This window comes from Rhamphochromis sp. 'chilingali' (genome assembly GCF_963969265.1).
Source record: "Rhamphochromis sp. 'chilingali' genome assembly, chromosome: 8".
NCBI lineage: Eukaryota > Metazoa > Chordata > Actinopteri > Cichliformes > Cichlidae > Rhamphochromis > Rhamphochromis sp. 'chilingali'.
Window position 1 is genome coordinate 35,140,581 of NC_137935.1, and position 252,320 is coordinate 35,392,900.

General features: G+C 41.2%; 9 protein-coding genes across 14 annotated transcripts in view; 1 reads left to right on the plus strand and 8 right to left on the minus strand.

The window, feature by feature from the left end:
- LOC308401641 (large neutral amino acids transporter small subunit 4-like) overlaps nucleotides 1-11,838 on the minus strand; it is a 28,220-nt gene extending 16,382 nt beyond the window's left edge. For 2 of the 3 annotated variants that reach the window (XM_080889954.1, XM_080889952.1), the window contains exons 1-5: nucleotides 11,644-11,838; nucleotides 9,401-9,623; nucleotides 5,086-5,305; nucleotides 4,940-4,995; nucleotides 4,706-4,782 (exon numbers count right to left, since the gene is read on the minus strand). In XM_080889954.1, the coding sequence (XP_080746080.1) occupies nucleotides 4,706-4,782; nucleotides 4,940-4,995; nucleotides 5,086-5,305; nucleotides 9,401-9,560 (513 nt within the window). In that variant the 5' untranslated portion in view covers nucleotides 9,561-9,623; nucleotides 11,644-11,838. Of the gene's footprint in view, nucleotides 1-4,705; nucleotides 4,783-4,939; nucleotides 4,996-5,085; nucleotides 5,306-9,400; nucleotides 9,624-9,773; nucleotides 9,878-11,643 lie in introns of those variants that run through there. The other variant, XM_080889953.1, reaches the window with a different exon arrangement.
- Nucleotides 11,839-14,803: 2,965 nt separating this feature from the next.
- LOC308401702 (unconventional myosin-Ic-like) lies at nucleotides 14,804-73,727 on the minus strand. 3 transcript variants are annotated; one of them, XM_080890044.1, is made up of 33 exons: nucleotides 73,594-73,727; nucleotides 73,258-73,430; nucleotides 35,312-35,467; nucleotides 35,002-35,117; nucleotides 33,250-33,448; nucleotides 32,747-32,827; nucleotides 32,296-32,475; nucleotides 31,192-31,290; nucleotides 30,541-30,651; nucleotides 29,355-29,426; nucleotides 29,041-29,160; nucleotides 27,846-27,919; nucleotides 27,553-27,658; nucleotides 26,378-26,458; nucleotides 25,568-25,659; nucleotides 25,329-25,423; nucleotides 23,796-23,842; nucleotides 23,633-23,713; nucleotides 23,015-23,120; nucleotides 21,510-21,627; nucleotides 20,545-20,658; nucleotides 20,324-20,400; nucleotides 20,156-20,224; nucleotides 19,970-20,054; nucleotides 19,244-19,403; nucleotides 19,033-19,116; nucleotides 18,853-18,946; nucleotides 18,722-18,777; nucleotides 18,509-18,644; nucleotides 18,307-18,377; nucleotides 18,108-18,205; nucleotides 17,864-17,963; nucleotides 14,804-17,176 (listed from the first exon to the last, which is right to left on the minus strand). In XM_080890044.1, exons 2-33 carry the CDS (start codon nucleotides 73,345-73,347, stop codon nucleotides 17,150-17,152), a joined length of 3,195 nt encoding a protein of 1,064 aa, XP_080746170.1. In that variant the 5' UTR covers nucleotides 73,348-73,430; nucleotides 73,594-73,727; the 3' UTR covers nucleotides 14,804-17,149. The 3 variants fall into 3 exon arrangements, with proteins under 3 accessions (XP_080746170.1, XP_080746172.1, XP_080746171.1); XM_080890046.1 differs by lacking the exons at nucleotides 73,258-73,430; nucleotides 73,594-73,727 and adding an exon at nucleotides 67,087-67,303; XM_080890045.1 differs by lacking the exons at nucleotides 73,258-73,430; nucleotides 73,594-73,727 and adding an exon at nucleotides 45,171-45,398.
- A 9,944-nt stretch (nucleotides 73,728-83,671) lies between these two features.
- ywhae1 (tyrosine 3-monooxygenase/tryptophan 5-monooxygenase activation protein, epsilon polypeptide 1) lies at nucleotides 83,672-93,758 on the minus strand. The gene is made up of 6 exons (XM_080888236.1): nucleotides 93,530-93,758; nucleotides 91,945-92,144; nucleotides 90,597-90,703; nucleotides 90,220-90,426; nucleotides 89,681-89,817; nucleotides 83,672-84,865 (listed from the first exon to the last, which is right to left on the minus strand). Exons 1-6 carry the CDS (start codon nucleotides 93,591-93,593, stop codon nucleotides 84,813-84,815), a joined length of 768 nt encoding a protein of 255 aa, XP_080744362.1. The 5' UTR covers nucleotides 93,594-93,758; the 3' UTR covers nucleotides 83,672-84,812.
- A 927-nt stretch (nucleotides 93,759-94,685) lies between these two features.
- crk (v-crk avian sarcoma virus CT10 oncogene homolog) lies at nucleotides 94,686-106,498 on the minus strand. Its single transcript, XM_080888245.1, has 3 exons — nucleotides 105,954-106,498; nucleotides 104,669-105,258; nucleotides 94,686-97,615 (listed from the first exon to the last, which is right to left on the minus strand). Exons 1-3 carry the CDS (start codon nucleotides 106,171-106,173, stop codon nucleotides 97,478-97,480), a joined length of 948 nt encoding a protein of 315 aa, XP_080744371.1. The 5' UTR covers nucleotides 106,174-106,498; the 3' UTR covers nucleotides 94,686-97,477.
- A 6,572-nt stretch (nucleotides 106,499-113,070) lies between these two features.
- Nucleotides 113,071-187,180, minus strand: lrrc75a (leucine rich repeat containing 75A). Its single transcript, XM_080889628.1, has 5 exons — nucleotides 186,192-187,180; nucleotides 175,201-175,329; nucleotides 142,569-142,681; nucleotides 117,001-117,274; nucleotides 113,071-116,435 (listed from the first exon to the last, which is right to left on the minus strand). Exons 1-5 carry the CDS (start codon nucleotides 186,441-186,443, stop codon nucleotides 115,830-115,832), a joined length of 1,374 nt encoding a protein of 457 aa, XP_080745754.1. The 5' UTR covers nucleotides 186,444-187,180; the 3' UTR covers nucleotides 113,071-115,829.
- A 1,792-nt stretch (nucleotides 187,181-188,972) lies between these two features.
- Nucleotides 188,973-203,522, minus strand: poldip2 (polymerase (DNA-directed), delta interacting protein 2). 2 transcript variants are annotated; one of them, XM_080889579.1, is made up of 11 exons: nucleotides 203,315-203,522; nucleotides 196,495-196,570; nucleotides 195,555-195,652; nucleotides 195,359-195,458; nucleotides 195,063-195,138; nucleotides 192,664-192,771; nucleotides 192,142-192,278; nucleotides 191,903-191,929; nucleotides 191,688-191,813; nucleotides 189,974-190,053; nucleotides 188,973-189,881 (listed from the first exon to the last, which is right to left on the minus strand). In XM_080889579.1, exons 1-11 carry the CDS (start codon nucleotides 203,497-203,499, stop codon nucleotides 189,767-189,769), a joined length of 1,128 nt encoding a protein of 375 aa, XP_080745705.1. In that variant the 5' UTR covers nucleotides 203,500-203,522; the 3' UTR covers nucleotides 188,973-189,766. The 2 variants fall into 2 exon arrangements, with proteins under 2 accessions (XP_080745705.1, XP_080745706.1); XM_080889580.1 differs by having other exon boundaries at nucleotides 196,495-196,576; nucleotides 203,315-203,521.
- An 894-nt stretch (nucleotides 203,523-204,416) lies between these two features.
- vma12 (vacuolar ATPase assembly factor VMA12) lies at nucleotides 204,417-207,538 on the plus strand. The gene is made up of 6 exons (XM_080889581.1): nucleotides 204,417-204,810; nucleotides 204,943-205,016; nucleotides 205,238-205,327; nucleotides 206,689-206,731; nucleotides 206,808-206,920; nucleotides 207,028-207,538. The coding sequence occupies exons 1-6, from the start codon at nucleotides 204,627-204,629 to the stop codon at nucleotides 207,121-207,123; spliced, it is 600 nt and encodes a 199-aa protein (XP_080745707.1). The 5' UTR covers nucleotides 204,417-204,626; the 3' UTR covers nucleotides 207,124-207,538.
- Nucleotides 207,539-210,427: 2,889 nt separating this feature from the next.
- Nucleotides 210,428-213,447, minus strand: sebox (SEBOX homeobox). The gene is made up of 3 exons (XM_080890128.1): nucleotides 213,140-213,447; nucleotides 212,396-212,601; nucleotides 210,428-211,313 (listed from the first exon to the last, which is right to left on the minus strand). Exons 1-3 carry the CDS (start codon nucleotides 213,240-213,242, stop codon nucleotides 210,615-210,617), a joined length of 1,008 nt encoding a protein of 335 aa, XP_080746254.1. The 5' UTR covers nucleotides 213,243-213,447; the 3' UTR covers nucleotides 210,428-210,614.
- A 2,322-nt stretch (nucleotides 213,448-215,769) lies between these two features.
- Nucleotides 215,770-243,237, minus strand: smtnl (smoothelin, like). The gene is made up of 10 exons (XM_080888317.1): nucleotides 243,080-243,237; nucleotides 241,840-242,783; nucleotides 223,191-223,272; nucleotides 222,382-222,642; nucleotides 222,234-222,296; nucleotides 222,093-222,153; nucleotides 221,885-222,007; nucleotides 221,676-221,799; nucleotides 218,961-219,112; nucleotides 215,770-217,029 (listed from the first exon to the last, which is right to left on the minus strand). Exons 2-10 carry the CDS (start codon nucleotides 242,515-242,517, stop codon nucleotides 216,903-216,905), a joined length of 1,671 nt encoding a protein of 556 aa, XP_080744443.1. The 5' UTR covers nucleotides 242,518-242,783; nucleotides 243,080-243,237; the 3' UTR covers nucleotides 215,770-216,902.
- Between the last annotated feature and the right edge of the window lie 9,083 nt (nucleotides 243,238-252,320).

The following is a 252,320-nucleotide window of genomic DNA, read 5'->3' on the forward strand; positions in this document are numbered from 1 at the left end:
TTCAGCAAGCTGTCAATATCATCAGTGTGATTTATGTGAGTGAAAAGAAATGGTTCTTTGACAAATGCTCCTTTTTGGCTAGCCTCAAGGACTACAGAGGTTGTTTGTTTTTTTTGCATCAGAACAACCCTTTTATCACTGAGGCTTGATACAAACAGGTGGATTATTTAAAGGCACGCTAACAGCTTAGCATCACTGTTAAGCCACGCACAACTTCAACAACACAGGCTAGCACTGATGAAAGAAATTGCATGGGCTAGAAGCATAGGGTTTAAATCAGTTGGATAACTGGAATTGGTTCTTGATTCTTGTGTTTTTTTAGTATAGTAGTTACCTTTGGCAAGTGTTCTTGTCTATCCTTACATCCTGAAGTATAGCAAAAACTACACATGGAAGTTGGGGACCTATGCAGCGGCCACGTTAGCATTGCATTATTTTGTTGATAAGGCAGGCGGAATGGGCTAAGAAGTGTTTTATGACCAGGGGGGCATCCTGATTTGATTTGCAAAAGCCAATGTGCAAACAATGTTACTGAGCTTTCCAATTTAGTACAGCACTTAAAAGACCAGCAAACAGATCTGAGCAAAGTTGAAGGAGTTTGCAATGGATAATGTAAGCAAAGGTAATGAAACAGAGTCAAGTTAGATGGATACATTTCAGTCTGTGTCCTGTAGAAAAATATAACGTTTAACATTTTAAATAAACAATCTGCCATCATCAGTGATTTAAAACCATTTTTTTTATTAACACACCCAAATGGAAAAGGTTTAAATAGAAAAAACAGTATTCCCAAAATAACTTTATGTTAGGCATGTAACATCATAAATCTTTAGAAAAATTGCCCGAAAAAACCCCCGACCATAATACTCGATGTGCTTCAGCTGTTAAATTTTAAACACACTTTAACTCTACTTGTTTATTAGCAAATATTAACATTAGCATTTAGCTCTACCTTATGACAACAGTACAGATTTGCTAGCATACCTGTGTGAGTCAATACTGTAAAACTTTTTTTTTAATAATGTTTGCTTCAAACAAACGCACAGGCGCGCTGTAACCTGGACAGCGCTCACTCATTGTTATTTGGTGACAGTGCTGAATGTAGTGAGTGCAAACAGAGGAGCTGTGACCCACTTATACATAATAAGTAGACTCTACGTGTTTGTTGATTATATATCAGAGGGGCTTCGGGCAAGACTGACTCAGGCAACTGAGTAAGACTACAGTCTGCATCTACTGTCTTATCACTGGACCGTGCAAACATTCTGTCATTGCAATTTTTTGGCCACGGCACACTTTTGCGCATAGTTTGTACGCCACCAGGAGTGTGTGTCTGTTTGCGCTGAGTGTTTAAAACTGAAATGAAAAAGGCAGTGTGACGTGACAAAGACGTCTGGGTGAGGAGTGGGAAAATATGCTGAGTCTTTCGTGCAGAAAAAAAAGAAGAGAAAATTCGATTCAGCCCTCTGAGAGGAAAGAACAGAGAAATGAAAGGAGGAAGAGGGTTTTGCTGCAGCAAGTGGAAACTTCAGCACCCTGATGCTGCTTGACCATTGAGAACCAGCTCTGACTGGTCCTGTCCTGAAACACAGGATAGTCATAAAGAGCAGCCAAGTGGACCATAAGAACAGCAAACACCAGATGACAAACACCAAAAGGCATACTTCATTCAACCTGACGTCATCTCGCTCTCTCGCTTATTAGAAGTCAATTTCTTTTTCTAAACATATTTAGGGGTGAAACCAGCAAACAACAAAGCCAGCAATGTTTCCACCAGAAATATGACTTTGGAAGGGTGGGGATGTCTCTGAGCTAACATTAAGATCCAACATTGCAGTCATTCCAGCCCCTCAGCCACCCCGATCAGACCATTCATGTCGCTACGTAACACTCGATATTAGCGATAGCTGCTCTGTCTGGCCAGCTTCCATCTCACATTACTGAATAACTCCTGACCTTTTTCACTCCAACATTGTTCCCCTACGTTTTGTGCTGTAAACAATTTATATAGTATACTGTGCTTCCTCCATCTCACTCCAGCCTGATCTTACTGCTTTTTGTTACAACTCCCATCACTTCAGCGGGTGGAATGAAGTGCTGTGTGCGCACTTTACACATTGTCCAACTGAGAAGAAATCACTCCCCGTTTCTCCTTTAGCCACATCTCAAAGTTGGAAAGTGACTCAGTGAAGAGAACATTTACATTTCGCAGCTATGACCACAAGTCAGAGAGCTTGCTGGTAAATAAATGTGTTTTCAGATAGAGAAACAGTCTGTGCATTCAAGACATTGGACAAAAAGCTGATTTTTGAGCAGAGCTTCAGATTGAAACTTAGCAAACAGGGTGGGATACGAAATGTCCCACCAGCCAGACAAAAACAAGAGGCGGAGCTTGGCGTGTGCCTGTGGGTGTGGTTTTACAGTATGTATATGTATATGTATGTAGAGGGGTTTGTAACATGAAACTGCTTACAAGTCAAGACTGTAAGCAGAGAGAAAGTCATTATTAACCTCAGCTCCCTTCCTCTCTATTGTCTCCTGTGCTCATCCTTCACTGCCTGTTTTCATCGACAGCTTGGGACAAAGAGTTTGGGTAGAATGTAGAATTGAGGCAAAGACAAAGAGTAAGAAGGGGAGAAGCCAAATGAACAGAGACTAAAAAGAAACGTAAAACAGTAGAGGAAGGGGATGATTTTGGGAACATGCACAGACACACAGTGGGAAAATGGCACAGGTCACGGTGACCTGAGGAGTTTCGGTGACCTATGATAGTCCAAATGCAGCTTGAGAGCTTTCCACGCCCTGAAAAATAAGGTTATAGTTTTCCTCTCACAACCCTTCACACAGACCTTCAGGAAAAAGAGAATGGAAACAGATAAGCATTCACACAGCAGCACTTTTTATTTGCCTCTTTCTCAGTTTCCCCAGCATTTGACCAAGTTAAATTACAGGGGCTCCACTTTTTTATGATTAGGTTTTATTTTTCAATACTTCTTAGCAACATGGACCAATAAAAATTTTAAAAAGGTTAAATTTAGAAGTTTTAAAAATCTTATACGACCTTCTGAATCTATCGATTATGTGCTTTTTAAGCTCTGCAAACACCCTGACACAGACACACTCACACACACAGAAGTGGCAGTATAACTGAAATGTTTGTCTGGACCTGCAGGGAGCGGTAACTCAGCTAAAATAACACACACACACACACACACACACACACACACACAGAGTTTCGACGGTCGTGTGAGAGCAGCTAAAACTGAAACAGGAGAAGACGAAAACAGCCAGGCTCAGACTAGTGTGTGTGTGGGGGGTGTGGAGGGAGGAGTGCAGCAAGATAAAACCAGCTGAACAGCTAGTGCATGTATCTGTCAGGGTCCTAATACACAGCCTGGAAAGGAAATGGAAAAGCATGGGTGGAGAAGGCAGACACACATACACACACTACCCTCCTGTTGCTACTTCCTGTTTGAGCCCTTTCTGAGAGAGTCCACCTCGGCTGTTCAGGCAGGAAGAGAAATACTGTAGCTACCATGAAGCAACAAAGTGATACACGTGCGTGCACACATACACACACACATACGTCCTCGTGTGGATGAAATAATAATGAGGAGAGGTCTTTATTTGGCTCGTAGCCAGAGCAGGAGTGAATAATAGATCACTGCTCTCTGCCTTGTAACAACTCTCTTGCTCACGTGTCCTCTCCTGTGATGCAGCACTTTCTCTGATGAGGTCATCCTGACCACTGGCTATCCTCAGTCACTGCATCCCTCACCACCCTTCTCCTATCTGCACACTACCTCTTATCCCTCTCCTCCAAGCAGTCTGTTGTCAGCCGTCTCTCTCCAGCTCTTCCTCCAGCCATCTTTTTTAAATGTTTCCTCTGTCGAATGCATCCATCTTTCTGCCCCTCACTTCTTTGTATGCACGTCTGAAGCCATCACTTCACTCTCTTCCTCCATCTCCCCTTTTAATACCTTTTCATTTCTCCAGATATCACAATGTTGTGGCTCACTGATATTTAGTACAGGCTGTCATTCAGAGAGGAAACAAACTACATGTAATTGCCAACGAAGTGGAGATTTTAGTGTCGGATTGCGGAGAAGCTGGCAGCACTACCTTTCCTTGAAAAATGAGGTTGTTGTCCTAATAAATGAAAAGCACTGAGGTATTCCACGACACTTTATTTGTAGAGCTATGAGACATTTTGCAGGGTGAAGGGATTCTTCAGCGTGCCTCGATGAGTTATGAAGGATATCCTGATAACGTGACCGAAGGTTTCATGTTTAAAACTCTATGCACTGTTCAAGTCATAACATTTCATTCACAGAATATATTATAACCACACAGTGGCCTGCAGAGATTACAGCCTCAGCAGGCAACTACCAAGTCAAATAAGAGAGAGACTCAACAGTGAACAAATGCTGAAACCATACCAAGGAAGAATTCCCCAGCAATGAAGTGAAAGCTAAAGGTCCAGTGGAAAAAGGGTTCTCAAAAGCTTATTTTGGGGCAAATGTAGTTATTTTTTGTTGTTGTTGTTGTTGTTTGATTGCTGATTATATACATGCAGTTTTCTGTCCCATTCATGACAGTCACCGCCCAGTAAAAAACAAGACTTGTGGAGAAGTAGGAATGAAGCAGCGCTTCAGACCAAAGCTAAGTATGTCCCAATATGTGAGCTTCATAAAGTATCTCTTACCGTCAGTGAAGTGAAGGTCATGCACATGCCTCCAAACCCATTCAATGCCAATGCGAAGAAGATCAGGATGGACAGATCTACCGGAGAAAGCAACACACGCAGATGTTACTAGACCGACTTACTAGGCCAACACATGACGAATCTCACATACTGTATCTGATTAATTAGCATTAATACATCATATGAGCCGTGATAATGTAATGAGATGTATGTGACACAGGTAGAGGTACGTACTGTTGGGGTCTCTGGCACCATAGGCGATGAGAAGACAGGAGAAGGCAAAGCAGGCACTGGAAAGACAAAGCAGTTGGCTATGAAAAATAGGTTGGACAAGAAAAGAACCATCACTATCCAACAGACAGCAGGATTCACGGGCTCACCTCCCCAACAGTCGCAGCTTCCGCGGCCCGTATTTGTCCATGATAATACCCAGGGGCAGAGTTATGGCTGACAGCAAGAAGGAACCCACAGTAAAGGCCAGGTTCAGCATCTCATCCTGGTCTTTGCAGATGGGCCAGCTGTTCATTTCCAAGTACTCTTCGTCTGCACCTTTGGCTGCAGGGGTGGATGTGTTGGAGAAGTTGAAGCTGGAGCTGTTTTCTGGTTGGAAATAAGAGCAGACAGAATTTTATGTACTTTTTTTCCCAGTATTTCCATTTTGCAACATAATGACACAGTTTTCTAGACATTTCTAGAGGTGAGATCTGAAATGAACACTTGCTTGCTTTTTCAGAGCTTATTTCTGATATTGTTCTTGGAATACTGAGCTTTTACAGCCACCCCTCCCCTCTCAGAGCTGAGCTTCTGATCAAAAAAGCCAGGAAACTCTTTCAAAGGTCAAGTAAACAACCCAATACAGGGTAAACAAGTACCAGAAATAGACCCAAACTGAACCCCCTGCATGGTGCAGGGCAACTCTGTAACAGTTTTAATCAGTCTGCCTCCTCTGGTGAATTACTGGTAAACACAGTCCACTGAGTTCATGTGGAGTCTATTTTTGTCCTTGTGCTCGATAAGACCGCTGCTGTTGGGTAAACTCTGCTGTTGTCAGACAGATAGACAGAGGACACAGAGGAGCACTGATTGAGGAAAGCAACTCGTCTTTGATTAGGCAAGGAAAACAATACAAGTCAAATCAGCATTTACCACATACTTCATATGTGGAGGAGGGAGCTTTAAAGAAAGTCATCTGAGTGTTTTCTTTATTTGAGTCCTGCGGGCAAGTTTGCAACAGCAGCTGAAGCCTCTGCACACTCAGTGTAAACAGAACTGGAAATCTGTTTCCCGTTACAAGAGTGTGTCACTGAGCTCTACTCAAGGGAAAAGTGAGGATGGGAGGACGGATGTGTTGTTGTTGTTGTTGGTCTCAAACCCCTTAGGCATTGGTTCGAGACCAACAGAAAGCTGTTATTTCATATTTAAGGCAGAGTGGTGCAGAAAAAACTGGCATGCACCCTGTGATGAGAGGAGGTGAAAGGTAACGTGGCTTAGTGAATATCTGATGACTGCAGGGTCATTCTAATGCTGGTGCATTCATTCACTGAGGAACACAAGGACACTTGAGCTCCAGAGGCTGCTTTTAGCTAAACACATGCAGAAGAGCTCGATTATGCACGAGGGCACAAACATGGAATGATCTGTGGGATGTTACTAAATGTCTTCCACCTCTATTGTGATATATTTTATTCAAACGCATCCTCAATATAGATTGAATTAATGAAACACACAGTAGGATCTTCCCACAAGGTAGGGTGCATCATCATCATACTGATTTAGAGTAAATGGATAAACTCAACAGTGCATTTCCTTGGTTGCTGTTTCTACAGTTTGGGATTAAGCTTCCAATCTCAAAATCTTAAAATTTTTCTTTAAAAAAAAGAGCCAGTACACATATGTGAAATTAAAAGCCACACTGATTCATCCACTGGGAACCACGAATAACTCCAAGATATTACATTGAATACATTTTAAATGGCACCTATAGTGTTAATAACAGTGGTGGTTCTTAAATTTGTTGAGACCCTGGGCAAAGATTCACAAGAGGCACCCCCCGAAGTAATCTTCTTGATGTTTGCTGTATATTTGCTGCTGTGACAACTCAATTTCCCTCTGGGATTAATAAAGTTTACCTGATTCTGATTATGTTATAACCAACAACAACAGTCCTATAAAATGAAAGAGATCATTTTTATTTTGATAACAATGCACAAGATCCAGTTGTCTATGAACGTTCAGCCTGCTAGCTATGCTAACAACCCGACAGGGTGAAGTCAGGTGGGGAAGTCAGATGACTTTGCACATTGCCACTGCTGCAGTTTAACGTTTGTTGCTGGCCTTGCCTGGTAGCAAGAAACACATCTGGTTAGTAAAGTAAGGTGATCACAACAGTCAATAGTCTTTCATATGGGCACCACATCCGAAAATTATTTTTTTTCATCTAATATTATTGTCAATTATAGATTATGTGCTCTGCCTCCCAGGCAGGTATTTCACATCAACTAGACAAGAGCATTAAGTGCTGACTGTGAAGGAAGATAGCAGCATCTGTCCTCCAGTAGCCCCAACTACTGCTGACTAATCAAATGGCCACAGCAAACATGAGTCAATAATGGAAGAAACATGTCCACGCAAACACACTGAGGCATAAAGCTCCAACTCCCCTTCTCTGAAAACGTCTTTCTGATAAGTCACATACGTCCACCGCTCTTCAGTGTTATTTTCAACACCACAGGAACCTTCTAAGATTCTCAACATGGCCTTTTGTTTGATAAACTCCTCCTGTGGATACAAAGGATGTCAAATAGTCTAATCTACAACAAAGTGATTTGGTTTCATCATTGTTGCAATGTGCTAAGAGCACCGTTCTTTTGGCTTGACTGTTTACCAAGAAACGTAGCTTATCACTAAAAGAGCCAACTGACAGGAGAGCATGAAGAGAAACATCGCTCTAGAGCCCACAAACCACAACCATGCTACAGCAGCTGTATTAACACAAAAACAGAGAAGTGACCTCTTAGGAAGGCTGTGCTTCTTGTGATCAGTGGCTCGTGTAAGGATGTGGTTATTATGCAAAGGTCAAGTGATTGTTACAAGTCTGTACACCTACCCATGTAGCCTCAACAGGTAAAATACAAACAGAGCAGCAGCACTCTACTTCAAGTACTGAAATCATGATTTCCTTTGGAGTAAAACAATAAAACTATAAAAAAGCTGTTTTGATCACTTCACACCATAGAAACACCAAAGGTTAGGAACACAAACTGTCTATTTTTATGATTTGATGTGAGATATATGCGCAAACTGAACAAACAGCTCATTCAAATAGAATATCAGTCACACAAAGAATGATATATTCACACTGTGCCTTCATATTTAAGTCTCTAAAGCACCCCTTTCCTCCCTCATCAGGGCGTCTGTTTGCAGAAAAATGCCTTTTCCTCCTAATTTCACTGACAGACTTCTCACAATTGAAGTGAAATGTAAAAAAACAAAAACAAAATGCAGATTTAACACAATAATGGGTGGTTTTTAAAAGTGTGGGGCTACACTGATGTGCCAGAGGTCAGGTCACTGTGGAAGGAGCTGAGTCAACAGTAAGAGATACCTAAAGCTTAATCAGAGCAAACAGATAAGGAAATGACCTGAGCAAAACAGTCAGAGAAAGAGAATTATCAGAGCTAAATTGATTTAAAAAAGGCTTTATATGCACAAATTAACCCTGCAAGGCTTTCGCAGCTGCTGCTTTGTAGGATACAAAGAGAGAAATACACAGAGGAAGATACAATCAGAGGATCAAAGAGACAAAGACAGAGAGCAGCCTGTCTGATGATCACTGTGGAGAATGAAGGGATGAATGGTCTCCTTCACAGGCGGGCTGCAATGGATAAAAACTCAATCCCTGATGATGAAGATGAAGCAGCCAGTTCTCTTCAGCATGCTGTTACATTTCACCTCCTCTACACTGTTTCTGTGGACAGCACTGATTACCGAATGCTAGGATGGAGGAACCACTGTCCTCATCTGGTTGGGTTTTTTTGCTTTTTAAACAGGGCAATCTTTCATAACCAAATTATAACCCTCTGAGTACAGCAGCTCACTGCATCATCTTTGATCACAGAGTAGGAGACAGAATCAAATAACAACAAAATGACCATCTCTGATGCATCTGTGGCATTGTTGTGCTGGAGCACTTTATGGATGCTTTCGAGGGTTTTTCAGACCTAGGCTGCTGTCGCCATAATGACCCATTTTCCACAAGGAGAAGCCAACTGTTGGATCAATGAGAAACTCTTGTTTGCCAATATGCAGGCAGGCACTTTTCTCAAAGGTCCTGCTCCTGCTGAGAGAAGTAACACACTGCACTGAGGATGAGGTGCCAAAGTAAGATAAAACATGGGTACTTTCTACAAAAAGGTTTGCACACTTGCTTATGTGTTCTGCATAATTCCACAGCAGCGGAACAGCAAGTACACCTGAGTGTTCAGATCAATGTCCTGAGGCTTTCAGTTTTTTACCAGCTCAGGGGATTGTCATGCAGAAAGGCAGAAAGGATGGAAAATGAATGAATTTGATGTGTTTTTGTTAAAACAGGTCAAAAGGGCCCTCAGCAGATACTCATTTGCTCAAGGACTCCAAGTAAACAACCCCCTCACCAAAACCACACATGATAACCCAATTACAGTAAAGTAGACTCACCTCGTCCTTTGCACAGGTAAGAGTAGAAGCCCTCCGACTTGAGCATGATGAGCAGGGACGACCAGCCAAGAAGCACAGCAGAGAAAAGCAGGTTCTCAATGACTGCTGTAACCGCCATCCACCAGCGGCGGGAGAAGGCCGTGGCCAGAGTAGGAGCCATTTTGGATGGATCAGAGGTAGCAATGTGCTAGACCTGACCGAATATGAGGAGGGCTGCTTAAGCCTGGAAGATAAGATAGAGACAGCAGAGACAAGATGACAACCAGAAATTATACCCATGGTGAGGTACTTCTTACAGGTTTATTTATAATTATTTTCGTTAAGTCTAGTTCATGTAGTTCTTTAACATTATGAAATATTTGAACAATATGACCTCTTGCAAGTGTTTTAGATGATTCTTGGATCCATATTCAGTACAGGTCTTCTTTTTTTTTCTAACCTACTGAGGACGGTTGTGATCGAGAAGACAGTCACAAACTGAAAACAGCTGAGACATTTGAGAAGCAAACCCCTCCTATAAATATTAAACTGTCTCCCCCTGACATATCTGATTGGCTCCAGGCTACAACAGGTCTCCTCTTATTGGTTGTTTGTACAGCAGCTACACGTGAGGTTGCTGTTGTATTCCACCCGAATAGGACATAGCAGAGGGTGTTTACATTTTTGAAAATGTTGTTTGTATAAGTTTTGACGTGGAAACTGTAAGATTTAAATTTTATTTTAGTTTTAAAATAAAAAATGCCTTTACAGGACACGACTTCTCCTCTGCTTTTGCTGAAACGTGAGGCGTTTTATTTGGGGTTGTGTGGCAACCCTTTGTCACAAACGTCGTCCGAAAATCCCACTTCAATTGAATGCAGCGCAAGCTCAGCCGGTTCGAACCAGCGCGGCGCGAGACTCAGCTGCTGCTGGTTGGTGTTCAGCGCGAGCGCTTCTCAACAGGAGCTGTTAGTGCAGTGTGCACCGTTATAGAGGCGAACGTCATAACGCAAAAAATACTCACTGGAAATGTATTCAAACATACAGAAATGCATTTATTACGAACACCCAGCCAACATTTATCTGATAATACTGAGCGACATTATGTGTAATTGTACTTGTTTTAATAACCAGATAAAAACTCCACCTGGCTGGAACACATAACCTATCTGTTGCCTTCACTTTGTTCATCTTAGACAGTCATCTTTTGAAAGAAGACCGTTTTAAACCTACTGTCCGCATTTTTGTGTGAATATGAACTTGAGATAGCCTAACTCGACGACCCCAACACTAACGACCGTGAAAATACGCTAATATAGCTTGAACACACACAGACCAGAGTTCATTAGAAGTTTGTGCATTTCTCAGCAACAGCTTTGTCGTACTGAACAATGACACAAAGAACACTGCGATGAACAAGCAGAAGCCTTAGAACTGGTCTGAACTGGACTAAAAGCATCCGCACAAAACACCCCCTCCACCTTCCTCGATCCACATCTCTAGCCCCCTGCACGCGACACAGAACATTATATTCCTATTCCGGTTTTGAATTTCAATATAAAACGCGTTCGCGTTCAGCCGCGCGCTCTCAGCGCTCGACGCATTCTTGCTGCTTTTATTTTTGAAAACCACTTCGTCTGATTTTCCGGGTCTGCACACTTTAGGCTTCAGCACTTTGACGCCGATCTCAGCCAGAAGCTCTCAGCTGTTCAGTATCAACAACAGCTCAGGGGGAACCGCCGTAATCATGCCCAAACAAAGACAGTTAACTAGACACAAACAGCCTCCAAAACAAAGCATCCCCGCTATCACTTTGCTTCTTGACAGCAGCTTCCGTCACATTACTTTTACCATAAATCGAACCAGTACTTTAAAGGCACCTTCAGTTTGGTTAATAACAGTTTGGTTATTAATGATTAATAAAGAGAGGAAAATTAAGTATGTTCGTGTGTGTGAGTGCCTGTGTAAATATGGACTGTGTTATCATATCAGTTGTAAGTTTGCTGTAAAAAAAAGCGCTGAAAAGACAAAGCGCGGATGGAAAATGACTGACACACAGTGAGAGGCTGGATGAAGTTGATGAGAGAGTCACGGCTGTTGCAGCTCGAGCTTCCTCTCAGCAGCCTTTAAGCAAAGCGGAGACACTGTGAGTGAAGAAGGACACTGCAACACGCCGCCTGTCACAGATCATGTCCTCTCAGAGTATGTGCAGCCTCTTCCCCGGGGAGCAGTGTCTGCAGAGCATCCTCTGGTGCGAACCTCACCTGAAGCGCGCGCGTCTATGGGTCTTGGAGGTGGCGTGGGTGTGGGGGGGTTCAGCTGAGCGGCTCGGTCCTCGCAGTCAGATCCGCCTCTGCGGGTGAGAGCGTCGGTCGGTGGAAGAGACGCGGGGCAGCAGTGACAGCTCACAGCCAGGTGCCCCCTGGCTTTCTTCAGTTCTCAGTTTTCCTTCTCGGGGGTCGTCGCCTCCTCTTTTATATGAGCGCAGCAGCGGTACACAAACAACAGAGCCTCTCCATTGGCTACTGGCTGAGCTAGAGACCAGCCGTGGCCAATCAGAGCGCTCCAATGTTATACATGTGCACTGTTTCACAATATATTAAGAAATATACTGTGGGGGCTTGTTTGGACAAGGACTGAACAGCTGGTCATTATGTAGCTCTCACTGTGAAACAAAAACAGTGTCATAAAGAGGACAGCACAACCCAGACTGTCCAGCTGTGATCTGTGGAGGAAAAAATGTTCTGCATCTGCATTAAAGGTGTCAGTGGGCTACGGTAAACTAGGAAACTTCTGAAAAGCCTCGTGAGGTGTGTGTGCTTATGTAAGCCACAAATTGCCCATAAATCCACCAGAATATGAGGTGACACCCTGTTTACTTTCAGCTTCGTGCCAAATGCAGGATTCCTTGAACTACAGGAGAGGAGGGTTTACATGGTCCAGAGGAAAAAGCTCCTCTGAGGAGGGCAAATAACACCAGGGGAGTATTCTCAGTGGGCGACACCTGCTGGCTGCCTCAAACCATGACAGCGCAGTGCAGAGATTATACAGACAGTTAAACCACTGAAAACGTGCTTCTGAAAGGTTCAGCGGGAAACCTAGTGTTTACTATAGCACAGACCTCTAAACTGTTTGACAGCAGAATCACATAATCAGCACTCACGTGATCAGTGGAGCCATTTAAAGGAGTCTGTTGAATCAGATTCAAACAAATTACCATGAGATAACGGTCTTGATGCACGTTCAATTCCAAAAAGTTGATTGTGTTAATCTGGACATAGCATTTTCAGTGGGACTCAGATAGCTCCATTCCTATTTCATCCTCCCCACAACAACAGACACTTTGGAGATGGAGATCACTGCTTTTGTGACATGTTAGGTATTTTGTAGCACAGACACAACCATTCCTGCTCTTTTGAGGAGGTAATTTGGATCAGATTGGACTCCTGCATGTGGTTCTATCCCCCACATGGTTTAAATGAAGAATATGATATGAGCCGTTGTGGTTCTGACGTCTCACTGCCTGCAGTGCAGTTTGTGCATGAAAACAGTTTTCTGATGCTATCAGTTTGATCTGTATTTTATAAAACATCCAACTTGGATTTTTTTTAAATTAGTTAATGATTGATACAACAGGGTGAACTTGAGCAGCTGCACAGCATATACACTTACACCATGAAGTATAGGGAGGTGTTTGACAGTTTTTATAAGCTTTGTTGTTTCCTGTCAATATAACAATACAACTTGTTACTGTTCCATCATTTTGATGTTTAATTTGATTTCTTATTTTTAACAGATTTTTAAAAAATTTAAATAGGCCTGTAATGACAGTTTTTACCTCTATACTACTTTTGTTGGACTCTAATGGAGTAGTTTTCCATGTTTCAACATTGAAAACGATCCTTATTAATCATATACCGAGGCCTGGTGCGGTTCCTCGGTTCATCCACTGAACACTGAAAGTAGTAATTTCGGTTCATGTTACTTTAAGCTAACTTTCTCCTGATTGGCTGTCCCTCGCAAAGAGAAAGTTTGATTGGCAGGTGGGTGGAGCATTTGCCTCACATGGGTCATTTGTGCACATAATGACCTGTTTATCTGAAACACGCTGTATAACACTCACCAATCAGTTTGCTTATCAGCTAAACCTTTTACACTCACTGATCACTGTATCGACCGCTCTTTAACATAAATATCTAATCAGCCAATCACATGGCAACAACTCAATGTATTTGGTCGTGGACACATCTGTCAAACCAACCTGCTGATGCTCAAACTAGTCATCAGAAAGAGGAGAGGATGTGATTTAAGTGACTTGATTTTTGATTGTTGGTGCCAGTGAGGCTGGTTTGAGTATTTAAAAAATGGATCTACTGAGATATCCCCACACAACCATCTCTACTGTTTACAGAGAGAATATCCAGCATTGATGCCAAAGGTCAGAGTAGACTAGTATCTGCTCAAAGCAGTGTGACCAAAGGAAATAACCACTCATTTAAATCAACATATGCAGAAGAGCATCTGTGAATGTACAACATGTCTAAACTTGAAGCAGATGGGCTACAGCAGCAGAAGAACACACTGGGTACCACTCCTTCCAGCTAGAATAGGAAACAAACTACAACTCACCAAATCACACAGCAAAAGACTGGAAAAACATGGATGTGGTCTGATGAGTCTCGATTTCTGCTGCCACATTTGGGTGGTAGGGTCATAATTTAGTGTAGGCAACATGAAACCATGGATCCATCCTGCCTTGTATCAATGGTTCAGGCTGCAGGTGGCGGCCTGATGGTGTGGGGGCTATTTTCTTGGCACACTTTAGGCCCTTAGTACATCCTGAACACTGCTTAAATGTCACAGCCTACCTGAGTGTTCTTGCGGAGCATGTCCATCCCTTCATGATCAGTGTAGCATTTTCTGATGGCTGCTTCCAGCAGGATAACACATGCCACAAAGCCATCTGTGAGGAAAGTTTCCAGCACCTTGCTGAATCGAAGCCACGAAGAATTAAAAAGAGCTTTGAAAACAAAAGGGGTCCAACTCCAGTCTATCACCTAATAAAGTGGCAGATGAGGGTTTATTATATGGATTAGCATAACCGGTTCACTTTAAGCGTTTCGTGTTTAGTTTCAGTTGCTAATCATTTATAAATATGAATGTTTTCAGGTATCTTAAAAAAAAATAAATTACAATCTTGGTTACACACCCTAACTCTGAGATTTGCATTTGGTCTTGTTCACATTGTAAACCAACCTGGAAAATATTAGAAAAAAAACCCCAGAACACATCAGCAGGCATTTCTGGACCCTGCAGGGTTGCATGTTGTTGCCATTTTATTAACTCTGGGCTACTTAACAACCCCTTTGGAAAAAAGGATAGGTCACACACACATAAAAAGCAACATCCAGCAGACACAGCCAGTTTGTTTTTAATTTTCAAATTTATTCATTCTTCAAATTCTATGTCATGGTTTAGTGTGTTGGCAGAATTCTACATTGGTTTGGTGGATACAGTAACTCAGGAGTGATAACAAGAGTGTATCTGTGAATCAACAGACAGACTTGGTTTGAATAAAGCTTATACACAGAGAGGAAACATCTCCAGGCAGGCTAACAGAGGTCTTCCTCTTCCCAGACACGTCTTATATTGCTATACTAACAAAGGCACATGGACAAGTTTGAGTTAACAAACACCAAAAAGCTTCTTCTCCCCAAAACGTTTCACATCATCAAACCTCGTTTGGCTTGAGTCGCTCATTTAAAACACAACAAAAATGGACATTTACATCTCCAACAACATTTAGTACGACACCATAACGTCATATTAATCATACAACACATAATCACTAGAAATCAACAGGGCCTTTGGCTAATGCACACAGCAGCAGCAGCACTCAGAGACAAAGTTCTGACATCAAGTGGAAACATTTTGGAGCTGCTCTCATAAGTTTTCCAGAGCAAAACCTTTCCCCCATCTTTGGTCTCAGCTGCAGGCTTCAGGGAGAATCAGAGGTAAGACAGGGCTAAACAGAAATGTCTGAACTGGACTACAGGATGTGTTACACCTGAACAACTTCTGCTGTGACAGTTGGCGTCAGATGGCATTTTCTTGGCCTTTCAGATGGTGTCCTGCTCTGAGAAGTCTACTTTTGTTGTCACATATGAGTGAATGAACATCATGAGGCTACAGCGAGGAAACTGTTAGCTTGATTATAATTGCAAAGAAAAGAGTTAGCCTTCCAATAGGCTATATTGGAGATATAAAGCTCAGAGTTACATTCTGTCTTCATTAACGATTACAAAACCAAATGTGTAGGAGGGTTTTTAACAAACAAGATTTCCTGGAAATTTCCCATAAATCAAACCAAAGTCTTTCCCACAAACCGTGCCATTATTCTCTCCTAAATCAAGCTGGATGTAGCTACATATTTACAATTAAGACATGAGACTCTTGTCAATTCAATCTTCTCATCAATTAATAGCATCTTTTGGCGTTTTAACATAGCCCAATATAGTACAATCATTGCTGAACCAAATACAGCTTTAAAATTTAGTCTCACAGGGCTAAAGTTATTATTATTATTTTTAAAAGCCAAAATGCTGTTAGCTGTCAGACTGGTGAAAGCCTATTTAGGTGTAGCAACACCTGGTTAGTTGAGTGTAACAGGCAGTGTGGAGGGTGGAGCGGAGGGCAGACATAGTGATGGAGGGACTCTGTGGTGGTGAACAATTGATGTGTGCTGTACATGCTGCTGCTGCTGGTGTTAATCCAACGTTCACTGAGAGGATGGCAGGTTCCCATCTGCACTTAACTCGACTCATTGGAGCGTCATGGTTCTCACACGGCGGTGAAGAGCTGCAAAACTGTTGTAAATAAAGTCAGAGAGAAAGGCACAAGCACCTAGCATCAAGGCAAACCACTGCTGCACCCTCACTTCTCTCTCCCAGTCTTTCTCTTGCCTTTTCCACAAACCCGTCTCACTTACTTTGTTCTTTTCTTGCAGCATTTAAGGAACATGCTGCTGCGATTCTCTCACAATTACCTCTCTTCTTACTCAAACACTGTACAAATAAAATTCTGAAGAGTATTCAGTAGTAAATTGAACTCTTTAAGGTATTTTCAGCCACATCTGACACTAAAAAGTTTTTTTGGCCTCAAATCTTTACTGAATGTTCGAAAAGTTCCTGTTCCTCCTCGTCAAACCTCCCAGCATCTGTCCTACATGCTGTCAAACCTTGTTCTTAACACTCCGCAACAAGATACAGCTTTAATAACTCGCCCAGTTAACGAAGCAGTGTCAGGCAGACAAAGGAGCAAAATAAAAATAAAAAAGTAAACAGGGAAAAAAAAGAGGCAACAGCTGACCCTGACTTTGATCCACAACAGCCCCCTTCATCTCACTGTCTTCTATTCTAACACTTTCCTTATTGTTTTCTTGGTCATGTTCCCATATAAAGCACAATAAACAGCTGGTGCAAGAAAATTGCACCAAATATATTTGTTATCCCTTGGCCTCATATATAAAATCAGAATATTTAAACAGCATTAAACAGTATTAATCCCAAAAATATTATCTATAAACATAAATATATCAATTAGTTTAGCTGGATTTTTATTGTTTTTTGTTTAAATCGGAAACACATGCCACCCATCTAGTGACAGTTTGCATCTGATTGGCTTAAGCAGAGTGGAGTCTGCAGTCATGTGATTGGTGGATGGCAGAGGTCAGGAGGACATGGGTCCTGGTGTGTGTGGTCAGAGTGGCCATCATCTGGAGTTCAGCCTGGGAGCCGTCTGAAAGGGAGCCGGAGGAGAAACGTTTCACCTTAACTCAGAAACTACTGTGTACTGCTTTACACCAAAATCTTTATTCACAGCAGTTGAATAGCATACAACAACAGTCAGGATCAGTAAATCGATTCAAATCAGTCAGCAAAGCTTGCATCTATATGACATCACTGAGAGCGGGGCATGGTCTGTGGTGCCACTGCAGGGGAGGTGGACACACCTGAGCAGCAGCTGCAATCACGCCTCTCTGGCTTTAAAGTCTGCACTGGCTCCTGTCAGTGTTATTGTTGGTATGTTGAGCTGTAGCTGTGGTTTGTACAGCAACCGTGTGTGTGATAGTAATAAAGAATGCTGAAAAGCATTAAGATGTGGACCAGTCTGCCGTGTATTTACTACAACCTAATATGGTCATCTCACGCACACTGCTCTGGCTTTGAACGCAGATGCTCCACCCACCCACTGTTGGACAGGTGGTCGGGCTACCAATTAAAAGAAAGCTGGTTTAAATGTTTTTTTTTAGAACTGTGAATGATGTGTAGATACACCCTTTGAAGCTGCACCAGCACTCATTAATGCAGACTGAAAAACGAGTATACAACAAAGTGACAAACCCCCCCCCCAAACATCTGTAAACACTTTGCTGACAAAGACATAGAACTGATAATGATGCAGAAGATGATGAAGCACACTCACCACAGACAAGTGTCCATTCTTAGCTTTGGCCACCAGCAGTTCTGATCCAGGTGTGAAATCTATTATCCCCTCCTTTCCCTGACCCATTGTAAACTTTATACTGGGGAAGCAACAGAGGGGCAGTGAGAATCATGAAGGAACTCATAAAGTACTCCAGAATGATTAACATGAAAGGAGCCTGAGATTACCAGTGCAGACCGTGCACAGCTTTGTGGGGAACAGTGTGTGTGTTTCTGCCTCTCACCTGCCCTGGTTGATGTTGATGGTGTTGATTTTGTCAGCGCAGATGGCGATCTTTGTCAGGGTCTCGATCACATGGTCGCTCTGCAGAACCACATCTCCCTGCGAGGAAACACAGGCAGACGCAAATTAGTTTTTTCTGTGGGACTTTTTTTTTCCTTCTTCAAAACAGCAGCAAAGCAGTTAGGTGTCCTCATCTTCACCTTTTGCTTGTTGTCCTCACTGGGCACGTGCAGAACAAACACGCCATCGCTAAGAGAGCTGACGGAGATGCCTGCAAACACAGCACAACAATTAGTGGCTATTTTCTTTTCAAAATGTCAATCACTATTCCAAATCATGTGACAAACACCCGCTAAAAGACAAGAAGACACGAGAAGCGTCTGTCTGTTTTTGACCTCTGACCTTTCAGAGCGCCGTAGTCAATGCGCTGCTTGAGCTTGCCCTCCTCTGCAATAACGGCACTGTTGGCAGTGAGCAGCAGCTGCCGGGGGCGGGGCTTGTAGCCCCTCCTGTCGTACTTGGTGACCGGCACTGCATACTGGGGACAAAAGCGCAGGAAGATCAGTACATGCTGATGCTGAGCTTGTAGTTAAAACTGTCTAAAGCTTCACTAACCTTCATCTTCTCACTGCCCAGAGCCTGCACAACTTTGGGGTTAATGTTCTCGCCATCTGAATAAGAGCAGACACATTCACTGATCTGAAAGCATTTGTAGCCCGTTGGCTGCAGAGTGAGCAATGGCTTACCGAGTCTGGTGCTGACAAACAGCTTGGGCACGCTCTGTGGGTAGTTGTCCTTCTTGTCTTTGAAGATCTCGCTGGCAATCATCTTCTGCTCCATCTATTCAAAGGCGAGAGTGATGTGAATGAAGCAAGCAGCAAACCAGAAAACTTACAGTGTGATAGAGAGCGCGGGGCAGTCATCACCTGATGTTTCCACTCAGGACTGATCTTCTTGCAGTAACTCCACACCATGTTCTGCATGCACATCTTACGCAAATGCTCAGACGCCTACAGACACACAGAGGTTTCACATTACTTGACTACTGGCTTCAATTTTCACTCATTTTCTATATGAGAAGGTCTTACCAGACAGAACATTTACATGAACATTTTTCAGTCAAATCTGAATTCTGACCTCAGTGAGAGCAGCTGGAGGAGTGGGCCAGCTCTTGTCCAGGACATTTTTGGGCAGGTTCTTGCAGAGGTTCATGAGGAAAGAGTAGCGCACATAATCCAGGAAATACTCGTTCTCTGGACAGCGCTCCTTGTGACGGTAGATGAAGCCTTTGATGAACCTGATGGAGAGACAAGAAAGGAGCTGGAATCATCAAAAACCAGCAACATAAAGTTTCTTCACAGTAATCCTAAGAGAAACATTAGAATGAAACAGCACCCTTATATTTTTTTTTAAAAGAACTCATTGGAACTTTCATAGCTTTCAGAATGTAATGATTTGTTTTTTCCAATTCATTTACTTCATTGTCTCCCTGACAATTATTCTGAATTTTGTTTCACTTTACTTAAATGATTATTATTAGGACTGATCCTCAAAGCAAGTCTGTTGAGTAAAACACGAAATCTGACTGTTAGTAATTAAGGCAAATGAGGTAAGGTAATAAGGTTGTAATTAAATATGTTTAAATGAAACCAAACAGAGCTTCCCATACTTTACATTTCACAGTCACGCGTAAGCACAATCCTTTGGCAATACTAAAGTGCCAAAAAGCTGCAGTTCCTCTAATCTCCACTTGAGGCTGCTCCAATGGTCCACAGCCTCTGACACAAAAACTTGGTCTCTATGGATAAACGTTTTCATTAAAGTATGGCACCATCTACTGATTGGATCCGGTATAATCTGTACCTGCGGATTGTATTTGCTGCCTGTCGTCTGCGCTGGGCCCTTCTTCTGGCCAGGATCCCCCTCCACCATGCCTGGACTGCAATAGCTGCCAGATACAGCAAATTCACATAAATAAATGGTTCAGATTTACTGTAAATATGAGATACACATGTATCTCGTGTATAAACTTTATATAAACCTCCCTACCTGAGTTTCTGAGCTTCTGGTATTTGCACTTCTGGCTGTAGCCTTTCCACCCCGCCTGCAGCTTGGTGGCTGTGTGGGGACAGAGGCAACAAGCTCAAACCTGCAGCACATTGTCTGTCAGCAATATAACGGCATTGATGCGTCAGATCGAGACTTGCCAACTCTTACCGAGACTGTGTTTCCTGGTCTCCAGTGCATCCTCTGTGGCAAACAAGGTCTTTGGGAAGCGAATGAAGATTTTGGATCTAAGTGGTTATGAAAGACATGGAATTACAGACACAATAAAGAAAGTCAAAATATGGGACAGTGCTTCTTATTCTACAGGATCTGTGACAGCTGCCAGATATGACAGATTAGTTTTGACATCTTCATCAGACAGTGCAGCTGACCTGCCCATTTTGTACTCCTCAGGCTTGTATCCCAAGTGTTTGACCAATGTGGAAACTCCATCTGACAGCTTCCCGTCCCAGTTAGGCCACGTGCCTGGACACAGGGACTTGTATCTAAACATAAAAAGAAAAAAAACAAAGTAATCATTTGAATTAAATCAAAAACTAAAAGGGTCTGGCTGTTTATAAGACAGCAGGTTAGCCAGCTATTTCTATAGTTTCTATTTGGAGGCCAGCCTTTATTTGTTTGTCTCACCTCTGCCTGATCATTATCAGAGACCCGCTTTTTAACAGATAAAGACATACAGGTAAATAAATGCCTCAGGCAAGCACAAACCAGTCAGAGAAATAATGTGCAATATGTAAGCTTTGTTTGATTTATCTGTAGTAAGACTGCCAAATGATCCCTTTTTCCAGCCTCTGACCTGTGAGGATTTAGTGCTTTTGCCTAACGTCACAGGAAGTAACAAGGAATTTTCTGTTTCCCCTTTTTTGCTTCAGGAAACTTCTTTTTTTCAACCTCTATTCCAAATTAAGTTAGCAATGATAGCAGAAGGTGATTTAAGACACTTTGGCTTAAAAGGCCTCTCACCTGAGAGAAGAATAATAGCTCTACACCAGCATGGGTTTACTGTCATTCAAATCGAGTTTAAATACTGGGAATAGTCACTTTTGAGCAGCTTTGAACTTTTTTCTTGTTTTGCTGCCAATGACTTGGGGTATGAGGAGGAGGTATTGAGACTTTTGGTAGGTGTTAAAAGCTACTATAGTGTACTGAGGTATCCAATGGAATGCAAAGCTCAATACTACGTTGTTCCATAGTTATGAACGAATCTAAATAGTTTTACTTAATAATGTTCAATGAATTACTAAAACTAATGTGTTTCTATGTGAGAATCTTTGTGACCGATAGCTGCGATTACACCAGCAGATGTTGTGGAGACATGTTAGCGGTGGCAGATCACCTCTGCAGGAACACCTCGTAGCGGCGTCTGTAGGCAAAGCCTGCCCTCCTCACCCGCAGATTCTCCATCAGTCCCAGATACTTGACCTGGTGACGGATCAATACTTCATCAAATCGACCTGTGACGGAGAGCAGAGGGAGAGCAGGCTCAGTGAGAAAAATGTGAAAGGCAGCAGAGCAAAATGAACCAGAGAAAACCAGTAAATGCTAAGCAGCAGGAGTGGGAGTGACACAGGACAAAGAAAGAGTGTGAAACCAACAAAAGGCCAACTGTGGAGAGAAACAAAGGGCTGGTCCGATATACTGACGACCACACGGAGAGGTCCACTGCAGCTACTGATGGAGCAGAAAAAAACAAAACAAACAAACAAACAAACAAAAAAACAACAACAACCCCAAATCCAACCTGCTTAGGTCAGAATTTTTGAAATATCAGAATGAATGTGAGGTTTGTGGGGAAATTATTATCTTGTTGAAGCTCCTTTTACTAAAAGTATTGCATAAAGCTGACATTGACCCTCTGAAAAATACTAACACTCATAGCAATCTGAATCGAGCTGACAACAAAAAACAACTTTATTACAGGAGTATTTTATTTTGAAAATCTGAATTTATATAGTGTGAAACATTAACAGATACAAATAAAGCAGAATTAAAACTTACTACATGCACTTGAAACATTTTCATGCTGTTGAAATCTAAATTTATGAAGTACACCTAAATGTAAGCTTTGCAATTGGAAAACAATATTAGCACAGGTCTCCACCAAAACAACAGGCTTCTTTGTAAATGTCCAGTAAAGTCACTGGTTTTGTTTGAACAGATTAAAGAGTAGAAAGCTCACATCTGTCAACTGTTTTTATTATCATCACTTAGAGTGGTGATGGCAGCTGGTAGTAATAACAGCAAAAATACCATCATTTTGTTGTAGGGGGGCAATAATATGTGAGAGAGGGTCGGGCGTATGCAGGTACACACAAACAGACATAAATGCTCCCAATTTACTCAACATCTGACACCTATGTGTCACCTCACTGTCTTCCTCGCTTTCCTGGCCTCACACTTATACTCTTTGTTGTGCCCTGGATTTATTATTTATGCTGTGTTTGTGGGGAAAGTATTGTTCCGTAGTTAGATTTTGCATTGAAAAAAAGCAAAGACTAGAAGGAAAAACTGATGATGGATATGTCTGTGAAGGTTCATCGTAGTCTAAGGAGCTTGGAAAGAAAAGCGTCTGGACTTCTCATCCAAGAAGCTTCTTCAGTTCAGAACTGAACTGAACAGATGAGAGGTGAAACGTCTTCAAGCAACTTAAAGAAGTCCAGACGCTTTTCTTTCCAAGCTCTTTAGACTGATGATGGATATGAGATCATTATGAAATCGTGATCCATTAGCTGTCACCGAATGAGGCGAACAATCGATTCAAACATTTAACAACAACATTTGAAAGAATGCGTTCTATCGTGTTCTGCACTACATTAACAGAAAAAGGACTTGAAATCATACCTGACTGCTTGGAGTCATTGGGCTTGATACAGCGCACGTACGACGGCTCCTTGGACATCAGGATCTCCATGAGTTTCGCCAGACTGGCTTTGAACTGGGTGGCTGCCTGGAGGGGCAGACACAGAAATATGATGAATGAGAGGTGGTTAGCAGGGGATAGAGAGATGAAGGCAAGAGGACGCTGGGTGGCAAATGGAGCAAAGACTTAAAAAGATAAAAAGTGACGAGGAGAAGAGCAAACTGAAGCCTGGTGACAGAGAGGATGAGCTAAGAAGAGCAACGTCAGCAGGGGGCGGCGATGTGACGGCAAGCCCAGCTGACACTGAACACTGGGCCCAGTGTGGAGTACTGGGACTCTTAACCCGCCAGCCTGTGACAGGTCCTGTGTGAGTGAGCGTGCATGGAGGACATACAAGTGTCAGGGAATTCCTCAGTGAGTGGGTAGCCACAGAGAATCCCCATCAGACCGCCCACTCAGCACTGGAGAGGGAAAACACACCACTGTTTGTTTTGCTGTGGGAAAGTATGCTGGGACGCAAACAAGGAAAAACACGGCAGACCTCAGGAAACCTCAGAAATTGAAGCAGGGAGGCACAGATGGACACTGAGGTATCTCACCGTATCAGGACGCTTCTTGTCACTCAGCTCTTCCCTGTTAAAGCACTGCGTCAGGATCTTGTTCTCTGACATACACATGACCTGCAGACACACACACGCAGGGTACGTTTAGCCTGAACGTCAACTCTGGGAAAGAAAATGGTTCGCTTAAACTCTGTCTCACCTCTTTTAGGTTCCTGAAGAGCAGGTCGTTGTTCTTGTCCAAAAATCCTGAAAGGAGAAAGAGTCAGATGTGAAAATGCAATACCTCACATTAACACTCATCACTGGCCCACTGCTCTGACTTTCTCTTCTTCAAATGTGTGAGAGAAAAAAAATCCAGATTCTCCGATTATTTCTTGGTCTTCCTTCAAAGGGAAAAACTCCCAATGCAGCAAGCGAGCTAAAACAATAATAATACTAATAAAAAAAAAAATCAAACAAACAGTGGTACATTTTCAATTTAGACAGACTGAAGAGTTTTCTAATACTGAATTTGATTTTATACCACAGTAAATAAAAATTTTATTTTCTGATTTTCCAGCTGTAACAAGTTCAATTGAGGATCTTTCAAAGTGGTCTTAAAGCGGATCTATGTGACTTTTCCTCATTTCCTTTCATATATGACCCTGTTACAATGTAATGTAATGTAAATGCTCATTTTAACCACGGCAAACAGCTCAAGATCAGTGTAGGTACAAGTAGTCACTGAAACTTAGGGTTCGGGCTGATGCTTCTTTCTACTCTTGGCTCAGCGTTACATTATTCAAAGTGGATACCTCTAATATGGTCAGGCCCCAGCCAACTGCTATTCAAATACTTTGTTAGTGAGGGGCATCCAGTCACAAGAACGTTGTCTTGTTTCAGTCAGACGTTAAACTAAAAGGCTGCATGAAGTCCTGGGATAAGCAAATACGTAAGGATAATTTTGGACTGTGAATTATGCAAAGTTACTGAATTAAAGTTTAAAAATGTGAACAGAATAGGTTACCTTTAACAGCTTGCTTAATAGCAAATAAAGCCGATATATTTAGAGTTGTATCTAAATGTACTTACTACTACTACAGGTTAATTTGACGGATAACGTAACTACTAACTGTATGCTTTCTCTGTTAAGGTGAGCCTTCCAAATTGGTGAATTAACCTTTTTCAAGCAAGGTTCATAAGAAGTAAGCAGGATTTTCATAAGAAGTACTTTCACACAGTGCATTTGTGGCTAACTAGCTTGTTGCTTCTGAAATGTTGACCCAGGGCAACATTAAGAATAAGGGTTCAAAATTGCTACTTGTTACGTTTGAATGTCAAGAAGATGGTCAGAAACTGGATTATTTATATAACTTTATAAAAAAAATCCGTCACATCACTGCTACAAACAAACTGTGCAAGAACAGGCCTGATGTATGTGATTTTGTTATGTGAAGTATTAGAGCTTCTGTAAGTCTGCTCAGAGCTTTTACCATTTACTGGGAGTATTATCAAACAGTACTGGTATTTAGTACTGGAAAGGAGTCTGACATGCCTGACTGCTTTGCCAAATTCACCACAATAACAAACAAGCAACGGCACGAGGTCATGCTGTCCTTGGCTGTTTTTTTCCCACTTAGAAAAAAGAAGCACTACTTTGATGTTGACACTGTTCACAGCAGTACACTCTCACATCAACACAACCACACACATATACATATATATATATAAATACACACACACACACACACACCGTTGACATTGTAGTTAACCTCCCCAGCGTAATGCAGCAGTCTGAATTCATCACGGCCCATTACCTTCCGGGTCTTTGCATCTGCCAGTTTGTGACTGCAGGGAAGAACACAAACAAACAACGTGGATTTACCAGGAAATAAACTGGATACATTTAATAGTTCAAAGTCTGACAAGCTGAACTTTATGTGAGATCACACTGTATAAGCTGTGGATGAGAAGAGAGAATATCAAACTAACGTGACAAAGTGTGCGTGTCCGCCCACGGTGTCCTCCAGCTTCTCTAGGAAGGTCAAGTCACTGGCATCTCCGGGCCTCAGACACTCCTCATCCTGTGACACATGAACAGAGAGGTCAAATATTGTGACTACAAACTCTCAGAGTTTGGCTGTCACACTTGCCTGTTGTGTCCTGTGTATTAAAGGTCAGGTACAAAAGGTCTTGTTCACTTGTCTAACAAAAGGTGTAATTTTCACTGAGGTAAGCAGGAACATCTCCCTTTCACATTTTAAAATCATAACTTTCCTCTTAATCTTTGGGTATATGTTTGATTTTCTCCCTAAAATGTCTCTAAACACAAAAAATAAGTTTGATTCATTCATATAGTAACATATCTAAATATAGATGATACATGGTGAGCTTCTTTATAGCAGTCACTGAACAGCCAACACTGGACCCACAGTGCGCAGTGGTTAGCAGCGCTCGCCTTGCAGGAAGAGGTTTGTGGTTTGAATCTGCTGTTGTCTGAGGAGCTTGCAGACTGAAGTGTTCTGTCACTTTTCAACCAAATTCACCACATCTTTGTTTGTTTTTTTTCCCCCGATTTTACATTTTTAGTTTTTGCTTCGACTGTCACTCTCAGGCCTACGCACTAAATAAGAAGCTGGAGACAAAAGTCTATGTGCTTGTCTATGCATGGATTATTCCTGTTTGTCTGATATGTTCCACTAAAGACTATTCTTTTTAATATGCTCACCCATAGATTCTTTAAATATTTCTGCTTCTAGACCACATAAGCAATAAGTGAGAGGGACTAGCATATCTCCTCACCAGAATGGAGATGATGCCTTTAAACTTCTCCTCCACCAGGTCACAGATTATCTTGTTGTTGAAGTACTGCACTGGCTCCCACTGGAAATGCACAAAAGTTATGGTTAGAGATCATTAAGAGAAAAAAAATGACTGATTGCTGAGCAGCTCAACGATCTGCTGCACAGATAGGAAAAAGAAATCATTAATAGATTTTTTTCTCATTAAAATCTGAGCTGCCACCAGAAATTGATAAGACCAAGACACAAAACAACTTGAAAGCACAAGAATCAAAATCACAGTGCACCCCAGGCTGAGTGTGGTGGTTGCAGGTCCTGTTACCTGTTAGCACAGTCAAACTATTTCCACTGAGACGGCAGAGAGAGAGGGGGAGAGCGAGAGATATCAGATAAGAATGGACTCTTTGAGAAGAGAATCCAAGCTTCTCCCACAACTTGTTTGCTCTCTGACCACACAGACATTTACATTAGAATGAAAACAAGATGCTCTTGTTCTGAAGGGCCAAACAAAATCAAAATTCAATGAATATAAATGAGGAGAATAAGAGTAAGTGAGGAGAACAGTCAGCATCTTGAAACATCTTTCAGTGCAGACCTGTTTTGACATGTAATCTTCTTAAGAGGTTGAAATTTTTAATCTGTAAATAAAAGGCCCCCACCTCCCTCACCTCAACCAATAAGAGGGCTTCATTTCTAATGGGTCTGCATCTTCTAAAAATATGTGAACTTTCTCTAAATTACTTTGAGTTTAGACTCTGAGGGGGAAAAAAGCAGAACAGTGAATTCAATTATCGGCTTTACTTTGGAAAACTGCAGACACAATTGCATTAGGAGCTCTTTGCAGAGCCTGAACTCTCACTGACCCACTGATGAAAACAAACTGTGGAAAAAGTAAATAAGAAATCTTTAAAGCATGAGCAGAGCGGTGCACAGAGTAGGGAAACCCCTGCACAAAATTTAAAAAAAAAAAAGAAAAAAATTCTACATGTACATTTGCTGCAGCTGAACAAGCAAACAGCAGGTTTTTTACATATGGAAAAGGTCCACGGCCATCACTGTCTAAGCTTTCTGAAACCAGACCTGAGGAACACATGGTACTTTTAATGGGAAACTACATATGACAACAGGTCGATCACAGCAGGTGTATGAGCACTGAGACAGAGAGCAGTGTCTGACCGTGATGCCTTCGGCCTCGTACTCGTCCTGCTCCGACTTCAGGGTGAGCTCGATGAAGAGCTGCTGCAGCTTCTCGTTACAATAGTTGATGCAGAACTGCTCAAAGCTGACACATGCAACAAACGAGACAGATAAGACAAAGCAAGGAGACATGTTGATTCTAGTTTATTATGTCACACTGTTCACAGAGTAGACGACAATGGAAGTGGAACACATCCAAATGAGTTCATCTAAGTTTTTTAGCACACAAAAAGGGGAAAAGGATTCATTGGCTAATTTGGGGGTAGTTGTACCTGTTGTGCTGGAAGACCTCAAAGCCATAGATATCCAGCAGACCAATGACACTGTAATTCTTGGAAGAGTCGCTCTGTTAGAAAAAACAAACAAAAAACGCATTTGTAATATACAGGAAAAGGAAAGTCCCAGCATACAATAAACACCATTTCATCATCTAAAGAAACTGCTGTTATGCTGCTCAGAACAATACTACCAATGAGGTTGAGCAATACAGTAAATCAGACCAGTGCTAGCATTTATATAATAACTGGATTGAATAATATTCTGCAGAAATAAAACATTAAGATAGATAACTGCTATGGCATTAATGTACTGAGAGGTTGGAAAAGAATTTGTAAAGTAATGAATTTAGAGGAAGACTCTAAACTTAATTTAAAACCAAGTATGTTAGCTACTCTCTTTCACTGGCTAAAAAAAATAAAAAAAACAGACGTCTACCTCTTGTTTTCTGCACTATAATAAGTTTGTTTTTAAGCCTCGAGATTTAAAGGTAATGGTTCATATTAGATGGATTAATTCTTGAGGATAAAAGAATTAAAGAAAACATAAAAGTTACATTTATGGGAATAGAAAACAAGCTAAAACTGGTAGAGTTTCTTTTCTTTCTTTCTTTTTTGAAAATGGGATTATTTCACGTAACAGGTGTGATAATATAAAAAAAAAAAAAGTGTATATTCATGACAAATGTGAAACTATAGAAATAAGAAATGCACTCAATGTATATGAACATGTGCAGCGTCCAGCATGTATGATGGCCGTTATTAGTGCGCTTTTTGATATGGCTTGAAACTTTGTCTATACATTTTTAATTTTTGGTGCAGTTAAACTAAGGGTAGCTTTATAAATTTATCAATAAACACATTTTATTAAGGAAAATCACAGGTTAAGATTTAAACTTTAAAGCTTCATGGTCTTCGTTGAAACATTTTGGGCAAAAAACAGGAACAAAAACAGATTTTATAAATTCTTTTAATTTGAATCTATTTGTGTTCAAGTTGTTACCAGTAAGGTACTACAGGACATGATACAAGACTGTGCCCACAAGGTGGAGCTGTGCCGTAACAATACAGGGACACTGATGTGCTCTGTGCTACAGTAATCAGTGTGGCAGATGTAGTAACTGACTCCAGGTTAAACAGAAAAGTACGGTGAACTGAAAACATTATCAACTGTATGTATGAGTGTGTATACCGTGTATGTCAGCGACGCGTTGATCTTGTTAACTAGCCAGGTGAAGGTGCGTCCATACACGGCTTTGGCTAAAGCGTCCCGGGCTGACGATGCCTGCTCGAGGTTCAGCGGGCTCATCAGCTGATGATGAAACACACAGAGAGACAGGAAGGTGAGAGACAAGTGCAGACAAGCAAAGACTGACAAAACCAGAGTTACACGGGGCTCAGCAGGGACAGTTAGACAAATCACTGTATTAGAGCAGACATTACACACACAGGAAGGCTTTGTAAACAAATGCTTATCGCACAATGAGAGTGTGTATCCAAACCCACCTCCTCTCCCTTTGCAATGATCTTCTTGTGTGTGAGCGCCTCCGTCAGCACCGACACATTCACTCCTAACAACTGGAAAAAAAGCACGGCAGCGTTAGGAAGCTACACGGTGACACACACAGACATCATGCTGGTCGGCAGTGACGCACTGCTCTGGTATCTGCACATTAGGTCTGACTCCTGGTCTAACTGGAAGACTAAAGGCATGAATGAGAGCCTTCTCTGTGGAAAGTAATGATAGGATCATATCGCATGCTTGACAAATTAAAGAGCGGGGCCCATATTTCCACAAAGTCAGCTCTAACCTGCCAGAAGAAGTGAGGGCAGTTTCTTTTTTTTGGGCAATACCCGATTAGAAAACATTTAGTAAGCAGCAGAAATATAGTTGTGAGAAACACTGAATTCAGACACTTAGACAATAATACTGAATTCAACTCTACATGTTAGGAACATGTAGAGTCCGAAAAAGTCACTTGGATGGGTGACGAAACGTTTCTCGCACTGAAAACGCTACGTCCAGATGAACAGAATCAGCCTTTTGGGGCAAAAGGTGAACTTTGACCTTTTATAACCAAAATCTCGCCTTGTGTGAAAATGTTCCCTCATATGCACGTGAACGTTATATGGCACAAAATGTTTTGACAGATCGCCGTTACCAAACCAGCTCATCTCAGTCCAAATCAACCTTTTTCACAGAATGTTTTCAAACCCCCAAAAGGCAGCACTAACAAAGTGAGACGGACGTGTTACAGGGACTTTTAACCTTTGATCCCATAACACAAAACAAAACAACGTTGAATCTAAGTTAAGGTTTATGTTAAATTTAAACATAAGAAGAAGGGACAGATGAATGGTCTGGAAGCAGACTGCATTCAGCCTTGACTGCTGCCTGTGTGGAGGCACAAGCAGTTATCAAGTGAATAGGACAGTTTGAATAGCTATTAACGTTCTCGGCAGACTGCTGAAAATTATTACCTAAAGCAGCTCAATAGATGTTTGTCAAAGCTTGCTTGAAGTGAAAAGAAATGTGCAATTTGTCTGCCTCATACAGGATACCTTATATGTGACATTCAATCCTTCTGTTTTCACTTTTGTTCTGCTTTCCATGAGGGACTTGTCTGAAAACTAAAAGCCCTGTTGCTTTTATGTGGCACTGAGCGTGTTCGTGATCCTAACATTGTCTTACCCTGGCCAGGTACTTTATCTGTATGTCAGAGGTGATGCAGGCATTGCTGTCTTCTCCGCCGTACTGCACATTGCCGAGATGGAGAACGCTGGCGATTATGTTCAGCAGCTCCTACGCAGAGACGGAGGGAACAGGAGTGAGAAAAAAGGAGAAGAACAAAGGGTTGTGGCGTGATAAGATTAACCTGAAGTTACTACCGAGGCTATCTTTATGAGACTGATACGAGCTGCTTTGATTAAAGTTAAGATCCGGAGAGAACAGGAATCCAAGTATCAAACCGGAGCTGCACACACACACTCTCACACCTGTTCTTCACTTTATGAGCAGTGTGGGATCTCAAAGAGCTTTGGAGGCGAGCCCAGGCTCATGAACATGTAGGAAGACTCCCACGCTGAGCTCAAGAAACATCTCACTTTAGAATAACAGCCACACACACACACACACACACACACACAAATCACACAAACACTCTCAGCAACAAACGCCCACAGAGTAGCAGAAACAACCCCCTCAGGCACACACAGTTCAGTGTTTGCAGCACAGCCTGTAGTAAAAACTGTTCCATGGGCATTAATGCACACTGGATTATCCATGCTAAACTTATATGTTCCTACAAAACTAAATACGTGCCAGCGTGGCCTTCGTCCTCACCTCCACCTCGTTCTCACTGAAGCCAATCACAGTCAAGGCTTTCCTCACTACCTTCCAGTCACTGCGATCGTTGATGGAGCTCACTTTGGGACAGTTTCCCTGTGGAAAGAAGAAAAACATGTGAACGACCTAAAGCACTTTAAACATGCTGCTTATTTACAGTCAGTTTTAGCTTTTCATCCCCTTTATTAAATATGTCCAGCAAACCCTACAAAGCAGCTAATGTGCAAATTGCTGTTTACAGGTAAAGTAAAGACCTACTTATATGTGAGCTAAACACCTATTTAGACAAACACAAATGTGAGGTGCTCTGCTCGGTAGCTGCTGGGAGGGGGAGAGTTCAGCTAGTGCCTTAAAGGCAGACCGCTCCCCTGAGGACCCCTCCGCACCTTGTACCGTGAGGCTATTAGCCAAGCTCCCATTAGGACAAGCACACAGTGCAGGCCAGTGGTTTCTGGCAGGTCGCAGAGAGAGAGAGTGAATCTTTACAAACCAGTTATTCATCAGCAATGTTTCTCTTCCCATCCAATTGTGAGAAAGCAGTTCCTCCTGAGCAGGTAGCATGCAGTCTTATTAGCCAAACCAAACACTTCTATTTTATGATTAATAGCAACCTTTCTTTTTTAACATGTTGATTACTATCCTAGACACCCCTCAAAAAAACCCCAACCCACAGTTTAGGAACTGTACTTGTCATTCCTCTGCTGTCCTCACTGCTTTAAAGCAGCCAAGCTATGTTGAAGCTAGTGCTGTTTGGTCATGAGATAATCCAAGGAGGACCTTAGGTTACCTCATGATCTCTGTAATAGCAACACACACACACACACACACACACACACACACACACACACACACACACACACACACACACACACACACACGCAGCTGCTTTTAAGCATTTTCACATAGGAGGAGCTGCATAGCAATTTTTCTGATGGACTCTTTTTGACTGTAGTTTCCAAAAAGACCAAGTTAGAATACATGAATGGACAGCACTAACACTGCTAACACTAAGGATTATGATCACATCCATGATGATAAGATGCTCAATAAAAACTCAGATGAGCTGCACCACAAACACGAGTTCAGGTACTACGTTCTTACTTTGATCAGGTACTGGTACTGCTGCGGGTTCCTCTCCAGGCCCAGGTGTCTGAGAAGGTCTTCCTCTCCCCCTTCGATCAACTGGTAGAAAATGTGGAAGTTTCTCTCCCCGTGGTTCTGGTGGACCACACGCGACTTCTCCAGCAGATAGTTGATGATGTGACCTCCCACTGGGGCTCCCTGCCGACGGAACAAAGGCCAGAGAGGGAGGGGGGACGAAGGGGAGGAGGCGGAGAGGGTGAGGCTGGGGTACTGAGGTGTGATTTGGGGTTGATATTAACATGCAGGTTCCATGGGGATTTTCATATTTTTCATATTTTATGTTTCTTTTAAAAATAATGCATTAATCGATTCTCATGCTCGAGTGTCGAAATACAGCAGCTACATTTGAGATTCTACTTGCTGCACTGCTTAAAGTAGCTGTCAGTATAAATCACCGTGATGTGCTCACCTTGAAGTCAAACTGAATGTCCATGTACTTGCCAAAGCGGCTCGAGTTGTCATTACGCAACGTCTTGGCATTGCCGAAAGCCTGGAAGGAGGACAGAGTGGAGTGGGATAAGGAGCAGAGCGATGATTGATAGATTAAAGAGGTAGAGATAACAGAAAAATGGAGAGAACAAGTGTGATAAGGACGGGTTGACAGACGAGGAAAAAGCAGGAAAGGAAGGAGAAAGCCGCAGCCATTAGACTCCCTGCGGTGTCTGTCTAGGACAGTAGCACAGATTACAGGGTACAGGGCATGCACACACACTTAAAGACATCTGGAACACATCTGGCTGAGACATAGAGACACCTAAACAAGCGCTCATGAAAGCTCCGGTGCTTGTGGACTGCCTTCATCCTCCAAAATAAAGGTTTTTATCTAAACACACCATCATTAATTAAGTTATTCAAAATTAAGAAAAAATATTTTTGGCCATTATTTTTAGCCAAAATGGCACAATGTCTCACCTCGAGCACAGGATTGGACTGCAGCAGGCGGTCCTTCACCGTCTGCACCTGCTCGCTGGCTGGACAGGTGACAGCATAGTACTGCAGGATCTTCTTGGACGCCTCAGTCTTCCCGGCACCGCTCTCCCCTGAGATCAGAATGCACTGGTCCTTCCCCTCCGTCCTCATGGAGCGGTATGAGTTGTCTGCCACTGCATAGCTGGAGGAGTGGAGCAGAAATAAATTCATCATGACTGTAAATTACAGTTTCAATAGTTATGATTACCAATGATAAATATTTTTAAAGACGATTTTACTCTTTAAAAAAAAAGAAAAAAAAAAGAGGGCAGATCAAGAGGTGAAATGCAAATAAAATTAAACACATGATTACTGTTCAGTCATGATGATGAAAAAAAAATGCTGTGCTGGGATAACTTGGAAAACTTGCGTTAGGAATGTGACATATGACAGCGCCTCATGGCATGTGAGCATGGAAAGATAGAAGACTACCCGTGTGAAGCAGAAAGGCCAGAGTGGAAAACAGCCTGTTTCACTTACAGTATAGCCTGTCAGCCCTGTGCTGCTATCACCACTGCCATGTTGTTTCAGCTTATTTGGAAATATTAAGAAAACAGCCCCGTGACACTAGCTACATCATTTTGTATGCATACGTTGAGTTATACTGTAGAGGTCAGCTTCAGGTCAGAGGAATTCCCTCTCTCTGGTACCATCATTTGCTTACTTTTCTTTCCACAACTCTTTGCCAAAGCACATCTTTCTTTCCACTCAGGGGCCGAGAAAACATTTACCCACATGCTCGAGTGTTTAAGGTGAGAGAGTTGGGAGAAAAAAGAAAAAACTAGCAGTGGTTACAGCAGAGAGAGAAAGCTCGCCAAATGTTTCGATGATGCCACTGGGAGCCTTTATAATGCTCGGCATTGTTTCTCTGACCATTTCTGTGGCAACCTTTCAAACAAACTTTAACTCATACAAGGACAGACAGGCTTTCATAGCATTATAAGCTAGTTGACTCTGCAAGATTGGCACTTAGAGAAAATATTCCCACATGCTCTGCGGCAATATTTGGAACGCCGTTATGTCATCGACAGGAAAAAACCTCACGAAGCTTCAACAAATTCCCTCTTTTAGGCTGTAGGAGCAAAAACATGACCACAGTAAACATACTGTCCACCATGAATGGTGCAGTCAGTGTTTCAGAAATGTGATTCACCTAACAGCACGGAATCCTCCCCCCAAGCTTTCACTCAAAGATATTATTTATATAATCCAGGATTTACAGACAGGCACACAAACATAGGCCTTTCACATCACAGGAGCAAAGATGAGCAAAACACTATTTGTTATGATGGTAGGCCGTGGGCTACTTAAGAGTCAGTCATAAAGTTAACACCTCATTCCGACAGCACCGTCCATGTCATAATAGTTGAAACAACAAAGCCAACAACAAACCATGGTACAGTCACTATCAACAAAACTGCAGTCAAAGAACAAGGGTGCTACTTCTGGAAGCTTTCTGATTTCAGTCTGTAGCCCTCCAACAGTGTGACTACCATTGAAGACTGAATACTATGGTCCTGAGGTTTCAAAATGAGGAGGTCGTAAGCTAACATCACGTTTCTCCCCGACTGCCTAAAATGCACCCATGAAAGTTTGGATGCAACATTGCACCTCAAATGCAGTCTTCAGACCCAGCCCATGCTGAATCAGTCTGAGCTGTGCACTGTCAGATCGACCGACGCTGACATTACTTACATGTGTGGTGAGACCTCGTAGAAGTTGACCCCACGGTATCGCTCCATGTGGTTCTTGGTATAGATCTCCAGGTCTTTGTAGGGGTTAACCGACACCAGCACTGAACCAATGTATGTCTAAGGAAAAGGAAACGTGAGGTCACATTACATGAAAATGATGGACTTTTACTACTACCACTTTGTTAGTAGGATCCTGAGTGTGTATTGTGTGATGAGAATCACACCATAGCTTTATCAGGGACACATGGACATCTTAACTGCATGTCTTACCCTGGGCAAGCATGCCCAGGGTAAGACATATGCCCACTCACATAGATAAGGTTCTCTTTGAAGCGTTTGCGTAGGTTCTCTATGAAGGCTGCCTCACTGGTGTAGTTCTCCAGCAGGACAAAGTCCTGCACGCCCACCCGGTCTCTGGCTGTCAGGGCCGACTCCATCATAGCCCGCACCCCGTCACTAGCCACCACCTACAGGAGCAGAGAAAAAGGGAGGAGGTGTGGTTAGTGAATGAACATACCGAAACAGAGTAACACTTTATAAACCACAATCTGCCAGTCCCACGCAAGGAGAAACAGAAACTCTACAGCACGCAAGCATGATCCATCTTCATTAGGGGAGGACTGAGGGGACTGAAGGGAAGCAGCAACCAAAAACACGAGGTAGAGCAGCACCAAGACACAATGACATTCCTCCTGAAACTCAAACGTGTTGCATCCAAAAGATTGTGTTTGTTTTATGGAAGTGCCGAATACTGCAGCATGCTGATTGGCCTTGAAGCCACTCATTGTGGCTCCATTTACTGAAGCAAATAAAACTCTTCATTCAGTAGTCTTTGATGTTTTCCTTGTACAACGGGGCTTGGCCTTCTGTGGTGTGCTGGCTAATCTTACTCACATTCAACAGATATTTATAGCTCACTGCTTATTATTAGAGATCCACTAACAATTTGTCATATTTCTAAAAGGTCTGATTTGCTGGTATGAATTTTGTTCAAATTCAGTTTTATGACACATTTTAAATAGTTATTAACTTCCACATTTTCTCTATATTGACAGCAGATTACAAGTCCTGCTAACACTCCCACTTGAATCTCAAAATGAGATGTTCCAGGTTACTGTGCAGATCTAAAAAAATAAAACAAAACAAGAAGCACTGGGAGAGCGCACACCTTCACCGAGCCAGCTCACTCTCTGGGCAACGATTTACTTTGAAGCGGAGAGTATCGCATTTTCTATATATTGACTTTTGTACTTTTTAAAAGGTACTTTAAGAAATCTGCAGTGCAGTAAAAACAAGTGTGGGCTTTCATTATTTGCCCATTTTAATATACCCGACATCATTCTGAGTATGGCTATACCACATGTGTAACAATCAGGTCAGCGTTTATCACATTAGTTTCAATGTTTAGTAATGAATATCAAGTAAGATGTTTTTAAACACAAGTTAATCCTGTTATCCAAATAATAAGTATCTCTATATAGCATTACTGTCACGTAGACCTTAATCTATTGGTCTTGCAGGAGAATATAACAAGACATTTTAAATCTTTATACAGTACCTTCTATACCTTACACAGCACAGTTGTAAGAATCAGTTTCTAAGTTATAAGGCCTTTTGTTATTAGGTTGACCTAGTGGATGCAAGTTGGTGGATGCAAGCTAAATTTTAATGGATTGTTAACACGACCCAACTCTCCACCCATAAAAAGTTTTATTCACAACTTTTCAAGCTATGGTGTTTACAGACAAAATGACACTCAAGCAAACACAAACAAAAAAAGGACCTCCATGGCAGAGGTAATAAAAAAAAAAAAAAGATTGCAGTACTGCAGTCTCTGACATTTCTGGTCTCTGATTAGCTCTCCAAAACAAACGAAGGAGTTATTATGTCAATTAATCCTTAATCTAACAGCTATTTTATGATTGATTTATTGTTTATTCCACAAAAAGTAAAATCAAAATCAAGTGAATCAGTTTTTAAGTGTGACGTCTAAATATACAGGTTTTTTTTTTGTGAAACAGTCAAAAATTATGTTTAAAAACATAATAATAATAATAATAATACAACATAAAGAGCAGCAAACATGTGGAAACAGGTGCAGAATTCTAACCATTACAACCTCTAGGAGAAAATCCCAAGCCCCCCTCACAGCTTGAAGCCTACAGCAGAAAACATTCAGGCCGATGCTGAGAAACACTGTTTGAAGTTTACAAGCCACTCACAGACCTCCAATTTATTCCAACACATGCTGCAAAACACAACCAAGTGTCTGCTTGTACATCATCCAGAACTTCCTGTAGAAAAGCTTCAAAGAGCTTCAACTACCCCTAAAGAATTAGAGAGAACGCCAGGAGCAGGGCTGTACAAAGTTATCACTCTAACCAAAGTGGGCAAAGTCACACCCAGGTTTCACATATTCAAAAACACGGAGGCTAACTTAAGAGTCAGACCTGAATTTAAATTGAACACTTACATGTTTAAGTTCATCAACGCCTTTGACCAGGAAGCCATTTTCTAAAATAGATGTTTGAGTTTTGCGCATAAGATTGCGAAAGTTACTGAGATCCATGTTTACGGAGTCGGACTGAAGCAAACTCTGAATAACTTCTTTCTTAGGGCAGAGGCAAAGGTGGCCAGTGCAAACGCAATGAGAGAACACACACACACACACACACACACACACACACACACACACACAGTACAGCAGGTGTTGTTGTTGTGTTATGTAGCACAGCAGTCTTCAGCCCCCAGGAGATCACAAAGAAGAACTGGAGACAGATAGGGAAGCTGAGGGTGGAGGGAGGAGAGGATATATTAATTAGTGCTAGGTGAGACCAGAGGGAAAAACACAGAGGAGAGAAACAAAACGAGGAGAGAGGAGATGAGAAATGCGAGGTTATGACTCCAGTCCTTCTCCATCACTCCATTTAAACTGTGAGGGAAAGTTAGCAATCCTCCCTGAAATTCCACACATTTCAACAACCCATTAAATCACTGCAGCACACACGCACACAGAGTTTGAATTTCACACAAGTATGCATTAATATGTTTGATCCCTGCTTTCAAAGCAGAGTGGTAATGTCCCAGGAGCTTCAGTCATGGGATGCTGGTGTGGACCTTGTTCCAAGTCTGTAAACACAAAAGTAGCACCACGCAGGTTTCTATAAATTAATAACATTAGCGAGCATTGCCCGTTATGTGTATGCTCTTTAACTTGAAACCTGTTGGTTGGGGTGGGATTTGACTCTGCCCCTTAAGTTGAGAATAAACTTAGGACTGGTTGGTCTTGATTTGGGATTTTAATGTTTGTTATGATCTAAGATGTCTTGCTGTTAGACTAACTGGTCTTCATTTTGAAGTCTAATTTTGAGTCAAAACTTGAGAGGTGAAACTTGACGCTTATGGAAAAGCAATGTAGTACACGTAATCTAATCATGTTATACATGGCAGTTAACAAATATCTCTAAATTGGATATGTATCTCTTTTCCTTCCCTTCCTACATGCTTAAACACATCCATTTTCATTTGAATATTTCCCTCACTGTTGTTGTTCTGTCGGCATCTTTTCTCCACTCTTGAGGTTTGATTTGCCTTAAAGCTGCATTTACTATAGTGAGACACAAAGACACAAACGCTAAAGTGAACGTGATGCTTTTATTAATTTGATAGTGGGAGTTACTTGCCCTAAAATGTCCACGGGGATTTAACAAAATAGTTTTTCTTAATAATTATTAAACTAAAGGAGACGGGCAAGCTTCTATCAACTTTGAAAGAAAAGAAACACAAAAAAGGTGATCATCAAACAAAAGTGAAAGTTAAAGGCCAAATCGCCAAAAATATCCTCGTCTCCACAAAGCAGGAGTGTACACACTCCGGCCTAATTGTTGAGTAGAAACATCTGTACAGAAGAGCAGGACCTTAGATATTAGGACACACCCATACAGGCAAACATCAGAGCAGGTCTGGCTATATTATCCAATAGTAATGGTACACTCAGGATTTGTGGAAGTGAATCGGCTATAACGGCCTGCCTCGTAGACTTTGTGAAAGGCTGTGAGGATAAAGTGCAGTGGTGCTTCACTTAATTAAGGATATTAAAAAGGAACAAGTTAAATATAGTGGATCGTATAAACTGAGCAAAGTTAAACCTTACGCACTTTTCTCATGTCTGAATGTGATGGTGTCCTGCGACTTTACTTGTGCTTGCCAATATGACAAAGTGCATCCATTTGATCTGATTTACACAACACTTTAATTTTCTTTGCAGAAGGTAAAGTCCATTAATGGATCAAGAATTCATGATTCCAGGACAGGTCATGTGACTCCGGCCTACACCTCTGGGTATCATTGTGATTTATTGACACAACCATGTGTACATATGTGACCTTGTGAGTGTGGTAACTGGAACCTATACATCCCTGAGCTCTGGTGACCTATTGTTTGACACATGTGTTCAAAAAACAAAGAAACTGCAGCTGGGAGTGTGTGAGTGTGCATATATACTGTGGCATTCTCTGTTGTCAGTCATTGCTGAGTTGTTTTATGCTGCACTTCCCACCTGTAACGTCAAATAAGCGTGGTACTTTGAGTTCTCAGTTTGGGTTTTCTGGTAAAAAATAAAACTGTCTGATTGCTGTTATGATGAACAATTAACTTCTTAGTTTTCTTCATCCAAACACACTGCTGTTACTACAGCTGGAGACAAACTTCCTGCTTGGAGGATTTTTCCTGGGAAAGACTCAGCAGGCAGCGGGTGTTCAGACCAAACACAGGGGAATATTCCATGTGGGAATGGCTTAAATCACTGTTAAGAGCAGCAGTACTGACATTCATTTACATTAAAGGAGCCATGTTTCATTACAACAGCGTCCAATAATTGTGATGCCTGGGACAGAAACCAGAGCCTTATTTCCTCACCTCTCCCCTCCTCTTCCTCCTCTATACATCGTCACCTCTCATTCACTTTCTGTCCTTGTTTTGGTCTCCCGTCCTCTCTCTCCATTACTTCATTGTTTCGCAACGCTTCATTCACTGTTTGGCTTTCCTGCTGCCGGGTAATGCTCCACACCGGACCTCCACCCGGTCTCAGGAATACACCAACTACGTGCCAACCCAGTTCCTACATGTCGTCATGTTTTCCAGAGCCTTTGCTGCAAAACAAGGTAGCCTGGAGCCAGGTTAGCAGGAGGGAACCTGGAGAGGTGCACCACTCTGCCAAGATGGTGCACCTCTGGTTGTTTGGCACTGCTGGTTGGCTGGTCCACTGCTTCGGTGCAGACTTCATTATCTGAATATCTATTGGACGTTTGGTATAGACACTTAATACTTTCTGAGGATACATTTTCCTTTTGTGATCCTGTTACTCTTACTCCAGCACCACCCCACAATGACACTGACATTTCAAGTATTCACCTGTTAGTGAGTTTCCATAAACAGACTGACATTAATGCTATCTATTAATATATTTCTTGAACTATTAAACTTTTGCTATTATTACTACACATAGCATGTGCACCACTTACTTGATTTAAGGTAATCTACCTACAAGTATATTTTTAAAGCCATCCATATTGATACAGGTACAGTTTAATGTTCCGGGCCATAGCTGCTTGGACCTCTTAATTTGAATCCCAGTTCACCTACCAGTTTATGCTCTACTTTTCTAGTTTCTAGGTCACTTGGCACAAATTGGTATATCTGAGGGTTGTGGCAGGAAAGTCATCTGTTGTAAAAACAATCTGTGCCAAACTCAATATGCAGGTATATCCACAGTGGCAACACCTTCCAAATAAGCGAGTGGTGTAAAGACGTGTTTGTGTCTTTGCATTGAATGGATGCACCTTTCTAACCAAGCTTGCTGGTATTATCTGACAGGACAAAGCTCCACCCTGTTGTCCCAATATGGTCACTTCAGGCTTAAATACAAACCAATAAGCTAATGTAGCTGCAAAAGGCATGATAAGGAAACAAATGGGTAAAACCATATTGGCTACACCCATCTTTTATATACAGTCTATGATGTGTGTGGACTGTCATAAACAAAACAAACAAAAAAAATTCTGGATGACTCAATTAAAAGGAACCTTCCACTGTTTGAGTAACGCAGGTGTCGAACAGAATGGCCAAATCCAAGCAGCAGAGGCCCAGATCCACACTTCTTTGGTAACAATTCAGGGTCAAATTCATAAGCCTACATTCCCATAATGCACTCAAATGGCCTCTTTCATTCAAAATTAATACTTTAATACATTTGGAAACAGTGTTTTGTCAAGCTGAGATGAGTAAACTGGACTACTTGAGTAGGTTTCAGTGGAGCAACCCCTTAAAGATTTGAATTAAGACAAAATGTAAAGTTTTCATTTTGCAAGAACATGCCTTATTTCTTATATTAGATGACATCACTTACATGCAAAAATAGCTTTTACATGTAAAACAGAATAACTACACCATTCCTCACCGACACGTGTTAAAGGTATGCGTGTGATGTCTTTCTAATGTTTTTCATTCACAGAGCTACTAAACAAATCAGGATCAAAACACTTAAGCCAAATGGAGTCGAATATTTTCACATGCAAAAGATTCAGGTTAAATATGCAAAAAGAAGAAAGGGATAATAGAGGAGTGTAGCCGTCACTTCTGTTAGAGTAAAAAAACATCCGACTTGTGTTTTACATGATTTGTCGAAAGTTCTACAATGACAACCAAATGAGTGAGGCTCGGTGTGGTTCTGATGGAGTTTGCTACACACAGTTTATTTTGCCCTTTCCTACATTTTTACAGTATGAATCAGCTTTCTGGCACACATAGCCCATCTGTCCTTATCTGCTCTGCACTTGCTGCTGGAAACACGAGGGGCATGAAGTGAAGAAGTACTCATTCACCTTTGTGTCAAAGGTGGTCGTGGATGTTGCTCTTGTTAAATCCTAGCAAGCCGTAATGATGCCATATACAACATCAGTGGCCAGGCAAGTTTTTTGGGATAACTGGCAGAGTACCGTCACAGTATCAACCAGACCAATGAGCCAGCTTGTAGGTAAAATAAGAGACGGAAAGGGATGGGACTAACTGAACTTTCAAAATAAGAGCGAGAGGACTTTCCACTGCACTAGCCAACAGATCGTAAGAATGAAATTAAAACACAGGTACATTTTTCAGGCTTATTCTTTCACTGTAATTTGAAGATGTGGATATAAACCAAGGGGAGGTGAGGTAGACCCTGTGTCAACACAAGCCTGTGCAGGTAAAACTCAAAACAACATTTCCCCACTGCTCACCTGTAAAGGCTCCAAGCTTATTAAAGTTTTGATTGCTATCACCATGGTGACGCCTGCAGGCTTGTCAGGGCTCTTTTTTAAATTTCCATTTAAGAGACAGTGAGTGAGATCAGAGAGCAGTCAGACAGGTGTAGCAGGCTAGTGACAGTCTACTGCAGGTTGCTAAAATGAAGCTGCCCACCTGATGATATGTGGGCCAAAGCACAAGTCCAGAGCATTTTTTTCTTTGCTACTCTGCATAACACTTTCTGTCATACTCATGTCACATCTTCCAAACCCATTACTATTAGCTCCAGTTATGGCTTTCCACAGCTCTCCATGACCTTTGATCTTTCCGGAGCAGGCAGAGACCCAGTGTAAGGACAACATTTTCCACTTAATTCTCTATTTTCTACCATTTTGTGACCAAGTTACAAACTTATTCCTGTGTAGGCTGCAGTACTGCTGTGCAGCACTGCTAAAAAATTAAAGTTGAAGTTTGTGTTTCATGTAGAGTTAAAGAAAGCATATGTTCTCATGTCATATCCAAAGAAGAAACTCAAATACCCAAAACTAATTACACAAGACCTCTCACATTAATTCATTTGGGTTCCTGATTCTTCCTCTGTAAATTAAACTAGGCACATACGGTCCTCTCCTGCTTGGAGGTTAACCCTGAAACTCTGCATATCAACTTTAACCTCCTAAGACCCGAACTCTTCCATGGCATGCATTTTTAATTTATCTTTGATATTTGGGCTGATTGGGACCTAATGAATGTAAAAATAAAGAATTACCAGATTTTTTTTTTTTTACCTAATTTTTGTTTCTAAGAAAAATGAGAGCCACATATGAGCATATTTGTTTAAAATTTCGATAGAACAATAGCAGTATAATGTCCTCGTAAGTGGATATCAGGCCCTTGTAGAGCAAAATTGAGTATTTTGGTCTAAATAACCCAAAATGTCCACATATGTGGACGCCAGGTCCTAGGAGGTTAAAGTTCCTTTTGTCATGATTTACAACCCATCGGTCAGTCAGTGTATGACAATGAGGTAATTCTAACTTACTATATTACAGCGATCCTCCATTGAGAAACAGCTCAGGTTTTAAGCCATTAGATTTGCAATTCAGAATCTTTCTGAAGCAAGTGAGACCAGTCCTACATAAACCATTTCTTGAACTAAGATCAGATGCACTGCAGGCAACAATGATTGTGTCAGGAATCTCTGAGTGCATTGCACTATCCTGACATCTAATTGTACACACGGTGCTATAACAGAGAAGGCTGGAGAAATGCACAAATCTTTATAGAGGTATATGCCTAAATACAGCAGTTCCCTTAAAAACTTAGTGTCAGCTCATTCTATAACTCAGAGAAGATCCACCACATTGTACAGACAAGGTACTTCAGCGTCATTCATTAACATGTTACCTCATAGTTTCAATGAAGCAAAAGAATGCCACCCGGCCACACAACACCACCATGCGAGAGCCTCGCCCTGGGGCAGTGCAAACACACAAACAATGCTAAGGACACACCTTTACCGATATCAAATAGACCTGACGTGGATATGACAAATACAGAGTTGAGATGTGAGAGGATGCAGATCAACGAGGAGAAACAGAGAGAGCATGAAGTCTGCAAAAGAACTGTCCTACCTCATTGCTGAGGGATTTCGCTCTCACCTGTGTCCTTCAAGTTCACACTAGGGCTGCCACGATTTGTCGACTAGTCACGATTACGTCGATTATCAAAATCGTCGACGACTGATTTAATAGTCGACGCGTCGTTTGAAGCTTTGTAAGATCACAAAAGACGCAGGAATAAGTGGCAGGATTTAAGAGTGTAATAACGGACTGAAACAGAAGATGGCAGCATTGCATGTACAAGGATGTCAGCTACAGTTAAACCCCGAAGAAGAAGAAGAAGAAGAAGCAGCTGTGTCCCAGAATTCATAGCGCGGCCCAGCGCAGTTTCCAACAATGGCGGCAGCTAGTTAGTTTTAATGTTACTCTTATTATTCTTTCTGGGTCACAAAATAAACGTTTAACATATTTTCAGGCGAGAATGTAGCTGTGTAAACCTCAAATATCTGCTCAGTTTATCAGGACACCACATATTTTCAAAAGCGCTCCGACGTTTTCGGAGACATCTGTTACCCACTAGCTCGTTAGCGAGCCGGGGGCTAGGCTCACTAGCGCCGTGAGAACACCGGACTCCCCGCAAATCGTTTTCAAACCCACCACCGTCTTTCGCTACTCAGGTTAAATATATATGAGTCACTTAGATAACTTAAAATGTTATTGTTTGGCTTTTTTTTTAGTATTTTATTTGTTCCTGAGTAAATCAGTTTGTCTGAGATTAAAATTATAGTTTTTACACAGCTGAATAAACGTCAAGCAGACAACTGATTATCAGAAGTGTAAGATGCTCCAGAATATACTCCAGTGTCCTGTTATATTTTAGATAGCAAGGAGTTTATTAAACTTCACCGAAACAATCTGCAAATTTCATTAAAATTTAATAAACTATCATCTTGTCTTTATTTTTAGTTAGCACAGACCTTAAACACTTAAAGCTGTAAGCTAATGATAGTTATATAAGAGCAGATGCTGCTGGTGCAATAAGCTGTAGTTTTACGTCCAATGGATGATGATCTGATTAGTCGACTAATCGCAAAAATAATCGGTGACTAGTCGACTATCAAAATAATCGTTTGTGGCAGCCCTAGTTCACACTATTACCCAAGCCAAAGCTAGTCCCCAAAAACTTCCACACTAACTTCATCTGACCACAATGAAATCTAACAGCCTTTAATGCAGATCTACATGTCAAAACATCGCCACTTCTCAGGCAAGAAAAAACAAAACATTTTCAGAGAACTTTTTTCAGGATGAAGGATGTGTCCCTTACCAGAGGTCTGTACTTCATTGCTCCTGCACTGCTCTCGACTGGTTGTGGACAGGGTGTCCCCCCCCCTCCGCAATCCTTTTTCTCACCACTCCAATACGAATGTGGGCTCCAGCGCCGCGTCACAACCACTATTTAGCTGAGAGTTTGTTTTTAGAAGCTCTCCCCTCCATTCTGAGAGCCAGCTGCCATAGCTTCTCCTCTTACTGCTGCTCGCACACGCTTGACGCACACCTCATTCTGTCCTCTCTCACTCGCCACTCATTTGTACACTTTTCTTCTCCCCCCTCCCCTTCAGAAGAAACAGTCTCTGTGCTGGGTGACACACAACACCCCACATTTGCTCCCTCTCTATGTACTTTTTTGTCCCGGTCACTTTCTCTGTAATCCACTACATACTATTACTTGTTTGGTCTTTCTCCATTAAAAACAAGAGAGCCCACACACACACACACACACACACACACACACACACACACACACACACACACACACACACACCTGGCCCGAACCACCCCTGGAGAGAAAAAAGGATCCGAAAGGAAAAATGTGTCCTGCTGCCAAATGGGTAAGAAGTGTTTGTGTGCATCAGAGCAAAATACTGTAAACTCTTTAGTAGTAACTGCCCATAAATAATTATCTAGTTGAGCTTCCTATTCCTTCCCCCTCCTCCCGTCTTTTCTCATCCTTCACTTCCTGCTGTCCTCCACTCTCAGATTTACAGGCCGGAATGGAAACCAGACAGACTGCCAGAAATATGGCTCCTGACCCCCACTGCATCAAGCTGACACACACACACACACACACACACACACACACACACACACACACACACACACACACACACACACACACACACACACACACACACACCATCATTAGCCCAATGTCATTATAGGCTGGGTGATTACTTCAGACCAGAGCTGTGCGTTTGTGTAGGTGTGTGTAGGTGTGTGTGTGTATACACACATACACACACCTACAGATCAAAGGCCTCAGCAGTTTAATGCATCTGCTTGTTAACACTAACAACAACTGACACGTTACAAGCAGCAGGCGTGTGTTGCTGAGAACAAGTTTCCACTGCACTCACTGGACTCGGAAACGAATACTGGACAGTTTGAAGGTCAAAAAAGATGTGAGTTTTCAATTACAGCCTAACAGATACAGAATTTTTGAGGCCGATACTGATTTTCCCAAAGTAAAAAAATCCCTGTTTGTATATACATTTATGTCCCCACAGTATGTTAGAGTTATAACGTAAAGAAAAAAAATGATGGCGGTCCTAATGACTCTCCAACACAGTCGGCTCAGCTGTATGCTCCTCTGCTGCACACAGTGCTGAAGAACCGAGGTCTGCAATCTGTTATTTAAAAAAAAACAATTACATGTTTGCAGAACAAATCCCTTGACACATTATATTTTATATATATATATATATATATATATTAGGGGTGCAACGATATTCGTATCGATATTGAACCGTTCGATACAGTGCTTTCGGTTCAGTACGCATATGTATCGAACAATACAACATTTGTAATTTATTTTATCAACTTTCCTTCTGACGATGCTGTCTGTGTGGAGCGCTCAGTGAATCTGCGTTCGACTACTCCGCCTAGGCTGCACTGTCGAGCGCAGATCCACTGAGCGCTCCACACAGACAACATAGTCAGAAGGAAGAGCGCAGGGCAAGCTAGCAAGACAGAAGTTAAGCTCTCCTTGCAACATGGCAAATTGAACCTCCCCCACCCTCATTCAGATCTGGCGTTTGGAATTATTTTGGTTTTCATGTGACGTATGACCCTGAAGGTAAGCGCGTCATGGACTAAAGTAAAACAGTATGTTGGATGTGCCACGCAATGCTCAATTACATGGGTGGGAGCTAGTGTGTTAGCGCAGTTAGCTCGTTAACGTGTTGGCCGTCCAGCCCCATGCACGGGGCTATCAGGGCTAGCTCGTTAACGGAGATTTGCCGTAGGGCTGCTCGATTATGGCAAAAATGATAATCATGATTATTTTCACTGAAATTGAGATCTCGATTATTTGACAATATTTATTTAACCCTTTAAGACCTACTATAGAACCAAGTCCGCCAGAGCTTTTTTTTTTTTTTTTACATGTTGTAGTGCCATTTATGGGAGCATTTCAAGTTGCTATACAACTGTTATAGCCCATATTTTAATAATATGTATGCATTAAGTCCATAGTAACTACATTAATTGCAAAAAAGTGCAATAAACTACAAAAAAATTTTTAAAATCGTTTTTGTTTGTTTTTTTACATATATTACTTGGAGAAATTTAAGAGGTTTATCCCTCAAAACTTTAAATACAAAAAAGTTGCAAAAAATAGTTTACAACAACAGGAAATTTATTTTGAGTGTGTTCATAGTTTTATTTTGGAGATACACCAATTTTTATATATTGCAGGAAAAACGAAAAAAACAATCCTATGATGCAAAAACAGCAGGTGCATCAAAATAAACTATTTCCAGCAGTGCAATTCGAGTTCCAAGCATCCCAGAAACTATTCAGAAAAGTCAAACATGACCAGTATAGGCTTTTAAGGCATCGAATTTCCCAGAGGAACCCACCCGAGGGATTAATAAAGTTCTATCTTATCTTATCTTATCTTACAAGTAAAAAACTACATTTCCGCGAAAATGACGTCACTTCCGGTTTCGGACAGGAAATGGCGGACATGTGATAGTTCGCGCTGACGTCTGTTTCACTGTGGGAAGTGTTACGAACAGCTGATCGGATCAGCGAAGCGTGTTTCTGGAATATTATGTTTTTGTTCCTGCAAGCGCTTTTTATGCAATTTTTGCAAAGCTTTATGTGGAAGGAAACCGTGACCGAGGACAAGCTGATGGCATCAGATGTAAGTACAACTCCTCCGGTTTATTGCGCTAGCTTACACAGTCCAGGTTCTACAGGGATTTAAAAATAGTTACACAAAACGGAGCGTGCTGCTCTGACCGGCTTTAAAGGGTTAACAATGACTTTAAAAAATAATATAAAATAGTGTGCAACACCACTGAAGTTTTTTTTTTTTTTACCTCTCTTTTCAACCAACAGCAGTCACTCTCCTCTCCAAATAACTTCTGCTTAGCTTTCCGAGCTTCCCTCGGGTCCTCTTAATCAGCGGTCTCCAACCTCTTTTGCGCCACGGACGGTTTATGCCCGACAATATTTTTACGGACCGGCCTTTAAGGTGTCGCGGATAAACGAGGGAGGGGCTAATAATCGGCTCACTCATTTTTAATGATCGTTGAAAGCCCAGATCGTAATCGTGATTAAAATTCGATTAATTGAGCAGCCCTAATTTGCCGTGTTGTGACGTTAAGGTCATTTTAACGAGGTTAACCTGAAAGCACTAGTGGGAACACAACGAATATGACTGCACATTTACGCCGACATGATTCTCCTTTTGGGGACCTGATATGTTTAATATGCTGCTGAGAATATAGCCCAGAAGAAGCGGATAGTATAGCTTTTATTTTGGAAAGAGCCATTTCTCTGTAATAAACTCTCTTTTCCAAAGATGAGTGATTCCTCAATCAGATACAGGGCTCGCAATATCGCTAGCTCGACGTCCTGGGGCTAGCGATTTTTTCAGTCGGGCTACCAAAATCTATCTCTGCCCTGCCCGTCGGCCTATCGTAGGAAGGAAAAATATACGTCAATGCTTTTGCATTCTTTCGGAAATGTAGCTGGGTAATTATGTCATTGGCATCGGTGAGCCACTGTCAATATGTGACATATTGCTATCGCGTTTGAATTTGCGCTTGTTTTTTTGCTTTCACTTTGCAATCGCGCGAACTGTGTATAGAGAGCGACAGTACTGATTGGTGAGTGATGATAATTTGCGCACCAATTCCTCTGACATCGTCTTATTAATTGTTAGCTTACTATGCAAACATGACAAGTGAAATCTCCCGCAGCTTAAACATGTGAGATGTTTAAGACATGTTGATCGCGCAGAGAATCGCTGAGCTTATGTGAGTGCGTGTGTAAAAGCAGCAGGATTTATATTTGACTACGATGACCTGGATGACTGAGAACCTTCACAGACAGATATATATTTTAGTTCTGCTGAGCCAAATAAGACAGGTCAGGGTGAAGAAGTGACAGCCAAAGAAAAGCTTACCACAAAACGGAGAAGTTATGACAAATCAGACTATAAGGCAAAAAGAAAGTGCAGCTTTATGGTTTCATGGACAAAAGAATTTCTGTGGCTGCAATATGACGAGCTAAATAACCAGGGCTGCACATAAGTGGTCCGCAGGTGCGCATTCGCTGTCAAAATAAAAAACACGCACAAGGGTTAGGGTTAAATTTAAAAACTGTACTTTTGAGTTAAAATATATATTTATAATTTTAATAAATGACAAATTAAAAAGGCATGAACATTTTTTTTGTATCGAAAAAATATTGAACCGTGACACCAAAGTATCGAACCGAACCGTGAATTTTGTGTATCGTTGCACCCCTAATATATATATATATATATATAAAAAGAAATAAAAAACTGTTAAGTGATTGGTAGCGTGAGGGGTCTAACCAGCACGTCTTATTAAAGAGTACTCCAGTGATAAAAGTAGAAAAAACAGAATACTTCTTGCATATACTTGCTGTCTTTCAGACCGCCCTCTACTGGTCACCTCCATTTAATTTACATTCAACTAGTAGGTTCTCTGCAAATGCAGGCTTTAAACAAATGCTTAGGTAGTAGTGTCTGTGTCAGAAATTACACAATGCACACTTCATCTGATGCCTCTCTCACTCTCCCCCTCCCTCTTGCTTCATTGCCAGTATAATCAAAGCCTGTACTGCAGGAATCTGAGTAATGTTTTCCAGACGTGGTCCTTCGCTCTGTTACTAGTGTAAGAACACAGCAGACAGTCGGCAGGACACAGGCACCGATGTGACAGAAGATGCCAAATATCTGGATGGATTTACTCATCTTACTCCTAAGCTCTAATGTTTGTGGTTCACATTTTCTTTTGGCAAGTGCTGGGAGAGTAGAGGTGTGCGCCTCTGCTTGTGTGTGTGTGCTTCTGCAGGCTCATGCTGAGGCAGCATATTTAGAAGGAGCTGGAAGGAGGAGGGGCTGTATCTCACCACCAGTGTCTTGCTCAGCTGTCACACATTTAACTCTTCGCCATCCAAACCATTTTCCCCACTTCACTTGAAGTTCTAGTTAAGTGGACCCTGCATGGCCCGGCGGAGGATTCGTAAACACCAAAAGCCGGGGACAAAAATATGCACTTCACAGAATGTTATCAGTGCAGCAGATGGGACGTACTGCCTGACAATAGCATCCTGCTCTCACTACATCACCACCATATCCAGGCTGTCCTTTATGGCTCTGGAGCTATAAATGATGTGGTATAAAAGCACTATGAAGAACATAAAGCCATGGAGACAATACAAACAGTGTGTTATACCTGCTATTGGGCTACTCAGTTACAGCCTCTGTGCCCATCACAACTGTAATTGCCACCAGCATATAGCATAAGGCCATCATTTGATATTTTTTTACTTTACAGCACTGTAGTCATACCGTCCAGCTCTCATGTCACCGGTTACAGTTAATCATTACAGGGTTATTCAATAAAAGCATGTATTTATCTGTGGGGATTTTCTTTCTTATTGCTAGGGGAATATTGCACATGGTGTTGTTTAGACTGAAAGAGTTTAAAAACAACTGAAATCCCACCGACTGCTTTCAGGGAAATGCGTGTGAGCTCGACTCCGTGGGAAACCAGAAATGGGAACTTGACTTTCCCCTCAATTACCCTCTCCCTCTCACCCACCCCCCAATCAAATTCTTTTCCCTCTCTCACTTCCTCTTCAAAGTTTCAGGATTATGTGGGGCATACAAACACACACTAATATTAATATATATATATATATATATATATATATATATATATGCCAAATATGCACACTGTGTTCAGCCAATCATAAGCCTAATCATGTTTTGATGCTAGATAATATAAAAGGAGAAATATGGTGAAGAGAAAGTGATAATTAAACCAAGATAACTTCTACAGTTTTTAATCTGATTATGGCTCTTATTCCACGTCAGTGCAGTGTGAAAGCCTCTGCAGCATTTTGCAGGAAGTTATGGTCACACTAGTTTCTGTCCCCTCCTGCCTCAGTCTGTTGTTGCCACTGTGTATGTGTGTGAAAAGGAGAGGTATGGAGCTGATGACAGCTGGCCAAGTTCCAATACAAGGTTTCCAAAAAAAAGTATTAATATCTCTTTAACAAAAAAAAAAAAAAAAAAAAAGACATTGCAGATGGACAAAGTTGTCATTTCTGTCTGGAAACCTCAAGTTCAAAATTTGGGGCATCTTGTTCATTTGAAGGCAGATTGCATGAATCGGAAATGGACTTCACCGAGCTGAGGACACTGCACACATAAAGTAGTGCCCTGGTAATCATAAGATAGCCGTGGCCCACGCCTGGCTATCTGGCTTTATCATCCATTTGTCTTGTATTGTCACCATAATTAAGTCAGCAATATACTGTATTAAAAAGAATTGAAGATAGTGTTTAGTGGGGTTATAAATGATAAGTATAAACTGACTTCATTACAGTTTGTCTTCATTTTACAATCAGAGCTTCCCCCGTCTTGGAGATTAGAAAGAATGCAGGTTTAAGGCTCTTCCAGAGGCTGTGTCCATCTTTTAATATACAGTCAATGGCTATAGCAGACCAACATTATTTTTTTAGTACAAATGTAACACTTGCTCTCATGTAATTTTACATAAAGACAACTTCATTGAACTCCACAGAGTAAAGCTGTGGACTGGAAGCAACGTGACATCCAGAGACCATAGAAAATGAATGACACTCCACAGATTCAAGCATCTATCACACACAATCACACTTCATTTGTTTATTTAAAGCTTGCCTGTGGAGTTTTGGCCAGTGTTTCTTGCGTTTTACGTTGTTTGCATAGTGCACATAAAGGATGCAGATGGTGTGCAAGCAAGCACGCATCCTGCTGTCTAAGAATCTAAAGTCGTTGTGAATAACAAACCAAGAAGTGTTTTGACATACAGTAAATATAACTGAGCACTTCAAATCTGTAGTATCAGCTTCGGTGAGATCATAATGATTGTCACAGTTTTAAGATTCCTCCCAAGCTTTCAGGATCATTTCTTTATCAGCGCCCCACCGTTGCATCATGATGAGCACACCCTTGATGAAAGGGTTGCATAGTTCAATTTCAGCCTGTGCTCTAAAAGTTTCATCATAATGACACATCTCAGGCATTGAACATGTTGATATATATTACGTGACTAGATCAGCAAAACAGCTTGGGATTGGCCCTTGCTGTTAAATAGCACCATAAACCAAAACCAGCTTTAGTGCCAGAAAGATTAGACTGGGCCTGAACGATAAGGGTTACGAAACAGACCATTAAAGCTTGAACTGAGACAAGATAAAGAAATAAAACAAATGGATGCGACTGAAACACGCACTCTACATTAATGTTCTTTTATATGTACAATCCGTATGCCCTTATAAATTCCCCACTCATGTCCATTATAATTACCTCCAGATTTAAATTACATGTAAGGAAGCGCTGTCAGTGTAAGTACTGATGAAAAAGCAGGGAAGAGAATTATCATTACTAAAGCCAAGTGTAAAGACGTGTTATTTCAGTGCATCCTCGGCGTTAAAAATCACCGCGCACACAGAGCAAGTCCATTCACTGGCTCCTTCTGTGGACTGTAGCTTTCAGTCGGGCCTGGTTTTCCTCCACAAGTTCTTCCAACATAACAAAGCTGTTCGTGTAATCAGTGCTAATACAAGTCATCACAATAGTTTGAACAATAAATATTGCATGAACTCTTGGACTTCCTTTGCTGTGGAGTGAATAGGAGTGTGAGTCAAAAGCCAGAGGAGGATCAGACCCTGGTTTACTGGCTACAAATCATAAAGAAAATCTAAAGCTGCTCCCTGTGCTCCATTGGACCATTAAATTCCTGCTTCAAGTCTCTGTAAATCTGTGTGTTGCTGCCCAACCAAGACATCAATACTAACAAGATCCTAACATTAGACAGTCATTCCACTACCCTCTCATGCTCTCAACATTTCACTTTCTCTCTTTCACTCTCTCTCCTTCATACTTCCTCCCACTTCTCATAAACCTTCTTCATACGTCATACTCTATTTACACTTTCTATTCTGAATAATGATGTAAAATCATCAGCCTTTGAGGCAATTTTAACACCAACATTTATTATTCTTCCCATTTCTCATATAATATAAATAGCAGGTCAACAGCACAAACAGCCTGTATGTCCCTTTAGATACTCAGTTAAGAAATATATGCTGTGGATGGATTTCCTCACTTTCTCTCATACAGTAAGAACGATGGATGGATTATATTAAACACGGAAAAAGTTTCAAATATTAACTTCAAGTGATCACAGAGCAAAACTTCAACCTGCACTAAACCCTCTCTTTCAGACTTTTTTTTCAGTTCTATTTCAGTTCTATGATGCCACAGAGGAAATTTCTCTAATAAGGTCATCTCAGACCTTATCTCGAGAAATACAACTATAATTCTTTATTCCAGCTCCATAAGATGGAGGGATGGTAGTGAGGGACCCAGGGCTAGTAAAGGAGACAAGAGAACAAGCAGAGTAAGACACACAAAATAAAGAAAAAAAAGGAGAGAAAAAATAAATGGCAGTGCTGGGCGGCCCTGATGTCAGAGTGAAAGAATGCAGGCCAAGTGGGCGGCAAACAAGAGTCGGGAAACGGAGAGGAGAGGGCATATATGAGAGAGAGAGAGAGAGAGAGAGAGAGAGAGAGCGAGAGAGCGAGCGAGCGAGAGAGACAGGAAGTTGGTGACAGATGGTGAAAGTGTTGTACTAAAGAGGAATTAAGACATTAAACTACTGTGTGTGTGTGTGTGTGTGTGTGTGTGTGTGTGTGTGTGTGTGTGTGTGTGTGTTTTCTGACATAACCGGTGGTCTGTCAGTTTATGGTGGCCTAACACGATATTAACACAAGGGGGAATCCCAGGATTCAGATACACTCAGACACTTCCTGTTTCTCTCTCTCTGCCACCTACTTAATGTGACTCTCTCACTGGCCTGACTCCTCCGGGTTAAGTGAATCACCACAGTGGGTGTGTTGGTGTGTGTGTGTGTCCATGTGCACTAGACCATAGCACAGCATAAGTGTGATGTTGCCAGTAAGATCAGGTGTGAAACCACGTGACAAAAGATGAGCCGCATGCTTCAAATTAGGTTTATAAAAACTGCAGGCCAGTTTGCACCCACCAAATATCGGGACACTCCCTGCCCTTCACACACATACACACCCAACACTTCCACTGTAGCAGCACTTTGGTCATGCTGGCATTTCCTAGATTGTCTAGCATCCTCCACAAAGCCATAATCCTAGACTGAGCTAAGCTGGCAGCCAAGTTTTGCAGAGATGGTTTCTGTGTGAATGGAGGGAGGCAGTTTGTTCATCTAAGCCACTACTACCTAAGGTTCCAGCTCTTCAACTACATTTTCAGACTGAAGAGAACTTCTGGGAGGCGGCTCTCTAACCGTAAAACACTACCCTAAATTAACACCCTATTTTAAACTGTTTTTACAGCTGGTGATGTTGATGTGATACAGGCCCAGCAGGGGTCAATGGGTGTGACACTTCACAACAAGTCTGCCAGCATGCACTGAAATGCAGAAGGGCTTCCATGTAGCCATATATGCTTCTGTGCTTTCATAAAGACTCCCCAAAAAAATCTATTCTGGAAAAAATTGGAAAAAAAAAATCAATTAACGCAGTGTGGCTTTCCATTCAATAACACCTAGTGTTGTGCATAAGAGAAGAGGTCAAGCTGACTGGCATCTCATTAACACAGGTCATATAGTAGATTCTTAGCTTTAGCATTACAGATCAATAGTTATGAAGTATGCAATGTCTTCAAAATTTCTTTGCTTTGACAAACTTAACAGAAACTTGATTTCAATATCTTACTCGATCCTTGATATTGTACACTATGTATACCACTGTATACCCATGCAGCCAACATATGGTGATTACATAATAATAATAATAACAATAATAATAACAATAATAATGAGAAAGATGGTGAGAAATGGTATAGCCAACTCCTAATGACACAGAGGGAACTATTGTTAACACCTAGTCAACTCTAAACCCAAAGGAATGCCCAAAGTATGTATGACTGTCATATGCAGGTACAGAGGTTAAAAAACACAGACAAATAATTCAGCAAACCATTTCAACATCAGGCAGGTGTTGACTTGCCGAAGTGCAACTCAAAACGTAGTACACATTCTGCCTGTCCTACCCCCATTCCCGCCCCTTTTTCTGTGTTGTGCAAATCTGTCCCAATACTCCTTAAGTCTTTCCTTCAGTCTCTTTTGTGTCCCTCTCATATCTCCTACATTTTTTCACTCCCTCTCCCACCCCTCTTCACCTTTTCTAGTCTTTCTCCTCCACATTTTTCCTGCTCTTCTATTGATAGAGCCTTTCAGTCCTTTTATACCCAGCAGGCCTTATATGGAGAGGAGCTTCTGAGAAACCACTACAGACTCATACCAATTCCACTGACTAGCCAGATGTTTTAACTGCTCACATTTAGTTTTGACTACTCCTATAGACAAATCTTTTCTGAATACTCAACACACACACACAGTAACCTTAACCATCAAAAATGAATGCCTAACCAAATGGGCATTTTGTCCCTATAAGCGGCTGTTGGTCCCCACAAGTATAGTAGCATTCAAATTTTTGGTCCTCACACACACACACACACACACACGTTTTCCTTGTTGTGTCTATTTGCATGTCCTGGACGCTGCTATTGCTATGAGCTACAGAGGTCACGAATACAGGATAAACAATGCACACAATACTGTTTAGACTGCACTAAATAAATAAGGAAGTATTTCATCAGATTTGACTAACAACACAAAAATTGGGCAAATCGGCATGCATCCAGTCCAGTAGCATTTAAATGGACTAAGTTGCTATGTTCCCAAACAGCAAATTTCCTGTTTACTCTGAGCACTTCCCCTTTGCTGATTAGATGTTAATAACAGTTCAGCTGAGAGGCAAAACAAAACCAGATTACAGCCAAAAGAGTGTCAAATTTTTTTCTGCATGGTATAGCTCTGTCCTTCCATGCACATATGTGAGTAAAGCACCTCCCCTCCCTTCCACATGCATTCCCCAGGCCAGTATAAATGACAACAGATGAAGACAGTCACAGCATGATAGGTGGAGTTTGGTTGCAAAGAAGCTTGCACATGTGCAGTTACTGAGAATGTTAAAGCAGTGTAAATAGTACCAACTACTAAAGCCTCTTTCCTCTCGTTATTTCATTTCAGAGCCGTTTTTCTGACTTCTATCTCTGCCTGTGTTATTTTTCTCCCTCCTATTATCTACTTTCTATTTTTTCAGGTTATAAAATTTTAAATTATAAAGGATCAATTAAGAGCAATCAAAATTAGCTGGTGTTTGCCTGCATCCACATACAGGAATACAATAAAGTCATTAGTGTTCAGTTAAATTTACACGTGAGTGGTACAGGAGGCAAGGATATGGAGAAAAGGGGAGTTGACAAAGTGAAAGTTTGAATAGAAGGCCATCCAGTTTGTCATTACAGTGTTTTTGACATGTCAGCACAAACCTACATTAAACTTGACAAATTACTGCGAAGGCTTGTTTGAACAGCTTAAATGATGAGAGCAATCTCCTGAGACAGTAACTTAACACAGACCCTCTCCCAATGCAAGGGAGCTGCTCTGCAGTTTGGTCACACAAAGTTTAACTGCAACATCTTCTGAACGCTCTCCTCTCTGACTGGGGTAGGGCTGCTGAGGCAGAACATACATATGCAACTGCTTCTGAGAAATGCACATCTGTCATACTATACTAAAAGAATCTACACTAAACAAACTTTAGCTAGACATCACGGTTCACTTCATTTCCCACTTTCATCTAAATATTCATATCCACCTACAACCACAACGTGGGCTTCTAGTGAAAAACATATCACATATCATATGGTTTTAGCCAGCAAGTAGTGACTAGACAGCTACATATGGGTCATCCTCAGTGATGAAATGCACTGCCAGATGCGACTGGCATCCTGAGACTGAAATAAACAGAGACAGAAGCATTTTCTGAATGAGGGTGGAGATGGGGATGAGTGGTAATATGTGGGAGACAGAAGGGCAGAATATGTGTGGAAGCCACCAAATGTAAAAATAAATAAATAAATAGATAAACAAATAAACAATGCGCAAGATGGAACTCTTTAACCCGCAACATCAACATAAACATATATATGGACAAACGTATTGTACAAGCTTATAGAGGCTCCCAGTGATGTTTCTCAGCTTAACATTTCCGGCATCTATACTGATGTTAAAATGATAAACACAAAATCTTTGCTGCCGATTGTTAAAACTAATATAAGGCTGTGAATGCAAAGTCAAAAAGTGGTGACTGAGTGGACAGAACTAGTATAAAACTGTAGAATCCCCATTTTAGATTTAGTCAGTGTGATTAAATATCTTTTTAAGAATGTGTTCAATCAACTGCCACACCCATAATAATTCAATACCGCTGGGGAACCTACAAGAGCCAAGTTGTTCCAAGTCTCACTTTAGTACTGCAGAGAGTTCACACAAACACGCACGCAGACACACATGTAACAACGTCTTAACCAATTGTCATAGTCAGACTGGGCAGGGCTGTAGATATTTTGATAATAAAGTTGCTAATTTCTGTTTGTAAAGCAGGAATGTGGCTCAGGGTAACTGTGATGATTTGGCAAATATGCTGTACATAAATCAGGAGTAGGAAATCCTGGTTGTCTGGGGCTTAAGGCGCTGCTGATGTTGTAATTTTGCTTTTTGTTCTTTTAAACTTCAACAAGATCTTTTTGGGCCTGAAGGGAAAACTGAAAGTCATTCCAGAGCAAATCTGTCATCTGACAGTGTCTCTCATACACACTGTAGTTTGGCAGGGTGCCCTGTTGTGTTAACATATAATCTTGTATGTTTGGTGGCACTTTTTGATCAGAATTGCATCATCAATTCAATTCAATCCCCTAAGTCTAGCACCGTGGACCTTCCCATCTTCCAGCTGTGCGCAGATGGACAGATTCCAGCATCATATTGCAATATTATACCTTCCACTATAAAACCTGTATCCACAGTATACCGAATGCATGCCAATATGCATGCCAATATGCATTTTTATGTCATAAAAACTTTCATTTGACCTATACTGGGTCTCTGCTCTTGCATTATAATGCTGCAGCCAGCACGTTGTTGACACCAATGAAGTAGTCTATCAGTAACAGCCCCCCATTGAAAGGAAGGCTGAAGAAAAAAGCTTCATTTAATTTTCATTATTAAAGGCTGCTGCCTGCAAGCTGCAATCATCAATAAAACATTCACTACTTTCTTTCTACATCATCAGAAATACCATTATTGCAAACTTCTTTGAAATACTGTGATATAATTTTGAGGATTTAATCGCCCACCCTTCCAATTCCTTCCTTTCTGGATTGCAGCTGGTGACTGAAAGCTCTTACAGTGTTGTAGCACAGTGCTTTAGTATAAAGTATGACATAAACCCCTTACCATGTGAAACACAGGAGGATTAAACACATTTACACATTAACCCTACACGACCAACAGGTCTGTCAATGAATCGTCTAAATTCAAGACAGCCCATATTAGAATGGACTGAATCTGTGCCTGGGAAAAACAATCAAATATTTTTAGGCTTTAGCAGTACCAACACTCCCACACTGTTAGGGTTTTACAGACTGACTGAAGAATTAATGAACAGTAACCTAACCCAACTACACCAGAACCTGGTGTCCTTTGGCCACTAATGTGCATTACATGGTTGTATGAGGACACTGTACATATGTAAGACATCAGGGGGGGGAAAAAAAAAATTGTCAAAAAAGCCTAGTTCATGCCAGCCATTCTAATCTCATCCATCAGCTGTTGTTTGCATTCCTCCAGACTCCATAGGTTGCTTTATTTTCGTCTTTGCTTCCGCTGCTATCTGCCTTTTCCTTCATGCCACATTGAGTTTTCCACAGAAAGAATAGGGTTCTTATTTGTGCACTTATAATTCACGCAGTCAACCTCCTCCTTCCCCAACACTTCTTTCATAACTTTTCTTCCCTTTAATTTAATTTCTCTCTTTTCAGATTAAGACAACCCCTGCCTATATTAGTACTGACATTATCAAAGCTCCATGGAAAGACTTGGTTAAAGGTTAACAAGCAGGTGGAGAGAGAGAAGCCTTCAAAGACTTACCCAAGGACAGCCTATTATCACCACACTCCAGGCAAATGAAAACAAACACACACTTTCTTTCCTGTAAGTTGGGCTGCCTATTCAGAGTCCTGCAACACTTATTTGAAACTAGTTTTTCATGAAAGCCACTATATAAATTATTGTGTTGCTAGTACAACAGATATGAGAGCATACTAAAACAATCACTGAATTTTATAGTGAATGTGGTTTATTGGTGAACTTTGATACCAGAACTTTGAGAACTGACTAATGATAAGCTATCTAGGTAGTCAAGGGAGACTTGGATAGGCTCTTATTATACATGCTCTCCAGTTAACCTGCTTTCACACATGAACTGTGGGCAGTGTTGGGAGAATCAGGGCAGACAGTTGCTCTCTTTCAACAGCTCAACAAGGGGGAATCTCTGGCATCAGAGGTATTCTAACTACTTGGACTACCCTGTTTGGTTTAGGCGAGGGTAGCGCATTCAATGACACACACCCACTCTTTGAATTTACTAAACAATTACCCGCACTATTCTCACATTACACAGTTGAACAATATTATATACTAGGCTCAACTCTTCCTATCTTAAGTTTACTCACTAGCTGGTTCACTGGCCAGGCTGATGTTGTGGTGATCACTGATCTGCTGCTTTCCCAGCAAGGACCTTGCCTCACGGTCAGACATACTCCAACTCCCCCATCTCCGACTGCTATTGGTGGCAAGAGTCCTTCTCTAAAAAACTGAGCTGGAAGTCAACTCCAACCAAAAGGTGGAGCAAGTGGAGATCTGGTTCATGGGGCTGTAGAGCAGAGCAAGAACTACCATTACCAGATACTGTACGATGACGGCGTACAGAAACTAATAAAGGCTGGAGCCAAGCAAAAAAAAACCAGAGTGATCTCAGGTAATACTGATACTGATACATGTAGCTGTCCTTTTTGGTTCTTACACTTGATATGAGTTCATTCTGTCACAAAACCATAAAAAACAAAGAAATAAAATCTGTCAATTAACAGTTTGAGACAGATATAAGATATGGACCCAGGGAGAAGAATCTTAGCAAGTATGCATTTTGCGATGAGGTTTAAATTTCGGGGTTATGTCCAATACCGCTTAGGCACAAGTGTACTTAATAAGGCAGCTTACTAAACCAAAGGGCAGCAACTGTGTTGGGAAGGAATTTCATCAAGTTCTTTTTTCTCAGACTTTTTCTTTTCCATCTGCTTTCCAGTTTCACATGACACAAACATGCCTCACTCTCAAATTTCAGTGTGAACACATCTGACTTGAATGAGTCACGCAGTGAGCTAAGAATAGTAAACCTGAATCTTATCATAGTTAAGAGGGGTGCTGAGTAGGGAGGGGCTACAATGAGGAATTTATTTGAAGAATAAAATTTGAGCCTGTCTGAATTCTGCACAGGTGGGAAAAGCTTTAAATTTTTCTGATATTTGCTCCCATGCCCATCAGCATACACAATCACTGACACGCAATATGAACGCTTTTTCAACAAACACCGAGATTTGCCTTTGGTGTTATGTCACAGCAAACACAGAGCAGGTAGGTGTGCCTTTATAATGACAGATGATATTGAACATTACATAACCAGGAGAGGAGTGGACATAATCACATGCAAGTTCCCAGCAGGATCCAGAGAGCTTTGGTTGCCTGTTGTTAGAGTAAGGAGGACAGATCACACACACATGCACGCACCTGACTAAAAAGGTAAATGTACAGGTGTTCTAGGCCTATTTTGGGATGGTTTACACAGTTTGACTTGCCCAGTGTAAGGACAAGGAGAGTGTTCTTGTTCCTCAGACCACCTACCTACTGCTTATGTGGGCGGCAGAGCCAGAGTACAATTCAAATAAATATCTATTATTGTACGTTTATAACTGTTGTGTTTAACCTGGAGGTAAGCGTTTGAGCCAAATCCAGTAGGGTTTAAAGTCCAAGAAAAATGATCCAAAATGTTACAACAGAACTACACAGCAGAAGATCCTCCAAACACCCACAGAGCTCCTCTCCTTCTGGCCTGCCAGTACACATTGAACAAGTGCAAGAGCAGAGGAAATCGGATTACCTTTTTAGCTTGTATCATCGGGTTAATCTGAGTAAAGGTGTGCAGGTGAGGCTGTTTACAACAGAACAGAATTAGGAAGCAACTTAGTCAGCACTGTGTAACTAAACATGAATGAGCAGTTCTTTACTTAGTCGAATTCAACCTGTCAGATGTGACTGAGGGCTGTTAGCAGGCATCAGTCTGTTTCTTTTTGCTGTTTCATCACATCAAATACACTTGAACTGTGACAAATAAATAAATAAAACTCAAGCATTCAACTTTCAGTCTTTTAAGGACTTCCCATCTCCTACAGTCACACCGCATGTACAAAAATGGCAGTGAAGCTGGTGTGGATTTTGACTCATGTCCAGGGTGGTTTCCAGTCACACACCAGTCAAGGCTGTAATACTGAGGAGAAGCAGGATGCAGTCACTCATAGCATTTTTTCCCAACAGGGCAGGGCTCGCTGTACCACTCGTCAAGCTTTGGGATGTGGGAAAGAATTACATGGAAATGCTAAAGCAGCTGCCCACAGCTAAAACTAACCAGGCGCACATACTGTACTCACATACCCTACGAGACTGCGAGTCATCATCATACAGGTAACACACTCTGACTCACTGTCAGAGACAAGCTCTCATTACTTCCATTCAGCTAGAGGGTTCCAGCACCCTAACACTAACAAACACCATCAAACTGTAAAGTGGTGCAGCAACAATAAAGAGAGCAGTGTCGCTCACTATTTGAGATTCATTCTGATTAACCCTAACTATAGTGACTGACTGGTGTTACACTGAAATGGCACTGATGTTTACCCCACTACTGAGTCTAAGCACTGAATTACTGCAGTCTTACCTGTCTATTTGACATCTTTTCATCGAGATCATTCTGTGACAAAGGTAAATGACATTAACTGTGATTCTGTGCTTTCACTGATACAGGATGTTTAGTGGAGAACTTTTGTGTGTGCAGACATCCAGTTTTTCAGCCAATTTTCTTTTGAACAAACATTACAACTTCTTTTTTGTCCATTTTAACAGCAAGTGGCATTTACTGTGGCTCAAGAGTTGGCAGTTTGTCTTGAAATCGGAAGGTTGCCCGTTCGAGCCCTGGCTTGGACAGTCTCAGTCCTTGTGTCCTTGACACTTCACCTGTTGCCTACTGGTGGTGGTCAGAGGGCCCGGTGGTGCCAGTGTCCGGCAGCCTCGCCTCTGTCAGTGCGCCCCAGGGCGGCTGTGGCTACAATGTAGCTTGCCATCACCAGTGTGTGAATGTGTGTGTGAATGGGTGGATGACTGAATGTGTAAAGTGCTTTGGGGTCCTTAGGGACTAGTAAAGCGCTATACAAATACAGGCCATTTGCCATTTGACCATATAAGGATACCTGTTCTCATCACACAGAGCCAAGAGTAGAAAGAAATCTGTCCGAGTTCATGCTTTGGGCCCGCAGGTAATGCTTGTGCACATGCAGACCTCATTGTTTGAAATGCTGTTTGTGTTTAACAAGAGCATTTAGTACTTTTATAGTACCCATGCCAGGAATAGCATCACAGGCCAACTTTAACGTCACAGGGACTTTAAGGTCTTAACCTGTAAATGACATGAAAAACCTGAGCTGTTCTAACATGCAAATGTCAGTGTTCATGAAAATTGTACTTGCAATGCTTTTGATGCTTACAATAACATCGGCTTCCAAGTTTATTAAAAAAAAAACAGGAACAACTGGGGAAAAATTTTCAAATGACTTTGATCTACACTTTCTTTTGGTCCTTCAACTTTAACTGAATTCCTTTGAATACTTTCTTTAATCCAGTGCTTCAACTACACAAAGTTTCTGCATTAACAAAAAATAAATCTATCAATCAGTCACTTCAGCTTTTACAGCAATTCTGTTATTTCAAATCTGAACCTTTAAGAAACAAGCACACAGTCATTGCTAGTTGTTCACAGATTGCTTATCCAGAAATCAGTCGTGGTGAGATGAGAAACAAAAAAGTTTATTCTGCATGTAGAAAGTCTACAACCATAGAAATGGATTGTACCAGCCCACATGGCTGTTGTTAATCTGTTATTGTGCTCTCTGTCTCCAACAGTCTGTCTGCCCAAGGGTAGATCAATAGTCGCTCCCCTCCAGCATCTCCAACACCTTCCCATTTCAAGGTCTGATTTCATTTCCCACATGCAAACAAGTGGTAGTCGTCATCTAAACCAGCGGTCCCCAACCCAATTTTTTTTTCCAAAGTTAGTTTAATACTATGACCAACACAGCCAACGTCTACTAGAGCTCACTTCCATTAGTATCGAGTCTCTTGACTGTGTTGGCATCTTTAATGAAATTATTTAACAAATATTAGGTATGCTGTATGTGAAAGCCCATGCATGAAGTTTCTGCTTCAGTTTTGTTTTTTTAAACTGCAGTATTAACTTTAATCATTATCATGTGTCAGTACATCACATTTGTTCATGGACGCAGCTTACCAACCAAGCTCACTAGTGTTAGTTGTTAACTAAGCACTCCACCCTCCTGTGCAAACATGGTCACTTATAGTTGAGAAATAAATAACGTGCCAGCTAACTCTGAGGCTTCAAAGGGCAGAGTCTAGAAAACAATGGGAGATGCCACTGTGTCTACATCCATCTTTTATATACAGTCAACAGTTCAACTAATAATTTCTTCAGTACAAAAATGGCAGTTAATTTAATTTAATTTTTTTTTTTTACTTAACCCAAACCTCATTACATGCAGGCAGCTTAGTCACCTAGGAGGCATTACTTGTGCATGGGCCCTGACAGTATTCCCGCCCACAAACCCAATGTTTTGTACATTTCTCTCATTCAAGTTTACACTCCCTTTACCATGACAAGCGTAACTTTAACACACATCCCATTTGCTGACATCAACAAGTCTGACAGGACAAGTTGACATTATGAGGTTAATGAAGGGAAATTCCTCTCCGTCTCCCCCCCCCAGTGAATATTTCCTATTGCAAAGTTTAAGTACATTAGCGTGTATCAACACACATTCACACATGCAAGCGTTCCTCTCTCTTCCTGTTGTATAGCGGATGGTAGTGATCTGGCTAAGAGCCAGGCTGTCAGGTGTGCCCTTTGCAGTCCACCTGACATGCAGCTGAGCAACTACAGGCCAGGGAAGACCTTCACCCCATCAACAGCAGGTCCTGTATCCGCCAAAACAAAATGCTCAAAGTGGGAGTCGCCCAGTGTTCTTTTTTATTCAATATTTATTCAGCTCCAGGCAATCCCCTAACCCATCTGGTCTCACTGCAATGCACTGCAGAAACTGGCAGCAGAAATCTGGCATGAAGGAATCTACTAACTTCCATAACAATGTGGAGGGAAGCATGACTAGTATTTGATCAGATAAACAGGCAAAGAACAAGCCAGGACCAGTAAACTTTTTCCTCTCATGTGAATCCGTGTAAGAATTAGATGTGAAATTAAAACTGAGAGTGTGGGAAAAAAAACTGAGCTCATAACGTTATCTTAATAATCAAAAAAACACATGCACCCATCTCACAAACCCTTGCATTGTGTTTGTGCTTAAAGTGGGAAAGTGAAAACACCCAGCCATGCAGAAGTAGGAATACATCCAGTGAAGAGCCCAACCTCACCCTAAACTACCAAACTTCACTCTCACCACAACTCGGCCTCAGCCATGAACCAAAATATCTCCGAAAGCCCAGCCCATTAAAATAAAATAAAGCCGGCAGTACAGCACTAAGGGAAGAACTGCCTTCAAGCCTCTGCCCACATCAGCCCAATGGAAACTGCAGCTAAAAGTGACTGACCACAGAGTATACAACTGGTGGAACTGCTTTGGAAAAATGTATTGACTGCTGCACGCTGATGTGCATTTTGTGCCAAGTAGAATAATTGTGCAGACTGTGCACGCTGAAAATTCCACCATGTGCACTTTCTTTAAAGAGCTACCCAAATTAGACCACCCTGCAGATCAGTAAAACCCTGCTTCAGGGCTAATCGTCTCCAGTTACAAGCTGCCATTTAAAAAAGGAGCTTGTATCAAACTTGGAGCACTTTAACAGGACGCTGAGGAGCAGCTGCAGCATGCTAGTCAGCACAGGGAGGCCCTGCCCTTCAGGTGACCTTGAAGGAACTGGTCAGCTGGTCTTGCTGCAGCTTGACCCCTGGAGGACTATCCCGCCCATTCTGGCTCACTTGTCTGAACTTCTATCTTCTGGTTTCTGTCTACACATGCATTTATTTAACTTACAGCACAGGCTATTTTGCGTTCCCCTTTCTGCTGGGTGGGTAATCAACTTCTCTTATAATCAAGATGAAGCTCAGCAGATCAGATGCCAAAACACAATTTCCTCAAAGATAAAAACAGCATAATGGTTTTATAACACTGCCTCAGTATTTTTGGTCAGATTTCTCATCCCGTGACAGCCATCAGCACCTGTGGGCTGCATTACATGCCAGCTGCTTGCATTATGTTTACCTCTTCCAAACCACACACAGGATAACAGGTGGACAGGTTTGTGGACCAAGCCCTTCCTCAATTGCAGACACTCTCTCTCAGCACAAGTCCAGCGTCTTCTGACACATACACAGGGTCTCTTAAAGCTCCATTAAGAGATGGTTCATTTAAAATGATTAACACCGCAGCACCTTCTGCTTGCATCAGGTGTGCAAGCCTGTGACGTGAGCCGTGTAGTTGCTGTCTTAATCTGTGTCTGTCTCGCGTCTATAAAAAGACAACCCCAACCTGAAGGATTTGATTTTGTGGGCTATAGGCCAAATCACTACGTGGCTAAAAGTCCACAGCACTGCTTTTCAATGAACGCCAGTGAGCCAGCTCCCAGAAAATACAAGCCTACACAAGTGTACGCATGACGGAGGAGAGAATGCCAGACCAAACTTCATTCAAACAAAAAAGGGTCTCGTATTGGATTTCATAGACACTTAAAATAATCACATGTAATGTTGATTCTTTAAACCGGTATATATGCAACACACCAGCAGGGCATGTTTAAACTTTGAACTTAAGCACTTAGCTAGGTTAGCTGAAATGCATCACAATTTAACATATTACTTATGACAGACAATGAAGCAGCGGTAGATAACCGAGTTTAACCGCTTTAACCACACTGTACTAATACGACTCCTGCTGCTGTATTACGAGTCTTGATGTATGGTTTAACTGAGTAAAATGAGTCACAAACAGGCTGTGTCGCGTTTAAACCCCACATTATTATTATTATTATTTATTTATTTTTTTTACAATGGCGTTTTGGTGAAAAGCTTCTCTCCATATGGTGCACACGGGGACTTTCAGCCCACTCACTCAAACATGCTGCACTGTCACGAATTACTGAGCAGAGACTGGCCGGTATCACAGCTGTAACCAGTACAGCAGCCGTGAGGTTGGAAAGAGCCAAAGTTAACAGTTAGCACAGTGGGGCAACTGCCGAGGAGCGCGCGGGAGGCACCTAGCTTAAAATCTGTGTTTAAACTGGATGAAAGCTTACCTTACAACAGCCGAGGTCAAATGCGCTATGCCGCTTTTCTTTCACTCACTTCCACCGCCCGAGGTTTTGGAGTTGTCTCACCGCCGTGTCAGACAGTCCACTTACTGACTGGTCACTGTTAGTCAGTAGGTAACGTACTGTGTGCCGGGTTTCTCCTGACCCTCCCACCACCACTCCCAGTTCTCCAACCGTGGGCTCTGCCTCAGCGCGGAGGCTTCTCCTGGACTGCAGGTATCAGTTACACTATGCTTCGTGAACTGATATGCTAGTATGAAACAAACTGCCAGTGTGTCGTAGTTGTCGGGGGTTAAACTCTATGGGAGTGGTGTGGTAATTTCTCCTTTATTTTTCTGTCATCAAAGGACAGCACAGCCGCGTAATACCAGGAAGTTAACCAAAAACCCACCCTGCTACAGCTCCCGTAGGAGTCATGAGTTTCTTTCGGACAGGTCGTGCACTATGATTTGCCTGCTAATACTCTTCAGGCGGTTTTGTTATCTTCTTGTCTCTGGGACATTAGAAATTAAAAAAAACAAACAATGTCTGCTTTTACCAGCCTGATAAATGGCAGCGTGCTCGGTGAGCTGACAGAGACTAAAGGCTTAAATGAGGAATGATACACAGACAGCTTTCGTGAATTAGAAGATCATAACCAGATCCCTTCACTTTAAAGCCAAACTCTCTGGGAGATCGCAAACTACACTCATAGCCATTTATTGCTGTCCACCCATCTGAGCTCTGAGCGGGTTAAAAGTTCATCCATCGGCACCTCTAACGGGTGGGGTAGAAAACGAATGCGCGCAGACATAAAAGTAGACGTGAAAATGCTAGATATTTGAGTCTGGAGGAACCGCTAACCAGTGCCATTCCAGCCGGCCATTCAGCGGCAAACTGCAGCTCAGCGGTTCCATTGAGCGGCTCTCGTCGTTTTCACGGGGTTCTCGTACCCTCTGCTGTCCAAACAGGCGTCACTGCACCTGCACGCCATCACTCACAGCTCTACCTCGTGACAGGAGACTCTAAAGTCTGCTGCCATCAAAGTCTAAATAAGCTAATATTTCCCATGAAACAGTCAAATCTCTCAGTTCAAACATTTGGCATGTTTTCTATGTTCCCTTGTGAATAAAATATGGGTTTCTGAGTTTCTAAAACCATTGCATTCTGTTTTTACTTTACATATCGTCCCAAGTTTTTTTTCAGGTAAGAAAGAAATCCACAAAAAAGAACTAGAAATTTCCACCCTTGCTGCTAAAATTTTCATTTACAATAACTGAAAGGTTGTTGAAGTTTTAAGATACAACACTGAGAGTAGCAGAGAATGAATAAAAGGTTTACTGGGAGTTTTTAAAAAAGTATGATTTTTTTTTTTTTAAATTATTGTACTTATGAATGAGTGAAAGTCAGTGTCATGATGTATATTTGAAAATATTTCATTTGCACTTTTTATGGGGTTTTTTTTATAACTGTCCTTATTGAGCATCGTCCAGACGTGACACAGCTGTCATATCTTGTGTCACTCATGCGTTCTCTCTTCCCATAGTCCTGATAAACATGAAAAGACTGAAGCTTTTTCCTGTGCATGCAATACAAAGTTATGAGGCTCAGAAATTCTAGAAAATCTGATGCAAACCAAAGAGTGCTAAATGTTCATCCACCCCTGTGAGGGCCTGTAACTCAGATAATGATATAAGATAAAAACACATTTTCATGCCTTTTAGTTACTAAAAAAAGTTAGCTGATTATGCAAGGGTAAGACAGACTCAATTTTTTAATATTTGAATCATTTATAAGAAAAAGACAACATAAATGAAGCTCCTGCACTAAGTATAAGTTAAATAAGGGTTGTCTTCGCCTGCCAATACTCTAGAGGAGACCAATAATGAACATTATTGGTTAGATGTGAGTATAATCATACCCTTTAAGATTTTCATTGAAGAATATTCATTGGGAAAACTTGACAGCTAAACATGTTCATACAGCTGAACCCTTGCAGTTTGGCTGTACATTTAAGCACCAAAACTTTCCATCTCTCTCTGACCTGCCAGTGCTACTGCTGCCCTCCATCGCTGCCTGCTCTGTGAACCCCTAACTAGGCTTGCTAGTAAAACTGCACCATCCCACCATACACCTGTAGGCTCTGACAGCATAATACTCCCCATTTTCTATGTGTGTCACAAGTGCAGTCAGTGATGAGCTCAGAGCCTAGATGATAAACTCTAACTGTACTCTGTTTCTCTAATAAATTAAACATTCCAGGTCTGAATCCCCTGCACTGGACTTTGTATCAGATATTACTGCAGTTATGCACTGTGCTCATGTGAAGGTGACCTCAGTCTCAGTTGTAATGTGACTTCACTGCCAGAGGGGGGGGTGATCGATTCAGCCTCAAACAACCCGCTACTAATGACACACACACACGCACGTTGTATCCTGTTGGCGTTGAGTAGATGGGCAGAAGAGCTGGTCATGACACTGGCCCCTTACCTTCAGGCCCAGCCCTGTCTCCTCTTCACTTCCCTTCCAAAATCAACAAACAGCAGCACACTTGATCTTTCCTTTTCTCCCAGGATCAGTTAACACCACATCGTTCTGATTTCACTTAACAAAAACCAAAAAGGTTTACTTGACTTATCTGCTGTAATGCAGCAAAAAGGTCCTACATTAGCCTACAAACTCAGTGTGATCCCAGCATTCACTGACCAGCTGCCAGACTTTCAGAAAGGGGGAAAAGCATTATCTGTGGAAAGTTTGAACTGTATAAATGTTCTGAATATTTTGCACACTTCATCAGTAAAGTCAGTACATAGTTGTTCGTGCTGAATTAATTTACCGTCAGACTAATTGAGTTTTGCTGTGCTGTGCTGTGATTGTAGGTGTCGATTTTTGATGTCGAAAGACAGGCACATTATAGGTCAGGGAACGCACACTTTTCACATGTACCCAGACGCAGGGTGAGTTGACCTTTAAGGAATGTGGGAAGGGGAACGAATGAAGCCATGTACTGGAATGTCTTTGTCGTTTCCTCCCATCCAGGCTACGGTACATTCCAGTCCTCCCCAGTCATTACTAACCAGCACGCAGCAGGCTGCATTAACCACACCACAATTCTCTTTCTAGAAATCTGAAACCTGTGTCTGCCAGTGGTTACACTTTACCAAAAGATACCTTATCCCATAAAGGGACTGCTTTAAAAAAAAGCTAATTCCATTCAATCTGTAGACAACTATATTTAGATATTACATATGAGCTTAGCACATACAGTATGAACTGCTGAAATGTAAATGAAATGTGTTAGTCACGTCATATAGAGTCTATTTCAGAGTCTGGGCATATTTCTTTATACTGTGTGTGCTCACCTACATGTAAAGCTATGGCTACTGCCAAAAACTGTGGTTCCTTTAATGGCCACTTGAGACAGGCTTCAAAAGCGAGGAATAGACTCCTATTTTAAATGCCAAACTTTAAACCATTAAAGGCATGTTTACACGCTAATACAAAAAGGTTTTTGCTCTCTATAGATAGTTTTCCCCTTCCTTCCATTTGGAAACCGATAAGTCTTAAACATAGGAGCACAGAAGCTTTGCTCGACATCTGTGTCTACTTGGCCTCCTCTCTGCTAATTAAAGGCACTGAACTGGACCTCTTTCTTGTTTGTTCTAGAGGATTATCCGACTAACATTATGGCCTGTTTTACGGCACAGACAATTTCTGTTTCTGCTTCAGTTTTGGAGATTGAAATTCTTCCTTCGTTATTTAGCACCAATTTTTAACTAGGCTTGCTAGTAAAGCTACAAAGATTCGCCGATTAACTTGGATAAATTGATTATAAAAAAACAAGATGAACTGTTAAATTATTCCGATGTGAGATTTAAATTAGACAGCTTGCTGAAGGCTGATGGCAGCCATCCTATTTTTCTATTTGTAATACTTACACCAAGCAGGGGTGAGTCTAAAGGGGGGCATGGGGTGTACTAATATTAATATTTAATACTTAAGATAAATAAGAATTTTCTCTTTACGCAGACCAGTAAAAATATACATGGGCCAGTAAAACTCAGAGCCACTGACCTGGAGCTGTTAGGCTGGACGCTGAGTTATTATTAACATTAATTATTGACATTATTAACATCTACACCATCATAACTTCCATTTTCTACAACAGGAAACGTTGCATCAAAGCACAGGCCAAATCTGAGAGAATGCTGATACACTCACTTTCCTGTCATATGGTCCTTTAAAGGCTTTCAGGCACACTTAAACGCACAGACATGCACAAAAACACTTACACATGAACACATATACACAGACACACCAAATCTACCTCATCCAGGGGATATGATATTGTAAAAACTCTTTTTTGTTTCCTACTAATGTAAGAAAGCTTTCCAAGAAGACAGGATATTTCATTTTATGCCTTAGTTCAGATTGTATATATATATGTGTTTTTTTTGTTGTTTTTTTACATTACTGTACTTTATTTTATTTGTACTTTACTGTACTGTTGTTTTTAGGAAAATGTCTTTGAAGATTCTCAGTCATTCATTTTATCGTAGTCTAAGAAGCCTGGAAAGAAAAGCGTCTGGACTTCTTTGAGTTTCTTGAAGACGTGTAGGAGAAGACTCTCCTGAGTTTTTTGATAAACCGGCTACATAGGGGATGACAGTGTTGTTGCGTTTGTCTTTCTGATCCTCCCTAGTTTGTGTCTGATCTTCTTTTCTGTGCATCTTTGCTGACTTGATGAAAGCCCAATTAGGATAACAACTTGTTTTAAGAGCTTCCTTTACATGTGTGTGTTCTCTCTTTTTTCCTTTGGGCTAAGAGGGAACATTTTCTGCCCAGTGTTGTAGGGTCCTGATTACTCCAAGTTTGTGTTCCAGATGGTGGTGGGAGTCAAAGAGGAGGTACTGGTCCATGTGTGTGGGCTTCCGCTAAAACTAGTTGAGGTTCGCATTCTCTTTGATGCGCACGGCACAGCCCAGGAATGGCAAACTGTTATCTTTTGTGTCTTCCCTGGTGAACTTTATGTTTTTATCCACAAAGTTGATGTGAGCAGTGAAGGATTCTACTTCTTGGGTTTTGGTTTTGACCCAGGTGTCATCAACATATCTGTACCAGTGGTTAGGTACTGTCCCTTTAAAAGAGCCAAGCGCCTTTATTTCCACTTCCTCCAGATACTACAATATGACCCAGTGTCATTATTAAGTTGGGGATGGTTTTGTACCACCTGATAAAAACAAGTTCAATATTTGCCTTTGTTTTAGCCCTGCTGTGGGTGCTCAACCACCTTTACTTGGAAATACCTGCCTGTGCTCACCAGCTAGTTGGTAACTTTGCTTTTGGACTTTTCGAGCAGCACAACGGGAGAACATTAAACATTTGGCCTTCAAACCAAAACAGGGTAAGAATTCTGTGCAGAGCTGAAGGGAACTGGGAGTCTGGTGAAAATTCTCTATAAGCCGCTCTATAATCAATTTACTGTTAGCATATAAACATTGGATGTAGCAGCTTTCAAATGCATCATATGCAGTGAGGTTACTTGACTCACAACATCCTCTCTATAATTAATTATGTGAGGGCTGACACTAAACCTTTTGCACTCAATGTTGCACATTCCTACAATATTATAACTGTGCTGGTATTTACTGAAAATATCCAAAAATGCCCTTTGTATCACCAAAGAACGTTTTAGGGAAGACACTATGAATGTCAAATTGCTACTTAAAGCACCGTGACTTCTTTAAAGAGGGTTCTTATTCACTCTAATTAACACTTAGCATCATGAGTCTTGTTCTGTAACACAGTACAGATGTCTCTAACGTGTCCAGAAATTACAGAGGCAGCCTGGTTTGACATGCATAATTACCTCTGAGTAATGCGCATTATAATTCGGAGAGCGCTGCTCAGGGCCAAGCAAGATTTAAATGCATTTACTAACCACAGATCATTTGATTTATCACCACAGACAGCAGATTCTGAAGCAATTTACAGTTCTTAAATTATGTAAAAGTTTCTCAATGTCAACCCTGTGGGAGATGAACCCTATAACCTCAGCTGTGTCAGCACCTATGTCTACCCACTGAGCCGCATAAAACCTCTGGAATGAAAGATGAGTGGAAAAATCTGACTCCAGAGCTGGCCTCAGCCATGGTCACAGTGTGTATGCAAACTGACCTTGCAGTTGTGGCAGTGGTTTTCTCCATTCTTCCCTGGAGAAAGGATGATTTCCCCTGTCGGGATCAGCTGGATCTTCAGTTCCATCATTTTTTTCTTTATTCCTTTAGCTTCTGTTAAAGTGATCCGGTTTTTGTGTGTGTTTCTTGTTCCTCCCCAAAGAATTGCAACGCCTAAGATTGAGCAGAAAGAGAACGTGCGTAGAAGATCATCCCAAGAGAAGTTAAAATGCAACTATCAGAGATAGTAGGTTCATTTGAAATGCATGCAAGATCCCAAATCTCTTTCTGAAATGAAAAGAAACCACATGCAGTATCTTTCAGTGGGAGCCCTTACCTGATAGAGAAATGTTATTTCATGGCACGAGGATCAGTAGACATACAGTAGTGATAGTAGTTTACAAGCATTGGCACAGAGATTTGAGGTTGGGGTGTTACCTGTTGCAGAGCGGAGAGTCACAGTGAGGCGAGCTTCCTCTCATGCAGCCAGAGGATGTTGCCTCTCTGGCTGAATTCACGGGAAGGATATAGTACGTAGCCTGACTCAAGATGGATGCCACTTACAGAGGATATGTGTCTTTTGTTTTACAAGTGCATGTGAGTATGTGTCTTTAGTTAGATAAAAAATATGTGCTCTCGTAGCGAGTGGTAAACCAATTTGTATCTTCAGTAAAATAAACTATGCATAAGTCTAGCTAATAAAAGTCTAGATCAGTGGTTTTTAACATTTTTTGCCTCAGTCAGAAATGCCCTATCTCTTGTCTTGAACCTGCTATTTTAAGCAGATTTTACACTTTAGACTATTTAATGCCATTAATTTAAAAAGACAGAAATTGTTCTTTGTTTTTCCATTCAGGTCAAAGTTTCCACTTGTAGGATATTACTTGGAGTGACAGAATTCAGAGATGCTTCATCAAATTATCTACTTTCACTATGATTTATACACCACTTATATTTAAACTATTTAATCATTATTTTACACAATATATTTAGCTTGTCTTTCTATCATTTCTTACCTTAAAGGAACTATATTTCACCTATTGTTTAGGCCTAATTTTAGCTAGCTAGTAAACTATTTATTTAACATATTATTATATGATTTGAACCGTTTAAACTTTTCACTTTTCTTTTCATTTTAGTTTAAAAAATGTTGCTCTTTTTACCATTTATCTTCTTTTAGCATTTAATTGAACACTATCAGTAATTTACTTTTTACTTTTAGCTAGGATTTAACCTCTCTCTCTTTTAGCTAAATAAAAGCTACTTTTAGCTAACATTTTCTTAACCTTTCTGTTACTGGTATTTAACCTTTTACCTTTTGCAATGAGGTAACTTAGCTTAATGAGCTTAATGAGCTTTTGCCTGCCAACTAAACCATTGCTTTTAGCTAATATTTCACCAATCTAGCTAGCTAGGAGCAGGTTGTCGATTACTTTAAGCTATTTTATACTTAGCTGGATATATTTATGCACTAATTATGCCCCAAAATTTCAATTGTTCACTACTTCTGGCGTTTTTACTACTACAAACGAGCTGTCTATTTTTACCATCTAGCCAATACTTTATACTTTGTAAGGTGTTGCAACCTCAACATGTCATTGTTTCTTCATTGATTTAAGTTAACATTATTTTTGCTATAATTCTTATTTTAAATGAACTACATTTTACCCCAAAATGGCTACCTATGGTTTTGGCTCCTGTTACATAACTAATCATTGCATGCACACACACATACACACATACAGGGTTGGTCTAAACATGGTTTCCTTCTAGAAACAGCATCCTGCTTCAGACATTTACAACACCCACCCAGATGATTTAGTGTGTACGTATGTGTGAGAGAGATGCATTTTTGTTTGAGCGTGTGCATGACGGAACCTACTTGTGCTTCTCTAAGGATATACAGTGCACACAAGTGGCAGGCGTTTGCATCGCTGGCTTTCTAAAAACAAATAAGGGACTTGTGCTCTCATAGTGGTGCACTTCCTCAGAAGGAATGCTTCCAGGGGTAAAGGGGTAATGTTTGACACTGGAGTCGAACATTGGTGCATGTGAGACAGAAGCATATAAACAGCTTCAATCTGATAGATAAACATGCATCATTCGCATAACCTTCCTAAACTGTCTGATGACTCCAGACCCCTCACACCCTGTTGGTTCACTGTTATCACCACAGGTTACATCCAGTTATTTGGGCACATCATAATATGTGTGGTGAATGGCCAAGCCACAGAAAAGATAGCTTTAGAGCACATAGAGGGGTCTGTCTTGAGAGTATTCAGCTTTTATCTCTCTTAATCCTGCGCTATAAAAGGTTTTTTTGATACATAATTCATGAGCAGTAGCATAAAAAGGGATATCTTTCAGCATGAGCGTCACACAGGATTTGTATGTCCTGTGTTTTGCAAAGGGGCATCGCACATTGGTGTTAAGAGAGGGGAAGTGACAGAGACACACATCCTTTGACCTCTGACCCTAGCTGGAGGCATTTCTGACAGCTTGGCATCAACAGGAAATCTGTAGCCTTGATACACACACACACACACACACACACACACACACACACACACACACACACACACACACACACACACACACGAACATTCCTACACACAATCTTGGAGTTGAGACGTCTCTGCCCAGTTCTATTTTAAAATAAGAACACATACTTTCAAAGTGATTGACTTCCAAGGAAAACACACTGTTAAAAAGGAAAATAAAATGGAAAAGACAGAGCACAGTGGCCACAAATGCAGATTATTGGTAGTAAAGTACTGTAGAATAACACACTAATCACTGTCATTCCATCAACTGTAATTAGATCTTCACTGATGAGGACACGGCAGTTAAAAAACCTGTTACTGTAAGTCTAGGTCACAAAAGGGTTGTAATTATTTGTTTTCCTATTTTCCTGCTTAAATCATCATATCCGTTTTCTCACTGTGGAGACTAAACTTCCTTGCTTTCCTTTCCATTGCCATGGAGAAGTGTCTCAGTGGTTACCGAAAGGTAAGGCGGATCCAAAGCCACTTTTTCCATCTTACATTAATGATGTATTATCTTTTTTATACATATGTGTGTAGTGCTTGTGTCACTGTGTGATTCCTTTGCTACAACAGTCTGAAGGTAAGTCATCATATGACAAAGGTGACTCCTCTCGAAGAGTATAATATTGGGATTTTCCAGGCCAAGACTTCTGACTCAGCCCACCTACAGCTGTGATAAAACCAATAATCTGCATCCTTTTAATTTAGTGATAAGTTAAGTGATGAGTTAAGTTAAAATGAATTTGATGAGTGGGCTTAAGTTTGTGTTAGGCTATGCAAAATGTTTAATATTACTTTTTTACTGGCTTCTGTATGTTATAAAATTCATTCGTTCATTTCATTAACATAAAAGCTTTAAAACTGTGTTAAAGCCTCTGAGCTAAATATGTGAAACACAACCTTTTGATACGGTTAGCTATAAATAAGTTTATTAAAGGAAGCAAAAGTTTTAGTATTATGTATAAAGCAATAGCGAAACATAATGGATACAAATAACATCTACTATCTGTTAGCTAAAAGGAACTTTGTTACAATGTTTAACTTTTTTTAAAGTAACAATTCTGAACCTGAAAAATGACATTTCAGTTTTGGGGAAGATGTATTGCATCATATATCTGCTTTTATATGAAATAAATGTGTTTTGAAATAATTTATAGTGTTTTTAGTCAAGAATTGACAAGAATTGTCAATTCTTGACTAAAAACAAGAACTCCTGCAAGTATCCTTGGATCCGAGGAGTATCCAAGAGTATCCTTGGATGACTTTGACCATGTTTGTTGATGGTGGTGGTTATGATTTTCTTGTAGTTTGGAGTTTTCAAAAAATTCTAAATATAAAAATACCAAAGTCTTACACATCTTTGATTCCATTGGCATGGCAGGTTGAATATAATCTTTAATAATATTTATTGGTCAGATTCCTTTGATGTTGTTCACATTCCCCTCTTTATGGCCCATAACCATGATATTACTTCACCATGGTCAAACATCCCCCCAGCACCTTTTCATGTGTTGTCTCTCAACTTACACCTTTTTATTGTGACTGGTTACATTTCTCATCATTGTTTGTCTTCATTTTCTTTTCATTAGCAACTGAATCACATCTATTATATTTGTGATTTTCTATATAATGGGACTTTATATTACTTTAGCCAACATGCATTTCCTGCATTCAGTCCTACTTGTGACACTGCAAGTCATTGTGTACACATGTGTAAACGTACAGTATTACAGCTGCATGGATCAAGGGCATTTGGGCACTGCAGGCCAAATCCTGTAACCAGATCCCACGCGGAGGCTCAGCCCAGACCAGATCAGACCAGGGCTGAGTAAATCTCACAAGTGTTGTCTGAAAATAATCCTAGCTATTTATAACAGCTGTCTCTACAGTCGAAGAGGAAGTTCATAATATTTCATTGACGTTTGTTCCCCAGGTCCTACTCTGCGAGCAGTAATCTTGCTCCGACAACAGAACGCTGGCAGTTTCCAGTTTCCACAGGAAGGCAGAGGAAGCTAGAGGACGCCGATTAGGCTGCAGATGTAGAAGAGGGAGCCACTGACACGACGGCCAAAACACTCCCTCCGGAGAACAGTGTCTTCAAACATAATTACTGGAAAGTTAAACTATTGACATTTTTTCCTTTATAGCACTTCCATCTCCTGTGTAAATATGGAAATTATTTTAGCACGAGTGATGTATTGTCAGATTAGCTGGAAGTTGCTGCCCTCTTGAGGTTTCATGTTTCAGCAGACAGATCTCTAAAAGACAAATAAAAAGGTGCTGTTGGAAGCTGACAGTCAAGGCTTATATGACCCACACCACACCCAGTGACTCGGATAAGAAAATTGAATAATGAATGCTACATGCCACTTGTCTTTTATTAAATACTACCTTGTGGCAGTGTCTGGACATGTTGTTACTGTTAGCAGTTTCAACAATCTCTTCATTATGTTTAGTTTATTAGTTTGACAATTTATTGATTAATTTTATATGCTATAACTATATAGCCAGCACTATTATTTTAGTCATAATCTGTTACTTTTAACAAAAATATTTGCACCATTTACTTTTAGCAAAAAATAAAGTGCTATTGCTAGTTTATTTTTCCACTTATGAATTAAATCAGATTATTACTTTTTAAAATAATCCATATAATCCATTTTATAATCCAAAACTTACTTGTACCTAATCATTTTATACATTTGTTTTAACCTCTATTTTGAGTAATCATTTTACATTAGTTTTAGCTTGTATATAACCTGTATATAACAAAAATGTCAGTGATTTTTTTTTTAACCTAAAAGTTCTAAAAATATGTGCGTATTTGTACGTTTATCTACTTCAGTCATTTTTTCCCATTACATCTAACAACTGAACAATATTTATTTCAGATAATAATTTATAAATCAGTTTTATCTACCAGGGTTTTTTTTATATGTCGCTAATTTTTCATTCTTAACATGTTGCTAATCCTAGTTTTAACTAGGCGCATCTTTTTTTAAAGTTCTTTTATTCACAACTTTTAGCTTTATACCTACCTATCTGGGTAGCCTGGTAGGTAGTCCACCCAAATTGCTCCATCCCCTTCAACGTAAGCTGGGTAAGTAGTTCAGAAAGTGGATGTTTCCTTGACCATAGTGTTGTATAAATAGCTTCTAAAACCCACCTTTTTTAAAAATGCGTATCCTGAAACATAAACTAACAGCTGGGAATACAACAGATTTAACCTCTGTAGCTAGATGTGACCATATCTGTGTGTCTATTTTTCATTCTGTGATTGATCCTCGGTGCTTCTGAAACACGTCATTTAGAAAGTGATTTGAAAGAATCTCTTGTGAGTGCCGGATTCAAACTGTAGAGGGCTCTAGAGCAGCTGCTGCACTGCCAGACTTGGATGGTTCTTCAGTCAGCTCTCTCCTCAGGCGCATATGATGTATATCCCCGACATTACACACAAAATTAGAAGGTTTTAGATGATCTGACAAAACTAAGCTAGACTTTTCATTCTTGTGACAGTCGGTGTTAACTTCTTCCTGCTTGTAAATGACTGTAATCACACCGTTGTTTTGAGAAAAAGCAGACACAACAAATACAATGACTGGGTTTCAAAGAAAATCCCGTCTACAGCCACTTCAGTGCTGTATGGTTAAAAGTCAGGGGATGACTAACGATGGGTGTCTGCACCAAATCTGATAGAAATTTCTTTCAAAATCACAAATGTCAAGGAATTGTTAGATTCATGAAGATCATTCTTGGAAATCTTGAATCTCAGCCATGTGGTGGTGCTAGATTATCACGATTTTCCATCTAGGAGCGATAATTGATCTGCTTCAGTCTGGATCAAAGTGGTGGACCAACCTACAACCCTATGGTTCATCTCCTTGCATCCTTTGTTTGAAAATATAAGCCAATCAACCACAACAAGAGAACCGCAGGTGAAATTACCCTAATTATCCTGTTACAATCCTGGCATTCGTATAAATGTTACCAGACGCCTAAGCCTTATTGCACACGAAGCACGCCCCCATGACAACAGTATTCGCTGACAGCAACAGCTGCTCTCAAACACAAAACAAAAACTGCTCAGGAATGGAAAAGACAAAGAGCCCAAACCTCAGACAGGGCTACCAAACTCCCCAGATCCCATCCAACTGAACATCTGCGTGATCCATTGGATCTGCTGCCAGTGTCATGAAACAAGACACCACAGAATGCCTCCAGAAGTCCCATGCCAGGGCCCGATGGGTCAAAACTGTATTAGCAAAGTCTTTCAAGTATGCTTTCTTTTAATGTCACTAACACTGGGTTAAAGAGTTTGGCAATGGGTAGATCAAGGACAACTTGAAGACATCAGCGTGGAAAAGTCCCATCCTCTGTGGGACACAAATGTGGTATGTACATTTCAGTGCAGTATGGCACTGAGTCTAAATCATCCTCACTCATGGCTTAGACCTAACCCTAACCCTAAGTTTTGCCTTTTTACAGAATCTAGGGTTAGTGCTACAGGAGCAAGGTCATTGGGTTTTGCAGTTTCTGTCTGAGTAGTTACTCTTGTTTAAAGGCCAGTGGGGCTAGAGCAAAATATTATGCCCAAACTTCAGGGGACTATGCATTTTTTCAACAGCATTCAGCATTTAAAGAGATGGTAGGTGAAAAATGATATCAGCTAGAAGGATCCTGTTCAGGCATTTTATTCAGCTCCTTTCATTGGGAGGAAATGCAAAGAATCACCAGGAAGCCCATCATGCTAGAGAAAGGATGTCACACTGCTGGCTGCTCTGGCCACTTTCTGTCTAACAGTCTGCTCCACTTTCACCTGAGACTCTAAATTTAGGCCCGGCATGGAGTTCAAGCTGTTATTATGGGTGATGTAACAGTAGAACAGGCTCCAACTGCTGCAGAGGTTACGAGCAAGCAAAATGAGGGAGGCAAAAGGTTAAGGCCTGAGGGCCCTCTCAGAATCACCATGTGTGATGTAAATGTTAATAAAAGAAGCAAGGTCGGGGTATTTTGACACATTTAACTACATAATCTGTCATAAAATATGGTGGCGATGACTAAACATTTTTGTTTTCAGCCCCAAGAAACTAGCTGTTAGCTGTGTGCTACATGTCCCTATCAACTGTGTTAGCAGCAGTCACCCTGTCACTGCAGAAGCACGGGCATTAATATTGCATTTGTCTCTCGCACACTATAAATAGCACGTATAAATTTATGATCACGCTCACAGTTGCCAACTCTGTGCCAACAGTAGAAACATCTGCTCAGTGTGTGTGAAAGTGACGACACAGCTCCGGGGGGGTGGGGGGTGGGGGGGCTTAGAAAGTCAATATCCACTGTGTGATGTTCAGTTGTGAGGGCAGGTGTGCCTAATGTAGCCAGCTGATTACAACGAGACTGACCACATATCTGAAATGCCTGCATGTGATTAGTTAGTTGTCAAGTTTTTTGTTGCCTAGTAACTGTTATATGCAGTACTTGGTGTTTACTTTATGATTTTGAAAACAACAGCAAAAAAAAAAAAAAAAAAACCGTAACAATTAGGAAGTAGTAAAAATCATCAGTCACTTCCTGGTTTACCAAAGGTCAACACAAAGTAATATTCATGTCTACCTCCAACAGAGTGAAATATTTAATATTTTGCTGAATGTTTTCATAGTTTTTACATTATTGTGTTTCCTTTTTGGTACATGTAACAGATTTATTGTTTGTATTCAGTATGTATTGTTAAAGGGTTTTTTTCAGGGAATAATCATACTGATGATGCAGAAGTCTCATATGATCACAAAAACTGATGTGTTCAATATAATACACTTGGTGTTACAGAGTTAATATTACTTTATTCACAAACCCAAGGGTTACACATATTTCAGATAGACTAAGATAACCCAAGTAAATACAAAATTAAGTTCTTAAACAATTTCACTTATTAACAAAAGAAAGCTATCAAAACATACCTGCCCTGTGTGAAAAAACAAGTTAATACCTGCTTGTTTGCAAGAACTGTCAAGAATCAAGCGTTTGTGATAACTGACAATGTGTCACGAGTTGCTTAGAGGATCCACTCGCAGGACTCCTGGGTAGCGTTCAAACAGAGATAGTTTATTACAGATCTTCACCAAGTGTATGTACAGACAGTGCGAGGTTAGTGCTATATACAAGACGTGAGGGGCAGGGGTCCAGGGCTCCAGGGAAAACGGGGAAATCACAACACACGCGCTCAGAACAGCCTCTCTCCACTCCGCTAGCGACCTGCCACTCCTTCCACACTCCACACGGGGAAACACAGGGACGGGTCCGGGGAATCTAGGAACAAAGGAACACGTTAAGTCTCTGAGACAGAGGCACGGCAAACTTGAGCTAGGTGTGTACTGACAAGAGCCTTCACAACAATCCAGCGTTGAACAGCTGATCTCCTCCTTCTAATATACCAGCTGGTCTGATGAGGCCCAGGTGTGCACGATCCGGGAAGGCGTGGACCGAGGGCGTGAACCCGCCATGAGTGAACCAGGCAAAACAGGGGAGAGGGAGAGAGAGAGGAAAAAAAGAGAAGAGAAGGAGGGCTAGGAGTGAAGAGATGCTGATCAGCGCCTTGCCGATCCTGCAGGTCGTGACACAATGAGTCTTTCACATCACTGTGGAGGAATTTTGGCCTACTCTTCTTTGATTTAATTCAGCCACACTGAACGGCCTGTTTAAGTTCATGTTGAAGCAATTCGATTTGAGCCCTGTTAATAGGAAAATTGTACTTAGTAGTCAGTATAATCTTTTAATGATATAAGTTTGCATATGGTAGAATGCTGCATGTAATTATTTGTGTGTAGAAGTATATAGTTGGTGGCATATTGAAAGAATGTCTCATCCTAGGAGGTCTGTAACATTCTAGGGTGTTCACCCCCACATCCTAGGAGCATGAGAGATGGTATGGTAAAATGCTTTTTATTTCACAAAAAGCTGTTACTTTTATGCCAGATGTAACAGGACACAAACCTTCCCAAAAAAGTTCAGCTCTTGTCTCATTCTTTCAGAAGATTTGGGAGTACCCACTACTCCATATGGTCCTTCAGCTGGACTCCAAGTAGTCCTGAAAAAAGCTAGTGGGAAGGACTACTTGTCCATAGTGACTACGTGTGCAGTGCAAATAATCCTAGCCTTATTTTAAGAATGAACATCACAGGAAGCAATTTGCTCATCACACACGACCCTTAATGCTGAAGGTCAGTTGCACTCAGACATTCCAGGCTAGTTTCCTAGCTAACCCTGTAATGCACTTACCACCCCGTCATGTTTTGATGTCATCAGCAGTCGTTTCAAACATTACCCAATTTGACAAAAACTTTGCATCATCACCCAAAAGTTGATGCATGTAATTGACATGTTACGGTGTCTGGTTGCACCATTGAAGCAAACTGTGGCTGCTTCACTTCCTGCATCCTTGCAGTTATATAATCATATTTCACCTGGTAATCATGAAGAAATGACTCATAATACTCAACAATCACGCTTCTTGTAGGATCTCAGTATGAGCAAGTTCAGTGATAATGGCAAAGCAATTATATTCTGTAGCACAACTTGTGATGCTACAAATCTTAACCAATCATTACACAACTAATAGTAAATGAATTTTGTGCTGTCCACGGCTGGTTCAGAGTGTAGGACCCACCCATGAAGGATGGGGTCAGATTGATTTTGTTTTTTTGTGGTCATAGATTATTCATCTACACAGCTCTCCAAGTCTGTTGTCCAGTAACAGTAAGGAATCCCAGCTTCTTTCCCATTATTTTTCATTCAGGGTCTTGACAGACTTGACCATATCCTAACATAAAGTCCCTAAAGGTGAAGTCTTGGCAACAAAATAAACACCACATGTCATCTTATAATGTTTAATTTAGATTGTTTAATGTTAATTCCATGCTGTGTTTCAGTAAGAACAATACAGATTCCCTGTCTGTGGCTCCAGTCAGATATCCAGTAGTACAAATCAGCTCCAAGTTACACATAATGAAGCAACACAAAAAGAAACTGCAAAAGAAAAAACACCCTCTGAATGGCAGAGGAGCATCGATAAAAAGCAGGGGGAAGCAGCAGAAAAGAAAAATAGAATATTAATTCTTTTTAACTCATGCAAGTACTAATCTTCTTTATTTAAGGATGGGGCCAAATTAAGTCTACTCTTTTACACAAGTTAGAGAGCTCCTAAGTTTGTTTTTCTTTTTTCAAACCACCAGCAAGAGATAAACCTTCAGAGAGCCAGAATGTGTGCACAGTTACAGTATTTCAGCACAAAGTACAGTCCAAAGACAACTACATGAACATGACAACAGAATCACTATGGTGTAAAAGTTAAGCACTTCTTTGCCCCACGTGGATATCGCGAATATTGCCAACTTCCTCTCAACTACTAAGTTAACAAAAAGGGCACTTGTACTCGTCCAAACTGCCCCTAAAAACGGTCAAATGATCTGCATGACATTTCATTAAAAACAGATAAAATAGCTCCCACAACTAATAGTCAACATTGTCAGTAATAAAAGTTAATTTCTGTAATTACATTAAGAAAAAAAATTCTCAATACATCCAGCAACTGATAAAAATATTGAGGAAAAAGAAGAAGCAAAAAACAACAAAAAAATACAATAATGAAACCAAAAGATAACATTTTCAGAACTGCTTGTACCAGGACAAAATAAAAGAAACAATCCAGGGACCGCTTTCTTTATCTTTGCCTTTCTAACATTGTATTTCCTGCCTCAATTAAGTGGTATTTACTTGAACGATGTCAGGGCTAATATAAAAAATAAAAAAAAAGAAGAGAAAAATTAACTTGTCAACTCCGTGGCCCTGTTGGGTCTTGGAGCTACAGAGGTGGAAGAAAAGGAAAAAGGACGACAAAGAGGAAAGTAACTTGTAGATGGATGGGTGGGGCGGTTGAGGAGGAGGAAGATGAAGGTGGAGGGAGTGCAGGGGGTGGGGTGAGGGTCTCAAGTTGTTGGCTGTTGGTGGCATAGTCTCACTGGGCCTCGTCCTCAGCGTCTTGCAGTGCCTCTTTGTTCTGTTCTTCACCTGGTGGAGAGAGATTTACTGTTAGCTCCTCTTAAAAAACCTCACAAGATATCATCCTTCGGTAGTGCACAAGTGGCAGGCATGTCTGACGTGACAGGTGAAACTGAACACAAACCAAAACCTTGAGGAACTGAGGAGATTATGGTGGTAGCTATTTCGCTTAAGAGTTTGCAGCTTCTCTCTGAGTATTTGGCTTCCTGTCACTGCAATAACAGAAATGGTGACACTGCCCCCTTTGGACACCTTTATGTGTTCGGCGTAAGTTACCATAGTACCGAAGCGATGTAAAGAGAGTCACCTTCATGACACTGAATCACTAACCTGTTAATGTAACTTTTTCACCCTCCAAATATATGATGATAATGGCAAAGATATTCTGAATAGTCTTTCCTACAACAGACTGATATATGAACCAGGCTGGATGAGAATTATTAGAGGTCTACAGACAAGACACTCAGATGAACAGAAGGTCTGCATTTTACGGCAGCATCCAAGTAGTAGTGGTACCAATAATTTCTAATAAATGCATGCACAGTGGTATTATGATTACCAGTGCATGGAACAGCGGGTTCGAATCAAGCCGACTGCAATTACTTGGTTGGTTTAATCTGCATATGCAAAACACTCATATCTTCAAATCCCTCATTTCAGCTAAATCTGACCCGTTTATCAGCCAAAGTGTTTTTAGAACTAATAGGTTGCATGCACCCTGTGAATACAATGAAAAACAAAGTGCAGTTAGCCTACCACTGCTACTGCTACAGAAACCGAGTTTACCAAAGTGCCTGAAACAAGTTGAACTCCACTGAAATCTGCTTGGAGGACTTTGAGGCAGATTTTTCTTAGAGACAGATGATTTCACAAGGACTAAAGACTGACAAAAAACAAAAACTGGTAAATAAAGAGATAAATATCGAGAATGCAGAACAGTGTATTAGGGCAGGGCAACGTGGCCAGAAATATTTATCACGATATATATTTGAAAATTTGCGATAACGATATAACTGATGATATAATTGACGCCAGACAAAATGCTTTACAACTCCACAACTTTATTAATGCAACCCCCCCCCCCCCCCCCCCCCAAAAAAAAACCCCTCGTCAATGTATTTTCACTTAAACGAGCAGCTGTTTTTTTATGTGCATTAAAACTATAAAAAAAAAAATTTAACAGTGCAAATGCAAATTCTTTGCTGACAGTTTAACCAGTGGAAATTGGCCAACATATCCTGAGCATAACCATGTATAATATCCACAAAACTTAAAAAGAGGTTATACACACACAATACGGTAATATTATGTTGAAGCACAGTACGTATCACTCCGCGAGGCTCCTGACTACGGTAGCCGTAATGCTCCGACAATCCATCAAGCGGTGCGGCTTCGTAGCTTACGAAGTCATACTAAAACATTTTTTGACAGATTTCTGCGCACCGTGTACCACATAAAATCGGTTCGGGGTCAGTAAACACAACCAGAATTCATACATAAGGCGCACCGGATTATAAGGGGCACTGTCGATTTTTCAGAAAATCGAAGGATTGATTTTAAGTGTGCCGTATTTTCCAAAAAAACAGAACAAAACACAGTAACAGCGACGGCCCGCTAGCATGCTCTACCAAAAATTGTGCTTTGTTGTGTATCTGACGGAAGAAAGCCAAACGAGTTCCACATCACTGAAGTTGGAGCATTTTTACAAACCAATTCTGGTTCATCCGTTTCATTCAACGATCCGCTTTTGCCCTTCTCATTCTCTGTCGCCGCCATGTGCGTATGAAAACAAACGCACTGCGCATGCGCGTTTTACCCATATTCTATCGCGATATTTCATTTTCTTATCATTGCCTAACATTATACCGGTATTACCATGAACAGTATGATATGGCCCAGCCCTACAGTGCATGTAGAACTGTTTCCAGATTAGATTTCCCCCACAAACACTGTGCTCACAGCCAAAGCTGTGTGCCTGACACGACCATATTAGGGATATCCTCTCTCACTGACATCATACAGTGTTGAGTAGAAAAAAAAAAAAGTGTTTAGATGTGATTACATGCACTGACACTGAGCTGATTCTTTAAATCTTTAGCCATCCACCACTGAAAATATGAAAATATAAAATAAAGAAAAGCATAATGGGTCCACTTTAGGTTCCATCAATATTTATTACTGTACTGTTATGTATGTGACTTGTTTATAAAGGGGGAAAAGAAACAAAACCCCAAACACTTGAATTTTGCAACTAGCAGAAATCTGTAAAGAAAACCTGCACGCTGGATGCTAATTTTCTACGGTTTCAGGTGTTGGGTGAAATGGTGCATTCATTTCCATAGTTTGGAAACAGAGCTCAAAGTGTGTGTTTGTGTGCTGGTGGTGGGGGGCAAGTTTTACATAAAACTCAACACCTTCAGTGTTAGCTTAGCTTAGGTTAACAAGCACCTCTAGAAGGCAATGGTTTTGGCAAACACTGCCATTTCCATTAAACTAATAATGACCCTGTTCTTCACCAAATACTGCAGCACTACTTTAAACGTGAACGTGAACATACCACTTGAATGGACCTGAATGTCTTTAAATGACTGGCTGGCTATACTGGTCCACGGTGTGAAAGCATGCAAATAACATGATGTAAAGCACTCTGCTTGTGCACAGGTACAACGGGGAACTACTCATCACACTATACAAACTACCTTTAGTCAAGTGAGCCAGTTACATGAGACTGTGATGGGAAGACCAAAGATTAGAGCATGTCACCAAAAGTTAATACAAGATCCAAGTGAATGGGTGAGTGAGTGGGCTGAATTATTAAACCATGAGTGAGCTAGTGCAGAGAGGTAAAAACAAGCCACACACAACACACACAGAGCAAATGTGTGGGTGAGCAACACTTACAAAGTACAGTTAACATGGGAAATGTACAGGTTTGTTTCCTTTAGGACTCTACAGCAGAGGGAATGAGAAAAAGACAAGAGAGGTGATGAGTCACTGAAATAATAATAATAATAATAAAAAAAGGTCTTGGTGGATGCTCTGCAGCGTAGCTGATGCATACTGCTGGAATGAAAGGAATAGAAAAAAATGAATCAAAAAGGGCTGAATGATTTCTTTTTTGTAAATTTCTTACACCAAAAGTTGTTGCTAGTAACAGCTGAACAGCTACAAGAAGATCAGCTATGACAGATTTACTCTGCTGTACTTTATTAATCATTGTGGGACTTGGCGAACCAAGACAAATGCTGGCTGTATCAGCTTCATGTGTCATCTGTATGCAGATGACTGCGCTCTTTATGCCTTACAAGACAGCACATCCCTCTGTATCATTTCTGAGGTTTTGGTTAGAGACCAAAACAAGCTAGTGTTGTGCCATTACCACAGGTGTTGGTTTCAGGTAACTAGCCACACCTCACTAGTTAGGCAGTAGCTTGCCAAATAGACAGCTTTAGACAGCTGTTGGAATCTCAACCTCCATGTTTGAGCTTATTAACACAGTGTTTTAACTTAGTGAGGCCATCTAGGTATATTAACAGCCACCCAAGTTGTGGTGACTCACTTTGTCTGCTATTTTTTTCCCTTTTAAAGCTAAAGAGAACAACACTGTCTACAACTGATAGTCTTCTCACACTTGCCATTTGGGCCAGCTGACCAGGTAGCTTGAACCCTCAATATCAATCAGCTGCATCTCCAGCATATCTCAGATCTATCTCAGCTGCACTGTCATGGACTGCAGTCAACCACTGCTGCAATCTGGAGCTGGAGAACGAGTCCGTGTGGCTCCACATATTACATGTGTGAGCTAAACATGTGCAATTTTACAAAACTGGGTTCAGGCACACTACTATATCTGTAGTGATGAAGTTTTCTCTGTGTGGAATTTACTTCACACAAATTCATTCAAATTTTGATTAGACTGTTGAAAACAGTTTTTCTTAAATCATTCAGCACGAGAATCTAATTCTGACACAGGAGCACAGGTTAGATGGGATGCCTCCAGTTCAGCGTCATGTCAACACAGCAATTCCCCCCCCCAAAAAACAAAAACTCTCTGTACCTCGACAGGCACACTGTGAGCACCTGACACAGTCCTGACGGCTGCTGTTGACTTGTTTTATTTTAAAATTGAAATTTGTGTCAAATTATTAACAAAAGGTGCATTACCACTGAAAAAACCCTCAGACCTATGTACGTGTTGACTGGAGGAACAACTCTCAGGGTGGGAATTTCATTGCTGACTGCTGGAAACTGACCAAGTGAGTTATTGTTTTCTGCAGCATAGTTACACATCCTGCATTTGGGATTGTCGGGCTATGCTGCTAAAGCACAAGGCTTGGTGTGCTAGAGGAATACGTGGTCTTAGAAAAATTCCTAGATATTCGTTCTTGGGAAATCCGAGTTCCCAGAACTTTCCATCGAAAAGCAGATTAGAGAAGACCTCTAACTTTTTTTTTCTAGCTGTCTAGTGTTTAAATTCTGCACAAACAGTCCTTGAGCAGGAATACCACTCAGCTTTTCAAGTAAACAAAAACAAAACGTAGCAACATGTCTGATTAGTTGTAACTGAATTGAACTGTTAGGCAGTTGATTTTCTATCAAGCCTTTTTCTATTATTTTTCGCAAGCTGTCAGTGAGACAAAAAAGCCATCAAGATGCTCACAGTATAAAGACACATTATAAGAACAAATGTAAGAAAGTGTTAAGGTGAAGATGAGTGGGTTAGTGTCAGCACCTTGTCCTGGAAAAAGAGCTGCATTGAGACACAGGTAGAAATACCATCATAGAAAAACACCTGATGAAATAAACACACTATAGGACTGTTACCTTCTCCCTGCATATCTGAAGTCCATAGTGTCAGGTTGTCACGTAACAACTGCATGATAAGTGTGGAGTCCTTGTAGCTTTCTTCACTCAGTGTGTCCAGTTCTGCGATGGCGTCATCGAACGCAGCCTTTGCCAACCTGAGCAAACAAACGTGTGCTGAAATCACATCATGCTTCAGACAGAAAAATCATGTTTTTACTGATTATTTTTAAGCTGCGTTATGATTCCAGCTGTATGAAATCATGTATCACTGTGTGCCTGGAACTCAGTATTGGGTAAATGTGAACATAAAGTCAAAGACAATCAAGAATGGCTTATAATATACAGCATTACTGCAAAGTCTAAGTCTAATCCTCAACCTATGGACATGAGGAGGGCGAAGGTCAACCTCAAACAGGAGTTGAGTCAGGGTTCGTCATACAGTCCACTCAGCAGTGAGGGACAGTCTTGCTGTTATGTAATATACAGACAAAAAACAAAAAAACAAACAGCTGCCCTGAGTTACAGTGACAGTGCTGCTGCAGTGATGGAGCAGTGACCTGCAAGCGCGGTCAGGTGAGTTGAGAATCTCATAGTAGAAGACGGAGAAGTTGAGGGCGAGCCCGAGGCGGATGGGGTGTGTGGGTGGCAGCTCTGACATGGCTAGGTCAGTAGCAGCTTTGTAGGCCACCAGACTGTTCTCTGCTGCCTCCTTTCTGTCGTTGCCAGTGGCAAACTCTGCCAGGTACCTGTGGTAGTCACCCTTCCTGCAAGTGGAAGGAAACAAAGAAACATTTTACATGTTATTTCCTGTGAAGTGTTCCTGACAACGGTTTCCTGTGTCGATAAATACCCCAGCCCAAAAAGATAGCTGTACTTGATGACCAACCAGAGGAAGTTACTGTATTTGTCTGATAATTAACATCAAGGCTCTTACATTTTGTTGTAGAAGACCTTCGACTCTCCTATCTTAGCAGATGGCAGTAGGTGCCTTTCAAGTGCTTCCAGAATTTCATTACAGATGTTCTTCAGCTCCTTCTCCACCTGTTGATAAAAAACACACTGATTCAGTGATCCTCTTCCTCTGACACAATCTCCAAGTATCAATTTGGATTCCTGCTCCTGTGTAATTTCAGAATCCAGTATGAGAAATTCTGCCCGTTTCTGCAAAGGTTCACGTTCAAGATCCATCAAGATCAAAAAAGGATCCAATAACTTGGGACAACAAACACATATCTGTGGTCTCTTTAGGACCTTTATCACTCCCTTTAAACTCCCTGCTAACAACATTTGTAATATCTTTAATATTTGACATTTATTAATCCAATCAGGATGTTGCTCAACGCTTATCAGAAGCTCAAGAGTGTTTCCCCACACGAGAAGGCCACCCAAGTACACTCAAGCCTTTTTGACTTTTCTTTTATCCCTTTGAAAAACGCGACACCATCAGCAGCCATTTTTCTTGCACAGACAGCCTCCGTACTCCTATTCTGTTGCTGCTGACCAAACAGACTCAGTGTCCATCAATACTACTCAACCGCTTTTCCACTGAGTCTCTTATCCCACCAAATAACTGGCTCCAACTCCACCCTCTGGGACTGCAGCTTGGAAATGGAGTCTACACTTATCTCCTATTTATTTGTAACACAGTAATTAGTTTGTAAAATATTTGCAGAGAACCTTATAACTGGTATTATTTAATAATTCCCACATGTGCATGCACATAGCAGCCCATTCTTCACCACAAACAGAGACTAATCTGTGGGAAACACTGCCATATTTGTAAACCGATTCCCTTCAACCTTTATTTAAACTCCAACCTAACAACCTCTTTAATGGACCACTTAGAGTAGCTTTAATATTTGATATTTACTAAACAATCAGGATGTTGCTCAAAGCTTATCGAATGGCGTGCCAGTGATAAGAAATGTGTCTGCCAGGGACTTAGAGAGCTACTAACAAAATCAAGGTGTACTCTCCCTGAATCCAATTATGTCATTGACTGCAGTCCAAGTGCCTCTCCCATCTCTGACACTCTCTGGCCTCTCCCATTATAACAGCAGCTCTTATTTCCCTTCATAAAAAAGGCAAGAGTGGAGGACTTGCCAACTATGACTCAGATGCAGTCTGTCCAGTAGCTGCTCAGAGTGTGCATCGCTAATGTGTGTTTGTGATCTCGCACTAACACAGCCGATCTTTATAATGAGAACACATTCTGGATGCTGAGACATTACAGAACAATCTAAAACAGAAATCTAAGCTTGAGCCTTTCTCGAGTGCTTTACCTTTTGCCTGTATTCCCGGATCATCTTCAGTTTCTCTTCTCCGCCCTTGTTCTCTTCCCTCTGTTCGATACTGCTGATTATCCTCCAGGAGGCTCTCCGAGCTCCGATCACATTCTTGTAGGCCACTGATAGTAGGTTCCTCTCCTCCACTGTGAGCTCCACGTCCATGTCTGCCACCTTCTTCATAGACTCCACCATCTCTGTTAAAAGAAATGCCCAGGATTTGCCAACAGTTTTATTTTTGTCATGTCTCTTGAGAGTATGCCTCATTGGCAACATTGTCAACCTAAGTGGCACAATCTGACGTGCCTCACAAATTCATGGGTTTCGGGCTGATAATCATAATAAATGAAACAGTCGGACGCCTGGCAAACCGTGCCCAGAGATGACATGCAAGAAAGGGCATTGATGTGAGGTGACAGACAGTGTTAAAGAGTAAATGCTGAGGCAGTTTCTTCCATCTCTGGCACCAATCCAACAAACACACACACACAGAGACATAAACTGGTTACTTGCTTAAGCGATAAGCAATGCACTTCTCAGTTTAAGCTGTGTGCCATCATTTACCACTGGGGAGGGGTTTAACCCTTTGAAAGTAGGTTAAACGGATAGTACGGATGGAAAAGTGGCTGATGTAATTTAGCAAACATCTGACTCCCCGCCCCTCCTCGCCTCACCTTAAAATATGAAACCTTCAAAGAAAAAAGAAAAAAAAAGCAAGAAAAAAAGAAACCTTTACCTGACATGTTAAAATTTCATTAAGCTGAAGAGTGATCGAATAGATTTGCATTAGCCAGTAAACCATAAATCTCTCTGCAAATACACTCGGTTCAAATCCCGTGAATGAGTCATGGTACATTCACTTAACGTTACTGAGCAACGTGTGACCGGGTGGCAAAGGCAGTCGTCTAAAAACAGCCTGTACACGGCCTGTAATGGTATGACAGTGTTATAGGAGTGCACCGGGGAGAGGAAGAGGGGGTCGTTTCTGCCAATCGATCTGTCCAGCTTGCTTGCATGGGAACACCCCACGAAGTGAACATCTGACCTCCCACTCCCTGCTAATACACATTGGTTTCAAGGTGCTAATCCTCCTAGTATCTGCAACAGAATGGCGTAAAAGTTGCCAGGTCAATAAACGGAGTCAGTTATAAGCAACGAGTGCTGCTTATACCGAAAAGAAGCACTGGCTCATGTGTAAAGTTACACAGCTAGCTGGTGCAGGGGAGGCAACTCCTGACAGCTCACGCTCCACTAATCCGCCATTTTGTTGTAGCCCCTTCGCTAATGCTAGCCAATGTCTGTGACATCCGCTCACTTTCCTCAGAACAAACAGGTTTCGTGCTCACGAACTGTTTTAATGTCGCAGTACTGTCACCGGACAAAAAGCCATACGTCTTGGCCAATAAACAGTTGGAAATCTGCGATGGTAGCTGCATTAGCCATGTAGCCTGCCGCGGCTAGCGTTGAGCTACACAGCAAAGCGGTGCTCGGTTAAGGTTAGCTAGCACAGTAAAAAAAAAAAGAACGAAATCCCATCGGCGAACATGTCCCACTCCAAGCCGGCCCAGAGATGGTGCCTTACCGTCATATCGCTCTGCCTGCTCGGCGAGTTTCGCCTGATAAACTAGATCCTCTCGCTCTCCCATTGTGTATCAAGATACAGGTAGCGTAGCAAAAGGGCTAATCAAAGTGACAGATCGTTAGTGCAAAACACAGTGGTGATGTGCCAGCCCTGTCTGTGGCTCCTTCAAACCAACTGGGTCGATGAGTGCTGTTCCGCCCCACCGGCAGCGCTGGGATGGAGTAAAGATGGCGACCAGCTTCATCCGGGTACTGCGCATACGCACAAGACTCACTGACTCCGATGCTTCCTCCTCTATTGTTTTTTTTCTTTTTTTTTGAAGAGAAAAGCAAGAGTAATAACGATAAATGCAGGCGTTGAATCACATCTACGGTATAGTGTGTTAACACCACCAGTTTCTGTTCCTGGTCTATGATATTTATAGCGGTGCAATTCTGTATTTTTTGAACTACATAAATAATACAAAACGTAGCTTGTACTCCAAAATACAGGACAGCATCATTAGACTGTGGAGCTCAAAGTGTGCCACAGAAAATTCTCAACGTAACAGACAATGTTTCTCCTTTATTTTACCTCAACATTTTCACAGATATTAACACACTTTAACATTTCAAGTAAGGTTTGAGAAGGGATAATAATAGCCGTGCTCATTAGAGCAGACCAATCCCAAAATACCAACAGTATCGATACCAACACTGGTATTACTATCTGATCAATACTAGCGTGACAAGAGCAATATTCTGTTTGCGTTTTCTAAGTCTTCTAGAGGTATTGGTAATACTCGCTATGTATTTACTTGGTATTGGATCGATACTAAAATTTGCAGTATTGCACAGCACTACTGCTTACAAAGTAATGTTCCATTTTATTGTAAAATGTTTTTTAATTGTCAGTAGCAACAGTTGGTCTTGAACAGCAGTCATTACTGTCATTTTTTGTGCGAACTGAAATGTACATATTGATTAAAAGTCTGTGTTCTAGCTTTAAGTGTTTGCCATTCACACTAGTGTAAATAAAAAGTTGAAGGTATAGCTAGAAAAGCCAGCATTAAAATACAGGTTAGTCTCCTTCCACGTTTTTTGGAAGTGATGGTTGACTCAAGGTGTAGGTAGTTTACCAGCATATACAAATCTAACACACAAAACGAGTCATTTGTCATGGGTTTGACTTTATTTACTAGTATATTAACACATTACATGCTACAGAAAATAAAAAGGTAATTTGTCTTGAAAGAATATAGTGTTATAATAAAATGGCACATTTTGATATTAACACAATTACCACTGCTGTTTTGCCACCCCTTCCTTTGCATGAAAGGAAATGAATGACTTCATGCAGGGCTACTAAAAAAATACTTCTTGGTGGTTTCATTGGCAACACAATTTATAAAGGTAATGATTTATGTAGCTAAGCACCTGCCATAGGCAGTATGAGTGACACAGAAGTCAGATTTGATCAAAATTACAGATAAAAATGAACCTTATCAGAAAGCTGGCAGCAAAGATGAATGCAATTTCATCAACCGGATTATCTTTTAATAATATCTTTAAATAGGAAATATTACAGTATTGAAGCTGGATATGGCCAACACAAAAAGGAAATCTGAAAGCGAGACTGAAGATATTGGGCAGAACTATGAGGACAGAGAAGCAACGAGTAATGTCAATCTAAAGAGCACAAATATCAATGCAGAATGGATCAGATAAAATCAAATGTCATCTCCTTTAATCTCAAACACTGGAGGATTTCACCTTCAGCATGGAGCCCCCTTCTGAATGCTGTCACAGTGCCACCTAAGGGCTGCTCAAGGAGGTGGCCAGAAACACTGTACCATTATTTCTGAGAGGAACCCTTCACATGGAAGAGAAATCAAGTTCTCACAGATCAAATTCAAAGTTGAGCAGGTTAACTCTGGTAAAGATTTAAGCCGCACACCCAGCCTGCTTCAATCCAAGCCAGTCTGCATTTTGATAAATGATGGGGATGATTGTCAGGTGTCAACAAGTAAAACCGATTCAATTTTACAAAGAGAGGGGGGGAAAAGGCAATCTAGACCACTACTTAGAATGTGGGAAATAAAGAAAACAGAGAGAGGAATAAAGCAGTAAAGCAGATTTGGCTTGTGCATTGTAACTTAAAGGGCTTTAAATTAAAGACTGACAAAAAGGATTAACTGAGGAAGCACAAATGAAACAAAGGCCCATAAGCCTGAGGATTAAAAGAGCACACTGGTGGAAGATGGCAACAACATAGTTAAAAGGTTAAAAACAAAAAACGGCCAGGGATCAAATATTTCCACCACTTTCTCTTTTCTTGGACACACTTGACAAGATCTGAACACAGAGTCAGTTCTGTTACAGTAAATCCTGTGAGCTGAATGGAGAGCACTAACATGTAAAGACAGTACTAACTAGTATAGTGGACAGCCTACATTCACTCTGTTCAATCATGTACATCACACGCAGAATGAGAACACCATGGCCCTTGTGAGGGGCTTGGGTGGGGGGCAGACGTGCCTCCCCCATAAGTCAGTTCGTTCATTTTGCACCCTTCACTCCCTCCCAACATGCAGCAGTAAAAAGTGTTTCGCCCCATGGTACTAAACCAGCTATGAAGAGAACTACAAAATAACAAAAACAAACAAACAAACACAAATAAATCAATATTTATCATGTAATGATAATCACATAGTACGTCATTTCATAACAGTATGTTCTTATTTTTTCTTACAAAAAAAAAGACTACTTGGTGGTACTTGGTCATAGGTGATTGCTGGATAGGTATTTGAAGTGAGAGAATGTAGTGTTGCCTTTATCGCCTCCACCTCCTTGACAGTTTCGCAGCTTCTCTGCTTGGCTGCTGGGGCTAGAACTATGGCTATAGCTACATGAAGTTGCTCCGAGCTGCTGGTCTTCACTCAGTTCTCCGTTTGACACCAGGCAGGAGGGTAAAGTGAGTGTTGGACTGGGTCTTCTCCTCGAGAACAGCAAGCCTCCAAAACCGAGCTCAATCATTTCCCATGGAGATCAGTTAAATCTCTTTTCTAAAATGTTGCTGCTGTATTTGATCACACTGGAGTTGTGGGTAACACAGAATAGTGCTGCATTCATGTCCAATATGAAGGAAAATGTAGAAGAAAAGAAAATAATGGAGCCATGTTTGACTGTGCTGCTCTGATCAGGCTTAGCATCAAGATCAGAAAATGGAAGAGGCTATGTCCAAAGGTTAGCACGTGCAGTCTTCTTTGTTTAATTCTAAACTTCAAAGAAACCTGATCAGTGTGTAGCTGTTTTCCTTCTCCTTCATGCTAACTGCAACCGGCTGATTTAGCTAAGCTAACTATCTCCACCTTCATATTCACCGTGTGGAAATGAGAGGGTTGCCTACTGTCCTCTAAGACTAAGCACATACAAAACCGGGATTGCTGCTGGATTCCCATCTGACATCAATGCAGCACAAGTGACCCCACAGTGTTCCACGATGACAGATGAAGAAACAACAGCAGTTATCTACAGGCTCTGACACAGAAAGAGGAAGTGGTTGAACTCTGCGCCGAGGAGTCTCCCGAGGAGTGAGTGTTGATAATGTGTCTACGATGGAGGGAAGGTTCTAAAGGGTGTCGCCTAATCCACAGATGGGCGAGTCACTTTGTATCTGTTCCACTGTAGATGACTGAATTCGGTCTGTCAGTAAGTGAGGGCAGGTGGGGGATGCGCAGGGTAACTGTGTCTACGTAAGAGGCTAGAAATGGAGGGTATGTGCATTACAAGTCTAGTGAGGGCCAGTTTTGTTCTCAGTGATTCTCTGAAACTGTACTTGGTGCAGATAAAAGCTGGAGCTGTGAGGTGAAGTGGGGAGAGGACGTAGAATGAGGCAAAGGTAGGGAGGGGAGGAGGGGCGAGGAAGGGTCTACCACTAGTGTCCAGGTAGAGGCCCGGTGGTCCGCTCTCAGCTGAGCTCGTCCTCGGCATTGTGCTGGTCCAGCAGTTTGACATGCGTGAAGGGAAAGTGGCCGCGCTTGCCTTTGCATTCCCCCTCCCATTGGCCGTTCACGTTGATTTTGGTCACCTTCACCATGTCCCCCACCTGCACAGGAAGAGAGGAGAACCTATGAGACACAAGCTCAATCCAACTGTCCTCTCAAAAACCACCATGTCACATGCAGTTGCATTCATCATTAGAGTTTCTTAGCAGTAACAGTAATGATGAACAACCAGACTGACTCAGATGCTTGGAAAAACATTTGAAGCAAGCAAGAGATGCGAGTGATCTGTAGGCGAGGGCTTGCTCCTGGGTGAAGTAATGCATGATTACAGGTGACCTGCACAGGGAGGGGAGTGTCCTGTGTCACTGAACCTGCGCAAACAAAGAGCAGCAGACAGTTCCAAAGTTCAAGTCTGTGAAGGCGATGACTTAACGGCATAAGATCTATCTGATAACATTTACCAGACAGGTGCAGCTGTGTCAAAGAATTTGCACGACAGGTTTTTATATCCCGGATGTGAAGCCTCTGAGAGGTATTGCGCTCTGTGCACCCAATACTGCTGCTTCAAATAGGTAATGCAGTTTAGCCAGTTTTATTTATCGAGGTAGCTGAAAAGTCTCTACAATTAATTGTCACGAGTTATTATTTTTTTGTATCAGAAGTAAGGCGATTGAACACCTGGCATTGTTTTTGATCATTATTTGTTCCACAAAATGTGAGAAGAGGGTTTAAAAAAAAAAAAAAAAAAAACAAGAAAGAAAAAAACTCAGGTTGCTGGTTTTGTCCCACCAGCAGTATGCAGAGCCTGTTGGAGGATATGAGTAATAAAGGAAGAGGAACTCCTGGAGACAGTTTTCATACGGTATCATTACCAGGTCTCAGACAAATAGTGCATCAATAGACTACACACAACTCTTCATGAGCAAACACTGGCAATAGTGGATATAATAGCTATCATCACTACTGCAAAACAGACAATTAGTACAGTTCTTGACATTTAAAAGTGTGCTTATGCCTACAGTGAGCAACTACCGCACCACAACTACTTGAACTGGTTTGTAACAACATGCATTCATGTTAAATTCTGGTCTACAACATTTGAGTAATACTGATATCTTTAATTTTTTTTTTGTTAAGGCATCTGGGTTGTGGAATTAAGTACCACAAAGCATCAGTGGGTGCAGTACTTTTTAGCATTTTAAGTATGGTTTACAAATGTGGTTAAAAGATTCTCATTCTTGTTGCCATAAAGTTGTGTGAGAGTGATACTTGTGGTTAGAAATGTCTTGCAGTGATGAAATGCTTGTTATCTTTGCTTTTGGCATTGTGCTCTAGCTGTAAAACCATTAAGGGCGTTTCACTGTGTGAATCCATGTGCTAGCTTTGAGTTACCACAAGTTATTGCTATCATTTAGCAATACTGGTGCATCATGAAAAGCCTGCACCCAGGAACTACAGATGGAAAGTTTCTTTTAGCTATATCTAGTGCATGTATTGCAAATAAATAAATGAATCAAATTTTTACTTGGATGATCATTAAGCTGTTTGGGGACTGTGTAGCACAGCGGTCCCCAACCCCTGGGCCTCGGACCGGTCCGTGAGTCGTTTAGTACCGGGTCGCGAGAGTTGAGGCTCAGGTGTGAAATGTATGGTTTTCAGGGTTTTTATCGGTTTTCAGCGTTATTTTGTTATCGTTTTTATTGGTAACTCGGTTTTCCTGGGTCTTTTCACGTGTGTTATGAATAAATCTTTTTTTCGGTACCGGTACTAGTTTTATTTTGTTGTATTTATCCGCGACACCTTAAAGGCCGGTCCGTGGATTGTCGGGCATAAACCGGTCCTTGGCGCAAAAAAGGTGTAGCACACGGTTTACAGATTTTGATCTTTTAGATTTTTTTTAGATTTTCTCCCTTTTCAGTTAATTAAACTGATTACTTTTTACTTAATAATGTAACTAGGGCTGCTCAATTAATCGAATTTTAATCACGATTACGATCTGGGCTTTCAACGATTATTAAAAATGACTGAGCCGATTATTAGCCCCTCCCTCATTTATCCGCGACACCTTAAAGGCCGGTCCGTGAAAATATTGTCGGGCATAAACCGGTCCGTGGCACAAAAAAGGTTGGAGACCGCTGATTATAAGGGGCCCGAGGGAAGCTCGGAAAGCTAAGCAGAAGTTATTTGGAGAGGAGAGTGACTGCTGTTGGTTGAAAAGAGAGGTAAAAAAAAAAAAAACTTCAGTGGTGTTGCACACTATTTTATATTATTTTTTAAAGTCATTGTTAACCCTTTAAAGCCGGTCAGAGCAGCACGCTCCGTTTTGTGTAACTATTTTTAAATCCCTGTAGAACCGGAACCGTGTAAGGTAGCGCAATAAACCGGAGGAGTTGTACTTACATCTTATGCCATCAGCTTGTCCTCGGTCACGGTTTCCTTCCACATAAAGCTTTGCAAAAACTGCATAAAAAGCTCTTGCAGGAACAAAAACACAATATTCCAGAAACACGCTTTGCCGATCCGATCAGCTGTTCGTAACACTTCCCACAGTGAAACAGACGTCAGCGCGAACTATCACATATCCGCCATTTCCTGGCCGAAACCGGAAGTGACGTCATTTTCGCGGAAAATGTAGTTTTTTACTCGTAGGCCTTAAAAGCCTATACTGGTCATGTTTGACTTTTCTGAATAGTTTCTGGGATGCTTAGAACTCGAATTGCACTGCTGGAAATAGTTTGTTTTGATGCACATGCTGTTTTCTTTGCAAATTTGCATCACAGGATTGTTTTTTCGTTTTTCCTGCAGTATATAAAAATTGGTGTATCTCCAAAATAAAACTATGAAGACACTCAAAATAAATTTCCTGTTGTTGTAAACTATTTTTTGCAACTTTTTTGTATTTAAAGTTTTGAGGGATAAACCTCTTAAATTTCTCCAAGTAGAAATATATGTAAAAAACCAAAAACGATTTTCAATTTTTTTTTGTAGTTTATTGCACTTTTTTGCAATTAATGTAGTTACTATGGACTTAATGCATACATATTATTAAAATATGGGCTATAACAGTTGTATAGCAACTTGAAATGCTCCCACAAATGGCACTACAACATGTAAAAATATAATATAAGCTCTGGCGGACTTGGTTCTATAGTAGGTCTTAAAGGGTTAAATAAATATCGTCAAATAATCGAGATCTCAATTTCAGTGAAAATAATCGTGATTATCATTTTTGCCATAATCGAGCAGCCCTAAATGTAACTTTACTGAACTAATTTCTATTGTATGTTGTGCACCATATTTGCACTTGTTCACTAATCCTGTAGTATCCAGTGTGGGCGTGTATGACAAGTTCTAGGATGGCAGTTAATGTTAGCTAGAATATTCTGCATGTTATTTCATACTGAGCCGTTTTATCTTTACAGTTCAGTTACTTATGCTGCGTTTTATTTCCCTTAATGGTAGAGGCTGTGGCACTATGGGTGCAGTGGCTTAGTGGGTTTATGATCACCATCGTTTGCAGAATGATCCTCTTCACACTGACTTTTAAGTGGATTATCACGCTCTATATAAAAGCATTACAAAAGTAATGATTAATGATGCCATTTATTATCACTATTTCCAGTATGTAATAGGTAGGAAGATAGGTAAACGATTACCTAAGACAAAGGTTGGTTATGAAAACATTCATTAGTTGAAAATACTAGTGTTTACATAAAAAGGACTTTACCGAACACATTTAAATACCAATTCCATCCATTTAAACATATTAAAGCTTTAACTTGAGTTCTGTGTATTCAGTGTAGTCCCTGCAGTAAGGACTACAACTACAAGAGTTTCTTGATTTGTTTTTTATGTTAATGACGACGATGATGTACTGATGACGTAAAAGCAGGTGCAGGCAACGGCAGACTAGCTGAGCTGGTGAAGAATAGTTACTGCTTTCAACCACAATGGCCAACAAAGTACTTGCGGTTGTAGTAGGAGGGGAATGCTATGAGGTTTTAGTATTATAGTCAGTCTGCCTCCCTGCACACAACTCTAACCTTGTTACTAGGTCAACACACTTCAAACAGAAAAAGATCAAGGTATCCAACAACAGTAAGATACCTGAATGATCCTAAAACAGAGTAGTGCCAAAAGGAGGAGGTAAAAGGTATTTTTGGTATTTCTGGTAAAGATATTTTAAATCTTCATAATTTAAAAAAATATAACAGATTAAAAACAGCATGTTATAAATATTTTAAATCTAAGGCAAGATATTGACATTATTGTCTAAATTACACCTAAATAAAATAATCCACGTTCTGGTCTGAACAAATTGAATAGAAAGCACCAGTGCAAGTTTGTCACATCTGTAACTTATAAGACGTTTCAAAAATAAGAAAGAAACTTTGTATTAAGAAATTATATATAATTTACATAGAAAATTGGTGACATGTTCAATATTTATTTTACCTGCTGTATATAGTCAGACTCTTGTCTGCTGTCTTTGATGTGTTTAATAATAAAACTAATGCTTTCAATATCACTGTGACATTTCACAGTTCAACTGATATGAAAGTTTTATGCAAATGAGGGTTATTGTTTAAGAGAGGTGAAAATTCTTTAGGAACTGATTACAATGTAGTAAAATATTAAATATTAGTATGAAGACACGCTAATTTAAAGAATAATAGGAATAATTAGCAGCTGCAGCGCCGAACTCAGTCCACAGCTACTGGAATTACACATGTTCTCGGTAACATACCTACTACCTTTATCTCCAACTATATGGACTTCGACCTTTATGATGACTCAAGCTTAAGTACATTTCTATAATAAACTCCAGCGACAATGACATCTCTGTGAAGCTGACATGTTTTGTGCCTCAGAATTGAGAAAACAAGTGAATAACCAGAGTCACATGAAGCAGGATTTAAATATTGCAAATTAACTGCTCAAGATAAACAGTGATCTTTACCATCAAGGAAATGTAAGCTAATAATTAACTGTCCAGCACTGCCATGATGAGCAACTGATGGCCAAACAGAGTGGCGAAAACGCATTGTCTCATATGGGCCTAACCCAGAAAGGTCCTCCACAGGTGGGAGTGGCAGAATCCAGTTCATACAAAGGATGTCTCTGTCATATGCGAAAATAAATTTCAAGTAAATTGAAGCTATTTTTCTGGCTGCTGAACAAGCCAGAGAAATAGCTCGTTCATCAGAATGAAAAGCAAAATGTGGGTAGAGGTAGGGCTGCTCAATTAATCGAATTTTAATCACGATTACGATCTGGGCTTTCAACGATCATTAAAAATGACTGAGCCGATTATTAGCCCCTCCCTCATTTATCCGCGACACCTTAAAGGCCGGTCCGTGAAAATATTGTCGGGCATAAACCGGTCCGTGGCGCAAAAAAGGTTGGAGACCGCTGATTAAGAGGACCCGAGGGAAGCTCGGAAAGCTAAGCAGAAGTTATTTGGAGAGTGACTGCCGTTGGTTGAAAAGAGAGGTAAAAAAACTTCAGTGGTGTTGCACACTATTTTATATTATTTTTTAAAGTCATTATTCAATACATTGTTATTGTTAACCCTTTAAAGCCGGTCAGAGCAGCACGCTCTGTTTTGTGTAACTATTTTTAAATCCCTGTAGAACCTGAACCGTGTAAGCTAGCGCAATAATTTGTTTTGCATATGAAACTTACATCTTATGCCATCAGCTTGTCCTCGGTCACGGTTTCCTTCCACATAAATTGCATAAAAAGCGCTTGCAGGAACAAAAACATAATATTCCAGAAACACGCTTTGCCGATCCGATCAGCTGTTCGTAACACTTGGCACATTGAAACAGACGTCACCGCTAACTATCACATGTCCGCCATTTCCTGCCCGAAACCGGAAGTGATGTCATTTTCGCGGAAAATGTAGTTTTTTTTACTTGTAGGCCTTAAAAGCCTATACTGGTCATGTTTGACTTTTCTGAATAGTTTCTGGGATGCTTAGAACTCGAATTGCACTGCTGGAAATAGTTTATTTTGATGCACATGCTGTTTTCTTTGCAAATTTGCATCATAGGATTGTTTTTGTTTTTCCTGCAGTATATAAAAATTGCTGTATCTCCAAAATAAAACTATGAAGACACTCAAAATAAACTTTTTTGTATTTAAAGTTTTGAGGGATAAACCTCTTAAATTTCTCCAAGTAGAAATATATGTTAAAAAACAAAAACAATTTTCAATTTTTTTGTAGTTTATTGCACTTTTTTGCAATTAATGTAGTTACTATGGACTTAATGCATACATATTATTAAAATATGGGCTATAACAGTTGTATAGCAACTTGAAATGCTCCCACAAATTGCACTACAACATGTAAAAAAATAATATAAGCTCTGGCGGACTTGGTTCTATAGTAGGTCTTAAAGGGTTAAATAAATATCGTCAAATAATCGCGATCTCAATTTCAGTGAAAATAATCGTGATTATCATTTTTGCCATAATCGAGCAGCCCTAGGTAGAGGTGTCTTTAGCCATCCAACAGCAGAGGAGCAGAGACAGAGCACGCTCAGTTTAACCTCCTAGTCCCATTTGTGGCTCAGCTGGACTCCTGGCTTCACAGAGACCAGAGGAAATGGTCCTGTTCCCAAACACAAACTATTTCCTTCCCCAAATGACCTGCTCCGTGGGAGCCCCGCTCTCACTTCCGGACAGTTTAACAGCCCAGCCGCCGTGAGCAGCACTTAATGGCAGTCATACTTTGAGTCTCCTATTTAGGTTCAAATCTGGGGGAAAGCGCAAACACTCGTCAACTGACTAGAGCACAAGTCTACAAGGAAGAATCCAGGGTATTAATAACCACTGTGTAGAGACTTGCAGGTCAGTCTGTAATGGTGCTGGACTGATTTCAACAGAGAAATTAAAAGAGCAGATTAACTACAGAACCTAAAAGAGAGCTGCTTAATCACTTTCTGACCTTGATTACTCTTCACCCAGCTCAACAAATAATGAGGAAGAACTGGCCAAAAGCACAATGGGGAAAGAGAGCCAAAGAATGTGAGTTCAGTCTCGATAAGCTAAAAGGGCTGGAGCTACATCCGTCTTCCTAACTATCTCCTAGCTTCCAGTGCATGTTATAAGGAGAAAAAAAATTAAAATACCCATACAGCCATATTTACCTCTAGAGCCAGGGCTGTCTTGTCATAGGCATTAGGCACCCTCTTCTGTATTGCCCTGGCATAGACAGGTCCGTTCTGGAGGTTTGGGAGGGGTGTGGGTTGGGCGTACTGGCTGGGGTCTCCCAGCAGTGGAGCGCCAGACGGTCCTGCAGAGCCGTCAGAGTTCCCCAGCATCCCCATCCCACCAGGTGCAGCACCGGACATGCTAGACCCCGCCACCGAATTGGGGGATGCCGGTCGGTACTTCTCCACGTACGGCACTGGGATCATCCCTGTGCGGCCTTCCGAGTTCTGGGCGTTCCACCACTGCTCCTCTGGTTTCTCAAGGACTCGGAGGATATCACCTTTCCTGAATGGGAGATCCTCGTCGTCATTGCCGGGGAAATCAAAAAGTGCCCGAACATACTCATCCTCCAGGCGTGGTGGGGGGCCTCCACCGGGGCCAGCACTCATGAAAGTGGGGTGCTTAGATTTGTTGATGGGTTCTATTAAGGTGGTGGTATCCAAGTAGTGGATTTTATAGAACTCTAGCAAAGCAGGTAGTGCATCAAATTCCTGGTCGCCAATACGGAACCTTGGATGGGCCAAACCTGGAGAAAAAGAGGGAGGGCAGGTAAAAGGTGAAGTTAGAAGCAGAAAAATTAAATCATAACTCACCCGAAACACTCCTTTCCTTATCTATTAGTGTTCACATCTGGGAAATCTAAAGGCAGCCTATTTATGTACACAAGTATGATGGTGATGATTTCCAACATGACCAGGAAGTCTTTCAGTTTCCTTATTTTACATTTTTCTCATACATGTCGTGTTTCTTCCAGTAAGTGTTCTAGAAAATGCATGAGGGAATACAACAAATATTGTGGGAGAAGACAACCAAGCAGACGCTTTTTTCAGATCAAAGCCTGCCAAAATCAGTCTATGAGAGACCCCCCCTTCTTTTTTAAGGTGATTTGCTTCCAGTTTGACAAGTTGGCTTATATAATGTTACACCGGGCCTGACTTGCAATGATACTGTGCGCTATTTAAGAACGCATACCGCCCACGCAGGAACCTATAGACACACAAACCATCAATTTGTGATTTCTTAAAAACAGTGTGTTGCATAACGCACAGAGAATTGTCCGTCTGAGCTAACGTCAAACTGAAACATGTTTCAGTGTCTGGCCTGCCAGGAAAATGTACTATTGCGCATCTTCTTTGGTGCAAGTCATGCAAGAATGGTCACATCAGCATCTCCTAATATCAAGCCTCCCCCCACCCCGTACCCCCAGCTCTGCTAGCTTACCTGGACCAGATTGTCGGTTGTTGCTGATGCTGTTAATTATATAATGCGAGACTTTGGAGTTCTCTGACACCGAAAGCACGTAGTCGCCGGGGCTGGTGATGGAGTCCCGAACCAGAAACACGCCATGCCTCTGCCCCTGCAACAGAGACACAGCCTCCTGCCTGCTCAACCGACCCCAGTACCAACTACCACGGTCCTCCGCGTCAAAATTTCCAGCCATGATAACCACTCCAAAGCCGAGGCTTCACCGGGCCTTCCCTGCTCTCCCTCCCGTTATCCACAGGCAGAGCGTTCAACTCATACAAAAACTTTAGCGCCTAGAGCACGTTTAGTAAACAGGCGACATCCGCAGCTGGCCGTTTGGGCATCAATTCTCCGACACTGAAGCTCAAGCACCTAATAAAAAGGGACTCTGGCTCGGTTTGTGCTCAGAAGTCAGCTCTGTACGTCCTATTATACGTTTTAACGCCACAAATCCTGCTACAATCCAGCCGCCGATGACAACTAACTTCAAAAACTGAAATGGCGGATACGCGAAAACAAAAAAAGACCCTTCTCACCGGATATGATGTATCACACTTACGGCGCACGCGCCGGCGTGACAGCATCAGCTTGTCGTCTCGTCCATCATCCTCTTCGAGCGACGTCTTTTGAAAAACAAGCACGAAATTACTTACAACATTTAGAGGAGCTTATCATACGATGCCATGTCGCTTATTCGTGCGTGTTTTCTTACAGAAATTAAACATTTTTAAAGTTATATTGTGGCGATGGTCACGAAAGCGCTTTTCCTGCTCGGGCTAACTTTGTCTTGTGTTTTATGGTGGTGGGTTGTGAAAGCCAAAGCTTATACCCCACTGCTGCACCGAGCGCAGAGCGTTATGCTAACCAACGCTTAAGTTCTTTCTCACACAGTAAAGTAAATAACTTCATATCTTTTCATCTTAACCAAGTGAACATAAAATAGATTAGATGCATTTTGTAATATTGGCCGCTAGGTGTCACTCAAAGACTTCAAAATCCTGTCAATATACCGGTTCTCACACCTAAATGTCAAGCTTCGGTACTCCAGTGAGAGTAGTTAAAGTAAATTCTACCTGCTAAGTTTTCTGTGGATAAGAGAGCTTCATTCTGCAACCAAATGTAACCACAGAAGAAAGCAGGTCATGTTCTATGTGTACCACCAACATAAACACTTGATCGCTGTAAATACTGAGGTAAAGCAAATCTGGAGTATTGCATCACGCAGAAAACAATGATAAAATAAAAGCTGATTACAGCCTTTGTCTGTGTATTCCATGTATATTCCCGTGTTTCTCCTCAAGAAACACAGGAATGTACAGAATATATGTTTTATACCTTATAATATAAAGCACCTTGAGGCAACTGTTTTTGTGATTTGGTGCTATATAAAACAGAAAACAAACAAACAAACCCTACAGTAATATAGAGAAAAAACCTAATAATCAAATGACCCCTTATGAGTAAGCAGCTGGTGACAGTGGAAAGGAAAAACTGCCTTTTAACAGGAAGAGGAGAGGGGACTGAAAAAAAATTACTCTGTTCTACTGTTTGTTTGCCACTATACCATTTACCATTTAATCTAAATGTATAATTATCTCCATGTCCACAGAGCCTCAACTCTACTGGGAATTACAAGACTCACATTTTGAAATGACTGACTTATTACCTTAGCAGAATACAGTGAGGATTTGGACTCCACGTGCATCACCCCTACAATAATGTAATGTAAAATTGGGGAGTGATAGGAAACATCCCCTAATGCCTAAAGGGGGATGTTGGGGTGGTAGAGGAGCTGGAACAGAAGGCAGTTTCAAATGTGAGGTAGATGTCCTCACATTTAGTGGTGATGCAAAAAAAAGTTCAACTTGTTCTCAGCTGTCCACAAAACATAGTTCAAACAGCCTTTTGGGTTGGATGTTTGAGTCTTAACAGGCTGCAGATGGACAACAGATCCCACTTATGCCACCAGTATAATTCTGGCCTCTTAGGACATGGACACAGGACCTCTGATTGGTGGTGTCACTTAGTGTCTGACGCCTGGACACATGGGAAATTATCTCCACTATCAGCCAAAAAGATATGAAATACAAAATAGGCATTGTTTTTAAAAAGAATTGATTGGCAAAGCAAATGTCTCTTCAACTTTTATATAATGTTATAATTTAAAGCTACAGTACATTACTGTGCAAAAGCTCTTGAGCCACCTCTTCCCGTTTCTTTGTGTTTTGTGAAGAAAATGGGAAATGAGTACAAAGACTGATTGAAATGTGCAGACATAAATAAAAAAATACAGCATATAAGTCAAAATCAGTCTGTACAATTATAACAAGCTTGAAAGTCAATGTTTGGTATGATTCAACACAGTCTGAACTCTCTAAGGCCGATTTCTTGTCGGCCTTTAAGTAGACTTCAGGAACAATTCTCCAGGCTTCTTGAAGGACATTCAAAGCTCTTCTTTGGATGCTGGATGCCTTTTGTTCTGGTCTATGTTAAGATGATCCCACACTGCTTCAGCAATGTTTTGCCACTTCTCCTTATGTCTTCCACTTGTAAGGTTTCCTCATATTTTTAAGGTCACACTGCACAACACACCGAGATACACCAAGTCTTTTGGAAATCTCCACGTTAGTGCAAAAATACTATTTCATGCCTGTCAAACTGAGTTATTATTTTGGCTTTTTTCATTGGGTCAACTAAAGAAATTAGAGCAAATAAGGTGTAGACACTGCACTAGTTCATTCCTAGAGACAGGTGCTTTCTTTATGCATGACTTACAGGTCAGTGTTAAGTGGTTTAAAGAACAAAACACATTCCTCTGAGAATGGTAAGTTTCAAGGACTGGACTGAAAATGGGTGAAAAAGCAGTCAATGTCCAAAGAAAAATCTGAAAGACCACCAGAAAACCTGGAGAACTATTGCTCAAGACCACTTTTAAAATGTTATAAATCTGTTCCCTTTTGCTATCTTTTGCTCCTTGGAAGCAAAACGCTAGCTTTGTTAAAACAATTTCAGGATGCTGACACAAATGGATTTTATTATAGTGTCATTTATTACCTTTTAATCCACCACAGTGCACTTGCTAACCCTAACCCAGACATATGATAGAATACATTTGTTTACAACTGCACCATGCTGTGTTTTTGGATCATTATAGATGCATATCAAATGAGTTATTAGAACATGTATTTTGTGAATTTATTAATATGCAAGTATAAATTCATCTGTCAGGGGAAAAGCCATGACCATTTAGTAAAGACTTGGCTGTTAATGACTTGATAACAAGAAAGAGTTTATAACAAGCCCATTGTTTTTCCTGTTGTTCTGCTGGCACATCATTTGATGACTGTTTATAATATAAATCACTTTAAGAAGCACAGATAACAGTTATCCACATGTTAATATGCTATAGTATTATAGCGTCAGATGTATGTATGATGTGTCCTACAAATATTTGCTGTAGCTAACACATGAACACATGAGGAAAACACAAACGTAAGAGTAAGGCAGGGTTTTTCCCTTCAGAGAATTTATTGATAAGATCCATGGCAAAACAGCAGACAATCAGGTTTTACAATTTCATCTTAAATTTGAATGAAATGAATGAGTTTTCCTTTAAAAGGATCACCGTGATAAAGTGGCATGAAAACAAAGAAACTTTGGGACAAATGGAACATGGAGAATATCATAGAGGTATATGCTATAGACAGAAAAACTGATACTGAGGAAAGAATCATAAACGATTCAAGGCTACAGACACCCATACCTTCAAATTCAAATTTCCATGTTTCTTTTTACAACTCACAATAAAGCAGCAAGAGTCCTTGGACAAGACGTACGCATGGACTTCACATCGTCTTGTCACTGGAAACATTTATAGCTCCACAAGCTGAAAACCACAGTTTGCATCAAAAGGACAGGTCATGCTGCACGTGGCAATGAGTAGATAGTTGTACAGAGCAAGGGGAAGGACAAATCACCAAACTATAGACATATGGCCACAATTTCAACCAGTTTGCTTACTCAGGGCTGAAGAAAGTAAAGCTGAACAATATGAGAGTTTCTGACAAGCAAGTTTGAAGAATCTTTACATATGTATATATTCAAATACTTCAAATGAGCATATCAGCTTAATTTGATTTCCCTTTGCTTTGATTTCCCATGACCTCAACATAAAAGCAGACAAAATGATGTACATATCTCTCTCCTGCAGTCAGTCAAAGACATGTTTCAGCCAATGTAAATTCGCAAGCTTCAGCAAGACTCTTACCCCAAGAATGGAGTCCAAACCACGAGTGGTACACAAAGCCAGTGGATGCTTTACATACCACAAACTGAACTCACTGTACAACAATCAATATTTGACACTCTATACAGAGAATTGCTAAAAATAAGTTCAATGTGGCTCTCAAGGACGGACTTCAACAGTGTGAGTTCAGTGTCACATGCTTTACATCTGCCTCTGTTTAAAGGGTTCGTATTAACGCGCTGTTGGTTAAAGTGGTTTTACAGGGACAATGGAATACTAGCTCCTTGTAAAGATGCATTAAAGGGATGCTTCTCTTTGTAATTAGATTCCACTGATTTACCACTGAATTTTTACAGCCTATGTTGTATTAATGTAGTAAAAGGGAGCAGCTAGCAGCTTGTGTGACATGTTGGTTACCTATAAGTATCATGTTATTACTGCTGAACACACTATGGTATGAGGTAAATTGCTAAATGGCTGAATTTGCTTATTTCAATGCTTTTCATTAGTTTCTTGTCTTACAGTAAAAGCTCCTGGTGAGTATTAAAGGGAAGATGCACTTGTTTTATACACTTATATCTGTGTACAGGTCTTGGGGCTTTTATTTGGCTTCAGTAATAAAGGCCATAGACCTCTATATAAAAGATGGACATGGTCACCGGTGACTTCACCCACTGGTTTCCACACTCTGCATTTTAAAACCTCAACATTTGCATTTTGGCTCTAGCTGTGCCACATTTTTAGAGCCAGGAATGACGAGCGGGTGGCGGTTTAGTTATGAGTTAAGTTATCAGCAATGGTAGCTAACATAATAGGCAAACTGCATTCGTGTCTTGGATGTCACTCTTTGCGCCACACAGCAACTCAATAACTTCCAGAAAAGACATTAACAGCACAAACATGGTAAAGAGGTCCAATTCAGGAAGTGGAATTAGGTAAAGTGATGATTAGCAGGAAGCTATCAACTATAGTACATTTAGCAGCCACCAACTTTAAGCCTTAGTCAGATCCAAATGAGTATCTGTACAGACCAAAATGTTTCCATACCAGGCTATAAACATGCTTAATTCTGAGGTAAAGTTTAACATGGGGGGCAGTGGGATTTATTTATGTTTAGAACCAGTGGTCACTCCAGGAAATGTGGTAAATGCGGTTTTTGGCTTCTATTTTCAACCGCTAAGGTTTGCATATGTGTCCTCAGGTGATGCCCCTCGAGTCGCCACCTGTTAGGTCTGAAGGCTAAAGATTTAAAAATAAGAAATACTAGGGGTGCAGAATCAGAGGGAATGAGCTTCTAAAGACTACATTAGCCTCTTTTTTGTCTCTAATAAGACACCTAAATCTTTTATTGTTGAAACTGCTGTTGATTCAGTTCTGATTTGATTCTGTTTTTTTCCAGAAGGAAGCTGCACAGGTCATATCAAGCCTTCATATTGAGTTGGACACAGTTTCAGGTGTCAGTGGGGTATTCTCTAAATGCTCTATCCATTTGGCGAAATTTGGCACTGCTTTTTTTTTTTCATCTGTATCAGTATTAATTAATCTGCTAAAACATTTTGGATGAGAAAAAGTATCATTTACTCTTATGTTAGAATCACCTGAACCTGCAGCTATTTTAGCGCTGCGATAAAACAGCAATAAAATGGAGTCAGTCTGTTATCAGATTGAGACTGAATGGGGTCAAGTTGGCAATTACATGCAATCTGTTTGTGATAATACAGCAAACAACGGTGATAGATTAGTGAAAATGTCAATTCTGTTGCTGTTTACATACACAGACCTTCACCTTAAACAGAAATTCACATTAGCTTCAGAGTTCAGCCAGTACCTCACAGGTTTGAACCAGAAATTCAGAAACAGATCGAGATGCAGTTGCTGCAGGACAGCAGTTCAACCACAGTAATATCTGGTTACTAGTTGGCAACCAGCTGAGTCAAGTCCCTTATTGCAACAAAATGCATTACACATGAGTTTCACTCATTGGTCCAGAGTGACTCAGATCGTAATCTTGTAATGTGTTCTCTTCCTGTATTTAAAAAATAGATGTCTATTTGCAACCAGTCTGAATTGGACTTTGATTACTTGGAGACAGGTTGCCTCCCATCAGGCAACCTGTGCAGTCGCCCTATGATCGAAAGCATTTACCCAGATGTTGAGGATGTTGTGTGCTTAGTCTCTGGGAGACCAGCTGATGATCAAAGTAACTTGCAGCTGGTCACCGAATGCAAAAAGATTTCATACAATCACTAAATGACCAGTGTGACTAAGCCATAACATCCTGGGTCTTGGTGTAGCTACTCAGTTCATTTTTCTGAGATAACAATAGAAGATCTAAACAACAAGGTGGGACCTTTGTGCTCACATCAGAACTGTGCCTGAGATGACCATACAAGGGGTATCCACTCTAATACACATACAGAACCAAGAGTAGAAAAATTGATCTAAAACTGAGTGTTTAAAGCAGTGTGAAACGTGAGCTGTAAATATCTGTAAATATGAGTAAATCCCTTTCCAAAAACTTAGAATATCATGGAAAAGTTTATTTATTTCCATAATTCCATTCAAAACGTTAAACTTTCATAGATTATAGATTCAGGGCCCACAACTTAAACAATTTCAAGTACTTAGTTGTTTATTTGTACATAATTTGGGCTTCCAGCTCATGAAATCCATGAAAACATGATTTCAAAAAATTAGAATACTATGAAGACATCAGCCCAAATTTACAAACGTACAAATAAACAACTAAGTACTTGAAATGGTTTAAGTTGCGGGATCTGAATCTATAATCCTGAAAGCTTAACGTTTTGAATGGAATTATGGAAATAAATAAACTTTTCCATGATATTCTAAGTTTTTGGAAAGGGTCTGCATACTCTGACCTCATCTTTAAAACTTGTATGTAGGCAATAGGGACACTAGGGAAAAACAATTAGGTCTACATTAAGGCCTCACGCCCTTAGAGGGACAGGCTTCAAAGGTTATTCGTTTGGAAACTGGGATCAGGCCCTTTCCTTTCATGCTTTACTGTCCACATGCTTTCTGTTCATCAGAGCTTCAGCACAGTCTCATAACAACATCAGTGTTAGCCTCTCTCACTTCTCAAAGCCTTTCAATTGAACAACTCTACAAATAATAATTAAAAAAAAGAATTACAATAGAGGTTTTTTTTGTGACTAGCGCAGCCAGTTCTATATCTTTGGCAGGGTTTCTGTTATTATGCAGACCCCTGCTGTTAGCTAGTGATTCAAGATAGCTCTGTAATGCATCCAGCTGTGTTTATGCTAATTTATGATGATGTTGCAAAGCAGTACATCACAAAAAGCCTTCATTTGCTATGATACACACATAAACAGCTCCAAAGGTGAGCGTATTAGCACCTAGGGCCACGGTGTGAGAGAAAAAAAAAGTTTGCAATTTTGACTGTTTTAAGGTGACATTTACTTTGCTCCAGTGTAATATTCCTTACCTGGACAGACTCTGTCTTCAGTGATCAGACAGTCATTAAACTGGGTCAGCTCTTCCTTCAAGAGTTATTCACAAACATGAATACTGCTACTGCAAACCCCTTAAAATATACAAATTCTTGAATTCAGTGATAGTACTTGTGAAGTAGCTAATCTACAATCTAAAAAATCTGTCAGATAAAAATGATTAGTTTATATATATATATATATATGTACAGTACAGTACATATATATATGTACTGTACATCTAAAAATACAGTTTATTAAAGCTTTGCAGGGATTATAAGTGACACATGGAGAGAATGCACAAGCCAGGTGAGAGCTACATACTGTATAAGGATATTGTGTTGTAACCCAGCGTACAGCATAGCAGCGACCTATATACAAACACAGCACTGTAAGCGTGTGATGCACTCTAGTGTACAGCGCCGCAGTGTGAAGCATGACCTGGATTATGAGGAAAAAGGCTACTAAATATTTCAGCACTTGGCTTTGGGACGCATGGCAATGAGGTTAACACTTCTATCCACTGCAGGGGACAAAGGGATAAGATGAGCCAGTAGTTAATTTAACCTAATTTATTATAGTTTTGAGGTTTTCTTACATTAGATTAAGTTTACTCTACTTCATCCTGCATACCAAGAGTTATGCATTTAGCTATTACTTCTGAAATAACAATCATAAAGATGCAGGTAATGGATCAAATCCTCAGTTTAGTAGAGTTTTGATCATTATATCGGTTATGCTGTGTTTAGAGTTTGATTGGTGTAGATATGTGTTAATTAAACCAGTGATTTTATAACTATCTGTATGGGGCACAGGAATATTTTATCTTAAACAGAGTTGTTGTTTGTTTGTTTTTTTACTATATTTTTGACTATATTGGTGTTTTATGTTAAATGTTGTTAACTTTTAATGCAAAAGTTGATATTGTACAGTTGAGGCCAACAGATCTGGGTTTGTTTTCATTTGCTTCATTTTTTATTTAGTTTATTTTTCATGTTTCTTTGATACAGTGAAGAACCATTATAAAGATTTAATATGTTTCAAAAACTTAATAAATTTGTTGTGCCACCTCCAAAACTTTTTGTCATGACAGTGAAAATGAAAAACAATGAAAATACCCTCAAAGCAACAAAGCTTTCATCCAATTTAAGCTTTTCCTTAAGAGGGACAGCGGAGTATCTTCATCTTTTAGCACTATAGACAAAAAAAGCTGTAATGTCTATTTAATAACCGGGAGTTGAGATCTAATTCTAAATAATTACACGTAGGGTTAGAAGAATGGTTTGTTACTATTTTCTCAGATGGATCATCATCTGTTTTAAGCTCAACTTCCCACATTTTGAGATGAAATATCTTGTTGTTTAGTTGAGTTAGCTACGTCTGATAAGTTTTCAGGCGAGATATAATTTCCTGAAGTTATTACTCCTCTTAGCTAAAGGTTGACTCAAGTAAAAGCTGGCTCATCGTTACCCATTCTCCCTTGCATAGCCTTGGAAACAGGAGCTTCTTCTTCCAGAGTCACTCATTGCTCTAGCTATTATCAGGGTGGTTTTTTAGCTTACTAATTTCACCTTCATCAAATTTCACATCACATTTCTTAAGCAGCAACTGGATTCTACAAAGGAGATCTTCCGATCCATCAGGCTGGCCTTTGACCCACGTGGGCCTTTTACACAGTTCCACTTGTAGTTTTTGGCAAAAACATTTCCTTATAAAGGCCCTGATTACTTTTTCTTTTAACCAGGAATGGGACGTGTTACAGGCACATGTAGGTATTACTGGGATTACAAGGAGGAAGGACCTGAATATAGATTAACATTCTATACATGAAAGCCTCGTCCGATATAATTTATCAGTCTATACTATGCAATAGCATCTGTGGTCTATTAGTACTTTAAACAACAGACAGCTAAGGTAAAACACACTTCCTGCTGGGGATTGGCTTGAGTTTCAGTTCAGCAGCCACTTCGTCATCGTCTGAAGCTGTGATTGGTCACAAATCAGATCAGGGGAGGGACATCGAGTGGCACATTTATGCAGCACTGCAGCATTTTTAGCCACAGAATTCTCTCGCCCCCTTCCATGTAGAAGTAGACACAGGAAGTAAAACATAAACCGAGTAGTGGGGACCGATCAGGTAAAGTGTTCTGATTGGTCGGTAAACTCGTCTTCCTCGACTCTCATTGGCTCCACTGCCCCAGATGAGTGTTGCGACTGGCTCGAACAGCTCTGTGTGTCATCCTCGTACTCTGCCATCACTGCCCTTGTCCTCCTCCTTGGGCGCTCCTCTCTCCTCTGCACCACCCTCTCCTTCTTCTCCTCCTCCTCCTCATCCCCTCCCCTCTTTCTCCTCCTCGCCCCTCCTTTCCTGTGCTCCCCTACTGTCCACATGCTCTCCTCCTCATCCTCCTTCCCTTGTACCTCCCTGTCAAAGTCCAGCAGCTCTTCCATCATCTCCTCTATCTCCATCTCTCCATCCAGCTCTTCCTCTACTTCCGAACGGAGCTCGCCCATGCTCTCAGTCCGGTTGGTGTCGTCTGTTTCCTCCTCTTCCCCAAGACCCCGTAGCCTTTCAGGGGGGTCGCTGGCCTGGCTCTCTCCAAACTCCTGGATGGTGGGCAGGTTGCCTTGCTTGGGACAGCGCTTCCTCAGGCTGACCAGGAAGGGCTGCGGCAGGGAGAAAATATCCACATTGTTGCCCAGGTCAATCCATGTCACGCTTGGAAAACTGCCCGGATCCTGAGGAAAACAATATTCCCATGTTGCAGTATAAGCACTATGTTCAATAGGTATTTTCAATATAAATGCAACAAATCAAGCTAAAATCCTCAAATTGGTCAGTCTGTTAGTATAAATTTCAAAGAAAGAAACAAATAAAAACTAACATCAGATTAGATCACAGAAAATATTTTTTGATTTGTCACTTTCTCTCAGATATTATTTACCCATGTTTTGAAGAAAGAAAAACCAAGCTGCTCTAGCTAAGTGATAAAAAGCCTTAGTTGTTAAGGTGGAAACCTGGAATCATTCAGGAACTACTGGAAGACTGATTTCAGCACTGAACACTAGTGAAAAATACTTTGCAAAAAGGATTATTAGTGACTTGAATTTTATATTGTAGCGCTATCAAAGGCTCAAAACTAAATTTATTTTGGTTTAAGCAACAGTTTCCACTTTTCTGGAGTTTCCTTTGTCAAATAGAAGTATATAGTAAGCAGCTTCAGACACTCCTAACATCTGAGGGATCTGAGTATATAAAATAGTAAAAGCACTGTATGAAAACATTGATATCTGACTTTCTGACCTTCAGGGCATCTGTCAGCTCCTTCAGAATCGCTCTGGTCAGCCTGTTTCCGTTCAGTGCCAGAGTCTCCAGGTGTGGGAGAGAGGCCAGTGTGGGGAGCAGCAGGAGGAAAGCCTCGTCTGTGAGCTCAGTGAAGCCCAGCTCCAGGCTGATCAGAGTAGACGCGTAGCGCTGCAGGTGCGCACACAGACGCTCCATGTCCCGAGCTGTCAGAGGGATGCCGGAAAGATCCAATGCCCCGCTGGATGGAGGGGCTGACAGCACTGCCTTCAGACTGGAGACAGACAGAAAATGATGCTCTGTGTCAGTTATGAACTCCAAAAACGTTGGATGCTTTGCAAAATGTAAACAATGAAATGATTAATTAATGATTTGCAAATCTCATGAGTCCATATTTTATTCACAATAGGGCACAGAAAACATTTAGAATGTTTACACTGAAACATTTACAAATAATTGCATTTTGAGGTAAATTTCACACAGCACGTCCAGTGTCTCTAAATAGGGGTCGTGTCTGAGTACTCTTACTCTGTAAATAATTCACTTTCTGACCATTTATCCACAAATAATTGTTATTGTGTAGCATTATATCAGCCGACTCCATTAGTCATAGAAGTGCTGCAGCTTCACAATTTTTACAACAACAGAATGGCAACGTGTGAATAAAAAAAGGCAAAAGTGGATAAATCTTTCTTTCCTCATTTCCAAACTCAGTGACTCACATCGTCTGTGGCTGTGCAAGTACTGACTGAGATTCCACTTTTTCCACTTATAAACTCTTTCTGCCTGATTTAAAGTCTGTCCAGCTCACTGTGTGGAACTCATTGGATTTAAATGTAAAGTAACATAAGGCCAGAACTATCAGTGACACTAATAAGTCCTTGTGCAGTCCCTGGCAGAGAAAACTGTATTTAATATTCAGTCATGATAAGTCGTATCACGGCTACTTAATGAGATCCAACCATCCAAAGATCTCTGCCAACCACCATCCAACTCACACTTGTCTGTCTCAGACGTCTGAAATAAGCTTCAAAACTAGAAAACAATATGGCCACACTGCATAAGGTCAAGTACATTGGAAGCTAATGGAAACTACAAAAAGAGCAGGCTGGGGTTAAAGGGATATCTGGGGGCACACAAGCAGAGAGACAGACACACTGAAGGGATTTAAGGCTTAAGAAACTAAAGTGCGCTGAATTAAAAAAATTGCAATTGAGCATCAAATCACCCAAACCTTTATACTCTCCAACTGCACGGATGCAGCTAAAAATAAACCCAGCGGGTTGCCTGGTCGAGAATTACATAATGAACGGAGCACAAAGAATTCATCTGGGGTCGGGTGAAAAGGAAGAAGAATACTAATCAGAAGTTTCATTTTGCCATCTTGCAAGTGAAAACAAGCCGTCAGCCAGCACCAATTATTGCTTGCAAATAACACACACATTGTTGTGACGTTCTGGGACACACACAAAGGAGGATATTTAATTGAGGATTAACCCACTGGAGGTAAATCTGCTTCTACCAGCCACTATGGTGGTGCCACTGCCAAAACTTTGTGCCACGAGCGTTTACATCGATGGAACATGAGACCTTCAGCTCTGAGCAGCACAAAGTTTTCTGAGAAACAAGTAGCTGTGAGATATAATTGTTATCATCAACAGCTGAGTATGCTTATCTACTCACATACCAGAGGGACATGAGAGGCATCAAAGGCAGAGCAGCCTAAAGCAAAGCAGTGGGTCAAATTTAGACCTCCAAAAATGTTTTCCTCACTATCCCATACATTCCAGAAAGTCTTCTGTCGCCAGAATGTATTTTTAGTTTGATTTGTGTGGGGGAGGGGAACCTGCTGTCTGTCTCTGGTATTGGAGTGATGTGTTCATCCGTCTTTGTCACAGTGATGGTGGGGTCAGCAGAACCAGCATCCTATCGCTGGGGTTTTTTTCTGGGGGTCTTGCTCTAAAAAGGTCATATCTGTCACATATACAACCCGAGGCCAATGAAGGCCATACACATATAGCAAGAAACAGCTCTTTTAATTAGCATCAGTATGCTATGCCATGATTTTCCATGTTGTCCCTTTATGTCAGGGGTGTCCCACCAAAGACTCCAATCTGACCCACTGAGCAAGTTTGGAAAATGTACAGACTTTTAACAATTTACTCATAAGTTTTACATCACAATAAAGACTGTAAAAAAGTAATAGATAAACAATAAATGACATTCCTGGTTTTTTTACTCTGTGGGTTCAAGTAAAAAAATGGAAAAAAAGAAGAAGAAATACTATACATTTTCCAATTTACAATTACAGGGCATTCATATCTTCATTTTACACATTTATTTCTTACACTTTAAGCTCTAAGAGTCTAAATCACAGCTATTAAATGTGTAGTTAGACTTCTTTTCACTAACAGAAAGGGGAGTTTCACTTATCCAGCCCACTTATGGCCAAAGTATGCGGCCCATGAAGTAAAATGAGTTTGACATCCTTGCTTTTGTACAGTGTTAGTATAGTGTATTTAAGTGCCTCTTGATGGGTTTGTGCTTCTCCCGTTTAGTTTTGTTTGCTTCTCTTGAATATCCACCTTCTGCCTCCATGTCCCTGAAACTCTGGTTTTTCAAACTCTGGATGTGAGGTGTATTTCTGTTTAGCTGTCCAAGAGATGTTCCAGTGACTGTGAGAGTTTTTGTCTATCTGTCATGGCCCGGAGTCTGACTCCGTGTTTATGTTTAAATTTATTAATATTCTGTGGTTTTGTTTATTTTGAGTTGTTTGCGATTATCCCTAGTATTTTGTGTCCTCTGTGCTCTCCTGTTCCACATTTCAAGTTCATATGTTCTGTCTCCCCAGTCTGTGTTAAGTTTGCGTGTTTAGAATTTTGTCTGTGTTTCCTGTTTTATTTTGAAGGTCCGTTTCTCTTGTCAGTGTTTCTAGTTTCGCTTCCCCTTGTCTCATTATGTCCAATTAATCCCACCAAAACTACAGTAAGGTTTTGTTTCCTCATGTCTTTGTACATTCAGTCGAAACCGTTTGAGTGAACTGCAAGTCACGTTTCTTTTTAAATTTACATTATACAGCCTACGTTTTAGTCCTGACCTTCTTGGATATTTGTATTAGGGGACTGAAAATATTTTCAGCCCTGATTCATACAGTTAAAACTAAAAAATCCTGTTCTAAAGATGCTGAATGTTTAAAGCAGCTTATATTTAAGTTTAACAAGCCAGAACTTGAGAATTTGGGGCTTTTTTTTTTTGTTAAAAATTTATACTATCACTTCTCCAGCCTTGCACAGGTCTACAGGGTTTGTCACTTGGAATATTCTCACCTCACAAGGAATGTAGAGCAAAGACAGTAAGATCCTTGTAAAGGGAACTAGAATCAATCAGATCCTTCAGGTGGATGCTGGCGTGAGTGACATGCTGAAAGCAGCAGCAAGAAGCAGCACCGCATTCAAGTGAGCGATGTGGAAGCGGCTATGCAGCAAAACAAGCAGATCACTGATAGTTCACATACACCGACATGACTAAACACTGGATATGTGTTGCGGTGAGACCAGTATGTCATGTGAGCAGAGCTGCCCGTAAAATCCTTTCATCAAGCATCCATTAAATTACAACTTTACAGACTTTTGGACAAATTCCAATGAAAATGCAAACAGACTTGCAGCACGCTGTGTTCTCCAATCGACAGTGTGCAGCTGCAATTTCAGCCTCTGGCCTCAATGTGACAGACGGCATGTTAACAGCCTGGATAGCTCTCGTCTGGTTTCTGCCCCTTTCACATCCTTTATCTCTATTTGTAATGGATATGCCTTTCTGGGATGGGATTTGATGAATTCCCTGAAGAAGTATGCAGCCTGACATCTTAAGGGATCTTAGCATGTCAGTGCAATTTCTTTCCTCAGTTACTAAGAAAATTGTAGGATTGTACAACACTTTAGCGATGTAGCAAACTAAATGTAGAAAAAGGTTGTTTTAGCAGCAGCTAAATCCTGACACAGAAGCCCAGCCACTGGAGTCTGTTTAAATCAAGCCACCATATTCTGGTATGCGTATTAATCCACTGCTGCAAATAGTCCCTAACATTGATGCTGGTATTTGTGTGAGTAACCTTTGCTAAAACCTACAGGAGCAGTTTTAGAAAATGGCAGTCTTAATAAGTTATATAATCACCAATCAAATGTGAATTAGTGATATTAAAGATTCAATAATGTTGGCGACATCACAGTGAGGTGCAAAGTTTCACTCAGATTTCCACTTGCACAGAAACCGCTCATTATACTGATACCGACTGCTGGCATGGGTGGAGAGCTGGACCGAAATAGATCCCTGAGGTGTTCCCTAAGGATCAATTTTTTTGATCTGATGACACATGACCTCTGAGGCTGCTGTCTGACGAATTTCAAATATCAGAATCTTTTACTGCTAAACCAGGATCAAAACTGAAACCGGCCTTAAAACTGTCAAAGTTTCATATTTTTATGCAGTGCTCCATCAGCTGCAGCTCCAACGGCAAATGCAGGTCCATGTCATAGTCCAGCACTGGTTTCATGGTGTTTTGGACTCCGTAACACTCTGGGTCTAGGATGAACTGAGCAGAGGTTTCTCCGCTCTTGGGTGGAGGGCTAGTGTTTCCGCCCTTCAGCCTGACCACCTGCATCTCATCACCGGCCAGCTTCAGCACCCAGTCTCTGCCAGGCTGCTTCTTCAGTGTTTCTCCATGTAATTTCGGTCTCTGCATAAGTGTGCAGGAACCAGCTCTCAAAGGGTCCTTCAGACTGGATGGATTGTTGTAACTGGCTAGCAATGACTTTTAATTGGTCAAAATAAGAGTCAAGTAAATCACTTGAGTATGGTGGTGGTCTTTCTGATGGGAAAAAAAATGGTAATGCATATGACCAAATGTGGTTTGTACAGCAGTTAATATAACTGGAAGCTTGGCCATTTAAAAAACAAACACACAAAATAACTGTCTTTGGAAAGCGGTTAATGGAAAGGCCTAGGATTGCAGTAGCCTGTATAATGGCGCACGCAAGTACAAATTATTGTATTTTCTCACACTGTTTGTTGACAGTGAGAGAAAAATAGTCCACCTCTAGCTACTTACATATGTACTTTATAATTCCTTACAGGAAACAAACTTAGAAATAATGCAAATAGGGTGGAAAAAAACACCGCCAGGCTATTGTGGCCACCCCTCACAATCTGGGTATCAGACTTCCTCCCACATTGGCCCAAGAGGTTTGTGCGGCAACCCAGCTCAACGCAGCAGCCCATTTCCTCCTTTCTAAGTGAAAGTGTGCTAATTAGTTAACACAGCTGGTGCAGCAATGCCCTCAGCTCTCCATTACACGTGGTTTGAAACCGTTGATCTAATTGATAGAGCTCATAATCTCCTCCCATGCTCACTGCTCCACCCCAGCCCAGCTCTGTCTGTGCGGAATGTTTTTCTGCCCTGAACAGGAAACAGACAAACACACACAATTGTAGAAAACATTTATACACTTATCAGCCTGAGGGCTATCTTCAATCATAGCCCTCCGTCTGATGTGTCATCAGCTTGGACAAATGTTTCTGGACTACTTTCCCATGGTTTGCCGCCCTCCCCGGTTTAAAATAATAAATAGAACAGGCAAGCCTTGCAGTGTACCCAAAACAGATAAGATGCTGAGAGAGCTCATGATACATTTGGCTTCAGATCAGAATCCCACGCTTTAGAGAAAAAGACACCCCCCCGATCAAGCTGAGATCCCCTCTCCCCCAGATGAAAAACAAACAGGAAGATGGTAGGGTAGGTCATTTGAGGCATATAGACCAGAAATGTAGACTTTTGACAGTACTGCTTTGGAAGTATTATATTAGAGGGTCACAGCTACTGTTGTTTTGTTTATCAGAACACCAGTGGAGCACATTACAAAGACCTGTATTAACAAATGTAATTTAAATCATTTAATCTCAAGGTGCTTGTTGATAAAACACCAACAAGGTCATGTTCCTCTATGAACAGAGAGCTGGTGAGTGTGGGAAAGAAGAACTCCTTGTTCACAAGAAGACTCCACCAGCAGAGCCTGGATCAGCCACCCACATGACTGGTTGGGAGTGCGGAAAAAGAGAGCAAAGAAGTGCACAGAAAGTAAAAAGAGCCAAACTTGGACTAGGAAAACACACCTACAGTCTGCTTTGGAAATCTCATTGTGTTTCTTTTCTTTTTCTTTTCTTTCAAAAAGAGTGTACAAAATCTGAATAAAAGTAAAATAAGTAGTAGTTAATAACACTTTTATGGCCCTTGTCATAGTATGTCAGTCACATTGAGATAACAATAAAAGATTACTGTCAGTAATAGAATTATTTGGCTTGAACTTACAATATGATCCTTTAAATATCCTTACTGTAAACACAGTTAGCCAAAAGGTTCTTTCAGCTGCTCCTTTACTCAAAAGGGGTCACCACAGCTGGAAGCACCACGTCTTAATTTGACAGTTTTTACTTTTTTAACAGTCACCCTTCCTGATGCAACTTCTAAGCTTTTTGTCTATTTTTTTGCACCAGTGATCCTTCCCTTGTTGGGCAAATGTGCAAACCCCTACACTATTAAGCTAAGTTTAAATTTCACTCACAATCATAATATGAAACAATAACATGAAGTCTGACACTGCGGTGGTTCAATGGCTAACACTGTTGCCTAGCAGCAAGAAGCTTTGTATTTAACCTTCCTGTGGTGTGTCCAAACACATGCATGTTAGATTAGCTGGTGGTATGGTACATGGGCTGCAGGTCAGAGTCAAGAGTACAGTCACATTACTGAAGTGCATCATTAAGCCCCCCCGTCCATCACTCCTATTGCAGACACCAGCCTTTTCCTCCTTTTCTTAGACTCAGGGCAGCCTGGTCACTACACTGACTCACTACACCTTCTTGTGGTGCAAACCAGTATTACAAAGAAATTACAGTCCAGACATGTTTTAAAATGTAGTTAATATCTCTGCAGCGCATCACATAGATGTTTCTGATATAAATGACAACTTCATGTCAGTTGTTTCTTCACATTATGTTGATAGTTTTAGTTAATTTTAAAAGCTTTAAACTATTTTCATTTACAGTACCTTTAATTCTTCTTATAGCTCTGTGGGGTGCTATTTGCCTTGAACACACTGTCATTCTTGAGTATGAGCTGGATGTGACCCGGTATGGCCTAACTGAATGTGAATATTATAATATGTTATAATCTAATCTATTATCCATGATCATATTTGGAGTTCCCAACGTTCCCATGCTGATAGAGGTTACACAGGTCATCGGACTAATTATAACACTGTATGTTACTCCTTCACTTTTCCCCTGATGTGTGGTCTGTATGGAAAAAAAACCCAAAACAGGGGCCTCATCATTGCCTGAATTTCATATCGCATCTCAGAAAGTGCCAGTTTTGTCCCGGCGCATCTTCAGTACGTCACTGTGGGGCTGCGTTTCACCTCCATCCCTGCACCATCCTCTTCGTGTCCGTCTCATTCTGACTGCATCTCTCGATACGATCTGTCCAGCTACATATATATCTCCGTAAACCCACATCACACACACACACAATCTTCTCTGCATGATCACTTCCGCTGAAAGATCTGAAACCACCCGCTTCTTTCCCAAAAAAGATTCACAAGGTGAAACTAGGTAAAGCTGTGGCATCCTCTTCAGACAGGAAATGTATATAAACCCAGCAGGGGAGGCTGGGATGTATACTATATTAGACAATGTTCTTAATACAGATTCAAATCCTGACCTTTTTTTTCTGCTCTACCTGCCTGCCTGTGTGTCTGTCCGCATCACAGATCATTTATCACCCCGTCAGCTGGTGTGTGTGCTCTGTGCTGTGACAGAGAAGGTGACGATCACAAACCCTCTTCGTTGGCTCCTGTGGAATGAGGCATAGAAGTTCTGAGTTCTGCTGTTACCTCACAATCGAGCAGAGAGAACTTTTGTGATATGTTCGTGTGAGACATTTCAAGAGTCGTTACTGACTCCTCTCCAGATGCCTAGATCTCTAGTTGTATCCAATCATTCTCCATCAGGAGCCGCATTTATGCAGAGCCACTTTCCAAGTAATCACTACAGCATTTGATTAGGATGATTTCAGCCAGAGAGAAGTGAGCTGGGGAAGTATGTATTATTAGACAAAACACTAAAACCACCTGATGCTGTGCAGGTCTGCCAAAACAGCTCTGAGCTGCTGCAGGACCCATGGGAGTTTTGCTTTGCAGTGATGTTTAGGTGGGCGCTAGGTGTCAAATCAAAGCCTTCAGTTTTCCAGCAGATCGCTGCGTTTCAGCATGATGATGGGTGTTATTCACATGTCACTGGTGTTAATATTGTGGCCGATCATCAATTTCTCATGAAACAGTGTGATGTCTGTTTTTCCATCTTATTCAGGTGACGCACACGCGTATCTCCCTGGTGTATGTGTTCAAGTAGCTGAATCACAAACACCCGGTGACTCATGTAAAGCTCTCAGCTTCCTTGGATTCTTTCACCGATATTCAATGTTATATTTACATTTATATTTTTATGAAGTGAAGTGTCTTTTTTTTAAGTATTCTATGGACCATTTATGAATTAACACAGCAACTAGTAGCTGGAAAAACTGAACCGATATTTTTCACAAGTGTTTGGTCGGTGCTGTTGACCCATCCATCCACCCCAACATCTCTGTTGCTTCGACTTATCAACGTGGTCCTGACATTTATTCCATTCGAAGGCCCTGACACCATGAAACATGTAGCTTTAGACTGTAATAAGGCACTTTATGGGGTATTTGCAGTTTGAAAATTACTTTGAAAGCTGACTTGCAGCATAATCAGAAACTATTTGGAATTTTCTGCTTCATTTTCTTTCATATGTGAATCTGGACGTAATCAGCATGTTGAAACTAAAAATGTTTTCAGTTAAACAGCTGTTCTGTCTACAAAAATCACAAAACCATACCTATTCAATTTTTCAAAAGCAGCAGCTTTTTTAAATTTTAAATTTATTTTGTGAGCAGCAAAACCACACGATTTATATTTACTCAACTATAAATTCACTGTAATTTACTGAAGCACATTTGCTAATTTCCACATTTATTCCAGTGTGTTTTGGAGTCTAATGATGAAGTCTGCACTCTGGTGAATCAATTTAAAGCCTCAGTTCTTAATTATGTTTTAGATATAATAAAATAAATTCACTATTTACTTATGCTAAATAAATAATTATGATCCAGTCCAATAGGACATCTAATTGAGAAGTTTGGGAAACAGACTGGCAACCAGTCCAGGGTGTTCCCTGCTTCCCACCCACTGTCTCCAAGGATAGCCTCTAGCTACAGTGTGATCTGAGGAAAAGTAGCTTTGAAAATTAGCCAATTATAAACTAAATAGGATTAATTGCCTATCGACACCTATTGGTCACAGGTCCTGTATGCGTTAGAAAATTGCCCTTTGTCTCCAGAGGATAGGTCAGCAGAATGGGCAATAGGCTTGACAGCCAATTTTTCCACATAGCAACTAAACAACAAGCAACTAAAGGGCACCAACAACTGCAAATACATACATGTATGTTTTTGTGGCCTCTCATGGCCAACTGCTGATTACTGCATCTTTAAGTGCCAGATACTCTGAGCTCTAATCAATTTTCACTCTTATAGGAAAAAAAAAAGTTTGATATAATCAAAGATCAGAGATATTTTTTTTAGCCTAATAATGTCCAGAACAAACAGTGACTGCAGCAGATAGTTTCCATTCAGTGATGCATCTAGAAAATACACTGAGATCAACTGAAAGCAGCTCTGTACAAAGTGTCTTTATCTGTGCCGAGCAGTGGTGGGGCTCAGTGGGTAATACCATTATTCACACAGCTACAAGAGGTCATTGGTCCACTGCGAATAAATATGAGTCACAACAGATGACAGTGTTGTATCGTGCAGGAGGACAGGGCTGCAGAGGAAAAAAAGCAAAGCCTTAGTCCCGCTTTATCGGATTCCAGTGTACTTAAGTATGCATATTCAGCCATGCCAATGCCTTTATAGTGTGACTGCTGAGGCTTTATGTCACTGTTCAGCTGTCGGCTTTACTTCACAGACACAAACAGCAAAGGTTACATTTGAATTTCCTGGCGTCACCACAATGCTTTATCTGACTGGGCTGATCATGTTTCCACCAGTATGTGCTTTGCAGACGAGAGTGGACAGACCCTTTGGCGCTTTTCTTTTCTGAAGCAACAAGAAGGTGCCGGGATGTAAGCGTTTTGGTTCATGACGCCATCTGGCCGCACAAATTCACTGTTTCTTCTGAGCCTTTTGAGAGCACATCATTAAAATGAGCCTGAATCACCTTTTCTCCTGGATCTCCTGCTCTTGCTGCATTGCCATTGGTTGTGTGCTCATCTCCTATATTTTTAGAAATGGGTGCTTCATTGTTTCCTCTTTTCTTTTCCGTGTGCTGCTAGCAGACATTGTAAAAGGCAGATCAGTCTCTGGGTGACCGTGCTGTACAATTTCAGAACCACAGAGGGCAAAGAGAATGATTCATAGGGCGAGTCGGGGGGGAAAAAGATTAGGATTAAAGCGGAGAAAGGAAATAAATCCAAGTGCTTTTGAAGTGCTGAGATTAATTCTGAAACTTCATTATCTCCCGACTGTACGTTATAGCTGGCATTAATATTTCAGTGCTATTCTGATTAACAAATGGACGTTCAGATTCAAAAGATACATTTTTAAAGCATTTTTTTTCATACCCAAAGCAATCCAGCATACATGCACTAAAGTTTTTTAATAATCCAAATTTGCAATTACCTACTTCTTACAATTAAAGGAAAATGAGACAAAAGGGTTTAGGGGTAACTCCACCTGGTCATTACATTAGTGTGGATATTAAGGCCTTTATTAAGCTGTTACTTTACCTGATTCACTCAGTCTTGTATCTTGTTCCTCAGGATGATTTGCTGTCCAACTATAATAGCAGTCGTTGTCCAGCAGCTCAAATTTTAGAAAAGCAGATTTGAGAAGCACAGCTGAAATAGCATTTTTATGACATTAACAATATAACCACGAATCTTCCTCCACTATTGTTCAATTTTAGGCCAAGACCATAACAAATGCATCCGTATCTAATGAGAATTTGATGGTTTGATCCAGGAGTTGAAGCTGTATCACAACTACTTTCATACATATGTCAGGATGTTAGTGGGACAGTTTGAGCTCTTGATGGCGACTGACCCGGAGCCGCACCTAGCTGTGTGTCTGAGGTTAAACAGGATTATTTTATTATTTTCACATCACTGTGTATTCAGTAACTGTGTGTGTTTTGAGCTAGGAGCACACTTGTTACCAAATGCAGTGGTCTGAAAAAAGAAAAAAAAAGGGCTGCAAATTCGCCCAGCAAAATTACGTGGTCGTGTGAATGGCTGCATTAAGAAAAGCTGACTCAGGCCAGATGTGATTCCTTTTTTTTGTGTGTGTGTCTCTCCCATTTGGTTCTTTAGCCATCAGATGTGATTCCTAAATATCACAACACACCTGATATCTGGTCTATAAAGTGTAGACCTGAGCTGGTACAAAAAGACTTACCCTGAGTCAGCGCCCATAAAAGTTGGCCCATAAAAGATCTAGCTGTAGACATTCATATGTATCTGGATAGATAACAGAGCAAGGCCAAAAAGTAAGCCAAAGCTGTGGTCATCCCTGAAGAATGAATACAACTCAAAAGTTCTTACACTGTATAAACACACTTAAGGCTTTAGCTACCTTAGCTTTTCTAAGTGAGTTAACCTGAAGTTAAACATTTCAAACTTGACTCACTAAATATGAGAAAAGACAGCATAAAAAATAGACTTGAAAAGTGAAGCTAATGTGGAAAGGCTTTACGCCTGCATACTTAATGGTCATCTTGATCTTCTATAGTCCGTTCCATAAATCAGTTTATGGCTCAGTCACTCATTGCAGGTCACGATTTAAAAAAAACAAAAACAAAAAACATATGTAGTCAATTTTTGTAAATTTGGGTCATTTTAAGTGTCAGAAGTGTAAAATATCCTTTGCCTCGTGACTTGTGATTAAGAAGTTGTCAACCAGTGAGCGTGCTGTTCACAGACAGATCCACCCCTCGCTCACCACATCTGCTTATGCAAATGCAACCAAGAAACCCAGCAAGGACTCTTTTTCTGAGAGAGGAGATTTAAACTATTTAAACTTAAAGCCAAGATCTACATGACAGTCATACGGCCGGTGGCCCTATATGCAACGGAATGCTGGCCAGCCACCAAGAAACACGAGCAGATCCTCAACGAGACAAAGATGCTCAGGTGGATGGAGCGCTTAACCCGCCTGGATCGTGTGACAAACGAAGATGTTCGAAAACGAGTCGGAGTTGCCACGATTGAAAAGAAGATGAGGGAAATGCGCCTACATTTTGGCACGTCATGCGCAGCGAGGAGGATTCGGTGTGAAGAACAGCCCTCCGACCGCGAGGAAGACCGAAAAACCGGTGGATGGACGCAATCACCGAAGATATGCACGCAGTGGATCTCACCCCAGAGGACACTCAAGACTGATCCAAATGGAGAAGACAGAGTCACGCAGCGGACCCCGTGCTGGGAAGAGGCGAGGAAAGAGGAGGAGGAGGAGATTTAAACTATGTTTAAAAAATACAAAAAAAACCCGCAATACAGTGCTCACTCTTTGCCTCCCTTATTCTGCTCATTTACAAGCATATAAAGACACTGTGATTTTTAAGGCCCTATTTTCACAAAAACTTATTTATAAAGAATAACAGAAGGAACAGTTACTACCAATAACACATGCTGCATCTTTATTTTTTGATCTTTATTGCATAAACCCATCCTCACTAGAGGGATAGAGACTATTTCAATTGACTGTTGCGCAGGTACTATTGTGGGAAACTGGAACCCCGTATCTCAACTGGTAACAAGGTTTTTCAGGCACTTCATGAATACTTTTGTAGGAGTCTCAGAGTGAGACAGAAGGGACTTCTGACATTTGTAACTTTGAAAACTTGACTAAAGAAAGGGAAAACACGCAAAAGCGTAGTATGGCCGTTCGTTTGGAGGAATGCTAGCAACTTGCTGCTTAGCATAGTGCCACATTAGCAGCTAAAGACACACACATTTCCCTCAGGAATTCATACTAGACCTTATTTAAGACTTTGTAAGACTCTGTTAACCTTCCTCTACAGTCACAGTCTTCATCACCAGCTCATCTATATAATGCTTTAAACAAAAGCAACATCGATGGAGCGTGAAAGGATACAAGCTGGCAAATCGATGACTTCCTACAGGTGGGAAAATGGGTTAGAAACAAGAACGGATATTTTCCAATAATTGCCTCTTCTCTGTCTGACAGGTGATTCTGTCAAGTCACGCTGGCCATTCGTCTTTATCATCTGCTCTTGCTGAGTGTACCTTCAAATATCAGAATGTCACATGTTTGCCACTCATTGTTCAGATTGGCTGAACAATGAATGAAGCTTTCTTAATTTTTTACATCTCCCCTGACATACAGAAATCTAAATATAAGCAATGGTAACACCCTCTCTGCCTGGTTTTGCCTCCTGGTGATGGGAAGCAGACGAAGGAGATATAGAGTCAAGAAAGGCCAGGGCGAGGCACAGACAACCTGAGTCAACACTCAGCTTCTCTCTGGGCTGGCTGTCAGAGCTCAGGTGGGAGGCAGCCTATAAATCTGTTGGCAGGGCAGCGACACCCAGCCAGTCAGCAGGCGGCAGACACATGGCTGGCAGAGAGACCGGTACAGAGACAGACGGACAGAAAGGAGAAGACTGAGGAAAAATAGATGGCAAGACAAGGTACAGGGCGTGCCACTGTCTGAGGTTGTGTGTGTGTGTGTGTGTGTGTGTGTGTGTGTGTGTGTGTGTGTGTGTGTGTGTGTGTGTGTGTGTGTGTGTGTGTGTGTGTGTGTGTGTGCAGGCAGGTTAGTGTGTGTTTCCATGGCAAAGAGTGCTGTGGTCAAGCAAAACCTCTGCAAGACCTCATTATTTCCCTTCCAACATCATGAAAAACAAACGAGCCATTTGGAAAAAACACAACAAAGGACACAAGGGAGACAAGACAGAAAGAAACTCAGATCTACGTTCAGTTGGTTGGCATACAGGAAGTTGTTTACACGCTGGTTACTGTAACTAGTCAGTGTCTTGCCAGGTAAAGTTTTATGACTAGCTGCTTCTAAATCACTGTGGGATCCACACAGTCCATATGACTGCAGTGCAGTAAGTATCCAGATGCTAGTTTTACTAGCAGTGACTTTAATCCTCTAAGTCTAACTAACACATTCTGAAAGTGTGCAATTTGTATTGGTAGAATTTGTGTCTTTCTGAGAAACACTGTGATTGCAATTTCTTCAGCTAATAAGAGTACGTTGCCAAAAATGAGGTGCTCAAACAATCCCTTTCATATATAGTTGCATAGTGTTTGCAGCCTGCCTGGATCCAGTCAAGGCTGCAAGTCAGAAACTTAACACCACAACTCCACTAAGGCATGACAGTAGATTGTTATTTTAAATTTTTGATTATGAGCTCTAGGTGTTGTGGTGTGGAGGTATATGAAATGAAATATGGATATAGTACCAATATTTTAACACGTCCTGTAACTGTTGTTTTTATGCTTTCGTACAGCTGTGATTACAGATTCTGACCCACTCCATACATTTGTATTTTAAGTTTAATCAGTTTGATAAAAAGAAAAAAATACAACACAATAAAAATGTAATACAGCAAAAATAAGTTATGCTATTTGTATATGTGCAGTACTTTGTGAACCCTGGTTTATTTAAATTACTTTAAAAATGAAGGCTGCATGGTATGGACATATGGCACAAATGCCCAGCATAAATTACTCATGTTAAATTGCACAATTATCGGCATCCTACAGAGCTCCCCAGATAACACCATTTCAGATTAGCAGGTAAGCTAAAGGATGAAGAGCAGCCAGTGTGGTCCATATTCTGCTATCCTCTATGCTGTTGCATGCTGGGGGAGCAGGCTGAGGGTCGCAGACGCCAATAGACTCAATAAACTGATCCGTAAGGCCAGTAATGTTGTAAGGATAAGATAAGATAAGATAAGATAAGATAAGATAAGATAAGATAAGATAAGATAAGATAAGATAAGATAAGATAAGATAAGATAAGATAAGATAAGATAAGATAAGATAAGATAACCTTTATTAGTCCTGGATGGATGGAGCTGGATTCCCTTAATGTGGTGTCGAATGTTGTCCGAGATAAAGACAATTTTGGATAATACCTCCCACCCACTCCATGACATGCTGGCTAGCCACAGGAGCACGTTCAGTGAGAGACTGAGATTACCAAAAAGCACCACTGAATGACACAGGAAATCATTACTGCCCGTGGCCATCTCCCTGTACAACTCCTCCATCTAATACACTGTAAACACTGCAATAGTTACACCCTTTTTGCTCATGCTCTTTCTACTCTGTATTATTCCTGCCAACATTCTTGATATTTATTATTGAGTGATTTGTATATATTGTTCTATTTCTTAAATTTCTTAAATCTGTAACATATTGTATTATTAAATAGTCTAGTCTGTTTCTGTTACCTGTTATTTATACTGGAGCAACTGTAACCTACATAATTTCCTTAGGGATTAATAAAGTACGCTGATTCTGATGCTGATTAATAATTAAAACAACATTTTTAGATCTAACAGTATTTTATGTCATTCTTATGGCATATCTACTCCAAGGCTCTTCTTCTGCATGCACATTTTCAGGAGCTGAAATCAGCGGAGGACCATCGGTTTAAAAAAACTATCTACAATGTCCATCAGAGTCTAGCAAAGCAACCTGTAAGTGAATCACAACAATATGACTAATAGCTTTATGACGACGTTTTTCTTTTCCAAATAACCAACAGATATCATGACAACACTGCTCTCAATGATACTATCTCATGAAGTTTGACATTTTGGCGCACTGATGGGAAAAAAACAAGACAAAAAACAAAACTAACCTGTGTGTTACACATATTGTACTAACAGCACTCTCAGACACTATACAGTATTATCTAAAAGATTACTGTGTTTTAACCTAATACCCTAACTGATGCAGTTAGAAATGAGCAAACATATTACAGTATGAGGAAATGACTTTGGCCATGTCCACACTAATACGTTTTCATTTGAAAATGCATCTTTTTCTCTCAGTTTTGGCCTTCCGTCCACACTAAGATAGCAGAGGACGTTACACAACAGTTGTTTTGTTTGCTCTCAATTTTGACAGCCCTATTAAAGATTAATATTAGTTTGTACAATTCTCTTCCGCTTTTGCAACTTTGTACTTTTGTGTTACTCACAGCAACAACTCCACCTCATTGTTAGTCCATTTAATAAACTCTGTGCTTTTCCTCAACATTTTGCCGCGACGTTTCAAAGAGCCGGAAAGTAAATAAACGGCAGACAGAAATGAGGCAGGTTGAATCGGTTTGTGTTTTATGCATGCACAGTATTAGAACATAAGCCTTTTTGGCCGTTTCAATGTGGACGCACATGAAACGGTCGTGAAAACGACTGAAAATGATAGTGTGGACGTGGAGCGTTTTCAGACAAAAACACCGTTTTCAAATGTATCCGGGCTAGTGTGGACACAGCTTTCGTGTATGGCATTTAAATTTGACACCAGAGGTCTGTGTTCATTTTCTGTTCCACTTATTTTATTTTACCGAGAGAGGTTAATTTACCCATAATTTAACGTAAGTTTACTACTAGTAGTTATGAAGGCCAAAATTAAAAAGCAAACAAACAAGATTTCATTGACAGAATGAAGTAGCTGTGTTAGTAATCTGGCCTAAAGCTCTTAATGTTTAGTGATGATATTTGTGGCGAGTGCGAGCTGTTGAGTTTTTCTTTTCTGTCTCCTGGCTGATTCTTCCCACCCAGAGCACAACTTCAACCAAACACAGCTGACAGGCATGTGAAGATGCCTCTTTTTGAGGCATGATGTCTTGTTCTAATGTGGCTAAAAAAGTAAGCAGACCCCGAGAATATACGCTGTCACACTGTTTACCTCACAGTTTTCTCTGCGGGGGTTCAAACCTCAGAGTAAAGCAGAGAGGATGTCTGCTGGCTGCTCCGCACATTCAGCTGTGCAGCTGCCTCGTTTCAGACCACTGAGAGGACTTACTGAGGACACTGAAAGGAGCTGTTGTTAAGCAGCCAGACCGCTAACAGTAAGCCTTCACAACTATTCTCGATGAATAGACAATAAAAAAAGTGCCAGCCGTGATTTACATTTTATATGCAGTCATTCTGTATAGCAGCAATGACTGCTGAAGTGTCTTTAACTACTGTCATCTCACAGAAAATTCTAATCAGCTCGGATAAACAGAGCTGCAAGGAGTGCTGTGCAATACAGCAAGTTTGGTACCGATCCGATGTCAAGTAAATACAGGGTCAGATACAAACACTGACACCAATCTAGGAGTCTAATAACTTTTATGATATTTCATCTGAAAGAAAAAACTACTTTTCAATCCAAGAGGAAGAAGTAGTTTTCTTGGAGGCTCACCAGCTTTTCAAAGTTTCCTTTACGTATGAAAAACGCTCGGCTTTACAGGTTAGACGTGTGAAAGAGTTAGTCACTTCTGAGTCATGATGTTGGCTGCTCCTATGTGTTTAACATTAGGTGGAGATTATATCAAGTATTCTGAAAATTTTAAAATTGCTTCAGAAATGATTAAAAATGTCATCTGTAAACAGACATTAAAAAGCATGTTTACAGCCTGATCAAAGCACAGCTTTAGTATCTATAGCTCAGGGCTGCACAATCCATTGAATTTTGATTCTAATCACAGTTTCGAGCTTCCCATAAGTTAAATTAACACAATCAAGACAAAAAGCAAATCAAGCGCTTCCTAAATCAGTGCCTGATCATGTGGAATATCATCCACTGTTTGAAAATACTTTACATTTACGTAATGTTAACCAAGGTCAAATTCCAGGCAATGTTGTAGAGTTTTGCCTGCGTCAGAGAGCATCACAGCTAACTTAATCAACCGTCTGAAAACACATCACAAACTGCAGCATAACCAACGCATGAAGAGCAAGAAAAACAAAGCAATGCTTATGTGAATTATCCAACATGAACTCAGATGCCCATAAAAAGTGGTTCTGTACAATTCATGCATATGCATCCAGCTCACAAAGACAATCACCAATCAATCACGTTCCATTTAGCCAGAGATATGTGCCCAATAAACATGGAGAGTAACAGAGGATTCAGGGAAACGGTCAGCGTGATGGACAAAAGATATGTTGTTCCCTCGTGCAATTGTTTTTCCAGTGTTTACAAAACGTCACAGGGGAAAAGGACGGGAATCTCACAGCCGTTGAGTGCTACGAGTTTTATTCACATCCATCATGCAGGTACAATGGATGGATATTTTGGCTTCAAGGAGATGATCTAAGGTCAGGTGACCTCACATTATTTGTCTGCAGAGATAAAACACGATTGCTTGAAAAGTTTAGAATGAATTGTTTTTGCTTTTTTTTTTTTTTTAGGTGATATTGATAATATAGCATTATTATCACCTTTAACATCTGTCCTGTTCGGCAGTTGTAACAAGCAGCAGTCACGGTCTGAGTGTTTTGTTGTGCCAAATTTATTTGCTTTCCCAGGAGGAGCACTATGGACTTTTGATGGAGGTTAGCGCTCTCGGAGTTCTTCAGATTTTCTTTATGTTTTTCTTTTTATCTCCTTTCGATGCGCTGAATTTAGGCAAATAAGAAGGACTGATTTTTTTTCTCAATGCAAAGATTTGTGCATTAGTAGGAAAGTCGCACCACGTGGATGTGAAAGCAGTGTTTATGTGACTTGTGATTTGAAATTGGAGGCAAGTTTTCTTCATGGACAGGTGTGCAGACATGGGCAGCTGTAGCTGAACTCTGCCTGCTGCACAGTGAGTTAACTGATGTATAACTCATCCCTCTGGAGTCAGGAGGCTGTTTAATGGCTTAACCATACAGCAGACACAGAAGCAGAGTAAAAGTCTGTACCTCTGTTTTAGTGGTCACAAACCATGGGCTATACCCAGATAGACAGTACAGGAAACACACATGGCCAAACCACAAGGTAAGGCAAGAGACTAAAATAAGTCCCATACCCCATCCAAAAAGAAAGAAATTGGAAAAACCTTACGAGGATAAAGTGAAAACAGAGAAGAAAATTGGTAGCAGGTCATAAATAGGAAAATGAAGTTTGGCAAAATTCTGAGACGGTCTGACAAAGGAACAAAGGAAAACATGGCTGCTATTGTACTGGGTGAGCAATTAACTGACTGGAAACAGTCGCAACAGAAAATTGGTGTGAAAAATAAAACAGGGAATGATTATGGAGTCCATGTGGTTTGTTTGACAGATATCTGTCTAGATTCACCGATCTGTAATTCTCATGGTGTCAGTGCGTTACACGGGTAAGGTGTAATTCATAATTTAAAGATACTCCAAGTGTAGAGAGTTTTAACCATCTCTTCACTAAGAAAATACTAAAGCTCAGCTTAGCTTACTTCTAAACTTTGCACAAAAAGTGAGGACAGTTGTGTCCCTAAATGATGCCACGATGCATCTGTGGGTTCAGCAGCAAAGTTGAGTATATGGGTTGCTTGCCAAAGCTCTGCAAATGCCAAACAATCAACACAACCACATTGGCTGACTTTCAACAAATGTTGGTTGAAGAATGGGATGAGTGTGAAGCTGGTGACCAGCATGAGGAGGAGGTGCCAAGGCCGTTGTGGCATGTTGTATGGCACTTCCACATGCTACTGAGACTTGCTGAGAGTTGTTCGTGGGTACAACCTACATACTCAGAACTCTATCATTACATGTTCTACCTGAAAGATTCAGACAATACACTGGCAAAGCATACCACACCCACACCCTAACTCATTAACAGCCAATTGCTGTAGGAATTTAAAACATGTAAGAATTCAGTTTTAGGAAATTCACTAAAAAGAGTTTCAGTTGCATAGCTGTCCTTTTAACTGGACACCTGAGTAAAAGCACAAGCTGACCAGGGTTTTTACACAGCTGGAAACAGCTGCTGCATGGATCACACACAGAGACACAGGTGTTCTTCAGCACCATCAGAATTAACAGCCCGGTCTGAGAACAAAATTTCACAGAAAAGCCATCTGTTTGTGTTCATGAACAACATTTTGTTATGTTTTTTTCCACGGCAGCACTAGTTTTGTTTTTGTTTTTTTTAATTTATTCCAACAGGAAGTATGCAGACCATATGTTTTTTTTACATAAAACATGCCATCACCATGGTAACCAAGAAAACACAGCTTTAAAAGGCGTAGTAATCTGAACCACAATCTTTTTATACTTGAACCTAAGCATCTCTTTCTAATATGCTAATTCCAAACAATTTGTTTTTAATGCCCAACTCTAACTGATGAACACAATATGAATGAATAACTTATTAAAAACAACATAAATAAAAGGTACTTTCAGCTGCCGCCTTACTTTCCAAGGGGTCGCCAAAGTGGATGTGTCTGCATGTTTGATTTAGTACAGATTTTATACGAGATTCCCTTCCTGATACTAGCTTTTATGACCCACTGAGGTTGAGCTTGTGTCTCCTCATGGATTCCAACTAGGGATCTTTCATGTGTAAAGCGAACGTATCAGTCCCAATACAAATGGTATTTAAAAATCTGTGAGTTGTATGACTCAACATCTGTCTGCGGTGTGAACGGAAAAATCATATGTTCCGTCGCAGACTTCTCCAACCTCCAATTTTACAAAGTGGAAAATGTCAAACTGCGGCTGTGACATGTTGACATGTGTGCTTCACTTGTCAAAAGTCAATTAGTGATGATTGTTATAGGAATATTGGGTAAGTAGAATAACAGGACCCTCTTTGCTTCACAGCATTATGACAGCATGATAGTATTATGTTAAAAGCGTTAAAATGTAGCTAACAAAAAATGATGTAACAACTTAAAACAGCTCAAACCAAAGAGCGAACAGCAAAGCAGGGCTGAAAAATACTGCACTTTCCTGGAGTGACTGCTTGAGTCTTTGTAACGAATGTCTTTGAAAGTGAGTCAATTACCCAATGTTAAAAAACTTCACTGCATTAAAAAGCATGTTTACAGTGGTGTACAAAAATAGTTTTGGTGTCTATAACTTTCCAATTCATACCAACTGTATGGATTCAAATTCAGAATCAGAATAAGAATCAGCATACTTAATAATCCCTACGGAAATGATGTGGGTTACAGTTGCTCCAGTACTGTAACAAAAACAGACTAGACTATTTAACAATACAATATGTTAAGATTTAAGAAATAGCACAATATATACAAGTCACTCAATATTAAATATCAAGGATTGACAGATGTGATTATAAATACATATATACACACATACATATATATATATATATATATATATATATATATATATATATATATATATATATATATATATATATATACACACACATATATATACACACACATATATATATACACACATATATATATATATATATATATATATATATATATATATATATATATATATATATATATATATATATACACACATATATATATATATGTATATATGTATATATATATAGATATATAGATATAGATATATAGATATATCTTCTTAAAAGGTTCACATTCAGATGTTTTAATCCACATCAACACCAAGGCTAGATTCTGTAATGTCATCAGATATCACAATAGATGTTTTTCTTTTGAGCCATAATCCAATCCAGTGTTGATTAGATTACAACTGACCACCTGGACCAATATTAATGTCCCCTTCTCTAGAGATTTAAATTCAAATGAGTCTTTAAGAGACAATCCTCCCAGTTGTCACCCAAGAACTGTTTTTTGGTTCCTGACATAAAATGGAGCTTAGAATGGAATTAGTATGGAGATGTTTTGTGTGTCTGTGTGTGTTTGTGAGGGAGGGAGGGGGGCAAGCTTTGTGGTCTGTACAAATGGATGACTCAATCTCTGCCCTTGCCCTGAGCCTCAGTGTAAATGGACCCTGCCTCTCCTCTGGCTAATCACTCCGACTGGAGTTCATGACAGCCTTAAGTGCCGACTTCACCGCTGTGTTATTAAATCCAATCCACCAGTCAGGAATTATTTAGGGTGATTACCAAGTTTATTTTAATTTTCATCTTCAGCTATCACTTGGTTGCATTAAAGCGGAGGCACAGTGACTTTTGGGCTCGCTCAGATAAAAGGAGAGCAACATATCATTTTAGCTGACCGTGAAGGCAATGACACACATAGACACACTCACTCCTGAAGACACTCACCAAGGGTTCAATCTTATGGCCATATTGAATTACGTCTCTCCACTCCTGTGGTGCAAACTGCTTGGTAGAGGAGGTGACACCTTGCATTTATGCTAACAGCCGAAGAGAAGAGATTGCAATTTCCTGCTGATTCTCCTTTCTCACAGCAGTGGGGATCCTTTCTGCTAAACCATCCCACTACAACGCCAGTCTTCCACCATCTGCTCCCACCAGGCTACATTTTATAGCAAGTCTCAATTTAGGTTGTGCAACATGACAGAGAGATTAGCTTTGCAGCTGAAGGGCTAAAGTACAGAGACACACAACTTTCCAAGTTTTTAGGATAAAAAAACCCGATTCAATGATACAATGATGGATACAAATATGATTATAGAGTAACTTTTTAGTCATCCATCTATCTTCTACTGCTTTGCAGATCCAGGCCATGGGAGCTGCAGTCTAAAGACTGGCCTCTGCCTTCTCGGCCACCCCCTGGTACAACAATGTTGACTGAGATAAAGTAAGCAAAGGGCTAAATAGCAAACCGAACATGGTTACAGGTCACAGGATAAAATTTATTACTGATTAAATCTCCCTTAAATGCTATACAAACATTCAGACATCACTGCAGTTGAGACGCCTCAGCACAATGCTGCTTCTTTTCCCTCTCTGGGAGTTGAGGTGTTAGCCTTTAAGGATGTTGTGGGCTGAAATGAGAGAGGCCTTGAGTAGTCTGAGTGCTCTAAAGACAACATATGCCCCGAGGTTCTAACAAGCCCTTGCCTATAGAGGCAACTCTTTTTGGGCGCTTCGGCTGCAGGCTCATCCTGTAGGTCACTACCAACACTTTGAGGTTACAGGTAAAGGTAGGAAATTGATAGCTTGACCTTGAAACTCAGCTTTCTTTTTACTGCAATGAAATGCTACATCATCCACATTACTGCTACGATTCATCTGTCAGTCTCTTGTGTCACTCTCCCCCGACTCATGAGCAAGACCCTGAGATACCCTGAGGTCCGTCACTTGAGGGAGGGACTTATTTCCACACTTTCCCAGCATCTGAACTATGTGACAGTGTTAGAAGTCAGTTTGTTTGTCCAAGCACACAGAGGATTTTTCAAGGTCAAATCCTGGTTGTCCTACTAAAGGATTCTGAGGGCACAGCTGGAACATTCATAAACTAGATCACACTCAGGGTGGCTGGAGGTGATCACGCTTTCAGAAATCCATCACTTTGATTATCTGAAATATGGAAAAGAAAACCATAAAGAATACAGAATTCCATTCAACATTTATTTTTTCAGTAAATTTTGGAACAAAAACCGACCTGAAACATCAGGTTTACATAGTGCAGCTTACTAAAAGTGGTAAGATGCCAAAATTAGAGAAAGTTCCAGAAGCTGAGGCTGCTGCGATGTTCCAAATCTGCCAAGAGCTCCCAGTGGCGGCAACAATTTGTTGACCTGATTCATAAAATGAAAAAACAACCTACAGTACATCTGTCAGCATATAACTGATGTGGTCATACACTTGGTTACATGCACTTCTTAGTTAAATCTGCAGTTATCAAGCTCAGCTCTCTTTTTTAATGTATGCTTTTCATTGTTTAATTGTAACCTCTGCTGTCTCTCTCTGTCCTTTTATGGTCGTGGTCGGGCCTGATGACACATGACCTGATATCCCAGTGTTGGTCCAACATCATCATAACTTTGGTCGAGGATCAAGATTGCAACTGACCAATGTGATGTTAACAGTTAACATTAGCCAAGAAGTTAGCTAATACTTTAAAAAAAATTACTACTAGAAAACCAACATGAGTAACCTAAATTTGGCTAACAGCAAACCTAAGTTGATAAAAATATTTATTATGATGTATAAATGAATAAAGAAAACACTTGAAATGCCGATTTATTTCTTCCAGAAGAAATTTTTATATTCCTACATTCCTGCAAAGCTATGACATCACAACAATGTTGATCCTGAAAAAGCACATTATGATGCTGCAGGGATATCAGATACGTCAGCTGCCGACAGTCATTTAACACAGCTCTGTGTTAAATGAATATTGGCAGGCTCTATAAAATTTACAGAGATTGTATTTATTAAAGTGGAGTGTAGAGAGGAGCTGAGAAGGGACAATTCAAGTAAAAAAAATATTAACTGAGTTGACGATTCAACAATAAAATAGTGACACGTCGCGACACAGCCAGAGGTTCAAAGGAAAGAGTTGTTGGAGTATTCCTTACAGCTCTTAAGGTTTAGATTCAGAAGATTCTAGCCTTTGACTTGGACTCCTATATAAACCAAGTGAGACTCACCAGACATTTAAGAAAGTTCTAGATACTCCCTTTACCCTTCAAAACCAGAGGATTCAAATATCCTTTTTTCCACATATGCAGCAGTGCACCCTAAACACCTGTAAACAGGCTTTGATTTATTAAAACAGTCCACAACAGGATTTAGCCTTTAATTTCCTTCTTTGACGCATTTTTGCTGATGTTTAACTGCACTTTGCAGATCAAGTATCACTACATGTTGTGCACCAGAGAGCAGAGAAGTATATATATGCTTTGTATACAGTACATGAATTACCTTGAGTGTTTCATATATAGCACATTTACTGAGAAACTGCTGTGGTAATGCAGGACCCAGCTTATATTGGAAATTTCATTTCGAGAATTGCTTTAGAGAATTTAATCTTTAATGGCTGTACTGGAGCTGAGCCAAAGAAGCATATGGATTAGTAGTTTATACTTGGTGTTGATAACTGATTTGCATATTGTGTAACACTGCAGTGTAAATACAGACTTTCCACATGATGCAGGTGCAATGAAGAAGAGTGGTGAGAAAGCTAAGTGCTGAAATGCAAAGGGAATCAAATAAATTACTAGACATACAGACTCGTAAAGCAATATTTCCAATTTTAACTGGGACTGAAAGTCAGAAAAACAATACACAAAAACACAGCTCAGGAATTATGTATGAATAAAAACAATGGTCTTCTGACAGCCACAGGGAAGCCGACAGGCTAAAGTGAGTCAGTGAAGGTGACACAGAGAGGAAAGATTTCATCTCCAACTGTGTTTGTGAGAGAGTGAAAAAATAAAGAGACACAGACATCACAGAGCTTTTCTTTGGCATCCAAAGGGGCAGCAGATGATGACACACTGGTGACACACTAGGATGTTAACAAAAACAGAGATACATGCTGTACGACACACACTCACCAGGCCTGAGGTTTCCTCTTGAGCAGGCCCTGTCTCCTCCATCGAGAGTGGGGGCTGAGATGGTAGGTCAGCTGACGACAAACCTTTTCCATCGCCCCAAGAGAGTCTCCCTCCTATTGAACACACACAGACAGAGGCACAAAATATCAGCTTAATTACAGACGGCAGCCAGAAAATAAGAAAAAAATTTCTTTGTAGCTTTATTTTCACAGACATCAGTTCTATTGGTATTTACATGCCCAGCCAATGACAAAAATTAAGAACGAGCTAGCAAGTCAGCATACCAGAGGAGACAGCTAACGGCATATTTATGTTTAAAGTGTAGTTTTTGCACCTTCTTGTTTGTGTGTATAGTATATTGTTGAAATTGTACTTTTCACTGCTCCTTGCATAATTTGTTTTACATATTTCCGAGGTGCTTTTTAAACCAAGCTTTGTAAAACAGCTTAGGCTAGAAAGACAGCCTGCATTATCAACATGTAGAAAGTGCAAAACTGTTAGCTGATATAGCATCATAACTCCTTTAATTTCTCCTTAAAATATCCTCCTGTTGGTTTAAATGAGAAATTACTTTAAACAAAGCAGCCCCAATAGAATAAGTGATTTTATAATGGTTACATCCATCGTTTATATAAGGGGTCCCCAACTCCAGGCCTCGAGGGCAGATGTCCTGCAGTTTTTAGATGTGTCCTTGATCCAACACAGCTAATTCAAATGGCTAAATTACCTCCTCAACATGTCTTGCAGTTCTCCAGAGGCCTGGTAATGAACTAATCATTTGATTCAGGTGTGTAGACCCAGGGTGAGATCTAAAACCTGCAGGACACTGGCCCTCAAGGCCTGGAGTTGGAGTCCCCTGGTTTATATACAGTTTTTGAGTTCTAACATTTCTTTGTCTGCTGGTTGTGAGATCGTGTCAGTGATACAGTGTAATGATTTTGTGGTGAAGCAGATTTAACACTGTGATTAGTCACTTACTGGTTGAATAAACATAGAAAATAGGTTATACTGTCTACATACAAGATTAGAGATAAATATATTATAATATTAATCTCTGGCTCTCTTCCACAGCACGTCTTTTATCCTGTCTTCCTTTTCTTACACCAACCGGTCGCTGAACCTGGTTCTGCTGGAGGTTTCTTCCTGTTAAAAGGGAGTTTTTCCTTCTCACTGTTACCAAAGTGCTTGCTCATAGTGGTCATATGATTGTTGGGGTTCTCTCTATGTACTATTGTAGGGTCTACCTTACAATATAAAGTGCCTTGAGGTGATTTGGCGCTGTATAAATAAAATTGAATTGAATTGAATACAAGATGTATACATTTCATACCACTGGAAAAAAATGCTCTCACGTTAGAATATTTACAGTGGGGCAAAAAAGTATTTAGTTAGCCACCGATTGTGCAAGTTCCACCACCTAAAATGATGACAGAGGTCAGTAATTTGCACCAGAGGTACACTTCAACTGTGAGAGACAGAATGTGAAAAAAAATCCATGAATTCACATGGTAGGATTTGTAAAGAATTTATTCGTAAATCAGGGTGGAAAATAAGTATTTGGTCAATAACAAAAATACAACTCAATACTTTGTAACATAACCTTTGTTGGCAATAACAGAGGTCAAACGTTTACTATAGGTCTTTACCAGGTTTGCACACACAGTAGCTGGTATTTTGGCCCATTCCTCCATGCAGATCTTCTCGAGAGCAGTGATGTTTTGGGGCTGTCGCCGAGCAACACGGACTTTCAACTCCCGCCACAGATTTTCTATGGGGTTGAGGTCTGGAGACTGGCTAGGCCACTCCAGGACTTTCAAATGCTTCTTACAGAGCCACTCCTTTGTTGCCCGGGCGGTGTGTTTTGGATCATTGTCATGTTGGAAGACCCAGCCTCGTTTCATCTTCAAAGTTCTCACTGATGGAAGGAGGTTTTGGCTCAAAATCTCACGATACATGGCCCCATTCATTCTGTCCTTAACACGGATCAGTCGTCCTGTCCCCTTGGCAGAAAAACAGCCCCATAGCATGATGTTTCCACCCCCATGCTTCACAGTAGGTATGGTGTTCTTGGGATGCAACTCAGTATTCTGCTTCCTCCAAACTCGACGAGTTGAGTTTATACCAAAAAGTTCTACTTTGGTTTCATCTGACCACATGACATTCTCCCAATCCTCTGCTGTATCATCCATGTGCTCTCTGGCAAACTTCAGACGGGCCTGGACATGCACTGGCTTCAGCAGCGGAACACGTCTGGCACTGCGGGATTTGATTCCCTGCCGTTGTAGTGTGTTACTGATGGTGACCTTTGTTACTTTGGTCCCAGCTCTCTGCAGGTCATTCACCAGGTCCCTCCGTGTGGTTCTGGGATCTTTGCTCACCGTTCTCATGATCATTTTGACCCCACGGGATGAGATCTTGCGTGGAGCCCCAGATCGTGGGAGATTATCAGTGGTCTTGTATGTCTTCCATTTTCTGATGATTGCTCCCACAGTTGATTTTTTCACACCAAGCTGCTTGCCTATTGTAGATTCACTCTTCCCAGTCTGGTGCAGGTCTACAATACTTTTCCTGGTGTCCTTCGAAAGCTCTTTGGTCTTGGCCATGGCGGAGTTTGGAGTCTGACTGTTTGAAGCTGTGGACGGGTGTCTTTTATACAGATGATGAGTTCAAACAGGTGCCATTCATACAGGTAACGAGTGGGGGACAGAAAAGCTTCTTACAGAAGACGTTACAGGTCTGTGAGAGCCAGAGATTTTCCTTGTTTGAGATGACCAAATACTTATTTTCCACCCTGATTTACGAATAAATTCTTTACTAATCCTACCATGTGGATTCATGGATTTTTTTTTCACATTCTGTCTCTCACAGTTGAAGTGTACCTCTGGTGCAAATTACTGACCTCTGTCATCATTTTAAGTGGGGGAACTTGCACAATCGGTGGCTGACTAAATACTTTTTTGCCCCACTGTATTTGTGATTTAACATTGCATCAGCCTGTAACAATTTCTGTATCTGTGCTGTCTTTGAGGTACCCTGATACCAGAGTGGTATCAGATACAAACATCTAGACCCACGCTATCACTGGTGGCCTTTTTTGCCATCACTGGATTTTGCTAGAAAAACAAGTTGTGATATATTTCACAAACAATTCACATGCAGTGTAGAGTAATTGGAAGCATAAGATATTTAATGCTGCATTGATATGGCATCAGATAAAGAGTGTTACCAAAAAACAAAGCAATAGCTATCGATCTATCGTGGTTAACAACATTTCTGTTAATTTCCTGCATTCTTTTGTCAACAGGTCTTTACAGGTTAGTATAATAGACCTTATATAGGAGTTGATTTAGTTTCTGGGTCTAAAAAGCGAAGGCAATGTGGAAGTGCCTTAAATCTGGATACCATTTAATGACCTGCAGGGGTTGACGCATCCGCTGCCGAAGAGCTTCAGGTGTATAGAAGTGAAAACAACCCTCGGGCTCCATGCTCTGTGACCTCTGCAAACATTTCCTTGATGATCTTATGGGAGTCTTGAAGAGGATAAATCAGGGTTTGCTCATAAGCTAATGATTTATTAATCACAAGTTTGACAATGTATATGCAGTGTCCCTCGCTTTCTCAGTCAGATCCATTTTTCATCATGTCTGGTTTCAAAATGCCAAGATAGCAGCAAAGTACTCAGGTTTAAGCTTCACAACTGGATTCACTAACCAATGGATGTCACAAAGGTTATGTCCTTGTTTAATATACTGTCCATGTTTGGGAGAGCCAGGTCTTGGGGAATTCTATACAATAGTACATTGCCAGCAATTTATGCTTAGTATGTCAAAGGAAAGAAATATATAACCCTTTGCTAACAAAGGACAAGAGGCCTGTTGGTGACTGTACATGTTTCTTCCCTGACCACAACCATAACATTTGATATCCCAGTGTCGGTGTTCTTCCCACATCATCATAATAATATTCGTCCAGGATCATTATTGCAAGTGACAAATGACATCTGATAATCCAGTTAGCATTAGGCAAGAACAAACAATAAACAAATCAACATAGGTAAATTGGGCTAACAGCAAACTTATTGTAAAATTAATAGAGAAAGCATTTGAAATGATTACCTCTGTCCCAAAAGAGAGTTTTATATAAACAAAGGCCCATTTTTCTTTTCCCCCCACATTACAAAGCCATGACATCACAACAACATGATTGGTCAGTTGCAGTGTTGATTCTAGACCAACACAGGTTACCAGTTCCACCTACACACCAGCCACCTAGCAAATCAAAATCTGAATTTCAGTTGTGTCTCATTTGCAGGAGCTCACAAGGATTTTAGGTTGCCAAGAAGCGGCCGAATGGTCCCTCAGCCAGTGTGGCTTTAATAGGCCTCTCTATAATGTATGAGCATCAGTCATCACTTATGAAGCTATTCCACATATGAACTCAAGTGATACATATGCATGTACATTTCAAACTATGCAACAAGTATATGATTTTGATGTCAGTTACGGGTGTTGCTAAGTTGACATGAGGAACAGAGAGGAAATGTCACGTCTGACATGGCATCACCACAGAATAAAAGAGGGCAGTGAGGTGCTACAGCAGCCAACAGGAACTGATATAATTCAAGGATACAAGGACCACTGGAGCAAAGAATTACTAAACACACCTTCTGTCAAGTTTCTGATATGACAGGACACGCACAGACACACACACAAGTCTGGGGACTAGAACTCTACAGGGTGTGCTGATTGGCTGCCCATAATCAAACCATTTGGTGCGCTGCATCACAATCACATTGTGTCATTAAGTCTGAGTGTCTGAATTGCACCTTTACATTCAGTGTGGCACTCTAAAAATGTTTTTTGATGAAACAGAAAAATGTCATGTACCAAGCATGTTCATGACTTTCTTACAATGGTACAGTCCTCCCAGGGCCTTGGATGAGTGACATGTAAAATTACATCTGTTGCTTGTGACGCAAAATAATGGTGACTCATAAATATAAATATAATCCCAGAGATGGCTTCTTAGTTTGTATCATAGAAACTAGGAAGCAATTTGAGAAACGGTGTCACCCAAACCCTCCACTACATCGTAGCTGTGTGTGTATGTGAGACTTCCACCCACACTGAAATACATTTATTCAGGTGGTTAGTCAGGTCCCCTGTTATCCAGTACAAAACAGATGGTGGAGAGTTGGGGGATGAGGAGGGGGGCGTGGGGGTGGTAGGGTTGAGGGTGATGTCAAAAAAAGCTCTTCTATGTTCCCCTGTTGTGGGGTGAGGATGGATGTTTGTGAGCGACTAGGTTAAAAGCCGAAGGGCAAAAAGTGGAAGGAGAAAAAGAAAAACTATGTTCTTGCTTTTGAAAGTTACTGACTCTCTGCCCAGAGGGGAGCTGATGGAAAAATTCATTTCTCAAATTAAATGAAGTGATAATGACTTCCTTTGAGAAACTGTGAATATGTTCTGCAAATGTATGTGTGGTCAAACATAGCAAAAAAACAAATTGAGAAGGCATTTTTGTTGTGTAAATTCAGATTTTTTTGATTCCCGCATGCTGTGACAGAACAAGCTCTTATTTTCGAGATTCAGCATGATAAATGTAGCCCACAGTATTTTTTTCTTTTCTTTTTTTTATCTTTTGTTTTGTTTCGACTCATTTGATTTTGATTCATTGATTCATATCAACACTCATGTTTAAACTTGTGCTTTACTTGAGCCACAGTGAGTGTAACAGCTAGCACCTCAACCTGACTGAAATGCTGAGCTGTGCAACAACAAATCCTGCAAAACTCAAAGTGCTTAAACTGTCACGTTCCCTGTGTTTAACCGGCTGGCTCAGTGAGGCTACAGATATTTGTTACGGTTTTCTCCTACTCTTGCTCTCTCTCTCTCTCTCTCTCTCTCCTCCTTGCCTGGACCTAGCTTATTGGCCAGCACATCTGAAAACGGTTACTCACCTGCGGCTCATCATCCTGCCACTCCCAGACGCTATTTAAGGCAGAGGCTCAGTTCTTCTTATCGCTGGAATGTTGTACTACACATTTCAGGGTAACCTCAGCTCAACCTAATCTCGTGATCCCTCCTGTTTTTCTGGCATTGATCTGTTTTGTGCATAGACTCCTCTATCCTATCCTCAAGCCCTTCCTTTGGATTTCCTGAACGCATGCGAGTTTGCAGAGTGGACTCGAGCGAAGAGGAGTGTGTAGTGTGGCGTGGCTGAGGAGGAGAGTGAGAACCCCGCCCGCAATACCCCGTGGACTGTTGAAGCCCCATGGATTTCCCTCACATTATATATATATATATATATATATATATATGTGTGTATATATACACATATATATATTGTTGGAATGCTACTACGCAAGTAACCCTGGCAGAAGGGGTTACATGAATAGGATGAGGGACCTATGGATTCTTCGATACCCAACATCCACAATGACGGCGAAACAACTAGTAGCTCAGTGTTCCAATATTCGAAAGAAGGGACTGCTCTCACAGCTAGAGATTGACGAGGTACAACATAAATGCTACGGCAAGGGGGAGCCAGGACGCCAGGTCAGGGGGGAGATATCATCACCCCCACCCGAGATTGGGTACCAAGCCCCAAGTGCGATAGGAGAAGGATCGTTGAGTGCGAGAGGAACTGACCTGAAAGATAGGTTCATGGCCAAACTTGAAACCTGGACCCCCCGTAGCCAAGATTACGTGAAGTACCCTCAGAAGGTCTGCTAGATGATGTTAATGCAGCACTACGGACAATACCTACAGCCACGATTACCGACACTAACAAGCTGATCTAAAATACGGCAGCAGTGATCAGTGAGATCACAAGGAGCAGTACCCTCCATGGAGAAGGAGGCTAGAGGCTAAGATCAAGGTAGCACGGAGGGAGGTTAGCCAACTATCGGAGTTGCAGAAAGGCGCGATGAGGAAGGTGCCTAAGAAGTACAGGAAGCTGTCCATACCTGCGGCCTTGGAAACTGCCAAGCAACGACTCACAGCCTTGGCCAGTCGCTTGAGGAGGTACACCAGAGAGATAGAAGGCAAGAGAATAAACCAGCTGTTCTCCATGGAACCAGCCAAGGTGTACTCTCAGTGGCAGGGGAACAATATGAGAACAGCACCACCAAGGCTGGAGGCAGAACAACACTGGAAGAGCATATGGGAGAAGGACGCAACCCATAATGGCAATGCTCAGTGGCTAGTGGCAGACCACAGCGACCTCCCCGAACAGGGTCCAGTAACCATCACAGTGGCCGATATGCAAGAAAGGGTCTCCAGTATGAAGAGTTGGACAGCACCAGGGCCCGACATGGTTCACGCCTACTGGCTGAAGAAGCTGACTGCACTGCCTGGCAGCACAAATGAATCAGCTGCTAGTTGACGAGAGACACCCGGAATGGCTACCCAAAGGCCGGACAGTCCTGATCCTCAAGGACCCCCAGAAGGGACCTGTCCCCTCCAACTACTGACCAATAACCTGCCTCAGCACCACGTGGAAGCTCCTGTCAGGCATCATAGTGGCTAAGATGAACAGGCACATGGGTCAATACATGAGCGGGGCACAGAAAGGGATGGGCAAGAATACCAGAGGCGCAAAACACCAGCTACTGGCAGACAGAGCAGTCAGCCGAGACCAACCTGTGCACTGCCTGGATTGATTACAAGAAGGCCTATGACTCAATGCCCCACACCTGGATCCTGGAATGCCTAGAACTATATAAGATCAACAGGACCCTGAGAGCCTTCATCAGGAACTCAATGGGGATGTGGCGGACAACACTGGAGGCCAACCTCAAGCCCATAGCACAAGTCACCATCAAGTGCGGGATCTACCAAGGAGATGCTCTGTCCCCACTGCTGTTCTGCATAGGCCTGAACCCCCTCAGTGAGATAATTGACAAGACTGGCTACAGATACCGACTACGAAACGGAGCAGTTGTCAGCCACCTCCTGTACATGGATGACATCAAGCTGTATGCCAAGAGTGAACGAGACATCGATTCACTGATCCACACTACCAGGCTATACAGCAATGACATCTGAATGTCGTTCGGGCTGGAGAAGTGTAGTCGGATGGTAACAAAGAGAGGGAAGGTAGTCAGAACGGAGGGGATCAAACTACCAGAAGGCAACATTGCAGACATAGAGGACAGTTACAAGTACCTGGGGATCCCACAGACGAATGGGAACCATGAAGAGGCCGCTAGGAAAGCTGCAACAACCAAGTAACTGGATTACATCCGACTCCAGCAGGCTACACAGCGTGAGGTTAGAGACTGCTGTGTCTTTGTTTTCACGGAAACATGGCTCAGCGACAGAGTACCGGATGCCGCTATTCAGCTAAATGGGCTGGCCTCGTTTCGCGCCGACAGAAATGCAGCTCTGTGCGGTAAGACTCGCGGTGGCGGCTTGTGTGTTTACTAGGGGTGCAACGATACACAAAATTCACGGTTTGGTTCGGTTCGATACTTTGGTGTCACGGTTCGATATTTTTTCGATACAAAAAAAAATGTTCATGCCTTTTTAATTTGTCATTTATTAAAATTATAAATATATATTTTAACTCAAAAGTACAGTCTCAGCAGCATAAGGAGAATCATGTGGTAACAGCTGTCTAAATGACTCGGCTAAAGTTAGTAGCATGCTTGTTGTTTTTGTCTTTGCACTAGGATGATGTAAATGTGCAGTCATATTCGTTGTGTTCCCACTAGTGCTTTCAGGTTAATCTCGTTGAAATGACCTTAACGCCACAACACGGCAAATCTCCGTTAACGAGCTACCGCCGATCGCCCCGTGCATAGGGTTGCCAACCGTCCCTTAAAATATGGAATCGTCCCGTATTTCGAAACAAAAGTACACGTCCCGTATTGAGCTAATAAGGGACGCACTTTGTCCCGTAATACAGTGAGAATCAAAAGTAGTCTATAACTTTTAATGGAATTAACGCTTTGTTTGAAAACATAATTCCCAGCCCCTCTCCTGCTTTGTTACCAATGAGCTGACAGCACACTTATGACAATTCGAGTATGACAATTCAGATTACCGCTCATCTCATTGGTCGAGGAAAGGTCGCTTGCGGAGAAAATACCGGAAGACAACAGATGACCACAACAACAAGCATGGCCAACAGGGAAACAAACGCCGACACTGCGGTGCAAGTCTCGGACGACAGTACACCTAAAGCTGGGCAGACACTGTGCGATTTTTTCAGTCACGTTATTCAGCTCCTGCTCAAACTGCACGATTGACTCGCAGGGGTTAGAAGTTCGTAGGTCACGATGCAGGTCTCACACTATACGGCCCGATGCTCTGATGCGACCTGAGTGCTCACACTGTGCGTCCATAAAATTAAGGTTATAACAGAAAATCTGTCGCTCGCTCTCTCTGTCTTTCACTCACACAGACACACCACCACCATCAACTTTGCTAAATTGCTAATGAAAAACATTGATCAGGCAGCTGTGATTGAGCAGCAGTGTAAATCCAACTATTTTCACGGTTGTTGTGGTCGTGATCATTTTGTGATGCCACATCGAAAAGGCTCGGATGAGCTTTCCAAAGTTCTACAAGTTGTGCCTCCATCGCTTGTGTCCAGATCACACGCAGCACTGCCGTGCTGCTCCGTCTTTTTCACCGACGTTTACGTGTTTGCGCATGAGCAGTGTGAGCGGCTGTGGTGAGACCCTCACGAGCGATTGATGATCGGGAGCTGGTCGTGAGGTGTTAATCACTTCTCGTTACCCCACGTATACTACACGACGCACGATGAAGGCCAAAATCGGGCCGATCGCCAAAACCGTCGCACGACTCAAAAATCGTCTCAAAATGGGCCAAAAATCGCACAGTGTAAGCCCAGCATAAGCCCAGCATTAGAGCAGCAATATTTGTTCCCCTCAGAGAAAGAGAAGAATCGGAAAAGGAAAACACCTGGCTGGAAAAAGTTAATATGGGCATGTGCAGTGAATATCAGCGCTATGTGGCCAGAAGTGTGATAATATAACTTATTTTGTGTAATAAACAACTGCAAGGATAGATGATTACAACAAATAGATGACTAATACATAAAAGTAATACATAGGTGAATAATGATGATGAGTTATGATGCGTAATCATGGGAACAAGCGGGTTTACAAACAGGAGCAGCTGATTACCATTAGAAAAGCTGAAATAATACCTCAACTGAACTCAATTGTACTAAATGCACTAAATGTGCACTGTTACAAGAATATTTTTCTTTCTATTATTTTCTATTATTTTAAGTTAAGCAGGACAGAGTTCTTTTAAAGAAAGATTTACTTATATTCTCAAAAGTTAAGCATGACAGGCTTCTGTTTAAGAAAGAGACCTGTTTTATTGTGTTAATGTTGTCATTTTGAGCTAAAAATAAATGGCTAAATGATCACTTGTTTCACATGTGTTCTTATCACAAAGAATAGAATATGCATCTACTTAAATCAACTTCAAGTCAAATGGTTAAAAAGATGGCCAACACGTTAACGAGCTAACTGCGCTAACACACTAGTTCCCACCCATGTAATTGAGCATTGCATGGCACATCCAACATACTGTTTTACTTTAGTCCATGACTCGCTTACCTTCAGGGTCATACGTCACATGAAAACCAAAATAATTCCAAACGCCAGATCTGAATGAGAGTGGGGGAGGTCCATGTTGCAAGGAGAGCTTAACTTCTGTCTTGCTAGCTTGCCCTGCGCTCTTCCTTCTGACTATGCTGTCTGTGTTGAGCACTTAGTGGATCTGCGCTCGACAGTGCAGCCTAGGCGGAGTAGTCGAACGCAGATTCACTGAGCGCTCAACACAGACAGCATCGTCAGAAGGAAAGTTGATAAAATAAATTACAAATGTTGTATTGTTCGATACATATGCGTACCGAACCGAAAGCACTGTATCGAACGGTTCAATATCGATACGAATATCGTTGCACCCCTAGTGTTTACATCAACGCGAAATGGTGCAAGAACTCTGTGCTAGTTTCTAGTTATTGCTCATCGCTGGTGGAGTTTGTGACTGTTAGATGCAGACCTTTTTATTTACCACGGGAATTCACCACTGTTTTCATTATCGGAGTGTACATTCCACCTAGCGCTGATGCTAAGGAAGCGCTATGGGAACTATATACAAAGATCAGTGAACTGCAAAATACACACCCGGATCAACTGTTTATTGTTGCTGGAGATTTCAACCATGCAAATCTCAAGTCAGTGCTTCCTAGATTCCATCAGTATGTGGACTTTGCAACGAGAGGGGAAAACACGCTGGATCTTGTTTACACAAACATCCCCGGCGCATATCGGGCAGAGCCCCGCCCCCACCTCGGTTACTCAGACCACATCTCTGTTATGCTAATTCCAGCATACAGACCACTCGTCAGGCGATCAAAACCGGTTCTGAAGCAGGTGAAAACCTGGCCAGCAGGAGCCATCTCTGCTCTTCAGGACTGTTTCGAGAGCACTGACTGGAACATGTTTAGGGAGGCTGCAACTTACGGCGACTTCACTGACTTGGAGGAGTACACGTCATCAGTGTCCAGCTACATCAACAAGTGCACCGATGACGTCACTGTCTCCAAGACCATCATCTCACGACCCAACCAGAAACCGTGGATTACTGCGGAAGTGCGTGCACTTCTGAGGACCCGAGACTCTGTCTTCAAAGCGGGAGATAAGGTGGCACTTAGAAGAGCTAGGGCCGAACTTTCTCGGGCCATCAGAGAGGCGAAGCGCGCACACGCCCAGAGAATCCACAACCACTTCAAGGACAGCGGCGACACACGGCGCATGTGGCAGGGCTTACAAGCCATCACTAACTACAGGACGACATCACCTGCCTGTGACAGTGACGGCTCCCTCCCAGATGCGCTGAACAACTTCTACGCTCGGTTCGACAAGCAGGATGACGTGGCGGCGAGGAAGACCACCCCTCCTCTGAACGACCAGGTCCTGTGTCTCACTACAGCTGAGGTGAGGAAAACTCTACGCAGAGTCAACCCACGTAAAGCTGCTGGACCAGACAACATCCCAGGCAGAGTGCTCAGAGAATGTGCTGAACAGCTGGCAAATGTTCTCACCGATATCTTCAACATCTCTCTGAGCAGTGCCGTCGTTCCCACGTGCTTCAAGGCCACCACCATCGTCCCCGTGCCCAAGAAGTCTTCTGTGTCCTGTCTCAACGACTACCGTCCTGTTGCACTTACACCCACCATCATGAAGTGCTTCGAGCGGCTCGTCATGAGACACATCAAGACCCTGCTGCCCCCCTCACTGGACCCACTGCAATTTGCGTACCGCCATAACCGCTCAACGGACGACACCATCTCCACTGCACTCCATCTTGCCCTCACACACTTGGACAAGAAGGACTCACACGTTCGAATGCTGTACATAGATTTCAGATCAGCATTCAACACGATCATCCCCCAACAACTGATCGGAAAGCTGAGCCTGCTGGGCCTGAACACCTCCCTCTGCAACTGGATCCTGGACTTTCTGACCTGAAGGCCTCAGTCAGTACGGATCGGGAACTGCACCTCCAGCACCACCACACTGAGCACTGGGGCCCCACAAGGCTGTGTGCTCAATCCTCTGCTGTTCACACTGCTGACTCATGACTGTGTAGCAACACACAGTTCAAATCACATCATTAAGTTCGCTGATGACACGACCGTGGTGGGTCTCATTAGCAAGAACGACGAGTCAGCGTACAGAGAGGAAGTGCAGAGGCTAACGGACTGGTGTAAAGACAACAACCTGTCTCTGAATGTTGACAAGACAAAAGAGATGGTTGTTGACTTTAGGAGGACACGAGGCGACCACTCACCGCTGAGCATCAACGGCTCCTCTGTGGAGATCGTTGACAGCACCAAATTCCTGGGCGTCCACCTGGAGAAGGACCTCGGCTGGTCCCTCAACACCAGCTCCCTGCACAAGAAAGCCCAACAGCGTCTCTTCTTTCTGAGAAGACTGAGAAAGGCCCAGCTTCCACCACCGATCCTGACCACCTTCTATAGAGGAACTATCGAGAGTATCCTGAGCGGCTGCATCACTGCCTGGTTTGGGAACTGTGCCATATCGGACCGCAAGACCCTACAGCGGATAGTGGGAACAGCAGAGAAGATCATCGGGGTCTCTCTCCCCTCTATTGAGGACATCTACACCACACGCTGCATTCGCAAAGCCACCAGCATTGTGGCTGATCGGACACACCCCTCTCACACACTCTTCACACTCCTGCCATCTGGAAAAAGGTACCGAAGCATTCGGGCACACACATCCAGACTGTGGAACAGCTTTTTACCACAAGCCATCCGTCTCCTCAGCAAAAAGGGACTGGACTGACACACACACACACACACACACACACACACACACACACACACACACACACACACACACACACACACACAAACATTATCACTCAGCTTAACTCAACTACCTCAAAACATTGAGACTGGACTGACTAATCAGCACAAGCGCAAACACACTGACCTACACCACCAAACTATCGTACACACCAACCTGTAAATGCTCTTTTGCACAATATTATTACTGGACTTTTTGCACTGACTTCTTTACTTCCTAATTTTTGCTGCTACACTAAGGAATGTTTACTGTTCCTCCACTACCTCAACTCATCATCACAAAACCTTATTATTATGTTACGTTGTGTTTTGTTGTTTTTTTTTGTCACACTGTCACTTTGCTGCTCTTGTTTGCACATTTGCACGTGCACTTTGTTGTCTGCTGTCTGTTAACAAAAAAAAAAGTCTTCCTTAGATAGTTAGTTTTTGTTGTAATTTATGTTAGGTCAGTCTGTCTTGTCTCTGCTAGCCAGCTAACTAGGCCTCTTAGTTAGCTAGTTTAGTGTTTTCTGTTAATTTATGTTGTAAATTTATGTTGCATGTAGCACCTTGGTCCTGGAGGAAGGTTGTTTCGCTTCACTGTGTACTAACTGTATATGGTTGAAGTGACAATAAAGCCAACTTGACTTGAAAAAAGGAAAAAAAAAAGTCCTGACGAGTCAGCTGTACGGTAAGAACAAGATCCGGGCTATCAACACCTACGCCCTGCCCGTGATCAGGCACTCTGCTGGGGTAATAGGCTGGCCAAAGGAGGAGATAGAAGCCACTGACATCAAGACAAGAAAGCTCCTTACCATGCATGGAGGGTTTCACCCCAAGTCCAGCACCCTGAGGCTGTACGCTAAGCGGAAGGAAGGGGGCCGGGGACTGGTGAGTGTCAGCACCACAGTCCAGGATGAGACAAGGAACATCCACGAATACATCACGAAGATGGCCCCAACTGACCGAGTGCTCAGTGAATACCTCAGGCAGCAGAAACCCAAGAAAGTGGAGGGAGACGAGGAACCATCATGGAAGGACAGGCTCCTGCACGGCAGATAGAGAAGGTGGCTGATATCCAGAAATCCTACCAGTGGCTGGACAAAGCTGGACTGAAAGACAGCACAGAAGCACTAATCATGGCAGTACAGGAACAAGCACTAAGCACAAGATCCATTGAGGCTGTCACACCAGGCAAGACCCCAGGTGTAGGCTGTGTAAAGATGCTCCAGAGACAATCCAGCACATAACAGCAGGGTGTAAGATGCTAGCAGGCAAGGCATACATGGAACGCCATAACCAAGTGGCCGGCATAGTGTACAGGAACATCTGTGCCGAGTATAACCTGGAAGTCCCGGGGTCAAAATGGGAGATGCCCCCAAGGGTGATGGAGAATGACCGAGCTAAGATCCTGTGGGACTTCCAGATACAGATGGACAAAATAGTGGTGGCTAACCAACCGGACATAGTGGTGGTAGACAAACATGAGAAGACGGCCGTAGTGATCGATGTAGCGGTTCCAAATGACAGCAACATCAGGAAGAAGGAACACGAGAACCTCGAGAAATACCAAGGGCTCAGAGAAGAGCTCGAGAAGATGTGGAGGGTGAAGGTGACGGTGGTCCCAGTGGTAATCGGAGCACTAGCTGCAGTGACTCCCAAGCTAGGCGAGTGGCTCCAGCAGATCCCGGGAACAACAGCGGAGATCTCTGTCCAGAAGAGCGCAGTCCTGGGAACAGCTAAGATACTGCGCAGGACCCTCAAGCTCCCAGGCCTCTGGTAGAGGACCCGAGCTTGAAGGATATATAGCTCGGTATGTATGTATGTATACATACATACATACATGTATACATACATATATGTCACTTGGTGTTTTTTGTGTGTAAATAAACCTTTGCCATTTACTCCAAATCTGCACCTGAGTCTGTTCCGTCATTCGTGACATAAGCAATGTTGTAAATAAACGTGGGCTATAATTCATCCAAGATGAAGTGCAGATGTTAAAGATGTTAATACAAAATAGCTAAACTGGTTCTACAAGCCAGGACAGGCTGGCTGTAGTTTTTCCACATGATTGAGTTCTGTGAAAACGTTTTGCACAGGGCTGTAGCCGATGGACTAATTGCAGCATTTCATATATACATGTCATGTCACATGATCAGGATTTTGTTTTAAATATTCTGAGTGAGTTTCGGTGTTGTTGCAGTGTTGAAATTACAAGGTTGCTCTTTTGATTTGCTTTCTTTTGGAAAAAACTTTTATTGATACCTGAACTGAAACAAATGCACACCTTATTAGCTTTCTGTTGTTCCAGACTGTAAGATACACTCTGTGACTTTTGATCTAATAAAAAGGCAAAAGTTTGAATTCAAGTTTCATACTAACAAAGCACCCTCTATCAGCTGCTCCCTTTTTACAAAGGGTCACACAGCAGATGGATCTACATCTTTGATCAGACACACATTTTTACACTCAACGCACACCCCGGGGTCTCCTCCCAGTGTCAAGCTGCGATTTTGAATATGTTAACCATTGCACTATGGAACCACCGTTCATACTAACCAACTATTATTATTTATAGGCAAATATTTGACCCTAATTTCTCCTTGTTTTTATTGTGTGGTCTTTTTTACTGGCACTCTTGGTATTTATTGTAAGAGTGATCTCATGGTGTCAATAAAGCATGAGAGAATGAGAGAGAGCTTGTGTTGTTGGGAACAGCAGCAGTGTTCCAGCCTCACTGCATGCTTTCCACCTTTTCCTGCATCCACTTATCACAATTCCTTCATCTGTTCCCTCCTTCACTCTCTCTCTCTCTCTCTGTGTTGTGTTTCCCCGCCTCTTTTTCCTTTCTTCATACTCTGGTGTCCTGCTTCCCTCTCTCCTCTTCCTTGTTACATTATTGATACAGAACACATCTGTGAATCTTTCCAGTCTCCAGAGAACTAATGACCTCTCCATCCTTTACTCTCCACCCCCACCTCCTTTTATTTATCTGTCTGCCTCATCTCTACCTCTTCCCTGCAGGCTAGCAGCTGATGAGGTTAGTTTGCACAGTACAAATGGAACCATTACTTTGGTCCAATTTTTCATGCTCTGCCAAATGACCATTTCCTCTGTACTGCAGATGAATTGTTTGGATAATTCAATCTTATTGCTCTTGTTTCAGTGGTCAGGAGGTGCAGGGGAAGACCTAGCAGATGGCTGATTCGGAACAGTGGTTTGATCTCAGGGAGTTATCACTCATAAAGTCCTTGCAGAGCTACCTACAGTGCTGTGCATAAGTCTTGAGCCACCACTTATTTCTTTATATTTTGCTTTCAAGGAGGCAGAATTGGACATTCACTGCTTTTTCACATTTAGTTCGTAAAAACACATCTAATAAGCACATTAGTTCCGCTTGAAATGAAAAGCTCAGCACAGAAATTATTATTTTAGAAACTATAATTTCCTACTGACTGTGACATTACGTGCTATGAGTCATTCTTTGTCAGACAAACTTCATGCTGAGCAATAATATCCTTGGCCATTACTAATAATCTCTTAGAAAGTAATATATTTTGTGGGCTGACAATTGGTGTCTGTCTTGTGTCAGTGACGTAAAAGACGGATTTAATGCAACATGACCATTCAAACAGCAGTCGCTTTCTAAAACGTCAGATATGTATCGTATTCAGTCCCACATACGAAAGTGACCCAGGTCGGATTTGAAAATATCAGATTTGTGCCATTCACACTGTCATACCATGATTGGATATGGGTCGCATAGGGTCAAAAAAGTCGGATTTGATGCGCTTTCGCCTGAAGTGTGAACGTAGCCTAAAGGACTGAATGCAGCGACTGAGTTCATTTGGGTGTGTTTCTTGCTTGTTCTGATGAACATCCATGCTTGAATGTGCGAACTAGCAACACTGTAAAACCTACTATGTGTGATCTTTTAAATCACAATGAAATCACCTTTCATCATCATGCTTTTAGTCATTTTTAGTGATGAGCTCATACCATAGTGAGGCATCCATTGTCTGTCCACATTTCACTTTAAGAGTTACTACACCTCTTAGAGTACTGGTCAGAATTTAATCAAACTTACACACAGTCCTTACCTGATGAGTCTTTACTTGTATCGTGCTAAAAGTCAAGCTCACGTTTATCATTTTACTGAAATATATAATTACATTCATGAGCACATCACTGCGACATAAATGATATCCTGGTTTGGGTATTAACTGAGATCTGTGGTAATAATTTTGTCATGGTCCAAGGTGTATGCCTTCTCCGGCAGGGAGGTCTGTAAACCTTTCCACGTGTCCCTTGTTGTTGCCATTTTGTTTTGTGAGCGTGTCTGCAGGTGGCACACAATCAGTCTCCGATCAGTCTTCATCCTCAATCAGACTCTGCACCATTTCAAACCCAGCTTCTCCTCCAGTCCTTGCCAATCTGTCATATCTGCATGATACATGCACATGATAGTGAACTGTAAGGCTCAAGACTTCAATAAATGTACCTGATTCTTGGTTTAAGAACTATAATCCAGCTTTGCCCGGCTGCCAACTCTCTCAAACCCATATCTGCACCTTCCAGTCCAATCTGCCAGCTAAAGTAAAATAAATTCTTTACGCTTGGACTCAGTGGGTTGCTCTTTGGTCTCTGCATCAGCAAATGTTTTAATAATTCAAGGGAATGGACTGGTAAACTCTATGAAGGCTTTAGAAACAGCAAGAAGGAACAGAGAGTTAATGGTGGCTGAGTACACGGTATCTTGTTGTGACTACAGACAGTCTGTACAGTCTGGTGCCTGCATGCATTTAATTGAAAATCTTCCACGTGCATACATATAATGAATGAGTAATGTAAACAGTAGATAATGAGAATCCCCATCAATACCCATGTTAAAATGCCCATCTTAACAGCTTTGAAAGCTTGTTCCATAAAACTGTTTTAGCCTCCTACATAAAAAAAACATTTTGGCAACTATTAAACTATAAAACCACTGATAAAACTATTTTTATTCATTTGTCAATAAACTGTTTTGAAATCCTTGCAATTGTTCCACACAATATTATAGAAATATGTCAAAAAATACATAAATAAAAATTAAATTTAAAGTAAACTGAAATGACAAAATGTCACTAACAAAAGTCTTGGCCACGACTATATACAGGTAATTTCATTCAGGTGGATTTTGTCAATGCTAAAGATAGGAGCATGGGTACTTTGATTGACAGGTGCACCAACACAGGTAACTGGTGCCTTTTGGAACAATTTATATTATGTTATTAAATTACTGATTTGATGGAATAACAACATGGACTGGATGTTAACTAACAAAGGGGAAATAGAAATGATTCAATTAACGACAATTACCAATCCCTGTGATCCAAATGATTAGTTCTTACATTTATATAGATCTAGATTATCTATATGCGCTTCCTATTAGGCTGTGACGCTGGTCTCCTAAATTCGAGTCGCTTATGCTACATTCACTACGCAACCTGTGTGGTACAGGATCGTGGGGTGTGGCTCTAACTCTCGAGCATAAACAGCTTGGATCGGTGGATTTGAGCCACACGACCTTCATGGTGATAAAAGCACTGCTATGGAAAGTCTTAAGGTTAGTCATGGGTTAAACCAAACAAATCAATCACTTTTTTCTTATGCTTGGTGCACTCTGAATCGCCTCTTCGCTGCTAGCTTCTTCAAATAGCTCCACGCTATAAAAAGCACCTTTATCTGTGTTTGAATTAGAATGGCTCTAGCTGACATTTTGAAAAGTAAATGAAATAATTCAAATCTGATAATGTGATGAGGTGACAGACTGGCAAATATCTGACATTTGACTAACCGCAATATGAGCAGAGATGAACCCGCACACATCCAGGAACAGATACTGTTATTATGAGCAAAGTCAAGCTGAGCTGTCCGATTCACAGCTCGAGAAAAGTAGAGACACAGACACATAGATGGAACAACACATAGACAAATTAGAAATTAAGAGAGCAGACAGAAGAGGTGTGAAACAGGAGGAATAAAGAGGTAAAAGAACTGAGAGCAGAAAGAGAGAGAATCGGAGCAGCTGCAGTGATAAAGCAGCGAAGCTTTCCGCTGCTCTAAGTAAAGATTCACTAGTCACCCCACTTAGCTGGAGTCACACAGCAATGAATAGACCTTTCACACACTCTGTGGAGGCTGCTGTGCTGCTGTTTGTGACACCAAATGTGTGAGAGCAAGTGAGCATTTGAGCGGCTGCACATATATCTAAAGCGTACGCTTTTTTTGTTAATCAAGTCAAATCCTTTAGCACATCTGCAGGCTTGTATCAGCATGCATATACGTGTGCTAATGATGGATGTTTCTTAACCTTAAATATGAATGTGTGCATTTGGATGTTGCGGCTGGTCTTCACCAGCTGTTGTGTGCTTGTATTTAGAAAAAGGTGCAGGGTATGTGGCAGGAAGGATTAGCGAGTTATCAGAATGTGCTGAAAATCAGCTCTCAGCTGGCTTGGGGCTCTTTCAGTGGCAGAGCTGTCAAAGGTGGCAGAAGTATGGTTGGAATATGGTAGAAATATGTGCTGGCAGGTTTATTTCAACATAAACCTCCTAAAATGTCTACATATTAATAAATAATTAATCAATCAAATCAGGGACCAGTGGTGCATGGAGCCTGTGCAACTAGCCAATTTATAATTCAGTTGGTACATTTTCACAAGTTTTATCAACTACTGATCAAATCCAAAGTAGAGCTCCAGGTTGTGAACTTTCTCACATCATTACAACATTTTATTGTTGTTGATTTATTTATTTCCATCCATCCATCCATTTATCTGCCTTCTACTGCTTATCTGGAGTCACAGCAGTCTAAGCAGAGAAGCCCAGACTTCCCTGACCTCGGCCACCTCTTCCAGGTCATCCAGGGCGATACACAGTCGTTCCCAGGTTAGCCAAGAGACATAATCTCTTCATTGAGTCCTGGCTCTGTATTGAGGCTTCCTTCCCAGTAGGACATGCCTGATAGGTGTCCAAGAGGCATCATAGTCAGATGCCCGAACCAACTCAACTGTTAATTTATTTCAGGCCTAAATTTCCCTATAAAAATTCCCCAATTTCCCTATTTTTAAATATGTTTTTTTTCTAAGACTCAAGCTACAACTGTAGAGCTTGCTAATAAATATAATTAGCAAGTATGAACCTGTTCGGTAGAAAAATGAAGCCAAGGATTACTGCCGCTTCCACAAGTGAGTCATTCATTAAAGACTCCCATGTTAAAACTTCCAACTAAACTGCATGTTTACAGCCTCAAATAAAAAAACGACAGGCTTCACTTCATAACAACTCTGTGGGAAGCGGGGCGGTTGGAGGTTCTATTTACCTGATAAACACTCGAGTTACAGGCATGAACTGGCATTTCTCTGAACACACATTTGTTTCCCAACCTAAACTGACAATACAGCATCTATGCTCATCTTTATCTCTATGGTACTTACCCTACTGTTACCATCAACTTTATTTTTTATTTTTTACAAAAGAAAATATATCTTTTTACAGACAGGAAGAGTAAAAAGACTTTTTTTTTTTTTTTACAAAGTCAACAACAACAAAAAAGAATCAGCCTAAAATCTTCATGTTCAATTGTTCAGCTGGTATCAGTTCCCACTGTTCACTCTTTAAGGTAGGCTACATAATTTACTGTTTCCTCTGTCTTTTCTACAGCAGTAAAAGATGCACCAGCGCCTGTGCTACACCACTGTGGGTGTAACTTCTTTGTTACACCCACAGCAGCTCTTAATCTTTTCATGTGGAAACGCAGCTTTGTATTATGTGCAGCGCTGAGGAGTGACAGCTGCTGGTAATTGATATCATTGCAATGAATTCCGATCAATTTTATTTCGATATTTCACCTCAAGGCAACTCTGGTTCAAGTTGATTATTTCAAATTACTACTTCAAATAATCAAATTTATAATACCTATTTAAAACCAGCATGGTGGCACAGTGGTTTGCACTGTTGCCTCACAGCAAGGAGGTGCTGAGCTCAATTCCACCATCAGGTCTTTCTGTGTGGAGTTTGGGAAGACACTTTTTGCTTTTGTGGTGCTGCCTGATGGGAATGTGTTTGCATAGTCTGGGTACTCCAGCTTGCTCCCAAAGTCCAAAGACATGCAGTTAGTGGGGATAGGTTAATTGGAAACTAAACTACCCATAGGTGCGAATGGTTCTCTGTCTATGTGTTAGCCCGGCGACAGATTGGCAACCTGTCTGGGGTGTACCCTGCCTCTGGCTCTAAGACAGCTGGGATAGGCTCCGCAACACTGAAAAGGATAAGCGGCAGAGAACGGATGGATATTCACACCCTTGACAGGCCACACCTCTAAGCTAACAATTTAGCTACTAGTTTTCCTTACAGTTTATGCTAAATGGTTCATTTTCTCATTAAATCTATGTTGACCTTATTACCACATGCAGTTTCCATTAACACTGAAACAGATATCTGACAGTCAGCCATGATTAATAAGAATTTACCCAATGCATAGCAATGTCACTGGGACTCTTGTCACTTGGATATTTTTTTCTTTCTGATTTTGAATTCTTACAGCTAACATGTCAAAAATAAATGCCACAATAGTTACAAAGACAAAAAGGTGTAGCCTAATTTTAGAAGTTGTAACAACTAACCCAACAGAAATTAAAACAACTTCATTCTAACTTAATAGACAAACTTCTATTAATGAAGCTATGAAATGACATTATGACGCATATGCTATGTGTCATAATCATTCTGTTGTCTGACTACAGAAATACCATAGTATTAATAGTATTCACAGCCTTTGCTCAATAATTTGGAAGCAATTACAGGCTCAAGTACCAATAAACTAGTTTCAGTAGATTTCTGGTCCTCCCCTAGAGTCCACCTTAAACTTCCACCACCACTGGTGTTGACAGTGCAGCCTCCGTGATTAATCATTTTCATAATTTCATAGAATTTATACCATAAAGGTAAAAAAAAAATGCTCATTTTCTTCTTTGTGGGTCTTTAATTGTATAAAATGAAACATGCAGCAACTTTTATTAAACAGAAATATAACAGCTCATGCAGTCTGTCTGGGAAACTACATTTAGTAACACAACACAGCACATTAATATATATACCTGCTTCTTTAGATGGACCTTTAATGAAAGGTCACTTTGCTCCACATTTGACTTGATGAATAGGATGCAGTTTGATTGGTCTCATATTTACTGTAAAATCAATACATGCTCATCTGGGATTGACTGTAATGTGTTTATATCTACGTGTGTGGGAGATGCTTTATTATCGACAGTGGCAGTATTATCCAGGAGTGTGCTTTCTTTCTGATGTTTAGTTTTCCTTGTTAGTTGAAAAACAGAAGCTCGATATGTATTTCAGGGTCTGTTTCCTCTTTCATTCACTTATACAGGGAGTGCAGAATTATTAGGCAAATGAGTATTTTGTCCACATCATCCTCTTCATGCATGTTGTCTTACTCCAAGCTGTATAGGCTCGAAAGCCTACTACCAATTAAGCATATTAGGTGATGTGCATCTCTGTAATGAGAAGGGGTGTGGTCTAATGACATCAACACCCTATATCAGGTGTGCATAATTATTAGGCAACGTCCTTTCCTTTGGCAAAATGGGTCAAAAGAAGGACTTGACAGGCTCAGAAAAGTCAAAAATAGCGAGATATCTTGCAGAGGGATGCAGCAGTCTCAAAATTGCAAAGCTTCTGAAGCGTGATCATCGAACAATCAAGCGTTTCATTCAAAATAGTCAACAGGGTCGCAAGAAGCGTGTGGAAAAACCAAGGCGCAAAATAACTGCCCATGAACTGAGAAAAGTCAAGCGTGCAGCTGCCAAGATGCCACTTGCCACCAGTTTGGCCATATTTCAGAGCTGCAACATCACTGGAGTGCCCAAAAGCACAAGGTGTGCAATACTCAGAGACATGGCCAAGGTAAGAAAGGCTGAAAGACGACCACCACTGAACAAGACACACAAGCTGAAACGTCAAGACTGGGCCAAGAAATATCTCAAGACTGGTTTTTCTAAGGTTTTATGGACTGATGAAATGAGAGTGAGTCTTGATGGGCCAGATGGATGGGCCCGTGGCTGGATTGGTAAAGGGCAGAGAGCTCCAGTCCGACTCAGATGCCAGCAAGGTGGAGGTGGAGTACTGGTTTGGGCTGGTATCATCAAAGATGAGCTTGTGGGGCCTTTTCGGGTTGAGGATGGAGTCAAGCTCAACTCCCAGTCCTACTGCCAGTTTCTGGAAGACACCTTCTTCAAGCAGTGGTACAGGAAGAAGTCTGCATCCTTCAAGAAAAACGTGATTTTCATGCAGGACAATGCTCCATCACACGCGTCCAAGTACTCCACAGCGTGGCTGGCAAGAAAGGGTATAAAAGAAGAAAAACTAATGACATGGCCTCCTTGTTCACCTGATCTGAACCCCATTGAGAACCTGTGGTCCATCATCAAATGTGAGATTTACAAGGAGGGAAAACAGTACACCTCTCTGAACAGTGTCTGGGAGGCTGTGGTTGCTGCTGCACGCAATGTTGATGGTGAACAGATCAAAACACTGACAGAATCCATGGATGGCAGGCTTTTGAGTGTCCTTGCAAAGAAAGGTGGCTATATTGGTCGCTGATTTGTTTTTGTTTTGTTTTTGAATGTCAGAAATGTATATTTGTGAATGTGGAGATGTTATATTGGTTTCACTGGTAAAAACAAATAATTGAAATGGGTATATATTTGTTTTTTGTTAAGTTGCCTAATAATTATGCACAGTAATAGTCACCTGCACACACAGATATCCCCCTAAAATAGCTAAAACTAAAAACAAACTAAAAACTACTTCCAAAAACATTCAGCTTTGATATTAATGAGTTTTTTGGGTTCATTGAGAACATGGTTGTTGTTCAATAATAACATTATTCCTCAAAAATACAACTTGCCTAATAATTCTGCACTCCCTGTAGAGGATGTTGGATAATATTATCCACTCGACAATTCCATTTGTGTTTACGCACTAATCTGCTAATCCTGTCCTTAGCTAAAAGGTTCTCAGGACCTCTGTTTAGTTATAAACAGTGTGATTAATACTCCACTGACATTACTGCTTTTTATACTATCCGACAAGCTTCATCAAGAAATTTGATACTGGAAAAAAAAATGCAACCGGCAATATAACAGCAGCAGCAGCCATACACACAACCACCACAGTATAAAATAAAGTGGAAGTGCAGCACTCAGTGCGCATTGTGCTAAGGAAAACATGCTCAGTCCGCCTCAAAGCAGCCGGCTTTATACAAGAGCAGGTTGAGTGCTGGGTGGAAGGGGTCTCTGGGAAGACGCTTTTTGCTTTTGTGGTGCTGCCTGATGGGAATTTCCTGTGTAGGGGAAGCTGTGGACCAGTATGTGGAACTGCCCGGATTCTCAGGGCTGCAGTGACAAATGCCGGAATAAAAGGAAGTGCATTCACACAGTCAAAGATCTGTCAAATATTATATTACTCTGCTTTTGTAGTTCATAGTTTTGGTTTTGCTACAAGTCTACCTAGACTTTACTGTTTCAGTTGACTTTCACACTCTTGCCGTGTACCTGTCAAATGCCTATAAAAACATCAAGATTAAATATCACCTTATATATGCCGAACCAGTTCATCTGCCCTTAGGAAACAAGGCTTAATGAAACAGTCGAATATACAGGACTGAGCATCTGACAGCATATAACGTATTACTGAGAGGCTCAAATTAGATCTTCATGCAGCCAAAGACAAAACATTTATCCTTAACAAGGTGTGAAATTGTTTTTCAATAAAAATAATTAGCTGTCACACAAGGGAATACAGAGAGGCTGTTTTATCCAAGCCTTACAAACATAACACACTCACTGGCCCCACTTCATTAACTTAAATACCTAATCAGCCAGTCAGACTGCAGCAGCTCAGTAATGCAGTTAGGCATGTAAACATGGTCAAGACAACCTGCTGAAGTTCAAACCTGGAGCCTCAGAATGGGGGTGAAATGGGATTTAAGTGACTTTGAGCATAGCATGGTTTTTGGTGAAAGAAAGGCTGGTTGCAATATGTTAGACACTGGATTTTCCCACAGAACCATCATCTAGGGTTTACAGAAAATGGTCTGAATAAAAGAAAATATCCAGTGAGCAGCAGCTCTCTGGTGAAAATGCCTCATTGAAGCAAGTGAATAGAACTGAATCTCTGGCTATACAACATTTTTTCCCAAGACTGGAAAAATGTTGCCTGCTCTGATAATCTATCTATTCCATAATTTAAAAAGAAAAGAATAAACACTGTTATTGACAACCAGGTCAGAAAAGTAAAAGAACAGCGATGCAATGTGTCAGACAGAATGGCCGAGTGAAACACGTGAGATAACACCTCTCTGTGCTTCTGTCTGTACGCTATGTTGTGTTTCTCTCTTCACTGAACAACACCCTTTCTCATTCCTGCTCTGTTCTTCTCAGACACAATCCATTCCCCTGTTATGAACCACACACAGTACCCTCCTTTTTGACTGTAGCTGTGTGTCAAGCATTTCTCCCACAATGCACCTTATTGCAGTGATATAAGTGAGTATTTTATACCTTACCCTTTTCCCTTAGACTACAGATCACTGTACACAATGTTTTCATTAAAGAAGTCTGTCTATAAAGTGAGTCTGATCCATTTGTTGTCTAGTTGTGTAATCTAGTTTTACTTTTGAGCTTAATTTGATCTTTCCAAAGGTGCACCAACTATTCTTCAAAATAAAGTTCCCTGGCTTATTTAAGCATGAGATAAGCAGAGAAAACTGCAAACTGTGTACGTGTTGGTACACATCAAATCAAATCAAATCAAATCACTTTTATTGTCACATCACATGTGCAGGCACACTGGCACAGCACATGCGAGTGAAATTCTTGTGTGCGAGCCCCACAAGCAACAGAGATGTGCAAACACAACAACACAAACGAGCAAAATACAAGAATGGCCAACCTGAAACTAATAAATATATGTACAATATATAATAGTGTATGCATTTCTGGATGTGTATACTAAATATTTTCCTACGTGTGTGTGTGTGTGTGTGTGTGTGTGTGTGTGTGTGTGTGTGTGTATACACATTTTTACAAATTAAATAGTAAAAATAATAATAATAATAACAATAATAATAATAATAATAATGATAATAATAATAAAATATATAAAATATACAGAGTTGAAAATGTGCAAAACAAGTGGCATTTATATACAGTGTGGAGTGCATAATGTTGAAGTTCCAGTAGTGAAGCTGAGGTGTCTATGACGTGTTCAGCAGTCTGATGGCCTGATGGAAAAAGCTGTCTCTCAGTCTGCTGGTACGGGACCGGATGCTGCAGAACCTCCTTCCTGATGGAAGCAGTCTGAACAGTTTATGGCTGGGGTGACTGGAGTCCTTGATGATCCTCCCCGCTTTCCTCAGGCAGCGCTTCCTGTAGATGTCTTGGAGGGAGGGAAGCTCACCTCCAATTATCCGTTCAGAGCACCGCACTACTCGCTGGAGAGCTTTGCAGTTGTAGGCGGTGCTGTTGCCATACCAGGTGGTGATGCATCCAGTGAGGATGCTCTCAATGGTACAGTGATAGAAGGTCCTGAGGATGCGGGGGCTCATGCCGAATCTTTTCAGTCTCCTGAGAAAGAAGAGGCGCTGCTGCGCCTTCTTCACTGTTTTGTTTGTGTGTACTGACCACGTAAGATCCTCAGCCAGATGTACTCCAAGGAACCGGAAGCTGCTCACTCTCTCCACAGCAGCGCCGTTGATGGTGATGGGGGTGTGTACTTCTCTGCACCTCCGGAAGTCCACTATCAACTCCTTTGTCTTTGCGACGTTGAGGGTGAGATGGTTGTCTTGACACCAGTGGGTCAGGGCGCTGACCTCCTCCCTGTAAGCCGTCTCATCACCGCATCACCGTTGGTGATAAGACCCACCACTGTAGTGTCGTCCGCAAACTTCACAATGATGTTGGAGCTGTTAGTGGCTGTGCAGTCGTAGGTGTAGAGTGAGTACAGGAGAGGGCTAAGTACACACCCCTGTGGAGCACCAGTGTTCAGTGTGATGGGGGATGAGGTGATGCTGCCCAGTCTGACCACCTGGCGTCTGTCAGACAGGAAGCTAAGGATCCAGCTGCAGAGGGAGCTGCTCAGTCCTAGATCCTGCAGTTTCCTGTCCAGCTTCGAGGGAACGATGGTATTGAATGCTGAGCTGTAATCTACAAACAGCATTCTCACATACGTGTCTCTCTTCTCCAGGTGTGACAGGGCAGTGTGTAGTGTCAGGGCTATGGCATCATCAGTGGACCTGTTGTGGCGGTATGCAAACTGTAGAGGGTCCAGTGAGTCGGGTAGTGCAGAGCAGATGAAGTCCCTGACCAGCTTCTCGAAGCATTTGCTTACGATGGGGGTCAGGGCTACAGGTCGCCAGTCGTTCAATGAGGAGATGGTGGAGGATTTGGGTACAGGGACGATGGTGGCCATTTTGAAGCAGGCTGGGACTACAGACAGAGAGAGGGAAAGGTTGAAGATGTGTGTGAACACTCCAGCCAGCTGAGCCGCGCATGACTTGAGGACGCGGCCGGGAATCCCGTCCGGACCAGTAGCTTTGCGCGCGTTCACCTTCCTGAAGCACTTCCGCACATCCTCCTCAGACACAGTGTGCGCACTGACGTCATCCGCGGTGCGCACACTGTCCGGTCTCATGGTGTTCGCTGCGTCGAATCTAGCGTAGAATACGTTTAGATCCTCACACAGAGAGGCCGTGGTCTGCGGTGTGCTGGTTTTCCCTCTAAAGTCTGTGATCGTGTTTAGTCCCTGCCACATACTCCGAGGGTTGTCAAACTGTTGCTCCACCCTGTCCCTGTACTCACGTTTGGCTGCTTTGATCGTCTTCCGGAGTTGGTAATGTGCGTGTTTGTAGTCCGATGTGTTCGCGGAGGCAAAGGCGGTGTTCCGTGCCGCCAGTGCCGCGCGAACATCTCCGTTAATCCAGGGTTTTTGATTTGGGAAGGATTTAACTGTTCTGGATGGGACGACATCTTCCACGCATTTCCTGATAAATCCACAGACTGAGTCTGTGTACTCATCAATGTCTCTGGCGGCCACGTGAAACATTTCCCAGTCCGCATGATCAAAACAGTCCCGCAGCGCAGACTCCGATTGGTCCGTCCAACAGTGCACCGCCCTCCGGGTTGGAGCTTCCTGTTTCAGCTTCTGCCTGTAGGCGGGCAGGAGCAGGATGGAGCAGTGATCTGATTGGCCGAATGGGGCGCGGGGGAGGGCTTTGTACGCATCCCGGAAAGAGGTGTAACAGTGGTCGAGTAGCCGGTTTCCACGTGTGTTAAAAAGGATGTGTTGATGGAGTTTTGGTGAGACTTTCTTCAGGTTTCCCTTATTAAAGTCTCCGGCTGTGATAAACGCTGCCTCTGGGTGTGCGGTTTCCTCACTGCTGATCGCGCTGTACAGTTCCCTGAGTGCACGGTCAGTGTCGGCTTGTGGGGGAATGTAAACAGCCGTAATAATCACTGCTGTAAATTCCCTCGGTAGCCAGAATGGCCGGCACTTAATCATCAGGTACTCCAGGTCCGGTGAGCAGAAGGATTTGACCGGGTGCACGTTCGCATAATCACACCAGCTGTTGTTGATCATGAAACATACACCACCGCCTCTGCTTTTCCCAGTAAGATCCTGTGACCTGTCCGCGCGGTGCACAGAGAACCCCGGCAGTTGTATTGCGGAGTCCGGTACTTTGTCCGATAGCCAGGTTTCTGTGAGGCAGATCACGCAGCAGTCCCGCATCTCTCGCTGGAATGAGATCCGTGCCCGAAGCTCGCACAGCTTGTTCTCCAGAGACTGCACATTAGCCAGTAATAAACTGGGTAACGGTGGTCTGTAAGTGCGCCGTCTCAGTCGAACCAGAACGCCAGATCTTCTCCCTCTGCGTCGGCGTTTGCGGCCTCCAGGGCCAGAGAACAAAGGCGTCTCAGGTGAGATGAATGGGGGGTCTGCAAACGGAGCGTCCGTGTTGCAAAACTTGAACTCCGGAAAGTTATAAGAAAGACCGTCTTTTATGTCCAGTAAGGTTTGTCGGTCGTACACAAGGAGACAAGTGCTGCTCGTGAAAAAATAAAGGAAAAGTAAAATTAAACACAGAAGAAAGCCGTTGCTTGGGGGAGCTCGCGACGAGGCTGCCATACTCGGCGCCATCTTGTCAATGTCATCTTGACATTTGCAGTATATTTCTGTACTACATGTCGGAAAGTTTAGATGGCTGTCTAATAGCAATATGAAAGGGTGCTATTACATCCAATGCTATGCTAAAATTAGCTTACTTAAAAAAAATAATGCTAATCTTCAAGTTTTCATGTTTTGTTTCTAAGCAGCAAGCAAGGCAAAAACTCACTTTAATGGGGAAAGAGCAAGTCAGTTTCATAAACTGCATATAAAAGATGGATAAAACCTCTTGGTTATAAAAAGCCAAAGGGGACTGTTTTCACTATTGTCATTGTAGTGAAGACTAGATGTAAAGAGCTAGCATTAGCTGATAGCGTAACACTTCACACTCTAATCCACTTTAAGTCAGTTAAAACCTATATGCCTGCAGTCTAAATGCTGAATGCTTTCAAACCAGTGAGTGATGCCAAATCTTTTATATGGAGATTATGTGTGTTCTGGGTGTTTCATCAATGATCCTTGTCCAGGATTACTAATGCAGTTAGCCTTTTTCTTTGAGAAAGCGCATTATGTTAGCAAGCATTAATGGAGATAACTTGATTTAGGGCATTGGTTCTCAAACTTTTCACAATGAACACAACCTCATAAAATATATGGCTCTTAAAGTACCACCCTTATGACTGACATTAAAGTACAGTAGTATAGGCCTATTTAACACCACATACAGTTTACATGAGACAATTTTATTTCTTATATGAATGTTATTTATTTTAACTGTCATAAAAAGGATGTGACAAGTGATAATAATAACAACTGTACTGCATTAAAACATTCACAGCAGGTGGGATATCCGGTCTTTAAGTGATGACGTATAAACCCTGCTTCCCGTTCAAAACTAATCTGCGTTTATTAAGGCTGTTGTGTTTTTAACGTTTTAATGCTTTGTATCTTGTTCTATTTAATCTAAACAAGCCCCTAAATAAAGGCAGAGATCACTGTGGGCCTATCTTGGTTTTTGCTACCACTATTCATTTCAAAGCTCAGCTGTTAAACCTTACGATGTAACTACAGCCCAGCCCATACAGCAGTATATTAATGACTAACCTCGTATTGTTGATGGATTATCTCAGTTGTTCTCCTGACTGACGTTTGGTCCATTTACAGCATCCTGCTATGCGATTGCATTTGTCCCTAACATTGGGAACCCTCATGTTAACTTTTATCGAGTGGAAAAAAGTTCGTTTTCATCCTCCAGCTTCACTGTGTTAATGTGTTTACATCATGCAAACATAGCTGTGTCGCTAGCGATCACATAGCACACCATTATATACCAGCTAGCCCAACTTCAGTAACCCTACAAACATCACTGCTGTTTAGTTTCCTGTCTTCATTTATGCAGCATATAGCAGAGGTGTGTGTTTTAATTTTTCAGAAATCCCCCAATAAGTAGTATATATAAGACATATATCATTTGATCTTAAACAAAAAAAAAGAGACTTCCCGCGTAACACTAGAGGGAGCCCACGTACAACCAGTGGTATGCGTACCACAGTTAGAGAACCACTAATTTAGGGCACAAACATGCTAGTTATTATTATAAAAAAAAATCTGAAGCTACTTTTTATCAGATAAATCATAATCAATTAGCAAATTCTGAGCACATTTTAATGACCACTAAATCACTGTGATTTTTACTTTCCAAAATTATTGAAGACAACAAAAACATACCAGCTTTTCATTTATTTTGAAATTTTTGAGACTTGAAATGTAAAATGTCTGTCTCTAAAGCACTTTGGGTGAACCTCTGTTATTTAAATATTTTATAGAAAAATAAATAAAATAGATGCAACAGTCAACACAAAAAGGTTCAGACATTTTTCATAGTGCATGTTTGAGGTGCATCGTTTCATTTCCAAAAAACTAATTTCAGTGGGCTACACACTGAACTTAGAGCATAGAAACAAAGCATTGATTCTATCACACTAGTATAAATTTGTTGGTGTCTATACTAGATCGATCGGCCCACCTCTAAATTACGTGGGGACTACAAAGATTCCCTGCAGAAACCTAAATCAGGCATAAAATATCATCAGAGGGTGGCTGCTCTCAGTTTTAGGCATGTCTAGGCATGTCTCGGTGTGTACGAGGGAACGCAAACACATGGTATCCCTATATAATTGAGCTTTCCACAAACATACACACTCACACTTGCCAGCGTAATTAGCAAATTCTGCCATGATGACGCACAGCTGGTAAAAATGTATTGACTCTTGGGCAATCATGGGTCTGCACTAAATATTTGCCATTAGTGTTTCTTTGCCTTTTCTCTGTGGAAGTTGTGCAGATATGCAATACTTATTTTTCACATCTCAAGCATTCTGTTTTCACAGGAAACCCATCAAATTAAAGTGCAAAGCCTGCTTTAGAAAGGTCAGGATTTAACGCCACAAATCACTCACATATAGATTATACCAATTAGTTAATCATTTCAGTAATGTTTCTGCATCATCATAGGCTGAGAACATTGAAATGGAGTCAGTGTTTGCTTGAAAAAAGACTTTTAACGCAGCCAGCTTCAGGGCAACAGTGTTTCACAACAGAATGTACTGAAATGACACATCAGGCCTCTGAATTCCTATCTTCATCTCCATCACTCCTTCTTCCTTGCATTATTCATTGTGTGTCGCTGCTTCCATGCTCTCTTTCCCTCTCCTTTTCTGTCCTTCAGTGACACCGGACTACATGAGTGAACAAACACAAGCAGCAGTAGTTCCCTCAAGGACGCACATATAATACACAGCCACTTTAGAGCACTTCCGTAACCAAATAGTATCAAAGAAATGAGTCAGGAGATCATCTGATAGCAGCAACGCAATAAATAGCATCAGTCAGTGACAGTGTGTGTGTTTATGTTAGCATGCCCAGGAGCCTTTACAGTAGGAGGTACTAGGTTTTATTAACATTTATTTACACTGTGTGTGTGTGTGTGTGTGTGTGTGTGTGTGTGTGTGTGTGTGTGTGTGTGTGTGTGTGTGTCCTACCGTCTTGGGGCAGTGTACGTATCGCGCCAGACTGATAATCAGATCATGCGTGATGGGATCAACCAGGTTTCTGAAGCTGGCGTAGCGGTACAACACGTCATCCAGTGATGTTGATTCCATGCCTAGGTCCTACACACACATTAAGTAAGACCATATGTATTAGCAATATATTTATGTAGCACATTTCATATAAACAGGCTCTACATTAAAAAAAAGGAAAGATAATGAGGGAAAAAAGAGAAAAGAATACAGGTTCCATGACTGCTACGAATTCATTCATTCCCTCATATGTAAGTCCGAGCGAGTATGTCAAAGACGTTTACATTCTGAATGCAGCTTTTTAAACTTCCCGACCCCCTAAAGCATTGAATTAAAGCCCTCTGAACTGCTTCCTGCTGTCTGACTGTCTGGTTTCTGGAGAGGAGGCCAAAAAACAAAATTTGTCACATCTCAAGCCCCATCAAAGCCAATGAAGCATAAACCTGTTGGCAGAGCTTCACGCATGAACAGCAGTCTTGTTAAAACTTCAAAAGTCAACATGAATGACAACGCCACATGAAAGTGTGCAGGAGAGGATTAGACTGCCACAGTTGAAAGTATTTTGAGGAAAAGCTCCTGTCACTGACTTTAATATGAAGCCTAAAGCAGAGCACAGGCTGTGTATGCTGGATGCAGTACAACTGAGCAAAACAACCATGCTATGCTATTTGTTTGAGCTCAAGTCACTGATGACATTAATCATTTACATTATCCATCATGCTCCATTATAAGGACCCAAAAGTTGATTTGTTTGGGAAGAAAATTAAAAGGTTAAAACACTAGCAAAGCTTTATGTTTGGGTTTTTAACAAGTACAACAAGAGTATGAGAGTGCTCCATGTAACACAAATACTACTGTCAATCTTGATGTTTTTAGAACTTAACTAACAGCGGGACCAAAAATTGTAAAGTTTGTCCTGAGTGTGGGAGTAAAGGAAAGGTCACTTTCTTGGTAGCATGAATGTGCTCATTTCATGGCAATCTGCCAATTAGATTGTGAGAAATCCTGACATTTTGCTCTAGCTCGTGCAGTGTGCAGGGGAAAGGTTTAATCTAGGCACAAATTTGTTCTGTAAACGTCTGGTCCAGCTCCCAAATACATAACTGTAGTTCTAAAATACTACATTTATTTCCTGCTTGATCCTGTCAAAGCAGAAAACGCTGGAACACCAAAATATTCTGCATTTACGCTTTGCAGACCACGAGTGAGCTCTAGGACTCTCAGTTTTTTCTGCTTGAGTGCTCATTTTTAGCTGTGCTGCTGGCAAGACGTTGTGGATGGTAATGTCCTTCTGCTACCATCCAAAGCATTAGCCTATATATTTTACATAAATTCAGGGTTTAGTAACAACTTCTCCTCAAGCTCCATCATCAGATCAACTAATTTATCTAATATCACACTTTCAAAGCTAATGACCATGCTTAAAGCTTAGGCTGCACTTTAATAAAAAATGTCACTAAATATTTCTTGATGCATGCTCAATCATCCAAATAAGTAAATTCCCAAAAGTTCATTCTGTTGTGGTTGAATCAATACACTGTGTGCACAATTATTAGGCAAGTGAGTATTTTGGCCATATCATAATTTTTATGCAAATTTTCAAGCTGTATAAACTTGTGTGCTTATTGGATTTAAGCATATCAGGTGATGTGTATTTGCATAATGAGTGAGGGCGTGGCCTGGGAAGATCAACACTCTATATAAAAGTGTGCATAATTTCTATGCAGCTTCTCTTCCTCAGGCAAAATGGGCCAAAAAAAAAAGATGTAAAGGTATTTCAGAGGGATGCAGCAGTCTTGAAACTGCTAAGATATTGGGGCGTAACCACATCAAATGTTTTGTTGCAAACAGGGTCGCAAGAAACGTATTGAGAAAAAAAGACGGAAATTAACTACCAAAGATTTGAGAAGAATCAAAAGTGAAGCTATCAGGAACCAATTATCCTATAGGGCTGCCATATTCCAGAACTGCAGCCTACCCAGAGTGTCCAGAAGTACAAGGTTTTCAGTGCTTAGACACATGGCCAAGGTAAGGAAGGCTGAAACCCCACCACCACTGAACAAAACACACAAGTTGAAACATCAAGAATGGGCCAAGAAATATCTGAAGACAGATTTTTCAAAGGTTTTATGGACTGATGAGATGAGAGTGACTCTTGATGGACCAGATGGCTGGGCCCATGGCTGGATCTGTAAAGGACACAGAGCTCCACTTTGACTCAGACGCCAGCAAGGTGAAGGTGGGGTACTGGTATGGGCTGGTATTTATTAAGATGAGCTAGCTGGGCCTTTTCAGGTTGAAGATGGCCTCAAAATCAAACTTACTCCCAGTTTTCTTCAAGCAGTGGTACAGGAAAAAGTCTACATCTTTCAAGAAGACTAGTATTTTTATGCAGGACAATGCTCCATCGCATGCATCGAAGTACTCCACTGCATGCTTAGCCAGTAAAGGCCTTAAGGATGAAAAAATAATGACATGGCCCCCATTCCTCATCTGACCTAAACCCTATTGAGAACCTGTGTGCCCTGCTTAAGCAAGAGATTTATAGTAGAGGAAAACAGTACACCTCTCTGAACAGTGTCTGGAAGGCTGTGGTTGCTGCTGCACAAAAAGTTGATCATCAACACATCAAGAAACTGACAGACTCCATGAATGGAAGGCTTGTGAGGGTAGCTATATTGGTCACTGATTTTTTTTGACATGTCAGAAATGTTTATATGTAAATTCTGAGTTGTTTTATTACTCTTACTTTAATAATTGTGCACACAGTGCATAGTTACTAAAAAAGTTACCATTTAATATACTTATAACTGCAAAGAAATATAGTTTCGGTATATTTTCTTTTGAACTGCAAAGTTAACATTTGTGAGACCAACTGATAGTGAGGGCAGGATTTCTGTTTTGTTTGGTTTTTTTTTTTTTTGGGGGGGGGGGGGGGGGGTTATTATAAAATACAGGAAAAAATATTGGGCAAAAACAGTTTGCCACTTTGGTATTTTGTCAAAATGTATTTCACTTTGGGGTAAAGTTAGCGTTCCCCAAGATCAAACTTCAAGCTCAGATTTATAGTCGTGATTTATGCGCTTCATAAAGAAAATGTTGAAATTGTATATTTTCATTATATGTGTGGTCTGTATATGTCCCGTGTAACAGGATGCATATTGTATCCAGTATGTAATTTGCTTTACTAACTTTTTTATCTATACCATTATTATTTGTGTGGATGCTAGAATGCTGCTTGGAAGATGCTCTGAGAGAAAGAATGTGTGTAACAAGAATCCAGACACTTTTTAGCCTGTAGGTAAGTGCAGATATATTTTCATGTGTTTGGATTTGTTTTGCAGGCATTTTATTGCCAGCTGAGTGGCATCAGGACTGACCTTTAGAAATGAGAGAAAAGGGAAGAGCGAGACTGATGGATGCTCAGTCTCCTAGAGAAAGCTATGACTCACTGAGGTTTCCATGCTGCTTATTGTTCTGCGTAGGAGTGGCTGCAAATAATGACAGCAGCTTCGACTGACACAAACACACACACACACACACACACACACACACACACACACACACAATCAGCGGCTGTGTTTTCAGATAACGGTGGCATTAATAGTTAATAATCACCACATAAGAGAAATGTATGATTAGTTCATCAACAGGTGTATGCTATAGTGGTCAGCGACAGTAGCCTGAAAATAACTGGCTAGTTTTAAACCTTTCCACAATGTCTGACTTCTGGCTTACAAACCTCTGGACTAACGATGAGGTCTGATCTGTGAAGTACACTAACAAGTGAATGGAAGAAAAAAAATCTGTCAGCAGAACTTGTTACCAGTAGTAATGGATTTAATGAATATATGGAAACAAAAGTATCCATTTTTGCTCAGTTTAGGACACTGATTATATTTCTAGAATTCTTCCAAGTTTTTCCAAGAGCCTAATTTCATGTTTCAATACCACACTAACAATAGAACAGGGGGGGGGGACAAGACGGGAACAAACAGTGCACTTACAGAAAAATAAAAAACCAAAGATAGTTGGATAACTCATTAGGATGTGGTAATAACCGGGAACATTTAGCGTGTGATAGGAGAAACTGTATGTGTGTGTGATACTTCTATTAGTTAACAGCTCGAGAGAAGAAAGATAAATTTTTTTTACATTAGCTACTAATAACGACAATCATTATGGAAAAAACATATAAATAATAATAATCACTATCATCGTTATCGTGTGCGTTCATTTATATTCACTCCAGAAAGGTATTACATTATTAACGTTACCCTCTTATGAAATATGCATGACAAAGCATAAAAATGCATAGTCTAATATCCTGGCCTCTGTGTGTCAAATGCATAGCCACTCACACACATGCATACTGAGAACAGTTCTAGTGAAAGCAAAGTCCACACTAATTAGGATCGGTCAACATCAAAGCAGTGGTTGGAACCCAGCTGAATATTAACAAAGGTGGAGCTGAAGAGACGCGGCAAACACAAACACAATGGATCAAGTGCAGCTCTTTGCTAAATAAAAGGAAATGGCAACAGAGGCAGGTGGAGCTATATATGAAGCAGATGTTGAACCTTATCAAAAATCACATCCTGACCAAACAGTATGCGCCACCTCTGACAAGACAGGCCTCCATTTTGTTATTTTTGTAAGAGAATCTGGACCGGGATCTCACATTTGGTAAAGAATAAGAAAATAAATGCCATATTTAACAGCCTTGCACAAACACGAAATGACATGTGGAGCAATCACTGTCGATTGTCACTGTCGATGAAGAGCCACCTCGACAGGACAAGACTCGGCTGACAAAGGTCACTCTTTCGAGGATGCCAATGTTCACATTTTGGACAGAGAAGACACGGTTTGAAAGAAGAGTGAAAGAATCCATCTATGTCCACTGTAAACGACCATCTTTGAACAGAGGCGGTGGCTTACGACACCAACCGTCTGCCATCTATAATCCAGTTTTGAGATCCTTTCCCAGACACCTTAACGCCCACTCACATCCTGGACCATTTGACCTCAGGAAATCACATGATAGGGTGGGGCTAGGTTTCACAGCGGGTTCACCTGAAACCTTGGCTGATTGTGACCCACACCCGTTTTCACCCCTTGGCTAGTGTGATTAGGTAGAGTATCAACAGTGGGTTCATGACCCTCTTGGGGGACACTCCCCTAAGACTTAAATCTGGGACTCTCCAGCATTTGACATTAGAATTGAAGAAGCTTCTCGGATGAGAGGTGAAACATCTTCAAGCAACTCAAAGAAGTCCAGACGTTTTTCTTTCCAAGCTCCTTAGACTACGATGACCTGGATGACTGAGAACCTTCACAGACACTGTCGATTATGTATTTATTTATTATTAACATGATGCCAGCCTGTGGTTCAGCTTCCGCGACTCCCTTCCATGTCGAAACCATCAGCCGCAGTTTTGGCTGAGGGCAACAAGGGATCTGTTTCTGACAGGCCAGCTTGGTGCGCTAGCCGTTGTTGGAGACCGTTAGTTAGCTACCATCTGGCAACGCGAAATAGCCAACACTCCTGTCTGTGGACAGCTAGCTAGCCTATGAAACTAGCTAGCTTCTTAGGCTACCTAAGAAGCTAGCTAACTTGAGATATATGCCCTGAAATGAGAATAGGTTTTTGAATACCAACTATGTAACAGTGCAAGCTATTTAAAGGTTGGGTGGCTCTGCCCAATGTGATTGTGGCAATCAACACCCAATCAGGATTGGCAGAATGAGATACATGCTTCTGAGGAATACTCAGGGAGGTGCATCCCATAGTGAGACATTGAAACAAATGCTAAGAGTCAGAACCTTTATTCACCCAGGAAATGAAACTCCTGAGAACAAGATTGTCTTTTAAGACAGTGTCCAGGGCCCAGACAGGCAGCATTAACCTAGCACGTATGAGTCTACAGTATCAACCTGTTAATTACAACATAGGCTCACCCTAAATCATGTCCTGATGTATTGTCTTTGCGGACTCTAATGAGGACCATTGTTTATAAAATGTAGATCATGCTGTTATTGAAGAAAACTCTAAGGTAGCGATGGAGCCCATAAACCAATCACTGAGGAAGTTGATGGCCATTTTTTCATAGGCATGCATACAACCTGAGGAGTCCCCCCCCCCCCCCCCGCTGGCCATTTGAAAGAATGCAAGATTCACACACTTTGGCATTACCACAGCCATCTTTTATATTCAATCTATGCATAAAAGTTATATAGTGTATATGCTGATCATATATTGGTAGTTAGATAGTTTTTACTATTATATGTATGCAGACATTAAAAAGAAATTCTCACATGACTATATCTTTTTTTTCTTTTTTAATTTTTGTTATTTAGATTTATTTTATCATATTTTTATTAATCCAATGGTGAGTCTGTTCTAGTCTGTTCTTCTAATAAACAGGTTAACTGGCTAGTTTATTATGACAATTATGAGGGAAAGAGTTTTCTTTTTTTTTTAATCTTGTTTTTCTATCTATAAAACAAGGGGCAGCTAATGTAACTGTTGGGGCTTCTTTCATGACGTTTTGACTGCCATGTCATTGTCTCTATTGAAATGGTGCCCGACCGATCTTGAATTTGCTTATTAGCACTGCCGGCAGGACTCAACCCATGGTGATTCAAAGAGCCGCGGACAATATGAATCATTCAATCAAATGGCACCATGTTGAGACACTGCCCCTCAAGTGCTGATTAGACAAAAATAAAAGATGGCTGAGCGAACATCAGTGCAATGTATGGAGATAGATCCACTCTTTTATGACGTGCTTTATCAAAACAGCACAAAACTCCACAGGGAACTTCTGCAGTTCTGGGAAAACGGCGAATCTTTGGAGGCTCTGGACACAAATCATGCTGCTGTAACATGAAGTCACGGTCTTTGTCTTTGGTGTCCTTTACAGTTCACTTCCTTGGTTATTTTGAAGGTTTTCCTGTGTTTTTACATCCTTACTTTTTCTTTTTCCCACTCTTTCAGTGTCATACACAGAGTTGAAACATCTTAATATCCCTTTCTCCTTGATGTGGATTTAGTCTATGCTTGTTTTAATCATTTTTGCCATTTTTCTGTTCAGCCCTCATCACATATCTAATAAAATAATTTTAGCAGCACATGTCAGAGTCGAACCTTATCCATAACGGTAGATTTGGATTTCATTTGTGTTTTCTAACATCACTGCCACAATTCAGATCTATGGGATACCTCCTCACAAGGCAGGTGCCATTCTTTCATCGCATGCTTGTGATGAAACAGAGTTTGGTGAACCAGACTTACTCCCTGAGTTAAGCTCCACAGGATTTCAGCAGCTGACTGGTATCTTCAGACGTTAGAGGCAACCGCAACGCTACACCACTGCTGCTACTACTACTGAAACCCTGGTCACATGTGATGGCTTCAAAAAAATCCCATGCAGCTGAGTGGAAACACCTGAAGGAACCCTGCCAGATAAATTTAGCGCCAGTAAAGCACGCTCCGGCGCTCTTTCTTACAGTTAAGCGATCAGCTGTGAGGGGGCCCGGGGGCGAACGGTGTAGAGAGATGCCAGTTTTTGGTTGCGAGTTAATTGAAGAGCATTGATTGAGAAGAAGGCCTCCTCATTATCTCTTAACAGAGCTCCTGTTTCATTAATCAATGTCTACTTGATTCAAGCTCGCCAGTTTATCGCCATTGTTTCCAAGCAACAATAAAGAGACGCTCGTAACCAACACACTCTTCAAAATCAGCGCTTCACTTTCATCTCTCCTTGTTTCCCTTTCCCTTCTCTCTCTCTCTCTGTCATGTTTCCCTCTAAGTGCTGTCTTTCACTGTCTCTGAAATCACTCACCACCACTTCTTGTCTGTCCTCTGCTTTAGCTGAACACTAATGGTAGTCTTTCTTTTTTCTCTCCTCCTGCTTCCCTTTATTCATAGTAATTGTCTTTATCCAATTCATCCTGTTTCTGTCCGTCACATACTGTTCCGGCAGAGCACAGGCCCTACGCAACATGAAACTAAATATCATCATTATATTACTGGAACTCCTCCAATTATGCCTTCATGACCCAACATCAAAACCTGTTATTATCTCTATTATGTTAATGCAAATGTAAGGCAACCCAGTTTGTTTTCAGCCTTCTCCGTTTGGCCTCTAAAGCTGGAACACCCTGCTGATAAAGAAATACAGACCACATCCTTCAGTCTCCAACATCCCTGAGTACCTATTTGGTACTATTTGGTGCTCAGGAAGCAGCACCTCAGGCTTATAGACATACAGCTTCCCCAGATTGCTGTTTACTGATTACTCAGTGCTAGTTGGACGTTTTCTTTCCACCACTCAGCATTACAACAAATGGCCTAAATCCTCCATCACTAAGCTAGGCTATACATTTTATTATAAATAAAATAATGAATAAATTATTATAAATAATAACATAAATAATAATTATTTGATTATTATTGTTACTGACACCATGAGAAAGAACAAGGTGCTGATAGAGATCTTGTAGATATAGTAGTGGCCGTTACAGTGGTTAAATTGATTGCCATTAGGTAGAGGTACCTGAAGCAGCCATATAAGCTGCTTCTAAAGTGGAAAATCTCTAAAAACAAGCAAACAAAACAGATCTAAAAGTAGCTTATTCTTTCAAGAGGAAATAGTCTGAAATTCCTACAAGAAACAGGAACCATTTGGGGAAGTCGATTTTTCTACCTGTTTCAAACTAAATCTTAATCATATTTTGTTTCAGGCAGTTCTGCTTTCAGGAGGTTTACGAGCATCTGACTTGGAGCTTGTGATGCTGAAATAGCTGATTGTGAAAACAGAAACAACCAATAATAACAAAATAAAAGAATAAGTGCTGGAGGAACTTGTACCTGTTGGGAAAACAATCAACTTGAGCAATTAAATTAATTCTTGAAAAATTAAGTTTCCTGAAACTTTTTGTGGACCTATAGTAAACCAGTAAGCATCCTGGTTCATTTCAACATCTTATATGCCTAATTTTCCCATTTTTGTGGTTACTGGCAGTCTAACATGGAGTGTAAGTGGGGAAAAGGCTATGCACAAAACATGAATTATGAGTCTTTCTAGATGGAAGTCTCAGGTCTGTTTGGAAGTGCTTATCTCATTAGATCCCACACTAGGGATCACAGCCTGGAGAAAACTTACTAGATGACCAAATTACCAGCGTATTAACATTAATTTGTTTACATGGAAACAAAAATTGTTTCTTTCCACGTCTTGAAATTAGCTAGACACAACCTCACATGAACTACAAAACATTGCATATTACACTGTGTCACTATTATTTCAGCATGTGAAAACATAAAGTATAATCTCAGTTACAAAAACGTTGGGACATTGAGTAAAGTGTAAATAAATACAAAATGCAACGCCTTAAAAATCTCACATATCCATATTTGATTCGAAATGGGATACCTAAGGCATATCGAACATTTAAATGAACAGATTTGACTATTTCATGAAAAATATTAGCATGAAACAAGTTCAGGAACATTTTTACACTGATTGGTTACTTGTGTAAAAAGTTGAAAATGTATTAAAAGATCATCTGAGAGAGCCAGTGATTCTCAGAAGTGTAGACAATTGCAGATTAATACACCACTGTCCAGACTCCTAAATTTGCAAAGATTTTGAATATCTCATCATCTCCAGTACATGACATCATCAAAAAGACTCAAAGAATCTGGAGGAATCTCTGTAAGCAAGGGACAAGGCCAATCCTGTATTGGATGTCCTTGACCTTCAGGCCTTCAGACAGCACTGACAGATGTGATCAGGAACACTTCCAGAAATCACTGTCTCTGAACACCCACGTATGCAGGTTAAAGCTCTGTCATGCAGAGAAGAAGCCATATGTGAACATGATTCAGAAACACTGCTGTCTTCTCTGACCCAAAACTCATTTAAAATGGACTGAAAGCAGAAAACTGCTTTGTGATCAGATCAATCCAAATCTAAAATTCTTTGTGGGAAACATGAACGGCGTATCCTCCAAACTAAAGAGGAGAGGGCCCTTGCTATGAGCATCTCTGGTGATACTGGGGTGCATTATTGCCTATCAAAAAGGTAGCTTGCACATCTGGAAAGGTATACACCAGGGGTCCCCAACTCCAGGCCTTGAGGGCCGGTGTCCTGCAGGTTTTAGATCTCACCCTGAGAACCTTCACAGACCTTTGTGTTAACGTTTGCTTATCACCGCCATCTGCCACCAGTGCATAGAGCTTTGATCAGTAAATAGTAACAGAACAATTCTGATGAAAATCTCCAAAGTCCAAACAGTAATCTGGGGAAGCTATGTGTCTATAAGCCTCAGGTGCTGCTCCCTGAGTTTGAGTCACGAGGGGATAAACTATAAACACTGCCAGCGTATGGGCTCTGTGAAGTGTGTCGAAATCAGTTTCTTCCCTCACTGTCTTCATCTGCTCTTTTTAGTTTCCTTACTGTCACAGTAATAAACACAGATTGTTTCTCAGAATTTTACCCCTGTCATCCTCAGACCCTTCCCTTCTCTGCCGCTCTCCACATCATCCCATTCAACTGGTGGCATTTTCTTTCTCCTGCTTCCCTTTTGTTTCTCGCCACACCAGATTCTCCCAGCCTGTTGTTGGGCTTTTTCTTCTCTCTGTAGCAACAGCAGCATCCAGACTGAGAGAGGTTGTAAATCACAGCACTCTCTCCACTCTGTACCCATGCAGCAGACTCAGGCACTGCCAGGCATACTTGCAGGGAGGACGTCAATTCATCAGGCATGCAGGAAGTCAGTCTCTGAATGGCTTCAGTCAGTGAGCATCAGCGGTTAGTCTGAGCCTGGCTTCTCTTTCAGCATCAGTGTTGACATTAACTTAAGGTAATAGAGCACGACAGGAAAGAACAGAGGAAGTGTGCAGAAAGAAAAAGCATCATTCACACAGCAGACTAAGCGACTACCTGTCGGAGCGTCTTCAGCATCTCCGTGGCCTCATCCTGCTTGCCCTGTTTGGCCATCAGCATCATCTCCTGGATCATGCCGATGCGGCGCTGGTAGGGTGGTGGTGGCGTCCCGCTACGGCTCAGCCTGTCCCCTGACTTCAGCATGAGGGAGGCTAAGATGTCTCCCCGCTCCTTGGTGGGTGTCCGCTTCCAACTGTGCTGAGGACTCGCTCCTGCAGGCTCCTGGCCTTTAGCCTGCTTGGCACCCATGGTGCTGCCTCTTAATGTGAACTCTGGCAACAAAGAGATTGGTCCCACAGAGCAGTCATGCAGCGGCAGCTTTGATTCCTGTGTCAGACACCTGCTTCAGTAAAACGTCAGCAGCTCATCACGTCTCTGTGAAATGTGGAAAGTGTGCCTGCTCCCAGAGTACAGTACAACACTGCAGATACGCTGAGAAGGAGCGCTGGTAGTTTTGTGCTGTTACTCACAGGAGCTGGAGCTCATGTAGGGAACAGGTCTTTGGATGCTGCCTGCCGCATGGCCGCAGAGCGCGGACTCAGCAGAGTCAGGCTGCCGGAGATCCCCAGCAGTGAGTCTGCCTCAGCGACAGCCTCCTATCCCGGACCCAACTTCAGCACCAAATATTTACCCTCTCCTCCTCCTCCCGAGCTGTCCTCTAGAACACAGCGCTCTGTCCTGGAGCAGAGGAGGAGCAGCGGGCGGAGGATCGCTGCTGCATGAAGCAGGGCATGGCAGTGTTTACGTCTGCGGTGCTCCTCGTTCTGCCCTGTCCCTCCTCGGCCGCTGGAAGTCCCGCTGTACCTGCAACAAAAGCAGCGCTGGTCCTCCTCCCGGCCTCACTCTCCATCATTCGCAGGCAGGAAGCAGAAGTCGCATCCGCGCCTCGTCCTGCTGTGTGCAGGCTGCGGCTCAGCGGGCTTTGACAGAAGGGGCCGGACTGAGGTGTCCCCTCCCCGGGACCGAATTATGTATCGCACCCTCTGTTCGAGTGCACGGGGGCGCGCAGCGAGTGCACGTGACCGCAAGTCTTCCTTCCTCCTGGCGGGGTGATGAGGAGAGGCAGGAGGAGGGCCGGGAGGGTATGAGCACTGCCAAGTGTCTAGTTACACGGCGCTGACGCTCCGTCTCCGCGGGGGAGGTTTTTCTACCAGAGTCCATTCAAAATGTGTCGGCTTGTAGCTGCACTGCTCACAGGCAGAAATGGACAGGGTGTATCTGTCGAGATGAGTCATGCATTTTAAACTGTAGTCTTCTAAGAAAATCGGCCAACAGTGGACCTTGATTTAAGCATTTTGTATCTAACAATTTAAAAAAAAAAATTTTTTTGCGGAAATTGTAAACCACAACACCAACTTACAAGTTAATACCCGATTAGAGTAGATCTACTTTGTGCACTGCTCTGTGCAGTCACATTTATTTAAATCACACCTAAAGGGGCTTTAAATTGTAAAATAAAGAGCCCACAGAAAAAACCCCAACAATCACTTGGCGACAGTGGGAAAGAAAAACTCCCTTGTAAGGGGAAGAAACCTCCGGTAGAACCAGGCTCAAGGCTGCACCTCCCTGAGCCCTGACACATAATTGGAGGGGTGCTCTTTTCTATACCCACGCTCATCGTGGTGAACAAAGAACTAAGAACACCTGACAGTAGTCAGGTGTTCTTAGCATCACATTTTTCTGCCCACATTTTATTTTTAAACCTGTTGCTAGAAGTTTAAGTGTCAGCCAAAATGATTTTCATATCAAAGCATTTTTTTTTGAAAGTTTATTACAAGTTTTTGTGAAATCTAGTTTTAATTGATTTTGTTTTTTTAGTTAGTTGGGATAAACTAAAACACATGAGTGTTTTCTCCAAAAAACAAATTGAAACAGCTGTCAGTTATTTATACTACCAGGGAAAGACCTGCACTGACATCTGGTGGCAGCTGTGTGGAACCATTACATCAATGTGGTTATATTTAGCATCCCTAATAATTGTGGTAAGGCCTTACTTTTCTTGAGCTAGATAGTGACTCTCTCAAATAGCCCTAGAGATGGGTCGGTGACCCCCTGGCAACCACCGGTTACTAGGACTCAGGTTTAAGCCAATTTTCCTGCCCACGTACAGGAAACAATTACACAAGTCTGATAGCTTCACACAAGCTCAAACTCAGCAGAAAGTCTGAATATTGTTCAAAAGGTGTATTTATTTTGCTTCTAATTACATCGGTATTTACAGTAGTATTTCAACCATCAAATCACTTTATCAAAGCAAAAAAAAAAAAAAGTTAGTTTCTTTCCTCATTTTACAACTTTTAGGCTCATAACTCTTTTACAAAGTCACAGTCAGCCTTGACGACACATCCACATGTGCACAGGATCAAGATGACGGTTTGGTTTTTGTAGGGCGCAGACGGCGGGAGGAAGGCGGACAGCTTGCACAGAAAACTCATCTTCTGGTAACATCATCGCTGATGACTCCACAGAGAGCTGCTTCTGTTCACAGTCAGTGGGGACCTGACCTGCCACCAGCAGGAGGAGAGTTCACAAGTCTTAGCCTTGTGACTTTTAGTTTTACTTAACACTGAACAAAAGTGGATGCATTTCAGAGTGTCTGAAGCACATTTAGAAATCAGATCTCCAAAAATCTACATCAATAACACACCATTAGTTATAGGCATTTATCCAATCACGGACACCTAAATGATCACACAAGTGAAGAATTCTAGAGTTTTTTTTACCCAAATTCTTCATCTGGAAATGTTTATGGCAGTTTTTATTTTTATCATCATCATCATCATCATCATCATCCCCCCCCAGAAACAGCAGCATTAGAACAAATCTGGGTCAGGTTTAACGTTTTTCCTTTATGACTCGATTTTTGGCGTCCTGGGGAAGTTTTAGCCAACAGCAAATTAATACATGCAAAGCAGACAGACCACTCTGCACTAACTCAAGATAGTAACTGCTGACCACTTCTAAACTACCAAATACTGCTATGCTGCCATTTTGACTTTCTGTACTTTAGATTTATAGAGATGTGGTTTCATTTTTGACATTTCAGGGTGAGATATTTTTTAAATTTCCAGTTTGCTTCATTGTTGTGACACAGTAAATCTTATGTACTTTTACACTAACAGGCCCACACTTTGACACGTTCTCTGTCTCTTTAAGTGTCTAAAAAACCCAAAACAACAACAATTGGGGGAGAACGAAAAAGGGTTCAGGACAAGAGTACTGCATCATGTATAAAAATAAACTGGTCAATATTTCAGCTCGGCAGCAATAATTCACCTTCCAAACTCTCAGCTCTCTTCCACTTCACTGTGCTGATCTCCAGTGCACAGGCTTGCAGATTGATTTTCTAGCCTAAATGAATTTAATGCTGGGGGGGGGGGGGGCAGAAAATAGGCAAGGTGGGCCTGCATTTAGATAATCTAGAAACTGCTAATAATTTCCCCTTTGCTTAGCTTTCCTGATGCTAGACTCAGGTTGAAGGCTGAAGCAATGTTACAAGTCAGGGGCAACTCTAGATAATGACACAAGCAGGACTGGCAGCGTATCCCGGGCTTGAGGGTGGTAGCACACACTTAAAATGTGTAGCCAGCAGGAGGCGCTTTGTCATCCTTGTTGCTCTCCAAGGAGAAGGGAGGAATGCGGACATCAAAGTGGGAACCATCAGTTCTTTCGATGCGAAACGTTCCCCTAAAACAACAATAATAAAAACACTAAGTGAGAAAAGCTGAAGATACTTTGGATTTTATAGCATGTGAAGAAAGAGGTAGATGTAGACTCACCACATATGACCACTTGGGGCTTGTAGAGACACGTGGCTGCTGTATTGGAAGGCTGGCTGTTCTTTAGACAACACCGGCTCCTGTTAGGTAAGTACAAAGAGCTGAGCATTTCTAAACAAACGCGACAGTCTCCTCCTCACAGCCAGGATGACAGTCTGTTCATTCAACTCTGGAATCAGATCAAAATACTAACAGACAAGCGGAGCCAAGGCATCTGTATCATATCAGAACTGGGGTCTTGAAAAAATTCATCATTCATACTCTGGTGTTGAGGCCTTTGCATCAGTCAGGCATGTTTATTTTTAATATGATATGTAATATTAGGGATGGGTATCGTTTAGGTTTTATCCGATACCGGTGCCAAATCGGTACTTTTGAAACGGTGCCGGTGCTCAAACGGTGCTCGAACCGGTGCTTAAAGAATGGAGAACACAAAATTGGTCCAAAAACCTCTCATGGTCAGCTGGTTTTTTGTAAAAAGATAACAATGTTAGCCTTTTCTGCAGCTATGGGGCATATATGGTATCACTCTTAGCTGGAAGCAGTGCTTAAACAATGGAAAAAATACAAACTTTGTCCAAAAACCTCTCATGTTTAGCTGTTTCCCTCTTTTTCTTTGGTCATTTTAGCCTTTTTGGCCAGGGTGAAGGGAGTATCTGCCATCAAACAAGAAGACAGCCACATGTAGCTATGATGATGTTTGCTAGTTCACCTTACATGCATTAATGTAATAACGTGGTTAGCCTACTCAACGTAAATTACACACGAACAACATTAAGCTACTCACGCAGAGAAGAACGGCTGCTGCTGCCATCAAATACGGCGCATTTCTCGGCTTTTAAAAAAAAAAAAAAAAAAAAACGCTATGCGTCGCCAGGTGTTTCATCGGATTCGAGGTGTTACTTCCTTTGACAGTATCACAGTATCAGCTTAAAGCACTTGTTGCAGGCTGCTGAGTTTGCATATTTTGCTGTGAAGTACAGCCAGACTTTTGACCGCTTCGCCTTGGACATTTTTAATCTGTAGCTCTGCATAAAAGAACGTACGTACCTGGCCCCGCCTACTATCCTCGGAAACGTAAAAATGATTGGCTAGAAGTGTATCACAGCTCAGGAAAAAAAAGCACCGAAATAAAGCACCGAAATGTGCGCTGCTTTTCGGTCTGGTTACTACCGTTTATGTCAGAACCGGTGCCATCATGGCACCGGACACCGGTACCCATCCCTATGTAATATGCAATGTAATGATACGTAATGAAAGAATACAGTAAAAAAAAAAAAATTACATCTCAGATGTCCTTTAAGTGGACTATGTTTGGTTAAAGGACGTCTTATGAAGCATGAGATCAGAATTCTATAATCCAAATGTAAATCGCCGCTTGATTCATTTATTTGCTTAACTTGTTTTGGACCGTAAACAAGGCGCGAATAGGACACCGGAAACAAAGCTCCCTACAGGAGTTTCCACACCGGAAGTAGCATATGCTAACGTGCACATAGTCTATTACATACCTCAGTGTCAAAAACAAGTAATATAATATAATATATGGCATGCATGCATATATGGTGTGTAATATTACTAATGTAATAGTATTATCTTAGAGGGATTGTGTGTCATTGCTAATCGTGTCTGTCGTTCTGTGGCCGGCTGCGTTTGTCCAACTCCACATCTCGTTGCTGTCTGTGGTTCTGCTCGTGTTTGTAAGCATGCTCACCCTGCCTACGACACCTCGTCCTCGGACCGTCTCCAGAGTTCCTGATAGGCTGAAGATCCTCCAGTGTCTCTCTCTCAGCTGAACCACCTCGTTGCCCAAGTTCTCCAGACGGATACAGTAGCGCCACTGCAGGAAGACAACACAAACAGATTTGAGCTGTTTATTTCTGTGTTTCACTGTCTTTAATTTACATGATAAAATATAAAACTACTCACCCAATAAACATGAGAATTCTGGGCCTCCTAAGGACAACAAAGAATTAACCTTAGATTTCAAGCAAACTACAGAGGAGCATTTAAGCCTACAAATTAAAAAGAAACAGGCTGTAAGCCAACATCTTGCCAAGTACACCTAATAACACCAATGAAATGTGTTTGAGCTGTGAGGTGGTGGGGCTCAGGCTGTGCTGCAATAACAAATAATATATAAGTAATATCCGTAAAGATCCAGCTACCCTCATTCCCATGTAGAAGGGGATGACAGTGACTCTGATGTTCTCAGTTGTCTCTCTGTGGACGTCTGAGAGCTCCAGCCAGGGGTGGTTCTTCTCTTGCCATGCTTTAAGGGTGTCTCTGGCTGTGAATGGAGGAACTACAAAAACAAAAAACAATCACATTAAAAATAGTCTGCTTCTTAGGCATTCTAGGTGGCCATTGAGTGGATCTTATAAGGATCGGAACCAAAAGTCAAACTACAAATGACAGTTTCACATAGGAGGGATAAACTTTAACATTACAAAACTTGCCACTCAAGCACTCAATCCTGCAGAAATTACCACCACCTTTATTCATGAAACTGCCCAGAGGATCGTCATGTTTACAAGATAAGACCTACATACATAAGATATGTAGGTCTGTCACAACTTTATGAAACAACAATGCTATGGAAGGAAACATGTCGACTACATCTGTTAGATATAGAAGAAACCTGTTGGACTTATACAAAACCACAGAGCTGAAAAAAGATCTGCGTTTACTTTTTGAAGGGTTGTACATGAGGAAGCGCTCAAACAGCTCATGCTGGATGGGGACCTGCTCTGTGGAGTTATAAGGCAGAATGTCTTCATGGCTCACATAGTCCAGACCTGAAGAGGAAAGCCAGAAACAGAACCATCATAACTACTAGAGCAGGGCGATACTAAAAATATTTATCACGATATACATTTGAAAATTTGCGATAACGATATAACTGACGATATAATTGACACTAGACAAAATACTTTACAACTCCACAACTTTATTAGTGCAAAATAAACCATCAATGTATTTTCACTTAAACAAGCAGCTGTTTTTTGCATTAAAGTTATATAAAAATGTAACAGTGCAAATGCAAATTCCTTGCTGACAGTTTAACCAAAAGGCATTTCCAGTGGACATTGCACCACTTGATGGGTTGTCAGAGCATTACGTCTATCGTAGGGAGGAGCCTCGCGGAGTGATACGTACTGTGCTTCAACATAATATTACCATATTGCGTGTGTATAAGCTCTTTTTAAGTTTTGTGGATATTATACACTGTTATGCTGAGGATATGTCGGCCAATGTCCAGGGTTAGGGTCACTGTCGACTTTCAGAAAAATCAAAGGATTGATTTTAAGTGTGCCGTATTTTCCAAACAACACAGTAATAACGGCGGTCTGCTAGCATGCTCTACCAAAAATAGTGCTTTGTTGTGTATCTGATGGACGAAAGCTAAACCAGTTCCACACCACTGAAGTTGCAGCATTTTTACAAACCAATTCTGGTTCATCTGTTTCATTCAACGATCCGCTTTCGCCCTTGTCATTCTCCGTCGCCGCAGTGCCTTTTTCGCCATGTGCGTATGAAAACAAAGGCACAGCGCATGCGCATTTTACCCATATTCTATCGCAACATTATACCGGTATTACCGTGACCGGTATGATATGGCCCAGCCCTAATAACTACCATTATCAAAAATGCTCTTTTCACAGAATTCAATATTTGAACATTTTGAGTAAATTACGTAATTTCCTCAGCACTGATAAAAGAACACCAGCTGCTTTTTTGCCCTTTTCTCTCTGACAGCAGGTTGGATGTGACTGTGTAAAAATAAGGTGTGCTCTATTCGGGCCAGACTCAAATTTAATGCTTAAAGTATGACCGCCAGTTTCTAATGCCAACTGTAAGACCCCAAGATAGACATCACCAGTAGGGGTGGGTTTTTATAATTGATTTATCGATTAAAATCGATTCTGGCTTGGATAACGTAAAATCAATTCATTAAAATCCTGAATCGATTTTTTAATATAAATTTATTTTGCCAGAATCTCTGGTGAAATCTCACAAAATTTCAATAACCACCAAACAGCTAAGACAGTAAATGAGAGCAGGAACACGGATTCTGCACAAAGACAAAACCCGTGGATCAGAATCAGTGAGTGTCGCCTTTCTCACAGTCGGGGCTGAAAGCCGACAGCTCGCTGATTCTGATCTGTCGGCGGGTCCGCGCTTTGTGTTCCCTTTATGTGCGGATTCTAAAGCTGTTAATTTGATGTCTCTCCAAACAATATTGACCGAACCAGCAGCAAAAGAAGATCCAAACTACGCTTCACATAAACATCGTCATGTATTCACTCTTACTTTTACTGTTTTGCTTCGACCACGATGCACAGCTCTCTCTCTCTGTCTGTCTGTACTTCAAGAACAGTTTCCTGTCTAAAAATCAGTTTTCTTCATTATTCGCTTGCTTGTTACGCACAAGTCTACCGTTGTGTACAGCGCTGTCGGCTGACTTTTTTTTTTCGTTTTATATACTTCCGAAAAGAAAACCTAATTTCTGCCGTTCAATACTGAACAAATTTAAACTTTTTAAAATTATGCAAAATGCAAAACGCTTAGCCGTGTCTCTAATAAAACCGCTGTAACTTCCGAGGTAATGTTCATGTGTTGATTAATGGTTTTCTTTCGTTTTTGATCTACTGCAGAATATTTTTATAAAATCCCAGGCCAGGAAAATCACCTTCATGTTTTTCTGTGTTTTATCCTCAGCTACTTTGACACAAAGGCATCTGCTGTGATGCTTACACCTTTGATAAAGTCTTGCGTGTGTCAGCTTCCTTTTTATAGATACAAAAATATGTAAATGTACTGATCTGAGTTATAATATTTCTGGCTGTCAAAATTTCCCAGATTCAAATTGAATTGAATCGAATTAAGTCGAATCGTGGATCAAATCGATTCGGGACCTTGTGAATCGGAATTGAATCGATTCTAGAAATCAGTGACGATACCCAGCCCTAATCACCAGCTATCTCCCGTCTTTTATTATGACAAAAGCCTCCATAAGAAATAAATGAAAAACAATCAGAATGTGAGTCAGATGTATGAGTGAGTGGCTCCTGACCAGTGTGCATACCTGGGATGGCGTACAGAGCCCTGCTGTCATCGTGGTTGGCCAGAAACGTCACTGCCTCCGTCTGGGACCTCTGAGACTGTCACAGCGCACAGACCAACAGTTACATACCTGCAGACCTCAACACTAATAAATACCTACAGTTTGAGTCCACCACAGTGGAGGGTTTGTCACCTAGCAACATTTCCACCCACTGCACTGCCTGAGATCACACAGACTGTGTCCACAATTGAGCTCAAAACAGTGGTTGACGCTCTGAATAACTACATGATCTCAGTACAAGCACAAGTTATACTTACTATATGAGGGCAGTCTCTGGTGTCAATGAGGACTTGGTAGTAAGTGTGAGTCTTCCCCTTCACCTCCTTGGAGCCGTGGGCCCCTGGGGGCTCAGGTTTGCTGCAGGAAGAAGCACTACAAAATCAGTACACAACACACAAAACAACCACGCAGAAAGTCAAGCTGAGATGGGCATTTTAGCCCAGACCACCCTACCTGTCAGACATGGGAGGGGTGATGTCTCGATCATAGAGGCGGGCGTGCCATGGAAACAAGACGATGCCTCTGTAGCCAAACACGCTGTGGAGAAACAGCTAGGGGAGAGCCCGACAACAACAACGACGAGATAAGGCTTTCAGAAATTATAGATGTAGGACGCTCAATACACACAATGTTGTATGGGATTACAGTCACTAGAAGAGATGATGCAAACAGGTTATATGGACAACACTGAGTTACATAAACTGTTTCATAGGCCTGTTCTCTCTCACTCACTGTTCTGGCGTCGTTCATCATGTATAACTATAGACAAAGGTATGGGCAGTAATGCTGAACACTGGAGCAGAGCTGTTTCTATCCTCTCCACACTGTTGCTTTGTTCTGCACTACTTAAGATCCATCATACAGTGCCAGAGTAGGGAATTAAAGTCTGACCACTAAAGTAATAAGATTAAAGAACAAAGAAAGAAAGTCATGCAAGGGAGACACACACACACGCGGTAGTCAAAGGGCATTTCTTATTCATCTCTGGGAGTTATGTTAACTAAGCAGTTCCACATGCAGCCTCCCTGGGCAGGCTTCTAAAGTATATTCTGCCCCAATTTTAATATTTTTTTTGTAATATTCTCATATGGAACTTATTTTTTTGGTCCAGAGCCTCTTCCCACTCTCAAACTCCAAGTGCACTGCTTTGGAGGTCTGCTGTGACCTGCAGCAGGCAGAGAACTGCTTCATGAGCCACTAGCCCAAACTCACCAAGGCTACAGAGTAATCTAACTCTGTAACACTGTAATGGTCCGTGTGCAGTAGAAGGGCCTATGAAATTTATGTTAGTCATCTGTCTAATACAAGAGAAAGAACAAGAGCTAAACCAGATCATCAGCTAAACCAGATCATCAGCTTCGGTATAAGCATGAATAAAGTGTGAAGGTCTTACCTGTCCGGTTTCATATTTGCCGTGCTGCTTCACAGCCTCAAACACTCCCACAGTCTCTAGAATCTTCCCCTCAGGCCTGTTCCTGCCAAAAACAGGCAACATCATTACACTCTGAATCTGTGTGGGTCTGCATGCTACACAAAAATTGAACCAACAAATCATGTATGGGACAGCACACCGGGTCGGGAAATTCCATAGATGCAACGACAGCAATTTGGAATTTGCCATCCTATGGAAAAAATATGCATTAAGCCCTATAGGAAGACAGGTCCTGCAGACTCTTCAGCCCTGATCTCAATCACAGTTTGATAATATTGTTAACACTTGACCGTTGAGGTGTTTTGTTCAAATACAGTTGGTCTCAAACTCCATGCCCCCATCATTATTTCAGAACAAAACAAACAATACGTGTTGGCACCGATAACAACAGCTGGTCACTTCATATAAATAACACTCTTATTCTGTGCTTCCTGCAAAGCTAATCTTCACAACAGAAATGAAGAGCAGGGATTAATGAGGTGGATATATGGACGGGGAGATTTAATATTACACACCAAGTTGGACAAGTTGTATTGCACGAGAATAATCACAAGGTAAGCTGCTTTTATTAGAAATATGGTTACAAAACAACAAACATGCAGATTCTGAATGAATACCTCTGGGTAAGATCGGGAGGACAATACTGTACTCAGTTCTGATGGGTGACCATCTCAACTTTGCTTGAAAGACAAACCAAGTTCAGATGCAATCCAGGCAGAAATGTCAATCATGACGAGAGAGGGCTGAAAATTGAGTCAACGTGGAAGTGCCAAAAACTGCAGGGGGTATAATGGCCACTCAGTGCAATACGAACCTGCGAAACTGTAACCACTTGGTGACAATGTTTTATCAAAACAGGTTAGGGTTGTTGTCCCACTAATAAGAAACAAGAGAGTGCAGTATTTGCCCCGAGGTCAGGGTGGTGCAGTCTCTGTGCTGCTGGGATAGCCTCCAGCCCAAAGACTTTAGAATATGGATGAACACTTTAAAGATGTCAAATGATGAGAACAAGAATGAGCCTATGCAAACATGCACAACTGGCCTAAGTTACTCTTTAACCCCTCTGGGCTCCTCTTCACTTTCTACTTGTGCAGCAATCTGAGACAAGTCGATACACTGTCCACAGATAATCGCCAATCTAAATTTAGCCACACTGCTACAAACTCTGGACCCAGCCTCAGCCAACAGCTAGCCCTTGTCAACAACACGCCTTGCCAAGAACAGAAACTATCCATGTCACTATCCATCCATTTGGGTTGGGGATTTGTGCCATTGAGCAGTCAACATATCACAGAAAAGCTTGGTAAAAATATAAAAATATCAGTATGTCATCAGATATCATTACACAAGGAAAAGGTTGCATAAACAAATCTTAACGATACAAGAGTGTGCTGATTCACCGCTGCTATTCCAACCAGCGTGTGGGCACTCACCCACCTGTCCACCCACCTTTACTCTCTCTCACAGAACAGATAAATCAAGCACACTCTGCCTCTTTCTGTCCACACCTGCAATCTTTGGGCTTTCACTGGTGACCATTGAGGACGTGAAACCAAAGCTGAGAAATCAATAATGAGCTAACCATTTCACTGTCCACACAACTAATTAATAAACATTAAGAATATCTAGAAAAAGACTGAAAGCCAGAGCTACAGTACAATAAAAGCATGAGCAGTAAGCAAAGTTAAAATCTTCACTACTCCTTGGGAGCTTTACTACGGTCTTTTCTTACAGTAGGTTGTGTTTCATCTTCCTCCTTCAGCTGACACAACTGTACTTTCTTGTCTGCTGGCTCTTTTCTATTGTCTCCATTGCGGCTCTGTTCCTTGCACTTCCCAGTTTACAGAGCAGTTCCATTATAAATTTGAGCTACAGATACATACTGATCCAGTTAATCTGAAACTTTAATTTTGCTGTTGCTTCTACTAGAGATGACACGTTAACCTGTTTAACATCAATTTCACTGGCACGCCTGTTTACACACGTCCTTTCAGCATTTTTTTCCTGAGCACAAACAATGTCAGTTCATATATATTTATATTTTTAACCAGCTAGTCCATGCCTGGATTCCTTCCAAGCACACATCTCTGATTCCTGCCTGTGTTTGCTACTGAGTCTTCCTGATACATCCCAGTCTTGCAGAGACAGGGAAAGATTGCAGAGTGCTTGGATGTCAGCTCACGGCTCTTCTTGCCAGTCTTACTGTACACATTAGATCACTGAAGTCATGTATAAATTTACAATATTATACAAGCTTTACAGTTAATACTTGCAAGCCTGTACTGAATTTTAAGGCCTGATAATGACCCGGGGAATTATATGCCCAATTTTAAAATTAAGAATAACTAGATTAAGTGTTAATCTTAAAGAAATACTGCTTTTGTGGTTGCTGCAATGCTGTCGGTGGTTAATACAACTCCATTTTTAGTTTCAGTATATAATATTTGGTACAAGCCTGTCAGCAGTAAGACAATTAACTTTATTTACACCAAGGTAATTCTCCCATTACCAGGTCTGACTGTATAAGATCAGTCCACCAATCATCAACGATTAAGTATTGGGTTGATTTAAGTCCTAAATAACAGGAGAGGCAAATATTAACACACAAAACTGAGATACTGACAGGGAGCCAACAGGTGTCTGAATGATGTTAATAAGACAGTGCCTCTGTGCAGCCTGCAAACTGCAGCCTGTGCAGCACCAAATGTTTTAAGGGTCTCTCAGTTGTTCTCTTCACTAAAATGACAGTGCCAGCATTAATAATAAGGAAATAATACAATACACTATCAGGATAACGTAGATATTGCTGAATAACTTTTCAAAGCCTATATTTGTGCTACTAAATTCTTTCAAAACTGCCAAACCACTGAAGAAGAATCTTCCCAAATGTTTACTGTGTAGTTAAACATGTACTGAATTGACGCCATAGGTTGGAAGCAGTAACAACATCAAGTGCAGCTCAACTAATGCTGGCAAGCTACTTAACAGCCAATATCTGTGATTTCTTCATTTCTTGCTGGTAAATCCTCCTCTTTCAGATGGACTCTAAAGTAGGGCTGGGCAATATGAGGAAAATCTAAAATCACAATTTTTTTTGGCTACATCACCATATATACACAGTGATATGTTTAACCTCCAAAATCCATATAGAGCCTAAAATTGCACTGGTATACGCATTCAAATCGACCATTCAATGTTCTTTTTTTCCCTTCTTTGAATACAAAAAACCTGAATGAAATGAAAGGTTTTATTTCAACTACTTTTTAACCATTAGTTCTACACAGAGATTTTTCACAAATGACTACAGTCACAGTAAGTCTCTCTGTGGTCAACACTAGACCTTTAACAAAATATCATAGCAACAAAAAAGGACATCAAGCAATAATTCACAAGACAATATAAAACAACCGAAATGAAAAGGGTGCTTTTTATGCTTATGACGTATAAAATCTATACAATAAAAAATGTGATGACCTCAAATTACAGAAACAAAAGTCTAGATAGTGACTACAAAAAGGACTGCCCAAGAACAGTCACAGGAAATCACTAGGGGTGCAACGATACACAAAATTCACGGTTTGGTTCGATACTTTGGTGTCACGGTTCGATATTTTTTCGATACAAAATAAAATGTTCATGCCTTTTTAATTTGTCATTTATTAAAATTATAAATATATATTTTAACTCAAAAGTACAGTTTTTAAATTTAACCCTAACCCTTGTGCGTGTTTTTTATTTTGACAGCGAATGCGCACCTGCGGACCACTTATGTGCACCCCTGGTTATTTAGCTCATCATATCGCAGCCACAGAAATTATTTTGGTCATGAAACCATAAAGCTGCACTTTCTTTTTGCCTTATAGTCTGATGTGTCATAACTTTTCCGTTTTGCGGTAAGCTTTTCTTTGGCTGTCACTTCTTCACCCTGACCTGTCTTATTTGGCTCAGCAGAACTAAAATATATATCCTGCTGCTTTTACACACGCACTCACATAAGCTCAGCGATTCTCTGCGCGATCAACATGTCTTAAACATCTCACATGTTTAAGCTGCGGGAGATTTCACTTGTCATGTTTGCATAGTAAGCTAACGATTGATAAGACGATGTCAGAGGAATTGGTGCACAAATTATCATCACTCACCAATCAGTACTGTCGCTCTCTATACACAGTTCACGCGATTGCAAAGTGAAAGCAAAAAAACAAGTGCAAATTCAAATGCGATTTCAATATGTCACATATTGACAGTGGCTCACCGATGCCAATGACATAATTACCCAGCTACATTTCCGAAAGAATGCAAAAGCATTGACATATATTTTTCCTTCCTACAATAGCCGGACAGGCAGGGCAGAGATAGATTTTGGTAGCCCGACTGGAAAAATCGCTAGCCCCAGGACGTCGGGCTAGCGATATTGCAAGCCCTGTATCTGATTGAGGAATCACTCATCTTTGGAAAAGAGTTTATTACAGAGAAATGGCTCTTTCCAAAATAAAAGCTATACTATCCGCTTCTTCTGGGCTATATTCTCAGCAGCATATTAAACATATCAGGTCCCCATAAGGAGAATCCTGTGCTAACGGCTGTCTAAATGACTCAGGTAAAGTTTGTAGCATGCATGCTTGTTGTTTTTGTCTTTGCACTAGGATGATGTCGGCGTAAATGTGCAGTCATATTCGTTGTGTTCCCACTAGTGCTTTCAGGTTAACCTCGTTAAAATGACCTTAACGCCACAACACGGCAAATCTCCGTTAACGAGCTAGCCCTGATAGCCCCGTGCATGGGGCTAGACGGCCAACACGTTAACGAGCTAACTGCGCTAACACACTAGCTCCCACCCAAGTAATTGAGCATTGCGTGGCACATCCAACATACTGTTTTACTTTAGTCCATGACGCGCTTACCTTCAGGGTCATACGTCACATGAAAACCAAAATAATTCCAAACGCCAGATCTGAATGAGGGTGGGGGAGGTCCATGTTGCAAGGAGAGCTTAACTTCTGTCTCGCTAGCTTGCCCTGCGCTCTTCCTTCTGACTATGCTGTCTGTGTGGAGCGCTCAGTGGATCTGCGCTCGACAGTGCAGCCTAGGCGGAGTAGTCGAACGCAGATTCACTGAGCGCTCCACACAGACAGCATCGTCAGAAGGAAAGTTGATAAAATAAATTACAAATATTGTATTGTTCGATACATATGCGTACCGAACCGAAAGCACTGTATCGAACGGTTCAATATCGATACGAATATCGTTGCACCCCTAGAAATCACAGCTGGTTTATTTAACATTTTATTTGCAGTATTTTCCTATCTGGTAAAATATAAACATGCATGTTCAGTGCAGTGTGCCAGGTAGAAAAGAAGGGGGAGATTAAAGATGCATTCGCAGCGTGTGGGAGAAAAAAAACATTTCAGCGAATTACATGCAGATAGCTTATTAATGCTATTGCAATTGATACCCGATGGTTACAATAAAGACATTTCAACTATTGTACGTGGAAAAACTCGAGGTACCCATGGGTCGCCACAGCAGATTATCTGCCTCCATCTCACCATATCCCAGCATTCTCCTCTGTCACACCATGTTCTCTTTCACTCACTACATCCATGAATCTTTTATGTGTTATTCAACTTTTCTTCCTGCCTGGCAGCTCCATATTCAATGTGCTTTAGCCAGTTAATCAGCTTTCTCTCTCTTATGCACATGTTCAAACATCTCAGTCTCACCTTTCTAGCTTTGCCTCCAACCTGCTCAAACTGAGCTGTCCCCCTGAGGTCTTCGTCCTGGTCACTCCAAATGAAAATCTTACCATCTTCAGCTCTGCCAAATGTGTTTATGTTAGTGCCACCATCTCCAAACTATACATCACAGCAGGTCTCGGTTACTACCATGTAATCCTTCCCCTTTTTTGGACAGCTGGACCCATGTATTTTAAAACATCTCCCTTTACTACCTCTGCTGCCTGCATCACTCTTACACCTGCCTCCTGCTTATTCACACACATGCATTCTGTCTTGCTTCTATTAACTTTCATGTCTCTTCTTTCCAGAGCATACCTCCACCTCTCCAGGCTCTCTACCACCTGCTCCTACCTACTCTCACTACAGATCACACCTCGCTTTCTAATGTGTTGTCTGCAAACATGGCACGGAGACTCCTGCCTGACCTCAACTATCAGCCTGTCATCATCACTGCAAATAAGGAGCCCAGATCTGATCTCAGTTGTAAATCTCACCTTTTACTCCAACCACACACCTCAGCACTGTCTGGCTTGCCCTCATACATGTCCTGCACCACCCTTCTATACTTCTAACACTCCTGACGTCCACATGCAGTACTACAGTTCCTCTCTTAGCACCCAATCACGTCTTCTCCGATCCACAAAGACACAGTGAAGCGCCTTATAAACTTCTCTATACTTCTCCATCAACACTCTTAAAGCAAACATCAAATCTGTAGTGCTCTGAAGCCACACTGCTGCTCACTGATCACCACCTCTCTTTATAACCTAACTTCAAAAACTGCTTCACATATCTTTATGGTATGGCTCATCAGCTTTCTTCCTCTGTAGTTACAACAGCTCTGCACATCACCCTTGCTCTGAGTCCCAATTCATTTGCACATCGGACTCACTATGCAGGTATCATCTACCTACAGGCAGCTGTCCACTTAATAGCAGCATGGCCAGTGTCTTTAACTAACGGTGCCATTTTGAAGAGCTCGTGCTTAGCTAAAGTCTTTAGCATGCTAGCTCTGGCATATTAGGACAGTTGAGGATTCTTACCGTGACGACATAAACCTCCTCTGCTGAACACCGTCAGGCAGGCCGCAAGCTCGGCATAGTAACCGCGGTCTGTATGCCTCGAACCCGCAGCTGGTGTCAACGACACTCAGTATTCTGTGAGCATGCTTCTTGTTGTATTTACTGACACTACTCAACAACCCTCGACGTAATGCACTAGCCGCCATCTTTCCAATACTAGCACAGTCACACACGTATTATATCGTTTGTCCTCCAGCGCTGAGAGCCAATCATAGCTGAGCTGCCTTCATGGAACGACTGTAATAACAGAACCAAACGCTTAACGTTCAGTAACCTTCTTTTAATTATTTTCGTTTACAACAAATATGACCTTCATTGTAGTCTGAAAATAAAAGTTTAACACTCCTTTATTTTCATTCCACCATTACATTGGTTAAAATGCTGATTGCGCACCGGTAGTTTGGGACAATTTAGTGTTGGAAAGTTGTGTCCCATCAAAAGTACTGTTGCTTAAATTTGTGTCAAAGCTTAGTAATGCAAAAGCGGTAAGTTCTACGAGTTTATGATGAGTCCTTTAAGATAAGATAAGATAAGATAAGATAAGATAAGATAAGATAACCTTTATTAGTCCCACACGTGGGAAATTTGTTTTGTCACAGCAGGAAGTGGACAGTGCAAAAGTTATGAGGCAAAAATTAGAATACAATAAGAATAAATACAGTACACAACTGTACAGAATAGAATAAAATAAAATACTATATACAGTAGAATAAAATAAAATAAATATACAATAAGATAAAAATAGAATACAAATACAAATACTATATACAACTGAGTAAAAATACAACGATGACAGAAAGGATTATTGCACTTAGTATTATAGCATATGTATGGATGTGTGTGCTTGATCAGTTAAAGTCTTTATTATGGAGTCTGACAGCAGTGGGGCCCAAAAGGTAAGGTGTCATGTCGTGAGAAACGTTTAAGTTAAAAATGAAACAAATCATTATTATAAACTTGGCGTATTGGCGTCTTGGCGTTTTCACAATAATATATATATGACTGATGTTTTACAAAAAAAAAAAGAAAAAAAAACGTAAATAAAACGTCAGGAAGATGGTCACGTGAGCGATTACGTCAGCCTGTCACAAGACAAGCAATATGGCTGCGTACCAGGGTTTTTATTTGTTTTTAGCAGATGCTGGGTTTCGTTTTTAAACGGTACATTTCAGTAGATATAAAGTAAAGCCCGTGTTTATATTGAGGCCAGGTTTGACAGAAAACGTTATTTAAATAGTTGCTTCGAAAAAACTCGTTTAATTTTTGGTGCATCATGGCTTCTGCATTTGTGGTGGGGGATAAATTCAGAAATAAAGTGACACATTTACTGGGAAAGTCGGAGTCAGCTCTTCCTCGAGCATTGGGAGAAGAGCTGGAGGAGGTTCTTGAAAAACCGGAACCAACAATCCTGCCATTCAGTACAGCGAGGAAGATCAAGAAATATCTTCAGGACAATGGTGAAAAAAGAAAAAACTGAAGTGTGTGTGTGTGTGTGTGTGTGTGTGTGTGTGTGTGTGTGTGTGTGTGTGTGTGTGTGTGTGTGTGTACACAATTTCATAACATTTTTTACCGTGCCTGCATTTATCCAGGGCATCCATTCTACCTGCATGAGTTGCTGGAGGATAGCTCGCTTCACCTGCCTGAAATCGTGAAGCCTCCTAGGGTAAGTAAATTCCTGCACGTTTTGTGATGTACACTCATGCGCATCCTTTGCTGTTACACTGTATTCACATGTGAGTGATAGACCATAGGTCTGTAGACCTACTGCAGTGTTAACATGTAGTAATTTCTGCAACTTGGCCCCGTGTAATTAGAGTGTTTTCACAGAAGGCCCAGCCAGTGTAATGAGAAAAACTAAACTGTGACTTCTTCCTCTCACTTCAGAACCCTGAGCTGGTCGCCCGTCTTGAGAAGATTAAAGCTAAACTAGCCAATGAAGAATACAAAAGGATCACAAGAAATGTCAATGCTCAGGTACATTTTTTGTTAATATTAAAAGCATCTTTGCCATTTCAGGGTCGATACACTGGGTGTGCTGTTGAAATGTTTGGATGTTTGTTTGTTTTTCTCATGGTGAGGAGTACAAACCATCCTCGTCCATGCCAGTTCTTAAAACGATGGGATGGTGATGTAATGCAAATAAAAAAATATAGATAGATTGCAAGTTAGAATGTTTATGGATGGCTTCCAAGCTTGAGGTTCATAATGTACATCTGAAGAAGTCTACTTTCTCACTTAACGACATGATAAAAAAAAATGCCAGAACAGAATATTTTGCAAGTCTTATAGAAATTATATAGAAATTTGGGTGTCATATTTGACAGTTCAATGTCGCCAGAGAGTCACTCCAAACAGCTGGTTCTGAACTGTTTTTATCATCTAAGAAACATGTCTAAACTCAGACTACTGGTGTCAAAGGCAGAACTTGAGATGATTATTCATGTTTCTATTTCTTCTCATTTGAATTGTATTAACGGTCTTTTTTACTTGTTTCAACAAATCAGCTTTGGATGGCCTTCAGACTTTACAGAATTCTGCGGCAAGACTTTTAACTGGCACTAAGAAGAGGTCACATATTACTCTAGTTTTGGCTTCTCTTCATTGGTTGCCAGTAAACTTTAGGTTTCATTTTAAAATTTTAGTTTTAACTTTTAGAGCTCTACATGGTGAAGCTCCCCAGTATATCTCTGACCTGTTGAAACCTCATGCATCTTCCCAAGCACTTAGGTCTTCAGGTCAGAAGTTACTATTGGTCCACGTACTAGTTTCAAAACACGTGGGGATTGGGCTTTTCAGGCACCAAGGCTGTGGAATTCTCTTCCGTTGTCTTAACCCTGTCTTTTAAAATGGCCTAAATGGTAAATGGCCTGTATTTATATAGCGCTTTTCTAGTCCCTAAGGACCCCAAAGCGCTTTACATATCCAGTCATCCACCCATTCACGCACACATTCACACACTGGTGATGGTAAGCTACATTGTAGCCACAGCCACCCTGGGGCGCACTGACAGAGGCGAGGCTGCCGGACACTGGCGCCACCAGGCCCTCTGACCACCACCAGTAGGCAACGGGTGAAGTGTCTTGCCCAAGGACACAACGACCGAGACTGTCCAAGCCGGGGCTCGAACCGGCAACCTTCCCATTACAAGGCGAACTCCCAACTCTTGAGCCACGATTTAAATTGTTCTCATTCATTTTTTTAAAATTATGCATTTTTCCAAAGACAGAGAAAATGTGCTCATTTTTTCCAAAGTGCTGAGTTTGATTGTGGGGTTCACACACAAGTTATATTTTGAAAATATTTAACAGTTTTCTTTTTTTTGTTTGATTTTCCAGGAAATCAACCGCCATGGCGTGCTGTCAGATTTCGGACAGCAGGGTGAGTGTACTGTTGAGCATCTCATTATAGAGGCTGGATTGTGCATCCTTAGCTTATGTACCTTCTCTCTCTGCAGTGCGGTCAGTCAAAGCAGTTGTGGTCACCATATTCAACTTCCTGGTTACAATAGTTGCTGCTTTTGCCTGTTCCTACATGGGCAGTCAGTACTTGTTCACTGAGACTACGGCGGTAAGAGAAGCGGTCCTGCTGCTGTCCGTCCCATTATAAAACTTCTCTGTATTTTGTGACGTTCTTGTTTTGCTTTACTGAAATTGTTTCCAACATTTGTTTTGCAGCGGGTGATCTCAGCGGTGATCGCCGCATCAGTAGTTGGGCTTGCTGAGCTGTATGTCCTGGTCCGGACCATGGAGGGAGACCTAGGGGAACCATAGCAGCTGTTACCTTTGGAATCAACACCTTGTAGGCAGGAGTCTGTAAGGCCTCTGGCAGCCACAGCCAAGCCCGTGGTTCAGAGCAGAACGCTCACTCTGAAACCTCTGTGGTCTTTCTTTCTTTTTGAATTGTTTCAGGAATTATTGATGAAAAAATAAAACGTCCTGAGAATTTCTAAATAGAAATGGTTCCAAGCTCCAAAGTATTTGTTCTTTGACATTCTGCATCCCTTTCTAGTGAAATGAAAATACTCAAAATACTTCGTATTTATTTCCCAGATTTTTGTTTTTACTCTAAAACTACAGCGTAGTTTTTTCCTCTCTGCTGTGTAAAATGAATGATGAGGTTCTTTTCTGCTCTGAGATGAAATCATATTTCATATGATTTTTATCAAATAAATCATCTAAAACAGTCCATTCATCTCAGATGTCCATTTGTGGATTTTCTGCCTGTTGCTGTTGGTAGATCACAACCAAAGGGGGGAGCACAGGGAAGACAAAAGAGCAGCTTGAGGTGGCAACGGATGACAACCCTTAAAAAAATTTAGTTTAGATCATGCAGTCCAGTAACAAATAACAATAAATGTCCCAAAGCATTTTAAGAGGGCTGCCAAGTGGGGAGATTTGCATCTTGGACACCTGCACGCATTAAATGTGGTATTAGCTTGATGAAAACATTGATACTCAAAGTTCTTAAAACCTGCAATGTTGGAGGGGTCTATAGCCTATTTCACATGGTGTAGGCCAAATCGTATGCTTTGGACAAGTTGTCAGTACCATGAAGTCTTCGTTGCACTTACAACTTTTCAGATATATAACCACCTTTAGCTCTTTATTATTTCATCTATGAAAACTTGGGCAGCACAAAAGTGATGTGACCCAACAGATGAACATTGTCTCCTGACACTGAGAGAGTCATATTTTCCAGTACGTCAAAACCAGTCAACAAGCTTAATATATTTGGCAGATCCAATGCATATACAGAGAAAACTAACCAACAATGATAAATGCAAGTTTTTTTTTAAACAATCAAAAGAAGCTAGCATACAGACTTTAAGTCATTTGGCTTATTGTTTTGCCACGAGGATGTCCTTGTGTTGACTTTTCTGGAAAAGTCACCATCTGTGGCCAGTAATAATGGTCAGTCATAATGTTTACTGGACGGTTTCCACCTGACAGATGTGCTAATAATAATCTCCTGATCTGTGCTTACTATATCTGGTTTGAAGTGAAATATCAAGCCGAACAACACGTAAACAACCGATTACTGTCCAGTACAGTAGCTGTGCTTTAAGATCATCATGCTGAGAACAACAACACCATGTATCCTACAACACAGAAGATCCTTTTTTACTGATCCCCTCTCCAGATAAGGTTTCATAGTTCTGTAAATTATGCCCCCCCCCCCCCCCACCCGTCAAGTTCTGTCATATCAGTGGAAGGATTAAAAGATGTGACTGCATCCTGGAATACCAAAAAAAAAGTCTCTTCCTAAGATCTGAGATTTGACACCAGGATTAAAGGTTTATTGAAAGATTATTTGGTATTAAAAATGATTATGATATGCAGAGATCTCTGTCCAGCTCTGGACAAACAGTGGGCACTCCCGTCTGTCATATTTGCCTCTGTATTATGCCTCTAATGTAATATTTCAAAACTTAAATCCAGGTCAAATTACAGAGGCGGTAAGCTGATAGACCCAGAGCTCTGACTTTAATTTAGTTCTTATTTTGCTTTCATTTTTCCCCTTCCCCTTAGGCCATGTAAACCCTGTGATACTTACAGCACAAAGAGATATGATAAAAATATATTTTGATTTAGAAAATAATTATTCCTGTCGTGGTATCCTACCACAAGGAATCATTTTAATCTGGATGTTTTGAAAAATAATACTCTTGGGGTCACAGCATTAAACATGTCCTGGTTCAGCAGGAGAACAGGAGCTGGCTTCTGTGAGGAGAAACCACAGATACTGCTGTATACAGCAGTATCTCTCTGATGGAGAGATCTCTCATGGTCAGATCTCTCAGATCTGACCATAGGTTATACAACTTCTGACATTAATACATTTTCAAAATTTCAAGAGCTTTGTGTATTTGGCTCTTTAAAAAAATGTTAATAAGAACAAGTTTCATTAAAAATGCCGATAGGACATCAACATACCCTGTGGGTAAAGGGCAAATTGTGTGATTCAAGTAGTTTTTTGGGGTTTTTTTTTGGGGGGGGGGGGGGGGGGGGGGCTTGAAGATTGTGCTTGAACTAAATACATTACAAAAGATACTGCTTTGGCTGATGACTTTATACTGTCTATGACACCACTGACAAAGATATGAAACAGTTAATAACAACTATCAGTTTCAAGTAGTTAGCCAAAAGTAGCTCAAATAACAAAAAGTACAGATGCTAAAACTACTTGATAAATGTCTAGAAAAAGGATATAAGCTAAAAGCTATGGTGAGCTGCTAAAACTAATGGGTAAATGTTAAAATCACTTAGTTGGAATTAGGTAACTATTAGCCAAAATACCCTAATAGCTAATTGTTAGAGAATTGATATTACCTAAAGCCATGCTGTCCCCTAAAAGTCCCCTAATTACTGTTAGTAGGCAAACTGTTACTTGGTTAAATAAAAATACATGATAAATCATTAGCTGTAGCATATAATGGTTGAAAAGGATATAATAAGTGACTTGATTATAAAAACTTGACTTACTTAAAAACTGACACTTAAATTTAATAAAAAATACTGACAAAAAGTACATGTTACAAGTTTATGAGGCTTCAAGTTTGGGAACTACAGTGGTACAAACTAATGGGAACTTTTTCACTTTAACCTATGATGTTCGCTAAATATTATTTATTTTCAAAACTAGATAAAAAAATGTGGGGTTTTTGGTAATATTAGTACTGTAAAGTAGTTCCAGCCTTGCAAGCTACAATATTAAAACACAACATACAGTTAACAATAATGAATAATAATAATTTCAATGAACTGATATTTTCTGCATATTTTGGTAATAATACCTTTGTATTGCTACTGAACAAAATAAACTACACAACTGAACAGTTATGTGAAAATATGATTTGCGGTTGTATTATTTGATTATACAAGAAAACAAGAAACAAGCTTCATGTTACATATGTTGTATGTGCTTACTTCCAGCTTCACAAAATGCAGTTTATACTATCAGAAATTTTTAAAAACTAACTTAAAAAAAAACATTTTTAATTAATTTGTATTAGATTTTAAAAATAACAGATTCTATTAAAATAAAAACAAGAACAATTGTTTTTGACAAGTAACAGTAAGATTCAAAACTGTGATCAGTTGCCTCAGTTTATTCCCCAAAATATACAAGACATAATTCAAAACATAAAATATACAACTGGACAAATCAGCATCGTAACAATTCTACTCTACTTCACAGTATTACAGCCTTGTCTGAAATTCATCAGCTGTGGTAAAACACAGGACAGATTTTGATACATTCATCAGAATTCAAGAAAATTGGTAACAATAGCAGCGTTATAGATCAGGTCTGAGATATATCCCATCGAGGTCTGTGGTCCCAGTTGTGGGTGATGATGGTGGTGGTGGTGGTTCTGTCCCTGACCTTGAGAGATTTCCCAGTACATTGGCTGAGGGTGGGAAGGGACAACCTGATCTACTGAGGCATGACCGCCAGTTCCAGTGCCTCCGCTGCACAGTGCCTGATGAGGTCCAGATGGAGCCAAGCTCCGGGACTTGAAGTTCCTGAAGGCCTGATAGGAGCATGTAGATGCAGCGTGGTGAGGCTGCCTGGTGATGGACTGATGAAACGAACCAGGAATGAAACCAGTGAGTGAGGCTCCTAAGTGCTGTTGCTGCTGCCCGTGGTACTCCTCTTCCCAGAGACGAGACTCTGAGGGTTTGGAGCAGCTACGAGTGGACTGCTGATGGAGGGATGAGGAACATGGTGGCGATGACATGGGGTTACTGTAGATTTGCATCCAATCTGAGTAAATCTGCGGGACCTCCTCACAGGAGTGGTTCTGTTCTGGCCTGAACATGTCTGCCAGAGTGTTTGAATACGTGGAAGTCGCAGGGCCGGAGGAGGGATCCACAAAACCTCTAACTCCAAGGACAGACTTGGTGGACTTGGAGAGTCTACCGGTCTTAATACTTCTAGCTCTTCTGTTTTGGAACCACACCTGTGGGAAATGGCAAAATTTATAATGAATTAGTCTTACATAGCCAATTTCAGTTTATGCATCCAAATTCTGCTCAGGGTACCATGTTCATCAAAACAAATACTGGGGTTAGATAGATTTTTTGGGTTGTAATTTTCTTGTCTTCGTAAATGGACTGACTCTTATATAAAGCTTTTTTACTCTACTTGAGCACTCAAAGCATCTTAAACAACATGCCACATTCAGCCATTCACACAAACACTTTTTGTGCACCTAAATGCTTTCTTTCTAATGTTCATAATCCAATAAAGCATTAGAACAATTTGGGATTAGTTCCTAATTTCCTTACATCCTCTCCACACTTTTACCCTCTTTTGTGACTCTGCATACAAGCTCTGCCAGATATTGCAACTAATAATGCTGAAGTATTTAACAGTATTAACAGTAAAGAGTAGAGGAAACTTTATAATGCTGTTTGACATGTTAGCTCCGGTCCTATGCTGGGGTAACATTGAGACTTTGCTAACATGTGACATGGTTAAGCTGTCTCCTGACTTTGATTGGAGTTTTCATGTGTGACAAAAACGTTTATCACACATAAACATTTACTTCATAAAGGAACACAGAACATGGACAGAAATATTTAGAAGGAAAGAAGGCAGATAGATGCTTGGTAAATATAAAAGAAAGAGAAAACGGGTATCACATCATCCTCTGCCTGCCTAAAACAGACTTAACTTCAGGTATGACTATCCTTATATGAGTCATATATATAGTCTATATATAGTCATATGGGCTCATTTGTTATTATTTTAAGTTCTTTAATGATTTTGATCTTTAATTGAGAAAAAGAAGAACAGTATCATTTATAAAGAATAGCTACAAAATATGTACTGAAGATATTTTTTTTGCTGTAGTGGTCCCAATTATTGTCTCCATGGTCTAAAGGAGACCTATTCTCTGTGGGTTCATCGTGACCAACAACAAATCAGTCAAAATAGTGTAAATTAAATTAAAATAAGTAAATTGTTTCATTACAGCCACTTTAAATAGGCTAGGAGAAACTTGGAGTTTCAGACTGAACATCCGACCAGCAGCCTCACCTGTATCTTGCTCTCAGGCAGGTGTGTGTGCGCGGCCAGCCTTTCCCGCAGGGTGATGTCCGGGTAGGGGGTCACAGCGAAGGCCTGCTCCAGCTCAGACAGCTGCGCACGGCTGAAGATGGTCCTCTTCCTTTTCCTCTGACCCTCCATCAAACCGATGCCTCTGTCCGGCTCCGGAGAGGATACGGCACTCCCACTGCGGGCATCTTCCAATTACAATGCAAATATCAAGAAAAATGTCAAACAGTTGAAAAAATAATGGTCTATAATAAATAAATAAACAGCCTTTCAGAAAGGGAAATCTTGTTGTGGTGATGGAAAATATCACAACCCATAAACTTGTCAACATTTAGGTTCTTTTGTGTTTGACCGTGGATTGTAATAATAACTATTGTTATCATTATTATATTATAATAATAATTATTATTACACTTATTTATTAACAAGAAATTAAAGAACAAAAAAAATATTTTCGTAATTTAGAAATTATTTACTTTATAGAATACATTTTATTATAGCCTTGAACCTAGGAATATGTGTATCTGTTAAGAATAAAAAAAATTTATAATAATAACTTTCAGATTTATTTTCTCAGCCATCTTTTTGTTTACTTTTATCCTATTAGACTATTTTATTGTAATATACAATATAATTCAACCATTCATTGAGTTTTGTTGGGAAAAGCTGATTCTATGAAGCAGCCGGTCAGAAAGTCAAAAGTGTTTTTTGCTCTCTGTGACTCACCTTTTGAGTGTTTCTGTTCTCCGAATAATGCCTTGAAATCTGCCAGGTCTTTCTGCTGGTTCTGCTTGAGTAAAGAGAAGTCTGAGTCCATGAACAGAGCCATAACTCCACACACACACAAACACACCTCTGCCGCTCGCCTTCACCGATGCTGAGAGTTGAGGAGGAGTCAGGAGCTTCTTATACCGCGTTCAGATCAGATGGGACACCCAGCCCTCTGCATCCAGTAAATCTCCAATTACTTACTGACTTGTTTTCCTGCCTCTTTAAGTCTTCCGGACCTGCTCAGGCACCATTTATAGAGTCATTTTTATAGGTCCTGAGAGAAGATTTCCGAAATGAGCCTACATTTATTATTTTTTTTCTCAGCCAAATGTCATCATGATACAGATCATATATTCTTTAAAGTCCATCTTGCAGAAACACACACACACACACACACACACACACACACACACACACACACACATATATATATATATATATATATATATATATATATATATATATATATATATATATATATATATATATATATATATCGTACATTGAATTATTCTGCATTTTTTCCAAGTAGGTCGTTAGACTATTTAATCTGCTGCAGTCTTTATGACCTCTTTCCCCCCCCCACCAAACAAAACATCTCATGTGATGTCAGATTATGACACTTGATAATCTTTGTGTTCTGCTACATCGTCCTTCTCAAGCTAACAGCTAATGTGATAAATGTCACCAGTAAACAGTGTGGCTGTACTTGCAGAGTACATCTGAACACTGAAATAAACTACTGAGCACACACAGAAAATAAAGTACCTTATTGAACTAAAATATATCTCTGCCCTGAGACCTAGTGGAACTCAAATAGGTTTAATCTGTTTTTGCTCACTAAAAGCGCTCACCACCTGCAACAGTCACACTCCTCCAAAAATGCTGTTTATGTGGCTTATAAAGATAATGTATTATTATAAAAAAAAATTCTCAAGAGGCCTGCTGCAACTAGACACATGTTTGACATAAAATAACTCACCTGCTTCTTCAGATATCAGTGAGGCTGGTTCAGTGTCAGGTGTGTGGGTGTGGGGTGATATGAGTGGGACAGCCAAGCCTGAGCCAGAGGTTTGGTCTGTTGGTTCTTGCAGCAAGCCGGCAGATATGTGATTTAGTATACATATGCACAGAAGGTCTGCCTGCACCAATTACTTGTTGACTAAAGTATAAAAAAAATAATAAAATAAGAAATGAGGTAAGCTAGCAAACACTAGGAAAGTCAAGCAGTTTCTTTCATGTACAAGTATATTTCCACCTGTCTCTTTTCCTACCGCTCCAAAGTTCAGCGTCAGCGCGTGCACCTGGACTAAACCAAATCACGAAATAAGGACGGGGGAGGTGGGGTCAGAGGTTGACTGGATTTACTCTTTGTTTCGAAAAACAAAACAAAACCAATATTAGGAAACAAACACCTTTGAAGCAAACCGCATTTATGGTCATGTATGGAAGCCATATTGATGGGCTAATAATTTTTGTTAAAAAATAAAAAAATAAAATAAAGTTACGGGCGCTTAGAATCCGTAATTTTTCTCCCCCTGACGGCGCCCATGGGAAATATTTATTTGAATTTTAAATCCTTCGTAGGGAGTTTGGTTATGTAAGAAAAATAATGAACTTTTCACTTTAGCCCTATTTCTGAGAGTGTACAGGTGTTAGGGTCATGTTTTTGTTTAAAGCTTGAGAACACAATATATGTAGATGCCTTTCCATTACACAGTTTGGTGTCAACACTAGTTGGACACTGGAAAGACAATAATGGAAAAATAATCTTATTATTCAGTCTTTTTCAGTAACTTGTGCTGATTTTGTTCAACCAGGTCAAGAAAAGCAGGAATCCCAACTATCCTGGGGTGTCACATAGTAGGTTTTGTCTTCTGTGTCTACCGTTACATTGCTCCTACAGTTCCCATGAGATAATTTACATTCTAGACGTCAGGCACAGTCCACATTATGAGGTTGGATCATGGTTTGTTCATGAGTTGGGCATCCCTTTGTGTTTTACACTTGCTTTTTCTCACTTGCTGTTTTTTCTTTCTTTTCTTTTTTTTTCTTGCTTAATACTTATACTTAATCTTCTACTCAATTGTCAGGCTTAAAAACTACTTGGTTAGGTTTTGAAGAAGATCATGGTCATAACAACAAACCTGACCTGCCAGCTGTTATAATTTAGGAGAGACAGAAGCACAGCACTATGGCTTTCTGACCAAGTAACACTGAAAGTCTATCCAGTTAACTGGAACTTCCAAGCAGAATCGATCTTTAGGTAATATATTTGAGCTTGTACGATGTGGAGGAACCTAAGATCATATCATACACATGGTATAAAATCTCCACACATTGCAGATGGTCTGGAAACCGATGCTGTCCAGCTGCAATCAGCTCCAACAACTGGAAGAGACACTTAAAAACCACACAGACCCAAACAATCACACAACTTGATGGATTTACAAAAGCCTGATCACATGATCAACTATTTGCAATTGTTATGTTTTATGTTACTGTTTCATTGTAACTTGAGTGACCATAAATTTAGCGTTGCTTAGTTCCCAATGAATCCAGGATAGAAAAAAAACTGCAACATATAAATTTCACTGTTTATTTAAATTCGTTTCACTTGTGTCATAATATAGAAGTAGATATTAAGAAAAAAAACCCAGTTTTCCCAGAGAAGTAAAATTTCTTGATGTTGTTTTCCATATTTCAGCATCATCTAAGTGTCATCCAGCATATGTGGATTGAAAGATTGCTCACCATCCATCCATCCATTCGCTACCGCTTATCCTTTTCAGGGTCGCGGGGGGTGCTGGAGCCAATCCCAGCTGTCATAGGGCGAGAGGCGGGGTACACCCTGGACAGGTCGCCAGTCTGTCGCAAGGCTAACACACAAGGACAGACAACCATTCATACTCACATTCACTCACAGATTCACACCTAGTGGCAATTTGGATTATCCAATTAACCTATCCCCACAAACTGCATGTCTTTGGACGGTGGGAGGAAGCCGGAGTACCCGGAGGGAACCCACGCAGACACGGGGAGAACATGCAAACTCCACACAGAAAGACCCTGGCCTGATGGTGGAATTGAACTCAGGACCTTCTTGCTGTGTGGCAACAGTGCTAACCACCGTGCCACCGTGCTGCCAGATTGCTCACCATCATATCAAAATATCATTTTATTTTCTACAACACTGCGTCATATATGCCCTAAACAGTCGGACGTACAGCTTTACGGAATGTGACATTTCTGAGACATACCTCCTCTCCACAGGTGCGCAAGTTGAAATTAATATGGAGGTTAACCTACAAGCATGTGTGACAATAATGAACACAGCAACATTTCTGCTCTCTCTCCAGTATATCTCAGCCATACACACAAATACTCATACACAAAGTAAAAACCTAAATATAAACCACACACACATACACAAAAACTGCTGACCGCTGTGTATGAATCCATCTTCATGATTGTTCATACACAGCATGGATGAAACACTGTCCACTCTGTCAGTGACCCAAGCTGTGAGCACTTCCCCTCTGGGCTGCTTCTCCTGCAGCACAATAGAGGATTGTTTATTTATCCACCACTAGGGGGCGACCTAGTCCTTCCAACGTGCCAGCTCTGTCCACCAGCCCTACATGCAGAGGCCTCTGCCTGACAGCAAACCAGAAATTAGCTGATAGCATGTTGATGTTTTCAAAGAGGTCTTTGAGCGTCACTCGAACTTCCGCAGGTGATTGTAGAGGGACTGCACGTAGGTGAAGACGCACATGGGGTCTGGCTTACGGCCCATGATCATCATATCGTCCACCTCAATCAGCCGGTCACAGCCTGCCTTCGTTCTGGAGGTGGAGATAAAGGAAGACAAGTTAAGAAAAGGGAAGGCTAGAGAAGTGACATCAGGGGTATTTCAAAGAGTGGACTTTCTAACTTTCTAAAGAAGAAGATTGAAGTTACCTAATTATTGATTTACAGGACTGAACTGTATCATGCAAAAAATACACAGCAGCCAGTCGTGTTCTGAACCTGTAAAGCTGCTGAAAATGGATTTTTAACAAACATGTTTTGTTACAGTTTGTTACAGAATGACATGGTGGATGTAATCATCCTGATATGTGTATTCACTGTCCTGTAAGTCTCAGATCTCTTTAAGAGGTCAAGTCTAAAGCTGGTCACTGAACCCACTGAATAATGCTTTTCAGTCAAAACAGCTTAATTCTGCTGCAGGCACAAAATAAACTTGTCTTTAATCAAGTAGTGCACGTCCACGCTGTAGGTCTGTGTAGTGCAGTGGGATAATAAGCTGGGCTTTATGAAGCCATTTGGTCAGTGTTACGTTTCGGTGTTGTCAGTGTGTTGTTTTTGGCGTGACTGTTATGTGTTTCCTGTTTTACTTTGAAAGTCTGTGTTATCTTAGTCTTTTCATTTTACGTTTCCCTGTCTCGTCAGTTCTGAGTTGCCCCAGCTGTGTTTCCCTCTTGTTGTCCATTTTCCTGATTGCTCCCTCTAGGTATTTAAACCCTGTGTTTCAGTGTGTCATGGTCGCGATCTCCCCCGTGTTGTAAATAGTTTGGTGTTTTGTTGTAAATAAATAGTTTGTTGTAAATAGATTTGTCGATACTTTCGTTTCGGGATTTTGGTGGTGAGCTTTAGTGGGGTTTTTTTGTGTGTGTGTGTTTTTTTTTTCTTTATTTTTACTTTTTTTCGTGTTGCACTCCGGTTGCCTAGGCCGGGGTGTAACATCAGGGAAAAGGAATGCACACCTTTCATCAAATGTGAAAAAGGGAGGGGAAAAAAAGCATGGAGAAATAAAAAGGACTGGATCTGCAGGAGTAATGATCGTTTAAAACGCGTACATTTGGGTCTTTGTGGAGAGCTATAAAACAAACCAAGAGAGAAAAGCCATTCAGAAACATCCAACCACAATAAAGCAGACATGCATGGCTGATGGAGTTAAGGCTCATAAATCTTTTAAAGCCATATTAGCAGAATCCAGACACCACAACTGAGCTCCAGCTAACTAATAACTGTTTGTGTTTGTAACACAACAAGAGTGGGAGGAAGTTAAAGGAAAACTGTGACATCTGGGCTAATTTATGTCAAACACAATTAGCTTACTGTACATTTAACATGCTGAGATGGAGCTCTTGGGTTTCTTGCAGTTTCTCTGAGTGCTGGACCTTTGAGAGAATTTGGTTGGACATCTAATCCTGCGAAGGTTGTGGCATTGTGTTCACACACACACACACATACCTGCTTTTACAGATGCGCTCACACTCTCTGATCAGTTAGTCAAGGGCATTTGGTTATTGGTTACTATCTATCCTCCTCCTCCTGTAGAAGGGAATTTTTTTATAGTACTGCAAAGAGCCGTGTGAAAATGTATCTGTTTTTAGTGAATTAACCTTCCATCAAAGCAAAATGAAAGGAAATATTTTGGTTTTACAAAACTAAATGAAATATTGAAATGAAAAATAAAAAAAATAAAAAAACAGAATGAAAATAAACATAATGTTTGAGAGAAGATAAAAAACATTAAAATGAAATAAAAAAAACATTCTTGTAGTGTCTTGTTAAAAATAAAATATACGTGAATGTCATTAAGAATATAATTTAAGGCCTGGTAAGAATGAGAAACATAACGTCTTCTACATATAATATGTAAAACCTACGAATTGACAGAAAGTGTATTTTTTAAGCTTGTGAAGCAGCACTTTGTCATATCTTCAAAAATAAATTATCCACAGCCTATTTTCATATTGTTATCACTCACTCTGCAGTTCCAAAGGCCAGCTCAAAGTTGTGCCTGCGATTGGCCGGTGACAAAGAGGTGTAGTCAAACTCGGTGGGAAAGAAGGAGTGAACCAGGGCACAGAAAGCCATCCCATCACTCCAACTGGATGAGAAGTTCTGGATGTCGATGTTCTGAGGATAGGAAGAAGTGATGATGAGTGTGTGAGAATACTGCATTTAGGAGAGCAGTGAGAGGTAAAAGATAGACACGTGACTTGTTGCAGCTTCATAAAGGTGTCTCCCCATCCGGCGTCTAACCCATAATTATGATGGCTAAAACAGACTTCCCCCTGCTCTGCTTCTCTCAGTCTCTGACGTGCTCTTGAAATCACGCTGTTTCAAGGATACCCCTTTATTGGTCTGGAGTTTGGCTTGAATGAAATGCAACACGTCACGTAATCGAATGAACGTCTCCCTCTTCTTCTTGTGTGTGTATGTAAGAGTTTGCTACAAGTTAATGAGAGTCTTGCTTGCTTGACTGTAACCAAAACCACATGGAGCAGCTGGCTCAGGCTGCAGTCAAGAAAAAAGGCTTTCAGAGTGCAGCAAAGTGTCACTTTGCACTTTGGGACCTCAGCATAAACCACGCCTCCACACCTCTGCAAAACACACATGTGCAATTAGACGCACCTATTTACCACAAGGATGCTCACTGCTACTGTAGTTGAAAGGAACACAGTAAGCACATTAGCAGTCCCTCTGTGTACCAACAGGGTAAATCAGCATGAAACAGCTGCATGTATCTAGGTCGAGTATTCTAATTTATAGTTTTCTATCTCTGACACACATTATGTACCCTGTCCAGTTTATTTGGGGAAGTACAATTATTTGTGTCACTTCCAAGAGTCCTATAAGTCAGTCAGTAGAACTGCTGTCACGTGTGTCCAAACAACAAGCAGCAGCTCCAGGAGCTCTAGTGCAGTGTCAACGTGTATGAAAGATGGCTATAGCTAGTGTGACATTAGCCACTAGTTTGTAAAGTTTTTAAGTTAGTCATACACGTCATTGTAGTCTTGGGAGTTTGAAAAAAAAGAATGGGACTGGACTTCTTTAAGTTTATGATGTGTCTCTCATCCAAGAGGCTTCTTCAGTCTAAAAAAAGAGTGGAGAGTCCCAGGTATTTAAACCTGAGTAGAGGTTGTTCCCTTTGGACTTGGTTACTGACCCGCTATTGATCATGTGAGTCATTACGTCAGGAAAGGTGTGGCTCATTACCATCACCGGGATTAAAACCACCTCCAAACGACTTTACTTGTATTTTCAAGCTCCTAAAAGCCCTTACACACTCATCACACTGTGAAAAAATGACAAGAAAAAGAAGAAACAGTTTCTGGATCTATCCAATTCTCGCAAGAAGGCAGCAGCAGAGAAGATTTCACGGTTTGATCCAGGGGTTGAAGTTGTATCATGACTACTTTCACACATATTTCAGGATGCCAGTGGGACAGTTTGACCTCATGTTGGCAGAGTTGGGATCACATCTGAGGAGACAGAGTAATCATTTTAGAGAGCTGACTGACCGGAGCAGCAGGTGTGATTATTTTACTATTTCCATCTCATTGTGTATTCAGCAGTAGCCCATGTTTTGAGCTACAAGCGAACTTACTGCCAAATGTAGAGGTCTGATTGTTTATATCTGCTTATTTGGATCTGAATAAAATAAACACACAAAATATTATATGCGTCTGGTGTGTAATTTTTTAGAGTCATGAAGCTTTTTTTTCTTAATATGCTAATTTGGGCTAATTGCTGGTTTGCCCACTGCTTTGTACTGGACACCGTGTCACTCTCAGAAAAAAATTAATTAGTCTATTTGTCAAAACGTTGAGGTAATTAGGACTATTTTATTTGGAAGCACATAAAAGTAAGGTTAATATCTACCTTCTTGTATTTATTAACTCTTGTAGCGAAAGCTAATTTCACCAAGGCCTGTTTTCTACCCTATGAATTTACCTTGTTCTCCAATGACTTCCTTATGTCAAGTCATTTATAAAAAAAATCTGAAAATGTCAGGATGATCAAAAAACACAAAACAAAAGAACCTAGATGCAAAAATTCCGATGACATTTAGTATTCCATTATCTACTTATCCTTATACCGCTGTGTAACGTAGTATGCTCACTTGCTAGCAGGATTTTGTGGGGCTCGAGAAGCAACCTTACAAACTACCACAAAGTCAAACTGGATAGACCAACAGCTGTAAAACATTATGGAGAGGACAGTATGAATGTATTTGCGTCTTCCATTAGCAGCCTTGTGTTCTTGTGCTTCCAACTGTAAAGCACAGCTGCAAACATCTAATCAGCACACGAACATGTTGTCAAGTTTCCACTACGTTAGAGTGCAACAAAAAAAATAAACAAAGAAGAAAAAAGTAACTCTGGCTGAAATATACTCAGGCACACTGGATTATCTATGTGGTGCACATCTCTGAAAGTTTGTTTTTGTGCTATGGTGAAGTGAAGTGATGTCAGTGACTGTGTGGAGAGCAGGAAACAGTTGACGAAGGTAACTGACCATCATCTGTTCTGGAGAAGGTGAAACGTAGAAAATCAGTGTTTAAGCCTATTTGTCAAAATATTCAATAGCTACAGATAATTTAATACATTTAAAAAACATATACGTTTACAAAAGTGTGACACGTTCCCCTCCAGGCTTTATTGGCTGGTGAGACTAATGATAATGAGTGTTTTACCTGGTAGCCGATGGTCTTGGAGCGACACCACTCGAGAAGGATCTGTTTGATGCTGCTGGCAGTGGACACCCCGAAACTCTGCGAGCGCTTCAGCTTGGGCTTCGACTCCACTGGTTTAAGACGACTGCACACAGAAAGAAAGGGGAAACAAAGATAAATAAGACCGCTGTGTTGATGTGCTGCCAAAGGTAGCATTACGATGCTCTCACCTGGCCTCAGAATCCAGTCTTTCAAAGATAGCTCGACGGGCTTGAGCACCGATGTTACGGGGCAGAGTCTGTGATCTCACCAGCTCCCGCCTCCTTTCTCCCATCTGCCCAAAGGAGCTGTCACTGCAGGATGACAATGCACAAGTGTCAGACAAAGCAAAAAGATACTTCCTCTGTTCTGAGAGTGTGATGTTTGCCATCCAATTACCTGTCAGACTCCTGTAGACCTGAGTAGGTCACAGACTTAGCAGGAACTGAATTTGCCTTCTCTGGAATAGACAAGGCAAAAAGTAAATTATGCATATCTGCAATACTTTTATGTCTAGAACTTTCTGAAACAATGACTCACCCTGAAGATAAGGAGATCCCAAAGCTCTGATAGGTGTAGGAGTCCAGGATTTTACAGAAGGTGCTGCTCAAAGGAAATTCTAATTTAGTTACAATTTATGCTGCGTTCATGTGTCATAACATTACTTCATGATGTAACTGTCAGCTACCTGGTTGTATCGGAGACTCCTCTATTGGCTCAGGCAGGGTGGTGCTAGAAGCTGGCTGGCCACCAGGTGAGGCCTCGGAGGAGGCCAGAGAGGTCAGAGGACTTGCAGGGCTACTTGGAACAATGGGTGAGCTTTTGATTTCTGCTGTCTTGGTTGTAGCAGTAATGGGCAGGTGGGGCATCCGCATGGTGACAATGGGAGCGTTCTCATGTGGAGAGTCAGTGGGTGGAGAGATCTTTCCATGTACCAGCACTGAATGTTCTGATTGGATGAAAAGGTATAAAAAGCTGATAAAGCATGCTAAAGATACAATCTAGGAGCAAAGAAAGACAGACAGCACTTCATAATAACTTGCTGTCATTCCCCAACATTTACCATGAATTCCTCTGAATTGGAAAGGACACACAGGAGACTTAAAAAATGAGAAATTAGACACAAACTAAACTGTAAATATTTGGGGACTTATAGAAAAAGTACAAACACTGTGTCTCCTTCTTACTGTATTATAGACTTTCCTAACCTTACCTTCTTACACTGTAAATATAGATTACTTAAGGTGCTAGTGTTGGCTGATAACTCCCCCACTTTACCCTCTGTTCCAAAAATGGTTCTGCTTTGATTTTTATGGTCTACAAATGATACACTTCCTAACGCTATAGCCACAAAACATCATAAATCTGTTTCCTTTGGCTAAGCACGCTGGGTAAAATAACTGGAAACTCCCTGAAACAATGCTTTGTGACTGTATCATCATTAACTGCGGGGACAAGCTGCACTGCGAGGATGTGAGACCATAGCTGTGTGATTACCTTTAGAAACAGCGTGTCCATTTTCCTGTCCAGAATGTGTCGGGGCTGGGTCGACTTCAATTGGCTCCTCTCGCTCAATGCTCTGAAACACACATGAAGTCATAGTCAACGGCATGCCAACAACAGACAAACAGGAGGGCCATTTTTCTTCACTGCCACAACACAATGTCATACACGTAAGATGAAAACCAGCAACTTAAGACTCTTGCCATTTAATCGTTGTAGGATTGATCAGCCGATTGTCTACTGGAATTGCCTTCCCCAGTGGACTAAAAACTGCACTTGGTCACCTTTTTATTCTCCTCTTAGTTTCATGTTTAGCTTTTCAAACACCAATATGTTATGTTTGGATTGTAGACAATTCATGTTCCTCTGGCTTGAACAAAAAAAAGAAGAAAAGAAATCCAGATGCTCACTGAGTCATTGTTGGACTCTTTCACTCCTTTCAAGTTTTCAACTTTTTCTCCAACATATGGCTTTTTTTGACACAGCTTCAGACAAAACAAAACAAATTGGCATGCCACAACTGAGTGCACTTCAAAGCCATTTATTTTGCACATGGACCTCAGTGAAGGCCTGCAAGTGCAAGAGGCAGAGGGATGCTTTCTTCCATGCTCGTCCCCCCCCCCCCCCCCCCCCCCCCCCCCTCCTTTGATAAGACTCGGAAAGTCTTTGTTTTAAATCGGGTGCTGCATGTCAGCGACGTGCTCAGGGATGGGAGAACAGCCAAAATCCACCCGGTTCTGAGTGCTAAAGTGACTGGGATCAAGTTTTTAATGTCAAACATCATCAGTATCCAGAGTTCGTATTTCAGCATTTACGTGACCCCACTTTTCTTCCTGCCTCTGGAATCAGTTCAGTCTTGTAGCTAAGGAGAGGCTGTCCTTTCTCTCTCACCACACCCTGTCGGCCACATGGGACAACTAATCACCATCCTTACCTCTATCTCACACGCTTAATGCATGGAGCTGCTGTTCCACATTGGTTGTGGCCAAAGTTGCTGTACTTTCCATGTGGCCTTGTCAGATAGATAGGCAGAGTTTAGTGTGACTATCGTCAGAGCAACACTGCTCAGGTCAACAGTGCAGCACTGACAGTATTTGCTCAAGGTCACAGGTCTCTGGTTCGCCTGTGTCAGCAACTGCCTCAGATAGTTAATGTCTGAAATGGCATCATATCAAATTTAATCTACTATTATAGCTTTTATTATGACGATCGTATAGAAATTCCCTCGGGCCTTGTTAAATTCTATTATTTTATATTTTTGTAAAATGTTATATATGATGTGCAAATTTTACCCTAAGTGATCCTGAAAGAGCTCTTCACAGACGTAACGCACCTTCGGGCAGCCATGTTGGGCAGCCACAGCTTGTTGAGCAGCTGGTTGTACTTCAGACTTGGCTGTCACAGTGGAATTAAGTAGACAGGGCCGATTCTTGCACAGCATTTGACTGAAAATATTATATCTTCAGTGATGCATCTGATGCACCAATTGTGTGTTTAGATAACATCAGTGTGCTTGGAAGCATTTTTCAGTTTCTGTTCACTCCATGAAATTTTTAATCTTCTTTTCCCTGATAGCTTAATCTTTCACAAAAGATGACTGTCGCTCCCTGTTCCTGTTCAAAGGAAGTTCTTCCTTCCCAGAATTGCCACTTTCTGCCATGTTTTAATTTTCAATTTAAATCAATTCAATTGTATTTATATAGCACCAAATCTGTTGCCTCAGGGCACTTTAGATTGTAAGGTAAAGACTACTGAAAAACAGAGAAAAACCCAGCAATCACATGAACCCCAACAAGCAAGCACTGGCAACTGTGAGAAGGAAAAAAACTCCCCTTTAACAAAAACCACAAGCAAAACCAGGCTCAGGGAGGGATGGGGGTTACCAGATGAAGACAGGACAAATAATTCCTATGGAAGAAGGCCATAGATTAGTAATAACCAATAATTAAATGCAGAGAGGTGTATAAACACATAGTGAGTGAAGAAGGTGACTGAAGAAGAAAGACTCATTTGCATCTTGGGAATCCCCCAGCATCCCCCAGAGAGTTCTCACTCCCTGTCTCATCTTTTGGGTTCTCTCTCTAATATTTTAGGGTGTTTACCTATGAAGCTCTCTGTTACAACTGTTGCTGTGAACTGGCATTATAGTCAAAGGAGCTTGCAAAGAAAAGCGTCTGGACTTCTTTAAGTTACTTGAAGACGTTTCACCTCTCATCCGAGAAGCTTCTTCAGTTCTAAGGTCAAATGGTGGAGAGTCCCAGATATAAACCTAGTGGGAGTATCCCCCCACAGAGGGACAAAAGGACCCCCTGATGATCCTCTAATCGCCTGAGCCAAGGTGTGAAATTGGGTGTGGGTCCCAATCAGCCAGGGTTTCGGGTGAGTTCATTGTGAAACCTGGCCCCACCTTATCATGCGAATTCCTGAGATCAGATGGCCCAGGATGTGAGTGGGCGTTAAGGCGTCTGGGAAGGGATCTCAAAACTGGATTACAGATGGCAGAGAGTTGGTGTCGTAAACCCCCGCCTCTGTTCAAAGATGGTCGCTCACAGTGGACATAGATGGCTTCTTTCACTCCTCTTTCAAACCATCTGTCCTCTCTGTCCAAAATGTGAACATTGGCATCCTCGAAAGAGTGTCCTTTATCCTTAAGATGCAGATGGACAGCTGAGTCTTGTCCTGTGGAGGTGGCTCTTCTGTGTTGTGCCATGCGCTTGTGAAGTGGCTGTTTGGTCTCTCCAATGTAGAGGTCTGGGCATTCCTCGCTGCACTGTACAGCAAGAAAGAGGAGTGAAAGAAGCCATCTATGTCCACTGTGAGCGACCATCTTTGAACAGAGGCGGGGGTTTACGACACCAACTCTCTGCCATCTGTAATCCAGTTTTGAGATCCCTTCCCAGACGCCTTAACGCTAGGTTTATATCTGGGACTCTCCACCATTTGACCTTAGAACTAAAGAAGCTTCTCGGATGAGAGGTGAAACGTCTTCAAGTAACTTAAAGAAGTCCAGACGCTTTTCTTTGCAAGCTCCTTTGACTACGATGACCTGGATGACTGAGAACCTTTACAGACAAGTGGCATTATACATTCAAACTGTACTGAATTAAAAATTCACTTTTTGGTTCAGACTTCAAAACTCCTTAGACAAAGTATCTAGCTCTATCTACCCGCTGATAAAAACTTTTTTTCACCCAGGCAGTTTGGCAGCTGGTCTGGAGCCAGGGTCTTATCTTAAATCAGTGCTTTACAAGCCAAAAGCTTGAGGCCACAAACGCTGTTTAGAAAGCGTCATCAACACTTTGCTGGTCTAGAAAACCCAGAAAAGCGTAGCACATATGCACGTCGCCATGCAATTGAGCAGATGTGAATATAAACATTCAAACAAGGAAATAAGAGTGCAAACACTGTCAAGACTTTAAAACCTTGGAAAGAATTTTCAAGTGTGAAATGACCCAAATTATAGAATAAAACGGCTTATTACTTCACTGTAGCAGTCTGGAGCCATCGGTTTGCTGAGAGCTCGACCCACCCAATACAGTGGAGATATATTCACTGGATAATGTGTTTAGGTATTGGAACCATAAACAAAACCCCAACAACACCTAAAGAATAAAGAAACAACCTCAATTGCAACGTCTCAGAAGACAGAAACTTGAAACTTCTGCATCCCCTCTGTACATACATGTATATACAATGTGCTGCTCTGGCTGTGAGACAGCACACTGTGCTCAGTTGAGGAAATCTTGGGGCGTGTATATGTGTGCATGATAGACAGAGTGAGCTCAACGTATAGGAATGCTGCTGGGTCATGTGTGTGAAAGCAAGGCAACAAAAGAGAATGTGTGCACGGACAGGGGTGGTGTCATTTTATTAAATTGTGATGACACACTCAATAAGGGTAATGTATGATAAAGTGAGGAAAGCAAAAGACAGGGAGTGATTTTATATTCCATGATGGGAAATAGTGTAGAGGGGCTGGGAATAAGGGTAGTGAGGTGGAAACAGCTGGCTATCCAGCAGGAGGAGGGAGACAAATTGCAGAATGTCTGGCTTTGGGGAGGGGAGCTTCCCCGACTTAAGTACTCAGATCATCAGATGTCCACTTTAGGTCAGAGGGGGAAATATGAGAGCATAGCTGCTGAGGTTCCTGTAAACTCTCTGGCATCTCGAGGTTTATTTGCTGGCAGAGCGCGCAGCTGAACGCTGTGTTCTGCACACTTCACGTGGCACAAGGTTGACCAGAGACCACAGGACAGGCCGCACTCATCACATTTCTGCATGCATTTGGTTAAACAAACACTTTGGCACAAGAGCCTCATGAGTAGGAAATCAGTCAGCTGATATCTGTTGGATTGCTCTGCACTTGATGTGCTGATATTTTATCAAAAGCTGGATGTCAGCCAGACAGTGTCTCCTAACATTTGGAAGTACTAAAATGTCTGTAACGTGATGAGTCTTTTGAATGTCAGTGTGCAGTAGATAAATATTAGTACTATTCTTTAGGGGTATTTTTTGACCAGTGAAGGTCAAGACTCAGGTTAGCAGCTGCTACACAGCTAATATTTATACACACACGAGTGAATACGCATGTAGTACTGACAATGAGGTCAAGCAAACATTACAGAGTTTCAAGTTGCTGAGCAGGATTAGCATTAGCATAGCTCACTAGGACATCATTACTCCCAGCTATGTAAAAATCTACGATTTTGCGAGATTGCTCCATGATTTCATGAACCCCCCGAAGTAGTTTCAGGAGCTGAACCTGTATTTCACATAAAAATGCAAATGTTGTTACAGTCTGTGTTGTGAGCATGGTTTACCTCCCAATCCAAATCTTCATTAAAAGTCACCTGAACTAACTTTAAACTGTATGTTTAGATTTAGACTTCACCACTTCCAGCCAATTAAATTATTGCTAGACAGGCCACCTACAAATGCAGTATTTTTGTGCCATGACACTCAGCATAACTACACCCATGCCAAGAATTAGCATCTGCTTGAAATCCTGTATCCTTGTTAATTAGGCCTCACATTTTAAAGACATCATCACCTCCTCTGGTTCCAGATTCATGAACCTTTAACATCCAACAGTCATGTCTCCTTGTACTGGCAGACACGTGTGTAATAGTAGCTGTAAGCAGGAATCATAAAAACACAGAGAAAGCCAAAGTGGATGGACTTTAAGGAGGTCAGCTTACATTGTCTGCTTTCTTGTTTTGCTTTAGTCTTGCACAATTACATTAATGATGTTAAAGCTCAGAGGTAACTGCTAACTATTAGCATAAATGTGAATATGCATGAACGCACATGTATATTCACATTTATAAAAGCTCCTTTTTCTTTCTTAGAGGTACAACAAATCCACCAGTGCGTCACTGCATCATGAGTGAGGAACTATAAAATATCTGGACCAAACTGTTAAAGCAGAGCAGAAAATGTAATGAAGCCCCCAGTCTGAGAGTAGAGACAGAGGAGGAAATATGAGGAAAAGGAGAACATATTAGATTTTTGCACTCTGAGGTACCCCGTGGATAAGTGTCCGACCTCCACTGAAGGAAACTGTACAAAACACTATCATTTCGTTTAACCCCCAGTCAAATAGCTGATTTGAAATCAGGGTATTCAGTTAAATATTTTATTTGTTAACCTTCAGAAAAACTCACACATCTAATCATTACAACTGTGTAAATGTTTGCAATTTAGCTCAAACTGAAGACAGCTACCATCCCTCCTCTAGTGCAAGTATATACCAGAATATTTGCAAATGTCAGCTGTTGCTTTGGGACAACACACCCGGCATGTAAACCTGTCTGTTCAAACAGGACGAGGTATGAGGGTGATGGTTGAGCGCCATATCCTGTGTTTAGTCACAAGACATTGTTTAGCTGTCAGAAGCGTCTTCATCAATGACACCTTAATAAAGACTCTGAAAGGGTGGGGGGTGAGGTGAGGATGGGAAAGAGACTGAACCCTGAGCTGCCCTCGATGAAAATGTGTGCCTGTCAGACAAGTAGAAAATAGTGCTTGGCTGGGTGAATGAAGCTTATGGTAAAAATGACCGTTCACTTAAGTGGAAAAGCGCTATGAGCACCAGTCTATTTTCTTTAAGCGAATAGTCTGCTTAATAATCTGCACTCTGAATAGCTGCGGTTTGGGGAAGGCCTTGAAGAGGACTGGCGGTGGCTCCCCGGCCTGGCAGATCCCCATGTACTAATGAGTACTAATAAGAAGCGAAAGAATTGAAAAAGGGGAGGGAGGGGCATAAAGATAAGAACGAAAAACTTGTAGAACTGGGGGGACTCATATATAGATAAGACCCGCAAGGTGCGTGTCTGGAGGCGTGGTCCCGCTCCTGAATTTCAGATAATTTATCTCCAATTAATGAAGTCATCAGGGTCTCTGAGGCCAAAGATAAACTGCTCTGCTTGGTGACATCTTGTGCTTTAGCCCTCTCTGAGTTCCAAGCCATCACAGTCAACCCTAACTTGACTTTCTTTGTTCTCTAGGAGAAAAATAATGCTAATGCAGTGTCCTGGTACTTCAGAAAATGTTGCTTTTAAAATGTGGTTGGCTGACCAGGTGTATAGCTAAATGTCTTTCTTATATCTGTTGTTTTTTCATCTTTCCATCTTGTAAGCCATCCTCTGTCCTTCACTCTCTTAGAGTGACCTTTGAGTGCTGGAGGAAAGAAACAACCATTAAAAAATGGAGGCAAGCTGGCGCCCTTCCAACAAGTGCTAGTGTGAAGGAAAGTGTGTGTGTATGTATGTGTTACCCATTACCTAACTTTAGTAGCTACTTATTTGCAAAACAAATGCCCAAACGCAAAGATTTCCATGAATACACGCATGATTACAGAGTGAAGACTTGTGCGCTTGTAGCGATACAGGACTATAAACTACATATTGTAAATTTTTACAGAGCTTGCAAATTATCATACATCACTGTGAATGCGACCTTCCATTTTTCTATAGCAGCAAGAAAAAGGTCAAAGCAGAATACAGATAACAGCAAACTGTCCAGAAACATATGAAGCAAGAAGCATGTTATCATGTACAGAAGCTACTGTAATGCTATCAGAGGAAACAGTTACACAGGACTCCAACTCTGTAATTTCCTTACTGGGGTCTACTGAGGAATCATTTTCTGAAGGAAATAGACACACTCACACCACCTGTTCTTCAAATACATTCACACAGCCTGCAATTTCTTAAAGAAAAATCCCAGGGAACACCACTTAGGGTTGGGAGTTGAAAATATGCACAGCCTTTGAACTGAGACAATATAAAAACCTAATTGCAGGTGAGAATTACTGTACAGGGAAAGGTTTACTTCACTAACATAGCACCACTGAATGCAAGATGCAGTCTTAGCTGCTGCTGCCAGCATGTGGTTTCACTTGTGCTTTTCAGACTTTTCTGAATTTTCTGATAATCCTGTGTCTCTCAGAGACAAAGGAATAAAACGTGGCTAAATGTAGTGAATACATTTGAACAGTGAACCTGTTGTTCGGTGAATGTAAGCTATGTTAAGAGTATAATTTACAATCCACTACCTGCCGCATCTCAAAAAAGGACATTTGTAAGCTTTTCCTTGTGTGTTGGTGGTTACGTCGGATTCATTTGTGATTTAAGAATAATGGAATAAGAACACAGTTTGTTCTGTGTCTTTCAGGCCAAGTACTGATGACAAATGGGTCCAGGTGGGCTTTTGGAAATGGACATTTCTCACAGTAACATCTCGCTCCAACATGTGGAAGCAATAAAGACCTCCCCTCCTCCATCCTCCTCTTTTCCAGGCAATGAGGCAGAGGATGTCAGCATAAACGGGGGAGTTTGACATGCTGACCTCTACTATGTTGGTGAACATGAACGGTCTGGATCTCCTCTCCCTTCACTCTCATTTGTAGCATACAGCTGAATACACCAGACAGGTGTGTTGTTATGTTTAGAGAACCAGGTGAAAAAGGAAGGCCGCTTCACTAATCACCTCACTTTAGTATTCCAGTGCCAATATGTGATGAATTATGCCCAGTTAACACTCAGTGGATGTGTGGCACCAAGTATGTATCTATTAATTTCCCAAATGTCCAAAGCAGCTACAACATCAGGCTCAGCTGTCTGTGCCGGAAGACTCTACTTCTGAAAAAACATGTAAATTTTTGTGCACTCTCACCAGGACCTTGTCAAAGTGTCACCTAACCCCTAAAACCAGTTTTCCTTAAAGTACCTTCTGGGCATTGCTCCAAGACAACAAAGCCAGAGTGCTGCTAAATGAAATCTGTAAAGTATTCCCAGCATGGGACTGAGTTGAGATAGCCAAAGAGGCAACCTTAAAATCTATCAACTCCTGAAGCTGACTTCCAGAGGGCAGCGAGAGTGAGTGGTCCCACAGGCTGGTTGGTCAGTTATTAACCTGTTTCCAGAGAGATGATGACAGGAACACGGCCTATTGTCTGGAAGTCATTAAGAGAGCCAGGGGTAGTCTCTGGGAGTGGCTGCATACCTCTGTTAAACCCCCAGCATGTGTACACACACACACACGCGCGCGCACACACACACACACACACACACACACACACACACACACACACACACACACACACACACACACACACACACACACACGTGTGCACGCAATACTTGGTTTCTTTTCAGCTGTTCCTCAGTTTCTGTTCTGCATTTCCATATTGGTTCAGACTCAATAGCTTCAGTTTAGGAGAATAATTGTTCAAAATAACTCTGACAAGCAGTGTGTACCTCCAAACCTGCTTAATAACAGCCAATCACGAGGGTAGACATACTTCTATAATATGTTGTGTATTGATAACTGACTCCAAGATAGGAGTTATGATCTCTTAACATCCATCACTTAGAGACACTAAGTGTCATTCTGGCCTTACAGTGCTTCTGGTCTAAGATTTCTACTTAGTTGTACTACATAAGAGAAAATCCCATATTAAGGTGTGGACATAAGTAACCCTATACCTTCCTGTAAAAATGAAGTGGTGTTTAGGGGACTAGTGACCTGGTGGATGTTAAAAGGTTAAACTCTGTTTTCTGTCTCACTCATGACTGTATTAATAGCCACAAAGAGGAGGATGGGGTGTTGGTGCCAGGAATCCAGCCTTAAAGTGCAGCCCAGCTCGGATGGGAATATGGGGGAAGGTTAAAGGGTGAGGAAGGGGCCACAGAGCCACACAGAGAGAATAGATAGATGGATGCATGTATGGATGGCAGACAGATATCAGGAGTTGTTCGTCACAGCTATCAGAGACTGTGGGGAGTCTCCACAGGCGGGTGTGTAAATGTCAGCTGTCTTTATCACAGAAGTATACAACACCATGCTCTTTACCCTGCAGTGTAGCCTTCTAACTCATTTATTTGTCTTTCTGCACCCAGACACACATTTTCAGTCTGTTAAAATCTGACCAAAATTTGAGTAAAGTAATTAAGCAAACCGATTAACTTTAAGTCTTGGACAATGCAACCCTCTCAGGCTCAAATTAAAGTCCTGCAGTGGTACTTCTGAGTAAAAAAACCTCATAAAATATGTATGTGGAGTCAGGTTGTTAGTTTTTAACTGTTGTAAATCGGCAACGCCTGCCTCAAGAGGGTTAATCACTGTTGCCTAATTCAGAGTTTCAAATAATCCCTGTTGGTCTTAGACTGGGTCTTGGAAAACTCTGTTAGCCTATCCTCTGTGTAAAGTTAGTTATTATTAATCTCTTTCACAGTGTGTCTTGTGTCCTGTCTTCTTCCATTAACCTCCACAATCCAGGAGATAGTTGTCCCTCCTTGAGCCTGGTACTGCTAAAGGTTTCTTCCTTTTAAAAGGGAGTTTTTCCTTCCTACTGTCACCATTTTTTTTTCATAGGGGATCATCAGATTGTTGGGCTTTTCTCTCTGTTATTGTAGGGGTTTTACCTTACAATGTAAAGTCACATGAGGTTTTGGTGATTTGGAGCTATATAGATAAAAGTAAGAGGTGGGAATGCAATTGTGGGTTGCACTGCTGCTCCTCCACATTGAAAGGAACCAGTTAAGGTGGAGTGTTCAAGGTATGTCCCTGCATAAAAAGCCCCTGGGGTAGACCCAGGATACGCCAGAGAGATTATATCTCTTGGCTAGCCTGGGAACACCTTGGTGTACCCACCAGATAAGCTGGAGGAGGTGGGTAGGGGAAGGTAGATTGTTTGCTCATGCTGCTTCCTCTGTGACCCAGCCACCCAGAAAGTGGATGGATGCATTGAACTGATATTTAAAACAAGCCGTTTTTGGTTCTCTTTCCATTTCCTTTAGAAAACTGCCATTTGCAGCTCCATCCCTGAAACTGTCTCAAACTGAGAGCGTAAAGCAGATGGACTCACATCTAATATCTGCTAATGTTATTATTGCAAACTTTGGCTATATTAGTGGCATGAAAATAAAGAATACTACGATAGATCTACTTTTTAAATCAAACTACAACGAACCCAGAAAAATGAAGTTGGCTAACATGATGTGTGTGTACATTGAATCACCATATATGCATAATTTATATGTGCGCATACAAAGCGAGAACGATACTATTGCGGTTTTTACTAATTTACTGCTAAATGAGTGCAGCAGCAGGCAGTAATCCTGGCAAAGGATGTGTACTGCAGTTTGGACTTGGGTCAGTGCATTTAAATGGCCTGAACATGCAATCATCAGTTTCTTCTCAGTCTGTGACTAAACTAAAAGAGTGTAGGCTGACTGCTACAATGGTCTGTTGCTCAACTGTGTAGATAGCATCAGTGCTGGATTTTATAATGTTAGTGGGAGATGGATATCACGGGTGTATGGGGAGGGACTGAGGGGGTGTAACAAATCTAAAGATTAGACCACAGCTTAGCTGCTCGAAACTCTGATAAATATACAAGATTTCCCTTCAGCTTGCCAGTATATTATTACTGTCATATGAAGTTTAGGAGCTTGGTATAATTGCTGTAAAATAAGACATGGGTTGAGCCAGTGGATAGCTTCTGTCTTGAAGCAGTGGTAGAGTGCAGATGTTCTTTAAAATTAAAACCACATTTCCCATAAATCCTGTTGCTTCCTGCTAGGTCTGCCATCACCAATAAAATCCTTTGTTGAATTTGTACCAGACTGCTGACAAGAACAAAAATACCTCAAAATGTGCCTGGTAATGATTTATTGATGTTTTAGATGGTGCATGAAAACAACACATCGGCAACTGCCCAATATGCAGCTTTTCCATTGTGAGTCATAAATCAAGCACACCCATTTTCCACACACTAAAAACAAGTGAGAGCCTCCAGGGATGAAAAATAAAGGCAAAGCAAACATCAGCTTCAGTTCCTGTAGTGGTCTCCATAGACTGCCATCTAAAATGACCAAAATACTGCCCAAACTGACCATTAGTAAGCTTATTTATGGTCTGATATAAGACTGTTTTGACTTTAAGTCTATAGTTAAGAGCAGTAAATGGATGATTTTATTTTTAAAATCTTATAAATATACTTATACCTCAGCACCAAATCCAGGACACTGTTGCTTCAATAAAAGACACCCTGGGAATAAGAAAAGGCCACTAGCTAATGAAAAAACACAACTCTGTTGTTGTTTGTGCATTGCCACTGACCAATAATGCTGCTTTGTGACTGGGGAAAGACAGTGGAGAATTTGTTCTTTCTGTGAGAAAGGCTTTCTAAAATGCTGACTCTTTTTAAAATAGTTAACAATGTAAAATAATCTGTTTCATCCAAAACCACAAATTTTTGTTGAAGTAGTTTTGTTGTGCAAACCTAACCAATGAAATTAGTAGATCAACATTGATTTTTGGTTTCAAAACAGATCCCGTGGTCAAACATAGAATGAGTGCTGTGCACTATGTTGCTTTTCAGTATCTCATCTGACATTCTAAAGGCTGAAGGAAAACATCTCCCAATACATTTAACTGTCCCTATCACCAAGTTGCAAAGCTGTAGCATCTCAATCAGTTGCAACAGTGGTCCTGGAGCACGACGACCTGAGGTCATCATTGGTAACAGCCACAACTCTAAACAAAAAAAACAAAACACGCACACACACACACACGCACGCACGCACGCACGCACACACACACACACACACACACACACACACACACACACACAAATGTGTTTCCATTTTAAACGAATTTCACCGAACTTAATCAGATGAAACAGAACTTCTCATATACACAGTTATGATCATCTTGATGAGGCAGATGGACATGACTAATAACCTCAGTGAAAATAAAAATACATAAAGTACATTTCCACTCAGCTTCTTCTTTAAAGAGAAGGGAGACCGCAGCGAAAAAAAAGAGACTGATCATGAATAAAGACGCTCATAACTCACTCACAGATACATGCTGCAGGTGCTTTCACTTCACTACCAGAGCGAAGGTGAAATGTGTGCACACAGGTGCGTGTGTCCGCTTGTGACCGCTTGGCATGTACATTGATGGTGAGGAGTAACAGCTGGAGAGCAGGATGGAAGACGACACGCCTGTACACATCTCTCTGGCTGCAGATAGCTTCAGCCTGGACACGAGCTGTGAAGTATGCCTGCAGTCTTTGTATTTTTTTTAACAGAAACTGAACTCTATGCACCGTATCCTCCCCATCTCACCTTGACAGCCAGGTGAGGATGTGGCACCTGAGCGAGCTGCAATTATGATTTCAAACAGCAGCCATGAAGCTAATTACCACAACACAGAGCACACACAGCCAACCTCTGTGAACACATGCATTATTCTGCTGTGTGTGGCTGACAGTGGGGGATCTCCCACAGCAGAGATACACAGAAACAAAGGTGCCCTTGTGTTGTTTAGCTCTGACCACATGATTTCACAGAAGATAACATTCTTCTGTTGTATCCACGACATAGTTTGGTAATCACGGATACAGGAGCAACAGCTATTACCATAAAGTGTGCAAGTGCTTTTAACGTTTTTGTAAGACTTGTAACTCTGCATGAATATCATATCATCAACAGATGTAATCATGTATAGGTGCACCCATGGCTTCAAAAGCTAGCAGTGCCCATTTAGCAGAAATAAATTGCTTGTGGGTAATTTCTGATGACCCTTCGAGGTAAAAATGCAAGATGCTTGTCTTGCATGTACTGCCTGTTTCTCCAGCAACATATCAATGGAGCTCCTTCCATAATGCTGCATTTCTTTTGAGACATTCCGTGGTGGATTTGCAAGACTTCTTAAGACCACTGTGCTTGGTGTGTGGTATGAGGACCCAAAGTTATCTTTGGTTCTCACAAAATATTTGCACAGTGTGTCTGTCAACACAGACTAAATTATTTCAAAAGGCCTGCTCTCCAGCTAATTGTTCATTAGTTATTTGTATTGTAAGGAGATATAAATATATAGAAATATAGTGCTCTTTGACACTAAAAGCCATTGAAACACAACATAAATCCTACAATGAAATCTGGGGCTTTTTGGAGAAACTATTTACTCTTAATTTGGTGGTCAAGTCCTTCCTTACTTAAAAAAAACTCTACATCCACCTTTTCTATCTAGCATTTTAGATGTTCGCAAGATGACATGCTAGAATAGCAAGGAGAAAACCAGACCCCAAAGACGTGAGAGGTTCAAATTAGTGATGCTCTGGCCTATTTAAAAGGAAGAAAAAAGATCAGACAAGTCAGCTGGTCTAAAATGCTAAAGTTACATTCTGATTGATGTGCATGTGTATTTCTGAAGCTGTCAATGACATTCTTTGTGAACCAAATCATATTTTAAATGCTACAGTATGTGTGGCACTTTTCAACATGCAGCAGATGGCACATGCGCAATGCTAACTTGCTGAATGTAGTTAAAGTTAGCAGAGGTAGCACCAGCAGCTTTCTTTTCAAGTACTAGTAGTAAGAAGCCAGCAAAGCAGTAAGGTGCCAGCTGGTGGTGGATGGCTCCATTGATAAAGCCAACATCTAACTTCTGTTGGACATTAATAAAATAATAATATAAATATTTTATTTCACTGACTACCATTTTGGATGCTGCATGTCCATGTCTATGTTTAAGGAGTTCCAAACTGCCTCTCATATGTTCATAGGAGTGAGATAAATACTTCATGATCATGTGTGTTAATGTGGTGTAGTGTAGTGCATTGAGTGAGTCATTCAAACTATCTGAATGCCAGTCCAGTTGACATAACCTGGAATTCTAATTACTTGGATGTAAATAACCACTTTTTCAAAACGCTGACTAGTTATGTCAGCCGTTTCCATACAATGTGTTTACTACTTCCCATGACGGTATGTGTATCTCCCAGCTTTGTGTCAGCGCTGAGTGCACAGGAAAGGCTAAATTCGGGAACTGCCCTGCTCTGAATAAAAAGCAGACTTAATACTAACCTCATGATTGTCACACTTTCCACAACTTTATGGTGTGTCTTCTCAGGACCTCCTCCTGCCATACAAGTTTCCCAATGCCACTTTAAAGTACTAGTAACAGCTTGACATGTGACTTCACATATTATCTACTGTTGATGGACTCACAATGGTGGTCATTGAGTTCAGCAAAGCGAACATCTGCTCTGCAAAAATCTTTGGCATAGAAAATGAAAAAAATAGAACCAAGATTTTAATAATATACTATACAATCACATAAATGTAAGCACATTGAACAAGTTTAGGTTTTGATAGGGCAACTTGTGTATCTCACTCACTCTCAGCTGGGATAAGTTGGGGGTCATAGGTAAGATTGGTGCATGCCTTAAAAATGCATTTAATATTCTCAAGTTCCATTTAATTCTATCGCTCTGAAATTGCAAATACTTGAAGGGTATAATCAGTACTCCAAACCACTCAATTGCCTAGGAACGGGAAGACATTAAAAAGCATCTTGATCGTCTTAAGCTGCTGTCTAGCCTAAATATTTAGAAAGTTTCCTTATTTCTCTAAGGAACCCATAAATTTATCATGAGGACAAGGCCAGGAAAACCACACGCTCATCATCAACCGGCTGAGTGATGCAGAAACCACAGGATGGATAAAAGCCAGGAGATTCTCTTTCGGTTTCATCAGAGGCTAAACAAGCCAAGGAAGAAAACAAAACCAGCTGATGTAAATGGTTAAGAACAGTCATAAGACAGAAGACATACTTTCATGAACTGCATCCCAAGTTGAACTTAAAATAACTGGGAATAGCTCAGAAAGCACAAAACACTAAAACTCTGACTCACAGACTCATTGATGTATTGTGATGTAACCCACATGGACACATCATGAAACCAGCTCTAAAACATTCTTGGCATCTGAAAAAATATCAGCTTTACAGAAACTAAGAGAACAAGCTTGTTTTGTTAGCTTCACCCACCAGTTTCTGGATGCAGTCATTAGAGTTTCAAACGACTTTCACAAGACCAAAGGAGAACTATGTAATCATTCAGGTGAAGCTAAGGCATGAAAATCAAACCAAAACTGGATAAACGTGGTACATCCAGGACTAAGGCAATAATGACTAACCAGAGCCGACATTTCACAATGCTGACTTCAAATATTTAGTACAGGTCTGAAAAACCACACAACCGCACTAACTTCACCTCCCAGGAGCCTTCTTGACTCATGTTACTGCACTTCATAAATCCTTAAGCATCCTGGCAGAGGGCTATTGTGCAACCACAGTGACATAGCCAGTGCCTCGTATGACACATCTACACACCCACAATTCAACATTGCTTCATTTAAACTCATAAATCTGTGTCTTTACCACTGTGGCCATTGCAACTACTGCTACTTTGCAGTTGCACTATATTAAATTTCCATTCATGTTACAAAGTACATGACAAATCTGAACTGTAAACTAGAGAGTAGATAAAAATATGCGAAGAGCTTCTACAAGAACCCTGGAGGGCATCAAGTGTACATTTTTTTGGAATAGATTCCTTGAAAGAGTGTAACATTTCTTCCCTTGCAGGCTAAAGCAATGATTTTCAGTCAGGTTACTGCCAGGGAACAATCAAGAAACTTTTTAAGGAACAATTAAAAAGTTAAAGAAACAATATATATTGCAGTAATATTACAACAATTTAACTGCTAGCTAAAGTAAAACTCTATTTTTAGCCAAATGTAATTATAAAACTGAGATATTTAAATGTGTCTACAGTTTCAATTATTACCAATAATATAACAGATAAACTGAAATTGTGAACTACAGATATATAACCATCTATATAAATGTATCTGCTAATATATGCTAATGGAAGTTAGCAGTTAGCTAAGTTAGCACAACATTTTAAGGTAACAGAGGCACCATAGGCCTAGGCCAAGACAGGTAGAAACGGAAAAATGTATATTCCCTGACAGGTTGCTGATGGTTACTGTTGTCAGTAAAAACCAGTTCAATATCACTGAAAAGGAGGGCCTTCAAATCCAGAGACAAAGAGGAGTTGAAAAGGATGCAGAGAGAGCTGAGGGGACTGATAAGGACTGGGAAGGAGAGCTACAGGCAGAAGATGGAGAACCAGCTTCAACAAAACAACGTTGGTGAAGTCTGGAGAGGCCTCAGAACCATCTCGGGCCACAAACAGCAGAACTCTCTGCCTGGGAGGGATGTGAGATGGGCAAATGAACTGAATCATTTCTTCAACAGATTTGACTCAGCCATGAGGCAGTCTGCAACATCGGCTGCAGACTCACCCACCCCCACTGCTGCTGTTCCACCTCAGACACTTCACGCCTCCTCTATTCACCCTGCTCACTCCCCCCCACCCCCAACAACAGCATCCAATACACACTCAACACAAGGCTCCAGCCTGTCTCTCTCAACCACCCAGGTTAGGAGGGAACTGACGAGGATTAATGGCAAGAAGGCAGCGGGTCCAGATGGCATCAGCTCGAGGGTCGTCAGGTCCTGCGCGGACCAACTGTGTGGGGTGATGGAGCACCTCTTCAACCTGAGCCTGAGGTTGGGAAGAGTCCCACAGCTCTGGAAAACCTCCTGTGTTGTACCAGTGCCAAAGACTTCACGCCCCAAGGACCTCAACAGCTACAGGCCGGTGGCTCTGACATCCCACCTGATGAAGACCCTGGAGCGGTTGGTCCTGGCTCAGCTTCGGCGCCTAATAAGCTCATCACTGGACCCACTTCAGTTTGCCTACCAGCCTGGCATTGGAGCGGATGATGCCGTCATTCACCTCCTACATCGTTCCTTCGCTCACCTGGAGACCGCTGGAAGCACTGTGAGAATCATGTTCTTTGATTTCTCCAGTGCCTTCAACACCATTCTTCCCTCGGTTCTAAAGGACAAGCTGGTGAACTCTGGAGTGGACCATCACCTCACTACCTGGATCCTGGACTACCTCACCGACTGACCACAGTATGTGAGGACTCAGGGCTGTGTGTCGGACAGGGTCGTCTGCAGTACGGGGGCCCCACAGGGAACGGTTCTGGCTCCGTTCCTCTTCACCATCTACACTGCAGACTTCTCCCACAATTCTACCCAGTGCTTCCTGCAGAAGTTCTCTGATGACTCTGCAATAGTCGGCCTCATCACTGATGGGGACGACAAGGAGTACAGAGGTCTGACCCAAGACTTTGTGGACTGGTGCCAGCTGAACTACCTCCAGATCAACGCCAGTAAAACCAAGGAACTGGTGGTAGACTTCCGCAGGCACAAGCATTCTCCACTGCAACCACTGAACATCCAAGGTATGGACATTGAGGCTGTGGACAGCTACAGGTACCTTGGTGTTCATCTGAACAACAGACTGGACTGGACTCATAACTCAGACGCCCTCTACAGGAAAGGGCAGAGCAGGCTGTACCTGCTGCGGAGACTCAGGTCGTTTGGAGTGGAGGGCCCACTCCTGAAGAAATTCTATGACTCTGTTGTGGCTTCTGCTATCTTTTATGGCGTGGTCTGCTGGGGCGGCAGCATCTCTGCTGGGGACAGGAAGAGACTGAACAGGGTGATCCGAAGGGCCAGCTCTGTTCTAGGATGCCCTCTGGACCCAATGGAGGTGGTGAGTGACAGGAGAACGGCGGCTAAGCTGTCATCCCTGATGGACAACATCTCCCACCCCATGCAGCAGACTGTGACAGCACTGAGCAGCTCCTTCAGTGGGAGACTGCGGCACCCACGGTGTGGGACGGAGAGATTTCGCAGGTCTTTCCTCCCCACTGCTGTCAGACTCCATAATAAAGACTTTAACTGATCAAGCACACACATCCATACATATGCAATAATACTAAGTGCAATAATCCTTTCTGTCATCGTTGTATTTTTACTCAGTTGTATATAGTATTTGTATTTGTATTCTATTTTTATCTTATTGTATATTTATTTTATTTTATTCTACTGTATATAGCATTTTATTTTATTCTATTCTGTACAGTTGTGTACTGTATTTATTCTTATTGTATTTTAATTTTTGCCTCATAACTTTTGCACTGTCCACTTCCTGCTGTGACAAAACAAATTTCCCACGTGTGGGACTAATAAAGGTTATCTTATCTTATCTTATCTTAAAATAAAAATAAATGCGACATGGCAAGGTTGACTGAAGAACTTTCACATTTGTTCATTCGGCACATTTGTTCACTCTAGACATCAAAAACCTCTGAACCACTAAAGAACTCTTCATGAATGGATTTCTGCTCTATGAAGTACTCACATTTGTCTTGCTGGACACAGCAAAAGTGGCTCGGCTGGAGAAGCGGGTGATGGAGGGGCTGCTCCCAGACACTGGGCTTGTCACCATGGAGGAAACTCTGGAGCCAGCTGGAGGACTACTGGAGGTGGAGGAGGATGAAAAAGTGGCAGGGGGGGATGCAGGGATAGTCTGATTGCTGAGGCTGCTGTAGGTCTGGGCTTGGCTTCCCAAGGTGGAGGTCTGCATGTGTAGATGAGCCTGACTCTGTGTGTGAGCCTCACCTTTTCCGTAGATCACCTCCTTTATCTCATGGTGATTCTCCTCAATGTCATCTAGGTGGTTCTTGTGGTTTTGGGCATGTGTGTGGTGGTTGTTGTTCAGCAAGGTGCTCCTGTCACATGTGATGCCACTGAGGAGCTCCACCTGTCGAGTCAGAGAATCCAGCTGACTCCTGAGCTGCCGATTCTCCTGCTGGAGATGAACCACGGCTCGTCCGAGGGGCCCACTCAAGTTGTTCGTCTCCTCCAGACGACGCTCCATACCCAGTTTAAAAGTACTCACATCCACATGGATCTCCCTGATGGCATCCCTTAGAGTGTTCTCATAACGGGCTAGTGCTGCACACACAGTCTCGCCCTCTGGAGAGCAAGATCCTGGGCAGCACACTTCTCCCATGTCACCCACTGCTGGGGCTTCCATTGGCACAGATGCCACCACTGCTGACCCTTGGGGAACAGGCCAGATAGTCTGCAAGTTAATGACTCCCTGGTGACGGTCTGCCTCAGTCAGTGATCTGAGAGTTTTGCCGGAGGGGGTGGGGACTGATGGACAGGAGTTAAGAGGTGAAAGTTTGAAAGGGGTTGCAAAGGACTGGTCTGTGTTATTACCACTCCTTCAGCTACGTCCCGAGATAGGATGCTCAATAAGGTCTGCTTTCCAGGTACCAACTTCACGCCAGCTTCTGTCTGAAAATACAAAGTGAATAAAATGCAAACACACTGTTAAACTCTTCAAAGATCTGCTGAAGCTCAACTGAGATGACTGTCTGTGGAGGATAATTAGGGGAAAATTTAATATCTAACAAAAACTGACACAGCAAACTTGATTCTAAGCAAAAGTTCAGACTGAAAAAAGGTACATTGTTTCAAAGAACTGAGAAGAACAGAATAAAAGCATTCATTTCTTTGAGCCTGATCTGATTTACAGCTGCTGAGAAATACAACGATGAGGTCATCTTCACCCACAGCTGCAAAAAACCTACCTCGGTTTTGCTCTTTGCTACAGCTCACCAGACTTTCTTCGGCAGCTGTATGTCTGTGTGTGAGGGTGTGCGAGCTCTGCTCTGCTCTGCTGGCTCTCTGGTTTGTTTAAAGGTTGATCACTCCTCTGGCCTTGGGGAGGGAGGAGAAAGGGAGGGATAAGGGAGGAGGGTAGTGGTGGAGTGGAGAACTTGCATGCAAAGAGTAGTAAATGTGAGGGGAGGGGAAGCGGGGCGGTGCAGTGGGTAGATTTTATGTCCTAACACTGTCTAAACTGTCTTACTCCTCCTACCCTTTATGTTACAGCAAGTTTTCCCTGTTTAAATGTATACATGTTAGACGATATTGGAAGAAGAAACAATGAAATATGACTGCTGTAAAATAGAGTATTCGTGTTTATCAAAGCCTGTAACTTGAATGTATTTTTTGCACGTATTATATAGTGGCCACTCACAACAAATTGGTTAAACACCACTGACATTCTCCTAAGCTGAACTGACGATTCTGTTTTTCATACAGCTGGTTGAAATACTTGAAATGTGTGCTGCTGTACTTATAGAGAAGAACCCGCAAATAATTTTCCACTAATCTTGCAATTCCCTTCAGCTCTGTGCTAAAGCCTTAGCATCTTTCAACTTATAAAACTGAGTCTGTGGTCTGCAAATTTCCAGTCTAAGGCTCTCATCAGGCTCATTTATCAAAACAGCAAGCAGCTGTTTTCAGTGAAAAGCTCTGCTACAGATACTCTACACTATCTGCTAGCCATTTATTACCAAATCATCACAATCACATAGCATTTTGCTGTTATGCTGCTTTGTGTCCACTGGACATGAAATTCCCTGGAACCTGTTTTTTTACAAGGTAGAAGACTAGGTTTTATATCACGATTAGAGATTAAGTGAAGCCAGTTAACTGTTTCCCTAGATGTTGTCACTTTTCAAAAGAAAATCTGTCCTATTGTAGTTTGTGCCTGATGGCCAGAGGACACAGGCCGAGCCCCCCCCCCCCCCCCCCCCCCCCCCCCCCTTTGTAATTAGACCCCAACACAGCAAACATTCCACAAGTGTGTGTGTGTGTGTGTGTGTGTGTGTGTGTGTGTGTGTGTGTGTGTGTGCAACAAACAGAGTCAGGCTAATACTTTACTCCACCCTCCTGCTTACTGTCAACAGTGTGTGCGTGTGTGTTAAGGACAGAGTGTGAGACTGAGGTGTAGCTATGAGAATATAAGCTCAAATATCTTCATTATGTAATAAAAGAATGGAAACCCAAAATCTCTGATCTAATGAAAACTGCCGTGCTCATCAATGAATTAGTTCTTTGCCAGTGTTAGAAATAAATATTGAATACCAAAATCAAAAATACCCAAAATCACTGCGAACATCACCATCTGGAATAGATTCCTGTTTCTCTTTGTGCTTTCTGATTTTGCCCATTTAAACAAGATAACAAACAAGAAAACACGATTTGGATTAAATTACCATGTGTTTTTAATCTTGTGGAGTTTTATTATTACACAAATGGATTAAATTCCAACCAGAGCTTTGTACAAAAGATTCTGACATTCCTGTACTATTTACCTCATTTGCCAGATGGCGGCACTAATGCAGCATTATGTCCTTTCAAAATCTTTAGTTATTTATTCTTTAAGTAACAGTAGGTACAAATAAGCCAGTTTGATGCTTAATCCATGTTTGAGTTGAACTGCACCGTTACTATGTAACAGTGAATTGTAACAACTGATTAAAGGAGTATGAATATAGTAAATGTGGCTGCTCATTGCTTTGTTTTTATTTTGGCTCACTTTCACCTCATCCGCTTTATAATATCTTGTTAGTGTTGTATTTACAGAAAGCTCAAAGAAAGAAAATATGGCTTTGCAACATCTACCATTCATTTTGTGACATCATTGCCTCATTACATTATAAAATTTAATTCAGCTTTGTTGTAATGAAGGCAAGCTGTTGTTCATTTTGCCCAGGGCACACTGAAAGTCCCTGAAGCCAACCTGTGGGGTCCAAGTGGGGCCCTGACTCATTGTTACTGGAAGTATCAGTGAGTCAGCAGGTAATGCGCTGTTTAATCAGAAGGTATGAAATACAAAAACCTCAGCTGTAGTCACCATAGTGTAGTCTTACTCACTTACTCGCTTGAGATTATTCATTGTTTTACAGTCATCAAACATTTTTGACTGGCTCTGCCTCCACAGAGCTGAGGTTGTACAGGTCCACTGGGATTATTAAAGGGAGAAGGATATATGCTTTGATTTTCTTCTCATCTGGTCTTCAGCCAGCGTAACTATCTGTTGATATTACAGACACATTTGCACATATACTTCTTCCCGTATGCAGTGCCGTTGCCCCAAGTGATTAAGTGTGGATTAGGTCAGACCGAAGGATATCTGAGGTTTGCGATATATAACACACTTATGGTTTAACATATATCACACTTGTCAAGGGCCCAACATCTGGAAAAAAGTAAAGAGTAAAAAAGAGAAGAAAGCCATTGTTATTTTGAAATGCCTTCAACACGGGAACGATCTGAAAACTATTTGTACTGCCAAGCATGAAGCTGTTAAGTTGATAAAGCTCCCCATCACAGGCCACTCTGAGCAATACTTTTTCATGTAAATGATGGTATAAATGATGAATGTAAAAATGTTGCACATGGTGAGAAACTGACAAAGGCTAACTTGAACAGGTGGGGTATGGAAGGCGGAGGAACCCTAACATTGATCTTGTGATGTAGTGTGGACAAAAGAATTACTTACAAATAAGTCACATCCCAATATGTGGATTTCATTCAAAAGCACATGAGCAGATATTACATGAATCTTTGTTCATCAATCTTTGTTAATTTCCACCTCCTAGCTAGTATGAAAGGTCAAAGTCTAACCACCATCGTCAGTTAAAATTTAAATTGAATTAAAGCCTGAATTATACTTGGGTGCAGACGTAGACCTGACTTATTAGTAGTCATTCCTGTCATGCCTGGGTGTATGCATAGTTGGTGCATTGTAATGTAAATTCCCCACGGACGAGTCCATGCAGTCACAAAACACAGGCAGGCATTGAGGCTATGTCGCTTTCTCTCCGTTTTGGCCTCCCATCCACAATGAGATGGCATTTTCCCCAAAGGAAAATGCAGCGTTTTCAAAACGCTCTCGAAAACACATACATTTGAAGACGGTGCTTATGCGTCGCAGTGTGGACTTTCGAAAACGATGACGCATGTTAGTCATATGATACAGTCATGTGACCAATTAAACAAAGATAGCGGAGGCCATTATACAGCAGTTGTTTTGTTTGCTCTCAGTTTTGACAGCCCTATTAAAGATTGATATCAGTTTGTACATGCTTCAGATAGCTTTTCTTTGAATTTTTTAATTCTCACTCGCTTTTGCAACTTTGTACTTTTGTGTTACTCGCAGCAACAACTCCACCTCATTGTTAGTCCATTTAAAAAACTGTGCTTTTCCTTAACATTTTTCTGCGACATTTCAAAGAGCCGGAAAGTAAATAAACGGCAGACAGAAATGAGGCAGGCTGAATCTTCTTGCGTTTCACGCATGCGCAGTACTGGAACGTAAGCGTTTTTGGCCGTTTCAATGTGGACGCACAACTCTGTGAAAACGACTGAAAACGCCAGTGTGGATCTATCCGGGCTAATGTGGATGTAGCCTGAGATGACACTGGCTCACTGGCGGCTGAAGAAATTTACATTACATAAATTCCCATGACATCAAACCATGAAGACCACAGCAAACTTTTTGCAACACGTTTCCAAATTTGAAAAAAAAAAAAAAAGGAATTCAGAAGCACATCATAAAATGAACAAAGATATTAAAAGTGAAACTTAAATTTCTAATTTTATTAGTTCTCAGTAGCTGAGCAGTATTTACCTTAAAAAATCTCTCATCTTGGCTTCCTCTTCCCTCTTTCTTACAGATTTCTAAATCTGTAAGACTTTAAAGGCAGATCTACTGACCAGGTTGGTGGTTCGATCCCTGGCTCCCCCAAGTCTGCATGCCAAATATCCTTGGGCATTATATTAACCCTAGGTTGCTCTCTGATGCATCCATCGGCGTGTGAATGTTAGTTACTAAGCACTTAAAATCAGAGAAACTGCTTGTGTGAATGGGTGAATGTGGGATGTTGTATTAAGTGCTTTGAGTGTTCTGGGAGAGTAGAAAAGGGCTATATAAGAATCAGTCAATTTAACATTTATCAATTGTACATTGATTAGTTTGTAACTGTCTTAGAAATAATCCATTAAAATACACAAAACCAGCTTGAATACAGTAGCTGAGATACAGTAGACATCACTGTTCTGCCTAATGCTGTTTGTGTATGTGGTTAGAGGCAGAGGAGAAGTCATTGGTGTTTGTTTTCCGTGGAGGCCTGCACATTCAGACGTGAAGGGGAAGGGATCCCCTTCACCAAAGAAGTGAAAATCCAAAGCATAAGAGATAATGGCATCTAGATATAATGCCATCTTCTTCCTCCTAACCTCAAGCCCCATCTCATGAACTGAAGTCAGGGCTCTAAAACATGCTCATTCGTTATTACAATGAGCTGCCCAAACAACAAAAACAGCTGGTTGTAAGCTAACATGATGCCAGCTAATATTAGGCTCTTGTGTCCTAAAAATCACAGCTTAATTGCTTGACGTGCCAGGGGTAAAACAAAACGGAATTCAGTTGACTGCAATTTGTAATCTAGTGACATCTAGTGGTGAGATTTTACACACTGTGACTTTAATTTTTTTCTCTCTCTGGGAAATAAATGAACTTTTTCACTGCAATATTGACAAAGTAATATGAGCTGAGTGACACTGAACTTCTTCATTTCACCTGTGGACTAGCTTCTCCTTTACACTGGCTTCTTTAGTTAAATAAAATGCTTCATGAATGGGGTTTTTTTAGCGGTTAACAGCCATTCAATTTAATGTTTCTTTATTACTCTCTTTTAGCTCAAGGTTTGGTCTCTACCCACTCATATGGGTAGAGACTGCTTCTTATTCCTTATCTTTAGCAGTGAGTAACTGTGTGCATGCGGTTTGGTGCTAAGAGTGAGGTGCATGGTGAGATTTCACTGAAAACATTTGTGAGAGTAGACAAAACAGCGAATAGGAGGATTATGCAGCAAATCAGGCAGATTCAGCAAACAGACAAAAGATACACAGTTATTTTATTTACACAACCATTTCATTCATGTTGTCACATTGTGATTTAATTTTCATATTCTGGCAAAAAAATATGTTAACATTCATTCTCTGTGATTCTCGGTCACACGCTTGTTATGAGAGATGTTTCACTGGACCATCTCTGACGTTTAAAAGTGAAACAAAAATGAAAGAATGTAGATGTAATCAGGTCAATTCCCTGGTAGCGTTAACCGCCCTCAGGTAAATGGGTGTTGTGCAATAAGTCAAAACAAGACAGACAAACACAGGTGGATGACACAATCAGATGCGAGGAAGGTTCTCACACTGTTTTCCTTGTGGCTTTTATGGGAAAACATGATGACTTCATGATACAGTTCACAAGAGTTCTCAGGAAACTGGCGTAATATATGTTTAAAGCCAGTAGAGATTGATTTCAAACCACCCTCTAACAACCTTCTTGTTGTTAGATGATGCTTTCATGACTGTTGGTTATGTTAATGTGTACAGTAGTTTTATAGTCTGTACTGTCACTGATCCTACTAACTTCAGGCTGCTTTGGATGTAATGTCAGAGTTTGAAATTTACATTGTTCCAGGAAACATGGAAATGAAAGATGTAAATCTGTATTCAAATCTGGATTTGGCTACTTATTTTAAAATACTTATTTGTTTTAAATACCAACTCTCTAACTTCTGTTTATAGAAGAGTTACCGGTGGTTTCCATTTTAATACATTTTTGGTTTATTTTACAGCTGGCAACAATTTCAGCGCTGTATTTAAGCTAATGCTGTGTGATGTGTGGTCATTAAAGAACAAGCTGTTTATAATTAAGATGTTAATTATAAGTATGAACATGGTGAGACTATACGGCTAAACATGCTAAAGATAACCACGTTACGCCTTCGTCCCTTTTCATTTCTCCTGCGTCATCACGTGTACACGCATGCACGCACTTAGTCAAACACTTACAGTGTCCTCACTTCATCATTGTTGCACTCACTCACAGCACACACTCTGACTTCTGCTTACAGACTGTTAACATTAACAAAAAGGCCGTGAGCTTGCCAGCATTTAACAGTGTAAGTCACTGCTGCTTTAAACAGAGCACAAATATGTCCACACTCGCTCAAACTCCCATAAACACACACACAGAATGCATGCAGAAAGCAGAGCTACCAAACAGTTCCTTGTCTAAACATGACAATAAGTCAGACTACATGTGGGCCAGTTTAAACAATACTGCTACTGATAATCGATGTTAGTGCACATTATAGTAGTTTTATCTTTCTTAGTTCCCACTTGTTTATTCAGTTCATTACTCAGTCAGGATTTGTGGCCTTTAAGTAAGACAGTGGACTTAAATTTAAAACGAACTTCATATTTAGATAATTCTTGCATTTACATTTTTAATCTTCTACAAAGTATGATGCATAGAGATTAATATATGGATGAATATAAATTATTTGATCACCTGCATATTAAAACATCTGTCATCATTTATTGACACAGCTCTATAGAAGCTTGTTTTTCTTGTACAGGAAGTGGCTTTCATACCTTTTTTTCTAGGTGACCAGGTCTGAGTATGTTAGAAGCTGTTGATTTATGGGGATGTTCCAGCACAGCCGTCTTTAGGTTTTACCCAGAATGAGCTGAAAAAAAGAAAATGTGGTCAGAAGAGAATGGACAGACTGCTTCAAGGAAGCAACAAGGAAGACAACAGTAACTCAAATATCCACTTGTTATAACCAAGAGATGCAGCAGAACATGTCTGAAGGCAACACACATCAAACCTTGAAGCAGACGGCCTACAGCAGCAGAAGCCTTTAAGACCACACAAGCAAAGTGTAACTAATAAAATAGCTGGTAAGTGTAGAAGCATACATTGATACACACACACAACAACAACAAACATAAGAAAATGTTGCTAAAACTACGGTCAAAGTTAAACGGAATATGAGACCATGGCTGCCTTGATTTGGCCAAGAAGGCTTGGTTCTTGTAGAAACTGGACCATTAAAATTAGACCATTCCTCATAGTCAGTGCAGCTAGGACATTTTTATACTCTATGACTGTATAAACATATTAAGTTTTACAAGGCGCACTCATTATAAAGCGCACTGTCGATGAATGGGTCTGTTTAAGGCGCACCAGATTATAAGGCGCATTAAGCGAAACAAAACAGTCAGATAAGTCAAACTTTACTCAACTCATTTTTCTTGCTTCCTCCACTTCCGTATCATTGATTCTTTAATGTTGAATTCTCTGGCAGCTGCTCAATTCCCATGTTGTTGCAGTATATTAATGACAAACCTTGTATTGTGGATGGATTACCTCAGTTGTTCTCCTGACTGAAGTTTGGTCCGTTTACAGCGTCCTGCCACGCGATTGCATTTGTCCCTAACCATCGGGAACCCTCATGTTAACTTTTATGAGTGGAAAAAAGTTAGCCTTCATCTTCCAGCTTCACTGTGTTTAGGTGACAGCTATGTTAGCATATAACATAGCTGTTTTGCTAGCGATCACGTGGCACAATATCATATACTAGCTAGTCCAACTTCAGTAACCTTACAAAAGTCACTGCTGTTTAGTTTTCTGTCTTCATTTATGTTGGAAGTGATAGCAGAGCTGTACGTTTGAATTTTTTCAGAAATCTCTCAGCCAGAACATGGTATATCAGGTTTAGGTGGAAACTAGTGAGCTAAATTCCTGCTAACTTCTAACTGTTAAATTTAATAAATTCTGCTCTCATGGATGCCTGGGTGTTAAACTTAATTGTTATACCTGGTAAAGCAGCAATGCTGAACATTTAATTAAAGATTAAAAAATTTAGACAGTTTGTAACTCTCAGTGATGCCGCAGTGTTCTTTTGACTTTGGGACCTGAAGAGGACGGAGTTTTGGACCCAGATTACTCTGTGAGGCTCCTGACTACCAAGCAGTAATGCTCTGACAATCCATCAAGCCGTGCGGCTTTGTAGCTTACCAAAGTTGTACTTTTTTGACAGATTTTTGAACGTCATGTACCACATAAAATTGGTTCGAGGCCAGTAAACACAACCAGAATTCATACATAAGGTGCAGTGGATTATAAGACGCACTGTCGAGTTTTGTAAAAATTAAAGGATTTTAAGTGAGCTTTATAGTGCAGAAAATATGGTAAATATTTACAGTGGTGGATTTTATTGAATAGTTGGATTGAATAAGTTTAGAAAAACACGGCCTCTAAGACAGTGAACATCCTTTGTCCTGCAGCCTCTGCAAGAAACTCTGTTGCTGCTTTTCATGCAATGCAAAAAAGCTTCACAGCCTAAAAAACTGCCAGTGCATTAAACTCTTTGAAATGCAAATCATTTTATTTCAGGTATTTTCTACAGTGAGGATTTAGTGCAGCAAGGTGCATTTTTATGCCTCTGTTTGTTGAGGTTATTACCAGGTAAAGGAGGTCCACACTGCTGAATACTTCATCTGCTAGTGTAGCAAAAGGTATACCTGAGTAAAGACCTGAAATAATTGTAGTACTAGCAGTACTTAGGTCAGTGTAGACAGGTACTTTCCAGCAGGCTGAAGGATGTACCGCAGAATGTCTGACTTGAGACCACAGACAGGTGGCTGTGCCCTGTCACAGACCTGAAACCTACTACACTCTCAAGGTCTCCAAAGCTAACTGTTAGCCTAAGCTTGTTTGGTCAGTTTTGCCATTTCTTTATTAGGACTCCCTTTTTAATTTTTTTTAGAAAAGCTAGGTTTATAGTAAGTCCACATGGGGAGCTGATGTGCAAATTCAAAGCTCCTTCAAACGGACCAGAGTATTTCTAGAAGTGCAAATGTGTGAATTTGACTACTTTCTGTTGGATCCTACATGTGAGAACAGGAAACCTGAATTGACCCGACATTATCTGAAGGTTATATTTATATATATATATATTAATTATTGGCTGTTGATGACAAAACCAGAAACCAGTAACCTAATGCACCCATTTACTTTTTTTAGGTCTTGCATGAGTAGACATGCAGGGCCACTGGTGGTTCTCATGCTTAAAATGGAGCTGGGCCAAGTTTAGTCTGGGAGTCTGTAGTCGT

What these genes read in the sequence shown, in the direction of transcription:
- LOC308401702 (XM_080890044.1), bottom strand. Translation starts at nt 73,347, where the DNA reads ATGATGGAACTGAAGATCCAGCTGATCCCGACAGGGGAAATCATCCTT. An exon ending in TACGAGGTGTTCCTGCAGAG is followed by an intron (nt 20,659 to 21,509) that starts GTGATCTGCCAC and finishes TTTTATGTTTAG; the next exon opens with ATACAAGTCCCTGTGTCCAG. An exon ending in ATCAACATCAACCAGGGCAG is followed by an intron (nt 17,964 to 18,107) that starts GTGAGAGGCAGA and finishes TTGCTTCCCCAG; the next exon opens with TATAAAGTTTACAATGGGTC.
- ywhae1 (XM_080888236.1), bottom strand. Translation starts at nt 93,593, where the DNA reads ATGGGAGAGCGAGAGGATCTAGTTTATCAGGCGAAACTCGCCGAGCAG. An exon ending in GCAGGCAGAGCGATATGACG is followed by an intron (nt 92,145 to 93,529) that starts GTAAGGCACCAT and finishes TTCTTTTAACAG; the next exon opens with AGATGGTGGAGTCTATGAAG. An exon ending in TCACCTGACCGCGCTTGCAG is followed by an intron (nt 89,818 to 90,219) that starts GTCACTGCTCCA and finishes TTGTTTGCTCAG; the next exon opens with GTTGGCAAAGGCTGCGTTCG.
- crk (XM_080888245.1), bottom strand. Translation starts at nt 106,173, where the DNA reads ATGGCTGGAAATTTTGACGCGGAGGACCGTGGTAGTTGGTACTGGGGT. An exon ending in CAACCGACAATCTGGTCCAG is followed by an intron (nt 105,259 to 105,953) that starts GTAAGCTAGCAG and finishes CTTTTTCTCCAG; the next exon opens with GTTTGGCCCATCCAAGGTTC. An exon ending in AGACAGCCCTGGCTCTAGAG is followed by an intron (nt 97,616 to 104,668) that starts GTAAATATGGCT and finishes CTTCCTGTGCAG; the next exon opens with GTGGGGGACATGGTGAAGGT.
- lrrc75a (XM_080889628.1), bottom strand. Translation starts at nt 186,443, where the DNA reads ATGGGTGCCAAGCAGGCTAAAGGCCAGGAGCCTGCAGGAGCGAGTCCT. An exon ending in ACGTACACTGCCCCAAGACG is followed by an intron (nt 142,682 to 175,200) that starts GTAGGACACACA and finishes TGTGTTCAATAG; the next exon opens with GAGGGAGACTCTCTTGGGGC. An exon ending in AGCTGACAGATGCCCTGAAG is followed by an intron (nt 116,436 to 117,000) that starts GTCAGAAAGTCA and finishes TGTTTTCCTCAG; the next exon opens with GATCCGGGCAGTTTTCCAAG.
- poldip2 (XM_080889580.1), bottom strand. Translation starts at nt 203,499, where the DNA reads ATGGCGGCTAGTGCATTACGTCGAGGGTTGTTGAGTAGTGTCAGTAAA. An exon ending in AGGAGGTTTATGTCGTCACG is followed by an intron (nt 196,577 to 203,314) that starts GTAAGAATCCTC and finishes TGTTTTTGGCAG; the next exon opens with GAACAGGCCTGAGGGGAAGA. An exon ending in CCTTCTACATGGGAATGAGG is followed by an intron (nt 191,930 to 192,141) that starts GTAGCTGGATCT and finishes TGTTGTCCTTAG; the next exon opens with GAGGCCCAGAATTCTCATGT.
- vma12 (XM_080889581.1), top strand. Translation starts at nt 204,627, where the DNA reads ATGGCTTCTGCATTTGTGGTGGGGGATAAATTCAGAAATAAAGTGACA. An exon ending in AAATCGTGAAGCCTCCTAGG is followed by an intron (nt 205,017 to 205,237) that starts GTAAGTAAATTC and finishes CTCTCACTTCAG; the next exon opens with AACCCTGAGCTGGTCGCCCG. An exon ending in GTCAGATTTCGGACAGCAGG is followed by an intron (nt 206,732 to 206,807) that starts GTGAGTGTACTG and finishes CTCTCTCTGCAG; the next exon opens with TGCGGTCAGTCAAAGCAGTT.
- sebox (XM_080890128.1), bottom strand. Translation starts at nt 213,242, where the DNA reads ATGGCTCTGTTCATGGACTCAGACTTCTCTTTACTCAAGCAGAACCAG. An exon ending in AGAACAGAAACACTCAAAAG is followed by an intron (nt 212,602 to 213,139) that starts GTGAGTCACAGA and finishes TGTAATTGGAAG; the next exon opens with ATGCCCGCAGTGGGAGTGCC. An exon ending in TGCCTGAGAGCAAGATACAG is followed by an intron (nt 211,314 to 212,395) that starts GTGAGGCTGCTG and finishes CATTTCCCACAG; the next exon opens with GTGTGGTTCCAAAACAGAAG.
- smtnl (XM_080888317.1), bottom strand. Translation starts at nt 242,517, where the DNA reads ATGGAAGCCCCAGCAGTGGGTGACATGGGAGAAGTGTGCTGCCCAGGA. An exon ending in CTGTGTCCAGCAAGACAAAT is followed by an intron (nt 223,273 to 241,839) that starts GTGAGTACTTCA and finishes TGTGTGTTTCAG; the next exon opens with AGCATTGAGCGAGAGGAGCC. An exon ending in GGAGTCTCCGATACAACCAG is followed by an intron (nt 222,297 to 222,381) that starts GTAGCTGACAGT and finishes TCCTTTGAGCAG; the next exon opens with CACCTTCTGTAAAATCCTGG.